This window comes from Lissotriton vulgaris, chromosome 3_1, assembly GCF_964263255.1.
Source record: "Lissotriton vulgaris chromosome 3_1, aLisVul1.2, whole genome shotgun sequence".
Classification (NCBI taxonomy): Eukaryota; Metazoa; Chordata; class Amphibia; order Caudata; family Salamandridae; genus Lissotriton; species Lissotriton vulgaris.
Genome location: NC_141689.1, coordinates 1,505,475,147 through 1,505,763,504, shown reverse-complemented (window position 1 = coordinate 1,505,763,504; position 288,358 = coordinate 1,505,475,147). Strand labels below are relative to the sequence as shown.

The following is a 288,358-nucleotide window of genomic DNA, read 5'->3' as shown; positions in this document are numbered from 1 at the left end:
AAAATAGGGCTACTTTTAAACTGACCTCAGGCTCAGCAGTGCCCACATGCATGTGCTGCTGGCCTCTAAACTGCCATGCCCTAATATATACTAGGGACTGACAGGTAGTTTCAATGCCCCTGCCCTATTATGTACTAGGGCCTTATAGGGTAGGCCATGCCAATCACAGGAGTACCCCAACCCATAGTGTACCCTAGTGTATGTAGGTGTTTTCACAGTATTCTAAGTGGCTCTTTCAGCGTAGCACTGGCCCTAGGCCTGGTTAGGTAAAGGCCTGGTTAGGTAAAGCCCAGGGTCAGTCAGAGTCAGTTCCCACCAGCACCAGTTAGCAAAAAGTTGGGGGGTGCCCAGGGCACATGATGACTTTGCAACAATAATGTTTAGTGCGTGCATGAATGAATGTATGAATGCTTGGTAATAGGTGTTGTGAATGGATGTGTTTGTGTGTGTGTGTGTGCGTGTGTGAATGCATGGCTGTGAGTGTGTATGTGTGTGTGTGTGTGTCCCGGCCAACCCCATCCTCCTAAACTTACCGCCCGCCACACTAGCTGGAATGTGCCTTGCAACACATCAAAATCTAGAGTTGTAGTCTACCAATGCAAGCATGAGTCATTAACTAGATTCCAAAATTTGTGGAGCAGATGGTTGGTGCTGTTCGATGACCAGAATAGAATCAGGAGCCCCTCAACAGCATACTCTTTCAATGTGATTTACTCACAGGGATAATGGCGTTCCCTGGATGACGAGATCAAATGGAGTTTGAGTTGCCCACCCTTGGTGGTTAAGTGGGCATGTATATTTCTCTTGGTGGCTGAACTCTATTGTGGGAGACACGAGTCACATTATTGGGTAGATCTTTTGTACACCTAGCTGACGTATCTGGCAAACATATAACATTAGCAACAAATAGTATAAGACAATAAATACTGCGGGGCTTATTTACAAGCCCATTGCGCAGCTGGTGCGTCACTTTTAGCGTTAGCGGTAACGATTCCCAGTGAGTTGCATCTCTTTTTAGACGTTCCAACGGGGGCACCACATTTCTTGAGAAGAAGTTGTCTGGATTGGTTGTAATGTATATACCTAGATATTTAAAAGTGTTGTCCCTGACCTGGAGCGGGCAGTCAACAGGGATTTGCAGTGGGGGGCCGTGCAAGACGGTACAAGATTGATTTGGACCAGTTTACGGTGTACCCCGATGTTCTTCCTAAAATCTCACAGGTATTAAGGAGAACCAATATTGAGCGCCTGGGGGAGGCTAAGTATAATAAGACATCATCTGCGTATAGGGAGATGCGGTCTTCCCACCCTTCTGTCCACCTGAGGCACCTTATCATTGGCTCCCATCTGATCCACGCCGCCAGTGGCTCCAGTACCAGGGCAAAGAGCAGCGGAGACAAGGGACAGCCCTGGCGTGTCCCTCTTGCAAGTGGAAAATCATCAGAAATGTGCCCATTGGCCGTAACGTGTGCAACTGGTTTAGTGTAAAGGAAGCGAATCCAAGCGCAGAACCGGGGGCCAAAGCCCAAATGATGAAGCACTGCGAATAAGAAGGGCCACTCAACCATATCGAAAGCCATTCCCGCATCCAAGGAGAGCACAACAGCTGGCTCTTGAAGATGTGGAATTCGGGCCATAACCCCATGTAAGCGTCTCAGGTTCAGTGCCGTACTCCTGCCCGGCATGAACTCAGACTGGTCCGGGTGTATTAGGGTCATAAGATGCGGTGTTAGTCTAATCGCCAGTAGTTTTGCGAGGATTTTAGACTCCGCATTGATCAGTGATATCAGGCGATACGAGGTACATTCTGCTGCAGGTTTTCCTGGTTTAGGAATTGCCACTATGGTAGCTAACCGCTGATCAGGCGGTAGTTCACCTACCTCCAGGCTATCGGAATACATGCGTAGTAAGTGTGGGGCAATAGCTCAATAGGCATACCATTCGGTCCTACCGCTTTGCCAGGTTGCAATTATCGGATTGCGAATTGTAGTTCTTCCACCGTGAGGTCTGCCTCAAGCGTGAGTGCTGCCTCCAGGGTGAGACTAGGCATTGCTATGTCTTTAATATAGGTCAAAGCATCCTCCATTGTCATCGTAGAGGATGAGGTATATACTCTTTGAAAGTGCTGTGCTAGTGTGCGGACTATGGTCTGTGGGTCCATCATCGTCTGTCCATCCTCCGTCTGAATCTTTGCTATCCCTGTGTCAGGATTCCTGGCCGCTGGTAAATCACTGCCTGCAGCCTGAGTGACTTACGGGATTCAAACTACAAATCCCATGATCCTTTGAGCGTCGCGCCGGTGTGATGCTACAGGAAAACGCATATCTGGGAACAAGCAGGAAGACGCGCTGCCGATTATTCTTGTTTGGTGGCATAGCGTTCTGTTCCGGTTTAGTCTGAATCGTTGTGTGAGTGGTATTGTGCTCTTTACACTCCTAACCTGTGGATTCTTGGCAGGGGCTTAGGAAGCGCCCGCATCGTTGGGACTCAGTACCATCCGTGTGTTCCTCCTGTGGATTATTGGCTGGGGCTTAGGAAGCGCCTGCATGGCTGGGACCCTCACACCAGGTTTTGTTCTGGGGGTTCATTCTGGTTCAAGTTGCTGGGTAACTCTGTGCCGTCTCCCCGGTAAACAATTGAGGTGATATTTGCTTGTATTGGTCTTCGGGTTTCTTTGAGCGCCTGGAGTCATTGTGCTCTTTTCCGAAGGCATTATTCACTTTCTCCTGTTGTAGATGGGCTGTCTGCAGCAGTGACGGTTTATTACTTTATTTTGGGCTGGGCTGCCTTTTGTTTTTGTTCAAGCCGAACTGCAGTAACTTACTACGAGAGAACGTTGTGTTTGTAGATATCTTTGTGACTGAACTAAATCATTATCTACACACACACACTGCTGATACATGAAGTAATGTATTATGGAACCACATCGGAGGGGATGAATGATAATATCCTGTGAAAGAACCAGAGCGTTTTTGTTCTTTCTCTTTAATGGAGAAGGGTGATAGAAAAAGGTATCAGAAGTCAAGAGGGCAGTCGGGTCTTCCTCATTCCGAATAGGGTAGGTGTGTCCCTATCTCTCTACATAATAGCTCAGTGATTATTCCTTGGAAGTCAAGTAATAGTGAGATTGTTACTTATCTTTTACAGTAGGAAACCTGGGGGATGAGAAGTGGCCCATTCTATTACCCGATTTATTCAGCATTCCTGTTTTGTTCTTACAGGTGAGAAACAAATAGCTTTCTTTTTGGAGTTGTATGTTAGTAATAGGGTGACAGTGCCACTTATTTCGTGCTTTGTATATTTACAGGTCTCCAGTTCCTGCAGCCCAGCCGTTCCCCTCCGGACCTTTTTTCCCCCGCTTGATCTCCTTAACAGTCTGAGAACATTCATTGCCAGACTTGGGATGATCTAGAGGAGGGCCCCTTTACAGCATCAATACAATCCTGGGGATTAGCAACGGAGGATTCTGACAGAATAATCGGCCCAAGTATTCTTATCCTCCCGGTTGTATTGATAAAAGGATGGCCTCCATGGATGACGTGATGGAGGCCTTAGGCCTAGTACAAGCAGAACTTGCTGCATCACGTCAGGAAACAGCCGCACTACTAGCACGGGTAGACGCGTTACAGCGAAACCCTTTTGATGTAGGAGCCCCTCAACCTGCCTCAGTGGTGGTAGAAATGCCCTCACCAGTTCCGTTGGCACCCCCGGAACGATTTCATGGTGTAAGGAAGAAGGTGCAAGTGTTTATGACACAAGTGATGTTACATTTCACTTGCAAACCAAAATTCTTTTTGACTAATCAAGCAAGGGTTTCCTTTTTGATATCCTATCTGGGTGGAGAGGCAGCGCAGTGGGCTGTCCCTATAGTTAAGAGCAATGACCCCATTCTGTATGATTGGGATCTGTTTCGAGCAGAGTTCGAAAAGACTTTCGACAGGAGAGCAGAAACCTTTTCAGCAGACAAGGACCTGCTAGTACTTAGACAGGGATCATCAGACTTAGTCACTTACCTGAATCATTTTAGGAGATTAGTAGCAGAAACGGAGTGGCCCGAAGCAAAACAAACTGTATTGTTCTATCAAGGACTCACAGAGAACTTAAAAGATGTCATAGCACAGGTTGAACCCCAACCCACAACTTGTGCGGCTCTTATCGATTTGGCATTGAGATTGGACCATCGGTTAAGGGAACGAAAAGGGGATCATGGAAGAAAAGATAGGCCTATACCTATGGGCGACAAACAGATCGGTGGGGAAAAGCCAGAAGGAAAGACGGAACCAATGGAAAACGGAGCTGTAAGAGCTTCACTGACACTCAGTGAAAGAGAACATCACCGCAAATTTGGGTTGTGTCTTTACTGCGGGAAAAAAGGACACTTCTTGCATGAATGCCCTATAAAGCCTAAGGGAGGTCGTTTTCGTACTGGACAATTGGCTGCTTCCTCTGTGGAAAAAGGGTCGGAAAACTCCAGTGCTTGAGTGCATCAGAAGGGAGTAACTCAAGCAAGCAACTCCTCCCTTCAGTAACGAATGAAGATTACGCCGGTACTCATCTGTTCTTTCTGGAAATGGAGTTATGGATTGACCAAACCCCAAAACACATCAGAGCCATGGTGGATTTGTGTGCTATGGGCTGTTTTATGGATAAGGAGAAAGCTCGTAGATTGGGGGTGACTCCGGTATTGAAACAAGTTCCTGAAGTGGTGTTCGCAGTTGACGGACATGAATTGGAATCTGGCCCGATTAATCAACACACACCTGAGTATGAGCTTTGGTATGGGGGTTATCATAAAGAACTCCTTTCATTTAACCTCATCCATGCTCCTCATTATGGGGTGATATTAGGACTCCCATGGTTGAACAAACATGAACCTATAATTCATTGGACCGAGCAGTCATTGGATTTGCACTCCACTTATTGTCAAGAGCATTGCAACAGTGAATTCCCCTGTCCTTCCACTGTTTTGGCGACCACGCATTACATAACTACTGCAGCCGAAAAGGAGGTGTCGCTGCCAAGTTGTTACCAGGAGTATGGTGAAGTGTTCAGTGAGAGTAAGGCCGAGGTATTACCACCGCATTGAGAATATGATTGCCGAATCGAGTTGGTACCTGGATCTGTGATTCCATGCGGTAGAATATATGCTCTCACCCAACCAGAAACAGTGCATCTCCGAGAATATCTGGATAAGCTCCTAAATTTAAGATTCATTCGACCTTCTAGGTCCCCAGCGGCCTCTCCGCTTTTCTTCATACCCAAAGCGAACGGAGAATTACGCTGTTGCATCGACTTTAGAGCGTTAAATGCCATAACGATCAAGAATCAATACCCGCTCCCATTGATCCCGATGCTTCTGGAACAAGTACGAGCCGCCAACATCTACACGAAATTGGACTTAAGAGGGGCTTACCACTTAGTACGTATGCGACGAGGCGATGAGTGGAAAACCGCCTTTAAGACGCGATACGGGCTCTTCGAATATCTTGTGATGCCCTTTGGGCTCTGTAATGCCCCAGCCTCCTTCCAATTTTTTCTGAACGAAGTCCTACGTGAGTTTTTAGACATCTTTGTTGTGGTATACATAGATGATATCTTGATATACTCAAACAATGAGCGGGAACACCAAGATCATGTATGCCAAGTCCTTCAAGCGTTACAGCGGAATCATCTGTACTGTAAATTGACGAAATGTGAATTTCATGTTACCACCGTAGAGTTTCTAGGGGTCATGCTCACTCCGTCTGGTCAGGTGATGGCGGAAAGAAAGGTACAAGCGATTGTGGAGTGGCCTAGACCTAACAGCATCAAAGACATTGAAAGCCTCCTAGGATTTGCGAATTTCTACCGGAGATTCATAGCGCATTTCTCTGAGATGGTGACTCCGCTCACAAGATTAACCCGTAAAAACATCCCGTTCTTGTGGGGCACAGCAGAACAAAAAGTGTTTGAACAGTTGAAGAAAGCCTTTATTACAGCTCCAGTACTTACACATGCCAATCCTAACCTCCCTTTTGTGGTGGAAGCAGATGCCTCAGAAATGGCAGTAGGGGCGGTCCTCTCCCTGAGAGATGAGAGTACAGGCCACCTCCATCCCAATGCATTCATGTCTCGCAAGTTAAACACTTCTGAGCTGGGATGGTGCAGTGAGCTAAAAAACGGTGTTGGATCTAGCCCTGATCTCTTGACTGGGTGAGAGTATTCTGCTTAATTCAGAAACTCTGTCCATCACCACCCCTTGTTGTTAAATATTTTGTCCACCCTAAGCGTGGAAGGGTATACTCAGATGTGAGTCCCTTGCTCATTGCACCATCAGGATTCAAACAAACCGGGCCGACGACGGCTGAAATGCCAGAAACCGGTCCCCGGGAGCTTGTTTCCTTCCCAGTGTAAGAATTGGCTTGGTAGTTTGGTTTGCCCTGTTCCCATCATGCACTGGGACAGGAACAGACTAATTTGCATATAGCCAGGTTCTGAGCTGGGATGGTGCAGTGAGCTAAAAAACGGTGTTGGATCTAGCCCTGACCTCTTGACTGGGTGAGAGTATTCTGCTTAATTCAGAAACTCTGTCCATCACCACCCCTTGTTGTTAAATGTTTTGTCCACCCTAAGCGTGGAAGGGTATACTAGATGTGAATCCCTTGCACATTGCACCCTCAGGATTCAAGCAAACCGGGCCGACGACGGCTGAAATGCCAGAAACCGGTCCCCGGGAGCTTGTTTCCTTCCCAGTGTAAGAATTGGCTTGGTAGTTTGGTTTGCCCTGTTCCCATCATGCACTGGGACAGGAACAGACTAATTTGCATATAGCCAGGTTCTGAGCTGGGATGGTGCAGTGAGCTAAAAAACGGTGTTGGATCTAGCCCTGATCTCTTGACTGGGTGAGAGTATTCTGCTTAATTCAGAAACTCTGTCCATCACCACCCCTTGTTGTTAAATATTTTGTCCACCCTAAGCGTGGAAGGGTATACTCAGATGTGAGTCCCTTGCTCATTGCACCATCAGGATTCAAGCAAACCGGGCCGACGACGGCTGAAATGCCAGAAACCGGTCCCCGGGAGCTTGTTTCCTTCCCAGTGTAAGAATTGGCTTGGTAGTTTGGTTTGCCCTGTTCCCATCATGCACTGGGACAGGAACAGACTAATTTGCATATAGCCAGGTTCTGAGCTGGGATGGTGCAGTGAGCTAAAAAACGGTGTTGGATCTAGCCCTGATCTCTTGACTGGGTGAGAGTATTCTGCTTAATTCAGAAACTCTGTCCATCACCACCCCTTGTTGTTAAATATTTTGTCCACCCTAAGCGTGGAAGGGTATACTCAGATGTGAGTCCCTTGCTCATTGCACCATCAGGATTTAAGCAAACCGGGCCGACGACGGCTGAAATGCCAGAAACAGGTCCCCGGGAGCTTGTTTCCTTCCCAGTGTAAGAATTGGCTTGGTAGTTTGGTTTGCCCTGTTCCCATCATGCACTGGGACAGGAACAGACTAATTTGCATATAGCCAGGTTGAGCTGGGATGGTGCAGTGAGCTAAAAAAACGGTGTTGGATCTAGCCCTGAACTCTTGACTGGGTGAGAGTATTCTGCTTAATTCAGAAACTCTGTCCATCACCACCCCTTGTTGTTAAATATTTTGTCCACCCTAAGCTTGGAAGGGTATACTCAGATGTGAGTCCCTTGCTCATTGCACCATCAGGATTCAAGCAAACCGGGCCGACGACGGCTGAAATGCCAGAAACCGGTCCCCGGGAGCTTGTTTCCTTCCCAGTGTAAGAATTGGCTTGGTAGTTTGGTTTGCCATGTTCCCATCATGCACTGGGACAGGAACAGACTAATTTGCATATAGCCAGGTTCTGAGCTGGGATGGTGCAGTGAGCTAAAAAACGGTGTTGGATCTAGCCCTGATCTCTTGACTGGGTGAGAGTATTCTGCTTAATTCAGAAACTCTGTCCATCACCACCCCTTGTTGTTAAATGTTTTGTCCACCATAAGCGTGGAAGGGTATACTAGATGTGAGTCCCTTGCACATTGCACCCTCAGGATTCAAGCAAACCGGGCCGACGACGGCTGAAATGCCAGAAACCGGTCCCGGGAGCTTGTTTCCTTCCCAGTGTAAGAATTGGCTTGGCAGTTTGGTTTGCCCTGTTCCCATCATGCACTGGGACAGGAACAGACTAATTTGCATATAGCCAGGTTCTGAGCTGGGATGGTGCAGTGAGCTAAAAAACGGTGTTGGATCTAGCCCTGATCTCTTGACTGGGTGAGAGTATTCTGCTTAATTCAGAAACTCTGTCCATCACCACCCCTTGTTGTTAAATATTTTGTCCACCCTAAGCGTGGAAGGGTATACTCAGATGTGAGTCCCTTGCTCATTGCACCATCAGGATTCAAGCAAACCGGGCCAACGATGGCTGAAATGCCAGAAACCGGTCCCCGGGAGCTTGTTTCCTTCCCAGTGTAAGAATTGGCTTGGTAGTTTGGTTTGCCCTGTTCCCATCATGCACTGGGACAGGAACAGACTAATTTGCATATAGCCAGGTTCTGAGCTGGGATGGTGCAGTGAGCTAAAAAACGGTGTTGGATCTAGCCCTGATCTCTTGACTGGGTGAGAGTATTCTGCTTAATTCAGAAACTCTGTCCATCACCATCCCTTGTTGTTAAATGTTTTGTCCACCCTAAGCATGGAAGGGTATACTCAGATGTGAGTCCCTTGCTCATTGCACCATCAGGATTCAAGCAAACCGGGCCGACGACGGCTGAAATGCCAGAAACGGGTCCCCGGGAGCTTGTTTCCTTCCCAGTGTAAGAATTGGCTTGGTAGTTTGGTTTGCCCTGTTCCCATCATGCACTGGGACAGGAACAGACTAATTTGCATATAGCCAGGTTCTGAGCTGGGATGGTGCAGTGAGCTAAAAAAACGGTGTTGGATCTAGCCCTGATCTCTTGACTGGGTGAGAGTATTCTGCTTAATTCAGAAACTCTGTCCATCACCACCCCTTGTTGTTAAATATTTTGTCCACCCTAAGCGTGGAAGGGTATACTCAGATGTGAGTCCCTTGCTCATTGCACCATCAGGATTCAAGCAAACCGGGCCGACGACGGCTGAAATGCCAGAAACGGGTCCCCTGGAGCTTGTTTCCTTCCCAGTGTAAGAATTGGCTTGGTAGTTTGGTTTGCCCTGTTCCCATCATGCACTGGGACAGGAACAGACTAATTTGCATATAGCCAGGTTCTGAGCTGGGATGGTGCAGTGAGCTAAAAAACGGTGTTGGATCTAGCCCTGATCTCATGACTGGGTGAGAGTATTCTGCTTAATTCAGAAACTCTGTCCATCACCACCCCTTGTTGTTAAATATTTTGTCCACCCTAAGCGTGGAAGGGTATACTCAGATGTGAGTCCCTTGCTCATTGCACCATCAGGATTCAAGCAAACCGGGTCGACGACGGCTGAAATGCCAGAAACCGGTCCCCGGGAGCTTGTTTCCTTCCCAGTGTAAGAATTGGCTTGGTAGTTTGGTTTGCCCTGTTCCCATCATGCACTGGGACAGGAACAGACTAATTTGCATATAGCCAGGTTCTGAGCTGGGATGGTGCAGTGAGCTAAAAAACGGTGTTGGATCTAGCCCTGATCTCTTGACTGGGTGAGAGTATTCTGCTTAATTCAGAAACTCTGTCCATCACCACCCCTTGTTGTTAAATATTTTGTCCACCCTAAGCGTGGAAGGGTATACTCAGATGTGAGTCCCTTGCTCATTGCACCATCAGGATTCAAGGAAACCGGGCCGACGACGGCTGAAATGCCAGAAACGGGTCCCCGGGAACTTGTTTCCTTCCCAGTGTAAGAATTGGCTTGGTAGTTTGGTTTGCCCTGTTCCCATCATGCACTGGGACAGGAACAGACTAATTTGCATATAGCCAGGTTCTGAGCTGGGATGGTGCAGTGAGCTAAAAAAAACGGTGTTGGATCTAGCCCTGATCTCTTGACTGGGTGAGAGTATTCTGCTTAATTCAGAAACTCTGTCCATCACCACCCCTTGTTGTTAAATATTTTGTCCACCCTAAGCTTGGAAGGGTATACTCAGATGTGAGTCCCTTGCTCATTGCACCATCAGGATTCAAGCAAACCGGGCCGACAACGGCTGAAATGCCAGAAACCGGTCCCCGGGAGCTTGTTTCCTTCCCAGTGTAAGAATTGGCTTGGTAGTTTGGTTTGCCCTGCTCCCATCATGCACTGGGACAGGAACAGACTTATTTGCATATAGCCAGGTTCTGAGCTGGGATGGTGCAGTGAGCTAAAAAGCGGTGTTGGATCTAGCCCTGATCTCTTGACTGGGTGAGAGTATTCTGCTTAATTCAGAAACTCTGTCCATCACCACCCCTTGTTGTTAAATGTTTTGTCCACCCTAAGCGTGGAAGGGTATACTAGATGTGAGTCCCTTGCACATTGTACCCTCAGGATTCAAGCAAACCGGGCCGACGACGGCTGAAATGCCAGAAACCGGTCCCCGGGAGCTTGTTTCCTTCCCAGTGTAAGAATTGGCTTGGTAGTTTGGTTTGCCCTGTTCCCATCATGCACTGGGACAGGAACAGACTAATTTGCATATAGCCAGGTTCTGAGCTGGGATGGTGCAGTGAGCTAAAAAACGGTGTTGGATCTAGCCCTGATCTCTTGACTGGGTGAGAGTATTCTGCTTAATTCAGAAACTCTGTCCATCACCACCCCTTGTTGTTAAATATTTTGTCCACCCTAAGCGTGGAAGGGTATACTCAGATGTGAGTCCCTTGCTCATTGCACCATCAGGATTCAAGCAAACCGGGCCGACGACGGCTGAAATGCCAGAAACGGGTCCCCGGGAGCTTGTTTCCTTCCCAGTGTAAGAATTGGCTTGGTAGTTTGGTTTGCTCTGTTCCCATCATGCACTGGGACAGGAACAGACTAATTTGCATATAGCCAGGTTCTGAGCTGGGATGGTGCAGTGAGCTAAAAAACGGTGTTGGATCTAGCCCTGATCTCTTGACTGGGTGAGAGTATTCTGCTTAATTCAGAAACTCTGTCCATCACCACCCCTTGTTGTTAAATATTTTGTCCACCCTAAGCGTGGAAGGGTATACTCAGATGTGAGTCCCTTGCTCATTGCACCATCAGGATTCAAGCAAACCGGGCCGACGACGGCTGAAATGCCAGAAACGGGTCCCCGGGAGCTTGTTTCCTTCCCAGTGTAAGAATTGGCTTGGTAGTTTGGTTTGCCCTGTTCCCATCATGCACTGGGACAGGAACAGACTAATTTGCATATAGCCAGGTTCTGAGCTGGGATGGTGCAGTGAGCTAAAAAAACGGTGTTGGATCTAGCCCTGATCTCTTGACTGGGTGAGAGTATTCTGCTTAATTCAGAAACTCTGTCCATCACCACCCCTTGTTGTTAAATATTTTGTCCACCCTAAGCTTGGAAGGGTATACTCAGATGTGAGTCCCTTGCTCATTGCACCATCAGGATTCAAGCAAACCGGGCCGACGACGGCTGAAATGCCAGAAACGGGTCCCCGGGAGCTTGTTTCCTTCCCAGTGTAAGAATTGGCTTGGTAGTTTGGTTTGCCCTGTTCCCATCATGCACTGGGACAGGAACAGACTAATTTGCATATAGCCAGGTTCTGAGCTGGGATGGTGCAGTGAGCTAAAAAACGGTGTTGGATCTAGCCCTGATCTCTTGACTGGGTGAGAGTATTCTGCTTAATTCAGAAACTCTGTCCATCACCACCCCTTGTTGTTAAATGTTTTGTCCACCCTAAGCGTGGAAGGGTATACTAGATGTGAGTCCCTTGCACATTGCACCCTCAGGATTCAAGCAAACCGGGCCGACGACGGCTGAAATGCCAGAAACCGGTCCCCGGGAGCTTGTTTCCTTCCCAGTGTAAGAATTGGCTTGGTAGTTTGGTTTGCCCTGTTCCCATCATGCACTGGGACAGGAACAGACTAATTTGCATATAGCCAGGTTCTGAGCTGGGATGGTGCAGTGAGCTAAAAAACGGTGTTGGATCTAGCCCTGATCTCTTGACTGGGTGAGAGTATTCTGCTTAATTCAGAAACTCTGTCCATCACCATCCCTTGTTGTTAAATATTTTGTCCACCCTAAGCGTGGAAGGGTATACTCAGATGTGAGTCCCTTGCTCATTGCACCATCAGGATTCAAGCAAACCGGGCTGACGACGGCTGAAATGCCAGAAACCGGTCCCCGGGAGCTTGTTTCCTTCCCATTGTAAGAATTGGCTTGGTAGTTTGGTTTGCCCTGTTCCCATCATGCACTGGGACAGGAACAGACTAATTTGCATATAGCCAGGTTCTGAGCTGGGATGGTGCAGTGAGCTAAAAAAACGGTGTTGGATCTAGCCCTGATCTCTTGACTGGGTGAGAGTATTCTGCTTAATTCAGAAACTCTGTCCATCACCACCCCTTGTTGTTAAATATTTTGTCCACCCTAAGCGTGGAAGGGTATACTCAGATGTGAGTCCCTTGCTCATTGCACCATCAGGATTCAAGCAAACCGGGCCGACGACGGCTGAAATGCCAGAAACCGGTCCCCGGGAGCTTGTTTCCTTCCCAGTGTAAGAATTGGCTTGGTAGTTTGGTTTGCCCTGTTCCCATCATGCACTGGGACAGGAACAGACTAATTTGCATATAGCCAGGTTCTGAGCTGGGATGGTGCAGTGAGCTAAAAAACGGTGTTGGATCTAGCCCTGATCTCATGACTGGGTGAGAGTATTCTGCTTAATTCAGAAACTCTGTCCATCACCACCCCTTGTTGTTAAATATTTTGTCCACCCTAAGCGTGGAAGGGTATACTCAGATGTGAGTCCCTTGCTCATTGCACCATCAGGATTCAAGCAAACCGGGTCGACGACGGCTGAAATGCCAGAAACCGGTCCCCGGGAGCTTGTTTCCTTCCCAGTGTAAGAATTGGCTTGGTAGTTTGGTTTGCCCTGTTCCCATCATGCACTGGGACAGGAACAGACTAATTTGCACATAGCCAGGTTCTGAGCTGGGATGGTGCAGTGAGCTAAAAAACGGTGTTGGATCTAGCCTTGATCTCTTGACTGGGTGAGAGTATTCTGCTTAATTCAGAAACTCTGTCCATCACCACCCCTTGTTGTTAAATATTTTGTCCACCCTAAGCGTGGAAGGGTATACTCAGATGTTAGTCCCTTGCTCATTGCACCATCAGGATTCAAGCAAACCGGGCCGACGACGGCTGAAATGCCAGAAACCGGTCCCCGGGAGCTTGTTTCCTTCCCAGTGTAAGAATTGGCTTGGTAGTTTGGTTTGCCCTGTTCCCATCATGCACTGGGACAGGAACAGACTAATTTGCATATAGCCAGGTTCTGAGCTGGGATGGTGCAGTGAGCTAAAAAACGGTGTTGGATCTAGCCCTGATCTCTTGACTGGGTGAGAGTATTCTGCTTAATTCAGAAACTCTGTCCATCACCACCCCTTGTTGTTAAATATTTTGTCCACCCTAAGCGTGGAAGGGTATACTCAGATGTGAGTCCCTTGCTCATTGCACCATCAGGATTCAAGCAAACCGGGCCGACGACGGCTGAAATGCCAGAAACCGGTCCCCGGGAGCTTGTTTCCTTCCCAGTGTAAGAATTGGCTTGGTAGTTTGGTTTGCCCTGTTCCCATCATGCACTGGGACAGGAACAGACTAATTTGCATATAGCCAGGTTCTGAGCTGGGATGGTGCAGTGAGCTAAAAAAACGGTGTTGGATCTAGCCCTGATCTCTTGACTGGGTGAGAGTATTCTGCTTAATTCAGAAACTCTGTCCATCACCACCCCTTGTTGTTAAATATTTTGTCCACCCTAAGCGTGGAAGGGTATACCCAGATGTGAGTCCCTTGCTCATTGCACCATCAGGATTCAAGCAAACCGGGCCGACGACGGCTGAAATGCCAGAAACCGGTCCCCGGGAGCTTGTTTCCTTCCCAGTGTAAGAATTGGCTTGGTAGTTTGGTTTGCCCTGTTCCCATCATGCACTGGGACAGGAACAGACTAATTTGCATATAGCCAGGTTCTGAGCTGGGATGGTGCAGTGAGCTAAAAAACGGTGTTGGATCTAGCCCTGATCTCTTGACTGGGTGAGAGTATTCTGCTTAATTCAGAAACTCTGTCCATCACCACCCCTTGTTGCTAAATATTTTGTCCACCCTAAGCTTGGAAGGGTATACTCAGATGTGAGTCCCTTGCTCATTGCACCATCAGGATTCAAGCAAACCGGACCGACGACGGCTGAAATGCCAGAAGCCGGTCCCCGGGAGCTTGTTTCCTTCCCAGTGTAAGAATTGGCTTGGTAGTTTGGTTTGCCCTGTTCCCATCATGCACTGGGACAGGAACACTAATTTGCATATAGCCAGGTTCTGAGCTGGGATGGTGCAGTGAGCTAAAAAACTGTGTTGGATCTAGCCCTGATCTCTTGACTGGGTTAGAGTATTCTGCTTAATTCAGAAACTCTGTCCATCACGACCCCTTGTTGTTAAATATCGCAAGTTAAACACAGCAGAGCAAAATTATACGGTTGCAGAAAAATAACTTTTAGCAATAAAAGACGCGTTTACAGAATGGAGGCATTGGTTAATGGGAGCGTCTCATCAGATCACAGTGTATACCGACCATCGAAATTTACAGTTCATGCGGGCAGCCAGACATCTCACCCCCTGACAACTCAGATGGATGTTGTTTTTTGCAGAATTTCACTTCATAGTCACGTTCCGTCCAGGAAGTGAATACAGGAAGGCGGACGCTCTAACTCGCCAAGCAAACAATCCCCCTGTTCTACTTGCTCCAGAGAGGAGCATCATTGAACCTAAGAAGGTGTTGGGAGTGATACGCATGGAGGATTTCCTCCAAAAGATCAGGAGAGGTATCCAAACATTCGAATGCAAGACTTGGTTACGAATGCATCCGGAGTGGAGAATCAGACAAGGGTTGCCTATGAAAGGCCCACAAGTGCTACTACCTACACTGGTTTTACGTAAAAAGGCGTTCGAATGGTGTCACAATCTTCCCTGTGCTGGCCATACTGGAGGACCAAAAACATTGGAAAAGATGCTTCGAAGATTCTGGTGGCCTACCATTAGCCCTGATGTTTTTGCATGGGTTCAAAAGTGTACCACCTGTTCTCAGGCCAAAAGTGATCATCGTCCCACACAGGGGCTTCTTCAAAGCATGCCTACTCCTGTGACTCCTTGGGAGAGATTCTCTGTAGGCTTTGTGGTGGGTCTGCCTAAAGATCAGGGTATGACAGCTATTATAGTGGTGGTGGACTACTTAACCAAACTGGGCCATTTCATTGCGTGTAAAAAGGTACCTACTGCTAGTCAATTAGCTCATCTCTTGCTCATTCATATAGTTCGGTTGCATGGGCTTCCACGTTTTATAGTGTCTGATAGGGGAGCTCAGTTTACAGCCAGGTTTTGGAAGGCTTGGTGTGAGAAACTATGTATTTCTTCCTCACTCTCCACAAGCTTTCATCCCCAAACAGATGGTCAGACCAAACGTTTAAATCAAACCCTTAAGCAATATCCAAGATGTTTTGTGGATACCACCACTGATGCATGGGTTGACTGGCTGTGGGCAGCAGAGGTGGCGAACAATGATGCGATACATTCATCTACTCAGTACTCTCCGTTTTACTGTACCTACAGTTTTTACCCAAGGTTTGCCCCTTTGAGTGTGCCTTCCATTGAGGTTAAGATCCCTAAATTGCAATCCCGCTTGGTTAATCTACGTAGCACTGTGGTACAAGCACGAAATAACCTGGAGAAAGCTAAACAAAGGTATAAGGTACAGGCAGATAAGCATCGCAGGTCATGTCCAGAGTACAACAGGGGGGATTGGGTGTGGTTGTCAACTCGGAACATCCGATTTCGCAAGTACAGTGTTTTCAACCCTAGGTTCATTGGTCCTTACAAAGTGATCAGGCACATAAACCCTGTAGCTGTGAAATTGCATCTTCCAGGTCATTTCAGGATACATCCGGTGTTTCATGTGTCTCTTCTGAAGCCTGCAAAATGTCCTGGCAGTAAGCCCCCGTTGCCTGTGAGAGTGCAACAAGACGTGGAATATGAAGTGAGGAGTATTTTGGATGCAAGGAGAGTGCGTGGCAAACTTCAATATTTGGTATCCTGGAAAGGGTATGGGCCGGAGGAGGACTCTTGGGAGCCTGTTGCGGCTGTGCATGCTCCCAGACTTGTGCGGAAGTTCCACCTTCTGCATCCTGGCAAACCTGGTGGCAGTCAGTGAGTTTCGGAAGGGGGGTATTCTGTCAGGATTCCCGGCTGCTGGCTGTAGGAGAGTAGGGTCTGCTATCCTATGGTCACCCAAAATTTTTGCTTTTTGCTTCACTGGTTTATGACTTAATGTGGCTGTGGGCCTGCTAATCAGACCCACAGCCTGCTGTTCTCTCTCTAAATTACTGCCAATGCACTCTAGGTGCATTATGAATTGGATACTGGTTCACCTTATTGGCCCCTGTTACAGTGTACCCTAGGTACCCAGGGCATAGGTGTTACCAAGGCCTACCAGGGGCTGGAGCATGTATTGTGCCACCCCTGGCCTGGCCTCCATATTTGACACAACTGGCTGATCACTCAGCTGGGGTAAGTTGGTGTAATCACCTCTTACTTAGGTATAGTATCCCTATATCTAACCCTAAAACTGTACACATATGTTCCTATCAGCCACTCCTATGGAAAGCCTCATCAATCCTGGAGGCAGAGTGCTTGGAAATATGTGAGATGGTGCTCTAGCATGAGCTGAGCCTGTCTGCAGCTGTCGGGAACCACTCCCTAAGCTGTTCCGGGATATTGCCATACCATATACACTTAAGTGCATTATAATCCTCGCGGTTATATGATATCTTTGGTTTGGCTTTATCAAAACATGTCGAGTAAGGTGTCATACGAATTGGAATACTATCCCCTCGACAGTTCTGTCGACGGGGATAGCATTCCACCCTTCTAGAGGGACACGACATGTGTGTAGCCTTAACCCCGGTTAAAGTTAACCAGAGCCTCAGCATCACAAAATGGATGCTGCCACCACAGACACGAGTCTGACCCCCTGCTGCTGGGAGTCCTTCCAGCGAGGGAGGCTTGGACAAAGGGTTTCCTGCCTTGGGAGGTGCGAGCACCACCCCAGACAGGGTTTTGTGTATTGGGTAGGACAGGGCTGAATAGATTGAGACATGCCCGGGGCACACAAGGTGTCCCCGTGCATAAGCCAGTCCAAACCGGTCCTGGGACTTTCCAGACCCAGGCCTGGCGAGGAGCTGGACAAAGGAAAGGGGGTGTAACCGCCCCCCTTCCTGGTTCCTCCCAGAGGAGGGACCTAGTAGGTGATCCACCCCTCAGATTGGGAATAAGAGCGGGAGCAGTGCCATTGCACAGCAGATCATCCTGAATCAACTTTACACAAAGAAGAAGACTGGACTTCGACATTCTGCTGCACAGAAGACTGAAGAGAATCTCCCTTGTGGCCTAGGAGTGGCCACCCTGTGAAAGCAAGTACCAACCAGCGAATCGACGTCTGCTTTGCCGCTGCCTCCCACCGGAGCCCGAGCCCAGAGCCTGACAAGACCCAGACTGCCAGACTTCTCACAGCCCGATCCACAGTCCCTGCAAAGAAGGGACCTGTGGAGGCACCGAGAGACGTGGGACCGGACATCTTGGAAGACACCCGAAGAGCTGACAGCGCAGCACCAGAGGCATCCTTGACATTGTGCTTTGGGGACTGAGAACCCCCACCACCGGGCAGCCCTTGCACCGAAGATCAGCCCCCCAGCATCTCCACAATCTGCGTGGGGCCCTTTTGCATTGTGCCACTCGACGCGCCATCCCGGCCACTAGCCACGTGGTGAGCGGCCATCTTGGCGACTACAACTAAAAACTACACTGCGGGTCTGGTTGCTCCAGACTTGCCCTAGCTCCTGTAAAAAGGAGCCCCTGCTCAGATCTTGCTGGTCCGAGTAATAAGCCTTTTTTGATTCCTGCGTGGCTTGCATTGGCCAAGGCCTGTTTGCTACAATCAAGTTGCCGACACCGCCAACAGCGAGAAGCCTGCGTGGGACAGCTTGTGAGCGACTCCTGGACGTCCTCGACCCCCGGTGTCCACGTGGCTGCAAAGAGAAGCTACACCTCAACGCCTGTTTGCACACGACATCGCCTGGTTCCAATCTGGTTCCACTGTAGTCACTGGCTAGTGACTTTGAACATTGTCCCCTCTGCTTTCAGGTCTTCACATCTTCAGATCCGCCCTTGGATCCACCGGAACTCTTCACATCGAGCCGCCTGCAGCATCTTCAGCTCCAAGCACCATCGACCAGCGTGACGAAATCCGACACTACTTCGACCCTATGCAACCGCTTCCTGTGGGTGAGGTAACTCAGCTCCGCCGGTGTTCCTACACTGGTACACACCTCTAGGGCCTGTGTCTCAAGTTTCAGCTTTCTAGGTCACTCGGAAGATTCCGAACTAACTAACTTTGTACTTTTTACGCACCATAGACTTTGCATTGGTGAGTGCGTGCACTTTAAACACTGCACCCGAGTCCCGCGGGCCTTTCCCAACTTAGTCACTGCTAGTCTCGAATAGCTCCAGCGATTCCCAAGGCCCTAGGCCTGTTTCCTTTCCGATTGGTATCTCTTATACCACTTTCTTAGTATATGGTTTAGGTGGCCCCTAGGGCTCATCCATATTGTGCAACTTTTGTGTATTTTAAACTGTCTTGTGTTTAACGCTTGTGCTTCTGTGCTCATAAAGAGTCCAGGGAATACTTTTAGTTAATAAAGCAATATATATTTTCAATATATATCTGTGTGGAGTCCTTTCATTTGGTATTCAAGGGGGTTGTGTATGGTAATACAGCTGGCTTCACATGCCTTTCAGAGTTTAGCCTAAGACTGCTTTGTCCACGTTACCACTAGGATAACTGGTCTATAAGGTTGACTTACAACCAATCATCATAAGGGTTGCATGGCATGGTACAAAGTGATCACTAGAATTAGTGAGCATTATATACCAGGCCAACTTCTCACATTGGTGAGCAGCGGATTGGGATCTGAGCTTGCTGTTGTTTTACCATTACAATCTTTGATATTATCATTTGAAAGATCATACAGGTACCTGCTAGGTACATATAAAACAAGACTAGTATACTTAAGTTCTACTGAACTTAGTTGTTGTAGAGGAAAGGGAGTAGCACACCCTGACTACAACTACTAGATAGGTTTAGTAGGTAAACCACCAGTGTAGGTAGATTGCAACACATCCACCCACACTAGAGCAATGTCTGGAGCAGAGGGTTCCACTGGGAACATCCCTGTTGAGTGACCCTCCAAGGGCACCATCCAAATTTGCTATTTTTTCCTTTAAGGAATTAAGACAGCTTTGTGTCTTAAGGGTTCTGAGGACAGGGCCTTCCCCTACCACAGACCACCTTAGAGAGCTCTTAGACCAGTCTGAGACTCTAAAGACCTCTAAGGCAGACCCCACAGGGAATGCTGAAGGAGGCCATCCTTCTGAGGATGACACTGTAGAAGCCACTGTCCCTATAATCCTGGTAGATGAGGAAGCCCCCATCACTGGAGCTCCTCAGGTAGATGAGGAGGAGGAAGAGGAAGAAGAGACAGAAGGGGGGGAGCAGTGAGTCAGATGATGACAGAAATAGTCAGGTACTGGTCAGTAGACTGAACCAGGCTAACTTAAGCCTATTTGGGACTGAATCTGGGAACAACCCATTCAGACCCCCAGGTGGACTTAACCAGAAGCCTAGGAGGAGAAGGACTCACTCAGGTGACTCTGACAACTCCCATGCTTCTAGAGGCTCTCATGGTCACTCCAGAAGGGAGATGACTAGCCCTCAGAGAGGGGAACATGAGGCCAAAATGAGAGAGGATCCAGAGACAAGAGTTAGAGGTTGCCCTGGCCCAAGAGAAACTTGCTAGAGCAAGACAGCCTAGAGAGAGTGGGGTAATAGAACCCACTGGTGGCAGCAATATCCACAAGGATAAAGACAGGTCTTTTGATAACAGAAACCTGAGTAAGATTGTGCCCCCCTACAAAGCTGGGGATGATATCCACAAATGGATAACTGCAATGGAGAGAGCCTGCAGAGTACAGCAGATCCCTCAGGAGCAGTGGGCAGCAATCCTGTGGCTCTCCTTTGAAGGTAGAGGCTGAGACAGACTCCTCACAGTTAGTGATGGGGATTCTTCACAGTTAGTGATGGGGATTCTAGAAACTACCTGGTCCTGAAGAGTGCTCTGATTGATGGGTTAGGCTTAACCACTGAACAGTACAGGTTAATGTTCAGAGATACCCAGAAGACACAGACTCAGGACTGGTCTGAATTTGTTGAGTGTGCCACTAAGGCTCTGGAGGGATGGTTGTTGGGAAGCAAGGTTACAGACTATGAAGGATTGTATAATTTGCTGATGAGAGAACAAATTTTAAATAATTGTCAGAACCAGCAGTTGCATCAACATTTGGTTGACTCAGATTTGACCTCTCCCCAAGAATTGGGAAAGAGGGCAGATAAATGGGTTAGAACCAGAGTTAAGCAAAAGAACCAGAACCAGGGTGGTGACCAGAAGAAAACAGACCAGAAGGGTGGGGAGCAGAAAGCTAAAGACCAGAAGTCTTCAACAGGGCCCCAAACTGATACAGAGGGTGGGTCCCAAACTTCCAAGAAAAAGAAGAAGGTCAGAAGAAACCCTGGTGTAAAACTTGTAAAAATACCTCTCACTGGACCAGTGAGTGTAAAAAGGATGGAGCCCCCAGCACTGCAGCCCCTAAGGCACCTGCACCCACTAGTACAGCTAGCAGTGCTGGTCCACAAACCAAGGGGGTAGTGGGTATCACCTTGGGAACTGAAGGAGATTCTGACCTAGTCAGAACCCTTACACAGGCTGTTCTGATTTGTGAAGGGGACATAGATTTGACCCCTGACATCAGTCCCAGTAACCTGGGCAAATACAGACAGATGCCTTTAATTAATAACAAAGTGGCTCAAGCTTACAGGGACACATGTGCCAGTGTCACAATGGTGACACCTAACTTTGTGGACCCTGGACAATACATGCCAGGTGATAATTACCTGGTGACCAATGCCAGCAATGTCACCACTACACATAGTGTGGCACTTGTTAACTTTTCCTGGGGAGGGGTAACTGGCCTAAAAAGAGTTGTGGTTAGTGCTGATCTCCCAGTTGAATGTTGGTGGGCAATGACCTGGATATCTCTCTATGGTCTGAAGTTGAGTACAGGACTCATGCAGAGATGTTAGGGATATCATCACAAGTCCTTGCTGTGACCAGGTCACAGGCAAAAAAGTGCCTCTCTGAACCTCAGGTCTTGGATCCTGGAACAATGGACTAAGCACCTTCCAAGAAAAAGAACAGGAGGGTTAAGGCTGTGCCTTCCCAGCTGCCTACAAGTGAGGATCAAGCTTCACAGGAAGCTGGTCTTGAGACCCCTGAAGGAACTGTCTCTGAAGAACTTGAGCCTGATCAGGTTGAGTTTCTGGGGTCAGGTGGGCCTTCTAGGGCAGACTTGGGGCAGGCTCAGTTAACCTGTCCTTCTCTTGAACCCCTCAGACAGCAGGCTGCTGCTGGGAATGCTCAAGGTGCCCATAAAGTTTATTGGGATGAAGGACTCCTTTACACAGAGGGTAGAGACCCCAAGCCTGGTGCAACCAGGAGGTTGGTTATACCTCTGCAATTTAGGGGTTTCCTTCTCATCTTGGCCCATGATATTCCTTTAGCAGGACACTTAGGCCAGAATAAGACCTGGGACAGGCTTGTCCCTCACTTTCACTGGCCCCACATGTCTGAAGACACCAAGGAGTTTTGTCGCTCCTGTGAAACCTGCCAAGCCAGTGGTAAAGCAGGTGGAACAACAAAGGCCCCCCTGATACCACTAACTGTGGTGGGGGTTCCCTTTGAAAGAGTGGGGATTGATATTGTAGGTCCAATGGATCCCCCTACAGCATCTGGGCACAGATTCATACTGGTGGTGGTGGACCATGCCACCAGGTACCCAGAGGCAATTCCACTTAGGACCACAATTCTCCAGAGTGGGGTTTCCTAAGGAGGTAATATCTGACAAAGATGCCAACTTCATGTCAGGATATTTGACAGCTATGTGGAAGGAATGTGGTGTCAACTACAAGTTCACCACTCCTTATCATCCACAGTGTAATGGGCTTGTTGAAAGGTTTAACAAGACCCTAAAGGGTATGATCAAAGGATTACCTGAAAAGCTCAGGCGAAGATGGGACATCCTTCTACCCTGCCTTTTGTTTGCTTACAGAGAGGTCCCTCAAAAGGGGGTTGGCTTCAGCCCCTTTGAATTGTTGTTTGGGCACCCTGTAAGAGGACCCCTGTGTCTGGTGAAGGAAGGATGGGAGTTACCTCTCAAAAAGCCTAAGCAAGACATAGTGGACTATGTACTTGGTCTCCGCTCCAGGATGGCAGAGTACATGGAAAAGGCATCCAAAAACCTTGAGGCTAGCCAAGAATTACAGAAAGCTTGGCATGACCAAAAGGCTGTCCTGATCGAGTTTCAGCCTGGACAGAAGGTATGGGTGTTGGAGCCAGTGGCCCCAGCAGCACTCCAGGACAAATGGTCTGGACCCCATACAATTCTGGAAAAGAAGGGAGAGGTTACCTACTTGGTGGACCTAGGAACTCCCAGGAGCCCCCACAGGGTACTCCATGTCAACAGATTGAAGGCATATGTCAGCAGGGCAGACATGGGCTTGCTCATGGCTACAGATGAGGGACAGGAGGAAGAAAGTGACCCTCTCCCAGACCTGCTCACTCAGAACCCTGAGGATGGCTCAGTTGATGGTGTGGCCTTAGATGGCAGCCTCACTGAACATCAGCAAAATGACTATAGACAAGTTCTGCAGGCATACGGGCATATGTTCTCATTGACACCCAGTCAGACTAACTGGTGTACCCATGTGGTGGACACTGGTGACAGTCTTCCTGTAAAGAGCAAGATTTACAGGCAACCTGATCATGTCAGGGACTGTATAAAGACTGAGGTGCAAAAGATGCTGGAATTAGGTGTCATTGAGCCTTCAGAGAGCCCCTGGGCTAGCCCAGTGGTTCTGGTCCCCAAACCTCACACCAAAGATGGCAAGAGAGAGATGAGGTTCTGTGTGGATTACAGAGGACTCAATGCTGTCACCAGGACAGATGCACACCCTATTCCAAGGGCAGATGAGCTCATTGACAAGTTGGCTTCTGCCAAATATTTGAGCACATTTGACTTGACAGCTGGCTACTGGCAAATCAGGTTAGCTGAGGAGTCTAAAGCCAAGACAGCATTTTCTACCCCTAGTGGGCATTATCAATTTGTGGTAATGCCCTTTGGTTTGAAAAATGCACCTGCCACCTTCCAAAGGTTGGTGAATCAAGTCCTCACTGGGTTGGATGACCTTTGCACAGCATATCTGGATGATATTGCTGTCTTTAGCTCCACCTGGGAGGATCACCTGGTCCACCTGAAGGAAGTTCTTGAGGCTCTGCAGAAGGCAGGCCTCACTATCAAGGCAACAAAGTGCTAGATGGGGCAGAGCAAGGTTGTATACCTGGGCCACCTTGTAGGTGGAGGCCAAGTTCAACCACTGGAGAGTAAGATCCAGACCATCAAGGACTGGTCCCCTCCAACCACCCAGACTCAGGTCAGAGCTTTCTTGGGCCTGACTGGGTACTACAGGAAGTTTGTTAAGAACTATGGGTCCATTGTGACTCCTCTTAATGATCTGACATCCAAGAAGATGCCCAAAAAGGTTCAGTGGACAGAAATCTGTCAAAAGGCATTTGATGACCTGAAGAAGGCCATGTGCTCTGCACCTATCCTGAAGAGTCCTGACTACTCAAGAGAGTTCATTGTCCAAACAGAAGCTTCTGAGTTAGGAGTGGGAGCAGTGCTTTCACAGCTTAATGTAGATGGCCAGGACCAGCCCATTGCTTTTATTAGCAGAAGGCTGACCCCCAGAGAGAAACGTTGGTCAGCTATTGAGAGGGAGGCCTTTGCTGTGGTGTGGGCCCTGAAGAAGTTAAGACCATACTTATTTGGCACTCACTTCAAGATTCAGACCGACCATAAGCCCCTCTTATGGCTTAATCAGATGAAGGGTGAAACCCCCAAACTACTCAGGTGGTCCATTTCTCTACAGGGGATGGACTTTACAGTGGAGCACCGCCCAGGGACTGACCATGGCAACGCAGATGGTCTCTCCAGGTACTTCCACTTAGAACATGAAGACACAACTGGTCAAGGTTAGTCTCATTTCATTTCATAAAGCTTTATTCGGAACATTCAAAAAACATGTCCATAAAAGCACAAATAATACAGACAATCATACAATTTCATAGAGGTAAACATAATATACAATATATATACATTATCGAACAAAGAAAAAAAAAAAGGTACACATATTACAAAATATCCAGAGGGGGATGGAATAAATATTTAAAATTACCAAAAGTTCTTTTTAAAAACACATACTTTTCCTGGCGCTAATCGCTTTGAATATAAAGGATGCAGTAAAAAAACAAATATCTGCATGATTCAGATTAAAAATCAATTTCATAGCCTCTGTAATGTCTCTCACTCCAAATCTAATGAATAATGGCTTCAGATAGAATTTCCTTAACTCGGTGTACAAATCACACGTTAACAAAAAGTGCTTAGTGCTTTGTTCAGTCTTATTGTCACATTTACAGGGACCAGCAGGGCGCGATTTAATGTTAGGCCACGCAACCAGATGATGTGCTATACCCATCCTCATTCTTGTCAGCACAAACTGGTGCAAGGTTCTTGTCACCTGTGATAAATATGGTCTGAAACCGGTAAATTCATTCAGGCTATTGTATAGTACACAAGTAGTTAATTTAGAGTCCTCTATGTGATGCCTTTCATTACAGTGATTTAAAAATATTGTTTTCACATCAGATTTGGGGATTTCCGAAAGCCCGTCGGGGTCCATAACCACGTTGATTCCAAATAGATTTTGTACACAATCAATAATGTAGCTGATCCAGGGGATCTTCAAGTGTTGGTCCAATAAAAGGCAGTCCTTAATAATTGCTCTGTTCAGTGTGGTACCATCACTGAGCCAGATCGAGCGCCACAGTAGTATGGGCCTTAGCATGATCAGATCATTTAGGGCTTGAATCCCTGTTTCATTATAAACCAAGGAGTTGGAAGTAGACCTGGGTAAGCATAGGAGCTTTTTCAGGAAAAGGTTCTCCTCTACCTGTAAGCTCTTGGGTGTTGACACCCCCCAGACTCCTGCCCCGTAAAGGGCAGCAGAAAGACATTTTGATTGGTAAATATTTAACATGTCTTTAATTCGTCTATTCCCCAGTTTCTTGGCAAACAGAAAGACCCCATTGGCGCTCCTGATCATCTTAGTTCTGACCACCTTATGTTCAGTGGCCCAGCTCCCATTTTGAGAAAAGGTAATTCCCAAATAACAAAAGTTTTCAACTTTTTTCACTGGTTCACCATCGATAACATAATGGGTTTTCCCTTTACATTTGACTTTTCCAGAGCTGCATTCCATTACATAAGTCTTAGCCTTATTAATCACCAGTTTCCTGTTCTTAATGAAGGATACAAAACAATCCATTAAGCGTTGAAGGCCCAGGGGTGTCCTAGACAGTAACACTGCGTCATCCGCATAGAGTAATACTGGTATGTTAAAGTTATTAACTCTAGGGGCATCTGCAGCGACTGCCTGCAGGGCAGATTCAACCTCATTAATAAAAAGGGTAAAAAGCAGGGGCGCAAGAACGCACCCCTGTCTAATGCCCCTTCCTATCCCAAACTTAGGGGTACACTCCCCATTGGGTCCATAGCGGACACTGGTGCGAAGTTTTTCGTACAATCGGGCTAAGAAATAAATAATTCCCTCTGGGGCACCCATCTCCAATAATTTGGCCCATAGTATTGCGTGGTCTACCAGATCAAAGGCACTACTAAGGTCGGCGAAGCAAAGATAGAGCGACCCGTTTTTTGCCTTGGTATATTTTCCCACCAATAGCTCTAAATTCAAACACTGTTCTATAGTACCACGGCCTTTTCTGAAGCCAAACTGGCAATTACTTAAAATTTCGTTAGATTCTGCCCACTCTTCTAATCTTACAAGGAGGACCCTACTCATAATTTTAACTGATGAATCCAATAAGGATATAGGTCTATAATTTTTTGCATCCCCACGATCTCCTTTTTTAAAAATAGGGATGATTATTGACTTTTCCCAAGTAGACGGAATATTACCGCTGATAGCTATATTAAAGATTTTGGTGAGCAATGGCCCCCATATATCTGGGGCGGTCTTGTACACGTCTATGGGAACGCCATCTGGCCCCTGGGCCTTGCCTCCTTTGCTAGCTCTAATACTAGCCATAGTTTCGCTGATGGTTAAATCTAAGGCAAGGATGGGCCATCTATCCCCATTGGTATCTATTAGATTACAAGAATCAAAGATTTTAGAAAAATGTTGGATCCATGAGTCCATGCTCACGTTAGAGGTGAGTTCAGGAACCTTGTCATCTTTTAGGAATGGGCTATTTACCGTGGACCAGAACAGGGTACAGTTCTTCGTATCCGCCGCTAGGGTGAGATTATCCCAGGCCTCTTGCTGTAATTCAGCTTTTCTACGTTTCATGGTAGTATTAAAACCCTGTCTAAGTTGGGCCACCAAAACTTTGTCCCTTGGTTTAGCTGCAAGGGCCTCTTTGAGTTCTTTGCGGGCATTGGAACAAGCATGATCAAACCAGCCCCTTGGGCACCTTGCTTTAGACCCCGCCTTTTTGGTGAACTTTTTGTTAATAATGGAATTAATATTGTTAAAATGATCAATACTGTCAGACGAGGTGTCTTCACATTCTAAAATTGCCGTGATATCTGTCAAACAACTAGAAATAATTGAATCTGAAGTTATAGCGGCTTTTTCTCCTTTCCACCTCAGTCTATAACCATTCTGTCTATGGGGTTCAATATTATTGATAATACCATTTTCACAGACATGATTTTTTACCCAAAAGGGTAGTTCAGTAGTCAAACAGTTATGGTCACTCAACATAATGTCTATCACATTGGGCATCGGGCATAACGGGGCAATAGTTGATGACATACATATAAAATCAATAACGGTATTAGCGCCCCTTCCTTTGAAAGTTGGAATATTTCCACCCGTGTCATTTTTAACATTTTCCAAGATTTCCAAATCGTGGTCAATAATAAAATTATTCAAAGTTTCCCCGTAAGTGTGGTGAGGGAAATGGACTTCAGCTTCCCCTTGTCGATTATACACACCACAAGCTTTCTGGGTGGATAATGGGCACACAGGTACATTAAAATCCCCCACAAAAATAAATTCAAATACATTGTTAAAATTCCTCACGAAATTATTCACCGCCGTATCTAATTCGTTAATCACTACATGTCTAGTGTTGTCAAATACATTGTTGTAGAAATTTATCAATAGGATGTTTCTGCCGGGTTCTTGTGTAAGCCATAAAATTTGCGAATGCGCCCCCACGTTAACAAATTTTTTCACATGGATTGGTAATTTGACAGAAATTAACACCAACAGACCGCCTTTAGCTCTGCCATGAGATGAGGGCAGTGCTGGGAGCTCATAGGACACATACCCCTCAATACCATTGAATTTTTTACTCCATGTTTCCTGAAAACATAGGATGTCAAACAAATGCACAAATTCAATCCAGCCTAAGGCATCCTCCTTGGCCACAATTCCCGCAATATTCCAGCTAGCAATATGACAAGTTATATTCTCTCTTTCATTGCTGGCTTTTGACAGTTCCACACTAGGTATGGACATGTTATTAACTATATTAAAAAGCTCTATGTTAGGTATAGAGTTTAGGATGTCTCCCCCATTCAACGTACAGTTCAAACATTCATTATTCGTTTCCTTAGTTAACATAACGGCCGCTTCAAACTCTAGATCTCTAGGGGGTTCAATCTCATGTCAATCGTTCTGATCTAGGTGACTCAAGGACTGGAACCTATTCTGGGTAGGGACCTGGTAAACCATTCCGTTATCATACAGAGGGGTGTTGCCAAATGGTACAAATGGGTTAGGGGTATGCATTAAAGGGGCATTACCCCCGAACATAGGAGTCCCCAAATGCAGCGTTGGGATGAATGGGCCATGTTGTGGACCAAAGAAGAAGTTAGGCATCAATGGTCTATTTACCATATGGGGATAGGTGGGATTGCTCGGAGCCTTCTCCTTACGATTAGATGGCGGTTGCCCACCGAGGTGGTTATAAAAATAGCCCAACGGCCTAGCAACTACTTCAGTCTCCGACTGCGTAATTGAAGCTGCTCTAAGCAGGACCGTTGCCACATGTTGTGGGTGCTTAAAGTTTATAATCACGCAGTCCCCCCCACCGGTTTTTTTGGTGTTACCTATCCAGTTTACTCTTCTGATGGAGATAATTTGGTCGGCATAGCCAACTGGATAGCCACAGTGATGATTTAGCCAGGAGATGGTTTTATTTCTCAGAGAATCAGATGTCTCGTATTCTCTTGGTGACTGAGTCAGAATAGGGACATTAGTTAAAACCACCACGTAAGGTACACAGTCGGGTGGTAAATCAACAGGGCGTCTACAGATCCTTGTGGGCTCCCCATTAAATCCTCCCATCGTATCAGTTGGAACTGTCACCGTAGGTGCTGATACTTGTGTAGGGGCTTGCAAGGGGGCTGATGCCTTAACACTCGGTGGATTACCTGTGACCCCATGGTTAGATGAATTTGAAGAACTTCCTCCCTCCTGTGACGGTATCGGTGGCGGTCTCTGTTGTTTCGACTGATCTTTGGAGGTTTGTTTCCTGGCAATAGTCGGAGGGGCACTGGTAGAGGCTTGCGACTGCTCCTTGTCCCTAATGGGAGCAGTAACAAGACCAGTTGACTTTTTAATGTCAGCTAAGGACTTTTCCAGGTTGTCTGCATGCTTACCCACCAAACCCCTTAACCTGGCTACTTCCTCCTGAAGATCTCCTCCTATCTTAGTTAACAATGGCTCTACCACCATGCTGAATTTACTAAGAATTGCACTCATTAATGAGTCAATTTGGTCAGGCTTCAGGGAAACATATTTATCTAGGTTCGGGGTTACTAAGTCATCGGTATGTTCCACTTGGGTCGTATCTTTTTTCCTTCTAGAGATATGACTGCCTCGCTTAGGAATTGGTTTTCTACAAGCGCGCATAAATTTGGAGGCCCTCCCAGATTGCTGAGGTGTCCCCTCGTGATTATTACCTTGGTCTTCCTCCCCCATTATTGACTGGTCTAAAGCCTTAGTAGCTTCGACATTAATACTAATGGTACTATTATCGAGTTCCACAGGGGAGACCATCTCGTTAACAGTATTATTAAGATTTACAGGGTTTACATGATTGCTTGCATCGACGAACAATGGAGGATCAGCAATAGTACTTTTTCCCAGTGACTTCCTCCTGTCGCTGTTGATTTTAGACACCACTTTCAGTAAGTAGTTATCCGGCAATGTACTTTGGACAGACATTTCTGGGATTACTGTGACAATATCCGTACAACTCTGGTTAAAAATACAGGGGGTAACAGTGTCTTTACACGTAATGTCTTTCAGAGGTACTCACAGTTCGTGCCAAGGGGGGTGGCCCTGCCCGGCCTCTTCTGGCCCCTGACGGCCACAGACGGCCCCGCCCTTGTCCCGGGCTTCTCCCGGTCGCTCCCGCGCGCGACTCGCGGGGCGAGAGGGGGTGTCAGGCTTTTACTGGCGCCTCCGGGCGCTCTGCTCGCGTCACCGGAGCGCCGCCGGCCAAGGGGTTGCTGGGGAGTGTGGTCCCATGTTTTCGACCGCCTCCTGCTGCCTCCCCGTCGTGTTGTTCCCTCGCCGTTTCCCTCACGGCACTGCCCGATGGCAGATAATCAGGTAAGGTTTCCTGGTGTTCCCCCTCTGGGCTCCCGGGGGGTCAGGCTTTTACTGGCGCCTCCGGGCGCTCTGCTCGCGTCACCGGAGCGCCGCCGGCCAAGGGGTTGCTGGGGAGTGTGGTCCGATGTTTTCGACCGCCTCCTGCTGCCTCCCCGTCGTGTTGTTCCCTCGCCGTTTCCCTCACGGCACTGCCCGATGGCAGATAATCAGGTAAGGTTTCCTGGTGTTCCCCCTCTGGGCTCCCGGGGGGTCAGGCTTTTACTGGCGCCTCCGGGCGCTCTGCTCGCATCACCGGAGCGCCGCCGGCCAAGGGGTTGCTGGGGAGTGTGGTCCGATGTTTTCGACCGCCTCCTGCTGCCTCCCCGTCGTGTTGTTCCCTCGCCGTTTCCCTCACGGCACTGCCCGATGGCAGATAATCAGGTAAGGTTTCCTGGTGTTCCCCCTCTGGGCTCCTGGGGGGTCAGGCTTTTACTGGCGCCTCCGGGCGCTCTGCTCGCGTCACCGGAGCGCCGCCGGCCAAGGGGTTGCTGGGGAGTGTGGTCCGATGTTTTCGACCGCCTCCTGCTGCCTCCCCGTCGTGTTGTTCCCTCGCCGTTTCCCTCACGGCACTGCCCGATGGCAGATAATCAGGTAAGGTTTCCTGGTGTTCCCCCTCTGGGCTCCTGGGGGGTCAGGCTTTTACTGGCGCCTCCGGGCGCTCTGCTCGCGTCACCGGAGCGCCGCCGGCCAAGGGGTTGCTGGGGAGTGTGGTCCGATGTTTTCGACCGCCTCCTGCTGCCTCCCCGTCGTGTTGTTCCCTCGCTGTTTCCCTCACGGCACTGCCCGATGGCAGATAATCAGGTAAGGTTTCCTGGTGTTCCCCCTCTGGGCTCCCGGGGAGTCAGGCTTTTACTGGCGCCTCTGGGCGCTCTGCTCGCGTCACCGGAGCGCCGCCGGCCAAGGGGTTGCTGGGGAGTGTGGTCCGATGTTTTCGACCGCCTCCTGCTGTCTCCCCGTCGTGTTGTTCCCTCGCCGTTTCCCTCACGGCACTGCCCGATGGCAGATAATCAGGTAAGGTTTCCTGGTGTTCCCCCTCTGGGCTCCTGGGGGGTCAGGCTTTTACTGGCGCCTCCGGGCGCTCTGCTCGCGTCACCGGAGCGCCGCCGGCCAAGGGGTTGCTGGGGAGTGTGGTCCGATGTTTTCGACCGCCTCCTGCTGCCTCCCCGTCGTGTTGTTCCCTCGCCGTTTCCCTCACGGCACTGCCCGATGGCAGATAATCAGGTAAGGTTTCCTGGTGTTCCCCCTCTGGGCTCCTGGGGGGTCAGGCTTTTACTGGCGCCTCCGGGCGCTCTGCTCGCGTCACCGGAGCGCCGCCGGCCAAGGGGTTGCTGGGGAGTGTGGTCCGATGTTTTCGACCGCCTCCTGCTGCCTCCCCGTCGTGTTGTTCCCTCGCTGTTTCCCTCACGGCACTGCCCGATGGCAGATAATCAGGTAAGGTTTCCTGGTGTTCCCCCTCTGGGCTCCCGGGGGGTCAGGCTTTTACTGGCGCCTCCGGGCGCTCTGCTCGCGTCACCGGAGCGCCGCCGGCCAAGGGGTTGCTGGGGAGTGTGGTCCGATGTTTTCGACCGCCTCCTGCTGCCTCCCCGTCGTGTTGTTCCCTCGCCGTTTCCCTCACGGCACTGCCCGATGGCAGATAATCAGGTAAGGTTTCCTGGTGTTCCCCCTCTGGGCTCCCGGGGGGTCAGGCTTTTACTGGCGCCTCCGGGCGCTCTGCTCGCGCCACCAGAGCGCCGCCGGCCAAGGGGTTGCTGGGGAGTGTGGTCCGATGTTTTCGACCGCCTCCTGCTGCCTCCCAGTCGTGTTGTTCCCTCGCCGTTTCCCTCATGGCACTGCCCGATGGCAGATAATCAGGTAAGGTTTCCTGGTGGTTAGTCTAATGTCCCTGCGTTTGGGGGGGGGGGGGGGGGGGTTATGTAGGAGAGTAGGGTCTGCTATCCTATGGTCGCCCCAAATTTTTGCTTTTTGCTTCACTGGTTTATGACTTAATGTGGCTGTGGGCCTGCTAATCAGACCCACAGCCTGCTGTTCTCTCTCTAAATTACTGCCAATGCACTCTAGGTGTATTACGAATTGGATACTGGTTCACCTTATTGGCCCCTGTTACAGTGTACCCTAGGTACCCAGGGCATAGGTGTTACCAAGGCCTACCAGGGGCTGCAGCATGTATTGTGCCACCCCTGGCCTGGCCTCCATATTTGACACAACTGGCTGATCACTCAGCTGGGGTAAGTTGGTGTAATCACCTCTTACTTAGGTATAGTATCCCTATATCTAACCCTAAAACTGAACACATATGTTCCTATCAGCCACTCCTATGGAAGGCCTCATCAATCCTGGAGGCAGAGTGCTTGGAAATATGTGAGATGGTGCTCTAGCATGAGCTGAGCCTGTCTGCAGCTGTCGGGAACCACTCCCTAAACTGTTCCGGGATATTGCCATACAATATACTCTTAAGTGCATTATAATCCTCGCGGTTATATGCTATCTTTGGTTTGGCTTTATCAAAACATGTCGAGTAAGGTGTCATACGAATTGGAATACTATCCCCTTGACAGTTCTGTCGACGGGGATAGCATTCCACCCTTCTAGAGGGACACGGCATGTGTGTAGCCTTAACCCCGGTTAAAGTTAACTAGAGCCTCAGCATCACAAAATGGATGCTGCCACCACAGACACGAGTCTGACCCCCTGCTGCTAGGAGTCCTTCCAGCGAGGGAGGCTTGGACAAAGGGTTTCCTGCCTTGGGAGGTGCGAGCACCACCCCAGACAGGGTTTTGTGTATTGGGTAGGACAGGGCTGAATAGATTGAGACATGCCCGGGGCACACAAGGTGTCCCCGTGCATAAGCCAGTCCAAACCGATCCTGGGAGTTTCCAGACCCAGGCCTGGCGAGGAGCTGGACAAAGGAAAGGGGTGTAACCGCCCCCTTCCTGGTTCCTCCCAGAGGAGGGACCTAGTAGGTGATCCACCCCTCAGATTGGGAATAAGAGTGGGAGCAGTGCCATTGCACAGCAGATCATCCTGAATCAACTTTACACGAAGAAGAAGACTGGACTTCGACATTCTGCTGCACAGAAGACTGAAGAGAATCTCCCTTGTGGCCTAGGAGTGGCCACCCTGTGAAAGCAGGTACCAACCAGCGAATCGACGTCTGCTTTGCCGCCGCCTCCCGCCGGAGCCCGAGCCCAGAGCCTGACAAGACCCAGACTCCCAGACTTCTCACAGCCCGATCCACAGTCCCTGCAAAGAAGGGACCCGTGGAGGCACCGAGAGACGTGGGACCGGACATCTTGGAAGACACCCGAAGAGCTGACAGCGCAGCACCAGAGGCATCCTCGACGTTGTGCTTTAGGGACTGAGACCCCCACCACCGAGCAGCCCTTGCACCGAAGATCAGCCCCCCAGCATCTCCACGATCTGCGTGGGGCCCTTTTGCATTGTGCCACTGGACGCGCAATCCCGGCCACTAGCCACGTGGTCAGCGGCCATCTTGGCGAATACAACTACAAACTACACTGCGGGTCTGGTTGCTCCAGACTTGCCCTAGCTCCTGTAAAAAGGAGCCCCTGCTCAGACCTTGCTGGTCCGAGAAACAAGCCTTTTTTGATTCCTGCGTGGCTTGCATTAGCCAAGGCCTGTTTGCTACAATCAAGTTGCCGACACCGCCAACAGCGAGAAGCCTGCGTAAGACAGCTCGTGAGCGACTCCTGGACGTCCTCGACCCCCGGTGTCCACGTGGCTGCAGAGAGAAGCTACACCTCAACGCCTGTTTGCACCCGACATCGCCTGGTTCCAATCTGGTTCCACGGTAGTCACTGGCTAGTGACTTTGAACATTGTCCCCTCTGCTTTCAGGTCTTCACATCTTCAGATCCGCCCTTGGATCCACCGGAACTCTTCACATCGAGCCGCCTGTAGCATCTTCAGCTCCAAGCACCATCGACCAGTGTGACGAAATCCGACACTACTTCGACCCTATGCACCCGCTTCCTGTGGGTGAGGTAACTCAGCTCCGCCAGTGTTCCTACACTGGTACACACCTCTAGGGCCTGTGTCTCAAGTTTCAGCTTTCTAGGTCACTCGGAAGGTTCCGAACTAACTAACTTTGTACTTTTTACGCACCATAGACTTTGCATTGGTGAGTGCGTGCACTTTAAACACTGCACCCGAGTCCCGCGGGCCTTTCCCGACTTAGTCACTGCTAGTCTCGAATAGCTCCAGCGATTCCCAAGGCCCTAGGCCTGTTTCCTTTCTGATTGGTATCTCTTATACCACTTTCTTAGTATATGGTTTAGGTGGCCCCTAGGGCTCATCCATATTGTGCAACTTTTGTGTATTTTAAACTGTCTTGTGTTTAACGCTTGTGATTCTGTGCTCATAAAGAGTCCAGGGGATACTTTTAGTTAATAAAGCAATATATATTTTCAATATATATCTGTGTGGAGTCCTTTCATTTGGTATTCAAGGGGGTTGTGTATGGTAATACAGCTGGCTTCACATGCCTTTCAGAGTTTAGCCTAAGACTGCTTTGTCCACGTTACCACTAGGATAACTGGTCTATAAGGTTGACTTACAACCAATCATCATAAGGGTTGCTTGGCATGGTACAAAGTGATCACTAGAATTAGTGAGCATTATATACCAGGCCAACTTCTCACACTGGTAAATCACTGCCTGCAGCCTGAGTGACTTACGGGATTCAAACTACAAATCCCATGATCCTTTGAGCGTCGCGCCGGTGTGATGCTATGCGACAGGAAAACGCATATCTGGGAACAAGCAGGAAGACGCGCTGCCGTTTATTCTTGTTTGGTGGCATAGCGTTCTGTTCCGGTTTAGTCTGAATCGTTGTGTGAGTGTTATTGTGCTCTTTACACTCCTAACCTGTGGATTCTTGGCAGGGGCTTAGGAAGCGCCCGCATCGTTGGGACTCAGTACCATCCGTGTGTTCCTCCTGTGGATTATTGGCTGGGGCTTAGGAAGCGCCCACATCGCTGGGACCCTCACACCAGGTTTTGTTCTGGGGGTTCATTCTGGTTCAAGTTGCTGGGTAACTCTGTGCCGTCTCCCCGGTAAACAATTGAGGTGACATTTGCTTGTATTGGTCGCCGGGTTTCTTTGAGCGCCTGGAGTCATTGTGCTCTTTTCCGAAGGCATTATTCACTTTCTCCTGTTGTAGATGGGCTGTCTGCAGCAGTGACGGTTTATTACTTTATTTTGGGCTGGGCTGCCTTTTGTTTTTGTTCAAGCCGAACTGCAGTAACTCACTACAAGAGAACGTTGTGTTTGTAGATATTTTTGTGACTGAACTAAATCATTATCTACACACACACACTGCTGATACATGAAGTAATGTATTATGGAACCACATCGGAGGGGATGAATGATAATATCCTGTGAAAGAACCAGAGCGTTTTTGTTCTTTCTCTTTAATGGAGAAGGGTGATAGAAAAAGGTATCAGAAGTCAAGAGGGCAGTCGGGTCTTCCTCATTCCGAATAGGGTAGGTGTATTCCTATCTCTCTACATAATAGCTCAGTGATTATTCCTTGGAAGTCAAGTAATAGTGAGATTGTTACTTATCTTTTACAGTAGGAAACCTGGGGGATGAGAAGTGGCCCATTCTATTACCCGATTTATTCAGCATTCCTGTTTAGTTCTTACAGGTGAGAAACAAATAGCTTTCTTTTTGGAGTTGTATGTTAGTAATAGGGTGACAGTGCCACTTATTTCGTGCTTTGTATATTTACAGGTCTCCAGTTCCTGCAGCCCAGCCGTTCCCCTCCGGACCTTTTTTCCCCCGCTTGATCTCCTTAACAGTCTGAGAACATTAATTGCCAGACTTGGGATGATCTAGAGGAGGGCCCCTTTACAGCATCAATACAATCCTGGGGATTAGCAACGGAGGATTCTGACACCCTGTCTTACCCCGCTCCCTCTTGTCAAGCCACGCCAGAAGCTTTCCGGCCTTGTCTCCGGTCTTGTATATTTTATGTTTAGTGGCCGTGAGCCTCGACTTGGTCGCCTCTCTAAGGTATTCTTTGTACTGTTGCTGCCTAATGCCCAGCGTCTGGGATGTAGTTGGTGTGGGGTTAATAGAGTGGTATGTCTCGGCCTCGTGCAACTCCAGCTCAATGTCGTGCAACTCCTGCTGCTTCTCCCGCTTGTGCCCTGCAATAGAAACTATGGCCTGCCCTCTAATGATAGCTTTGTAGGCCTCCTACAAGGTAGCCGGCGAGCTAACCGACATAGCGTTTTCTCTGAAGTAGTGTTTTGTCGCTGTAACAACCGCTTTTTTGATCTTTGGGACCTGTAAATAGCCAGGGTAAATGGGGTATATACGCCTCCGAGTCTTGTGGTGATATGAATAAGTCAGCAGTACCGGCGAATGGTCGGAGATGCCCCTAGGTCTGATTTCTATACCATCAATGTTCTTAAGACTATCCGCTGAGGCCAGGAAGTAGTCCATTTAGATAGGCTGTTATGCGCCCCGAGTGGAATGTGTAGTTTTGCGTCGTCGGGTGGTGCCGTCTCCACACATCAGTAAGTCCGAGTGCCTCCAGAAAACCCTGAAGGCGAGAATCGTGAGGCGCTTGAAAAATCGGAGGACTTAAGCCAGGCGGCCCTTCTTGTAGCAACAGTAGAGCCCATAATTCTGGCAACAGAGTCCACCGTGTCCATACCACTCTGTATAACCATACGAGCTGCAGCCTGAGTATCAGCGACCACCTCGTTAAAGTTCTTCTTATCGTCCTCTGGAAGCTTAGAAGAAAGCTGTTTAACAGAGTCCATCAACGTGTGAACGTATCTCCCCAAGAGGCAAGTAGCATTGGTGGACTTCAAGGCCATGCTACCCGAGGAGAAAATCTTTTTGGCAGACTGGTCCAACTTTTTCGAGTCCTTGTCTGCTGGCACCTGAGGGAAAGAACCCGCAGCCCTGCTGGAACAGGCGGCCTGCACTACCAGACTCTCCGGTGCAGGATGCGAGGAAAGAAATTCAGGGTCATCAGGAGCCACCCTGTAACGCCTTGCCACTGACCTGGAAACCGCAGGAGCAGATAAAGGCCTCTTCCAGACCTCCTTTATTGGTTCAGTTAATGCATCCGTAAAAGGAAGCGTAGGCTCCACAATTGAAGAAGGCGAATGCAATACTTCCTTAAGGATGTTGGGCTTGTATTCAACTGTGGGCAAAGTCAAGCCTAGCAACTCTGCAGCCTTCTTTATGACGACATGATAGGGTGCCAAGTCCTTAGATGGAGCGTCAGAAACGGTTGGCAAACCCCATTCAGGAGAAAGTTCCAAGCCACTTGCATCCTGAAGGTCTTCAAAACAATCCCCCTCTTGCAACTCTCCTTCCTCAACCTCGGAGTCCATAAACTCCTTCTCCTCCAAGAGGCGTTGTGCCCTGCGCCTCGACCACTCCATACGGACCGAAGTCGATAGATCCGGTAACGACTCCGACGGCGCTGGAGCCGACGTCGAGCGAGGAGCCGGAGGACGGGAAGTACCACGATCCAAATCCACTCGAGGCCGATCCGGAGTCGGCGAAGCCGCATGCGAAGTCGACGACCTCGGCGGCGCCGTACCGAGCCAAGGAGTGCAAGGCGTCGGCATAAACGGCATAAAGGGGGCCGGGGCATAAGCCTGGGGCACACCCAAATTGAAAGACAAAGGACCCATAGGACCCATAGGCGCACCAGCGGGGTACATCGCCCTCGAGTAAACACCAAACATGGCGTTTAAAAACTGCGAGGGATCCTGACCTGGACCTGGAAAGGGTGGGTACGAACCCAACGGCCGCTCCGAAGGAGGCTGATCCGGCAAAGGCGCACCCTGGCCCTCTTGTTCTTCAGGCTCCACAACCGGAGTCGGTGCTCGAGGAACCTCTTCTTCATGCACCGATGAATGGTGCGACTCCAGATCCTGTTCCGGCTCATGAACTGGAGAACCAACGTGAGATTGAGCTGGAGAAGGAGACACGAAGTCCTTGTGATGTTTTCGAGACTTCTTCCTCGAATCCGAAGACTCCTTGCCAGAGTGGTGTCTGGAGTGATGTTTACTCCTCTTATGCTTGTTTCTCGAGGAGCCCGAAGCATGGCCCGAGGCCGACTTGGAACCGGACCTCGACCTCCCTCTGGACCTTGATCTCTCTCTCGACCTCGACTTGGCCCTCGAAGCCGACCTCGACTTCGCCCTCGAAGCCGACCTTGACTTCGACCGCGACCGTTGTCTCGACTTCGAGCGCCTGGACACTGACCTCAAAGACCTTCCGGCTTCCCTTTCCTTCACCTTAGCAAGCAGAAGCTTCGCCTCCCGCTCTCGCAAGGCTTTGGGGTTCATCTTGTCACAGGAACGACAGTTTTTGACATCGTGTCCCGAACCAAGACACCACAGACAGTCGGGATGCGGATCGGTAATCGACATCATCCGGGAGCAGGAACCACATTGTTTGAAACCTGTCTTCCTCGACGACATCTTCGGCGATGAAGCGAAATCCAACAGAGAAACAATAACAGCTAAACAGCGAAAAGATACAAAAGTATCGCAGAAGATCCCAGAAACCGTTAGCGTCGACGACACGGAAAAAAGGGAACTGACGTCATCACGCCGACGTGGGCCTTATGTGGAGTCGGTGACGTCAGACGGAGTCGCGCGCGAAGCCGTGCTCCTATGACGTTGTCCACGCCGGCGTGCTACGAAGAATTTTCCGAATGTTGCTGACGCAAGGGGGATATTCACAAGGTGAGGAATCCACACGGCAGATGTATCTATCAGAACTTTGAGGCGGGTAATCTCAGGAACCACAGCACCAATCACAACACCCAAAACAGCATTGGAAAGGGCAGTTACAGCAGAAGGACATTGGCTATGCAGACGCCCACCATATACATTTAAAAGGTAAAAGAACCGTGCCAGCAAAGTAGTCCTTTGTGGGCGTGTCTGCGTTGTGCTGTGGGCGTGTGCTGGGGGCCTGACAAACGCTGGGGTCGTGTGGTATGTTCCTTCCTTCATGCCATGTCTCATATCGTGTGCTGTAGGCGTGTGCTGGGGGCGTGTGCGGGTGCGGGATTACGGAAAAAAAAGCGAGCGTTGTGCCCAATATTTCATTGTTTTTCCTTCCCAGGTTCTGTACATTCCAGCTCCGGGTGTCCACCCTGCTCCCTTTAAATACCCCTGCATCCCATAATCATAACCCACCCTTACTCCTTAAAATACCCCAACAAACTTAAACACTAACCCATCTTAACCCTATAAATATACCCTGTACCCCAAAACCCAAACCTATCCCTAAACCCTAAAAATACCCCTGTACCTCAAAACCCAAACCTAGCCCTGAACCTGTAAAATACCCCTGTAACCCAAAAACCAAACCTAGCCCTGAACCCTATAATTACCCCTGTACCTCAAAACCCAAACGTCCCCCTGAACCCTAAAAATACCCCTGTACCCCAAAACCCAAACCTACCCCTGAACCCTACAATACCCCAGTACCCCAAAACCCAAACCTAGCCCTGAACCCGTAAAATACCCCTCTACCCCAAACCTACCCCTGAACCCTAAAAATACCCCTTACCCCAAAACCCAAACCTAGCCCTGAACCATAAAAATAACCCTGTACCCCAAAACCCAAACCTACCACTGAAACCCAAAAAAACCCTGTACCCCAAAACCCAAATCTAGCCCTAACGCCTAAAAATTCCCCTGTACCCCAAAACCCAAACATAGCCCTGAACCCTTAAAATACCCCTGTACCCCAAAACCCAAACCTACCCCTGAACCCTAAAAATACCCCTGTCCCCCAAAACCCAAACCTACCCCTGAACCCTAAAAATACCCCAATACCCCAAAACCCAAACCTAGCCCTGAACCCTAAAAAAAAAAAAAAAAATACCCTGTGAGTTCGGCTCGCATACGCCGTGGATTGCCGTCGGTCACTAAAGTGGTATTTACGGTGTGGCGGCAATCCCTGCGCCGCATGGGTTGGTGGGGCAAATTAACAGCTGAAACGCCGCTGTGGCACAATGGCCTGCTTCCGGAACTGGCGGCCCTGGCCGGGTTTGAGGGCTGGGAGGCTATTGGAGTTACACAACTGGGCCAGGTCATGTCCGGCACCACCCTCAAGTCCTTCGAGGAACTCCGCGCGGAGTTCCAGATGCCTCAGTCCCAGTTCTTCCGCTACCTCCAGCTGCGGCATGCCCTCGCCCCGAGCGTGGCCGGCCTCGACTCCCTGCCGGAGTTCAGCCCGATTGAGGCAAAAGTGTTTATGGGAGACTTGGGAGACAAGAAAGTCTCTAGGATTTATCAGACACTTGTTATCCACTGCTCCTCCACTCTCCGCTCCCTTCGGGAGGCGTGGGAGGTGGACGTGGGCGCCCTTGATGAGGATGATTGGAGGGAGGCGCTGGAATCCCCGCGCGGCACCGCCGTTGCGGTTCGGCTCCGCCTGATCCAATTCAAATACTTACACCGTGCTTATTATACGCGTGAGCGTCTGTGGAAGGCTGGCTTGATTGCGTCACCGGAATGCCTGCGCTGTGGGGAAGTGCCTGGCTCCCTGGTGCATACGGTGTGGTCGTGTGGTCGCCTGACTGGATTCTGGAGAGGCGTGTGGAGTTGCCTGGCTGAGGTCCTGGGTTGGGATCTTCCTCGTACCCACCGGCTGGGCCTGCTGCATATTATGGAAGGGGTTGGGGGCAACATATATAAGCGTCACCTGTTGCTCCTGGGGCTGGTTGTGGCCAAACGAGACCTGGCTCGGGCATGGAAATCTGTGAGGGCCCCCCCCCCTGTCTGCATGGAAGGCTGGGCTAGATTATTTCATGGGCCTAGAGAAGCCGGTCTTTGAGGCGCGGGGCTGCCCACGCAAACATTTCAAGATCTGGAAGCGGTGGGCCGACTACCGTGGCCTGTCCTTGGACCCCCCGGCGGAGCAGGAGGAGGACATTTGATCACAGTGACACTTCTGGCCTGAAGCGGCAAAGCCCTGGTTGCGCTATACCTGCTTATTTTTTGTGCATTTCCTTTTTTGTTGCTCTTTTTGTACACGTGTGGTGGGGAGGAGTGTTGGGCACGGGGGGGGTGTAGTTGGGGGGTAGAGTAGGCTGCTGGGGCATTTCAAAAACTGAGCTTATTTGGCTTTTGCTTCATCCTTTACTGTCTATGTCATCGTTACATTGATACTGTTGTGGTGATCTTGGTGTGTGGAGATGCCACATTCTTGATACTCCTATGCTCAATAAACTTGGTTTTGAAAAAAAAAATACCCTGTGAGAAGTTGGCCTGGTATATAATGCTCACTAATTCTAGTGATCACTTTGTACCATGCCAAGCAACCCTTATGATGATTGGTTGTAAGTCAACCTTATAGACCAGTTATCCTAGTGGTAACGTGGACAAAGCAGTCTTAGGCTAAACTCTGAAAGGCATGTGAAGCCAGCTGTATTACCATACACAACCCCCTTGAATACCAAATGAAAGGACACCACACAGATATATATTGAAAATATATATTGATTTATTAACTAAAAGTATCCCCTGGACTCTTTATGAGCACAGAAGCACAAGCGTTAAAAACAAGACAGTTTAAATACACAAAAGTTGCACAATATGGATGAGCCCTAGGGGCCACCTAAACCATATACTAAGAAAGTGGTATAAGAGATACCAATTGGAAAGGAAACAGGCCTAGGGCCTTGGGAATCGCTGGAGCTATTCGAGACTAGCAGTGACTAAGTCGGGAAAGGCCCGCGGGACTTGGGTGCAGTGTTTAAAGTGCACGCACTCACCAATGCAAAGTCTATGGTGCGTAAAAAGTACAAAGTTAGTTAGTTCGAAACCTTCCGAGTGACCTAGAAAGCTGAAACTTAAGACACAGGCCCTAGAGGTGTGTACCAGTGTAGGAACACCGGCGGAGCTGAGTTACCTCACCCACAGGAAGCGGGTGCACAGGGTCGAAGTAGTGTCGGGTTTCGTCACGCTGGTCGATGGTGCTTGGAGGTGAAGATGCTGCAGGCGGCTCGATGTGAAGAGTTCCGGTGGATCCAAGGGTGGATCTGAAGGTGTGAAGACCTGAAAGCAGAGGAAGTCACTAGCCAGTGACTACCATGGACCCAGATTGGAACCAGGCGATGTCGGGTGCAAACAGGCGTTGAGGTGTAGCTTCTCTCTGCAGCCACGTGGACACCGGGGGTCAAGGACGTCCAGGGGTCGGTCACGAGCTGTCCCACGCAGGCTTCTCGCTGTTGGCGGTGTTGGCAACTTGATCGGAGCAAACAAGCCTTGGCTAATGCAAGCCATGCAGGAGTCAAAAAAGGCTTAATACTCGGACCAGCAAGGTCAGAGCGGGTGCTCCTTTTTACAGGAGCTGGCGCAAGTCTGGAGCAACCAGACCCTCAGTGTAGTTCTTCGGTTTCATCGCCAAGATGGCCGCTGACCACGTGGCTAGTGGCCGGGATGGCGCGTCGAGTGGCACAATGCAAAAGGGCCCCACGCAGATCGTGGAGATGCTGGGGGGGCTGATCTTCGGTGCAAGGGCTGCTCGGTGGTGGGGGTTCTCAGTCCCCAAAGCACAACATCGAGGATGCCTCTGATGCTGCGCAGTCAGCTCTTCGGGTGTCTTCCAAGACGTCCAGTCCCACGTCTCTCGGTGCCTCCACGGGTCCCTTCTTTGCAGGGACTGTGGATCGGGCTGTGAGAAGTCTGGGAGTCTGGGTCTTGTCAGGCTCTGGGCTCGGGCTTTGGCGGGAGGCGGCGGCAAAGCAGATGTCGATTCGCTGGTTGGTACCTGTGTTCACAGGGTGGCCACTCCTAGGCCACAAGGGAGATTCTCTTCAGTCTTCTGTGCAGCAGAATGTCGAAGTCCAGTTGTCTTCTTCGTGTAAAGTTGATTCAGGATGATCTGCTGTGCAATGGCACTGCTCCCACTCTTATTCCCAATCTGAGGGGTGGATCACCTACTAGGTCCCTCCTCTGGGTGGGACCAGGAAGGGGGGCGGTTACACCCCCTTTCCTTTGTCCAGCTCCTCGCCAGGCCTGGGTCTGGAAAGTCCCAGGACCGGTTTGGACTGGCTTATGCACGGGGACACCTTGTGTGCCCCGGGCATGTCTCAATCTATTCAGCCCTGTCCTACCCAATACACAAAACCCTGTCTGGGGTGGTGCTCGCACCTCCCAAGGCAGGAAACCCTTTGTCCAAGCCTCCCTCGCTGGAAGGACTCTCAGCAGCAGAAGGTCAGACTTGTGTCTGTGGTGGCAGCATCCATTTTGTGATGCTGAGGCTCTGGTTAACTTTAACCGGGGTTAAGGCTACACACATGTCGTGTCCCTCTAGAAGGGTGGAATGCTATCCCCGTCGACAGAACTGTCAAGGGGATAGTATTCCAATTCGTATGACACCTTACTCGACATGTTTTGATAAAGCCAAACCAAAGATAGCATATAACCGCGAGGATTATAATGCACTTAAGAGTATATGGTATGGCAATATCCCGGAACAGTTTAGGGAGTGGTTCCCGACAGCTGCAGACAGGCTCAGCTCATGCTAGAGCACCATCTCACATATTTCCAAGCACTCTGCCTCCAGGATTGATGAGGCTTTCCATAGGAGTGGCTGATAGGAACATATGTGTACAGTTTTAGGGTTAGATATAGGGATACTATACCTAAGTAAGAGGTGATTACACCAACTTACCCCAGCTGAGTGATCAGCCAGTTGTGTCAAATATGGAGGCCAGGCCAGGGGTGGCACAATACATGCTCCAGCCCCTGGTAGGCCTTGGTAACACCTATGCCCTGGGTACCTAGGGTACGCTGTAACAGGGGCCAATAAGGTGAACCAGTATCCAATTCATAATGCACCTAGAGTGCATTGGCAGTAATTTAGAGAGAGAACAGCAGGCTGTGGGTCTGATTAGCAGGCCCACAGCCACATTAAGTCATAAACCAGTGAAGCAAAAAGCAAAAATTTTGGGTGACCATAGGATAGCAGACCCTACTCTCCTACAGCCAGCAGCCGGGAATCCTGACAGAACACCCCCCTTCCGAAACTCACTGACTGCCACCAGGCTTGCCAGGATGCAGAAGGTGGAACTTCCGCACAAGTCTGGGAGCATGCACAGCCGCAACAGGCTCCCAAGAGTCCTCCTCCGGCCCATACCCTTTCCAGGATACCAAATATTGAAGTTTGCCACGCACTCTCCTTGCATCCAAAATACTCCTCACTTCATATTCCACGTCTTGTTGCACTCTCACAGGCAACGGGGGCTTACTGCCAGGACATTTTGCAGGCTTCAGAAGAGACACATGAAACACCGGATGTATCCTGAAATGACCTGGAAGATGCAATTTCACAGCTACAGGGTTTATGTGCCTGATCACTTTGTAAGGACCAATGAACCTAGGGTTGAAAACACTGTACTTGCGAAATCGGATGTTCCGAGTTGACAACCACACCCAATCCCCCCTGTTGTACTCTGGACATGACCTGCGATGCTTATCTGCCTGTACCTTATACCTTTGTTTAGCTTTCTCCAGGTTATTTCGTGCTTGTACCACAGTGCATGTTTTGATAAAGCCAAACCAAAGATAGCATATAACCGCGAGGATTATAATGCACTTAAGTGTATATGGTATGGCAATATCCCGGAACAGCTTAGGGAGTGGTTCCCGACAGCTGCAGACAGGCTCAGCTCATGCTAGAGCACCATCTCACATATTTCCAAGCTCTCTGCCTCCAGGATTGATGAGGCCTTCCATAGGAGTGGCTGATAGGAACATATGTGTCCAGTTTAAGGTTAGATATAGGGATACTATATCTAAGTAAGAGGTGATTACACCAACTTACCCCAGCTGAGTGATCAGCCAGTTGTGTCAAATATGGAGGCCAGGCCAGGGGTGGCACAATACATGCTGCAGCCCCTGGTAGGCCTTGGTAACACCTATGCCCTGGGTACCTAGGGTACACTGTTACAGGGGCCAATAAGGTGAACCAGTTCCAATTCTTAATGCACCTAGGGTACATGGAGTCAATTTTAAGGAGAGAGCAATCAGCCTGGGCCCCTGAATAGCAGGATCCCAGGCCAACTATGTCAAAAACTAGCTAAACACCAGGCAAAAAGTTTGGGGGTAACCATAGTCAGATATCCACCTTCCTACATACCCCTGTACCCCAAAACCCATACCTATCCCTAAACCCTAAAACTACCCCTTTAATCCATAATCCCAAAACTATATCTGAACCCTTAAAATACCCAAACACCCCAAAACATATACCTCAGTACCCCAAAATATATACCCCTATACCCATACTTACCTTATCCAAACATTTTAAAAAAACATGCTTTTACCATTCATGCATGCGTGGTAAAGCATATAAAATGTAATGCCATGCGTTATAATGGCATTGCGGAGTCTTGGTACTTTCGTAATGAAAGTATGCGGAGTGATGGTATGCAGAAAGAAAGTTGCGGAATAATGGGTGTTTACCCTCCCCCGGTAAGTATATTGGTGGCACGGCGGCCCACATCTCCAGCAACATACTCATTTTTTTTTCACCACTGATTTGAAAACTGCACAGGTCTCTCTCATTGATGGCCAGCACCGACATACACTTATAGACACACCTCCCGCCACAAGTTCTAGAATTGCGAACTTTAGAGCTGGGAAACTATGTTCGAATCTCGGCATCAGCTCAACATCCTGTGATTCCAGGCAAATCGCTTTGTCTACCCGTGCCTACCACCAATGAATATGTTCTTCTGTAATGTAAATTGTGCTCATGCCATGTTGTCGAGTTCGCGCTATATAATATTGCAAGGAAAAATAAAGTACGGAAACTCGAGTTCACACACTACTGAACGCGCACTCTTAAGTGCATCAGCAGTGCACTGTGAATCGGAGCGTTTCACAGGCCTGTCACAGATAAGAAATGCTATCAAACCGAAATCCTACAAAACAATATACTACTGGCCGGCAGCAATTCATACCCGGACAACGTCGGGACGGGCTGCTAGTATTCTATATTTTTATAAAATAGCATGGGTAATACCTGTTGAGTCCCCACCAACATAAAAGTTTCATTCATTCGTTCACATTATTTTCCCTCACAGGCCCCTTATTTCTTCATAACTGGGGCCTTGGCCATGAATAAATGCACCAAGCACTTGTGGGCAGAGCTTACCACAAACGGTATGCCGGACAAGTTAAACTGAAATGCTGAATTGCCAAGCAACACACAAACGATTGTCTTTCCAGAACTGAGAAATTTGCAACATCACATCCTAGAAACAGTGAAGCAAATGTAATAATCACTTCATGTCCTACTGGTCATGGTCAGACAAACCTATAGGGCTATCAGGCAGTGCGCCATGGACTGGTCTGACAGGTTTATGGCCTTGTTTTATAGTATACTAGCCCTTTTTTACTGTTGATTTTCAAACATACATTGTGTCATCAGTTCAACCTTCCTATCAAAACTTTCATTATCTCTGCGAGACCCTAAAACAGTCTTTGGGCCAGATGTACGAACATTGAATTAGCTAAAGGTAGTCGCAATTTGCGCACTGACTTTTAACGTATCAAATGATATTTAGCAAATCGACCCATGCACTGATAGGTCTGTTCACTAAATACAGAATTGCAGTGGTCACAATTCGACCTGCCACGTGAACATTAATGAGGTACATCACATAGTGCTATCCACTACGATTCACTGCCATCACAGGTCAGAGGACTACCATACCTTTGATTGCTGTTAAATAACGCAATAATTTTTTCAAAAATTTAATGCGGCCCATTTTCTTAAAAGTTTTACTAACTTTTTTTAATCTAGGCAGAGGTCCACGGGACCACTACCTACGAATATATGATTATACCACGCTTACAAATACAACGCATGGCTTTACTACGCAAATTTTACTACGCAAGAGGTTTTACCACGCTGAAATTTACAACGAAGGATTGTACCACGCATATAACGTGATGAAGCAACCAACGTCCATCAAGCACAAATGACACTGAAATAAACACAATGATACTAATAGGTTAAAAAAATATGTGTTGCGTAGTGACAGCGTTTGTCTTTTGTCACTTTCACTGACTCTCAAAAAACGTGTCCCCAAGCAAGATGGAAGAAAAATTCGACGAAGAAGGTCAATTGTTAGTTACAAAAAAGCATTTTAAAATACACTTTTAGTCACCATTTGAACCCGTTTTTAAAGCAGATTAAAACATATATTTTATTTCAAATTACAGTTGTCACTCAATTAACATATATAAAGAGCTGTCCACCATTTTCTTATCAGTGGTTCGCCGCTAACTAGAGAGTAAACATTGTTGTGAGCAACTGGAGAAAGAAGGCTCAATTTTAGACCGTAACTGCCATCTACTGACCAAAGTAAGTACACATGTTAACACACATTAAATAATATAAAGGAATAGTAAATCTGGTAAAAGATTTTACAAAATGTATTTTAATTTTATCATAACAGAACTTATCTGAGGAGAGTGACAATTGCTTCCAACTGAAAAAAATATCGCAAAAGTAAGGAAAATATGTATTCCCTTGTTTTTAGATTGATTTTGTCAAAATGTCACACAAACCATGTTTGCAAAAAACAATGTATGCCAAACAGTTTTTACATAATGTCCGTGAAAGATGATATATGACTAGAATTAACTCAAATTGAAAAGTAACTAATACATTATTGTTAATTTGATGAGTAGAGAGCAAAGAACATAAATAAAGTAACTAGTCGATATTTTGATATTAAAATACTTGTGTTTTTAAAATTCAGTCTTTTTGTAATATTTCCACTGAATATAAAAATGCATGGGTTTTGAAATTTAAAATATATAATTATTTTACTTTATACTGAATCGGATAGAGAAGCCGTTTAAAAAAAAAAAACGTAAGGTATGAACTAATTTTCTGCAGGAAAGATGTTTGACAATTGTCTATTGGCTAAATATTTCATTCTTAATCAGACTGGTACTTAGCTAACTCAATTACCTCCAATTTGATAAAAACACTTCTCAATCACAGACTGTTTGTCACACTGTGAATCACCCTTTACAGATTGCTTACGCATCCATGAGGGAAGCAGTTTTGTGCCTGCCTCGTACTCACTACCCCAAAACTCACCACCGTAGGGCACTAACCACCCGAAATACATCGCACTGGGGCACTTACTTCCCTAAAACAAACTGCACGGGATACTCGGGATACTCACCACCCCAAAAACACACCAGCATAGAACACTCACCACCCTAAAACAAACTGCACAAGGTACTCACCACCATAGGGCACTAACCACCCTAAATACACTGCACTGGGGCACTAACTCCCCTAAAACAAACTCCACGGGATACTCACCACCCCAAAAACTCACCAGCATAGGGCACTCACCACCCTAAAACAAGCTGCTGCATGGGGTACTCACCACCCCAAAACTCTCCACCGTAGGGCACTAACCACCCAAAATACACCGCACTGGGGCACTCACCACCCTAAACAAACTGCACGGGGTACTCACCACTCCAAAACTCACCACCATAGGGCACTAACCTCCCTAAATACACCGCACTGGGGCACTTGCTACCCCACAAACTTATCACCATTCCCAAAACTAAACATAATCTGCACTGGGGCACTCACCAGCCCACAAACATTTCCCTTTCCTGAATCGGATAGAGAAGCAGTTAAAAAAAAAATTAAGGTATAAACTAATTTTCTGCAGGAAAGATGTTTGGCCATTGTTTATTGGCAAAATATTTCATTCTTAATCAGACTGGTACTTAGCTCAGGGAATATGATGGTCATTGTTTTGTAGACAGATTTACTATTCTTACCCCGCTGTGTACTTACCTCAGGGTAGGTGTTGTACAAGGTTTGGGAGCCAGATTAACTTTTCTTATTATGCTGAATAATTACCTTATTGAATGTGTTTGTTAATACATATTACATTTTCAAAATACGTTACAACAAATAAATGTAATATTTCTAAATTGTAAAATATACTATGTCTTTGTTTTTTAAAACAGATATCTCCATTACAGTCAATACATAAACTGGAAAAAGCAAGATCAACTTATAACATCAGTTGCATGAATACATCCAAATTTCAGGTATAAATGAAAGAACCTTTTAATTTGTCTTCTGTATTTTTAAAACCAATACTGGTTCAACAATCTAACTCTGTTTTCTGAGTGCAAGTTTTTTAATTTTTACACTATTGAAAACTTACACCAGAGAAAGTGTTAGGCTGAGTCAAGGGGTCAAGTATTACTAATCTGACTCAGCAGGATACTTAAATTAAAGAAGATGCTGGTTAGTGTTGGAGAGCCAGATTAACAATCCATACACCACTGGTTACATACCTAAGGGAAGGTGTTGGTCAGTGTTTGGGGGCCTGATTTGCTATTCTTACTCCGCTGGGTACTTACCTCATGGTAGTTGTGATGGTGTTTGTCAGCATCTTTGCGTCAGATTTACTATTCTAACTCCGACAGTTACTTACCTCTGGAAAGGAGTAGGTAGGTGAATGGGGGCAGATTTACTATTCATACTCTGCCGGGTACTTACATGAGGATAGGTGTTGGACGGTGTCTGGGAGCTAGATTTAGTATTCTTACTCCGCTAGGTACTTACCTCAGAGAAGATCTTTGTCAACATCTAATAAGTCTACTAAGAAAGATACAACAGAGAAGTGTAAAATGTCTAAATAATAATTGTTTAAAATATGCTATGTCTTTGTTTTTCTAACCAGATATCGCAAAGAGAACCATTAACATCAAACCATAAACTAGAAAAAGGAAGAACAGCTTACAACATCTGTTGCACGAAAGAACAAAACATCCAATATTCAGGTACAAATGAAACAACCTTTTAATTTACCTTATCTTTTTAATTAAACCTCTACTAAAACAACCATCTTACTCCTTTGCTTTTAAATGAAGGATTTTTATAGTAATATTAGAAAATAATGAAACAGTTAAACAAACTTAAAAAAAACAATTTTAAATTTGCAGATTAACCAATAATTTTATGTTAACTATTCTAATCCTATTATTGATACATGTAATTGCAGCTACGTCTACAATATTGACCTGGAAAACCTAACAGACTGGAAAAGAGAATACAAAAGAACGCAACGCATACAGCAATACTATTGCAAACAAAACTTCACCACAGAAGAACAAAGAAATGCAAGCCTCAGGTACAATCGAAAACATTTCTGAAAAACAAATCTACAATTAACTATTTTAATCAGATATTAAAACTGTCAATAGTGTAGCACATTATAATTTATTGTATGACGTTACTATGCATCCTGTCTCAACACATGCCTTTTATTTGGGGGGGAAATCCCCCCAACCCCCTTTCTGATTTGCAAGCTTTTTGGGGGGGGGGGGGGGGAACCCCCGAAACCCCCTTTTTTAATTTTACCACGCATGAGTTACAATGCGTATTCCATTACCATGCATAACTGTTACCACAAAAATACCTTAAAAACCAAATCTTTACAATGATTTTCATTGAAAACGCAGGCATGATATAGGCATATTTTGGATAAAGGATAACTCCGATCCCTGCCACTGTAGGGTCGGAGAAAACAGGTAAAACATTTTTGGGTAGTTGAACAGTAAACACCCCACAGCAGGGGCTGACCTATGTCCCCAAAGACAATGTTCCAAATACCTGTGGCTCCCCCTCACCAGCTCTCTATTTTTTTAATAAATACCCCTTTCCCCCATTACACATCATAACGAGGAAGTGGAAGTGTCTTTTCATTTCCACTTACCACGCGGATTGCTTTCACATCACAACGAAGAGGCTTTTTTTGGGGGGGGGAGAGGCCCCCCCAACCCCCCTTTTTAAATTTCCATTATCACATATACCTTTACTACGTATCTTGTAGTAAATGTATGCGTGATAAAGGCTAATAGTGGTAACCACCCATGCGTTTTAATGCATGTGTGGTTAAGGATATGGGTGAAAACAGTTGTATTAAAGTGTCTGAATCCAGTTTTTATTGATTTGTTTCAACTAAATCTTGCATCTATTCTAAAACAGAAAAAATCTTGATTTTTGTAATTCTATTTAGATTCCATAAATCTGCTGAACAGAAAAACACAAGTAGTTTTAAAAAAATGAAAACTCATTTATCATCCTCTTCTATTTACAGGATCATCAACAGATAATTCAGGTCGCCGAGCAAATTACGTTCAATCTAAGAGGGGTAACAGGTTATTAAAATTTGGTGGCTACATTTACTGTAAGGAGCGTTTAACTGAGCCCAGGAGTCATTGGAGGTGCGTAGAATATTTCTCATCACATTGCAAAGGCAGAGCGGTTACTCTGGGAGACATAGTGGAGAGGTCCACAGAGCATAACCACTCTGCCTCTGCAATGGAGATTGAAGGAAGGGAAAATCTACAGCAAATAAAATTTATGGCATCCACCCCCAATGAACCATGTGGCTCAGTTTTACGGGATGTAGCACAAAACATCCCCATGCATGTTGCCAGGAATATGTCCACAATCCCCAATTTAAGGCGCATGATTCAAAGAACAAAACAGGCCATCAATCCACATGCAATAAGACCACAAACTTTCTCCGATATTAACATCCCCCCAGAACTAACTGTGACTTTTACTAATGAAACTTTCCTTTTACATGATACTAATAATCCTCAAAAATGTCTTCTAATCTTTTCTACAACACGTAATTTGGCCACTCTTGAAAATACAGAAATTTGGATGATGGACAGCACATTTAAATATATCCCCCATCCTTTTACCCAAATTTATACTATTCCTGGAAATATTAACCACACAGCTATCCCCTTAGTATTTGGTTTGCTGCCTGACAGACAATCTTCCACTTACACTGAGTTTTTATCAGTTATAAAAACCAAAACTCTCAACAAAAGTCCTCGGAAAGTAATAATTGATTTTGAGATACAAATGATTAATACTATTTGTAAACTATATCCAGACACCCAAATTCAAGGTTGTTTTTTTCACTTTTCCCAGGCGTATTGGAGAAAAATACAGAAAACATCCTTAGCCGAAGATTATGTGTCAGACAGAAAACTACAATATGAGCTTAAAAAACTAACAGCTTTGTGTTTTGTTCATCCTGATTTTGTAGATGACTTCTACACTGCCATTGTACAATCAGATTATTATATAGCAAATGAAGAGAAATTAGCACCTCTTTTAAATTATTTTGAGGGAACCTGGATTGGCAATCTTAGCAGGTCAGGTAGCAGGAGGAAGCCAAGGTTCCCCATTGAGTGGTGGAACTGCTACTTAACTTGCTTAGAGGGAGGAGCAAAAACAAACAATTCCATCGAAGGATGGCATAACTCTTTTAATAAATCCATAGGTAGGAGTCATCCAAACTTTTATCATTTCTTGGAAATTTTAAAAAAAGAACAACGTTTTTAAGAAATGAGGATGGCTCAGTCACTTTCAGGTATGCTAAATCCTCGAGTACACGACGTAGCCGAGAGATGACTGAAAGACTTCAATCAAAACTCCAACAATTTCCTTTAATGGGCACGTCTGACTACCTTGAAAGTATTGCATATATTCTACATTTCTAACATGTGAATTGATCGCCTGTTTTACACATCACCCAAAAGTTATAATTGACATTTGCTATTTTACCAACTAGCACATATTTTTTTAAACTGACGGCACATCAATTTTGGATCAATATTTTTAATTTGAAACTCTTTTTTTTTTTTTTTTTTTTAAATTAACAAAGTTAGGCTAGGTATGAATAAAAGAATGTTTCAAAGTTCATTAGACTGAAAATAATTGTCCCAAAGTGTGTATATTATGGCAACCTGCATGGGGATCAAAGTGTAGTTCATTAAAAAAAAATTGATACTCACCACAGAATTTGAAATTAACGTACAGAACTTCCCTTACAGTAAATGTACCTTCCAAATGTTATAATGTATTTGGTAAAAAAAGAACAAAACCTAACCGGACCCCGTCTTCATGCCATTGCATGCTGAGAGGAACGACCGAGTACAGAATCAAATGTGAAACAATTAGTGACTATGAAGTATCCATAAAATTAAAATGGACTATTATAATGATTAAACTAAACTCTAAAAGGATTAATATATCATATTAAGAAAATATTTACTAATGTTTTTGTTTTAAAAAAAATATTTGTTGTGCATTATTAATAATTTAATGATCCCTTTTTCTGAAAAATATTTTAATATTTACTCAAGAAATACATTTTTTAACTGAAAAATGTTCTTAATGTATTTTCTTAATTCAATATTTAATCTTAGATTCTATTATATATTTGATTTACAAAGATATAAAATGTGCATGATGTTATTAATACTTGCATTGATCCATTGCTTATAAAGTTAATTGATTGTACAACATTTTTAAAACATTTGGATTTAATACATGAGTATTGAAACACTACCCCACACAATACCCCTATACCCCAAGCATCCCGCTCCTAAAAGTTAGCGTAGTAATTTCATGTAAAGTATACTTCAAGTTTTTCACATAAATAAGGAGTAGCCACTTACAAATTAATACTCAGGGATTTTTATCCAACAAGGAAAAAAAAACCTTGGAATTAAAACACTACCCCACCCAATACCCCTATACCCCAAGCATCCCGCTCCTAAAAGTTAGTGTAGAAATTTCTTGTTAAATACACTTAAAGCTTTTTCAAATAAATATGGAGTAGCCACTTAGAAATTAATACGCAGGTATTTTTTACAAATAGGAAAAAATACCCGGGTATTAAAACACTACCCCACCCAATACCCCCATACTGCAAGCATCCCGCTCCAAAAAGTTAGCGTAGAAATTTCTTGTTAAATACACTTCTTGAATTTGTCATAAATAAGGAGTAGACACTTACAAATTAATACTCAGGGATTTTTTTCCAACTTCGAATAAAATACCTGGGTATTAAAACACTACACCACCCGATACCCCTATACCCCAAGCACCCCACTCCTAAAAGTTAGCGTAGAAATTTCTTGTTAAATACACTTCTTGATTTTGTCATAAATAAGGAGTAGCCACATACAAATTAATACTCAAGGATTTTTTGCCAACTTGGAAAAAAAATACCTGGGTATTAAAACACAATACCCCTATACCCCAAGCATCCCGCTCCTAAAAGTTAGCGTAGTAATTTCATGTAAAGTATACTACTTGTTTTTCACATAAATGTGGAGTAGCCACTTACAAATTAATACTCAGGGTTTTTTCCTAAAAGTTAGCGTAGTAATTTCATGTAAAGTATACTTCATGTTTTTCAAATAAATATGAAGTAGCCACTAACAAATTAATACTCAAGGATTTTTTTCCAACTTACTTACCTGTCAGCGCACGCCTTTCACCAGCATCCCTTACTTCGACCAACCAAAGAAACAAGCGTGAAAACACTTCAAACAAAATAAAAGAAGGACTTCTTTTTAGACGTACACGCATAACGGATGACCGGAGTGTAACACGCAGAACGTAGGATGACCGGAGTGTAACTTGCGTGGTAAAGACTGTTGTGGAAGGCATACGCGTGGAAAAGACGTTTACGTGGTAAGTGCCTCGTAGTAAACGTCACGCGTAGAAATGCCTTCGTTGTAAATGATGTTTCCCCTACCTACTCTTTGAAATTGCTTTTTAAAATATTCACAAATGGGAAGGGGTCCCTTGGGATTTCCTTTCCATTTGCGATTGGGTTACGTATCACCTCCTTTGACGTGTTAGTAAAATACCAAATTTCGGTAGTAAAACATTATTACATCCCATTGGAAATCGCCCTTTGGAAAGTATGCCCTAACACACCCCTAACAAACGATTCAATATGGGTTCCTAAATCCATTTATTGATTCAGTAACCTGTTACTTGATCACTAAATGGATTTAGTACAAACCGCAAAATCACATTTTCTGGTCTGAAAAGCTGCTATTTACCAAACTGCATAGTTTGCGACCAGTAAATGTGATCGTACATATGACCTTTAGTACTTATCTGTGGGCTCTGCCACCATTAAAACATAGTCCATCAGGCTCTTCTTTTGTCTAATCCATTTATTGGCAAAGGAGGTCCTTCAATATGTCACAGATGGTACCTTGAGTTGGCACTTCTTTTCGTTTATAGTCATAGCAGCTCTCAGCAGTCAGCTGTAACAGAACCAAGATGTAGCACACATTTTTCTAAGAGCAATGGACGCCGGCACAATACATCAGAGTACAAGAACTGGGTGAGGGGTGATGATTCAAGATCACATTCCTAGTGGGGGTTAGGAGAGAAAATTGATCTCTATGTCATTAGCTTTCCTTAGTGCAAACGCTTTAGTAGCACAGGGAGAGTGCGGGCCCCACTCCACCCCAATTATGGCTGTCTTTTACTACCCAACAAAGAGTAGGCAGCCAATGTTGCCATTTTTTCGACAGGGTCTATGGTACCCTCACACTGTAAGAGACCAGAGAGGAGGGGGTCTGTATCAGCTGTAAAAAGTTTGGATTCAATTCTTATTAAAAAGTTGTGTCTTCAGATCTTCCCTGAACACCAGAGTAAAGGGACAAGCCTCTTGTGAGTTGGAAACATTGTCTCACATTCTGAATGCGTAGGCGGTGAATTTCACCTTCAGTTGGTACTTCTTGTTACAGTCAAAGCGGCTCTCAACAGCCTGTTTCTGTGTGTTGTCATGTTTTCAATTCTTCACTCCTCCAACCTAGTGATGCATAGCTTCTGCAGTGCTTTGACCCCTGGAGATGTGGAATGTTTCTTCCAGGTGTGCATGAGGAGGGGCGCTAGTTCTGGGTTTGGACATGACGCCGCTGGTCTTGATGTTGCTGCAGGCTTGAAGTCAGTGTAATTTAGATCTTTGAGGGTAAATTACATGTGCTTGAATTTCTTTAGTGCGTTCTTAAATTATTTGTATTAATTGTGTACAAACATTTTAAAAAATGCTTTATGATCAACTACATCCATTTCATCTAGTCAAGCCTATTACGTAGGTACAATTGGTTTCATTCAATGTACACAGCGTTACGTTATGTCACATATGTCATCATAAAACGCAGTTCTTTGACAATTGGGCGACTTAATAACAATGACCTGCTCCACACCCTCAAAGGATTTAATACATCATATATAAACTAAGTAGAAGAGCCAGGGACCCAAGGCACCACCCAAGGTGAGTATCCAGGAACCCCATATAGGTTGTGTGCAGAGTGGGGAACATGATTGCGTGCTCAATGTTAGTGAATAGGTAGGTTGCGGTTACAGTTTTTAAGAAGAAGAACCCTTCCCAGTGGACCCTGAAGAAACCCCATAGACCATGGAAGGTTGGAGAGTAACCCCAACTATGGATACCCCAGGAACCAGGATACCTAGACCAGGGAAGCCGGATGCATAGGTGTAAAGTGACATCGGAAACCGCCGTACACCACAATGGAGGACTTCAGGAAAAGTGCCGCTGGAGAAGAGGATGAAGGAGTCTGGAGGAACCCAAAAGTGGATTCGAGTTTAGAAGAACCTGCAGCAGAGGGGACAGAGTCTATGCCACTCAAGAGTGACCAGGAGGCACGGAAGACAAATGCTCACTGATGTCAATAGATGCAGAAGAGTTGACGGTGCCCTTAAAATTGCAGCTGTGCAGACCAGGGGATGCTGTGGAAAACCAGGAGCCATTCATGAGCTGTCCCACATAGGATGTCGAGAGCCAGGGGGTCAGTGTCCGGCAGGGGCACCAACAAGCCTTGGCAGCGGCAACCAATGTAGTCATCAAAAAAGGTCCAGTGTCGGGACCTGCTAGGTCCAGGTGACTCACCATGAGCAGGTAAGTCAGAGTAGGCTCCAAGCTAGCAGGGGAGCCCACTGGAGCCAAAGAAGACATTCAAGAGGACTCACGTGCCGAACGTACAGGAGTCGCCAGAGGACTACAAGCAGCTCAATAATGAAGAAGGCCCACGGTACAGAGGAAGCAGTGAAGGTGAAGATCTTGGCTGCAGGAGTTGATTACGGTTGGAGCTTCTTGGAGCCCGAAGATCTCTAAAGGAGATAGTCAACTAACCTTGGCAACCGTAAGTCGAAGGGGTGCATAGGGGTTCTGTTTTAACGGTTCTGACGAGGGATACTGGCCTCAAACTCGGTAAGAAGGCAGTGCAGGCCTTGAGGGAGTTGTAGAACCACCACCTGTGTTGCTGAGCCTTTCAGAGTCCATGGGAGCAGAGAACAGCAGACCAATCAGCTGTGTTGTGGGCCTGCAGATGCAGGGGAGTGACTCTTTCACTACAAGGGAGATTCCTTCGGTGTCTTGGATTTCCACAGGCCCTGTGATGGACCTGTATGGAACACAGGCACAGATGTTGCAGAAGACTGGCAGGATGTTGAGACCAGGAGCAGCAGGAAACTTCCCCGTTGCAGTCTTGGTTCCAAAATGAAGTCCAGCAAAGTCCAGTGTCCAGACGGTCAAAGTTGAAGTGGTGTTCAATCTGAATCTTATCCCATAAACGAATATAGGGATCCATTCACAGGTAAGCCCTTAAGTACAATTAGGAAAGGGTCGGGACGATTCAGAGGTCCCTCCCAGAGGAGGGGCTGGACCGTGGGGAGGATACTCTCATGTCGTTTGTCCAGTTTCACGCCAGAGCAGGAGCCAACAGCTCCCTGAACTGGTTTGGACTGGACTATGCAAGGTGGGCACCAAATGTGCCCTTCAAGCTGTCTGAGTGGCGATGGCAAGCGCCCCCACCCTGTCCCAATACACTAAACCCTGCCTGGGAGGTGGTCACACCTCTCTTTTAAGGATTCCTATTGTTCTGCCTGCCCCTGCTCGAGCTTGGCTCTGCAGCAGGGGGGCAGAATCGTGTCTCTGGTTAGCAGCAGCCCTAGCTTGCTGCCCGGTTCTAGAAGACTGGTACCAGCAGCACTGAGGGCCTCCGGAGAAGCTTAACAGTGCTTGGAATCATACCTCCCACACCGTTTACGGTGTATGAGGTATGATTTCAACATGTTCTATACCAAACATGATAGGGCTTGTTACTGCCAGTTTAGAGATGGTCATTGCGTAATGACGCATGGCCAATCTATATGTCGTAATGGCTGATGCACTTACAACCGGGAAGAATAGACTCCGAAGGTTGTAGGGGTGACCCACTCTTGCAGGGGCACCTTTACCCTTAGAACCAAGGACCCTGCCTCCAGAATTGAAAGGCCTGCCTTAGGGGTGACTTGTAGCCTTTAAGTGCAGTGACCTCAGATATAAGGAAACATATCTGTCGTAAGAGGTGCTAGCACCAGCTTACACAGGCTGCAATGGCAGGCCTGCAGTCACAATTTGAGTGATCTCTCATGGGTGGCATAATACATGATTCAGCCCATGGGAAACCCCTGGTGTACCTATGCCCTGGCTACCTTAGTACCATGTACTAGGGGCTTATCAGGGTACACCAGTAGTCAACCTGGAGTGTACGTAAGTACTCACTGTGTCCCATTTTGGGAAGAAGCACAGAGACTGGGGGTCCTGGTTAGCAGGATTCCAGTCAGACTAGTCAGGAAAACATAATGACACCAGCAAAAGTGGGGGTGACCATGAAAGGAGATCCCACTTTCCTACAGTATGACATAATTCCTGGGCTTAACATGGCCTAGCCCAGTTGTCAGCAAATATAATACAGTATAACACTTTGAATTAGAATGAAACAATTGCTTTGCAGCTGCACGTAGAATATACATACTTAGTAGTGTAATATGTTTCTACAAACTTCTTTGTTGGAATGGATTATTTCAATTCACTCATATATTGGGTATATTACAGCATATTGAAATATGTGTGACAGTGTACAATCTATTTGGGATACCCGTTCTTTAAAAAAATGCATTGGATATTAAACACCCTTGAACTAACCATTACATTTGTAGTGGAATGAGTTATTCAGGTGATTAGTGTGAGGGTCAATGTCTTGGTCACACATGCTTGTACCCAAACTATAAAACCTACATGTACTTTAAGGTCTCAACTAGAAGTGATTTATTTGGTGTGGTCATAATTGGGAGGGACATTGTTAACTGGTCACATATGAACATTCCATAATATAGGATTAAGAACCACATCGATACTATAGTGTCTGAATAGACCATATATGAGCCTTCAAATGGATAAAAGTAAGCGAATGTAAACATATTGCTTTCCAATCTATGCACTTAATAGCCATAATGGATACCAAGTAATGCTGTGTGTGTTATGTGGCTAAGTATGTTCCCTTACACAAGAGTTATTTTTGTATATCGACTCCATACATGGTATTTTCCAAATAATGAATGAATTGGAAATGTCCACATGTGTACTTCTATGAAGTGAGTAATACATCTGAATTCCTGTGTTTGGGCATCTCATTGTTCACACGGTATTTCCTTTGCATTTTTCATACACGTGTTAATGAGAGAAGGTGGCATACACATAAAGGGGATTATTATGAAACTCTGTGTTGTGAAAAGGTTATGGCATAATGTACAAAAGATGTATAAAAATAATTATCTATGATAAAAGACATTTTTGTCTAAAAGACTTTCATGTATTGTAGTTGATAATAGCCCTGTACCTCATGGACAATTAAAGATTTTAACGAGTCCTGAAGAAGCTGGAAACAAAGAAGCAGTGAACCACAGAAATGTAAGTTGACCTCCAACATAAGGTTCATAGGATTGGGACAAATAGTGTGTGATACATGTGAATTCGAATTAACACATTATAGTTCCTGTTGGGTATTGTTAGGATGGCCATTCATTTTATTTAGAAATTGATAGAGTGTGAGGGTGTGAATGAATACTTTGAGGGTACATGGCTCAATGGGTTTTGATATATTTATTTTGAAAAAAGGAATACTGAAAATGTTTAAAGAAATTATTTTTGTTAAAGCAATGAATGTCGAAATGTATATATGAATCAAATTACAATACAGTGCCATGATGCTTTTGTATGAAAATATTTTTGACTAATGTTAACTGTTGTAGTGATTTGTGTCATAGATCGTACACTAGTTTAACTAAGTAGAAGACATACAGATTGAGAAGGACTTCCTTTGTTTATAATTGTTTATTACCCCCTCCGTTGAACCTATAAATAATATATTGAGGTTCCCTTGTGTTGCTTATAGCTGCCACCACACTAAAGTATTTGTCCTGATGTTGATATTAGCATGGCCCTGTAGATAGATAGCTTCAAAAGATTCAGAGGTGAAACAGTGAATGATCTGCTGGTGAAAGTGTTCTCAGCTTTTTATACTATAAAAAGCAGCTTCCTCAATGGGTAGTCCCGGACAGAAATTAGGGGGATAAAGGGGTAACATCATCAGCTAAGGCAGACAAAAAAAGCCAGAGAGAAAAATAGTTTTTTAAAAACTGCAAGAAAGCCCTTTCATCCTTTGATTGCCAAGGTATATGCTTTCAAAGAGAAATGTGATGTGCCAAATAGGGTGATTAGTGAAGTTACAGTTCCTTGGGAGACATTACGGGCCTTATTCACAAAGGTAAACTTACACTTTTGTGTAAGTTTAAGATTGTTTGCTATTCACAAATCGATTCTGAAAAGGGGGTGGTGATGGACAGAGTATCTGAATTAAACAGAACACTCATACCCAGTCAACAGATCAGGGCTTGATCCATCACCATTTTTTAGCTCACTGCACCATCCCAGCTCAGAACCTGGCTACATGCAAATTAGTCTGTCCCTGGCCCAGTGCATCATGGGAACAGGGCAGACCAAACTACCAAGCCAATTCTTTTACTGGAAAGGAAACAAGCTTCCGGGGACCGGTTTCTGGCATTACAGCCGTCTTCGGCCCGGCTTGCTTGAATCCTGATGGTGCAGTGAGCAAGGGGCTCATGTCTGAGCATACCCTTCCACGCTTGTGGTGGACAAAACGATTCTGAAAAGGACAGAAATTAGGGGGATAAAGGGGTAACATCATCAGCTAAGGCAGACAAAAAAAGCCAGAGAGAAAAATAGTTTTTTAAAAACTGCAAGAAAGCCCTTTCATCCTTTGATTGCCAAGGTATATGCTTTCAAAGAGAGATGTGATGTGCCAAATAGGGTGATTAGTGAAGTTACAGTTCCTTGGGAGACATTACGGGCCTTATTCACAAAGGTAAACTTACACTTTTGTGTAAGTTTACGATTGTTTGCTATTCACAAAGGCATTTTACTAGTATAATCTATTTGACTGTGGAGTCTCTGCCAATATAAAGATAGGACTGTCTTACCAAACATCACAGGTGCATGCCATTTCTTCTACTCTTCTACTGTGTCAGACTATTTGCATCTCACTAGATGATGCAAGCTTAATGAACATAGGGGCCAGATGTACAACCCTATTTTGTATGCGCAAACGGGTTTGCAACCAGTGGCTCATGCAAAATCTAATAGGGCCATGTACAATCCCTATTTAGTGAGTCGCAATTCTTTTGCGACTCACTAAATAGGAATTGCGACTCGCTATTAGGAAGGAGCGTTCCAAAGGCGTCCCTTCCTAATAGCGAGCAGAGGCCTATGTAAGAATGTTTTGCGACCACAATTGCGCTCGCAAAACACTCGCAATTCACCGCCCTCTTCAAGAGGGTGGTAAAGCACTCGCAAATGGGAAGGGGTCCCGAGGGGACCCCTTCCCCTTTGCAGATGCAGGGAAAAAATTTTTGGGGGGGCAGGCAGTGGTACCAGGTACCACTGCTTGCCCTTAAAAAATGAAACAAAATTGTTCAATTTTTCTTTTTTTAAATGCATCCCGTTTTCCTTTAAGGAAAATGGGCTGCATTTAAAAAAAACTGCTTTATTTAAAAGCAGTCCCAGAAATGGAGGTCTGCTGAGCCCAGTAGGCCACCATCCCTGGGAGTGCCAGCCATTCCCAATGGGGGTCGCAAATTGTGAGTGCCTCTGCCTCATTAATATGTGTATTAAGCCTTGGCAAAGGGAATATGCCTACTCTTGTTTCAGCAGAAAATTCTCAATTATGCTCCTCCAGTCATCAGAAATTCCACCACAAGAGACCCCACATGAGTCTGTATCAACTAGACCAAGTGACATCACGCAGAAAAGTTATCCTGAGCAGTCTGACAGTAGATTTCTCCCTGCTCCATAATCACAAAATAGCACCCTTGATGTAGATACTACTCTCTCTCTCTCTTTAGAGAGTCAACCTGACAAATCACACAAACAAGTCACCTCAACTTTAAGTGAAACGTTGCATTATAGTGTGCTCCTTTCCCCCAAACATTTCTCTTGAAGAGAAAATTAATTTCCCAGAAAGCAAACCCTTCTCTGCATCTGGTACAAGAACACCAGTACTGAAAAATCCTCAAAGTAGAAGATCTATAGTATAGCAACCGCCAATGATGGCATCTTTTTCACCCACAATTAGGGATTATAGGCTATCAATTGCTCAGTATAAGGTCACCAACGCCTAAATCAATAGCTGAATCAATAAAGCTGCACATTTTGGTAAATTAAAAAAGTAATACGCACAAGAACCTGCCCATAATAAAGACAGCAAAGAACACTCAAAGGCTGACAATAAGAGGCAGACAGACCAAAAATTCAAGTAGAGTTTGGTTGTAACCCAACAACCAGTAGCCAAAATCAAAATCCTAGCACTCTTCACTCAAGAAGAAAAGTTCAGCAGAATGACAATGAAGCATTAATGTAGGGAAAAGAAGACTCTTCATCGAGTGACTCAGAGGACGCAATATCAGAATCATTCTCAATTGAGCCAACTTGTGCTCCCTACCCAAGCTGAGATAGTATAATAGATGGAATGAATATGCAATTTCAACAAGAACATCTTACAAAGGCCCCTACCACTACAAAGTGAGCAACTGGTTTAAACAGTATTGAAAATTATGTTTTTAAAAACATCATCATCAAGAAGACACTAGTGCAAATTTTTAAAAAGTAATGACGGCAATTGTAGAATTTTAGTCTACACTGAGCTCAATTGATCTGACATAAAATGAGTCTCAGAACTTGAAGACAGACTTAATAAAACAGAAGTTACCACCTCTCATGCAATCATGGGTGTTTAAATGTTTTCTGAACAAATCCCAAAACAACTGAAAATAAATTTGAAGCCCTAAAAAACAGACAAATAACCTGCAAATCTATGTTTAAAAGAAGGAAGTGAAAAGGGATAACCAAAGGGTTTTATCCATGGACGTCAATTAAGGGTCTCAACTGGGACCCCTGGCTTCGCTCTTGCTACCCGTTGTGCTGCCCTTGCGATCCCTGGCCTAATAGGTCTTTGAAGGAGTGCCAGGAACAGGAGATAAATTGAGCTCTAATGAGTCTTTTAAAACTCTTTTTATCCCTCACTAAATTGGCACGGTCGGCTATCATGAATACATTCAGCAGTGAAACTCTGAACACTACTCTAAAAGAAAATGTTGCCACCATTCCTGAACTGGGGCGCAACAATGGCCACAAGGGCCTGGCAGTTGAGAGAAAAAAGAAAGAGTTAACGACCAGGAGAACAGAGACATACCAGACAGACAGATGAGGTAGGTGTGTGTGTGTGTGTGTGCTTGTTCGGGTGTGCGTGTGTGTGTGGCTCTGTGTGTGGGTGTGTGAGCACGTGCCAAGATTCTCAAGCTTTACATATTGTACAGTTGTATTAAAATTACAAAAATTTGTGTTATAAAAGTCAAATAAAACATATCTAGCTAATAGATAAGTGTGTAAGTGGTTTGAATATTTAATGTGCAGGTACCCATAGGTCAAATGTAAACAAAATAATATTTATTTTAGCCTTACTCTGACCTCACACCCAGTGCCTCACTGCAGAGAGGCACAGATCCTGTGCTTTGTGTATATACTTGGACCAAAGATATTATTCAGTAACTTTGTTTAGAAATTTGCATTAAAATAAATTACCATTAATTACATGTACAATTACCTCACAGCTAAGAAGTGCTGTAAAAAACGTTGCAGAGCATTTTAAGGTATAGGCAAAGTGGACAATTGTCCATGGAGCCCATGATACACTTGATTCCCTTTAAACTTTGTTGGTACAGTCAGAAGTTCCTGTACTAATGGTGTGCATGGAAATCATTTTTAGGTTAAAGTGGGATGGAGATGCCCAAACCTGGATCCTATGCTCGCCATGCCACTGGATTCAGGTTATCCTGGATGATGAGGAGTGATACCCTGAAACAGCTCCCAGGATGTTTTTTTCTGGTCCAGGGAGGACTGGGCTTGGCAGTTCGGCCTTGACTGTTCCCGTGGGGATCAGGGTCAAGACTGATTTGCATATGGCTGGGTCCAAACTGGGGTGGCATGGTGAGCAAAAAAACTATTGATTTAGGCCCAGTTCTCTGTACTGGGGGTGAGAGTTGGACATCATTCAGTATTTCATCCACCAATTGTTCTTTTTGTACAGCTGTCTGGTTTTCTAACGTCATCTTGGGGACATTCGAAAAGCTTCCCTGGGAATGTACTCTGCCTGTTGTTTATAATTGGCTTTGTGGTTTGTAACTCACATTTGCTTGCTTTCTATTTGCTGGCTGTATTTGTTTTAGGCTGTCCAGCTCGAGTTTTTCCCTTTCCTTGCCCAAACCCTATTTACTATATTTGTCCACCAGTGCTTGATTTCTATATACAGACCTTTAAATTTTGTTCTCAGCTTGTCACATTTGCTGCGCATTCAAAGACAGAGGTCAAATTTCAAGCTCCGTCTTCCAGGGAGCTTAGTTTTTACTTTTCTTTCTCTGCTTCAAAGTGAGAGGATTTATATGTAAATTATGCTGACTCCAAAGAGTGCTTGAGGAAAGTTGTAAGATGTTATATTTTTCTAGCACACAACAAGTTTTAAGTGTCTATAAATGAACTGTGCAGATATTTTCAGAATTAGAAAAGCCCGACAGAAGTACATTTTTAGTAATTCTGAAGTGTGGTGGGAACAAACATTTTATAACAATCAAAACAAATCAATACAGACACATTACTGTTTGTGCACTGTATACTTGTAAAAGTGAAACTCTATGTCTGTGCAAATCTAATGGTGATTTCAATTGAAGTTGTGTTGTCTGTAATGAAAGTGTGCTACCACACAATGCATATTCCACTCTACACTGCACCACTCCACACTACACCACTCCACCACGAGCTACTCCAAACTGAGTCACTGCACTCTAATCTGCACCACTCCACTATACGCCACTTCACCCTACGCCTCTGTACTCTACACCACTCTACTCTATGCCATTGCAATCCACCCCATTCTACTCTACTATGCACCACTGTATTCTTCGCCACTGCACTCTACGCCACTCCATTCTGTGCCACTCTACTATGCAACACTGCACCCTATACCATTGCGGTCTAATCTATACGACTCCACTCTATTCCAGTGCACTCTATGCCAATCCACTCTATTCTGCTCATCACCACTCTACGCCTCTGAACTCTGCTGTGCACCACTTACTGTGAACCAATCTACTGTAAACCACTCCACTCTGCGCCACTCCACTCAGCGCCACTTCATTCTACGCCACTCTGCTCTGCGCCACTCCACTCTGCGCCACTCCACTCTGCACCACTCCACTATGTACCACTGCACTCTACTTTGTACCGCTGAACTCTGCTCTGCACCACTGCACTCTGCACCGATGCACTTAACACCACTTTACTCAAAAGCAATGCACTCTACACCACTGCACTTTATGCCAAACTACTCTTCACCAATGAACTTTATGTCACCTCACTCTAGGCCACTCTACTCCACTTCACTCTACGATACTACACTCTAGGATACTCCATTCTATGATGCACTACTCCATTAAGCTCTACTCCCCTATATGACGCTATATTCTGCTTCACGCCACTCCACTCAATAAAAATGTCACTTTACTCCACACGCGTTTAAAATGTGTGCAGTTACCCCACATTTTTTACTCTGCAAAATTTTTAACAACCCAGGGTTTTACAACACATTCCTTTACAACACATTATCCATTACAACACAATTTACTATTTTAACTCCACCGGGGTGTTGTAATGGAGAATGCGTTTTAATGGTTTGCAGTGTAAAGCCCTGCGTTGTAAAAGATTTTGTGGAGTAAAAAATGCAGGGTAATGGACTGCGTTGTATGCAGTTGTTGTAAAGAATGTTTACCCTCATCAACACTCTATGCCACTCTACAACACTAATTCCACACCATGAAGTTCTATGTAACTCCTTTAATGCCCCTCCATGGCATTTTATTTCACTCTATTTTGTGGCACACTACTACACTCTATTCCAGCCCACTCCTCCACTCCATGCTACTCCACTCTATGCCCCTCCACTCTATAACACATTATGCCACCACTCTGCTCTACGCCACTTCACTCTACAACACTCTACTCCACTCTTTGCCATTCCACTCTCCTACACTACTCCACTCTATGGCGATCTACTCGCCTCTATGACACTCTTCTCTACAATACTCTACTCCACTCAGAACAACACCCTCTACGACACTCCACTCTACACCACTCCACGACGGATATATGACGGTACAACGCGTTATTTTACAACGCAGACCGTTACATCGCAATTTTTACAACGCAGGATCCATTACAATGCATGCCTTTACAACGCATGTCATTACATAGCAGATACTATTACAATGCATGCCATTACAACGTAAGTATAGGTAAGTATATATTTTTTTAAATAATGTAATTTAGTTAATTTAATTTAATAAATTTAATTTTATTAATTTTATTAATTTTAAATAAGTAATTAAATAAATTTAAATTAATTTTTGTAATTTAAGTAATAATAAAATTGTAATTAATTTAATGTATTTAATTTAATTAATGTAATTTAATTTATAAATTGTAAATAATATAATTTAATTTATTATAATAAATTTAATTTAAATAATTAAAAAAAATTAATATAATTTAAATTAATTTAATTAATGTAATTTAATTAATTTATAAATTGTAAATAATATAATTTAATTTTATTAATTTAATTTAATTTAGGTAATGTAGTTTAATTAATTTATTAATTGTAAATAATATAATTAATTTAATTTAATTTAATTAATTTAATTTATTTAAAGTCGTGTTTTTTAAAAAAGTGAACACTAAAAATACCCCTGTACCCCAAAAACCAAACCTAGCCCTAAAACCTAAAAATACCCCTGTATCCCAAAAACCAAACCTAGCCCTAAAACCTAAAAATACCCCTGTACCCCAAAAATCAAACCCAGCCCTAAAACCTAAAAATACTTCTGTACCCCAAAAACCAAACCCAGCCCTAATACCTAAAAATACCCCTGTACCCCAAAAACCAAACCCAGCCCTAAAACCTAAAAATACCCCTGTACCCCAAAAACCAAACCCAGCCCTAAAACCTAAAAATACCCCTGTACCCCAAAAACCAAACCCAGCCCTAAAACCTAAAAATACCCCTGTACCCCAAAAACCAAACCCAGCCCTAAGACCTAAAAATACCCCTGTTCCCCAAAAACCAAACCCAGCCCTAAAACCTAAAAATACCCCTGTACCCCAAAAACCAAACCAAGCCCTGAACCCTAAAAATACCCCTGTACCCCAAAAACCAAACCCAGCCCTAAAACACTAAAAATACCCAAACACCCCAAAACATATACCTCAGTACCCCAAAACATATACCCCTATACTCATTTTTTTTTAAATTACTTAAATTAATATATTTAATTTATTTTATAAAAATACATAAATTAATATATTTATTTATTTTTAATATTAATTAAATTAATTAAATAATGTAAAATAAAATATAAAATAAAATTATATACTTACGTTGTAATGGCATGCGTTGTAATAGCATCTGCTATGTAATGACATGCGTTGTAAAGGCATGCATTGTAATGGATCCTGCGTTGTAAAAGTTGCGATGTAATGGTAGTGCGTTGTAAAAGTTGCGTTGTAACGGGTGTTTCCCCTCCACGACACTCTATGCCACTGCACTCTATGACACTCTACTCCAATCTGACACTCTGCTCCACTCTACGCCCTTCCACGCTACGACACTACTCCCTCAACGACAATGTGGGATTTTAAGGACTCGCCAGTATGGTCCAATCTTTATAAGCACCCGCTTACAAATCTCGCAGTGGAGAATCCTTGCAGCTTCGGAGAGATCGACTGACCTTTGCCACCAAAGGTGAATTACAGCTCTTTCAGAAACAATTAATATATCATAGAGATTTATTTTTTACAATTAGTCAATGGTGAGGGTGGTGAAAATTTCAAAAGCTTTATTTATCTAAGTTCAGGGTCTTTAATTACCTTTATTCAGTTGACTAAGTTTGCAGAAATATGACAAATAGATTAGTTAGAAGTCAGCATTAGAAGATACACAGTGTTCCATTAAAAACCCAGTAAGCTAACTAAGGAACCTATGCTAATTATAACTAATGAAGTGGTCCTTTGGAAAACAGCAAGTAAGAGATTAACTTCTCATAAGTGTAGTTCTACAGCTGCAGTACCAAGTGTAAATGAGAGTGCGATCTTTGCAGTAGCGTTGATCACAAGTAATCCAATTAAAGCAGAATTAATTAATCACCTCAGGAAATAGCTAAAGAAGTTAACTCTTCATAAGAAGAGTCTCAGGGTAGGGAAAGATCAAACAGCAGGACCCCCGGAAAAGTCTAGGAAACAAAGAGGCCATGAGATGAATGAATGAGTACTAATTAGTTAGGAACTCTCATTAATATAAGTTTCTACTATCATAACAATTTTGAAACTGTCTTCTATCGATATCCAATGAGAATAGTTCACGAGGTGGTGTCGTCGGTCATGCGATGGTTCTTCTTCCAATTCCCACAGTCTGCACTCATGTTACCATGTTCGATACAATTACTACAGTACTTGTCACATGAGAGTGGTTCTCATGAGAACCCTCTTCCCTAAACTAAAGAATGCACTATGAGCTTGATGTGTGGGCAATGGTTAGTCAGTAATGTAAAAGCAACTATCTAAGTTATACGGAAGCAGCATTCATACAAGTCTCTAAGTCATGATTTAATATAAGCAGTTTTAATAAGTTCATTATATTCTAATAAATGATCTAACATGGGGAGAGGAGCTGGATGAACACAATTTTATAGTCAGCACATTTCTAAAAGGTGCCAAAAAGGCTAAGCAGTTGCACAAAATGTCCTACTCATGTAAATGTGAGCAAGAGTTGAGTGTAAAACAACATTTTGGGCCTCATTATATATACATGAGACAAATGGTTGACTTGTGACATTTGGGTCTTGTTATATGTTTGTATTAAAAATGGTTGCCTGTTGCAAACATTTGGAAAAACACACATTAATTAGCCAAGCATTCTAAAACATTCTCAATCCACCATGTGATTGTCTATTATAGTTTTACAGTTTGTTTACTAGAATTCCAAACCTGATGTGTTTACTCTTTTGTCTATGAGTCAATTTCTAACGTAAACATTTCTGCTGCATTCAAAACATTCTAAGATGCAATTCTAACACGGTCAGTTTTCTAAATTCGTGCTAATTTCTCCTAACTTTCCACAACTCTCTACGCCACTCCATGACACTCCAGTTCACTCCATGCCACTCACCTCTACTGTGCGCCACTCAATAACACTCCACTCTACCCCACTTTACAATACTTTCCTCCATGCAACTCTTCTTTACCCCATTAACTTTTAGCCATACTGAACAGAGCCTCACTGGTGTACAACATGGCTAAAAAGTATTGGCAAAGAGAATAGTTTTTAAATAGGCAAGACGTACTGGCTTTGCCAATGCTTCTTTTTCATTTGACTGCTGGGCCTCACAGAAGCTTAGTGTCCCCACCCAACCTGCGCAACAGGAACCCTCATGCTCTCATGGCTCTTTAAATTAAAAAAGAATGAGTCATTTATCTTTCTCTTACTTCACCGCACCTCTTCCAACTCACCCTTTCTCTCTCTACATACCTGTGTACTTAACCTCTTGCTCAACCTCTGCCCTCTCTACCTCGCCTATGTTAACCTCACATCATTCTTGATACGCATGTTTCATTAACAGCTATCTCTACCTCTTGCACAACCTCACCTCTTTCTCTACCACTCCCTGTACCTACATCTCTCATATCTACCTTTGTATCCCCCTCTCAACTTTAACTCTCACTCTACCTTATATCTCTGTGTTCTGTTTCATCTCACCTCCTTGTATCTCTTCTACATCTACTTCCCCACAACTCTCTTTACCTAACCTTGGTCTCTCTCTCTCTCATCTGTCAACCTCCCTATCTTATTTCTCTCCCTACCCCACATTTTTCTCACTAATTTATCTATTGACCTCGACTTGGTCTTTCTCATTCATCTCTCAATCTTTCCTCTCTTTTCCTCAATGCTCACTGCCTTACTCCTTTCTAGCAGCCTGTTTTTCTCTCTCTACCATTATCTTCTGTTAACCCACTCTCTTTCTCATCGCTCAATTTTGTCTCCTATTCTATTTCAACTCACCTCTCTCGTTGTCACTCCATGCTTCACTCTACCTCATCTTTTTAGCTCTACCACACTATGTACCTCACAATTGTCTCTAAATGTCACCCTCTATTTTTCTCCACCTTTGTAGCAATCTTTTTATTTTCTTTCCTTGCCTCTGTCTCTCTACTTGACATCTTCTCTTATATATCTCATCTCTTTAAACACTTCACTTTCTCTATATTCCCATGACAATCTAGGGCATCCTAATATAGACATGGGAGGATGCAATGGCTTTTGGGATTTGGCAGCATTCTCACATTCTACACATGCTCTAACAAAACGTTCATTATCTAAATCGCCTATGGGCCACCAGTATAATGCTGTTATGTTTCTTTTGGTACGGGTGATACCAGGATGCCCTTCATTACACATAAGAATAACTTGTTCATGCATTTTCTTGGGAGGTATACTTTTCTCTCTACTGTAAATGAACTCTGCTTCCACACTCAGTTCATCTCATACTTACCAAAAAGCCGTAATTCTCTTTCCCTTACTCTCTTTCGATCCTCCTTCCATCTATTGACAATTTTGTTTTCTACCTTCTTTAAAATCTCACCTTCATTATACGCTTTAATCCATTTTTCTTTTTGCAAGCTGCCGGTATGTGAAAATATCCCAGCCACACAATAATCCCTCCAAGAGTTCTGATCCACTTCTATGAGCGGTAAGGAAAATCTACAGCCACATTTTTGACCCAAGGTACCTACTGCAGTCCATTCATAAAATCCTGGAGACCCGTGGATAATCTTGTAATCCTCGCAGATGCCCTTGAAAGTCCCTCTGTGGTTAGTAATTAAGGGCTTGTGATCTGATCAAAGGGTGAAGTTTCTGCCCCAAATGAATTTACAAAAGTGTTCTACTGCCCATACACATGCTAGAGCCTCTCTCTCTATGACAGAATATTTTTATTCCGTAGGGGATAGAGATCGAGAAGCAAAAGCAATCACCATCTCTTTACCTTGTTCTGACTTTTGAGACAAAACTCATCCAAACCCAGTATCACTAGCAATTGTAGAGACATACCTATCAGCTGAAGAATTGAATCCCTGCAATGTTGTGGCATCGCTAATGGCATTTTTTTTATTTCATATAAATACATTTTGACATGTTTAATTCCAAAGACATGCAGCTTGCTTCTTAATCAGAAGTCGCATTTCATGGCTTTTGTGAGAATTGATTAATAAACTTTGAATAGAACTCAACCAAACCAATGAAAGATCTAAGTACATCCTTTGATTTGGGAGCAGGTGCATTCACTATTGCTTCCAATAACTTAGATTTTGGCTTTATCCCTTTATCACATATTTCATGCATTCAATACGTAACCACATTTTCTGCAAACTTGCACTTGCTTTCTGCAGCAGACAATACATTGTCCCTGAGAATATTAAGTACTTGCCTGAGAATTACATCATGGTGTGTTCAGTTCTTTCTCATTTTTAGAATGTTGTATTGGAAGCTTGTGACATCAGGTGTATGACTGAACAACTTTGATATTAGTCTCTGAAATAACGCAGCAGCTGACGCCAATACCAACGCCATGTGTTTGAATTGGTAACATCCGAAAGGTGTGCAGAAAGTTGCAAGATGTCAGCGTGGGAGGAATGAGCGAAAAACAAATCTAGGAGGCCAAATGTGTTTCTCTATTTTGGCATTTCTTTTCTTTTCTTGGGTAGGCTTGATAAAACAAAATGCAAGAAGAAAGTCTTATAGGGGAAAACAAAATAATCTAGTGGTTTCTGTTATGGCCTCTGAATTCTTCTCCTTCCAATGGTAATCTTCTTCTTAATTTTTTTGTTTTAAGTTCGGGCTTCTGTGGTGCGTCATCCCCGCTTTGCTAGGAGAAAAGACTGGGATAGCAAGATAAGTAAAAGCTCTGGGATATTTTGTTTATGAGGGATAGAGACCATCTTCACACCCATGGGTGTTGGGGAAAAGCTCCTTCTAGTGAGAATTGTAAATCAGTACCCCCTTTCTATTGGGTTGTCTACTTATTTCTATACTGAATCTCCTGTTTTATTTACTGGGTTTTTTAGGATGGGGAATGCACAAGAAGATCATGGGAAATTGTGCTTTGCCTATTCTACTATCAACTCTTTATGATTTGAAGCTACTGCGCCCCCCTGTTGCTATGTGTCTTCTTAAATGCTCCTGATTTTATTGGTCTTACTTTCAATCCCAATCTCTGGTTTCCTTTTCATCAGGACATTCCTTTTTTATGAAGCCCTCTATGCACAACGGATAACGAAAAGTAAAAGAAATTCAACCAGAACTCAAAAGTAAAAGAAATGGCCATAAAAGAAATTCAATAGGCAAGGTTGCTTTCTCTGGATATCACCATTCCCATTATTAGGACAGAGCTTCCATCTGGCCCCTGAATTCCCACCCATCTCGGTTTGCCCCTTTCCTTCTTTCTCAAACCGTCCCTTATGTCTCCCCTTCCCTTCACACACATGTACCAGGAAAGCCGCAACTCTCCTGAGTTGCGGTGGGGAAGTCACGCTTCCCAGGGCAACCACCACTCTTCACTCCAGGTTTCTGGAGTGTTGTCGTCTTTGGGAGCTGGTCTTCTTTCTTCATTTCCCCGCACAGCACCTCCGACGACCTCGGTGGAACTGGTCTGTCTCTCCTCTCTCCGAACGCAGCTTGGCTTCACACTGTTCTTTTCGGCGTCTTCCAGGTGCTGCCCCCTCTTCCTCTCCTCCAATCCATCTGTCCTCTCCTGACTACCTGCCCTCCTTTGTGATTCGCCATTAGCGTATGTAGTCCTGCTTTCTTCTTTCGTCAGTGGCTCCTCGCAGAAGATGTTAACCCTTTCTTCTTCTTTTTTACGGGGAAGGATTTGCTGGAGCAGTTTGTCATGCTGGGGCGAAAGAGGTAAGTGGGGTTTGATTCTGGGTACAGGTTTGGGGCTTCTTAGGGGTGATGGATTGAGTTCAGGGAGCAGGCCTTGTCTGTCTCAAAGCAAAGCAAAAAGGGGTTATCCCAGTATCCCTCAGAACCTGGGCCTATATACTGTAAATAAGAATTGTTCTGTCGGGTATAGCTATTTCTTTGTGAGTTACATGAAAATCATGCAAACAGTAAATCAAAGGGATGGCACTAGAACACAGACTGAAGTTGCAAATTGATTTATGGAAATCGAATAATGATTAACTTGGAAGCGGAACTTCAAAGTTAAGAGTTTTATTCAATAAAAAAATCTTGATGTATGAGCAGGCTGTCTAATCATTCATTTAATGAAACGGCGCAAGTGATTAATATTTACAGTGACAATGTGAATAAAGTGCTTATGTGACAAGATCAGTGTGTATGACCTATAAGTGAGAGCAAAGAACAATTGACCTCTGCTGCCCATCACCTCCCCTGCCCCATCTCCTCTCCTGCCTCATCACCTCTCCTGCCCCATCCCCTCTCCTGCCCTGTCACCTCTCCTGCCCTGTCACTTCTCCTGCCCCGTCACCTCTCCTGCCCAGTTACCTCTCCTGCCCAGTTACCTCTCCTGCCCAATCACATCTCCTTTCCTGTTGCCTCTCCTGCCCCGTCACTGCTCCTGGCCCGTCACTTTTCCTGCCTCGTCACATTTCCTTCCCCGTCACTTTTCCTGCCCCGTCACCACTCCTGCCCGTTCACTGCTCCTGCCCGTTCACTGCTCCTGTCCGGTCAGCTCCTGCCCGATCACCGCTCCAGTCCCATTACTTCTCCTGTCCAATCACTTCTCCTGCCCCGTTCACTGCTCTTATCTGTTCACTGCCCCTATCCGTTCACTGCTCCTGCCGGTTACCGCTCCTGCCCATGCCTAATCACCGCTCCTGCCCCTTCACTTCTGCTGCCCCATCACTTTTCCTGCCCCCTCACTTCTCCTGCCCTCTCACCTCTTCTTTCCTGCCACCTCTCCTGTCCCATCACTGATCCTGACACGTCAACTCTCCTGCCCCATCACTTCTCCTATCCGTTACTTCTCCTGCCCGCCACTTCTCCTGCCTGTCACTTATCCTGCCCGTTACTTCCCCTGTCCGGTCACCTCTCTTGCCCTAGTACCTCTCCTTTCCTGTTGTCTCTTCTGTCCAGTCACTGCTCCTGCCCAGTTCACTCTGTGTACAACATTGACAAATTACACAAGGTGTCAAGTTCCCCACAGTACTCTGTTTGGGGAAAGCTCCTCTGTAATCACCAACTCCGATCTCACTGACACTTGATATGCTAAAGGCAGAGGGGGGCGCATTGACATTCGAAAGGGGATAATCTGCCTCAATCGGAATGACAATGGGCCTGCCCTTGGTCTGTGCAAGCTCAGGGAGGGGCTGCTGCAGAAAGTTATCGTTTTAAGTAGGACTATTCTTGCGTCCCGGGATTTTTTTTAAAGTAAGAAGTAGGGGAACGGACTGAAAACATTTTTAGAAGTAGGGGCACGCAGTGCACTTCCGTCCCTGCCCTCTTCTACCACTGGTCTAAATACTAAGCGACTTTTAATTTTGGATGAAATAAACTGTAATTACAGCGCCAGTGCCCAAGAGTGGTCAAATTATGTTCGCCAAAAGCTGAACAATGAATCCAAATGGTTTCCTTGCTTTGTTTGTTGAATCCACAAATTCAAAATGCAATGCGCATGTGAATATTCCCGGCAGAGTGCCAATCGAGTAAACTTCAAAATCCCATCTCTTCACCAAACGATGTAGTGATCCAACACACCAGGAAGTAGTAGAATTATTCCTTTTATTCGTAAGTAACTCCGTACATAAAGGTTCTGCAGGTCAAACTTGGCAATGCTGCGACATTCCATGTCAAGACATAAATTTCACATTATAATACTGCATCATACAGTTCTACACTCTACATTCCCTAACCTTAGTATACATATAATTCCACTACTACAGACTGATTTCACTCGTCAATAAAACTGAATAGTTTAAAATAAATTCCGTGAGCTCTTTCTAAAACAGTGCCATCGAAGTCACTTGTTAGCCCAAAGTCTGTCAACAGATGGCGCCCTACGGTTAAAATTCTAAAACATTAACAACCAGCTCAGAAAAATAGGCTCATAAAATATTTTAAAATGCATGTCCGTTTCAAACCTACAAGAGAAACTTCCTAAAGTTTCAGAAGACGACCGGTGTATTTGAGATAGACGCATGGGACTTTCAGTTGCCAGCGTGCTCCGAGCGAGGGAGAGAGAGCGGTCTGGGGAAGGCTCTGCGGTGTGTTTCTTTTGTCCAATAGGAAGCGCTGATGTCGAAAGCTGCGCGTGCACCCTATCTTCTCAAAGTTCAAGTCTCTCTCCGCCCCCTCGGCCCACTTCGTTCCTCGCAGTCACCAGGCGGAGAGCAGCATGGACACCGCGGGCAAAGTAAGAGCCGGTGTTCCGCGGAAGGGAGCGGTGGGTTCGGCAAGCGAGGCGAGGCAGGCGCGTGTTACAAATATGCACGAGGCTGGCTGCTTGCCTAGGTTGCACGCGACGTTCAAGTACCACTGGACTGATTGCTTGGGGGCTGCGGAGGGGCAGTCTATGGTGGTCACTGACGTGCAGCGCTGAAGCGGGGTTCCCTAGAGGTTCAGATTACGGTTTGTTTTCCACGACCATTGCAGGGGATAGGGATTCGGTGTATGGCACAGCAGTCCCTAGTGGGCCCAGCTGGACGTTTTTTCGGGCTCCGTCTGTTAATTGAGTAACTTGCGAATGAGACCCAAAGCTGCATCCAAACTCTCCGTTGCGTTCACATCACATATTCTCAGCTAAAGTATTGCTTGGGCTTGAGGTGCCAAAGAATTTCAGAGCAACTTTGTTCCGATACAAGGTTATTATTAATATGTACATTTATCAGGGAAATTACCCAAAGGTGCCAGAGCGCTTTTCAGGGCAAATATTTCGTTACATGGAAGTTATTGATTGTTTAATATCGACGATGCATCTATAAATAATTACTAAGAATTGATAATATAAACAGGTAAATCCTTACATAAAAAAGAATGTACAAAACCTTTAAAAAGTTCTAAGTAATATATGCAGAGTACGAAGGTCAGGGCTTTAAGTTTGGGGGGCGGGGTGTCTGAGCACCCCCAGTTTTTTTGAGGGGCATCGAAACAGGTTTCTAGGGAGCTCTATTTTCGGGCCTCAAAGGTAGGGTGACCAGACTTCCAGTTTCTTTGTTGGTGTTTCAGGTGAGCATGCGCGTGCACTGCTTAAGCAAATCAAGCTAATGTGCTCCCAGTACCCCTGGCATCCCCACACCAGCTCGATCAGAGGCGCAACTAGAGTTCCCACAAGTCCTTGGTAGTGTGTTTTCATTTCACCATTATGTCGATCAATGGTAACTCAATTGGGATCATTTAGCAGCTTAAACAAGTCAAGTCAAGAGATTTATATAGCGCGCTACATAACCAGAGGGTCTCAAGGCGCTTGAAGAAGGGTAGGGAATTACTTGTCGAATATCCAAGTTTTAAGTTGCTTTCTGAGTAAGGCGAAGGTGAGTGGGAAGTGAGTTCCAGGTTTTAGCTGCTAGGTAGGAGAGGGATCTATCTCCCATGGTGGTTTTGTTGATGCGAGGTACAGTGGCAAGGGCTTGGTTGGAGGATCGTAGCTGGCGGGAGGCGGTGTAGAAGGACAGTCGTGTGTTGAGGCATTCGGGTCCAAGTTCGTAAAGTGCTTTGTGTGCGTGGGTTAGGAGGCGGAAAGTAATCCTCTTATTGACGGGGAGCCAGTGGAGGTTTTTCAGGTGACCAGAGATGTGTTCTTCACGCGGGATGTCTAGTATGAGCCTGGCTGAAGCGTTCTGGATGCGTTGGAGTTTTTTCTGGAGTTTTGCGGTGGTACCGGCGTATAGGGTGTTTCCGTAGTCCAGGCGGCTCGTGACCAGTGCGTGGGTGACCGTTTTTGTAGTTTCGGTGGGGATCCAGCGAAATGTTTTTTTGCGCATGCGAAGAATGTTGAAGCAAGATGAAGAAACGGCGTTGACTTGTCTGTTCATCGAGAGTGAGGAATCCAGGATGACGCCCAGGTTCCGTGCGTGGTCCGTCGGGATGGGTGCTTTTCCAAGGGCTTCTGGCCACCAAGAGTCATCCCAGGCGGAGGGGGAGGTGCCTAAGATGAGGACTTCTGTTTTGTCAGAGTTCAGTTTCAGACGGCTGTGCTTCATCCACTCTGCTACTTCTTTCATTCCTTCATGTAGGTTGGTTTTGGCAGTGTTAGGGTCTCTGGTGAGTGATAGGATCAGTTGAGTGTCATCAGCGTAGGAGATGATGTTGAGGTTGTGTTGGCGTGCGATGACCGCGAGGGGGCTCATGTATACGTTGAAGAGGGTGGGGCTGAGTGAAGATCCTTGTGGTACGCCGCAGATGACTTCAGTGGCCTCTGACTTGAATGGTGGGAGGCGGACTCTCTGGGTTCTTCCGGTGAGGAACGAGGTGATCCATTCCAGTGCTTTTCCTTGGATTCCGACGTTTCTGAGGCGCTGTAAAAGGGTGCTATGACAGACTGTGTCGAAGGCTGCGGAGAGGTCGAGGAGGATGAGGGCGACTGTGTCTCCATTGTCCAGTAGAGTTCGAATGTCGTCTGTTGCTGCGATGAGGGCGGTTTCAGTGCTGTGTTTGGCTCGGAAGCCGGACTGTGAGGAATCGAGGGATTTGTTGGTTTCGAGGAAGGCGGCGAGCTGGTTATTGACAGCTTTCTCGGTGACTTTGGCCGGGAATGGAAGAAGCGAGATGGGGCGGTAGTTTTTAAGTTCGGTGGGGTCAGCTGTGGGTTTTTTCAGAAGGGCGCTGAGTTCTGCGTGTTTCCAGCTTTCCGGGAAGGTGGCGGAGTTGAGGGAGCAGTTGATGACATCTCGGAGGTGTGGTGCTATGATGGAGTCTGCTTTGTTGAAGATGTGGTGAGGGCATGGGTCTGTTGGGGATCCTGAGTGGATGGAGTTCATCAGGCGGATGGTGTCCTCAGTGGAGATTGAGTTCCAGTCATTAAGAATGTTCAAGGGGGGTGAAGGTCCTGCAGAAGGTTGGGTGGGTTGGTCTCCGGGTTGGTTGTCGAAGCTGTTGTGGATGTCTGCGATTTTGTTGTGGAAGAACAAAGCTAGGGAGTCGCAGAGGGCTTGAGAGGGGGTGATGTCGTTGGAGTTGGCTGATGGGTTGGTAAATTCTTTGACGATGTTGAATAATTCCTTGCTGTTGTGGGCGTTGTTATCTAGTCTGTCTTTGAATGCGGCTTTCTTGGCAGACCGGATTAGTTGGTGGTGTATGCGGGTGGCGTTTTTGAAGGCGTCCCTGGTGCTGGTGTTTGGGTCTTTTTTCCAGGCCTTCTCGAGGGAGCGACAGAGTTTCTTGGATTTCTTAAGATCATCGTTGAACCAGGAGGCGTTTTTGCTGCCTACTTTGATATGACGTTTTTTCAACGGTGCTAGGATGTCGGCGCTGTTGGATAGCCATTGGGTGAGGTTAATGGCTGCTTGGTCGGGGTTTGAGGAGTGGGCGGGGGGGTTTAGAAGAAGCGATGAGGAGATCTGGTCGGTGGTGATTTTGTTCCAGTTTCTTCGCAGAGTGGGTTGAGGATGGTTGTGGGTTGTGGTCTTATTGTAGATAAAGTGAACGCAGCTGTGGTCCGTCCAATGAAGAGCTGTGGTGTGACTGAATGAGGCATGTTTGCTGGAGGTGAAGTAGGGTCGAGTGTGTGACCTGCAATGTGGGTGGGGGTGGTGACAAGTTGTTTGAGTCCGAGGTTGGCGAGATTGTCCAGAAGGGTGGTGGCGTTGCTGTCATTGCTCTTTTCCAGGTGAAAGTTGAGGTCTCCCAATAGGATGTATTCTTCAGAGGGGAGGGCGTGTGGGGTGATAAAGTCAGTGATGTCTTCACTGAATTGTGCACGGGGTCCTGGTGGCCTATAGAGGAGGGTGCCTCTGAGTGTGGTTTTGGGGTCGGTGTGGATCTGGAAGTGAAGGTGTTCGGCGCTGGCAAGGTGGACGTCTGAGCTGGTTGAGATGCGGATGGAGTTCTTATGGACGATAGCGATGCCTCCTCCTGTTTGGTCGGTGCGGTCCTTACGGATGATCTTGTAGCCTTCCGGGATGGCAATGGTGATGTCTGGGGCTGATGAGGCGTTCATCCATGTTTCTGTTAGGAAGGCGACGTCCGGGGAGATGGTGTCTAGTAGATTCCAGAGGTCGATGGCGTGCCTGTGGACCGAGCGGGTGTTGAGCAGGATGCATTGTAGGTGGTTGGGGTTGGATATCTGTTGTGTGTTCGTAGATGAGGAGTTGTTCTTGGTGCCGTCAAACTTGCAGGAGTTGCAAGAGAAGGGTCCATGGGTGTGTCCAGGAGCGGCTTGGACGCAGTTGGGGGGACGGCCGGGGTTAAGGGCTAAGAGGGTGGTGGTGTCGTACGTAATGCGGGATGGGTGGGTGGTACGGGGGTCTGGCGCTGGGCGCGGACGGGCGTAGACGGGCTTACCTTTGGCGCGAATGGGGTGCGATCGCTGCGCGTGAACGCTGCGCGCAAGAGCATCTGACATAAGTGGGTGGAAGGGGAGGGGCGAGGGAGGCTCAGCTGGGAGGCGGGGCGTGCTCTAAAGGACGGCCTTGCAGTAAAAACAACAACAAGGAAATGGCGGCGGATGGTCAAGCACTATCAGCAAAGCGCCAGAGAAGAGTGAACGAAGGCACAATGAAAGTGAGTGCGCAGCAGTTATTTGTAAGCAGAAGGAGTGAAGGCAGACTGTAATACTTAACGTCCCAGCAGTCCGAGTGCAATAATCGCGCAACAGGTTAAAATGCCAGATCCCAAGCGCAGCCCACCGAGAGAGTCACAGTGCAAATATTAGGTTACAAGATACAATGCAGATCCCAAGCGCAACACAACGATACCAATATACGCAGGGAGCCAGGGGAGCGACCTCTCACAGCAGCGATGAGACAGACTTCCTGTGATAAACTGCTTACATTTTGATATCTCTTCTTCACTTCTGATCATGGGAAACTTGCTTGTAAAAGTCCAGCCAAACAAAAGTTAGACGTGAAATAATACAAACGTGTTTGCACAGAAGGAAATGTTATGTGACCGCATCATAACAAGGATGTGACAACCTTATTTTGAAAGAGTGAGAACAGCAGGCTGATTTCATGCGCTGCGACGCTAGCTTGCAGCATCACCCAGTTGATTGGAACACCACAAGCCTCTCGGCGTGTTTACCACCAGTGTTAAAGCCACAGAGGGGCCTATTCAGTGTCCTGGCGAATAGCACCCACTGGCATACCCACTGGGTGACGAAGGGAAACCGAGCATATGCACTGTTGAACAAAACGCCTGTGGGCACAGTAGTAGGAAGTGTGGCGATGCAGGGGCTCTAAGAAGGGGTGAAAAGATGACAAAGAATCATTAACATGCAAATGGGCTTTTAAAAACCTGTGAAGTACGGTCGGGAAGCTGTCTCAGCCTGGGCTGCCACACAGGGGCTGAGGGGGCTCTGAGGAGTCCTAGAGCTGACGGCTTGTCAGAGCAGGGGATACTGCTACACTAGTTATCTTTATTTAGACCATGCCCCTACATGGGCCACGCCCCTACATAGGCCACACCCCTCAATGGTTTGCCCTGCCCATTTTAGAGCACCCCCAGTTTTTTTTCCCCACCTAAAGCCCTGACGAAGGTACACATGGCTGTGAAACTTTTTAGGTAGTATGCAGCCGTAAAAAGGTTCAGGGAGTATACGGGTCTGTGCCAAGAGTTGATCACATTGTTTTACCTAAAGTACCCTTGGAAGAGAAGGGCTTCAAGTCTGTTTTTGAAGTCGTCTGTGAGGTAGTGGTTGTGCGCGGCCCGCGCAGGTAAGAGCGGGGCGAGGGTGGGGAGGGTCGACAGACGAAAATGAGGTAAAGTAAAATTAAAAAAAACTAAAACCACTTACCTTGTGAGCGGTGAGAAGGTGGGGCGGGTGGGTCGATAGACAATAATGAGGTAAACTTAAATTTTAAAAAACAAAAACCATTTGCCTTGCGCTGGTGAGCGCAAAGTAAGTGGTTTTTGTGTTTTTAATTGTAAGTTTACCTCGTCGTCTGTCTACTCCTCCACCTCACTGCTCTTACCCGCATTGGCGTGCTTGATAGTGGTGCACAGATTTGCAAGTAGTGTATTCCAGATTCTTGTTGCTCTTCCTGAGGAGGATTGTGCCGTCAGACGTTTCCTTTTAAAAGACAGGGGTTCAAGATACATTCTTCAGCGTTCTGTTGTGGTCTGGAGCCACCTGATAGCTTGAGTTTGTCTATCAGGTAACGGGGAGTTGGTGTGCAGGGCTTTATGGATGATGCAGGCAGACTTGTTAATTGCCCTTGGATCAGTTGGGAACCCTCAGAGGGTGGTCAGCATGGCGATAATGAAGTCATTTTTTTGGGAGTGCAGAATTATTTTTTTGGGAGGGTGGAGGGCGGTGATATGGATTTTGTCGAAACTGGTCAGAAGGAAGTTACAATAGTCTATTCTGGAGAGCACTAGTGTATGAGCAAGAGATTTAAGAGCTTGTTCTGTGATGAAACAGTGGATTTCCCACAGAAGATGTACATGGTAGCAAGCTTTTTTGATCATGGTGCTTATTTGAGAATGTAGGTTCAGTCTTTTCCCTAGTATGACCCCCAGAGACTTGGCACCATCCGCAATGGTTGGTTTACTATTGAATGCTGTATGTGTCCATTCAGCAGTACAGCGGAGGTGTTGAATTCGAAGGGGAGAAATAGTTTTGAAAGGGGTTTAGCTGTAGGTTATGAGAGGTCATCAAGGTTGTGAACGGAATTTAGGCTGGTTGCAAGCTGCGAGAAATCATTTTGAGGTGACCTCTAGATGCAGTTGTCATCTGCGCATGGTGGATAGAAGATCCCTAACTCCTTAACCACATTGCTGCGGTGGTTATTTTTCCGCTGTGCGGCTTTTTTCCAAAAGCCGCGTTAGATCATCCGCACACTACCACCATGGCTGATGACGTGCTGAGCTCGTCATCAGCAGCGAAGGGGTTAAGAAGGATTCGGTGGGTCTATGTCTAGGTTGAAAAGGGTTGAAGCAAGGTTGGACTCATTGAAATCCTCCCCCGCAGTCGGTGTGGAGAGATGGTCATCAATATTTACTGACTTTTATCAGCCCATGAGGAATGAAGCGAACCATTTCAGGCTCATCATCAATGCCCATTCGATTTTTGAATGTCTAGTAACGTGATGGTGGTTGGCCATGTCGAAGGCAGATGATGGGTTGAGAAGGATCAGAAGGCAAAGGTTGTTTGTATCTAGAATTCAAAGAGTGTCGTCGACCACCTTTAACACCTTAGCTGCGGCGCAATTCCCTCCCCAGTGCTGCGCTGTCCATTCGAACTAGTGCTGAATGAACGTCCAATGGACGTGCGCAGCACTGGGGAGGTAGTGCTGCCGTCGGCCAACGCCCCGACGCAGCACTTAAGGGGTTAATAGTGGTTTCTGTGCTGAAGTCCTGATTGAAACCAGATTGGAATTAGTCTAGGAGGTTCTTGTTTTTAATGTGTTGGGTGTCTTGCTCCGCTATAAATCTTTAAATGATTTTCAAGAGGAAATGCAGGTTGGCGATCTGGCAGTAATTGTTGAGTTCTTTGGTGTCTGCGGAGGTTTTAATTTTTTTAAATAGATGGGTGAGGTGTTCAGTTTTGAGGCAGTCAGGTAATGTTTTTTATTTTTGTCGGAGAGATTCACCAGTTTTTTTCCAGTGGGGAAGCATGTGAGTGTGAAGGTCTTTTGCAGTGTCACAAAGTGGTTTGAGGTTTAACATTTTTTTTTTTTGGGTTGAAAGCAGCAACAAAAGCATCAAATCATCATACTCACACCAGCAGTTTAATACATATACAAATCACATGTAATCACTCTATAAATCGATCCGCACTAAGACTACACATTTCATTAATTAAAAAAACTAATTTAATCAAAACACTATCATAAAAACACCCTCTTTGTAATACTCAAAGGTTTCTACTATAAACTATCCCCACAATGTAACACATTTCCTATTTCCTCATTCTCCCCCCTCCTCTCCGAAGCGAAGCGCATACAACCACTCTTTTTATTTCTTAATTGCTTCATTTTCACCACCAATTCCCCTATTGTGGGGATCCGTTGTATTCACCACCTTTGAAGTAATAAGGATTGAGCCACTGCAACTTATAAAAATTTTTTTGAATCGGAGAGCTAATCGAGTGGAAGGATCATATCCGTGAGCTATCCACCATATACTGGTAGCTAACTTTGTCTGCCAAGCCCTCTCCAAGAACCCAAATATGTATTTCCCAAAATCTTGAATGGGAGTTCACAGCCCAGTCACATGAGGCCAATTTGTGTCAGCTCCCGAATTACATTGACCACCTAGGGTAAATCTGAGATAAGAATTGTGGGGTTCTATGGAGAAGCCAATCACTGTAAAATAACATTCTATGCCAATTTGCTCCTCTCAGGACCTTACAATGTAATATATTAATTTCATCACACATCTTTTTAGATAAACCCAGCCCTTCGTGCTACTTCCATTTATTATCTGCCTTTTGACAGAGATTGGGGCCCTTCGCAGAAGCAAGCAGTCTTTTCCATTCTCCAGGCCGCTTACTGTCAGGAGCTTCCACTAATGCTGTTATAATTTTTTGACTGCCCCGGATCTGCCCACTCCCTAAATGACTAGATATACGGACCAAAATTCTAAAGGTGACGAGCAAAAAATTACCTTGAACTGGTTAACAAATTTCCAACATGCTCTTCCACCTTTCTCAGATCAAAAGATCCGCCACCTTACTGAACCCTACTTTATCCCACTTTCGCACTATGTCTGGATCCAAATTAGCACCAGCTTCCCCTGATAATTATGTGAAAGGTGTAAAAGCTTTAATATGGGGGATTGCATATCTCTTATAGAGATCGTTGTTTCCAAAAAAAATAGTCTTTTCTTTTAACTTTTTTTAGGTGACTGTTAATTTTAGCACATCATGGATATCGTATTCATTAAGAATCAACCGAATAAAATTGTACTTAAAAATTTCTCCTATTCTAAGGTTTATATTAAATTTGGACATATACTGTATAAAATATGCAAAATAATAATCCTTCAAATTAGAGAGTGCCAAACCACCATTCTACAATTCTTCATATAAAGTGCCTAGTACTAATTTAGCTTTTTTTTTTTTTTTTTTTTTTGCTAGATGAATAATGTAAACAGACTCCACTTTCTTAAAAAATGTTAAATTGCGCAGAGTGGCAAAAAAAAAGATGAATGTGGTTAGCTTTTTTTTTTTTTTTAATGGAAAAGATGGTGAACATCCAAATGCTTATTGTGAATTAAATTGTTAGATTCAGATTACAAAATTATTATGTAACTATTGGCTAATAGATGTAACTCAATAGCGGCAAAACTGATTCATTCGGACCAGAATGGTTTTGTTGCCATACGACGGCTAGGTACAAATACACATTATTTAGCTGAGGCGTTGGACTATTTTTCAGCCAATAATACTTCTGCCATAGTTCTCCTATTGGATGCAGAAAAGGCATTTGACCTTGTGGTCTAGGAAATGCGCTTGTATTTTTGCCAAGTTTGGGGTTTCTTTGAAGATCGAGTTGTTGTTATATCTGATGTATCAGACAGAATGCTGAAGCCTGTATCATAGATATTGCTATAGAGGTTGGTAGACTGCAAGTTCTTCGTGGCACCCGGCAGGGATGCCCCCCATCAACGGTTCTGTTGCGCTTTTTTTTTTTTTTTTTTAGCCACTGGCGATTAGGGAAAATGGAGACATTCGTCCTCCCATTGCACAAATGGGGAAGATAACATTATATACCGATGATATAATGCTGCTCTTGATACTAATAGGTGCTCGCAGGAGCAAGCCTTTGAGACTTTATCTTTATATAAGGAGCTCAGGGGTGATAAAATCAACAGAAAGAAACCGTAACATTTTCTCAGTGGCTGCAATTCAGACAGATTACTCCCAGATATGGTTTCCTGTTTAAATGGTCAGCTGAAGAGATATTTGGCCAGTAGATACTCTTCATAGGTAGAGGAGTTATGATCTCAATTTTGCAACTTTACTTTTAAAAATAAAAGCTATGTTTGAATGGTGGAACTTGCTTCCTCTGTTTTAGGAAGGGTTGCCTTGATTAAAATGACGATTCTCCCGTTGTTTAATATACTTATTTCAGCCACGCCATGCTTTTTAACAACATAATTTTTTAGGAACGTGGTTTTAGGGTATTGTTGTGGTGATGATCTTGAGTAAGTCTTTCTCTGTAATGGAAGAAAATAGTGGTGAAGTCTCTTTGGATTTGCACGCTATTAGAGAGGTAGGGGTGAAATCATAAGCTGTTGAACTTTGGAGTGGGCCTTCTGTTGCTGCTGTTCTCAAATGCCTGGAGATTCAGAAATCTCCGGTTAGAAAAAAAACATTATCACAGACTAATAAAAAACAGACCAACCGAAATCCCAGCTCACACAGGTTAAAATATCCTATAATTAGTGGTGGGATCTCCCCTAAAATGTGTTGGAATATGAGATTTCACGTTATCTTTGTCAGCCCCGGACCATTTTATACTGATGTGGTGATAGTTAATATGTGCCTAGGACCCACTTAGAGATCGTCCAGAAAATGTTGCTGTCTGACTTTAGGGTGCCCTGCAGGGAGTTTTTTAAACTATATAAAAAAAAACTCTAATTGTGGCTTAAAAGAAGTCTTTGCTAAACCCCATACCTTGACTCCAGCTCTTAGATTTTAATTTTTATTCCAAGTGATATGCTATTGTATATAAAATAGAACCAAAAGCTGTGTTAGGGTTTTCTTTGTTTTCTTTGTATCCCTCTTATAATGGACCAAATCCGATCGAATGAGAGACTCGAGGCATGGCAGTAAGCGGAAATAATAAGTAGGAATAATCGTGCAGAATTGCACAACATATAGCGGAAGTATTTCAAACTGAAATGTTAAGGACCCAAACATACTTTTAAAGAGATCTGTTTTATCATTAAACTCTCAACATTAAAAATAAAAAATGCCAACTTTTTAAATGTGAAAAGGCATCTATTTTCCTAGCTAAGAGGTTAAAGAACTCTGAGATAATGAAGAGTCTAAGAAATTAGGATTAGGTAGGAGTGCATCCAAGTGTGAGATGTTTACTTCCATTTAATAAAACCATTTGTTGCATCCACTTTTTGCTGAAGGTCTCTACTTATTTTCACACTATCCTCCTCGTGGTGCAGGGATGTTTATTTTTGGTCCGGGTGGGGGCGGATCCAAGATATATATATTTTCTGTGTTTTCTCTAAGTTGAAGAGTCTGTGGTTATCCAACAACTTTCCTGGATCTGTGCCTCATAGACTTTCATTGAATTCTGTGTCCTTGGCTAGAGGTAGATACCTTTTTTTGTTTTTTTGTTTCTTTATTAGCATTTCTGAAGACAAAGTACCAAAATAGGGCCTGCCTCTTCCCATTTACATCTATCTAGAAATTAGCACAAAGCACCTATATGGACCACTAACATGCTTTTGCAGCCTTAAAAGGGTAAATGGTGGGCACATTCCTTTGCAGGCTATTGGAATGTCCAACAGTAGCTTTTCATAAGTACCATTATTTGAGATAGTGTGTGTGTGTGTGGCATTTAAGAAGCAACCAGAGAAGCCAAATTTAAAGTATATGCGTATTTGTGTGCCAACGTATATTCTGGTAAGGTAAAAGATGACTCCACTGTTAAGGTCACATTAAAGCTACTCGCCCTCTCCTCCATTTGGTTAAGTGGGTAAGTGTAAATGGAAAGGGATCACCGTCCATTCGCACCCACCTTCCAAACGTGCCTTTTTTGGTACAATGTTACAAAGCACCCATACCCTCTTCTAGAATCGCACCGTTCACTGCTTTCATCCTCCATATTTTATGAGCTTGCTTTTTTTGTTTATTAAGTTTCATTTGAGAGGTACTGCAGTTATCTTGCAGTTACTTCGGAGCACAACGAGAACAAGAACTGGGAGACTTGCATAGGTATTCCTTCCCGCTCGATGCAAATAAAGATCCGCTGCCCTACATTCTTTAATATGGCTTAACGGCAGAGCTGCCGACTTTGACACCCGGGGATCTGGGTTCGAGTCTTGGCATTGGCTCAACATCCTGTGATTCTATGCTAACCACTTAATCTCCTAGTGCCTGGATACCCTCATGTGTGATTAGTCACGCTATATAAATCTACAAACTAACTTCAATCGCCTCCTTGTACGTTCTATTTTTTTGTCGATTGTCAACCTGAACAGTCCATTTTAGTAGTTTTTTGGTTCACAAATTGAGGTTTGAAATGTAGAGCTTGTGTCATCGCACAATCTTGGACACTGTTTTCCAAGGGGTCTCTCTTTCCATCAGTGCCTAACCAAATTGAAGGCTGTTGAACGAAGGAAGGGCTGTGGCAGTCTCTCTAAAATATCCTCAGCCCTGGCGCCTGTAAGCATTATATGTGCTGCACAGAACCTCTGATTCAGAACTCACTCGAAACAAAATGGGCTGGAATCAGAGTGAATTTCTCGCTTGACTTTATTTTCTCTAAATTTACATCTGTCTGCCTGTTTCATCGGACTCCCTTTTTAGGTTTCGCCTGTCGAAAGCTGCGCAAGCAGCGTTTCGCGCAGGCGAAATCTTTTGTTTACCAGTATGGACAAAAGTCCAGCCTCTCTGTTCCATTGGCTAGCTCCATAAATGGAGGCTAACCCCTTTGTTGCGGTCATTGCGGCGGTGGGCGGTTCCTATTTGTTTTTTGGGGGAAGGTTTGTTTTGGTCATTGCAGGCCGACCGCCGCCGGAAGTCCAGGTGAGTGCTTTTACTTGCCTTCTGCTTTGCCTTTCTTGCAGTTTGCCGTTCCCGCCCCCCCCTCCCGCTGTCCGTGCCTTTCCTGCCCTCCCTCCCGCTGTCCGTGCCTTTCCTGCCTTCCCTCCCGCTGTCCGTGCCTTTCCTTGTTTTGTTTCCAACCCGATGATATTGCACTGGGTTTACCCATCTGTTTTGGGCTCAGTGAGTTGCCGGTCATAGGTTCCAAATGCTGTATTATAGCTCAGCTGGTTCTAACTCCTGCTGCAGAGATTCGTGTATTTTATACTAGCCACATGTAATCCGTGTAAGACATCTCTGTGGGTTAATGAACCTGCGGAGGACATCTGTTTGGAACGTGTCGGTCACATTCCCAGAAAGATAGGTCAGTGGGTTAACACGTCAGCTTCACTCCGCTGTGTGTAACATGCAGAGTAACTTTCCATTATTATAGGACAATTGGTTAATGCACCTCTTTCAACGATCAGTTCCCGCCCCCCCTCCCGCTGTCCGTGCCTTTCCCGCCCCCTCCCGCTGTCCGTGCCTTTCCTTGTTCTGTTTCCAACCTGATGATATTGCTTTGGGTTTACCCATCTGTTTTGGGCTCAGTGAGTTGCCGGTCATAGGTTCCACATGCTGTATTATAGTTCAGCTGGCTCTAACTCCTGCTGCAGAGATTCGTGTATTTTATACTAGCCACATGTAATCCGTGTAAGACATCTCTGTGGGTTAATGAACCTGTGGAGGATATCTGTTTGGAACGTGTCGGTCAGTGGGTTAACACGTCCGCTTCACTCCGCTGTGTGTAACATGCAGAGTAACTTTCCATTATTATAGGACAATTGGTTAATACACCTCTTTCAAAGATCAGTATTTAACCATGAGCTTATACTGCATTCTAATCCCACTTAGATGTCTCAGGAGGTAAATGCGCCAGCTGCGTACATCTGCATGCATTTGCATTTTACACTACAAGCCAGATAGTACTGTGGGTTGATGAGCCTGAGGTCCACGTGCGTCCTCGTCCATAAGAAGCACCATCTCGCACTCGCCCTTCCCTTGCAGAGAAAAATAACAGTGATCCCGTTTAAATATAGAATACAAGTACTGAACATGAAAGCGCCAAGATGCAAGTCAGAGGGTGATGTGCAACGTAAATATTACAGCGCCGCCCTTCCCTCTGTGCAAGAGGTTAGACTGGGATAGCGGCGTGGGTGGGGGAGGGCGCTTCCTCTTGTTAGATTTACCCCGCTAGAAGCCGACACATAGAAATTAGCGCGGGAGAACATCTGTCGTCGGAGTCTGCCTTCACATCGCCAGCTGTGCTGGCGTTTTTTTTAATTCAATGTATGTATTGTATATTTTACCTCATGGTTCGCAGAAGGCGGAGGTGTGGGGCGTAGAGGGGGCGTGCGAGGCCCCGCCGCCAGTTCTCGTTAGGCTCTCACAGTCTTAGCTGTACACTGTAATCATTTTTTTTGTTGCAGTTTTATATAGCGCGAAGTCCACCCGAAAGTATCGGAGTGCTTTACACGAGCACCAGTTACATTACATAAGGACACGTTCCTTTTTAGTAGGGACGGGGAGATTAAGTGATTTGCCCAGAATACAGGATGTTGAGCGGAAGCCGAGACTCGAGTCTGATGGTAGAGGTGTAGCGCAGCGGCCAGGATGCCTGACTTCGGACCATGCAGTTCAGGGTCCGCTACCCACGACAGGTTAGCCCAGTGAGACTCTGGGCAATAGCTCGCTCAATCTTCCTGTGGGCCCCCATTGCCAGGGCACCTCTCCGGAGGTAGCTGTGTGCTTTACAAATGCTGGTATTTCATTTCCCCAGTTCAAAAGGCTGCAGCTCTGGCCCTTATGCCACCTCAGTGCTACCAGGAGCAGCTCCTGTACTGTGGGGAAAGCCAGCGGGCTGTTGAGTCTGTTAGAAGCTCCGTCTGGAAGAGAGTGTGAGAGCCACGGAAGGAGGCTGAGGTGGATCCGTGATCCTATGAGAGAGAGCGACAAAAGTGGCTGAGGTGGATTTAAGTGGTACCCGTGAATAGAGCTAGAGACCTCACTGCTAAAGTCCCGGCGCATTCGCATAAAAGAAAACGCCACTGTAAGAGGTGCCCTCAGCAGGGAAGCCTACCACTGAATGGGCATACCCTGTCCCTATACAAGTTGCAGGCACTGCGGGAAGCGCTTTAATTTCCGTAACACTGAGGTCAGCACATTCTTATGTGGTGCAAGTCTGGCTTCCAAAATTCCCTCCAGCGCCTAGAGGCGGCCCGGCTAACAACACTCGCTATATTCCTGCTATCTCATATCTTTTATTATGGGTTCTATGCGAATGCCTGGAGAATACCGTACCATTTACTTAAGCAGCGTGTCGCTTTCTGATGTTATGCTACTTGTAATACCATGAGTGGCCTCTTATAGCAACTTATTACAGCTGAACTCTGAGTCACAAATAAATGCCGGCCTCCGTAGCTCGCACAGGCTGCTAAAAGTGGACCCCTGGGAACAATAAGGCATGTAGATCACACATATAAAAGAAAGAGGAGAAGGAAACAGAGAGATAGTTAAATGTCTAATCAGGACATCAATTGAAGTCATATATATCAAATGTATTACCCAGTCAGTAACCTGTTACTAACATAATAACAGTTGGCTTATACCCTGCCAATTCAGATTTAACCCATCTTGTCAGAAATTTGCGAAAGATTAAGCTATTGACATTGTAAATGACAATGCCATTTATTTATCTGTTTTCAAAACCAACACATAAATAAACAATTTGGCATTTACAATGCCAATAGCACTAACTTTGTCAAAGGCGAAACCGTTGCATTGTAAATGCTTTTTTTTAATTTTTTTTTTTTTTATTTTGGTAGATGTTGCAGTAAAGATGATGCTCCAGTACAAAGGTTCTAGTACTTCCACTGTATATTTGGATGCTGCCGGAGGCTTTTGATCCCTCTTGCAGATCACAAGAGTCAAATGTCCTCTTGTTTTAGGGTGGTGGGAAAGGCATATGTAAAATCCAGGAAATCTTGTTACTACTGATTTTGGATTTCGAATTTTTGCGCTGTCTGTTTGGTACCTCATCTTCCTCTAGGAATTATTGCTTTGTTGAAAAGAATAAAAGCAATTGTTCGCCATGGACTCATTTAGTAGGATTAACTTTTTAATAGCAAATCCATTGCTCGAGATGGTGAACAGCGAAATATAAACATACATTCAGGAAAGCAGGTTAATTACTTTAAGCACTGAATGTCAAAAGGGAGAGGTAGTCTCTATTATGAATCTGTTCAAATATTTAAGGGCAAAAAATTGTGAAGGGCAAAGAAAGACTATAATAAACAAAAGTAGAGGTAAGTGCATGTGTATTTATAAGCTCTGGATACAAGAGACTGGACATTTTCAAAAAGGATGTACACTTCAATCCATTCATGAATCCAAAGGAGCCAAGTATGTTTGTTCCAGTGCCAACACTGTTTCTACCTCGGTAGTTTCTTTTCCATGTTTTCATCAGGACCGATAGCAATGTAGAACGCATTACGTGTAGTCCTGAATGTTTCCTCTTTTCCTTTTATCTCTCTCTAGCAGTTGATTTACCATTCAAATCTTAATTCTGGCTAAATGAGAACTTGGTGAATCATTGTTTTTTCGGCTTTTAATTGCCTAGGTTCCTTCGGACATATGGGTTGCTCTGAGTTTTTATACTTGCTTTTGTTTAAAAAACATATAAACGACTGTCGGTTATGTTGCCACCGTTTTACTGTTGTGCAGTTGGCACATAAAAGCTACTCGATCATCCGTTGTGCTGATGCCTACCCTAAAATGTCTCTTTGATTATCTCCAATGCTGTGAGGGCATTTTATGGTGTTTGCCTTTCTAAAATCACTCTTGATGATCTTTGACTTAGTTCATGCCCTCTTCTGGTAAGATTAAAAATCCAGATTTTTCCAGTTTATAAAACCACGTTTCTGCTTTTCATACATCTGCCGATGTGTGCTTTGCTGAAATATTAAGAATGTCAAATTTTGGTATAACGTACAATGGTATGGTTAATGTTATAGGACCATGTATTTGGTCTCATTTTCTCATGCAAGGAAGGACAGGGTTGGCAGTAAGATCAAATTTAATGCCAGACTTAAGTAAAGTATTCTGTAAGATTACTGGCTAACCTGAGCACTTATTCAAGAGAATGCATCACGTAAGGAATACCTGCTGGAGGACTGAAGCTTGGTAAACAAAGCTGCCTTATACGATTCTTAACATGCAATTGTTAGAAAAAGCCACAGATGCTTTGGGAAGCCCTTAAACTCTGGGGAGGACATTTGGCCTGAGGGCTACGGTATGCCCAGCTCCTCTGGGTGTCCGGCGAAAAATCTGGGGGGTTGGTTTGGTGAGGATTTGAAATTTCTCCCCCAGATCAATAAGTTGGCCACTGAAAAGCTTAAAGAAGTTCCTGCCCCTTTTGCCCAAAATGGCTAAGGAAATGGTGACCCGCGCGCTCATCCTGTCAAGGCTAGATTACGCCAACGCCTTGTACATTGGTCTCCCGGCCTACTAGCTAAAAAAGCTACAGATTGTTCAGAAGGCGAGAGCTCTGCTAGATATGCCTGGTAGATCCAGTGCTAGTGAGAACCTTCGAGATCTACATTGGCTCCCAGTCGAGCAGCGGGTACTGTTCAAGGCTCTCACACTAGTTCATGGTGCCCTTTATAAGACAGGGCCTCAATATCTTAGGTGACGTTTTTCGCTCTATGTGCCGCCTCTTCCTCTTCGATCTACAGGCCAATGCCTTGCTGTTGTTCCTAGGTACAGCCCGATCAGATTAGGCAGCAGCTCCCTTTCTGTTAAAGCGGCCATGGCTTGGAATGCCCTGCCTTTTGAACTACAAAACATAGAGAGCCATAGGCTGTTTTAAAAACCCTGCTATTTAAGTAATCTTACATCAGGCCAACCCTTTTCCTTTACCATTTGGCATACGCGCCGGGACACTTCCGAGTAGCTGTGAGCGTTATAAATGGAGACTAACATAACGTGAAATTTGTTATGCATGACATTTTCTATCCGGCTTTTACTGTCTTTGTTGATGACATACCTGTGCTTGGTTTAAGAAAAAGAAAAATGGCACGACTGCTGGCTGGTTCAGCCTTTCTGGCCAAGCCTGATACTCGAGGTAGCTGCTTTTCTCCCCTCACTGTGAGTTAGTGACTCTTCTAGTTTTTGCTTTAACCCCAAAGGTTGCATTGAGAGCTCTGGAATGACTGGTTATGAATCCTGACGCATAGTAGATTGCAGGTCTTCTATGGCCAGTGTCCACAGTGTTGACAGGAAAATAAGTGCAGATATTTGAAACCTCAGTTAGATGGAAGAGAGAGTGGGGTGGAGAGAATTACCCAGAGGAAACACTATGGAGCTGGGATCCTGAAAGTGAGAGCACACGTCACTTGGAGTTGAGTGAATGGATGTGATCACTTTGGAGGATGAGTGACTGAAGAGATTTCATACACACAGTGTCAAAGGCTGTCTACTTAAGTAGCTTGACAACTAAGCAGTGCTGGGGTAAATGTGTGATTAAGCCTAAATGAGACAGTCTGCACGACCCTAGGACCTAATACCTTAGTTAAGCATGCCATTTACAAGGCCACTTTACTAAAATAAATCCGGATGGGGGCTTGAAGGTCTGATTGTTTTATTTCAGAATCAGCAGACCGAATGATTTAGAGGATACTTTGGTTGAAGAAGAGGAAACCGCCAGTGGAAATGGTAGAGGGTCAGAAATTGATTAAACCATGTATAAAAAACTTGAAGTGTAAATGTTTGATATGGAAAAAACGTAAGCACATGGAAACCAGCATTAAAGGATCTGAGGCCAGGTTAATGCTGTAGAAGCATAGTCGAATAGGGCTTGAACAAGTAGCCAGATTAAAAACAGAGGGACTACAAATGGCCACCATTCGTCAGGCTATATTTAGCAGTGTAGTTCTATTCAATAAGTGTTGGATGGAGTGGGTGAAGTGCAAGGAAAGCAGCACATTTGTGAACCAGGGAGTTTCTGTAGGTGGACAGTGCTAAATGCATCAAAGGAGCTCCACAGAAGGGATTTCTTCAATGGCCGGCTGTGCCACATTGACTACCCAGAATTGCTCTTGGAAAGAAGACCATGATCTTTCCCATCCCCTTTATCCTCTCATCCAACATCTCTGAAAGATGCTGCCCTCCCCACTCAAAAGGGTACCAACCCTGCTATGACGAACCTTAAGTTCCCTGGAGAAAGATGGATTATTGAGGAGACTAACTCTGAAGAAGTTGTAGGTAGTGGATAATTTTGTTTCACACTTCAGCTCCAATTCACTCAGGAAGTGAGAAGAGTGGTTCAAAATGAAATATTTCATCTGAGCATATTTTAAAGCCGATTTAGGGCATTCTGAATAAAATCAACTATTAAACTAGGTAGTGTCCTGTAAGACCTGATGATGGGGCTTGATAGTACAACAATACAATGTAGCAATGGGTCACAGAAAAAATGACTAACTAGGTATCTGAAGATGGAGAAAAAACCCAATATTAGTGGTTAATAATAATCAACTAATTGTGTGACTAAACAATAAAACACTAATCAAAACAAAAGGGTACTCTTTCCATGTTAAAAAATACCCATCAGTTGTCGATCGATACCGCCCTGTTCATTATCTGGGTTCCTTCACACCAGAAGGTAAGATTTTGTGCCCACTGCAGATGAGAAAGATGTGTACAGCACATCTGAACCAGCGAGGCCCAGTGCTTACTATAGTGTATCTAGGTGTGGAATGACAACTGTAGAGTAGTGCAAATAAAGTGAAACAATGAGAAGTGTGAGAAAAATGTGATTCAGTGTCTAAAATTGGATAGTGAAGAGGCTAGGGAACTTTAATAAACACCTTCCAAATCAATAAAAAGAGTGTGACAGTAGTAGTTTCAATAGATAGCTACTACTTAATGTGTACGGTCAACATGTTTCTGCAGACTAATCGGAGCCAAAGGGGTATCCTGCTGCTTTCATCAGGACCATTATCGCTACTACTCACTTTAAGGTGAAAAAGGAAAGGATTTGTCACCTGGGTATTAAATCGGTTGGCATTCTCCTGGCTTTTGGTCCACAGCATGTCCGATGAAGTAGGAAAACACGCAATCAGATACATAGAAAGACACACAAACAAACAACAATTAATGATAGTTTGCTAACCGGATCCATCTAGTATTTATCAAGTGGAACGATTTAGGTCAATTTAGAAACCTCTCTGGTATATTATTAATATATACCATCTCACTTACCAAAATGGCAGGAGAGAAAAACTCCACCTCACCTGGCCACAGCGCAGGTAATTGGAGCACCGCTCTGGTGGGAAAAAACATTAAAAAAGGGGATTAATCCAACACGTCAGTGAACTGACATCATAAAACTAGTCAAAAACACAGAGTCAAGGGCAGTATAGTCTCCATTAATATTTGAAATACTTTTGCTCCAGCTTGCATACTGACTCTTTCGGTGCCCAAATATTTTTTGTGTATCGTAGTACCCATGAAGAAATGCTAATAATTGTGGGGTTTACAAAACTCACGATGCACGGACACCAGTGGCAGTTATGAGAAATGATTTTTTCATTCATCTTTCTTTCGATCCAGTTCGGCAAATAGCGGAACAAAAACACGCCGAATTACGCGGTTGTTCCATTTCAGGCAAAGTTTTACGGAGTGCTGTATGCGATTGGTTTACTTGTTAACTCATTCGTTCACTCACACTCACACAGTTGAGAAGAAAAGACGTGCCGAGTCATGAAAAGCTACTTCCGTCTATCTTTCATTCCCATTAATATGACTTTAGAGCGAAAACATGCCAAGTCGTAGGTTAATCGTTGTTCAGCGTGAGTAAAGGAGGGAGGGGAGAGGTTTTCTGCTCTTACCTTCCAGTCGGTACTTCTGACGTCCTACTGGGCTGTCTCGGGGAGGTACCGGTAGAGCCCACCCGTATTTAAACTCATTTCCAAATAGTTCTGCTAGCGTCTTATGCGTCATCACAACGCATCGTTGCAAAGACGCTTGGGAATTGTAGTTTGAAAATCTTTGTCAAAGATCAGTTTCTTTTTTGGAAAATGCTGTTCATATTTACAAATGCCTGCCTCATTTATAGATTATCTAAGCCAAGTTTAATTTATCAATTATAGTCAACTGAAATGCTAAATATCGCGCATTTTTCAGAACGTATAGTGTGCGTTATCATATCACATGTTTACATATTTACTCAGTTCGTTTTTGTGGTGCCTGTCTACTTATTAGTTAATCAAGCCTAAGAATTGCTTTATCAATTGTAAACAGAGCTGGAACAATATGTCATACATTTTTGGATCAACGTAATATACGTCATCAGATCAGTCATTTGGAAATCAGTTAGACCTGAAACCATATGTTTACATATGTACTCAGTTCGTTTTTTGGCAAGGCCTGCCTACTTCTTAGTTAATCAAGCCTAAAGTTTGCGTTAACAATTGTAAACCGGGCTGGAGCAACATGTCATACATTTCTAGATCAACGTAATGTACGTCATCAGATCACGTAGAGTGATTTGGAAATCCTTATACCTGAAACCAGAGTCAATAGCTGCCGAATATTGACACCCCTACAATACAAGATAGTATCATGTATTATCACTCAGATCACATCAGGCGTTTCGCGTATGAGCAGTCCCTGCCATTTACAAGGTGCTTGGAAAAAGGGGGGGGGGAGAGAGAGAAAGAAGATAAATGTCTTCCTGGCTTACTAAACTCTATAGGGCAGATGTTTAATCCCTGTGTATTAAAATATCATTCTGGACAAATCATGTCTATTTATAGCCAAATCTAGCATACATATCTTTTCTGATTAAGCAGGTATCAGTGCTATGAGCCAATCCTGTGTATATTACCATTCCCTACTAGGCTCAGTCTGGGTGTTTCTAACATCCGTTTGTTATAAATATCCAGGCTGGTATTTTATGTACTTGTTGAAAACATGCCTGATCCCCCAGAGACTGGGATGTGGCATTTTCATACATGTAGTTCCAGATTAATCAGTACAGTGTGTTACAACAGCATCCATGGAATGTCTTCATTCAACCCATTTTTGTCTCCGTTTAGTTTGTACACCCTTTCTGCTCTTTTTTTTTTTTTTTTTTTTTTTAACAAGAATTTACTCACATCTGTTACATGGGTGGGGATCAATGGCTGTTCAATCATGGTCCATTTTAAATCAGCGGGCAGATGTCCTACTTCCAAAAAATGATTTGTTAGCCTGGTGGCCTGCTTCTGACACCTAATCGAGCTCTTATGTTCTGATATGCGGGTCTTAATTTTCCGCGTAGTCATCCCTACATATTTCATAATACAGGGACAAACAATCAGACAATGTTCTGACTATTATAGTTAGTAAACCGTTGTTGATTCCGCGGGTGATCAGTGCCTATGTCAATGCTGAATGTTCTCGAAGTCTGGGTGCAAGCAGCACCGCTCCCACAAGGATGATGACCGGTAACTGCTGGCATATCCCAAAGTGTACCCACTGAGCGAGGGATGTTCATTTTTGGTCGTGTGGACCAATTGGTCCTTCAGATTCACTTCAGGAAGTGAGAAGTAAGAGTGGTTCAAAATTAAATATTTCATCTGAGTATATTTTAAAGCCAATTTAGGGCATTCTGAATAAAATCAACTATTAAAGTAGGTAGTGTCCTGTAAGACCTGATGATGGGGCTTGATAGTACACTTGTAGATGATTTCTCTAGAACATGGTTTCAAGTGTTAAGGTGACAAGGGGAATTAGATGTAGCTTACAATTGTGAGACTTCTTAGTGTATTCGTTGTTTGATTTGAGTCCCTGTCGCCTCTCCTTGGGCTTTCCTCCTCCGTTTTAGGTCGAGCTGGTGTAGCAGCGCGAAGCGCTGCGTCCAGCGAAGCCTCTTTTGTTATCCACTTGCTGGGAATCTGGGACAAGGGATGGGCACGCGCAGGGCCGCCTGCAATTTCAGTATGTGTGCATGCACGTATACCCACGTGCCCTGCACATCTCCTGTCCCTCTTCCAGAGCAAGTCGGCCTCCTGTAATCAATCGCGCACACACACACACCCCCGCAACTTTCACACACGTTTCTTAATTTCCCCCAAAGCTCCCCGCTTCTGTTCCCTCTCTCTGCTCTACCTCCCCTCTCGGGCATTGCCCCCCGTACACCATCACGGGTAACCCCCCCCCCCCCCCCCGCCCCCCCCCCCCCGGATCCCCTGCCTTTTCACCGGTCCCCGCTCTTTCTCCGTCCGCCGCCTCTTCTACGACATCAGCAAGCGGAGAAACGGCCCAAGAGAGCTGTGCGCCTGCGCCCTCCTTACATCACTCAGCGGCTGTACCATACGGCAGTCGCGGGCCGCAGCCATTGACCCATACAGACAACTGCCCTTTTCTATTCTCTACCCCCCGCCTTCCTTTCAAGGGTCACCTTCCTGACCATGCTTGTTGCCTGGTTTGTAAAATCTGGACTGTGGCGTAAAGGTCATGTTCCCTGCTGCTGCAGTTTCAGCATCAAGGCACAGTGTGTAAGAAGGGTTGTGAATGTCAATCATGCAGCAGGTGCAGACGCACTATGCGCTGGAGGTGTGAAGAGTCCATTGCACCCCGCGAAGCCTCATTTTCCCTCAATGGCGCTTCCTGGTGGCCGCTCCCAGACTGTGGAATTCTTTGCCAGTAGCCATTAGAGAAAGCTCGTCCCTGATGCAATTTCGCAGAAAAATAAAGACCTGGCTGTTTGGTCAATAACAGCTGTCGATTTAGCCTCTGTGGGAACTTTACGCACTGTTTCTAGCGCCGAGACGCCTACGGGCATTTGTTCGCGCTCTATAAATTGTAAAAATAAATAAAATAAATGTTGTTGGGCTGACGGCCCCTTGGCTGCTACTCTGGGTGTGCATCACGAAGCACACGCACTCGCAGCCAGAGGTTGCTGTGAGAGGGAACAGGATATGGCGTCACTGCCAGAGCAGCTGGCTTTGGAATTAGGGTGCCAAGTTAAAGTCTCAGCGTCGGCTCAACATCCTGTGATTCTGAGCAAATCACTTAATATTTCCATATCTTAAAAAAATGAGCGTGTGCTTGTGTCATGTAGCTGTTGGTGTTTATGTAAAGAAGCCCTCCTTGGTTCGAGTAATCTTTAACTACACACAGAGTAGTCTGTTGTCTCCTCATTCGACGACCCCCCCCCCCCCCCCCCCCAACCCCACACGCTGCTGCAAACGGTTCCCACAAGCCCACTCAGTAAGGGTGTGCCGTGTGTTTTCGGAAAACATTTTCCTTTGTCTTTTTCTTTCTGATTTTAATTTGTATACTGGAAGCAGCCCACTGAGACGTGCAAGGCGGGGTGAGAGTGGAGCCAGTCAGCCCCTTCACGAAGAACTGAAACCAGACCGAGCTCTGCTGCCAAGCGAAACCGCTCCGCCTCTACGGCCTTGATTACTCTGGGCTACTAGTGATGTCCGCTCTCCAGAAATGCAGCTAGTGTAGAAATCAGTGTGCAGATAGAAACTCACGGACTCATATGATCACGGGGCAAGTGCTCTAGAAACCAGGTAATTGTAGGCAGTTTTTTGTTTCCCCCATAGTTTATTAGTAGGAAAAGCTTTGGCCATTAGGTCGGACTTGGATTTGAAGTCACTATTAAAATAATAAAAGCGCCTGCTGCAGCAAAAGGTATTATGTTTTTTTTAGAAAGAATCCTTGTACAAGATAAGGAATTGATTGTTGGAAAACTCCGTGAACTTTTGATATGTAAAACAGTCCCTCATGCCCTGGAAATGAAGCACTAAAGGAGCGGGGTAGGTAACAACCGCCCCTGTACGCCTCTCAAGCCAGGCTCAAAATGCCTCTGTAAAGGCAATAACTTTGTGTGTATGTATGAATTGTGAAAGTTTAAGCAGTTTGTAATATGCTTAGTGTAGAATGAGGGTGGGGACAATGCCGGTCCAGGAGGGTTTAATCCATGCAAGTCTTTAGGGATATCAACATAAGAAGGATTTAAATGCTAATAAGTTCAGTTGGACGACATTGCCTTATCATTGGTTAGCCTAAAATCTGGCAGGTATCTCGTTTTTACACTGCACTCAATGCAACATACATTCCAGATACCACTCAGTGCCACATAGTTACATTGCACTTAATGCAACATACACTCCAAAAACCACTCGGTGCCACATAATTACACGCACCATAATTACACTGCTCTCAACGCAACATACACTCCAAATACCACTCAGTGCCACATAATTACACGCCACATAATTACACTGCACTCAATGCGACATACCACTCAGTGCCACATAATTACGTGCCAAATAATTACACTGCACTCCATGCAACATACACTCCAAATACCACTCTGTGCCACATAATTATATGCTACATATTTACACTGCGCTCAACGCAACATACACTCCAAATACCACTCAGTGCCACATAATTACACATCACATAATTACACTGCACTCCATTCTGCATTCTCTCCAAATACCACTCAGTGCCACATAGGTGCACTCCACATAATTACACTGCCCTCAATGCAACTAACACTCCAAATACCACTCAGTGCCACATACTTACACACCACTTAATTACACTCTACTAAATGCAACACACAATTTCACTCGGTGCCACATAATTATATACTACATAATTACAATGCACTCCATGCAACATACACTCCAAACAATGCCACTCAGTGCCACATAGTTACACGCCACATAATTACTCTTATCTATCGCACCACTCAGCACCACCACAGCATCAGTCAGGGGCACCACAACATCACTAAGCGCTACCACATCATCACTGAACACCACATTACTCGTCACAACCACATCACTCAACGCCACCACAGCATCAATGTGTGCAACCGTTCAACAACTGGTTCAAATATGTTCTCTCAATGTTTGAAGCTTTATTACAAATGTCACAAAAAATATGTTAATATTTCACTTCTGTTCTTGGATTTTCGTCACAATAAAATACACTGAACCTAATCTTCACTAAAGTTATTTTCAAAAGTTTAAGCGAATGCCATTATAAATTACAATAACTTTTATTTAAGTATTAATTATTAAAAAAATGTAAAAGCAATTGTTGTTTGTAATATCAATACATCTAAGTCACGTAAATGCAACACATATTGCATTACAAATGCTATAGGTGTCACATTTGCGAAAGTTAAAAGTATTGGCATTGTAAATGACAAAGCTATTAATTTTGCGATTTTCAAAACCAACACATAAATAAAAAATTGTCATTTACAATACCAATAGCTCAAACTTTCCTAATGCGAGACCTATTGCATTGCAAATGCTTGTTTAATTTGTCTTCTATAGAGAGGTTTATTATGTAAGGTTAGGACTGAGCATTTTGTTCCTTGACTAAAAGAGCCCCAATGGTCTGATAATAGTGTTAGCCCTATAATGGAGATAGTCTTGTTTGGTATTTTATCCTTCTGCAATGCATGTGGTATTTACTGGCACTTACATTACATGGACTGTGGAAAAAACAAACTAGTTCACTTTGGCTTGTATCTGACTGCCCTCCATCTAGATAGATAGATATAGATCTATATTGTGAGAAGTTGGCCTGGTATATGATGTTCACTATTCTAGTGAGCACCTTGCACCAGTCCAAACAACCCTTATGGTGATGGTTGTAAAGTCAACCTTATAGACCAGCTATCCTAGGGGTAGCATGGACAAAGCAGTCTTAGCCTAAACTCAAGAGGGCATCTGAAGCCAGCGTTTTACCATATGAAATCCCTTTAATACCAAATGAAAGAACACCACACAGGATGTATATATGTATATGTATTTATTTCTAAACAAACCCCTGAACTCTTTATGAGCACAGAAGCACAAGTGCAAAACAAGTAACTTAATAGAATAGACAAAAGTTGCACAATTATGGAGAGGGCGGGGTGGCCCGTCAAACCATATATCAAAAAAGTGGTATAAGTACCACAACACAAACAATGGTAAGGCCTTGGCAATCGCTGGGGCTACACTGGACTACCAATGGTTAGGGAGCAAGAGGCCCACGGGATGCGTGTGCAGTGTCTAAAAGCACTAGTGTACACATTGAAGTCAATGGGTGCGTAAAAGTTATAAAGTTAAAGAATTAGGAGTCTTCATACAAGGCTAGAACTTAACCACTGGAAACTAGGACTCTAGTGATGTAGACCTCTACAGGAGCACCGTAGTACTCTCGTTACCTAACCCACAGGAAGCGGGTGCATAGGTCCAAAAGTGTGTCGGGTTTCATCGTGGAGATCTATGGAGATCTATGGAGCCTTGGAGTTAAGATGCTGCAGGCGGCCAGAAGAGAAGAGTCCGGGTGGATGCAAGGGTGGATCAAAGATGTAGAGAACCTGAAAGCAGAGGGGACAGAGTCTGGGTCACTAGCCAGTGGCCAGGGTGGAACCAGGCGATGTCGGGATGCGATCAGGTGCTGATGAGAAGCTTGTCTCTGCAGCCACGTGGACCAGGAGGCGTCGACGAATTCCAGGATGGAGGCAGGAGCTGTCCTACGAAGGCTCGCGGTGTCGGCTTCAAGATTGGAGACAACAAGCCTTGGCAAAGGCAACCCATGCAGGAATCTATGTAGGCTTCTTACTCAGACCAGCAAGGTCTGAGGGGCTGCTTCTTTTCAGGGAAGCAAGGGCCAGTCTGGAGCAACCAGACCAGCGGTGTAGTTTCACGGGATCGTCGCCAAGATGGCCACTAGCCAACGGGCAAGTGACCGGACAGACGCTTCGAGAAGAAAAATGCAAAATGGCCCCACGCAGAACTCGTGGAGTGTGCAGGGCTGATTTTCTGTGCAGATGCTGCTCGGGCTGGGGCTTCTCAATCCCTAATGCACAGCTTCGAGGAGGCCTCTGGGGCTGCGCAGTTATCAGGTCGTAGACTTTTCAAGATGGCTGGTCTCTCGTCGCCTCCACGGGTCTCAGCTTTGCAAGGACTGTGGATCGGGCTGTTGGATGTCTGGGAATCCGGTTCTTGTCAGGCTCTGGGCTCGGGCTCCGGCAGGAGGCGGCGGCAAAGCAAGTCGTCGATCGCTGGATAGTGCCTGCTTGTGCAGGGTGGTCACTCCTTGACCACAAGGGAGATTCTTCAGTCATCTTCTTCCAAAGTAGAGTGCTGAAGGTCCAGAGTTTCGTTTCAAAGTTTCAGTCATGGTAATCTAAAGTCTCTAGACTCAGCTCCTACCTATATACGAATCTTAGGGGCTGGATTACCTGCTAGGTACCTCCTGTGGGTGGGACCAGGGAAGGGGGCGGTTACACCCCTTTCCCTTTGCCCAGTTTCGCACCAGAGCTGGGGCAGGGAAGCCCCAGCACCGGTTTGAACTGGACTATGCATGGGACACCTTGTGTGCCCCAGGCAGTGTCTCAATCCTTTCAGCCCTCCCTGTCCCATTACACAAAGTCCTGTCTGGGGTGGTGCTAGCACCTCCCTAGGCAGGAAACCTATTGTCCAAGCCTCCCTCGCTGGAAGGACTCCCAGCACCAGGAGGTCAGACTTGTGTCTGTGGCAGCAGCATCCATTTTGTGATGCTGAAGCTCTAGTTAACTTTAACCGGGAATAGTAGGAACAACATGTCTTCTCCCTCTAGAAGGGTGGAATGCTACCCCTGTCGCCATGACTGGCGAGGGGGTAGTATTCCAAATCGTATGACACCTTACTCGACATGTTTTGATAAAGCCAAACCATAGTTAGCATCTAACCACAAGGATTATAATGCACTTAAGTGTATATGGTATGGCAATATCCCCGAACAGCTAAAGGACATGGTTCCGAAAGCTGCAGACAGGCTCAGCTCATGCTAGAGCACCATCTCACATAAAACCAAACACTCTGCCTTCAGGATTGTTAAGGCCTGCCATAGGAGTGACTTGTAGGTGTATATGTGTCCAGACATAAGGTTAGATATAGGTATACTATATCTAAGCAAGGGGTGATTACACCACCTTGCCCCAGCTGAGTGATCAGCCACTTGTGTCGATTTGAATGGCCAGCCAGGGGTGGCACAAGATATGCTGCAGCCCTGGCATAGGCCTTGGGTGCACCTATGCCCTGGGTACCTATGGTACACTGTACAGGGGCACATAAGGTGATCCAGTATTCAATTGGTAATCCACCTAAAGTGCATTGTAGTGAATTTAGAGAGAGAGCAGCTGGGCTGTTGGCCTGATTACCAGGCCCACAGCCACATTAAGTCGAAAACCAGTGAAGCAAAAAGTGGGGTTACCATAGGAAAGCAGACCCTACTCTTTTTTTTTATATATATATATATATATATATATATATTCTCCACATTCTTACTTTTTACCCATTTAGAAGAGCCATCATGCAGGTAGGTAAAGTAATCTTCGTTTTATTTTGCAACGAAACAGCGCAGTGGAAAGAAACAAAGTCCAAATTCATTCATAAGCCTGACGAGTTTCATGCTGCCTTAGCATTTCCTCAGAGGCCTCAGATTCAAACACTGCGTGAGGCACCGGCATCTTTTCTAATCCTTAACACCTGCCTCAGTGGGCGTTGGCTCTCCCAGAGCCTGCTGGTATTAGTAGTGCCGTAAATCTTGCTCCAGTGAGCTGCCATTTCACAATGTACCAATTCGAAAAATATTAAAACCACAGTGGGTCTGGAAAATATCACACTCCTTCTGGGCTGCAAATGACACCTTGCAACACGACCTTCCTGCCCTTCATGCTGCTTGTCAAGTAACTTTGAAATTGAGCGTGCTTTCTTGTCCTTGCAACACAGCCACAGAAGAAGGGATTGTTTTGTTCCCAAAACGCGTCTGGCTTTACATATTTAAGTGTGTTCCTGTGATATTACAGTCAACAGACAGTCATTAAAGTATGTGACGATGGTGTCCTCCAGCGGATTTCTTTAATGGGAATCCTGCAATTGATTGTATGTATGTATGTATGTCTCCAGATTAGAATAGTTTTATCAGGAGACGTGTTCTAACTTGTGATTCTCTTCCTGGGCAAAGTGCCTCAAAGCGCACCCCAAATTGGGGGTGGTTCTTCAGTCATTAGGAAAGGGTCTGGCAGTGGGGGAGGAAGGCCCAGTGGCAATAGATATGCCAGAGGATTTGTTATGTGGGAGAGCTTATGGGAGTAACTTGCGCAGGAGGGGTTACGCTGATTTGCAGGGAAAGCGGCAGTTGACTGGAGAGGACTGTGGTCCTGTCAGGCACTGTTCAAAAGCGCATGCTGTGGGGGTCAAGTGCTGTGTGTTTGCTTGGACTGTCAGACTCCTCCTGCCTCACCAAGCTGCTGCATGATCTTCTTTGTTCCGCCCACCCAACCCCAGAAAACGGTGCCTTGTTACCACTTTAGTTGGCAATGAAGGGAATTTTTTTTGGTTATAGCTGTAGTACGGGAAATTGTAGGTTATTTTGCTTGATTTTATTACAATTATAACACTCCAAAATAACACTTTCTAGACTCTCCCTCCTTTTATCCTTTTTAATCAAACTACATGCTCACCACTCAAATTAACTTGTGTATCCCTACACTAATCCACCACTAATCCTTTTTGCGTTTCGGAGTAGCGTGCTACTTGCTGAAAAGTGCTACAACGCTTCATTGTGTGGTAAGCAATATATAATTAAAATTGCAATTTTTATAGTTTTAGCTAGGCTGGCTCATTGTTTCCAGACCGGTTGAAACGTATGTATTCTGCTTCAAAATTTTGTACAGTTGTTACATTTGGTTGCTTTATCCCATGCATGGGCTTTGGAGCACCTAATGGTAACAAGGGACGGAGGAGGGGGTGTTGCTTACATACGTTTCCAGCCCATGTTGGTTCTCCATATTAAAGCACCTGGTAATAGGGTACATGGGGCTTGCACCACGGGACCAGGTTTTAGCCCAGTTGCCCAGGCATATGTACCAAAAGGGTGTCGGGGAATCCTAATAGTGATGCCCCTGGAACAGTTTTCAGGTCCATTTTTGAGATGGCCTTGAGCCCTGCTTGGGAGCAGAGAATTTTCCTTTAAGAACTTGTCGTCTTGGTTGCAGTAGGGGTCCTTAATTATGTGATGCAAGTGGGTCTCGTTGGGCTGCCAACCATAAGTCTACTAAGTAGGACTTGATAGAGGGTTATGTGATAGGATTTTTTTTTTCTAGCTTACTATGCAAGTACTGTAGTTCTTTCAATGTATTTCTATTGACGACATTTTGTATCGATCATGCAAATGGTTTTTGATGTTTTTTGCAAATTGAGCACTTTTGCTTTAATTATTTAATGTAACAAATATGGCCTGATTCTCAAAATCAAAAGTTAGTCTATGATCCGCAATTGTGTGGTATCTTGCTCTTGGGACCACCCAGCTAACCTGTCCCTTCCGAGAATCTTTATTGCGTAAATGGACTGGTGGGTGGTGACTCAGCAAGATGCATGTGGAAGGGATGGAGACAGAATTCGATGGCTGGCGAGAGAGGAAAGCTACTCAGAATAGCTTCCTGAACGACAAACCTGTATTAAGGGACACTTTGATTAGTAAAACGATGGAACCAGGGTTGGATTGGGAAGGCGGGCAGTCAGGTATTGGCCGATGGGCCGGAACCTAAGTGTCACCCGTTGGGCCGTTTTTTTAAGCCCTCTGTCACCCGGCCCACAGAACCTTGCCATCTTCGCCAGCCCCCAGCTCTGGTGTATTTGCATAGGCCTAGCTGTGAGGCTACCTTGACCAGAGATGTCAACTTTGGAATTCAGAAACTATGTTAAAACAACCATTGTTCATGTTTTAAAATGCTGCAAACACCAGAGATAATTAAAGACAAATTCCTATATATAATAAAAGCGTTATTCCTTTTTAACATAGCTTTTCTGCCTTTGTTAATTTAATGATCAGTCACAGATCATAAGGCATCTTTAGAAATCAATATAAAGTGCATTTGCCTCACATTTACTGTTTAAAAAACATACTGATTAGGGGAAAAAATACTGTATATGGGTGATTGTCATTTTTGTACAGGTCAGGATATTAAAATACCCTTCAGATCAGGAGTTGTCGCACTTGGACCATTAGATTTCACCTTGCCCCCCAGGCCAAAAATCAGTGCTTCTAGTTTCTACCCACGTTACTGGCTCTATCAGCTATAAAAAGTTAAAATTACCAAATATTTCTATAAATATGTGCCCAATGAGACTAATCAATTGGTGTTTAATGAAGTCCCGATCCGGGAATTTGGGCAACTTTTTTAGAAGTGCCCAGGCCTAATTGTGATCCCAATCCGACCCTGATGGAATCCTCCATTCCTTAAGTAATGTATGTGAAAAAAATTCGAGAGAAAAGATGCATTAAAAGCAGATTTGCCTACAGAAAAGCCTCAATATTGGGATTCTCTGGTGCGGGGGACTTTACAAGGGCCAAATGTGTGTTTAAGAAGCCTTTGCGAGGGGGGGGGGGGGGCGCTAGAGGGCACACGGCGGTATGGTTGGCTCTTGAGGCAGCTCCGCCGGCCAGGTCCATAATGTGGCAAAATACGCTGTACAACAGACTCGAAACAGTGTGGATTCTCGAAACAGTGTGGATTTGGCTACTGGAATGTGGCGGCATTTCAATGTGCGGAGGTAGAATGCGGTTACACTGCTGAAAAGTGGTGAAATCTCCTTGACGACGGGAGCTTCCACTGCGACTCGGTACGCTGAGCACGGATCGCAAGATGGCGGCGACCAGCTACTCTGCATCGGTATGCACCGCGGCTGTCCCTGAGTAAGTGCTGTGTGAGACTTGTGCGGCTGGGCGGAACTGCCCTGTTGAAGGTGTTGGCCTCAAACGTGCATATGAGGCTGGCGGCATGATCTTGTTCTCATTGGCTGGTGAATTTCTGGAACGTCCTGACCGGGAGTTAAAATGACGGCGGACGAACAGTGCACTGTTTCAAACTGTGTAATTGCAGCCGCTCTGCCTTGGGAGTTCTGGTCATTTGTATAAAACTGTGCAGTCATCCCCTGTAGTCCCCTCTGCTTAGTAAAAGCTGGAAGTGTCTCAATGGCAAACGTTGGGGGCACTGTGATTGATGGTGCCTGATGGCCACTGCATTGCCGCTGTGGTGGTGAACTGGACTGTACGTGAGGTGGTACTAACACATGCAGCGTGCTCTGTGCTGGCGGTGATGTCCTGCATTAATGACGGTGATGCATGCGCGGGCCTGTAGACGGAAGCAGCAGTGTCCCGACTGCAAAATGGCGGACGTCCACTGCCCGGAAGCCTTTCAATTAACCTCCTATTAAGGCAGGGCTGCTTTTCGTTGGATATAATACTTTGCTGGTACGGCTGTTGGCTGCGGACCTAACTTTTGGATGTTGGCGGCTCAGCGAGGATATCAATAACTGATGCAGGTCTGGTTACTATCGCCACAAGGTGGCGCCGAGGGATATCAAGTGGTGTGAGTAATGTCGTGTTAATAGGTCTCTCTACATAGAGGCACCTAAGCTGTAGGGCGTTGCTACTGGCTTGACAGTGACCGAGGCGGTGTGCGGGAGTTTGTCACAACACTCAGTGGCAAGTTTACTTCTTTTAAGCGACTCTTGCCCCAATCACGCTGTGTGTGTGTGGGAGCCAACACTGCTAGTGCGTTCTGAAAGGACTGAGATATCTCTGCTGCTGTCCATTTCGCCGTTCGTGCACTGTGCGCCACCACAGCGGGACAATGGGCAAGCCGGAGAAGCAACAAACCAGGCTTACATTTGAGGCGGGGAGGCAGTCCAAAAGCGTGAGGACCACGCCGGGGGGTGTGGAGGATGGAGCGGTGGGAAACTCCAGCGGCATGGCGGCTGTGCTGCAGGCCATACAACAAAGCCTACTAGATATTAATGGAAAGTTGGACACTATCACGCAGCGTGTAGATAACATGGCAGCCAAATTTGATAAACATGGCGAGTGCCTTGTGGAGGCCGAGACCAGAATAGCAGTACAAAAGGGGGTGGGGATGGACGGAGCATCTGAACCAATCAAACACTCACACCCAGTCAAAAGATCTGGGTTTGATCCATCACCGTTCTTTAGCCCACTCTGCCAGCCCAGTTCAGACATGGCTATATGCAAATCAGTCTGTGCCTCATGGGAACAGTCCAGCCCGAACTGCCAAGCCATGCCTTCCCTGGACCGGGAACAAGCTTCCGAGGACCGGTTTCTGGCATTCGCTGACTAGCAGCGGTGGAGGATGAATCACATAGCACAACCAAGAAATGCTCTGATATTGAAAAGATCCTGGAAGTGATTAAAAACAAGGCCGAAGACTTGGAGGCAAGATCTAGACTTAATAATGTTCGTATTACGGGTATACCAGAGTCAACCAACCCTGGGAAAATGGAAACGTATGTGGAGGACATGCTCAGGACTGTCTTGGCCCGGAATCATTCTCCTCGGTCCTCATAGACGAGAGGCAACACAGATCGCTGGCCCCGAAACCAAAGCCTGCAGCGACTCCGAGACCAATAGTAGCCTGCATACTTAATTACAGGGATCGTGACACTGTACTCCGACTGGCAAAGGACAAGCGAGATATAAACTATCAAGGTAACTCTTTGGAATTCTATCCTGATTTTACCATGTCGGTCCAGTTGGCGCACAAGGAATACAATCCGGTCAAACAGTTGCGGGAAATGGGCATTGAATATGCCATGCTTTATCCAGCACGATTACGAGTGAATCAGGATGGGCGTACCATTTATCTTTCAAACACCGAAGGCGGCACCGGACTTCCTCAAACAACAACGCCGTAAACGCAAGGAACAAAATCGCAGTGAACACACTGAAGACACGGATTGACAGAGTGCGACATTATGGTATGTACAGTTTGTTGGCGAGCCACGCCCGCGATGACATGAGAGAATGACTCTACTGGGACAGTCAGCTGGGGCAGGCTGTGAACATCTGCTGAGTCCGACTTCGCTGTATACAGATGCATGCAAGAGCATGTTTGAGACACGGTAGATAATATGGGGCATTTATATGTGCCCTTTGCAGAATGTTCGAACTGTTCCGTGGGGATTACGGACCCGTGGTGCTGGAGATCTGCAGGGCAGGAGCGGATAACTGTCTGGCAACTTGTGCTATGGCCAGTGCTGAACAGTTAAGTGCTAATGAAGCGGAAATAGAGGGTGTTGACTGTATGCACTGTGCCATGGCTCCTGTACTATTGTTAACGCATAATGCTGATGTTCTGGGAGATCAAAACTGCTGTCAATTTGATTTGAGGCTGGTAGCATTATTGGCACTGATTAATTGATTTCTCTACGGATGTGGGGAGACTGCTCTGATTATAGAATGGGGGCCATAGTGCTGTGGCTGTGATGTCGCTACATGACGACCTGGCCATACATCTAAGTGCCTTTGGGGCGTTACTGCTGTAAAATAATCTATCACACTCTATATGTAATACATTGTTTTGCATAGTCCTTTTTAAAAAAAAAAAAAAAAAATTTGACACCTGGCCACATCCACTATGCTGGATGGAGAGATATGCACCGGGCGGACCCCCCATGCGGGTGTGCCCCACTCGAAGTTCAGTTCTACGAATGTTTGTAGTTTGGGTGTGTCTTTGGCATAATTGGGATGCTGAAGTGGTCGGGTGGGATGGGCAACGGGGAGTTCGAGTTTTCAGGCCTATGCATATGAGACTTATCGCAGACTTCCAGTATACCCTCATCATACCCATAAGAGATACTGCAAACGTTAATGTGATACATGACATGCATGCTTTAGGTGCTGTTATACAGGATGATATCTAAGATGTTCAAATGTCCACTGATAAGATACTACAGTCCAATAGATTAAATGTATTAACCTGGAATGTAAGGGGGTTAACTAACCCGCAAAAAATCCGTAGAGTATTCAGCTATCTTGATAGACTGTGGATTGACATAGCTCTTCTTCAGGAGACACATATAGCGCGCAATGCACACACGACTATAGGTCGCAGATGGGCAAAGTCGGTACATGGATCAGGATACTCCACGTACGCTAGAGGTGTTCTCATACTGATACGGAAGGGATTAAACTTTACGATTAGACACTATGCAAGATCATGAGGGGCGCTTTGTGTTGATAACGAGGATTCTAAGGGGGCAGAAACTCTCTGTTAATGCGTATGGCCCAAACCTAGATCAGGAATTTTATCGTAAGGTATGGGCGAAGTTGCAGGAGGTGCGTGACATTCCTATGATATGGGGTGGGGACTTTAGTGTTGCACTGCAGGATGGCCTGGATAGATCGAAGGGCTCGACAGAACCAAATAAGCAGGCTTTATCAGCCCTGAAAGATATAAATGTAGATATGTCTCACTGATATCTGGCGTGCGTGACATCCCGCGCATACAGAACCCACGCACATTACTGCTATACACAATAGTTGGTCGAGAATAGATTACTGGCTGGGCACGGATGAGTTGGTGCTGTGGACTGAGAAGATCACGCACATGCCACGCACTCGGTCAGACCACAGCCCTGTACTGCTCTCTCTGGTAATACCACACTATGTGCCACCACCCTTTAGCCGGAGATTTAATGCGGTAGCGCTGTTGGATACAGTATACACGGACACTATACATAGAGCCCTAACGGAATATTTAGAATTAAATATGCCTACAATGGACGACGTGGGCTTACTATGGGAGGCTTTTAAAGCGACAATTAGGGGGATATGCATCAGTACGACAGCTGGCATACTCAAGGACATACGACACCAGCTTGCCACAGGAGAAACTAGGCTCAGGACACTAGAGAGGGATTATGCACGCACACAAGATACCAGACTGCTGGGTAAAATCAAGGAAGTTTTAGTGGAGCATCAGGGCTACGCTGAAGATGAACTCCAATACCTCACGAAACGTCATTTAGCGCGATCATACGGGGAAGCGGCAGACCTGGAAAAAGCCTTGCAGCTAAAATTTGTACAGGGTACGCTTCACAAATGGTGCAGGCCATACGCGATGGGAGTGATGCACTCATATACGATGCCCAGGGCATACTGAAGGAATTCACAACACATTACGAGAAATTATACACCTCTCAGGTGGCTGTCTCGTCAGATGAAATCATGACTTACCTTGAAGATGTGGCAATAGCGTGGCTTTCGGATGCACAACGTGAATATCTTTCGTTACCTGTCACGGTTGAGGAAGTCATCACAATTATAAAATCACTCCCAAATGGCAAGGCGCCGGGGCCTGATGGCTTTACCTGTGAGTTCTATAAGGCATTTGCAGATCAACTAGCCCCACATATAGTACCAATGTATGGAGAGGCGCATGACAAACAAACACTTCTGCCTACATTACGTGAGGCCTTGATAGTTGCCCTACTGAAGCCTGACAAAGACCCAACACGTTGTGAATCCTATAGGCCCCTATCCCTTATGAATGTCGACATGAAAATTATTGCAAAGTAATTAGCAACACGCTTGCAACCATTGATGACCCGTCTGGTCCTGCCGGACCAGTCGGGGTTTATCCCAACACGCTCGACTGCTCACAACACCAGAACGCTGTTTGCGCTCTCATTATTTAATGCCCCATACTAAAGCTGTGGCTGTTTTGTTGGATGCAGCTAAAGCGTTTGCTTCTATCGAGTAGCTTATTTATACACTGTCCTTAGTAGAATGGGATTCCCTCCCATGTTTTTACAATGGATCACGATGCTATACACTGCTCCGACGGCGCGCATAAAGGTTAACAAATCTATATCAGACACAATTAGCGTTAATAGAGGCACGAGGCAGGGGTGCCCTTTATCCCTGCTTTTGTTTGCGCTCGTATTAGAACCCCTAGTGTGCAAGGTAAGGCAAAATCACAGCAGCTCTGCATTACAATTCATACGGAGACCATTGCACATATCACTATATGCCGACATGTTACTCTATGTACGTGATCCTGAGCAATATTTGAATCTCCTCCTGCTGGAATATATAAAATTTGGGCGGCATTCCGGACTTAAAATAAACTGGTCCAAATCTGTAATAGTGCCACTAACTGATACCACAACCCGCACCATACGGACTACCCATTAGATTGGCAAGTAGAGCCAATTAAATATTTAGGAGTTTGGTTTCATCGGGACCCTGAGGTGGTAGTCAGTACTAATTATGGTAGAGCGATAAGCACCATTGAAGACCAAATCAATAGATAGAACCACCTACCATTATCGTTGGCTGATCGTGTAGCCATAGTAAAAATGGTAATTCTGTCGAAACTGCTGTATATATTCAATAATGTTCCAATAACACCACCAATGGAGGTATTCCGAAGGATTTCCGCCATGGTATTGAATTTAATATGGGCAGGGAAACAGGCGCGAATACAACTGAGAGCACTGACACTACATTTAGTACCTGACTTCTTATTGTACTATTTATGTGCGCAAGCGCAATATGCGCATAACTGGTATCACGAAATTCCGTTTCTTACACACACTGCAATAGAGGAGAGTGATGCTTCCCCGGTACCACTAAAGGCTATCATTACCCACCGCAGACCCCCCCCTTACATAACCGGGACATCAACACTATAGATACCATCAACGGAGCAAGGCTCTGGGACGGAAGGCATATAAACTGCCACTGTATGCGCCAGCACTGCCCCTGCAGCATCACCCAGAACTGTCGGTCACTCAGGAAAGGGCAGGCATGGGCCTTCTAGACCAGGTCGGGATTAGCACGATGGGGGATCTGTATGAAGATGGTCAGTTTAAAACATTGGACGATCTGACCTATGTGAGTAATCAATCGCTTCTTTTTAGATTCACGTATTATAGGCTGCAGGGAGCGGTGAAAAAATTGTACACTTCCTATTCGGCAGAACCCCAGCAATTATCTTCTCTACAGCTCGTACTCACCACTCCTACGATGAAGCACATAGTGTCTAGATTGTATGCTCAATTGCAAAGTGACATAGCAGGAGACACGCTGTACATGTTCTGAAAATGGAATGCCGGTTTGGATATCCCGCTAACACCTGAAGAATGGGGTTATTGACACCTAATGGGAACCTCAGCATACTGCATTACAAATACCTCCATCAAACATATTATACACCAGCAAGTCTGCATAAGTATGGCCTGTGTGTGGATTCCCAATGTACTAGATGTCATGCGGAGGACGTAGATTTTATGCATTTAGCTCGGCACTGCCCTGAGGTGGCAAACTACTGGGCACGAGTTGTAGAAATATTAAGCGTTATGGTGGGTATCCCCATTGAATGTACAGTGCGTGTATGCTTATTAGGATTGGTGCCTGCTGTCTGGGCTGCCAAACGTAAATATTGTGTGATTGCATTACTCATAGCTAAATGGAGAATCTCGCTTAACTGGAATAGTAGACGAGCACCAACCAATGGTTGCAGGATCTAACTTATTGTAAAGACACACTCCTGACTTATGAAGAAGAATTGCCTGCAGGCTCAAGGCCAAAGGAGTATTGGACCTATTTGATTGAATATTTAAAGACTGTGGACAACTAAGGCGAAGCATGTACAAAAAACACTCCAGTTCTACTAATTTGTAGTATGCTGTAATGGGCTAATTCTGGCAGAGGGATACTGTTGTGCTATGGTCTGGAGGTTTACTGACTGTTTTACTGTATGATTTACAAATGCCAATAAAAAATGTTTTTAAAAAAAGCATCTGCGAAGCTAACCGGCCTGGCTTTCATGTAGTAAAACATGGATGTATGACGTTACAACGCATACTTTTACTCCGCATACCATTACAACGCGGTATTCACAACGCATACCATTACAACGCATAGTGCTTTGGGGTGCTGGATAGTGGTAAGTATAATTTACTATTCTAACTCCAGTCCCCGTGGACCCTAGGGAAGGTGTTGGATAGTAAATTAAACTTACCTCTTATCCTAGAGCGCCCCCCAGCGCAATGCGTTGTAATGGTATGCGTTGTAATGCCTGCGTTGTAGTGGTAGTGCGTTGTAAAAAATGCGCTGTAACAGGTGCATACCGTAAAACATGAATGCTGTGGTGGTGGTGGTAGAGATATTTGAAGGGACTGTAATGGTATTGGTGGAGATACGGCCAACACTTCAGTCCTGACAAAAGAATAAAAAGCAGAAAAGTATAAAAAGGGTTGCTTTCTGTATACTGTGCATATATGGTGTAAGTGTGATGTGTAAAATATGCCCTTATGCAATGCAGGCACTCCATAGGAGGAGCAGTGGACACTAGACATCCAAAGCAATAAGGTTAGAGAGAATTACTCCGTTGGGTCGAGTCAAAGTCCGTATGCATGGCTTTAAGTTTGCTGGGTCTCACCGGCAATTTTTTAAAGGGGGCCTCGAAACTGGTCTGTATCGGGCTCTGTTGTGTGCCCTGGCGGTCCATATTTTTTCCGGACTGCAGTGAACGTAGGCAAATCTATGGGCGCTGTTCACACTCACTTCTCACTAGTGGAGAGGTTGCAGCATGACGTCATGCCAGGTGAGCGTTATAGGGGAAGGAAAATCTTTAAAGAGTAATTTTCTGTCTGTATTTCCTTTCTGTTTTTGAAACTCAGGAGCAGCAACATTGTCGTGGTATTACCAAGTCCTTAAGTCGAATTTTTTTCAATAGTCTATACAAGCCACACTTGCTGCTAAATTATCACACGCAACTAACAACCATTGACAAAGCCAATAGTCCTGACTTGTAGGTATGATGTTCTATCATATCCAGGGTAGGATTGGTAACGCTGGCACTTAGACAATGCCCGAGGGGCCGGTGTCCCGTTCCAGCTGTGGGCTGCTTTTTTGAACAGTCTGGGGGGCCGATTTGGGCAGTGTCTGTGTTCGGATGCAGCCAGCGGCCCAGTGAGTGCATGACCGGCTTTTCTGGAGGTAGGGAGGTAGATGGGAGTATATTACCTCCCCTTTTTATCAATGGGCAGAGGTATCACTCCCTTTCTCTCGCTGGGGCGGCCCCATTAACCTATGCTGATGGGGCAGGGGCGTCAGCAGAAGGCATGGCTTGGTAGTTCGGGCTGGACTGTTCCCCTGAGGCACAGGGTCAGACTGATTTGCATATGGCCATGTCTGAACTGGGGTGGTGTGGAGTGCAAAAAAACAATGGGTTTAGGCCCAGATCTCTGTACTGGGTTGACTGTATGACATTGTTCTGCATTCTGTCCATCAACTGTGGTTTTTGCGTGAGCAGAAATGGCCTCACTTGTTTTCAGGTGTGTTTCAACTGTGTAAATTAATCCGCACATTTTTTTTTATCCCCCCCCTTTAAAACAATAATAATTTCACTGAAGCAGTGTTTTTTGGAAAGGCAATATGCAAATGTGGGCCACTTTTTTTTTATGTTTGCGTGTCCGATCCGATTTTTAATCCCAATCCAATCCTGATCATATCCGTATGTATATCCTAAAGAACTGGTAACAACTGCTGCAATGTTAAGCGAGACAAAAACAAGGGGGCCGTTTTAGGTCTGAAATGGATAGCTATCTTCAATTGTCCAGTGAATGCACATTTATAAAGAGGTTTCCGGAGCCAAATTCTCTCTGTCCCTGAATCTTTGTTTAATTCACACTGTCCTATTAATTTGGTGTAAATTGAAAGAGAGCTTACCCTTGTAAGGTGATTAATGCCTGTGATGCTTTTTCTATAAAAAGGTAATGCAGCCACTGACTTGACTTCTCATCCACACTAGGTTATCCACTGCAAGGCTGCTGTTGCTTGGGAAGCAGGAAAACCGCTTTCCATTGAAGAGGTGGAAGTCGCACCACCAAAGGCTCATGAAGTTAGGATTAAGGTGAGTTTTACTTGTGTTAATGTGGTTTGACATTCTATAAAGCAAGATAGAACTTTGTACAAAGGTACTTAAATGTTTTTTTAATGAGTATGTGTTCGTAAGAGAATTCTCTTTCTGAAGACAGTTTCATGTGTTTAGTGTGCGTGGCCAAACATTTTAGCCTTTTTACAACCCAGATATTGGGGGGGGGGGGGGGGGGGGGGGGGGGTAGGAGGGGGGGGGGGGGCTTTGTACTTCAGTATTTATGCAATCATCATTTTGTTACACCTTAGCCAGAGGCCTCCATCCTTTAAAAGCTGCTTGCATTCAGTGAAAATCATTGTGAGATACTAATATTTTTTTTAATAGAGACCGTATTAGACAAGATTATTCTTTGCTGGGAATCTCACCAGGAAGGGCCTCAAGAAATCCGACGAAATTATCCTGACTCTAATGGAATCCCACAGACACCAATTGCTGGCCTGCACCGTTGTCAAAACTGGTTGCAACATCTATAAAGCCATTACGACCGTTACTACTGCCTAGCTGGCTAACTAGCTCACCACTTTCGCTGGCTAGATTCTTCATGCCCGTAACGAGGACACCATTAGACATGAGATGAAGCGTAAAGAAAAAGGTACATGTAATCTGTGCAACAAAGATGACATTTTGTATTCATAAGGATTCCCCCCAGCCCTGCTGCAATTTAGGAAGGAGCTTAACACACACTTCAAATAACTATTAGAATGCAGAAATCGTCAACTTCCACTCTTGGAACCCAGCTACCCATCCACTTGCTTGTTAACTCTATATTTGCCTTTAGTTCTGTACAGTGCTGCACTGCCTTTCAATCCGGATTGCACTATATAAATAGCACATACTTATTATTAAGATTTGGTCATTTGATTTTACGCACAACTCTCTTCCGAAGGAGTATATTATCTCTGCACTGCATGAAAAGAAATGGGAGGAGTCTAAAACAACCAAGTCTTAAGTCGTTTCTTAAAGGAGGGGAAATCTAGGCTATAACTAAGGCTAAGAGGTAGTTTTTCCAATTATGGGGGGGGGGGGGGGGATAAGAGGGCTGTGTAAGATCTTCTCCCCAGTCTTGATCCCCAAAAGCATCTTGTCCAAACATCTCTGGCGTCTTGAGGATAATCGAAGACAAAGCGCTTTGTCTAACACAATGCTCTTTTTAAGATGACCCGCTTCCTAATAGGCAGCAAATTAAGTTTTTTAAGGATCGGAGAGGAAGTCAAGCAAGATAGATTACAGATCAGTCGCGCAGCAGTGTACTGAGGTCAATGGGGCATTCCCATAGTCCAGGCGACTGATGATGAGAGCCTGGACAAGAGTCTTTCTATCTGTGTCTGCAAGTCACAGAAGGGCTTTTTTCAAAATGCCTCCGAGGCAAAACAGCTGCCAGAGGTAGAGCTAACTTGATATTTCATGGAAAGAGATTGATCCAATTTCATACAGAGTTCTTTTACTACCTGCAGGAGCCGAGCAGAGTTGTATGGCCCACCAGTCAGATGACTACATCTCAGTCACTTTGCCAAATAGCATGATCAGGATCTTGTTGTTGTTTAATTGGAAACAAGTCGTTAGTCATCCAAGCAGTGACTTGCATCATGCAGTTTGCAAAATTACTCTTCTCATTGTCTGAATCCTTACCAAAGGAGAGTAGTAGTTGAGTATCATCTGTGTTTTAATCTCCACACCCCAGGCTCTAACTTTTCGTGCTAATGGCGCCACATGGATGTTAAAACAAAATAGGCCTCAGGCGTGATCCCTGGGGTACTCCCTTGTTCATTTATATCTTTCGAGACTTGAAAGAATCCAAGCAGACTTGTTGCTTTTGATTGGCGAGAAAGCCCATGAGCCAATGTAGTGCCCTACCATGTAGCCCAGCCTACCTACTTAAGTATGGACCAGAGTTCGGTCAGCCTGCTACCCAAATTGACCCTGGACAAGTGCTGCCACTTTGCCATTCCTGCTTGCTTTGAGGGACTCTAGTAACTGAAGATCTCTGGTCATTGGGTCACTTAGCTACCAAGTTACAGCGCCAATTCACACAATCTGCAAATTTCCTTTGATGGTATTTGATACCACAGGAAGTTAAACCCAACCCCTAGAGCATTTAACTTGCATCAAAAGACCGTGAGAGGGCCTTCTTTAGTTGATGAATATGCAAGCAAGCGTGCTCCAGTACAATTTCATCCTTATCAACCCCCAGTTCCCATCAACAGCTTTCAGCTTGTACAGATTTTTTGACTGAAAGCTCATGCCAGAGTCTGTCAGCCATACTTGTTGGGAAGATAAAAGAGCAGCAAAAGCCACACAAAGCGCACAAACGGAAAATCCAGCCATGAGGTGCTCTCACCTTTGGTTTGGGTGGAAGCTTGTACTCTTCCCTGAATCGCAGCTACACAGTTTCTGTCCTGTATGTTGTAAGTGATGAGTAGAGTTGGCAAAGAAATCAGATTCCTGAGCTGAGCGTTTACAGGCAGAATATTTTGGGATTAAAAAAAATAGAGATTTGGAGTATATCTTGACAAAGCGGGGAAATAAAACCTTTTCAGTGTTTGCTCCCAATTAAATACACATCGTGCAGAAACTAGTATCTACTGACAAATTACTGCTTTTAATTTCAACCTGCCGTACTGTGCGAGTATTCAGTCCCAGGTCTAACCCGCAGCCATTATGACCTTTCTTATTTTTTGAAATACTATAGCCTAGTGGGCTACAACTCTGGTTGTGTTGAAGGTATCTGTGTCAGCTCTTCCTTATCTGTCCTCTTCGGCACTGAGAGAAGCTTGCTCTGCTGCTGCCCATTTTACATGTGTACAGAGGCTTTTTCTGCCTGTGTGATAGGTTTTAGCTTGACTCCCTTTTTCCTATAGAAAAGCCGCAGCATTTTGTTTTCTCAACTTTTCCTTTGGCTTGAGCTGAAAACCATCTTCTTAATTTTCTGTCACCATTTTCTGAGAGTTGATATTTTCTACCATCCTTACTGGTTCATAATCAACAGTCCTTATTTCCCAGAATACCATTCTCTTGCTGTCCCGGGTACTAGAGCGTGGAATCCACTTACCAGGTATCTAAGATTCATTGATTCAGATCTTCTCTTCAGGAAACAACTGAAAACCTGGATCTTTACAGCTCCTGATTCTTTATGCTATTCTCTTATATAGGGACCTTTGCTTCTGTTAATCTATGCTCTATCTGCTGTGAACTTTATTTTTATTGCCGCTCGGCACCAGGATGCTCCAGTCAGAGAGACAGTTGTGCTTCACAAATGCAAGATTCATTCATTTGACAATGTCGCTGTTGTAGGTGCCTAAAATTGTAATTTTTTTGTCCTTTTTTAGGTCTCGACTGGCGTACACTGCGCAGCAGTGTCGCGCAGCAGTTTTGCGCAGCTCGAGAAATTTTGTTTTTCAGTTACTGGGGTTGAACCCGCCTCTCTCTTCCATTGGCTAGCTCCATAAATGGAGGCTAGCCATTGGAAGAGAATGTCAATCATTCTCGGAGCAGATTCGTGGGTGTTTCTGTGTTTTTTTAAGCCCCGCCCCCTTTGTTTCGTCATGCAGAGGTGGGCCATAGTGGGTGTTTCCTTTTTCTTTTTTTTCCAGGATGTTTGCGGCCGCCATTTTTTCATGGAGCTGGGGCGGGTGGGATGATTGCGGTCCGGTCGAGAGTTCGATCGGGAGCCTGTCCTCCTCGTGCGATAGCCGTGCCTGGCGTTGCTTGTTACGCTTTGTTGCCTCCTGTAGCAGTGAATCAAGGTCTGCTTTGGAGCACGTTTTGAGCTCGGGTGTGTTTATTTCTCCTGTCGCCACCTAAATTTGCTAGAGCAACAGTCAGATTTATTTTCGTGCCACAATAAAGCACGCAAACTCTTGTCAGAGAAAAGCGATTTGAAGAGAGGTTCCATTGAATTCAGTGTCGGTCAGTCTTAAGGTGGGTGGCGTGTTACCACATTGCAGTCAGGTGAGCCATTCCTAAAGGATGAAGGTCTGCTACCTTGGAGATTTGCAATGTGCTGTTGCATTCACATAGTGCTTCATACCTCCGACAATACGCCAAAGCGCTTAGTGATGGCTTTGAAGCCAGTGGACGCTAATTGGTGACGATATGATGGTAGAGTGATCACATTGAAGTGAACGGGCTGAACTGTTCTGAAGAGGCTGGTTCCATTAAAGCCAGTTGAGGTTACTACGATTCGCGCACCCAGCACTAGCACCTTTACCCCTAAATGCACCCTCCAAGACTCATTGTGTTTACTTGGTCTGCTTTTGTGCATAGCATGTCCTGTGGAGCTGCGACTGCGTTTCAGCACATACACATGCGAAGAAAGCGCGATCTTGCTATGTGTTTGAACTCTCGGAAGTGTGTAGAATGTACCATTTCCAAGAGGGTGACATTGGTTGGCAGAGTGAGCGATTGCTCTGAGTTCGAGGGATGTGAAACGCAGCAGGGAAGATTATGTGCCCACCTGCCAAGAAAAAGTGCATTTTTTTGTAAATCAAACAATCGCTCCTTTAATCATCTCCCACTCCCTGATTTGGCAGATATTGGCATATAAATCAAAGTGGTTTGACATCTGTTGCGTATGCTGGGAGGTTTCATCTTAATAACAATGACGTGCTCCAAGCCAAAGTGTCCGTTAAGTTGTACATCCTGAGGGTGTGGCCTACCCCCTGTCTTCAAAAGTGTCATGCGTCCTAATGTCAGATGTCTCTGCTTGAAGTCAATTAGTTGAGATGCCTCCTACATAGAGGCGCGTGCCTGTGTCTCAGTGGGTTTTCTGCCGCCGCCAGCACTCAGCACCTGCACGTCTTTCATTTGGAAGGGATTGCACCGGTACTTCTCAGCACTGCTCTCATGCTATTAATGGGGGAGTAACATCACTTCTCAGGAGCAAACGTGCTCTAGGATATGGAGCACTTACACTAATATATTTCCTTTTCAAGCCCTGGTCTCCACTGTTTAGTGTATGGTTGCATTTGTATACACTTACTACCCCTCTGTGGGGCAAGACACACCAACACGGATAGCTGGCTACACTCCACAGGCTGCATGGTTAAAATGTTGTAGTTTTTGTTTTTAGCCTATTTGGGAAGTGCTTTCATATTGTGCAACATGACCACCAAAGTGCAGTTATCGAGTTACGGGACTGAGTGCTTGGCGGTGTTACAGTACTGTGATGTGGTATGTGATGGATAAGATGTGTAAATTACAAGTGTAATTATGAATACAACATGCAGGCAGCTACACAGCACCAGCCTAGCCTCAGGGGCTGCGGAATGCTGCGCGCACGTGCACCAAGAACGGGAGGCATTGAATACAGGTCAATGAACTTTGGAGCAGGGGTGCATGTTTCTGATACGTTCTTGGTGCCATGATGGCATTGGAGATGTAAAAAGACACTGCAGAAATGGGGAGCCGTGCATTTTTTCTTTTTTTTTACTTTAATCGGGGTTTCAAAACTAACCCATCAATAAAAAGTTTGTCATTTACAATGCCAATAGCTCTAACTTTTACAAAGGCGAGACCGTTGCATTGTAAATGCTTTTTTTATTGTAGTCTATTGCTGTTTAGCAACATATCGTGTTACATCCCCATGTTGTTTGCCCAAACCAGCTGCATTTTCTTAGTTAACTGTTCAGCTCTAAAGTTGTCTGCCCAACCCATTTGCTTGTTAAGTTACACATTAATGTCTGGATGCCAGTTATAGAAGAAGTACTTCATTTTATGGTCCTGGAGTTCCTATGCTCTGCGTGACATCCTTTGTTCTCTTCCAGTTTTTCCATTTCTAGGGTGTGGAAGTAACTTTCTTATCTTCCCTTTTTACTTGTTAGAACTTGATGTTGTTTACTCAGCATGCCGAAAATTTAAGGTAACTTCAATTTTTTGCAGATTGTGGCCACAGCTGTGTGCCATACTGACGCCTACACTCTGAGTGGTGCTGACCCTGAAGGCTGCTTTCCAGTGATCCTTGGTCACGAAGGGGCTGGAATTGTAGAGAGTGTTGGAGAAGGAGTGACGCGAGTGAAAGCAGGTCTGAAATTACTTTTGTAGCTCCTAAACTATTGAATAGTGTGTTTATATTTTTGAAGCAATGTTTGTACATAAAATTCTACTGTAAGTTTGCTTAGGAAGGAAAGGCTCTGTTTGGCTTTTTTGTGGTATAAACAAACTACTCTAGCATGCAGCAAGATGCACTTTTAGCAGAACTGAGATAAACCTATTAATTAAGGCTGCCTGGTTATTCCATATGTGCCCATCCATTAGTTTTCTGCCAGTTTGGTGCTTTTTCTCCGGTCTTCCACCTCCAACCTCCATGCTCCCACACCCCCAATCTTTTTGCTTTTCATGTAGCATGCAGAACTCTTATGAAAAGACTAAGGTCCTCAGTAAGAGTCAGGCAGGGTAGAGTTTTTCCCATGTTTCGCCAGATTCCAAGTACATTGTTTTTCCCACACCTGTTCTATCTCCCCCCCCCCCCCCCCCCCTCCATGTTGGATAAGTAGACCATGTTGTAGACCGTATTAGACCATATCTTACAGTACAGTAATTCTTCAAGGTAAAATCGAATGAGGCTCCAGCTGCTGCAAGAGCCATGCCTTATCAACAGTTTTTATGGGGGAAGCATACAATACTACTTTGTCAGAAAACAGTCTCTGACCCCGCCTACACGTCCCACAACATTTACCATCTATTCAAGGAAGGTGAATCACATCACAACAGGACCTCCACCCGGTCGGCTGTCGCTCCCACTACACGCCCCCCGCGCTGGACCTCAATCCCTGTTCGCAATCGTGAAAACCGTCCCCATCGCTCCTGCAACCCACTATCGGACCTCGACAGTCACCCTCCTCCGCTCCTACGACCCAGCTCCCCATAGCAACTTACCCACCACCCTCCGCGCCATTCCAACAATCCATCCAAATCCCCTTAGACCCCCCACTCTAAACAATAGAATTTCTATCCTTAGTAATCTGAGAAAAGTCCCCCTCTCCCTAGAACCCCCTTACACCCTCGACACACCCCGTCTCAAATGCACCCTCATCAACTGCAGATCGGCCTCTAGGCACTCCTCCACAATCGCTGACCTCATCTTAACACTGGACCTTGACCTAATCATCGTGACTGAAACCTGGCTAACTGAATCCTCTACACCTATAATGGACATACTGGTTCCCCCCCAACTACCACATCATTAGACTAGACAGGGTTGGTCAAAAAGGTAGTGGAATCACATGTATACACAGGAGTAACCTCTCTGTCCTGAAAGTAACCTCTTCCTCCCTACCCTCCCCAGCTTCCTGTGAATACATTTGCCTCGATATTATCAGTGGGGGCAAACCGATATGCTCTCTTCACGGCATTTACCACCCACCAGGGGACAACCTTACCTTCTCGCAACAAATCATGGATTTGATCACAACCAATTCCGGGCGACAACTCGCACAAATATACCTTGGTGACTTCAACCTCCACTGGAATGATCATAATGACACGGTGGTAAATAGTCTTAAAAATTTCCTCGACGCCCTGGACCTCACCCAAATATGCAACAGCCCGACACACGAGAAAGGCTCTATCCTCGACCTTATCTCCAAAGAGGACTCTATCCAACTCGAATCTATCCAACCCTGTGACTGGTCAGATCATCATATTGTCACATTCTTCATCAATGAAAAAGTCAAATTTAACCCGGCTCAATCCATCAAGCCCAAAGTCTGGAAAAGAGACCTGAAAACTCAAATTCTCTACCCCCCCAACAGCTGCAACCTTCTACTTCCTCCTACCGGCGCTACGGATGTCCAATCCTTGATGGATCACTATCTCAACGCTATGACCTCTATAGTTAATGAAGCTGCACCCTTGCAGCTAAAAAGAGCCTCCACAAAAATGTCCAATCCTTGGTACGACGGGAGTCTCAATGACGATAGACGGGCCATGCGAATGGCAGAGCGCACCTGGAGATCAGCCCCCTCCGCACTGCATTTAAAAACGCTGAAGAAAGAGAAATGCCTACTTCAGGTAAAAAAAAACGCTCAAAATCAGACTTTTTCAGCCGTCAGCTCGACCAAGCCAAAAATCGTCTGAGAAAGCTGTTTGAGCTAATCAGAACCCAGTCCAAGGAACAACCTCAACCACTCAGCACTTTGGGCGAAGCATCCACCTGTGAAGACTTCGCCTCTTTCTTTACCCAAAAAACCGACAACATAAAGAACGATCTCCTCATTGACGTACGTCTTTACCCCAAACTCCACTGCACAGCTCCCACTGAACCAAAAAACAATGCTACATGGTCATCCTTTGTCACCTATTCGGAAGAAGAAATTGGTAGACTGCACAGCACTGTGAAACCAGCCAATCACCTCTCGGACCCCCTTCCTGCCAACGCTGTCAAAGACCTTACCCCGTCGCTCCTCCCACTCTGGACTAAAATCATCAACCGTTCTCTTCAACAAGGGACCATCCCCGACTCCCTCAAAGTTGGAAAAGTCACTCCTCTACTAAAGAAACCTTCAGCCGACCCCTCGGATCTAAATAATTACCGTCCCATTACCAATATTCCGACTCTTGCCAAACTGTTGGAAAAATGCGCACAAATACAATTGACTAAACACATCAATCAGTTTGATCTACTCAACCCTCATCAATCAGGCTTCAGAGCAGACCACAGTACAGAAACGGCTATGACTCACAAAATTGACGACGCCCTCCAAATCCTAGATCAAAACGATACCTGCCTCCTCATCCTTCTTGATCTCTCTTCTGCATTCGACACCGTCAAACATGAGAATCTACTCGATCTATTAAAGACAAGAATGGGTCTATCTGGAACTGTGCTCAAGTGGTTCACGTCCTTTCTACACAACAGATCGCAGAAATTCAAGAGTAACAACTTGATGTCTTCGCCAATACCTGTATCGCTAGGCGTCCCACAAGGATCCTCCCTATCCCCTACTTTGTTTAACCTAGTTATGGAGCCGCTCACCACCTTGCTACAAGCATCCAATGTTCACTTCCACATGTACGCCGATGACACCCAACTTTATCTCAAACTACAATCACCCAAAGACATTATGCTCTTGAATTCAACGATCAGAAGCACCCAATCATGGCTGGCCGCTAATCATCTCAAACTCAATGCCCTTAAAACAGAGTTCCTCCTGATCTCACCTCCCGCGAAAATCACTACCGCTCAAATTTGGCTTAAACACCTAACGGCACTCAATGTTCATCCTACCATCGTGGACTCAGCAAAATCTTTAGGCATAACACTCGACACCAACCTCAACATGCAGGAACACATCAACAAAGCAACTAAGGGTGCGAACTACCAGATCATTACCTTAAGGAAACTCAAACCCTTCCTTCCAGCCAAAGATTTCCATACTGCGGTACAAGCACTAGTCATCCCTCGAATAGACTACGGCAGCATCGCCCTCTGCGGTCTCCCCCTAACTACTACGGCACCCATAAGAGCTTCTCTAAACGCCGCAGCGAGACTCATCACTGGATCAAAAAAACATTCACATATTTCCCCTGATCTGAAATCCCTGAACTGGCTGCCTTTTGAAGCCAGAATACATCTGAAAATCGCCTGCATGACGCACAAGGCTGTCCACCTGAGCTCACCTGGATACCTCGCTCAGAAGCTGACGATTTCTGGAGGCTCCAGAAACACTAGAGGCACAAACAATCTCTTGCTAAAGCCCCAAAGATTTCGCAAGGAAAAAACATATAAGCGCTCCTTCTCAGGAATGGCACCTAGGATCTGGAACTCACTCCCCCCTGAAACCAGGCTCATCTCCTCCACCATACTTTTAAAGAAAGAAGTAAAAGCTATCCTCATGGCTAAATACACTTGAATTATTACTGGGTATGATATTTAGTCGCTGTACCATTCAGTTCTGCTGATTTTTTTTTTTCTTTCTTTTTTTGCATTTTTGTATGACTCGTATTATTGACCTTCCTGACTGTTTACGCTATTACTTATTTGTACTTGTATCATTATTGATTCTGTCTGATCTGACTATGCTGTTGAGTCTGACTATGCTCCCACATGTACCTTCCCCACCCCAATTGTTATGTACTCACATGCTATTACCTTCGTCTGTAAAGCGCTCTGATATCTGCAAAGATCTTGTTCGCGCTATATCAAACTTTCAAAATAAATAAATAAAGTGAAAAATGTATGCGTTAAACCTCACACAACTGGAAATGTTAGTTTACAATCCGAATTGTCTGTCCACAATAATTCCCATTTTGAGCAGGATTTGACTTGTAATTTCATGGTACTGGGGCGGGATTTACCACATAACTGTAACATCACATTCAATTTTATAGCGATGCCAGTACTGTTAAACTCTGAACTAGGACCTACGATTAAAAATGTGTGTGACCCAAACCCCACTATTTCCTGCTCAGTCCGTCAACTTCTGTCCTTTTCATATGGTGGCTGGCTAGGGAGCATGTCTCCATCTCCTCAGCAAAGAACTACATTGCATATGCATGGAAGAAATTATCTATAGCTTGTGATTTTTGTTAATCTCATTCATAGTCTACCTTGTTTGGCCTTACTACAAGAGTTTCCAATTTCCAAACCTTTGCCCCTTAAATTCTTTGATTTTTTTTAAGTCTCCTACTCTTCCACCGCCCCCTCCCCCATGAAGTTATTAAGCAATCACAAGGGTGAAACTTCATTAAGTTCCTCATTATCGACCTTTCAAGCAGTGAGTGGGAACCCAAAATTGTTGGCACGGAAGAGGAGTAATCAATACCATAGAAAAGTAGGTTGGCTACCTCTATTTTTAATTCCTTGCTACATTGCATGCTGCAAGAGTGTATACTTAACACTGTCTAAACTTTAACCCCTTTACTGCTAAGGCAATATTTTGGCCCTCATTTAATTTCCATTGAAATCAATGAAAAGTGCATGACGAGTTACCCTTGTCATTAGCATCCAAGAGGTTAAGCATGGATTGAGTGCAGCTAAAACGGTAACTAAATTGTGAAAATGAAAAGTGTCACAATAATGGAAGTAGGACTACAATTTTGCTGCATCGGGGAGGCGCATATTGACTTAATTGATAGCACTTAACCAACATAGAAACCACAGATTGATAAGACAATAAGGGAAAACTAAAATGAAACTCTTACACACAGTACCACGTGGTAGTTGGTTTGCTTTCTGAATATAACTTGCCTTCCTGTGTGTTTACCTGGGTCTCTTTGCAAACTGAGGTGGGCTGAATTCACACATTTGTAGGGATATATGTTGAAAAAGCCTGCGGAGTCCCGACAAATCCAGAGTGTCTGCTTAACATGTACTAACACCAATATCGTCCAAGTCAACAATAGCCAGCACACTGGTCCCAACATCGCCCAAGTGGGACAACAAAAGCCTGTAAAACTAAATGAATTTGGAAAGAGTAGCTTAAGTTGAGACCTGTTCCAATTTAATTCAGTGCTTGATGGGAACTGTTGTCAGCTTCTTACTCTGTGAAGGAAACTTCACCATTGAAGATTCTTGCCCAAAGAAAAATGCCTGCTCTAAATCTATTTCGAGCACACCATATGTCTGAAGAATGTAATTAATTTCATACAGATAAAAGGGTGACCCTACTGTGTCCTGAGGATTTTAGGCTGAACAAATGGGCTGAAATGCAGAATCACTGGATTTGCCCGATCTACCACCAACATACGAGCTGATTTTTCTGACAGTTTGAATGACCCTGTTATTTGGGGTTGACGCAACTCTTGGAGCTGCATACACTCAGATTGTGCCGAGCTCTGTGAATGGACAGAAAACTGCACATCGCACTGCTTTCGCTAACTTTAAGCATTGGGGCTTGTTCTGCGATGTAGAATCGGCATGAATGGAACCATGCTGCGTTCCAGAGGGCGCTGCTTCTTTGCTGCCACTCGTGTAGGTTTCCTACTTGAGTAGCAATTTCCCGCCGCGAATGGTAGCGACTGCCCGAATTGGGAATCTCGCCTGGTGCCTTCCTAGTACCTAAAAATTGCACTTGGGGATGCCAATTCTCACTGGCGCTCACCAAATTACCATTAGCGAGCCGTTCTCAAGAGAAAAAAAAACACTGCCACGCGGATGTTGGCGGATTTTGGCTGAAACTTTGCGTAACGTGGAGTGGCCAAAACTCTGCTGGCGGAGCGGAATTTAACACCCACCCCTATCCGTTATGCCGTTCCTAGACACTGCTCTCAAGCAACGGCATTCAAAATGACACTTTTGCTGATTAAAAATACCAAAAAAAATCAATATATCTTGATAGGGCTAAATTGCTGGGTCCCGAACAGCCTGTAACCACCAGAGGGGAACCTAGATTAGAATTTGAGGGAACAGCAGAATGCCACAAATCAAAGTTACAGGAAGAAGTCTGATGGCTTCAAAAGTTATTTTAAAAAATCCCAAAAGGCTTTGGTGGCTGCCTCCTGGTTCATCAGCACAGTTAGGGAAAATAACGAACAAGAGCTCTTTCTGCAGGACTTGAAAAATCAGCTTTAGCTTGCAGTTTAATGTCAGCATATTGTGAGATGTATTGATTAAAAAAAAAAAGTGACCCGTGGTTGATGCTGACAATCAAGGTTTTGAGTCCTCAAGCTTCCTGTATAAAAGTTGCTATCTCCTAGGAGAACATGTAATGCCCTATCCTTCCAGTCTGTGTTCTGAGGTGAAGGACTTTGAGTTGTGTAAGGTACTGAGTGAGATGGGGAAGGCAACACCACAATCTTCAGAGACAGAAAGCCGGCCCAAAATTAAGGAAGGAGATATAAACATACAGTTTTGCTATTCAATCTGGATCGTGAAAGGACCTTGAAAAGGGGAAGAATAGGAAGGAAACCATATAGCACCCCACTGGCCCTGGAAGGACAGCACATTCCGGCTTGAAGGAAGAAGTGATTATGCAAATAAATAGCCATGAAAGTATTGTTTTCGGATCTAAACAAACTGGAATATTGATCCTGAAACATGTTAGTGAGTTCTCAGGCAAGGAGACCAAGATAATTGCTTACCAAGTAGGGTAACTTTTTTTCTGAGCAGGGGTGTACACCCATTTACTCTATTCCTCCTATTACTGCTGCGCCCACATCCATTTATCAAAATGGAAGCCAGAATCCAGATATCAGTGGGCTCATCTGTTTTGAACAAGCACTGCCTTTCCCTGGATATGGGTAGCAAAGACCAGAACTTCTTAACTGGCGAACAGCGCCCTCCAATTCAAGGTATGATCTGCATATACTCGCACCCAAATTTCTTGTTCTCCTTGTTATCTCAGCTTTTTTCTCAGATGCCTCCGTCTGCCATTGATCGTGAGGATTAAAGGAATCGATGGGAACAGGACTGCTTCTGCCAGGATATAACCAGGTGCTCTTGCTCATGTCCGCACTGGCATTGAGTGGAGTTTCTCCTACTCAACTACACATGTATAGAACACAATCTCCTCATACATTCTCTGCAACTCCCTGGACAGTCATACAGATGAGGGCCTCGATTCAGTCTGGCCAGGTTGAAATTTGAAAGTATGAGTTGGCAAGTTGATTGGACAATGTGATTACAACACAGCACACAAGATTGCCACCTTACCTTAATGAAGCAGAAACACAAATTACACCATTTAAGAAAAGAAAGACCTGCACCCCTCTTTTCCTACTACTCTATCACTATAGAGATAGTATCTGGATAAAATATCGGTAAGCTCTCACACTTGTGTGGTGGACGATGCCATATCGTAACCTTTTGATAGAGCTTGATTGTTGTGAATACGCTCGATTATATATTGAGGTTGTGTTGTTGGGTAAGCAGCAATTGCCATATATTTCAACCAAGCACATAAGTTCAAACGGGGCAGTGGTGACTGAGAGTAGTCAGTTACTGTCATTCACGAGCAACTTGAGTAACCGTTTTTATCAATCTATCGCAAACATCAGTGTTTTCCAGCACACTATATTTAAGTCACGTTGCACCCCTCCTTTCACCCCACATCCCTCCTGAGTGCAAATCCTGTTTTTTAGTAATTTGTTAACATCGTGACATGACAGTGGCTTATCTTATACTCAGTTGATTTATGTTGAAGCTCTGAACAGAGGACATCTTGTCAATTAATTTGTGAATTCTTGGATCAGACACCCCTGACAAAGGGTTTTTTGAAAACCCGAAATGCATTGGGTCCTTTTGTAATATTATTTGTCAAGATTCAAAATGTTTCTTCTTCATTTTGTACATATGATAAGCATTTATAATGTATTGTGGATGTTTAAGAATGACAACTTGTTGAATACAAAAGAGTGGTACCAACACTTATTTAAATGTTTTTGTGTTTGTTTCTTCAAAATGGTTAAAATGGTTTTTACATAAGTTTGTCTTGAAAATATCTAGAATTAGGAGAGACTTCCAAGTCTTCAGTTGTGCTTCACGCAGGCCCTGGGTTTCCCTTGGCTTTGTTCACATGCAATCTTACCTAAGAGCGGTATAGGGCTAACCCCACAGCTTGAATAGCCCGCCAAACAGCGTTAAAAATAGAATATATTAGAGTTCGAGGCATGTAGGCTGCTGAATTCATATCTGTATTTACAACAAGGGGTGGTGAGGGACAGAGTCTCTGAATTAAGCAGAAAGCTCTCACCCAGTCAAGAGATCAGGGCTAGATCCAACACCGTTTTTTAGCTCACTGCACCATCCCAGTTTCAGAACCTGGCTGTATGCAAATTAGTCTGTTCCTGTCCCAGTGCATGATGGGAACAGGGCAAACCAAACTACAAAAGCCAATTCTTACACTGGGAAGGAAACAAGCTCCCGGGGACCGGTTTCTGGCATTACAGCCGTCTTCGGCCCGGTTTGCTTGAATCCTGATGGTGCAATGAGCAAGGGTCTCACATCTGAGAATACCCTTCCACGCTTAGGGTGGACAAAAATATTTACAACAAGGGGTGGTGAGGGACAGAGTCTCTGAATTAAGCAGAAAGATCTCACCCAGTCAAGAGATCAGGGCTAGATCCAACACCGTTTTTTAGCTCACTGCACCATCCCAGTTTCAGAACCTGGCTGTATGCAAGAGTGGTCTGCTTAATTCAGACACTCTGTTCATCACCACCCCCTTTTCTGAATCGAATTCATATCTGTGCATAGATCGCCGCCTAGTGTTGGGTCCGGATGATTGCACATTGTTGTCCTGGATGAGTCTTCGAAGTATCACGAGATAGGTGGCTCCTCCCCTGGACTACAGTGCGCATGGGCATCGACTCCATCCTCAGATTGTGTTTTTTCCGCCATTGGGTTCGGATGTATATTGGTTCCCTCTAGTCTGAATCGATGAAAAGAAAAAAGTAAATACTTTTCTTAAGACCAAAAGGTCTTTAGTTCCACGTCGGTATTGTCTTGCGTTCGGTGCCTAACTCTTCCAGCTCGGTTCCGAGCCGGATTCCATCGCCCGCGTGCTTTCGACGCGGAGGGCCCAGTCGACGCCTCAGACCCTATCGACTGTTCATCATGGAACGAAGTCCGTTCAAAGGATGTCCCGTCTGCAACTCAAAGTATCCCCACATCGACGTCCACCCGGTGTGCAACAAGTGTCTGTCGCCGGACCATGATAAAGCCAGTTGCATGGCTTGTACCCGCTTCAGGTCCAAGAAGACACTTAAGCATCGACGCGCTGCGCGCCAGGAGGCCCAGCTCACTGCACCGGCGCCTGCGGACATTTTCGATGCCGGGGATGTCGAGGAAGAAGTTACCGGGGACATCGGTGACAACCTGTCGAATCCCGCGTCCGATGTCGACTACAACTACGATGCGGACGCAGAAATGTTCGAAGCTGAAGAAGTCGTCGACGAGGTAGGGGACGACGACGGGGCCTTCGGGGCCACAGAGGATAGCTCGAACGAAGAGCGACCTCGCTCTGACACTGGGGTCGTACCGATTCATAAGGCTCAGGTGGAGGGATCGCCACTAGGCCTTACCCAAGATCTTACGATGGGTTCTACGGCTCCGCCTTCGGGCTCGGCCACGGACATTGCTATGGAGCCGCACCCTGGAAAATCGAAACCGAAAGTGAAACCTACGGTCTCGACAGAAGAAACAGCGCAGGTGCCCGCCTCGAAACCGAAAGTGTGCATTACTTTGGTCGTATCCAAGGCCTCGGAACCCTCAGCGCCGAAGAAGCAAAAGGGTGCTGTCGAGACAAGGGCTCAAGTCAAGGGCGTCGAGATTAAGTCTGCCGCGCCGAAGACTAAAGTCAAGGTGGTCGAGCCGATTAAGTCGGTCGACACCAACAAAGGACTCGGTGACCCGAAGGTTCTCGAGACTCCACGTCAACAGGACAAGGCCAAGAGCGGCGCACCCTGACAGTCCACTCCTGGTGGATCCTCGAAGGACCCCGTCGGCTCGGCGCGCCCGTCCGCCGCGTTCACCAAGAAGGTGACGGACTCCCTACAGCGCATCAGGGAGAAGGCCTCGACGGTCGGACCAACCGATCCTCCACCTCAGAAGCCGGTCGAGAGACCTCACAAGGCGTCAACGCCCATTCACTTCACGTTACCGCCGAAGGCTTTCACCCCTAAAGCGGTCGCCGGCGTCCCCAAGAAGGTGTCCTCGGTGCCGAAGGCGTCGACGGTGGTGCCCACCTTGAAGCATCGACAATCTTCGGTGGACGACCAACATGAACATTTTATTGATGCCGAAACGGGCAGACTTTCCCTCCACAAGCGGAAAATTGCCCCGGAACAACCAATGCAGTCCTACAAGATTCCCCTAAAGAGAAAGAAGGACTCTGCTTCCACTCCTGTCCTTGTGAAACCAGTTTCTCCACAGACTCGTGATGTCTCGCCCACTTACTCTGATGTGGACGCTGGGAAGGGCGATGATGAGGATGAGTACAGCTATCCTGTCTATACAGACCCTGATGATAACAATGAACCCTGGGCTGCTGGTGCTGGCCCAGGTGATCCACATTCTGGACAAGACACTCAACTCTAGTCTGTGAAGACATCTCCTACAGAGGATTCGGCAGCATTCAATGCCCTCATTGAACGGGTGGCTAAAAATCACAACGTCCAGCTCCATGCTGACCCTGTTGACGTCTATTTCCTTTTTGATACCTTTTCAGTCTCGGAGAGGACTGTCAAAACTCTACCTATGTTAAAAGGTGTCTTAAAGCATGCTGGAGATAGCTTTAAAGAGCCTACCAGAGCAAGGGTGATAAACCCTAGGATTGAGAAAGTATAAGCCAGCGCCTACTGATCCTGCCTACATTAAAGGACAGTTGCCTCTGGACTCTCTTGTCGTCTCGAATGTCCGGAAGAGGGTTCATTCTCAGACTACGGGTGATGCTCCTCCCCCAGACAAGGAATCTAAGGTCTTTGAGGCATCAGGGAAACTGGTGGCAGCACAAGCGGCCAACATCTGGCGCATTTCCAATACACAAGCGCTTCTAGCGAGGTATGACCAGGGACACTATGACACACTGGAGACCCAGTTGCAACACCTGCCAGATGAATACAAGGAGGCAGCTGAGATGCTTATTCAAGAGGGGAAGCTGACCTCTAATGCTTCAATTAAGTGTGCACTGGACGCGGCTGACACCGCAACCAGGGCTGTCAACACTAGTGTTATGCTGAGACGACATGCCAGGCTGAGAATCTCTGGATTTAAGCCGGAGATACAGACCACCATCCTTAATCAAACAGTGAATCCAGATCACCTGTTTGGCCCGGAGGTTGACGCCACCTTGGAAAAGATTAAGAAGGACACAGACTGCTAAGTCCATGGGTGCCTTACAGTCCCAGCAGTTCAGGGGTGGGTCTTTTCGTCGCTCAAGCACTAGAGGCGTTTCCAGAGGCCAGCTCTCCCAAACCACGCAATACTACAAAGGCAACACACAGTCCACATACACCAACAAAAGTCGAGGTGGATATCGTGGAAACAGCGCCAAAGGCAGGGGTCGTGGAAACAACAACTCCAGAACCTCTGCCACCAGCAAACAGTGACGCCTTGTCACTGCCCCCCGACCACACAACACCGGTTGGGGGGAGACTTCAGCAGTTCCTGCCGGTCTGGAGAACCATCACCACAGACAGGTGGGTCAGACAGCTTCTACAGTACGGTTATTGTCTGGAGTTAACATCCACTCCACCCAACATACCCCCAAGACACCGTCCTATGTCTGCCGAGCATTTGCACTTATTGCAGCAGGAGGTCCTCGTCATGCTGCAAAAAGGGGCAAAAGAGCTCGTGCCTGTGCAGGAAAGAGGCACAGGAGTCTACTCCCTGTACTTCTTAATACCAAAAAAGGACGAGTCCCTTAGACCCATACTGGACCTCAGACCCCTCAACCAGTACATCCTATCGGAGCACTTCCATATGCTGACCCTGCAGCAAGTGCTCCCGTTGCCCAGTCAGGGGGATTTTCTCGCAACTTTAGACCTAAAGGATGCGTATTTTCACATTCCGCTGCACCCGTCACACAGAAAATACCTCGGGTTCACCATCCAAAACCAACACTACCAGTTCAAGGTTTTGCCTTTCGGAGTCACCACGGCACCCAGGGTGTTTACAAAGTGCCTGGCGACAGTGGCGGCGCACCTAAGGAGACAGAACATTCACGTCTACCCTTATCTGGACGACTGGCTCATCCAGGCAAAGTCAGCCCAGCAGTGTGCCGCTCACCTGTCCCACACCATTCACCTCCTTCACGATCTGGGATTCTCACTGAATTACCCGAAGTCCCACCTCCAGCCCGCCCACATACGGCAGTATTTGGGTGCGACGATAAACACTCTGGCAGCCACAGCACAGCCAAATTCAGTGAGGATCAGCAGCATTCAATCGCTGATACGATTCAAACCCCAGCGCTCGCTTCCAGCGAGAGTGTTCATGCAGTTGATAGGCATGATGGCCTCCTGCATCTCCATAGTCCCGCACGCAAGACTACATTGCGTCCGCTTCAGGAGTGCCTAGCACGTCGGTGGACTCAGGCTCACGGGCAGTTAAAAGACCTAGTGATGGTGAGCGGTCGGGCATACAACTCTCTGCATTGGTGGAATCCACGAAACCTTTGCAAGGGACGACCGTTCCAAGAGCCTGTGCCACAGATCATCCTGACAACGGACACTTCTCTCCAGGGATGGGGAGCTCATGTACTCCATTACACTGTGCAGGGACTATGGACGCAACAGCAACGGAAGATGCACATCGATGTTCTAGAACTGATGGCAATCTTCATGGCACTAAAGGCCTTCAAAGTACATCTGTGCAACAAGGTCGTGTTGATCCGGACGGACAACATGACTGCCATGTACTACATTCAGAAACAGGGAGGTACCCACTCTCCGCAGCTGGCTCACCTGGCTCGGAGCATGTGGAAGTGGGCCATTCAGAGGAACATCTTCCTCATGGCAGAACACCTCCCGGGGAAAGACAATCAGATGGCGGACCTGCTCAGCAGGTACAGCCACCAAATGCACGAGTGGGAGATACATCCATCAGTACTCCACCCGTACTTCCAAAAGTGGGGTCATCCAGAGATAGACCTGTTCGCCACAAGGGAGAACGCAAAATGCCAAAGCTTCGCCGCCAGGTTTCCACACCCACAGTCGCAGGGCAATGCGATATGGATGAACTGGTCAGGCAGATTTGCGTACGCTTTTCCCCCAGCACCTCTGATACCTCTGGTGGCACGCAAACTCAGGCAGCACTCGATGACTCTCATCCTTGTTGCTCCAACGTGGGCTCGCCAACCATGGTACACCACGTTTCTAGAACTGTCCGTGGTACCGCATCAAAGGCTACGCCTCACACCCAGCCTTCTGACGCAGAGCCTTGGCGACATTCAGCTTCCAGATCCGCAACAGCTCAACCTGGCGATCTGGCTCCTGAGGTCTTAGAGTTTGGCTACCTAAACTTGCCTCCTGACTGCATGGACATCATCCGGGAGGCGAGAAAGCCCACCACAAGAGCATGCTATGCGGCGAAGTGGAAGTGGTTTGTCATTTACTGTGCAGACCACAACATTAACCCGCTAGATGCATCTATTCAAAACATCATTTGTTATCTTTTCCATCTGTACAAATGTAATTTGGCCTATGCTTCCATTCGCATACATCTATCTGCAATGGCTGCTTATCTCCAAAACAGGCAGCACCTCTCGCTTTTCAGGGTGCCTGCCATTAAAGCCTTTCTGGAAGGGCTCAAGCGAGTCATTCCTCCGCAGACTCCGCCAGCTCCGGAGTGGATCCTCAATGTGGTCCTCACCAGGCTGATTGGTCCCCCTTTTGAACCGCTGCATTCCTGCGAGATTCAATTCTTGACATGGAAAGTAGCTTTCCTTATAGCGATTAAATCGCTGCGACGAGTTAGTGAGCTCCAGGCACTAACAATCCAAGAGCCATTTATTCAAATTCATTCTAACAGGGTGGTGCTTCGCACTAACCCTAAATTCCTTCCTAAAGTAGTGTCTCAATTCCATATTAACCAAACTATTGAATTACCTGTGTTCTTCCAAAATCCTGAGTCATTGGCGGAGAGCATGCTCCACACCCTTGACGTCAAAAGGGCCCTGATGTATTACATTGATAGGACCAAGGATTTTAGGAAAACTAAACAATTTTGTTGCCTTTGCGCCACAACGCAAAGGTAACCCCATTTCCAAAGCTGGTATAGCTAGGTGGATCGTTAAATGTATTCAGATCTGCTATCTGAAAGCCAAGCGTACTCTCACCATTCCACCAAGGGCCCACTCCACCAGAAAGTTGGGGGCCTCCATGGCTTTCCTTGGAAATATTCCTTTGGAAGACATATGTAGAGCAGCCACGTGGTCTACCACACACACATTTACGAAGCATTATTGTGTTGATGTGCACTCCAAACAGCGGGCAGCTGTAGGGCAGGCTGTTCTAAAAACACTTTCCAAACTGCTGCAGCTGGCACGGGCGGCCGCCGTTAATGGAGGGACTGCTATGTATTCTATGCAGATATGAATTCAGCAGCCCACATGCCTCGAACCAAATATGCTACTTACCAGTATGCATCTGTTATTGGCATGTAGGGCTGCTGACATTCATATCGCCCGCCTTCCTCCCCGGCGCCTGTAGCACATGCAGAATTCACATATATTTCTAGCATGGTCATCATTCACTTAATTTCACTCCATTTTGGCCACAATGGCTAAAAACAATCTGAGGATGGAGTCGATGCCCATGCGCACTATAGTCCAGGGGAGGAGCCACCTATCTCATGATACTTCGATGACTCTTCCAGGACAACAATGTGCGATCATCCGGACCCAACACTAGGCGGCGATCTATGCACAGATATGAATGTCAGCAGCCCTACATGCCAAGAACAGATGCATACTGGTAAGTAGCATATTTGTTTTAAGATTTGAGTGGAATTGAAAAATTTAGGTGTGCAGGCCCACCCTTATAAATAGTATTGACCAGCTAGAAATGCCGTATCTGGGGTCAATGATCCTAGGCCGCCAGAGCTCTTAGGTGGGCTTGTGGCAGAGCTTTTGTGCAGCCACTGGCTGTTCTGCCCCTGTATTTCTGTGGACAGAGGCGGAGTCAACTGGTCTGACGCCTGCCTACTGCATCTAGAAGAGGACCGTCTGAGGCGGGAAGACCTGCACTACTGTACCGAGCCCTCGCTTACTCCTGAACCATTCCAGCCTGAGAGCGGGCTATCTTGTCGAGGCCTTTTGCCCTGGACCTCCCTGACTGACGCCCCCTCCCCCTCCAGGGCAGTGACTGAGCAGGTCTCGTGTGGTGAGTGGGTGGCCTTGTTGGACCACAGATTTAGGCATGAGGCCTGACAGACTTGCTGCTCATCATGGACCACACCTGCTGATGGCACCTCGATTGCCTAAACAAGGGCACGGGCATTAGGACTATTTCCCACCTGTCCCTGGGCCCCCCAGTCTTTAGTGCCACTGCCTCCACACAATTTGATGATCAGGGGACGCTAGGACTTCCTAGTTGCGGACCCTGGCCCATAGTGCACTGCTATACCCTCCTGTGTTTCCCAGTGTAAGAACCTACTTAGACCTGCTGAAGCCTCGCACCCCACAAGCTGCACAGGCTAGGAGGACGGAGGCCTGGTGGTGGATCGCAGACAGGACATTGGGTAGCTGAAACACCTGCCTGGGAGGCAGGGAAGCTGAAGGGAGCGTATGAGAAGCCGGGACTGATCCTCCATTAGGGAACCCCCAAAGGCACCTTGTACGCAGTGAGCTGGGGCCCCTGGACTTCGAGTGCACTAACGGCTTTTCCTGCCCTGGAGGCGTGGGGCTTTGGGCCCTTCCAGTGTGTCACCCTTGAGACCCTGTGGCACCACTGAGCACCACAAAGTCCCCAAGACTGCAATGTCCCTTTCATAATTCCTTGACCAAGATTCAGTTCTGTAGTAGGGGATCTCTGTGTATAGTCATAATCTAGTGAATAGTCCCGCCCATGTGCGCGGACCCCGGAGCAATCAAAAATCTCTTAAGTTGTCAAAACATGCAGACCTGCACAGACACTTAAGAGGGAATTTAAAGACAGATAATGCACCCTATATCCACAGGCTACACTGTCCAATACTTCAACTAGAAATTCCACCAAAAACCACAAACAGCACAGCCTGTCCAGGGTTTTCCACAGAGAAAACCTTGCCTTTAACAGCAAAACCCTCTGGAATGATCGAGAGGAAGAAGTGGACAGACAAGCCCCATAGGCTGCCATTATGTTGCTCAAAACAGGATACTGTGCCTTTAAGAGAACTTTCCAGAAGCCTCACAGTATCCCAGAATGCAGTGCAGGTCCCTTTCAACTTCAGTTCTTTTTTCCGGCTCCTGCTAGCAGGACCCTGGAGCATTAGCTCTTCTTTTTTTGAGTTTTTTCTTTACAATTTTTGTGATAATTTTGGATTTTTGTAGCTTCACTCGACGTCTTTGCAGAAATTCTGCCACAAAAACACAGCAGAATGCAGATAAAGGCCAGTCTTCTTGTCTTTAGACTATTTCTAGTTTGACAAGTGCTTTGTCTGCAGCTGAACTAACCTCTACCGAGTCCCATGCTGTGATCTCTGGGGTTCTCCCCAGTAAGGGCACGTCCAAGCTATGACGCGGTTCCGGTCTGCGTCGGGGACGTCATGGAGTGCCTCGCATTTTGACGTCTGAGGGTTGGTTGTCGTAGAGACAGTCACTGTCTTAGTGATGGTGAAGTCGTAGTGAGGTCGACGTCATGGGTTACAGCCGCAGAATACTGCCGGCGCTTGACGCCTGGGTCTTTTTCCAGGCCTCGCTCCGTGGTGAGCCTCTCTTCGTAGGAGGGGACTTTGTGTTCCCGGCACCGTCCACTCACGACGCAGAGCAGTTGATCAGCGTCGAGGAACCCTTCTGATGGGCAGCTTGTGGCTACTCACCATGTGTAAGCGAGGGACGTTGGTCCTTTTGCTTAGTTTTGAGTATTTGCATACCTACTCGTCGGCTAGGTCGCCTCCTGCTCAACCACCACTGGTGAGACCACCGGGGATGTTTCGGAATTCTCTCGGTTCCCTCTCCCGCCCGCCAACCCGGGGGCTTTTGGCCCCTCAGTCTGCGAACCCCTGTGCCTTGATGCCAGGGATGCGTCTTCCATGAGTACGGGGAGTCTCTCTCCGACTCTTATCTGGTTGGCGGGACTTAACTTTCGTCCACTACCACCTGACAGGAGGTTCTGGCTCCGACCGTGCTCCTGACTTGGTCGCAGGGGTTGCGGCATGTAGACATCATGCTGTTGCTGGACCGTTGTGGTGAGATCCCTCTGTGGGGGTGTCTTCTACACCGATTTGTGGTTCCCCTACCGAGAGAAAGGAGGGAAGCCTTACAAGAGATGGTCTAATGGACCTGATAGTTTCGGTCGGAGTGGATCTTTCTCTCCTGCCGACCCCCAGGTATTGTGGGTTTGTACTACGTTGCCATACTTTTATTTGTCTGACGTCTCTGCAGCCTGCGGCTCAGCAGTGTGCTTCTACTCTCCCGTTCTTTGGGCAACCCTTGGGCTGCCATGAGAGTAGTGAGTGGCTCGCATGAAGTCTGAATCGGAGACTTTTGGACGGCTGTAGGTTTGGGGCGTGGAGAACGGCTTGATGCCTTCTGCCCTTTCTAGAGGCGTTTTTCCTCCCAGGATTTGCCTGTGATCCCGGGCAGCCATTTAATGCTTTACAAGTATATTGTGCGCATACGCGGGAGAGCTTGTTGCTCCTCGGCGAACAAAGGCCGGCTTGGTCTAAGTCAGTCTTCGGTTCATCGGCCCTCCTCCAGCAATTCCTCCGGTCAGCTCACGTTTTCAGCTGCGCGAGCTCCAAGCAGAGGCCGATATCCTGTTAAGGTAAAGGGTGAAACAGAACGTACCTCTGTCTCAAAGGGGAAGAGGTCTGTACTCCCGGTTCTTTCTGGTTCGCAAGAAGGACAAGAACGAGTTCAGGCCCATTCTGGATTTGCGACAAGCAAACAAGTGGATTCGCAGAGGGAATTTCGCATGCTGTAGTTGCATCAGGTTTATACTCAGCTGCAACAGGGAGGTTGGCTCTGTGCCATAGATCTACAGGATGCGTACTTCCACGTGCTCATTGCACACAAACACAGGAAATTCCTGCGATTCCAAGTCTGCGTCCATCATTATCAGTACACAGTACTGCCAGTCGGGCTGAAGTCTGCGCCCAGAACATTCTCGAAGTGCATGGCAGTGGTAGCCGCACGCCTGAGGAGAAACTAGGTGTTTCCTCTACCCGTACCTGGACGATTGGTTGATCAAGGCCTCCTCCTTCTCGGAAGCTCAGGCACACTTCCAGAGGACGTGCATTCTCTTGAACAAGCTGGGGTTGCACATCACCATGTCCAAGTCTGTCCCGATTCCGGTCCAGTGCGTACAGTACTTGGGAGCCTCCATCAATACGCTGTCAGCAGGCGTGTCTCCTTCGGAAGAGAGACGATTATCACTCCTTAGGAAGGCTCAGGCTCTTGTGACCGCCCCATCTACAACAGCGGGGACGGTGTCTTCTCTACTGGGGTCGATGGCCTCTTGTATCTTCCTCACGCCACACGCACGACTGCTCATGAGACCTTTGCAGGAGTGCTTGGAGGATCAGTGGGATTAGAGGAAAGGATCTTGGGGTGACAAGATACGACTGTCTCTGCGTGCTCTTTAGTCTCTGAAGTGGTAGTGTTCAGCGGAGAATCTCCTCAGAGGGGTTCCCTTTCACAAGGACATTTCCGCACAGACTATCGTGACGGATGCGTCTCCCCACGGCTGGGGGGCGCTTTCCGCAGACTTGCAGACACAAGGAACGTGGTCCCCGATGGAGTCCACGTATCGCATCATTTTCCGGGAACTCAGAGCTGTTCACTTGGCACTGAAGGCGTTTCTTCCGTCCTTCCAGACCAACTCTCTGTTTGTACAGACGGACAATACGACCACAATGTATTACCTCAACAAGCAGGGGAGTTCGAGATCGCGCACTCTGTCGCAGGAGGCGCGGGCGTTCTGGAGCTGATTTCTTGCCAGAGGACTGACTGCCCATCTGCCAGGTGTGCAGAATGTTCAGGCACAAGTGCTGAGCAGACTGATTCAGGAAAACCACAAATGGGTCATAAACGGCGAAGTACTAGGAGAAGTCTTCGCAAGGTGGGGGACACTAGATGTAGATCTGTTCTCCACCGCCGAAAACAGCGAATGTCGAGAATTCGCCTCCAGGTACTACCAGCAGGGGACGCTGGGGAATGCGTTATGGATTAACTGGTCGAACAGCTTTCTGTACGCTTTTCCACCTTTTCCCCTGATTCCGGCGGTGCTCATCAAGCTGTCCCAGTCCAGGGCGCGGATGATCCTGATTGCCCCGGAATGGCCCAGACAGTGGTGGTTCACTGACCTGCTTCACCGGTCTCTCCTTCCTCACATACGGCGGCCGTGTAGGCCGGACCTTCTCACAATGTTCAGGGGGCAGATGTTGCACCCCAACCTCTCGTCTTTGAGTTTGGCTGCATGGCTCCAGAGATAGTGCAATATGGCCATTTGAATCTACCAGAAGTTTGTATGGACATACTGAAGGAGGCTAAGCAGCCTTCCACTAGGACTTCTTATGCTTACAAGTGGAAGAGGTTTTGCATCTGGTGCAAGTCCAAGGACCATGACCTGACGACGTGTAAGGAAGATGTCATCCTTCCGTATCTTCTACACCTGGCGCAGTCTGGCCTTAATGTCCAATCCATTAGGGGTTCATCTTGCTGCGCTGACTGCCTACAGGAAATGACCTTCGCAGACTTCCTTCTTTCAGATCCCTGTGATCAAAGGTTTTTTGGAAGGCTCTAAGAAAGTGTTCCCTCCTGTCCAGCTTCCTTCGCCTTCATGGGAATTGGACGTGGTGCTGTCCAGATTGATGAAGGAGTCTTTTGAACCTTTTTCATAAGGCTTCGTTGCATCACCTGTCCTGGAAGGCGGCGTCCCTCGTGGTCATTACTTCGGCCCGCAGGGTGAGGGAAATTCCGGCGTTGTTGCCAAGAACCTTGTACTGTATTTCATGCTGCTACGGTTGTTATGCATACTCTCCATATATTTCGTCCAAAGGTAATGTCCGATTTCCATGGTAACCAGACTATAACTTTACCTACGTTTTTTCGGAATCCTTCATCTCCAGCGGAAATGTTTCTGCATTCCCTGGATGTTAGGAGGGTGTTGAGATTTTATCTGGATAAAACCAGAGATATTCGGAAGTAAGACAAATTGTTTATCAATTGTGGATCAGTCAGGACTGGTCTTGCTACGGCTAAACAGTCCATCTCGAGGTGGATTGTGTCCTGTATACAATTGTGTTGCCAAAAGGTTGATAAGACCTTAGGCGGTAAACCTAAGGCTCATTCACCAGGGGCAAAGCTGCCGCGACTGCTTTGCTCCGTAATGTTCCAATTGTAGAAATCTGCAAGGCGGCCACTTGGAAGTCGGTCCATACCTTTGTTAAGCTTTACTGTCTGGACACTGATGCCTGGGCAGATGCTCAGGTTGGGCAGGCTTCGCTGCGAAATCTGTTCGCACAGTAGTGGTGTTATTTCTCTTCTCTCCACCGCCGCTTTGGTGTGGGGATGGGCTTGCCATTCTATTTACTAGATTATGACTATACACAGAGATTCCCCTACTACAGAAGGAGTAGTTTCTGTCCTGTAACTCCAGTTCTGTAGTAGGGGTATCTTTGTTATAGTCATAAGCGCCCGCCCTCCTCCCCGGTGGAGAGAGATATTCATGTAAGAAATGCTACCGGTCTGGCGTGTTACGCCTTCAAAAAGAACTGAAGGTGAAAGGGACCTGCACTGCATTCTGGGATACTGTGAGGCTTCTGGAAAGTTCTCTTAAAGGCACAGTATGCTGTTTTGAGCCTCATAATGGCAGCCTATGGGGCTTGTCTGTCCACTTCCTCCTCTCTATCATTCCAGAGGGTTTTTCTGTTAAAGGCAAGGTTTTCTCCGTGGAAAACCCTAGACAGGCTGTGCTGTTTGTGGTTTTTGGTGGAGTTTCTAGTTGAAGTATTGGACAGTGTAGCCTGTGGATATAGGCTGCATTATCTGTCTTAAAATTCTCTCTTAAGTGTCTGTGCAGGTCTGCATGTTTTGACAACTTAAGAGATTATTTTTGATTGCTCCGGGGTCCGCGCACATGGGTGGGACCATTCACTAGATTATGACTATAACAGAGATACTCCTACTACAGAACTGGAGTTACAGGACAGAAACTACTCCTTCCGGAGACATGCTTTCACCAGCTGCTTCCACCAGCCTCGCATGGTAGAGTTGGTTCCTCATTGGGAGGTGTCTGGCTGGGTAGCAAGTGGAGTGAGGAGGGAGTGGCACTTCTGCCCTCTGTGACCTATGCACTGGTCCCCTGTCCGGGCGGCGCTGCCTCCTCCTTGACTTGATCTACCTCAAAGGCGGCATCTCCCTCCTCTCGTGCCCAACATGGGCAAGGGCAGACAATCGAAAGCTCCATTTTAAACCCGGATAGGCCAATACACCAGGTGTTGCTCCAATTCTGGGAACACTAGTGTGTGTGTGTGTGTGTGTGTGTGTGTGTGTGTGTGTGTGTGTGTGTGTGTGTGTGTGTGTGTGTGTGTGTGTGTGTGTGTGTGTGTGTGTGTGTGTGTGTGTGTGTGTGTGTGTGTGTGTGTGTGTGTGTGTGTGTGTGTGTGTGTGTGTGTGTGTGTTGATTGTGTGTGTGTGTGTGTGTGTGTGTGTGTGTGTGTGGGTTTGTGTTACTATCCTTGTGGGGACTTGGGCATGATAACACACTCACGCTGTGGGGACTTGATTGCACTGTGGGGACCTGAACCCAGGTCCCCACAAGGTAATGTCTTCTAAATGATTAAAAATGACTTCAGGAACATCTGTGTCAATTTTTACAACTTTTGAAAAAATTGCCTTGTGGGGACCTGTGTTTCATAAAGTGTGTTTATATTTTTGCTCGCTCTGTCCCCGTAGGCAGGAGGTGGTACTGCAGTCCTAAACACACTTTGCATTTAAACACACATTGCTCACCAGAAACAAATACTAGCAGCAGAAAGGAGGCACATTTCAAAGGGAAAGCTCCATAAACCTTTATTTATCCAAATTTTCTAAATGTATATTAACCTTTTCTCTACAAAAAAAACGTATTTACATGATGCTGCTATTGAATTTAGTTGTTTTGTGTCTGAGAATTGTGGTTTTATGAGCATTTTTAAAATCTATTTGAGTTGGAACACTTCACTATTGCCATGTGATCTTTATCTTCAATTAAGGAATGATGGTGCACTGCACTGTGATATAAAGTAAATGATTCTGATCATGTTTTGCAAATAACTTAAAGGACTATTCAGGCCCAGTGTTCAGAGCCCTTGCCTTTTTTCGCTATGACAAAGTCAATTCACTCCAAGACTGTGACCATCCTTTGGCGGACTAGCTAGCCAGAGTCGACTTGAGTGCTGGTGGTGCCTGGTGCAACAGTCTTTTTTGGTGCCCCCCCATGACCTCCTTCTGCATGGATGACCTCACTACAACCCTTCAAATGTGCCCCTCATCTCTTCATAGCCCCTCTCTCACATGCATTTGTTTTATTGCACCACTGATACTAGTGTAAGTTGTCAGAGCATTATACATGACACACATTATACAGAGACAGTGAATCATACAACTCTAAATTAATCTGTAGGTAATGCTACAAAAGACACTAAGGATTACGAGGTGTAGGAATCGCATGTCATCCTTTGAGTATTTTTTCTGGAGACACACAAACTCAGGATTTAAAACATACCACAGTGGTTGGGATACAATTTTTAATCCAAGTGTACTACTATCCAAACAAACAGTTTTTAGCAATAATAGGATAATGAAAGTCTGGGGGAAAACATAACATTCTAACCTATACCATACAGTTTGCATGCAGTTCTTTGATGAAAGTTCTTTGGTCACTGTGCTATTTAAGATTGTAATTTATGAACTGCAAGTAAGAAAAAATCTCTGCAACAAGAGCAGTTCTCCACTGAGCAACTCACATAAAATACAGTCCTTTTATCTGCATGGTACACTTTCTTTGCTGTAGGCATATTAACTAGGCCTGGGCATAATTTTTATCACGCTAATCAGAGTAATTTTTTTTATTCCTTTTCGGTAGGTACTCTTTGACGTAGAAATACCGATAATAATGCAATTACACCTGCTTGCGTAACTAAGAGTAATTTGGGGAAAAACAATCCTACCAGGAGAACACACTTAGTGAGTGCAAGTGGCTGCTTGAGATTGCTATTTGTGTTCTGCTGCATTTAGTGCTATTTATCAATGTAAAATGCCTCCTTGCTTCCAAAATGGAATTTAGCGCTAGAAGCTGGGAGTAAGTTGGAGGGAAAATTCAAGTGCAACAGCACATTTTGCGCTACTGCTTAGCACAAAATGCCTGTTCATGCCCGTTATGGCTGTTTGGGGGGCTTTTGGCAATAAGAAAATAGTGCTAAACAAGGGGGAAGGTACATTTTTTGAATAACCTACCCCAGGTGCACATTTTGCAAGCATGATCGGCTCCTTTCCCTTGCTATTCATGTTCTGTTGCATTTAGCACTATTTCTTAACATAAAAAGATTTCTTATGCTCATTTTTGGACGCAAGGTTGTATTTTTGCATTATGAAATAGCACTAAACCTAGAATTACTCTTTTTACATAATTATGCATAATCTCACAGAATTTTTAGATCATTCCAATTGATTACGTTACACTAATTATGTGAATTATGCCTACCCCCAACATTAACCCTCTGCTCTACTTTCAGATGAATCAAAACCACTATTAGCAAAAACTCTGAACTCTCTCCAGCAGGAAGGTTAATCACCAGAGTTATCATACCTTATTTCTAAACACAGCCCACCCCTGAGCTCAGTGCCAGGTGTGGCTTCACCAGCTGCACCACTCTAAAGCCGGCCTGTAGATAGCATCCCACCCTCATGCTTGTCATCCCAGAGTGGGGCTTCTTCATGTTCAAGTGGTATTATTCGGTCTCCGCAATAGCCTAGGTTTCACTAGACTGTATGTACATGGCCAACTGTGCTGTGTCTCTATCACATCCTCTGACATATAAAAAATAAAAAAATCTTTTTTCTGCATTTCAAGCCACTCTTGAAATTTCAGAAGCGCTCAAGGCACACAGCTCTGCATTTTCTAGCCCGGTGTCTCACTGCATCCATTAGTGTTGAAGGCATCAACAGTGGAAAATCTTCTAAGAGTACTGTTCATATTGCCTGCTTTGACTGAAAAAACACAGTAATCACTGGGTATTTAAGGGTGTTACTGGTGGCCTTTTGTGGAGCACACACTCCTGACATCTCTTCAGAGAACACCACTTCTACACATGATGGATGCACCACCTACAAACCTCCTGATTCAGTGTTACTGATCAATGATCATTAGGTAGGGCTTCCACCCTTGCTGAAAGCTCAATTGCTCTAGGGTTGCACTCTACATTGCCACATGGATACTTGGTGGTGCATGGTAAGACGCAGTAGACACCATGGAGCTGCGGTGCTGGATTTCAGGCTGGAAAGCTGTTGCATACTTTGTGGCCCCTTGTCCCCTCATCCCTTCATATTACTTACATATACCCTTCACCGTTTGGACAATCAGAAACCCTCTCATTTTAAAATCACATCAAGTTAACCCATGGTTTAACCTATTGCCAGGGCTTTAAGTGAGATGAAAAAAACTGGGGGTTCTCTCAAAGGGGCGTAGTCAATGTAATTAAGGGCGTGGCTTGAAACACATAAACTAAAAATCTGTGAGTGCCTCCCGACTTGTAATTTGCTGTTCTGTCATTGCATCCAGATATGAAACAAGTAACATCATACCTACAACAAGTCAGGACTATTGGCTTGTTGTAGGTATGATGTGGAGAAGTGTGGCTCTATAATTAGAGCGGCAGACCCTGATGCAGAGGTCTAGCCTGGGACCAGGGTTCAATTCCCCGCCTCGGCGGGTCTTGGGCTCAAAATTCCATGGACCTGATAATTCTCGCCTCGGTGCCTATTCCAATCATGAAGTCCCACTCTGCAACTCTGGGCAATAGCTTGCTTAATCTCCACAACGGCCCCCACAACGCTAAGGATGCCTGGCCTCCACCTTGGGGGTGCCCAGGAGTGGACGCCTCACAGGGAAAGCCAGGATGGGTTCCACAGCGGTATTCGTACAAGCGCCTTGAGACCCTTGCAGGTGAGTAGTGCGCTATACAAGTATCAATTTACATTGGCCAATGGTTGTTAGTTGCATAAGATAATTAAGCAGCAACTATAGCTTGTATATAATATTCAAAAAGTTTCCACTTAAAGCCCTGGTGACACTACGACAATGTTGCTGCTCCTGAGACCCATTTCGAGGCCTCCTTTAAAAAACTACCAGTGCTCAGCACCGGTGAGACCCGGCCAACTTAAAGTCCTGCCTATTTCTCTTATTTTAATATGAGTGCTAAGCTGAGAGAAAATACTTTTGCTTTGTTTTATTTGCACAGTGCACTAACATGCCACTTCGATAAGAGGTATGCTCCATAAAAAAGTAATAAATGAATAAATAAATCAAGCAAGGGGTACCGTAAATATTGATGAGTATTGTGCACAGTGTACTCAGTTTTGCACTCAGAACTGGGGGAGGAAGTAACAAACAAAATGTATGTTTACCACTTTACTACACAAAATCTGCGCCATTTGCCAGCAAGTTTCGTGACACATTTTTCCTGATGAAAATCCCGTCTGTAAGAATTATTGGGGTGAGAAATGTGTGCCCCAGTTGTAATCCAATACATTGTTTGCGTTAAAAAAGGATAAGAGTTTACATTGGTATGAAGGAATCAAGAAAAGGACAAAACTTGTTATAATTTATCATTTGCATTTACAATTAATTAATTATTTTAGCTTACATTTGTATTTTGAATGGAGAAATATTGTCCTAAAACGTTTGCACATGTACAAACCTGTGATAAAAGGTGTTTCTCCTTTATTAAGCGCATATCAGGTACTCTTCAAAACTTGCACTAGCACTGAGTTTAAATTGCAGTAGTATTATTACCTGTTTTAAAGCATTCTCAACCCTTATGAGCGAGAATTCAGGAACAGTAATATACGAGTCATTGCTTGCATAATGTTCTGGACTTTTCAGAACTTTCAACGCTTTCTTGAAATGTGTACTTTATGTAGGCAGAGTCCGTGAAATAAATGGTTTGGAAAAAATACCTGTGAACTTTGTGCGCAAGGATGTAAGCAAAACACTTTTACAAGTCTGCTGACTGAAGAATCACTTTACCCAGTTTGAATAGCATTTCCTCTGCATCTCGAAATGATAATCCTGGCGGCCTTGAAGACAGAATAACCTGTAAGGTTTAAGGATGGCCGGGCACAGATATGCAGATTCACCTTCGCGCACAACAACCTTTGCGCCTGGAACCCAATCACCACTGAAGACACCATTCGCCTGATGAACTCCATCCACTCAGGATCGCCAACCGACCCCTGTCCCCACCACATTTTTAACAAAGCAGACTCCATTATCGCACCCCATTTCCGAGACGTCATCAACTGCTCCCTCAATTCCGCTACCTTCCCGGAAAGCTGGAGACATGCCGAACTCTGCGCCCTCCTGAAGAAACCCACAGCAGACCCCACTTAACTTAAGAACTACCGCCCCATTTCGCTCCTCCCATTCCCTGCCAAAGTAATTGAGAAAGCCGTCAACAATCAGCTCGCCGCCTTACTCGAATCCAACAAATCCCTCGACCCTTCACAGTCCGGCTTCCGAGCCAAACACAGCACCGAGACCGCCCTCATCGCAGCAACAGACGATATTCGAACTCTACTGGACAACGGAGAAACAGCTGCCCTCATCCTACTTGACCTCTCCGCAGCCTTCGACACAGTCTGTCATAGCACCCTTATACAACGCCTCAGCAACGTCGGAATACAAGGAAAAGCATTGGACTGGATCATCTCATTCCTCGCCGGAAGAACCCAGAGAGTCCGCCTCCCCCCTTTTAGATCAGAGGCCACCGAAGTCATCTGCGGCGTACCACAAGGATCATCACTCAGTCCCACCCTCTTCAACGTGTACATGAGTCCCCTCGCATCCATCGCGCGCCAACACAACCTCAACATCATCTCCTACGCAGACGACACCCAGCTAATCCTCTCCCTCACCAAAGACCCAAACACCGCCAAAAACAACCTACACGAAGGGATGAAAGAAGTAGCTGAGTGGATGAAGAACAGCCGTTTAAAACTGAACTCGGACAAAACGGAAGTCCTCATCTTAGGATCATCCCCCTCCGCCAGGGACGACTCATGGTGGCCTCCGGCCCTGGGAAACGCATCAATACCAACGGACCACGCACGTAACCTGGGCTTCATCCTGGACTCCTCCCTCTCGATGACCAGACAAGTCAACGCCGTCTCATCATCATGCTTCAACATCCTACGTATGCTCAAAAAAATCTTCCGTTGGATCCCCACCGAAACAAGAAAGACGATCACCCATGCACTGATCACAAGCCGACTGGACTACGGAAACACCCTTTACGCCGGAACCACAGCCAAACTACAGAAAAAACTCCAACGCATCCAAAACGCCTATCCAGACTCATCCTAGACATCCCCCGCCAAGCTCACATTTCCGGTCACCTGAAAGACCTCCACTGGCACCCCGTCATCAAGAGAATAGCGTTCCGACTCCTCACCCAAGCGCACAAAGCCCTCTATGGCCTAGGACCCGAATACCTCAACACGCGCCTGTCCTTTTACACCCCCACACGCCAACTACGATCGTCCAATCAAGCCCTCGCCGCAATTCCACGCATCCAAAGATCCACCATGGGAGGAAGATCCCTCTCCTACTTAGCGGCCAAGACCTGGAATTCCCTCCCCACCTACCTCCGCCTTACACAGAACCACCTCTCCTTCAGAAAACAACTAAAAACGTGGATATTCGATAAGTAAAGTACCCCCCCCCCCTCCCTCAAGCACCTTGAGACCCTCTAGGTGAGTAGTGCGCTATACAAATTTTAAACTTGAACTTGACATTAGCCCGTCAAGAGCCCAGTCAGGGGCGGCTCTAGGCTCATGGCGGCCCTGGGCAGGGAGCGTAGGTAGGGGGCCCTGGAAGAGGGGTTCCGGGCGGGGTGGAGTGCAGAGGCCAGTGAAGAGGGGGGGGTCAGGGTGTTTGGTAGTGGAACAGAGCCACAGGCCACCAAATCCCTGCCAGGGGCCACCACGCAAATATGTATCCATCTTCAGAGGATTATTATATTAAGGATATATATTGACGTGGTGGCCCCTGGGGTTTGGTGGCCCTGTGCAGGTGCACAGCTTGCACATGCCTAAGACCGCCCCTGGCCCAGTGCGCTGGAATCACCTGAACAGGAAACTCTCCCAGACTGGGGGATGGGCCCAGCTGAAAAGATGGCACCTTTGCAGGGAAAGGCAACATGAGATGTGACTGACTGGGACACTGAGAGCAGAACGCGGTTTAAGCACCCAGCCTAACTCTTTTAGTGAGTTTGTAAACATTAATAAAGCAAGAAGTGTAATTCAGAACAGCCAGTTTGTAAACATTAATAAAGCAAGAAGTGGTATTCAGAACGGCCAGCATAAAGGCATACAGAGGTTTATTTGTCATTAAAGATTAATTGGGAGAGTATGTCTTGCGTCGCCTCTACATTCTGTAATTCTGGAATATTCACTTAATCCCCAAAAAAGGGAATGTGATCCTATGCAATGTTACTGGTAATCGTGTAAAGCACTCCAAAAGCTTCGGGTTGAGTTTGCGCTATATAAAATTGCATAAGAAGTAATTCCAGACTACAATGCTGTTGTGCGTTTCCATACACTGAAAGTGATATAGCTCGTCAGTGCCCTCCAAAGACCTAGCGCTTTCAGGTATTTATTGCTAATTCATACCTCACAGTCAAAGCAATGTGATTGTGAGTTGTGTAAGCCACCTCTAGCATCCTGTAATAATGGGTGTTTACTCCAGAAGTATGGTACACATTGAAGAAATCAAATGAGAGCATTTTTGTTAGAGAAATTGCACTTTTTCCCTGTCCCTGATCGCTTTCATTAAGATGGTGTATATATCAAAGTTCCTTTATCAGCTTCAAAACTATCCCTCTGAGATTTCTTGGGGTTACTTTATCATTTCAATTATCTTTTACTTGGATTCCTCTGCAATGTATGTGCATCCACAATCGCAATGAATAAATGTTTTGGATTACTGTACTTCTCTACCTATCCCCTGTCTATGGCAGGCTACTTACAGGGAAGCAAAGCGCACCCACACTGCTGGCCTAAGAGTGTAGTGGCATAGAGTACAGTGCCATACAGTGGAGAGGCACACAGTGCAGTGGCATACTGTGGGATAGTGGAGAGTGGAGTGGCATAGACTAGAGTGGCATAGGGTGGAGTGGTGTAGAGTAGAGTAGCACAGAGTGTAGTGACAGAGTAGAATAGCATTGAGTGTAGTGGCATAGAGTGAAGCTGCTTGCAGTGTAATAGCGTAGATTGGACTGCCGTAGACTGGAGTGTCCTAGAACAGAGTGTAATAGCGTTCAGCTAATTAGTGTAGAGTTGGGTGGCATATAGTGGAGGGACGTGGAATGGAGTGGCATAGAGTGTAATAGCGTAGAGTGGAGTGCAGTGGAGTGGCATATAGTGGAGTAGCGTGTATTGGAATGGCTTAGAGTAAACTAGTGTACAGTGGAGTAGCGTACAGTGGAATGGCATACACTGGACGAGCATACCGTGGAACGGCGTAGAGTGGAGTGGCATACAGTGGAATAGGGTAGAGTGTAGGGGCCAACAATGGAGTGGCATAGACTGGAGTGTTGTAGAATTGAATGGCTTGGAGTGTAATAGTGTGTAATGGAGTAATGCAGAGCGGTGTGGCTTACAGTGAAGTGGGTACAGTGGACTGGTGTATAGTGGATTACCGTAGAGTGGAGTGGCATAGAGTGGGATGGCACGAAAACATGTGACATTAGAGCTTTATGTAGGATGAAAATGGTGGAGCATGTGTAGAATGGGCCTGGGCAAAGAGATCTAACTGGCAATCTTTTCCAAGAGATGTAGCCTATGTAATCAATGCTGGTATGTAAAACATGTGAAGTAGAATCCTGTGCTTCATACAGCATGCAACCTGATCTTTAGTTTGGTGCCTCTTTGTGAGTTTTCGGTTATTGCATCCACACATATCGGTTATTGCATCCACACATATCACACAGCAGCAAACACACGCCTAACACAAGCCAGACCTATTTGCTTTCCCAAGGCATGTTAACAGTATCAGAAAAATTATTAACAATGATACTGGGTTTAAATATTAAAATTGAAAATCTTTCTGGAATTTTGGCTGTGAATTAAACTGAACATTAGTGACAGTGTTGGAAAAAGTATTGATCTTCAGAGTGTCTCATTCACTCCTGTTTCCCTTGCACACCACTTTCCTCTATGGTCTCTCACTTGGTTAGGCACAGACTTCTTCTTGCCACATCTTTCTGATATCATACATCTGCATATTTTACTCGTAATGTCCTTACACTTTTTTTTACTCTTTTAATTCTGTCCTTCTGCATTTACTTCATTGTGTCATCTTCCCTTTACCGTGCCTTCTCTCTCACATACACTCTCTCTCTGTTTCCTCTTACCTATAAACATAACATTTTATTCTCATTTGGTACTGTTAATATTTCAACAGGAGTGTATCTCCTGTACATATTTTCATTCAAACTGGTAATTACACTTGCCACATAAGTGACCATCAATCTGTGAGTTGTGCAGAGAGGCCAAGGATTGGTCGAGTATGTAGTCGGAACCATTTAATGTGCAATGTGAGAAACTCTCACTGCCTTCATGCTCAACTCCACAGCTCTCAATCATAACCTGTGATGAGCTGCCACCCTCAACCTGTATTCACACAGACACATAAAGGCACCTATGTGCATAGTTTGCAGTAGGCAAGAGTTCTATGTTGCAAGAAAATAACCTATAAAAACACCATATCTAGGAAAAGAAAAGACTGTTAGGGAATGTAAACGTGAATTGTGAACAGGGACTGCATCGCTGACATTGATTACTTTTCGGGTTTTATAGTCATTGCCATTAAACCAATCAGCATTATTTTCCTGCAAAATTAAGGACATGAATATAGCGTCTAGTAGGTGCCCATTTCAAAGTCAGTTTTTAATAATGATTTATTTCTGGATGTGAGACTTGGTAGAATCTACCCCACCAAAAGCCATTTACACTGTATTACCAAACCACTGGCACCCTGGTATGGTGGAGACCTTGATGACAACAATCTCTCCCTTCTTCAATATGGAATACCATGGAAGAAAAACAAATCCACTGATGACTTCATACTGTAAAACTCATTTGCGCAACACCAACATCACCAGTGATGTAGCCCAACAAAAGTGGAACGCTATTCAAAACAATTCAAGACCGACCGACCCCCACACTCGGCAACACCATCATCTATTCTTTACTGTAAAATAACAAACGATCTGACAGCACATAGACAGCACTACATCTCACTACCCTTAGAAACTCCACTTCCCTTTTCAGAACCCAGATCAATGTATTTCCTTTGGCCTTGTACTTCCCTGCGTTGCCGCTGTGTCATATAAAAATACCCACATAAATATACAGTTTTGAAGTTATTAAAAATCATACCTCACCACAGCTGGTTTCTTTTTGCACTCTATTGTTTTTACGTACTTGTAACTGAAAAAGAACAGCCACAGTTTGCAGAATACAAAGAATAAAACCATAATTTGACAGATTACTGAGGTGTGTGTACTGTTTATGCTGAATAAAGCAAGAAGTTGCTTTCTATGACCGAATGTGGAGGTGTCAAGCCGGCAGCACTCAATTGGGAACACCAGAAATATTGCACATATAAAATAAAAGTAAGAGCTAAAGTGCAAACATATAAACAGGTATCCATTAAGCACATTTCAATTACACCACCTCTTTAATGAACATAATATTTTTAAATAACAGTTTGGGGACTTGAAATTAAACATGTTTCCTTTTACTGGGGATTGACATTTTAGGAATGTAAATTTCATTTTATTTCTAAAAGTGTCTAATTGTTGCAAGCCGATTTTTACATGTCAAATATCTCGAGGTGCTGAAATGCCCGTGCTTTTTTTCACCAGCCTGAAAAAGAAATGTCCTTTTCCCCTGTCTCTGCTTACAATCGAACAGGTATTGAATGTATTAAATTGTATCCAACGACTGTGGATGAAAGCTTCTTTTTAAGAGAACACCTTCAGTGTCCCATCCCGTGCTGCAGCCCTCCCCCATACTTCTGTTGCCTCTTTTGCGGCTCTGGCTGAGGGATCAGGTGTCAGCGCGCTCCGTCCCAGGTTCAACATAACAAAGGGCCGAGAGCTTGACCATCCCCGTCCGCACAGCAGAGAGCCAGCCAAGGGCAGCCCCTGCACCCCAGGACGTAGCCGCTGGGGGAGGGGCGCCAATGGGTCCAAAGTGATATGCTGATGTCTGCCCTTCAAATGAAGCATCGTCTGCAGACGATGTTAGCAGATAAGGCGCTGACTTGAATTAACTACATCCTGCTCTTTGAAAACATTCCCTTTAGTTTACATTTGTAGAACCGCTTCTCATGAGCCATGCATCTCTTTAAACTTTTACTGTTAAAGTGATGTCCTAATAGGAGGAAGGCCAGGCATACGTGACCGGTTTGCATTCCCTTCTTGCACTCTGCATAGTCTCACAAAGCACATAGGCATGAGAGTGGGAATCAGCTGAGACAGCAGGTGCCAGTCCGTGCATCCACATCACTTGTGCAAGCACATTGTGTGTTCAGATTGCGAGGGCCCATACAGTAAGTGAGGAGTGGCGATATAAATGTGACCTCCTCTGCGCTTGTGTTTCTTTTTTGCTGGCGTTCAGGATCTGCATTTCAGATACAGAACTTTTCAATGTATCCCTTGCCTGCGGTGTGTCTGTCACTGAAGCAGCTCTGTGCTTCTACTGTCATAGAGATCAATCCATTTCACTATAACTTAAATGGATTTCAATTTACACCTGACACACCCTAGGCAAAACGGAAACTCAAACTGTACACACACACATTTTCTGCAAGGCCAATTTCGTTTTGTAAATTTGCACATCTACAAGACCTGCTTAGGCATTTTGCTCCTTTTTATCAATATGATGTAGTAAAAACGAAGTTTTTATAATGTTCTCCCACTTGTCCTGTGAAACATTCTACAGTACAAAGAAAATGGATTTCTGCTTAGAGGTTTTTCATGGGGTTTGTGTTCAAGGACTGGTGCATACATAAATACAAACATTTCTTGTTTTCTTTCATTTCCTGAGTAATGTTTTGACTTCAAGCTCTTGCTCTGTTTTAACAGAATTCTGTTGTATGATTACTGACATTCCTTTTTTCACCCGGGGTTATTATCAGAAAATATATCATAAAGGGACCTGCGGAGCTCCTCAAAGCTACCGGCTTATTGAAAACCATAACCCCATTCCTGCCTCTCACACCTCTTTATTCACCGCTCTGGTCCATTCCTTGATAACAGCACATTGGGGGTCATCACACACAACTTGTAAACACTTCCCACAAAGTATCGATACAAAGATAACATCCTTCCAGCCACACATTCCATATGGTGTAGAATGCTGCCCATGTAGGTTAGCGCTTCAGCGCCTGCTCAGGGGTAGTTAGTGCTATATAAATATTGCAATACAATACAATGCCCTTCTGTGTGAAAAGACTCATGCCCAGTTTTGGCAATATTTGACACAACGCGGAGCAGCCTACAAAGTTGCTACACTACGTTGCGACAAAGGGAGGGAGAAAAATAAACCATATCTACTAAGATATGCCACATTTTTTCTTTCCCCATAGCTAGTGCACTTTTGACTGCATTGTGACAAATCACACTCAGGCAAGAAATGATGTCACACACTCAAAGACTGAACTCAGACCAATTTGTTTGCATCAAAAATATTATTTATTTTATTTCCAGAACCAAACCAAGCCTGGTGCAGGTAAGTGGAATAATACTTTGCAATATTTGTGCAGTAATTTACAGTTGAATGCAGGTTCAAATTCAGTTGGTTGATTACAGGTAAGTCAATAATCACAATAACTTTTCAGATACTTTGTAGATTATAGTACACATTACTTCTTGGATTACTTTTTAAGTTACTTTTGCTAATCAGTGTGAAATGCCTAGATATCACACTGAGACATTTCCTAGACATAAGGTAAGTAATTCACTTTTTTCCCATGCAGTTTTTTCAAGGTTTCATACAAACCAACTCCACACTTTCAAAGAAAAGCAGTCAATGCAATCCTATGGTAGAAAATGAAGTTATCGGTTTGGAGGTAAGTGCTATTTTGTGGGAGTTGGGTTTTTTGGGGTTAGGACCAGGGTTCCCCCAGGGTAGAGGATGTACTCTCAAAGCACCTTCAGTGGCACTAGGGTGGTCCGGTGTTGTGGAGTGCTTTGTGTGCATGGGTGAAGAGCTTGAAGGGGATCGAGCCAGTCCAGGTCTCTTAGGTGGGAGGTGATGTGGCTGCGCTGGAGGATCAGTCGGGCGGAGGCATTTTGGATGCGTTGTAGTAGTCGCAGGTGTGTGGCCGGGATTTCTGCATAGAGTGCGTTGCCGTAGTCCAGCCTGCTGCTGACGAGGGCTTGGGTCACTTTTCTTGTTGTTTTGGTCGGGATCCACTTGTAGATCCTGCGAAGCATGCGGAGGGTGTCGTAGCAGGAGGAGGTGATGGCGTTGACCTGCTTCGACATGGAGAGGTAGGAGTCGAGGATGAATTCTAGGTTGCGTGCATGGTCCGTGGGTGTTGGAGCTGCTGCCGGTGTGGTCGGCCACCAGGAGTCATCCCACGCAGACGGGGTGAGACCTAGGATGAGGACATCCGTCTTGTCGGAGTACAGCTTCAGACGGCTGCTCCTCATCCACTCGGCGACAGCCTTCATTCCCTCATGGAGATTGGTTTTGGTGGTGTGTGGGTCCTTGGTGAGGGAGAGGATGAGCTGGGTGTCATCGGCGTAGGAGATGATGTTCAGGTCGTGCTGGTGGGCCACTTGTGCAAGGGGGGCCATGTAGACGTTGAACAGGGTTGGGCTGAGGGATGAGCCCTGAGGTACGCCGCAGATGATTTTTATGACTTCGGATCGGAAGGCGGGAGGCGGACTCTCTGGGTTCTGCCGGAGAGGAAGGGCGTGGTCCAGTCCAGGGCCTTCTCCTGGATTCCGGCTTCTTGGAGGCGTGTCCTTAGTGTGTGGTGGCAGACCGCGTTGAAGGCGGCAGACAGGTCCAGAAGGATGAGGGCTGATGTTTCGCCGTTGTCTTGCTGGCGCCTGATGTCGTCTGTGGCGGCGATGAGGGCAGTCTCGGTGCTGTGGTTGCATCTGAATCCGGACTGGGATGGGTCTAGGATGTTGTTGTCCTCGAGGTGGCGGGTCAGCTGCATGTTGGCAATTTTCTCGATGACCTTTGCCGGGAAGGGGAGCAGGGAGATGGGCTAGAAGTTCTTGAGGTCTTTGGGGTCCGCCTTGGGCTTCTTGAGGAGGGCGTTGATTTCGGCGTGCTTCCAGCTTTCCGGGAATGTTGCTGTGTCGAAGGAGATGTTGATGATCTTCCGCAGTTGGGGTGCGATGGTTGCATCAGCTTTGTTGAAAACGTGGTGTGGGCAGGGGTCTAATGGAGATCCTGAGTGGATGGAGTTCATGACCTTGCGTGTCTCTTCATCGTTAACATGGGATCAGGAGGTCAGCTGGTTGGTGCAGGTGGCGTTCGGGGTGGGGTCTGTTGCGGTTGGGGCAGATGAGGAGTTGAAGCTGTCGTGGATGTCGGCGATCTTTTGATGGAAGAAGGTGGCCAGTGAGTCGCACAGATCTTGCGAGGGCAGGATGTAGTTGGTGTTGGTGTTGGGGTTGGAGAGTTCCTTCACTATGTTGAAAGTTCTTTGCTGTCGTGTGCGTTGTTATCCAGTCGGGCTTTGAAGGACGATCTCTTGGCTGTTCTGATGAGGTGGTGATGTCTGCGGATGGCGTTCTTGTGGGCTGCATGGCTGTCTGGTGCGCGGTCGTGGACCCATTTCTTCTCCAGCTTCCGGCATGTTCGTTTGGAGATCTGGAGTTCTTCGGTGAACCAGGCTGCTTTCTTGCTGGGATGGTTGATGGAGGGTTTCTTGATCGGGGCGAGGGTGTTGGTGCAGTCGTTGATCCATTGTCTGAAGTTTCGGGCGGCGGCATCTGTGTTGGTGGGGTCTGTGGGTGGTTTCTGGGCGGGAGGTGGTCTGGTTGTCGAAGCTGTTGTGGATGTCTGCAATCTTGTGGTGGAAGAAGGAGGCAAGAGAGTTGCACAGGTCTTGCGATGGTGGGATGTCGTTCGTGTTGGAGATGGGGTTGGAGAGTTCCTTCACAATGTTTAAGAGCTCTTTGCTGTTGTGACCATTGTAGTCGCGGCGATCCTTGAAGGAGGTGTCTTTGGTGGATCTGATGAGGTGATGGTGTTGGCGCATGGCATTCTTGTGGGCTGCGTGGTTCTCCGGTGTTTGTTCGTGGTGCCATTTCTTCTCCAATTTTCGGAAGTTTTGTTTGGAGGTCTGGAGGTCCGAGGTGAACCAGCTGGCATTCCTGTTGGTGCTTCTGTTGGTGCTTCTGTTGGTGGGATTCTTGATCGGGGCAAGGGTGTTGGCACAGCCGTTGATCCAGAGTCTGAGGTTGCTGGCGGCGGCGTTGGGGTCAGTGGGGGGCTCCGGGCGAGGGTGGTGGTTAGCTGGTCTTCGGTGACTTTGCTCCAGCAGCGGCGGGGCAGCTGTTGGGTGCGGTGGTGCGTGGTTGGTTTCTTGAAGGTGAAGTGGATGCACCGGTGGTCAGTCCAGTGGAGTTTGGTGGTGTGGGTGAAGGCGACGTGGGCACTTGTGGAGAAGACAGGGTCGAGCATGTCGCCCGCGGCTTGGGTGGGTTCGTTGACGAGTTGTCGGAGGCCGAGGTTGGTGAGGCTGGCGATCAGGGTAGTGGAGTTGGCGTTGTTGTTGTTGTTCTCGAGGTGGAAGTTCAGGTGCCCAAGGAGGATGTAGTCCGTGGAGGCGAGTGCGTGGGTGCTGGCGAGGTCGGCGACGGAGTCGCTGAAGAGGGCCCGGGGTCCAGGAGGTCTGTAGATGAGTGTTCCTCTGAGGGTGGTGTTGGGTCGGTGTGGATCCGGAAGTGAAGGTGTTCGGCGGAGTTGATGGCGTCGTCTGCAAGAGTGTGAACCTGGAGGGTGGACTTGTGGGCGATGGCTAGTCCTCCTCCTATCCCGTTGGTGCGGTCTCTGCGGGAGATCTTGTAGCCGTCCGGGATGGCTATGGCGATGTCCTGTGCCGAGGCGTTGTTCAACCAGGTCTCGGTCAGGAAGGCAACGCCTGGGGCGGTGGTGTCGAACCGGTCCCAGAGCTCTATGGCGTGTTTGCGTTGCGGAGCGGGTGTTGAGGAGTATGCAGCGGAGGTGGTTGGGTCCATTCCTTGGGGTTTTGGTGGTTCTGTCACATGTGAAGTTGCAGGTGTGGCAGGAGAAGGGTCCGTGGGTGTGTTTCAGGGCGGCCAGGAAGCAGTGGTGTCTCGGTCGGTGTTGAGAGAGTGGAGAGTGTTGGCATCGTATCGGAGTCTGCTGTTGTGGCGTGTACGGGGTCCAGGGGTTCTGGCGCTGGGCGCGGTCCAGGTGCGGACGGGCAAAGACGTGCTTGCCTTTGGCGTGCCTTTGGCACGCCCGCTGCGCATCCGGGCCGCGGCTGCCATTAAATGTGGGGAGGGAGGGAGGAGCTGCTGGGAGGTGGGAGCGGGGCAGCGAGGGACCGTGGCAGCGGGGTCAGCGGCAGAGAAGCGGGAACAGAAGTCAAAAAGGGGGGGTGGAGGGGATAGAAGCTGGACTACAACAGACAAAAATAACACGCAATGGGAACAGAAAAAACAGGAATGCAGGAGATAAAAAACAGTGAAATTCAAACCAAAATCACAGCGGCGATCCTGGGGCACAGGAGACTAGGTTTATGAGGTTGATGGACAAGTGCACAGCTATCGTTAACTATTTATAAGAAAAATGTTTATATGATAGGGTAGGTGCTCCCAGGTGTCGTCCTCTGCCTAATGGACGAGTGGTACTCAAAGTATAAAGTGCTGTCAATGAAAAACTGATAGCATCCCTTAGGGCACACTATGTGGCGATTCTTGCCTCCAAATTTTGAAGACACACGATTGTTAAGTTTTTCTTGGACAAAAAGGTTTTTAATCCATTGTGTTCAATTCGGTATGTTAATTCACATACTCAATGCAACAATATATTCAAAAAAATTTCTCTCCTGCTCCAATGCATTTCGGACTGTTGTCCTTCGTCGGGGAGCATCTAAAAGAACGACCTATAAAGAACCTATGTATTCCTTACTTATTAAGTCTAAAGTGTGCTAGTGCAACAACTCAATCAATCAGAAAAGCGTGCTCATGAACGTGAGTATGTGACAGTTCTTGATTTAAATCAAATAATGAACGAGTGAAAAGTTAGCCATGTGATTGCGTAACATTTAAATAAAAACCGGCTGGTGAAACGGGTGCAAGTTAGACGATTAGGTGGTATACAAAAATGATTAGGTGGTATACAAGAATTAAATTAACTAATTAAATAAATGAAAGCTTCGACATGTTAAATGCAGTCAAATCTCATCGTGTCTAACTAAATACGGGTGTGCCCAAACATTTAGTGCATTAATAACCCCAGCGTTATAAGCGGCTAATGTGAATCGGCTGATGCTCCGGAGTAAGTGCTATTTCATAACGGGTGCTCCGTAAACTTACATTAAGAAGAGAATCAAGACGGGTTGGTTCGCGCCGGTTCAAAAAGCTCCGCAATGGGTTAGGAGGTTAACGCGGAAGTGTTAGTTAAATCGGAAGTGTGGGTCACGTGATTAAACATAAAGCTAAACGAAGGACTATCAGTCAGTGTTTGTGAATCCTGGTTTAATACCACATATTAAACACCCGAGTGAAACTGCTCGTAGAAAATTAAATGAGAACAAGATATAATCATATCAGAACTAAATAGTGGCAACAAGGAGAATATTCCAAAGCTGATGATCCCAAGGTAGGGATACCTATAAGCGATCACATGATTAAATATGAAGCTAAACAGAGGACTATCAGTTGGGGTGTGTAAATACCTGATTTGCTAAAACATGATGAACAACACGAGTGAAACTACACATAAGAAATTTAATGGCTTTTACAAAAAAAAAGAAATTAAATGGTGATGTACTCTAGTGTACAAAATACAAGTAAACAAAAACAAGATATTATCATATCAGAACAAAATAATAATAAAGAATACATTGTATGGCAACAAGGAGAATTTTCCAGAACTGATGATCCCAACATGGGGATGTCTGTGAAACGTTATCTATAGATAACATGAAAATTTGATGCGTTCATTAAGCCCATATGGCCTCATCGACAGTAGTCTATATATCCAGTAATTTTCTCTTTGGAGTAAATGCTTATTATTGTCTCTTCCCTCCACTTTTTTGATGACTTCCAGGATGGTATATTTTATTTGAGAAACAGCATGTTTCATTTCGTTGAAATGGGTTGCTACTGTGGATTTTTGATTCATTGTGCGAATGTTGGACTTATGTTCGTTTAAACGTGTTTTTATTTTTCATTCAGTTTTACCAACATAGGTTTTTCCGCACGGACATTTCAGAAGGTAAATGCAGTTGTTGGTGTTACAAGTAGCTGTTACCTGTAAATTAATTTTATGTCCTTTCATGGGGTCTGTTATTTCTGTACCTGATATGATGTTATGAAAGTTACTGCAATTGTTGCATGGTCTAGTTCCACGGGATTGAAGATCCGGTGTTTTGGTCTGTTTGAGGATTTCTCCCAAATTTTTACCCCTGGTGTAGGCGAACAATGGCAAAGACTTAAACACATCATTGAAATCTATCTCCAATTGCAAAAGTGGCCAATATTTGAGTACCATGTTTTTGTAGGTAGTGCTAACGTTGGAGAATTTTGAAACTACAACCATCCGGTCGCTTTTGGGTTTTTGTCCGGTTTTTCTTAGAATGTCTTGACGATTCATGGGTTGGACAAAGTTTTTTGCAGATTCCAAAACCTGATCAGGGTATCCTCTTGCACGGAATCTCTCCGTCATTTCATTGATGCGTGCTTCCGCCGTGGTGGGGTCTGAGGTTATGCGTTTGACTCAGAGTAATTGTGATCTCGGTAAATGGTTTTTTAAGGATGCTTGATGAAAGCTAGTATAGTGCAGGGTATTGTTTCGATCTGTAGGTTTCCTGAAAATGTCTGTAGTTATCTGGTTTTCTTTGAGTGTAATTTTGACATCCAAGAAAGTAATGGAATTGGTTTCAATATTCCATGTGAATTTGATTCTGTCATTAACATTGTTCAGAGTATTGAGGGCTGTCTCTAGACTCTCTTTAGTGTTCTTCCAAAGAATAAACAAGTCATCAATGTATCGTACATACATTTTGAGATTGTTGCTCCATTCTGGTCTTGACCATATGTTATATGTTAGCCTGTTCGAATTCTCCCATGTAGATATTAGGGTAGACTGGCTCTGTACAATTACCCATGTTGGTGCCCACTAGTTGCAAATACCAGTTGTCAAGATGTTTGAAATAACTGTGGTATAAAGTGAAAGTCATTAATTCCATTAGGAATTTTTTTTTGCCTTCATCCAAGTCTAGATTTACAACCGCTTGTTTAATGGCCTCTATGCCACCTGAATGTGGGATGGAAGTGTACAATGCACTGACGTCAGCTGTGCATAACCATAATGTTTCGTTAGGGTGGATTTCCAACTCTTGCAGTCTACATAAGAAGTCAGTTGTGTCTCTGATATAACGAGCCAAAGATTGGACCGTTGGTTGCGATTTACGATCCAAATACTGTCCCACTGGTTCATGGATGCTTCTACGGGTAGATACTATGGGACGAATCGGTGGATTCATCAAGTCTTTGTGTATCTTAGGCGTAGCTTATATTGATGGACTTTTGGGATGAGATAGTAACAGAAAGTTTTTAGTTCTTTGGTCAATGATTCCTTGTGTGAATGCTTTATCAATGATAATTTTCAAGTCAGTTGCACAGGAGACTAGAACACACGCTAGGAGCGGCAGCAGGCATCAGTGGGGCGACCACACAGAGGTGGTGCTGCTCAGCAGTAGGGGGGGTGACCTGGCCTGAAAGCAGGGTCAGGGGTCACCTCCACTGTCGGGCAGCGGCCGCCATTTAAGGCGGGGAGCGAGGGAGGAGCAGCTGGGAGGCGGGAGCGGGGTGGCGAGGGGGTGTGGCCACGGGGTCTGCGGCGGAGAAGCGGGAACAGAAGTCAAAAAGAAGGGGTGGGGATAGAAGCTGGGCTACAACAGATAGAAATAACACGCAATGGGAACAGAAAAACAGGAATGCAGGAGATACAAAACATTCAAACCAAAATCACAGCGGTGATACTGGGGCACAGGAGACAAGAACACACGCTAGGAGCTGCAGCAGCGGGGGGAGCACCCGGAGGTGGTGCTGCTCGGCAGGAGGGGGGGCGTCCTGGCCTGCAAGCAGGGTCAGGGGTCACCTCCACAGTCGGGCAGCGGCTGCCATTTAAGGTGGGGAGGGAGGGAGGAGCAGGGCGGCGAGGGGGAATGGCCACGGGGTCAGCGGCGGAGAAAGCGGGAACGGAAGTCAAATAGGGGGGTGGGAGGGATAGAAGCTGGGCTACAACAGACAGAAATAACACGCAATGGGAAAATGAATGCAGGAGATACAAAACAGTGAAATTCAAACCAAAATCACAGCGGCGATCCTGGGGCACAGGAGACTAGAACACACGCTAGGAGCAGCAGCAGGCAGCAGCGGGGCGAGCACACAGAGGTGGTGCTGCTCGGCAGTAGGGGGGGGCAACCTGGCCTGCAAGCAGGCCTTAAATTCAATCTTTCTAAGACAGCGGTTGCACATTTTTCATATTCCGCTTCTGTGCTGCAAATTCTTTTTAACCTCAGGAGCTCACCATAAGGAATACTAGCAATTAGGTGCTGTGGGTGGGAGCTGGTGGCATGTACGGTACATGGCTTCCGCTGTTGGCTTCCTATGTAGTGTTGTATGTATTTCATTGGCTGATATGTATATTGTGATGTCTAAGAAATCAACACTGGCCTTATCTATATGTGATGTAAATTTTAGATTGCTATCATTAGTGTTGATTTCTGAAATGAAAAGTTCTGCACTTTTAATATCACCATCCCATACAATGAAGACATCATCAATATAGCGATACCATTTTACTACATGCGTATCCACCATCTGTTTGTATTGCCCCCCGAGAGCCTGCTCCTCCCATCAGCCCACGTGTAAACATGCGTAGCTGGGGGAGAAGCAGGCTCCCATGGCAACTCCTCTACACTGCCTGTACACTTGTCTGTCAAACATAAAAAAGTTATTAAAAAGGTACAATTTGATCAATTCCAATACCATAATGTTATGGTTGTAACAGTTTAAAGGTCTGGTGTCTAAAAAATGCTTGACAAATTCCAATCCTCTTTGGTGCGCTATGCTCGTATAGAGCGATTCAATGTCTAATACAATCAGTAGATATTCTTATATCTACACACATATATATATTGCAACCTGGGTTTTGTGGATTCCAGAGTGCTTCCCAATCGCCAGTGGTGCTGGTTTGAGGGAATGCCAACTCACCCCTCTAACAATCGAAAAATCCCACTCCTCACATGAAGAATATACTTTGAGAGAAAGAAGAGCTTTGTGAGGAGAGTATCATTTCATTCTTGAATTATAGAGACAAAAAATATAAGGGTGTGCCAGTTCTTAAATCGATTTCTCTATTGTAATAATCCTAAAGTGTCAGAACAAATCAGTATGGGCAGTATATTGCAATCAGAAATACAGTTTAATCTTCTTAATGGAGACTAGAGTTGATAAGATGGGGCTAGAAAACAAAATGAGAACTCAGATACTTGGATGTTTAAGGAAGTGTGAACCTTCGTGGATGAACACAGTTTAATTCAGTTAATGCTGCATTTGAAGTGGGATTCATAGTTATAGGATAATTCCAGTATATCATGGTGGTGGTTTGAGTACGACTATTATCACATCATGTCATCTCATGTGCATATATAAAGTGCACGTTCCCCCCCATGAGGGTATCTTGTTGCTGAATTCCATATGTTTTTTGTTATACAAGTAAATAGTACTTATTCTATAGACCTTGGAAGGAATAAAGGCTGAGCGGTAGCACCAGGATTCACACATGTGAGAGAGTGGTCAGCACATTTCCCTCTAGTGGATTCATTAATTTAATAAGCCACTAGACTAATACGTATGGGTTCTTAAACATGCCTATCATTACACATATCACTGTGGGGACTTGAATATGACTAATCACACATTATCACTGTGGGGACCTAAACACCACTGTAATCGCACAATATCGCTGTGAGGACTTGTACATGACTATAATAATGCACTATCTCTGTGTGCTATCCATGTAAATGTAGTGTATTTTGTAAAGCGCACAGCTGTCCCAAACAGGGCGTCCATGTGCCTCCTATTAATCACAGACTATCTCTGTGGGGACCTGGGCATGTCTCTAATCATACTTCATCTCTGTGGGACCTGGGCATGTCTGTAGTCACACACATTCTCTTTGGTAACCATGGTAATATTATAGTCACACACCATCTCTGTGGGGACCTCAACATCTCTATAGTCACACACTACCTCTGTGGGGACCTGGGCATGTCTATAATCACACACTATCTCTGTGGGGACCTGGGCATGTCTATAATCACACACTATCTATGTGGGGACCTGGGCATGTCTATAATCACACACTATCTATGTGGGGACCTCGACATATCTATAATCACACACTATCTCTGTGGGGACCTGGGCATGTCTATAATCACACACTATCTCTGTGAGGACTTCGACATCGCTATAATCACACACATTCTATTTGGCAACCATGGTAATATTATAGTCACAAACCAACTCTGTGGGGACCTCGACATCTCTATAGTCACGCACTACCTCCGTGGGGACCTGGGCATGTCTGTAATCACACACTATCTCTGTGGGGACCTGGCCATCTCTATAATCACACACTATCTCTGCGGGGACTTGGGCATGTGTATAATCACACACTATCTCTGTGGGGACCTAGACATCTCTATAATCACACACCGTCTCTGTGAGGACTTGGGCATGTCCATAATCACACACTATTTATGTGAGGACTTCGACATCTCTATAATCACACGCTATCTCTGTGGGGACCTCAGCATCTCTATAATCACACACTATCTCTGTGGGGACCTGGGCATGTCTATAGTCACACACCATCTCTGTGGGGACTTGAGCATTCCTGTAATTACACGAAAGCTCTGTTTTGGCTTGAACATCATCAGCTTTGCATTCTCTGCATGGGACTTTGTGAATACTGAAAAGTAGTATAGTTAGACTTATTTAAGTTTACATTGTTAAAACTGGAAAGTAGAAAAGTTTGATTTTTTTGCCTTAGTTTACCATTGTGAATCAGACCCTAGTTTAATGAGGACTTAAACACAATCATCTTCATGCACTGTCTCTGTGGGGACTTAAGCATGGCTATATTAACACACTATTTGTGGGGGCTTGGAAAAAACTAAAAAACTATAATAAAACACTACCTATGTGGGGACTTGAACAGCACTATAAAAACATACCATCTCTGTGGGGACTTGAGCATTCCTGTAATTAAACGCAAGCTCTGTTTCCACTTGAAGCACCAGGGTCAAGACTTATTTGCATATAGCTGGGTATGAACTGTAGTGGTGAAGTGAGCTAAAGAATGATGATGGATTCAATCCAGATCTGTGACTGGGGGTGAGTAACTGAAAAGTTTCAGCACTCTGTCCATCATCTCCTTGCAAACACTTTGTTCGACCTGAGTTGGTAGTATATGCTCAGACGTTGGTCCCTTGCTCACTTTGGCTCTGGATTCAAGCTAGCCTATCTGATGAGGGGGTGTTACCCCAAAACCAGTCCCATGATGCTTGTTTCCGGTCCAGGGAAGACCTCCTTTGGCAGTTTGAGCTGGACTGTTCCCATGAGGCACAGGGTCAAGACTGATTTGAATATAGCTGGGTCTGAACTGGGGTGACGAATTGAGCTAAAGAACGATAGTGGATTCAACCGAGATCTGTGACTGGGGGTGAGTGACTGAAAGGTTTCAGCACTCCATCCATCATCTCCTTATGTTTGCTTAGACTTGAACATCATCAGCTTCACATTCTCTGTATGAGGCTTTGTGAATATTGAAAAGTAGTTACGTTTGACTTTTGGTCTAAATTTACATTTGTGAATGCTAAAAAGTAGTAATGTTAGACTTTGTCTAAGTTTACCCTTGCATTTTCTGGCCCATTTTTAATGAGGACTAAAACACAATCACCTTCATCCACTATCTCTGTGGGGACTTAAACATCACTATAAAAACACACTATCTTTGTGGGGACTTGAACAACACTGTAATAACGCAGTATCTTTGTGGGGACTTGAACATCACTATATTAACACACCATCTCTGTGGGGACTTGAACATCTCCATGATAACACACTATCTCTGTGGGGACTTCAACATTGCTATAATAACACACTATCTTTGTGGGGACTTGAACATCACTATAATAACACACCATCTCTGTGGGGGCTTGAACATCATTAGCTTCACACTCTTTATAATGGGATTTAAGCTTTGAATGTATACACTATTTCTATGGAGACTTAAACAAAATGATCTTCACCCACTATCACTGTGGGGACTTTAACATCTATGTTGGCAAAAATTAAAGCAGCTAATCAGGCTCCGGGTTCCACTTGACCATATTCCTTGGTTCCATATGTTAATTTCTTTATGTGTTAGTACCTTTATCTCCTAAGATGATTTTAAGCATTAATAAATAGGTTGAATACAGCTTTAAGTGTCTTTCTTTAAGCATGATATGATATTTTCTGGCACATTAACATAATCTGTCTGTAATGTACTCACCTATTATATACAGCAATTCATATATGAATAGATTATAATGTTTGTGTATATTGTTGATAAAATAAACATTTAGCCATGTGCCTTCGACTGTATTCAATCACAAATAGTGTTACAGACTAGGTCCCCACAAGGATGGTAGCACGTGTTCAGGTCCCCACAAGGATGGTGCTGTGCGCACGATTAAATAACAATATATTTGCAAATTTGAAGCAGGATCCTATATAATGATTTTTTTCTTAACATTTTTCTGTTATTAGTGTATTTTAAAAACATTGGGAAAGGTTAGTCCCCACAAGGCTGGTATTCACACATAGTCCCCACAAGGATGGTAACACGTGTATGGGTGTGTGTGTGTGTGTGTGTGTGTGTGTGTGTTGATTGTGTGTGTGTGTGTTGATTGTGTGTGTGTGTGTGTGTTGATTGTGTGTGTGTGTGTGTGTGTGTGTGTGTGTGTGTGTGTGTGTGTCTCATCAGACAAGACCTCCGCAATACCATGGCCAGGATCTCTGAAGCCGAATCTTGCATAGCCTCGACATGACAATGAAAGCACAGGTCTCGAGGCTACTGACACACCTCTCTGAACTCCATCAGCCGGCCTTGGACACTGGGAAACTTCCCTCCTGCCGGAGCAATCTTCACTTGGCATTCTTGAGGGAGCGGAAACAACGCAGACCCGACCGTCCTGGATTAAATACTGGGACGCGCGCGTTCACCACGTTGCAAATCTCCTGTCCCGCTGCATGAGGCAAGAAACGCACACATACACACGCACCAGCCGCCCCAGCCAGTGCACCTGTACTGATCTCACTCAACAAGAGACACTCACTCACACACTCCGACTCGGCCCGCTCTTTTTTTGCTTAAGGCGCTTTGAGGGCCCCCTCCCTACGCCGCACCAGCCGTGCAGCACCTAGTCAAGCGCTACCACAGTCACGAGCTCCATGTCACGCCGATGTGCACGCTCACGCCGTGCCTTCAATGCGCGGTGCACTTTCTCTTGCCGTATGTGACGACACGGAGGGTGGGAGGCCGCAGCCTTTGCTCGCAGCCATCTGTTTTTTGTGGTTTTTTTTTTTCTCGTACTGAAGTCCATACTTGCTTTTATTGTTGCCTGTATAATTTTTGACCACATTACTGCATGATGGGAGATGTGTGCGATGGGGGAGCATTAGAAGGACAGTTGAAGAGGCATATGCAATTGTACACGCCATTGTTCTCTTGCTTTTCCATCATGCTTTTCCATAATATAGGGGTTTGTGTTAATACTTCTGCATGTTAGTGCACAATTCTGTGTAATGTCTGCAGAAACGTCTCTGCATTTGACTTATTTTTGTACATACTTCTGTGTGCGTGTCATGAGTCTCCTCTTGTCTGTAGATAACCGCGTGTTTGCATGCCCCCTACATGTGAGTTTGTGTGTATGTCACGCTGTGTGTACAGCGCCCTTATAAGTGTCTGCATCACAGCACTTCTGCCTACTTGTCTATGTAAGTGAATAACTGTGTTTTCTTGGTTGCCTTTTACAAAAAAACTAAGAACTGAAATTATTCAGCACGCTAGTGGCCCGTAGGCATGCTTGTGTGAGTTTGTGGACGCTATGGTGTATGCAATGTAAATTCTGGGGGTGTAGTTGGGTGTTTCTGTCTTTGAGCTATTAGCATTGCTAAATATTGCAACACTAATTGCAAACTTAATTAATGCGAGACCTATTGCATTGCAAATGCTTGTTTCCCCATTCACTGTCACCAGGGACACACTAAATATCCGCAGGGGGAACAGCCTTTACCACGCGGATTTTACTCCGCAGTACCTTACAACGCAAGTCGTAACCACGACTTGCGCTGGAGGGCGCTACAGGACATGGAATAATGTAATTTACTATCCAACACCTTCCCTACTGTATTTAGGCTGGTGTTGGAATAGTTACTATTCCTAAGTCCGCACCCCTCCAACGCCAGTCGTGGTAACAACTTGCGTTGTAAAAACTGCGTTGTAAAGGTACGCGTGGTAAAACCATGCGTTGTACATCCATCCTCAGGGGCAATGTGTGGCCCTCATAGGAACACTGGGTGGGCATTCCCTCAATCTCGTCTCGATATACTTGCCCCCAGTGACTCTTGAGTCCTCCCTCTGAGACATCTCAGCAGTGTTGTTGGCCTGCCTGCGGGGAGTGACTGTGATCGGGGGAGGCTTTAATGTAGTTTCGGCCTCCTGACTGACGCCACATGCACACCCTCCCTTCATCGCGGAGCAAGCGCTAAATGGCTCTCAGAATGGGCCTCCAGGTTCGGCCTATTTGGTGTGTGGGAAACGGGGAACAACCTCCCCACCCCCCTCCTGCTCCAATACACCCACACTTCCGTGGCGCACCTTACTCACTCCTGCATTGCATTGATTTGATATTCATGCCTTCCCTCAAATGCTGTGTGGTCACGGATCTTTAAATCCTTGCTTGGGGAATTTCTGACCATGCAACCCTCCTCCTCAGTTTGGAAGGCCCCACTTGAGCTCTCCGCCCCATATTGTGGCTGAACGACTGGTTTCTCCAAGACCGGGACTATAAGCAGGCCCTGGGAAAATAACAACTTTTATTTTGAGCATAATGAAGGCTTGGTCCAGTCCCCTGGTACCCAGTGGTGTCTGGTAAGTCCATAATCAGGTGTTTTTGTTAAAGGCTACCTGAAAGAGACTCATAGGACCCGAGACAAACGTCTCTCCTGACTAGAAGCACAGGCCATCCATCTGGAATGCATCTGTACCACAGATGGCCGAAGCGAGACACCTCAGCAACTTGAGCTCCTGCAAGAAGAAATCAGTCATATCACCCGGGGCACAGCCAAACAGATGTGAAGAACTTCCACAGCGCGAGTCTAAGGCTGGGGAGACTGTAGGAAGCTGGCTCTTTATATACTATACCAAAGTAAGGTATAGCGTGCAGAGTCCAGTGGATCCCCAAAGGTAGGCAGACGCTGAAGTAGATAATACCTTACACTCTATTTGTGGTAGTGTGGGCGAGCAGTAAGGCTTTATCAGAAGGTAGTGTTAAGCATTTATTGTACACACACAGACAAGAAATGTTACCCGCTCAAGGACTGAATGGGTCTCTGTGAAGAGGCTGCAGGCGAGGTCCGAATCCTCTAGTGGTCAACCCACGGTGGACTCTGAAGCGCTGGGACCGGTAGGCCACCCTGACTCGGGCTGTAGGCATTTGGTGCAGTGGTGGTTCCAGCGTCTGGTTTCTTTGTCCTCCGCCAGCTCGGAGTCTTTCTTTTTCTTTGGTGATTCTCTTGAACAGAGCTGCTGTTCACAGGAGATCCGGTCTTTGTTGAAGGCAGTCAGTCCTCACAAGGGATCTGATGGTCGCTGGCTGCAGGACAAAGCCACTCTTGGCGCAGGATCTTTGGAAACTGCAGACGGGCCAAATCAGTTCTCTGCAGTCTCATCTGCTGGGCGCCTTCTTTCGGCTTTCTTCGTAGGTTGCGGGAATCTGCATACTTGGTTAGAGGCTACCCCCTAGATACAGGATTTAGGGGGCAATTTAGGAGTCTCAAGGTCAGTAGTCAATGGGCTACTGACCTTAGGGTGACTACACCCATGGTGTGCTCACCCCACATGGGCGAGTGGATACAATCCCTAATTCTGATTGGAGAGTGCCTGCCATCTGCAAGATGGCAGGCACCGAAGAGTGGGCTTCACCTCGCCTTCCTCACCTGACTGATGGGGTTGGCAGAATTGGGCACACCTTCTAGCCTGCTCTAATTTTTCCTACCTACCTTCCTGCCAAAAAGGGGGTGAGACGGGAAGGGGGCCTGCTCCTGATAGCAGGAGAGGCTGGGGTTGTGTTACAAAGGCAGCTAGGCCTTTGAAGCTCCCCAGCCGCAGATGGCTCTTCCTGGTTCAGGAGAGGTGTGAACGAACACCTTTGCCCAGGAAAGGCATTGTTTCTGGACCCCAGGGGTCCGGAAACCAGTCTCCTGGCAGCAGGCTGGTGTTTACCAGTCAGGGAAGCCACCAGAGGCTGGTCGTTTTTCAGGGGGCATCTCTAAGATGCCCTCTGAGTGCATTGTATAATTCCCACACTGGCATCAGTGTGGGTTTATTATGCTGTGAAGTTTGATATCGAACTACTCTGATTTCAGTAAAGCCTTATGGACCTGTGGAGTTCGTAATTACAAATTCCCAGACCATATACTCTTCATGGTATAACTGCACTTACAATATCTAAGAATGGTTTTAGACACTGTAGGGGTACAGGGCTCATGCACCTGTACCCTCGCCAGCGACATTTGCACCCAGCTAGAGGGGTGGCTGACCTATGCCATAGGCAGTGGGTTGTAGGCATTTTGCACAGGGATGTGTGCCATGTCTACTCTTAACTTTGTTCCTCACCAAAACACTCAGCCTGAAATGGCAGTGTGTGTGTGTGTTTGTGTGTGTGTGTAAAGGTACCGGGCCTCTAAAGGTGGCACAATAAGTGCAGCAACCCTTAGAGGTCTTCCCTGGTCACAGTGCCCTTGGTAACTTTTACAAGGGACTTGCGTGTGGCTAGAGAGGTGCCAATTGAGAGTGCAAAGCTACAGTTTGGGAAAGAACACAGGTCCTGGGAACCGGATTGTCAGGGGCTCAGGGCACAAAGTCATAGCACATCAGAAATTTGGCAAAAAGTGTGTGGGGGTGGGGGTTACTGGAACAGAGACAAAAATGGCAAACTCCTCTATTGGCTTGCTTCCCACGCCTTAGCAAATCAAATAATTCCAGAGATTGTAGACGCCGAGGGTCAGGCTCCTGCTTGTTCCTGCTGCTATTGCACAGACCTTCGCCGAATACTAGCTGCACCTCTGTACGGTTACCTCACTGTTGGACCCAGCCCCCACTTCTTATGGAAGATGCCACTCCTGCTACTCTCAGAAGTCAAAGTCCAATTACTTGATGACCTATTTCACTGGATGAGATGGAGTCAGCAGTTTCCACCATTGCGGCTGGGAAGCCCCGGGCCCTGGTGGGTACCCGGCAAGAGTACTACAAGGCATTCAAAGATACTTTCTTCTCAACTCCATACCCTGGACACGGAAGCGGCGAAAAATGGTACTTTCCCAGTAGACATTGACACAGCCAAGATCGTGGTGATTCGTAAAACACACCCTCCAGCACTGTCCGATCTTCCTTATTAACTCGGAGGTTAAAATCTACGCCACAAATATTAGTACATGTCAACAGTCTGATCAGACTGTGTTGACATGTACTAATATTTGAGTTCTAACTTGATTTATGATTAATTCGAAGGTTTTTTGAGAGCTTTGGAATATATGAATTTGCTCAATAAATTGGAAGACGTTTGTTAAAAAAACTTAGGCCTAGTGCCTTTAGGCTGTGCATTGCTTAACAGTCACGGGTTCTCCCTAGACTCTCACAAGTAATTTTCCCGGGGGACAGGTACTTTCTCCCATAGCACTGCACGCCAACAGTTATTACAGTTGCATCAACTCACAACACAAGTAAGATAATACAGGTGTGAAGATCCACCCACATTTAAATATTCTCTACCTTCCATGCCATTAGCTCCACGCTCTAGACAAATTGACCACCGCATTTCTCTGGGGTAACTCGTAGCCATGCCTAGCCCTTGCTCACTGTCAATGTGCCCTGTATGTCAGAGGGCCTTGGATGACCAACCTCTGCCTCTGTAATCTAGCGGCTCACCTCCTGGTGATTGACTGGTATACCAGGGGCTGGACAGACCAACCCCGTAGGTTGAACTTGTCTCTGGGGTTCTCCCAAATCCAGACCATGCTCTGTGGCTCTCAGATTACCCCTACAATTCCCACTGTGACCTGTACAGTCTTCATGGAGGGCAATCTACACTTCAGACACCTCTATGGCATGGCACCTGGCTGAAAGAGTTGGCAGCACTAGAGGGATTATCGGTATGACACAGCTGGGGGGATGTCTGGGCAGTGAGTCACTTACGAACATTCCAAGACTTAGAGCAGCTACTCCCTCTACTCCACTTAATTTTATAAATCTCTGCAACTCAAGCATGCGATCGCTCTGCACGTTCCCACCGACCCTACACTCCGAGTTCAGTCCAATGGAAGCCAAACTCCTGATGGGAAGTATGGGGAAAGGAGTGTTATCCCGGATTTAGTGCTCTCTTAACGCTCCAACTGCACTTGATTACTTGTGAGCGCATTGGCTACATCTCTTTTGAGGACGAGGACTGGTGGGACGCTCTCGTGAAGCAGGTGAATAGCATCACATCAAGGTTGAGACTGATCCAGACTTGTATCTTCACTGTACCTATCTTACCCTGGTCGAACTGAATCATGCCGGCCTCCTTCCTACTCCCAATTTCCTCGATGCGCGGAAGCTCCAGCTGATTTTCACCACATGAGGTGGTCCTGAACAACTATCTTAAACAAATACTGGTCGGCAGTAATGAGTGAGCTCAACGTGGTCATGGACTGGGAGGGGCTCTTTCACTCCCCTAGTCCTTATTTTAGTGAATAATAATAATAATAATTCCTTTATTTAGATATAAAACATATCTTTAAAAGATTGCACAAATCACATTGTGTACAGTTTTAAAAATAAAAAATGATTGAAAGAGTAGAAAAATTCAGCTGGCTATGTTAAAATCCACCTAGCTCCCAGCTCTTTTCCCGCCAGCTCAACATCCAGTGTCTTTATTTAGATATAGAACACTATCTTTGAAAGTTTTTCCCAAATCACATTATGTACAGTTTTGTGAGAAAGATTTAAAAGGAAACCCGTACAGACATAAATAGCATTAAAAAGAATTAAAAAAAAAATAATAATAAATTAAATGAGTAAGAATTTAAGCTGTTTTATAAAAGGTGACCTGGCGTGTCACATACATCTCCCATCGTATTCAATTGCAAAATCAAACCGTAGAGGGTACGTACGACAGAGTTTCGATTGGTGTTATTAGCCCCCTGGTCGGTGGGAATTCTGTTACAGAACATTAATTAGTCTGAAGGGCCAGTGGCAATGCCGTGGCAGTTTTCTTGATGTTAAGGTAGCGATACGCTTGTTGAATAAATTTGGCAATTTTTATATTTAAAACAGTATTGTCCGTGCACAAAGCGGCAATGATGGCATGCCTGCAGGTCCGGACCCCCAACCTGTTCCATTCTAACCTAAGCATGCGCCTGCGTTGGGAATTAAAGGTGGGGCAGATACAGACCACGTGCATAATTGATTCTATCGCTAACCCACATCCTCTACAGGTTGTGTCCCCCTCTGTGCGGCGCCAGATGGGTAGATTTTGAAGAAAGCGCCAGTCCCCCATTCTTAGGGCGATAAAGCAGCGTTTTAAATGGAGTGAAAAAGTGGTGGATAAATACTTAGCTGCGGATACTTGTTTGTAGGAGTTTACTACTGCCCAAGAATGGCTGCGTTTCGTGAGGAGGGCTTTATCTGTAGCGAGAGATATCGATCTCACACATTTTTTAATTGCATTTTTAAAGGCACACTGGCTGGGATTTAGGGCCCAGAGATCAGCGGCTGACATCTGGTGTATATAATCCTTCAGGAGACAGCCAAATGATCCTCCTGGGTTACTCTCATAAATTTCTTTCCAGACTAGAAATTCTAGTGTGCCAGATTTGGCCTGTCTTAGTTTGTGGCAGAGCTTGAGATATGTACCAAGGTTCTGGGAATCATAATTTGTTAGCCCTAACTCTAATCTAATCTGTGCTGGGGATGCAGAGCTTGGCAGATGGAGTACTTTTTTGTAAATTTTTGTTGTGTATTTATTTAAAACAGTGTTCATTTTACCTTTTGAAGGTCTCTATACCATATGATAATGTGGGGCCGATCTTTGCTCTTAGGACTTCTAATAGAGGGAAAAGGGTTGGGCCCGAGAGTTTCGCCGACAGCTTGGACAATGATACCATTAGTGCTGAGGCTTTGGCTGCAATCACGTTACTCTGCTTTACAAAATTACCTCTGGAGTCCAAGTGGACGCCTAGGTATTTGTATGATTGGCCAGTACTGAGGCTTGTTTTATTTAGAGACCAGCCGCCACCTCCATAACGTTTCTTGCCAAAGGGGACGATCAGGGTCTTTTTCATGTTGACTTCTAGTTGATTAATTGTCGTGTATTGCATCAGTGAGTCAAGGAGCCTTTGTAACCCTACCCTTGTGAGGCTGAACAAGGCCAGATCATCGGCATATAAAAGGTTACATAATGCCGTGCCTCCTACTTTGGGCGGGTGGCTGTTTACTTTATCTAGGGTGCTTGACAGGTCTGCTATGAAAAGATTGAAGAGAAGGGGGGCCAGCACGCATCCCTGCTTAACTCCTCTTGAGGTCATGATTTTTCGCGAGAGATGCGTGCCGGACCCTAGCTTCACTCGAACCCAGGTATTAGTGTGCAGTTGGATAATGGGGTTTAGGATTTTGTGGTTTTGGAGGGCTTGGGAGATTCTCTGGGGAGGGGGGGGGCAAAGTCTTTCTATGTACAGCCATGGTGGCCACAAGAGACAAAGCGACCAAGTGGAAGTCCCGTCTCCGTCCCGTCTCCGCCCCCCCCCCCCCATCCCCCCCCACCCCCCCACCCTCCCAATCCCAGAGTTCACTTTTTACGCCTTTTCCGGAGCAAGGAAGAAGCCTGTAGGAACACATGTTCTCTTGTGCCCACTATACAAGATACTGCCTTGAGTTTCCATCCAGTCCTTGCATTCATCCTATGGTACACAGCAATCCTTCACCAGAGCATTCTCTGTGGTGCCATATGAATTAATACAGGGAAACTTTGTGAAATTCATGTTGGGCCTTAAAAGGCCTGAAATGCTGTTTGAACATTATCAGCACCTAGTCTCTAGAGTACCGTAACCCTGAGCACCCAGCGTATGGGCCATTTAATACTTCCTTATATCAATTTACCTCTTCAGCACACACACAAATCGCTTTTAGGCTGGCTGGTTGCCCATCACCTTGAAAATGATGATGCTGGGGGCCTGCAAAAAACCTTTGGTCCTCAATGGACCTATAGAAGACTCCACTGTGCATGCCACTGAATTAATGGTCATTTTTGTCCTGCTTATATTCCTGTCCCTAGTTCCCCAAGAGTGAGAGCACTTGGCTTTGTACTCCCTGTGGAAAGAGACCGAAATCATGGATACAGACTCCTTATAGCGGACTGTCCTGTAGAGGGGCATGTCAATGGAGCATGTAAACAGTAGGGACATTTTGGTTTCGGACAGCTACCCTCTACTGCATCAGACTTTGGAAGCCTATTCTGTGTAGATTCCTGATAAGACTTCCTGCCTTGGTGCATTTCTCCTCCTTCTCCAAGCATTATGGATCTGAGATATTCTCATTGTGCACCCAGTGACACCAGCAGCCACTCTGACCGCCTTCTATGCTTGCTCCCCTTCCTTGTTCTCAAGGGCCCCCCAAGGTTTTGAAATGTGGACTTTAGCACTATATTTGAAGCTCTCAGGAAGCCCCCATCATGGAGGTTTACTTCAGAATACCACCGTGTAATTCCTGTCCCATCAACTAGTTTAGTGTGCTTTGAGGTTTCTGGGAACCTGTGTCCGTGGGGTCCCCTTTACCATGCTTCAAACCAAAGCCATTCCGTTCCAGCTGGCCACTCACTGCAAGCACTCGATGTTTCCTAACCAACATGGCAGTCACAACAAACGTAATCTAGATTAACCACAGGTATAGGTTTAATATAAGTACCTAGGAGAGAAGACTTGCACAAATAATGTAACATTTCCATAAATAGGATATAGAAATATCCAGATGAATTTACTTTTTTTTTTGCGCAGTAAAATGAAAGTGGTGGAATACCATAAATCTATAACCATTTAAATCACCCAGCTTGCTTTTGATAGCATGACTATTGTTGGACCCGGCCCTTTTGGTAGGTTCACCCGAGACTTTTTTGCTTTTTCCTAGCCTGTTGCTGTGACTTGGTGTTGGTGATTTTAGGCATCTGCGCACTTTTTCACTGTGGTACAGTGTAAAGTGCGTGAGCTCTCTGTGTATGTGTGGTGAGTGACCTGCCCTCTCATAGGAATGAATTGGGAATATGTATGCCCATGGTAGTTCCTGATGTGTGGGGAGTGCAGTGTCGAGTTTGGTATGTGCGAACTCCTGAGATTGAATGCTACGCAGTGGTATATGCGGCATGATTGTGTCTAGTGTAGAAGTGCCACTTCTAGAAGTTGGCATATTTGTGTAATTTGTGTCTGGCGTGTGATTGGCTGAGGCTGGCTGGTGAGCCTGGCTCCAAGAGTCTGGGAGGGTCTGCCCAGGTGGTGAATGGAGTGTTTAGCAAGCTGATGTGAGGGGAGGAGTGAGCCCGGGCCTGCTTGTGGATTGACCGTCTGGTTTGAGGGTCCTGAATGAGGCTGGGTTTTCCCCACACAATGCTGGCTCCACCCCCTGGGGTGCCTCTGATGTCCCTAGCCTGGTCCGTGAAAGGAATTCCCTATAACCAGTTCTAGCTGGTTCTCACACTGCCTGCACCCTTTAGACAAAGGATTTTGGGTATAAAAAGGGTGCTGTGACACTCTAAAAATGTTCTTGTTTCTGACTTTAATCCTGCCAGGGGCGTGCTGCTGCTTGGGCTCAGGGGAAGGCTTGCCTCCCTGAGCCCTGCCCAGCCCCTGGACACCTGATGGACCCCTTTGCTATGAGAGTCTTTGTCCTGAAGGACTTTGCTGAACTTTTTGGGCCTCTAGCGCTTTGGAGCGCTTTATTTTGACCTTTACAGCAGGGAGCTGCTCTTTGACCTGCTCATGTTTTTAGGCAGGAGCCCACCCTGCATTTAGCCCGAGTTTCGATATTTTTATATCATGGGTGCCACCCCATTTATTTGATCCTCGAACGGGTGCTCACCCCGTTTCTACTTTTACTTCATGCACCGAGGGTGCCCACCCCTCGGTGCAGCCCCGCAAAGAGCCGCCGCGGCAAAACCGGAAGTCCGGCCCGCGCCCGCCTGACTGTGGGCGGGGGCGGGAGGGACTCTGATCCACTTCCCCCCTGCCTGGGGGAAGCCGTGGCATAGTTGGCGGTCTCCCGTAGGTATGCTGGCGGCCTGCGCCGCGACGAGAGGAGGAAGCGTGGCCTGTTGCGGGGCTCCCGTGTGCTGAGGGAGCCCCGGGAAAAGGTGGTGCTGTGTGGGGAGGTCGGGAGACCACCCCGCCTCCCCTGCTGTCCCCCAGCGAGGAGGGGACGAGAAAGAGACAGAAGACGCCGGCGTGAGTGATGGCGCGGGGCCCCCATGCGCTTGGGAGAGCCCCGCGGTTCCTGCAGCCGACTAGGGGAGCTGGGTGAAGAGCGGAGGGGGCGCAAGGCACATTGCTGGTGCCTGCCCCCACCGCGAACACAGAAGGTGTCCTGCTGCCTGCCCGGAGGAGCCCCGCCAAAGAAGCAGCCCGGGGGGGGGGGGGGGCTCCGTAGGGGCGTGTGCTGGCACCAGCGCACTCCCCAGTAGGCAGGGGTGCATCTAGGGCGGCCCCGGATGGCAGTGGGCTGCCCCAACGTTAGACCTGTGATTTGTAGGGCCAGAGTGGCCCAGGGGTAGTTTCAGGCCCCACCAGTGCCCAGAGCCTCAGGGCTCCAACGATAGGCTTGTGTTTCTTCAGAGTCGCGAGAGGTTCCAGGGGCCATGGTTATTTGAAAGGCCCCAGAAGGGCCGGTGCAGAGTCAAGTGTGGCTCCCAGCAGTGGCGCCAAGAGTATTTCAGGAGCCAGTGTGCTCCCAGGCCTTAATGACTCCAGAGCCTGTGTGGCTCCAACGTTTGGCTATGTGTAGTGTCAGAGCCTGTGTGGCTCCAACGTTCTGCACAGTGTTGCCCAGAGCCTGTGTGGCTCCTACATCTTGGTGCAGTTCTGTTCTAGGGTCAGTGAGGACCCTGACGCCATTTTGATTCCCAGCTGCCCAGCAATTAGTGGGCAGCTGCACCGATTAGGCACTTGGGATTGTCCTCTGGTGCCCAGCAAGTAGTGGGCACCTGCAACATATAGGTTTTGCGCCGGTGGCGCACCCCTGACTGGCGCTGCATGGCAGCGCGCCCTGACATTTTGGACACAGAGCTCTTTAGTCCCTTTATTAGATGGGGGGCTGGTATGTGATTTTATTTAGGCGCTATGTGATTATCTATGTGATGGTAATGGCCGAATGTGAGTTTTGCGCATTGTGATGTGGTGCTAGGAAATGTAATGCATTTAATATGATTACGCACCTTGATCTTACACCTTTGAATGTTTTTATGCATCATGTGTTTTTGCGCTATTGAGTTATGTTCTGGCACCTCTGAATGTTTTTATGCATCATGTGTCTTCCTTGATTTTACACCTCTGAATGTGTTGGTTTATGCATCATGTGTTTTTCCTTCCTTACACCTTTGAATGTTTTTGCATCATGTGTAATGTGTTCTTACCTATGCCCCTAAATGTATTTTATTCTTAGGTGGTGGTTCTTTCTAGTACAGGTGGTCCTAGTGAGGTCCTGGTTCCCTGTGTGACATTTCTCCTAAGGTGTTTAGGGTTGCGTAGGTGGTACTTACCTGTTACCAGTAGTTACTGGATGTGATCTATAACTGTTATTTTGTGCTATACTTATTCTAAGTTCTAGAAGTGCTATTTTTAAAAGTGTTGATTCTGACAGTGGCCCATGTGGCCCTGTCCTGTAAATAATCCCTTGTGAATATTGCCCGTGCCAGTTGGCACAATGTACATGTGTGACTTCTATCTGATGTGTTTTTACAATACAGAAGTTATTTTTATATAACCTTGTGTGGAGTTCTTTTTGTGGTGTGCCTAGGATGTTGTTGCTGTTGTGTGCTGGCGCAAATGCTTTACACATTGACTCCGGGATAAGCCTGTCTGCTCGTGCCAAGCTACCAAGGGGGTGAGCAGGGGTTATCTTGGCGTGTGACTCCCTTGCCCTGACTAGAATGGTGGTTTCTGCCTAGCTTTGGTGTCAGCCTTAGCCAACCAGAAATAGCCAGTTCTAACAACTATTCTTCCCCCCCCCCCCCCCCCCCCCCCCTTAAGTGACTACATAAAATTATAGTGGTATTTGTGCATCAACTATAGAGAAGACTACCATGTCCCCAGTTTATGGTGGTTTTTATTTCTGGTCACAAACATTTGCCCCATGGGGCCCTTCTATCCAAATGTGGGATGCTCTAGGCCACATAGCTGCATCACGAAAGAAGTCATCTCAAGTCTGCCACATTATGAAATAAACCTTTTTATTGCCATCCTCCAGTTGGAGACATTGGCTGTAAACCCCATAGTTAAGATCAAGAGCAGATCTAGTAGGAGGATGCTGACTTTGTTCTTGCTAGAGACTTGTCTCTGTGAGTCAATCCTTCATAAACTCACTTAGGTCACAACAAGTTTCTGGTGAAATGATTAGTTTTTCAATCTATCTGGTAAAATAGGTGCGATGTACGCTCTATCAAAGAATAGATGAGTGGGTTATCGGATGCCTTTGGAGACGTGTCTGATGGTAGGAGCCTTTATTTGTGACACTGTGGAGGATTTAGTTTTGTTCTGCAGAGTCTTATGCATCTAGCTTGTGGTAATATCACAAAAATCAAAGCTTCGGAGGAAAATTTCCAAATTGGAGTGCACTTTGCCTTTCTCAGCATTGTCTTTTTGTCTGCGTTTACTATTGACACTTTTTTTCTAATACGGTCTTTTTGTGTTGCCATTCAATTTACTGGTAATTTTATGAGCAAAAAATGTCACTTTTCGATTTTTGTAGGACGCCAACAATGAGGCACAGAGTTTACCGGATTCAATTCATAACTTCAAGAATTATAAACTTTGATATTATGACTGGAATTTCACTAGGTCCTTTACCATCAATATGTCAGCCTTGTGGCTAGATTTTTGTTTTTTTTCCATCCATTTTAATCTTCGATGATGAAACTAAGGAATGAGAAGTTTTGTTGGGTTATATCTTGGCAAACTACAATAGAGGTTTAAATGTGACTAGCAGTACCTGTTTGGAATGGGAAAATGTGCTTCTCACACACGCAAGGGTTTTAGGGGAAAAATTGTTTTCAATATCAAGCCATTTTTCAGTTTTTGTTGAAATGTCTTTAAATGAGCTTCTTAGAATTTTTATAACATGAAAACGAATTTACGAGATTCATACTCCATTCCTCCTTAGGAAGCCTCAGATTGCTAGGGGTATTATCCGTTTCTTAATGTTACATAAATATTTAGAATTGAGTTAATCCATATCCTTGACCACACTTGAAAGTTTAATTGTAAACCTACTGAGCAGAAGGACTGGTGGCATAACTATCCTGTCCCATCAGAAGAATTTGGGGGGGGGGGTTCCAGTTGTAGAATTACCTCAACTTGGTTCACTGTTAAAATCTTATTTAAGTTCTTTTTCTGTGCATCAGTAGACAATTTACACAGGTATTTTAAGGTTTCACTTGACTTTTTGGCTGAGAATCTTTGGTACTTGTGTTCTTCCATATATTCAGGATGCCAACAGTACCCTGGGAACTCCAGACCAGTTAGTACAATCATTCTGCTGTTCAGTGACCAGTATCACCAGGGAGAAATGGCAAGAGGCACCTGGGCGGCTTGTCGTGTTCTAATCTAGGACCCCGATCAACACTGTGACCTTATGCCCCTCTACGGTTATATAATCCATTCATACCCTTATAATGGCATAAACGATCAGAGCCATATTTCAGCCATATTTCAGAAACTCGCCTCTGCAGCTCATTACAGTACATGACACAGCAGAAGCCACTCTCTAAGATTCCTAGATTACACTCAGAGTTCTTCAACAAGATAAAACCCAGCAACCTGGGAAAGCCCCGCTTGCTATGTTTTGAATAGTAATAGAACTCTAATGAGCACTGAAAGGACGATCACTTCCTAGTGACATCTTTATTGACGTCTTATGTCCAAAAACTTACGTCAAACAAGGCACCTTTCAGGTATAAATATTACCAGTGTTGCCTTAAGCAAAGCACGAACGATGGTGTGGTGAATACAGGAGCCGAACAGCTGTCCCTTGCAGAGCCCAGCAGATGCAAGCAGCCCACGGACGCTGCCCCTCCTCCTCCTTGACGCGCTGAGAGAGACTGTCTTTTCTCCTGCCGAGAAAATCCAGCTCCTGCGTTTCCAGCCTACTCTTGCGAGTAACTGGGATATCGAGTCCTGGAAGGAGATACAAGACCTCCTACATTCTATTCCAGAGGTATGGTGTTGACTAAACCCTTAGAGAGAATTCTTGAAGCAAACCTTGGCAAAACCAACTTAACTTAAACTGCTACTTACTCCCTCCCAAGTATTAGGCTTAGGTCAGGTACACTGGAGTAGGCGTAGTTAGAAGCACCAGTTGAGTATGTTAGCTAATGTATATATGAATGTATATATTTTATTCATTTTAACCATTGTATGGCTAAGAAACCATATCCATGCTTTTACAGTATTATTTCGCAATCCTCTTTTTACTGTACGCACTTTTTATAATAACAAGTCTTGCAATTGTGGCAATTCATTTCTCTTGCATGAGAAGAAAGACTGTTCAATAAATAATACCTTTTATTGAAAACGGCCGTCTCTCTATTCTCTGCATAATGGTGAAAGTAATCTGCACAACTGAATGAGTAAAATAACTGTCTATTGTTTCACACGACTCTAGAGATTGACTCTTATTCTAAGGAGCAAAGTTGTCATGTTTATGCGGTTGTTGGAAAACTGAATTCCTTCTGGTCTGTGCCAGGGAAACTGATCACTTCCTATTTCAGTCAAGAAAGTTTCCAGTGACCTCTGAGTTAGTTGGTACAAACCCAATTAAGTTTAGCATAGTCAGTAGAGACCTGGAAGACCGCACTTCTACGTCTAAACTGCTGTTTGTTATTCCAATGCGCAGGGCCTATAGGGGAAAGGGAAAATAGGAACTACACTACAGGCTGTCTTTTTGCAGCTTATACATGTTAGTTGGTACTACTACATGTTTTAAATTGATGGTTGTTTTGGTGACTGACATGTGGATTAACCAGTGAATGGCCTGGCCGTGATCCCACAATCCGATTTGTAGAGCGCGTTAATCACCCAGAGGGGTATCCAGGCGCTTGTGTGAGGTGGAGCTACTCTAACAGCCAGGTCTTAAGTCTACTCCTGAAGTCAGCGAGGGTTGACGTTCGGAGATAGATGGGGAGGTTGTTCCACGCTTTGGCTGCGAGGTGGGAAAAGTAGCGCCCTCTGGTTCGGGTACGAAGGATGCTGGTGACTGTGGCAAGGACCACTGCAGCAGACTGCAGGTGTCTGGTGGAAGGTCAGGTGGTTGGTCATGCATTCTGGTCCCGTTTCGTGGTGGGCTTTGCAGGGGTGCGTGAGCAACTTAAAGTGGCATCTAATTTTGATTGGCGCCCAGTGCATGCTACGAAGCTGGGTGGGTGATGTGGCCTTTTCTGGGCAGGTCCAGGATTATTCTTGCTGCTGAGTTCTACATTGTCTGGAGGTGCTTGGGGTGGTGGTTCCGGCGTAAAGGGCGTTTCCGTAGTCCAGTTGACTAGTGATGAGCTGAGTGCTTGAGTGACGGTTCCTCTGGTGCTGGTTGGAATCAATCTGATGACTGCTTCTTGTAGTAGATTCAATTTACTTTCTGTGGTTATTTCAAAGCCCGAATTGGCCGATCAGCCTTGACCCAATGCTATTTGTAACAAGATTCTTATTTAGATTGAAAGCATCATCACTTTTGGATGTTTGTCCCCATTCATTGATTATCTGTTTCTCCTCTGTTTGACTCCGTTTTCAGATTTCTGTGCAAGGAGAATCGTGATTTTATGTTACAAAGTGAGAATGCACAAGTGGCGCAGTACTTTTTAATGAGGCTCTTAAAAAAAAAAAAACATTTCTTTACTCTTTTTCAGAGGTACTTTAAAAAAAAATAGCATGTGTAATTAAATTAAGCACTGAAAAGCTTTATAGATGTATCTTTATACTGGACAACAACATGCAAATGAATGTCTTGTAGTAAATCTCTTCATTGCTTCCTTTCTAGGTGATCATGTTATTCCACTTTACATTCCACAATGCGGTGAATGTAAGTTTTGCTTAAATCCGAAAACCAACCTCTGCCAAAAGATCAGGTACATATTTTTTTCATGTTTTTGAATCTCAAGCGGACGTGTGCTTTGATTGGGTTTATCATCACAACTGTGGCACCTTGCTTCATGTACACAAACCAGATGACCTTTTATCCATCTTTTCACGTAGCTCCTCTAGTCTGCTTTTCCTCCTGTTAATTTTTCCCCAATCCTACAACTTATTATGTATGTATATGGGATTTTGATAGCACGAGCCTAGCCAGCAGGCAGCAGAGCACTGCAAACAGCTAAAGGCAATCCTAAAGTCAACAAGTAATCTGAGTGGAACCCAGGTTGTGGACAGTTAATGCATTATTTAGTGTTCATTAAACAGTTGAGTCTTCAACTCTTTCCTATATTGAAGGAAGGGGTGAGGATGTGGCCTAACTGCTAGGGTGGACGAACTTGAAGCTGGGGAACTGGGTTCGAGTCTCTGCAAGGACGCCCCACATCCTGTAATTCTGGGCAAATCACTTTATCTCCCCGTGGCTAACAATGACTGTATCCGCCTGTAATGCAACTGGTGCTCATTTAAAGGGCTCTGATACCTTCTGGTCTAGTTTACGCTACATAAATCTCCCCCAAAATGTAAACTAGTGCTAGGGTGGTCCTGATGGACACAGGGATGTGCTTGATATATCCTGGGATATAGATTGGGTCTGCACTCTGATGGTGCCTGGCTTCGGGTGTGCCAAGAACCACCAGAGGTTTTGTAAATGATGTAGCAGATTTTGAAGATGGTGCTGGCCGGCAAGAGGAGTCAATGGAGTTCCATCAAGATATACAGGAATTTATATAGCGCAAATCGCCAACCGGTCTCTAAGCGCTTGCTTAGAGAACCCGTCCTGGTATTCCCCTGTGAGAACCCCGGCAGGGTATCCGCAAGGTGAAAGCCAGGCATCCCGCCGCAAGGGGCCGTTGTGGAGATTAAGCAAGCTATTGCCCAGAGTCAGTGTGAACCCATGAATCGAGTAGGCACCGGAGCGAGAATTGTCGAGTCCATGGACATTTTAGGACTCAAGACCCCGCCGAGCCGGGAATTGAACCCTGGTCCCGGGCTGACCTTCTGCTTCCAGGTCTGCCTCCTCTAACCAGTGAGCCACACTTCTCCACTGGGATGATGGGGGTGATATGATCATATTAGTTCAGTCTCTGGATGATAAATCATGTAGCATGCCCCTAAGGTTTGCCAGTGTGGAGTCTTGGTGGCCATTGAGTAGGGCCTTACCACCTTCCAGATGCAAGAGTACAAAGACTTGAGCACTACCCATAGATTTTGAATCCGTAATGTGACACCTGCTATGTAATCGCTCCATACACCAAGTGGTAAGTATGCTTTTGATTTACAACCAAACATATAATGTGTATTTTGCATGTGTGACAGTAACCTGTGGAACAAAACTTCACATCCAGACTCTGGATGTAGCATGTTAATTATGCTGCTGTTCATCGTCCAACCACATGTTCATTGTGTATCCACAGACTTAACAGCTAATCTATTATGCTTATTCAGCCTTTCTATTCACTCAAGATGTTTTTTGAGAGTCATACAAACTGGCCTTTGGAACTGTCCCACCTTCTTAGGTAATCTATTTCTCCAGTTTCTTTGTTAACCACTAAAGCCATGATAGATGGCCTTCGTCGTATCAAGAAAACAATCTGTTGCCTTCTAGTGAAAATGCAAACCGGTTTTCCTGCCACGTTCCACGTCCCCTACCTGGACCACTTCTAAATCCCATCTTTAGTGTGTTGATCGAGAAGATTGAGTGGTGGACCTGAGCTCTTTGTGCCTGGAACACTGATTCCTCAGACAGAATTCACTGTTCTGCGCTGGCGAGAAAGAACCCTATAGGTGCATTGCAGGTGGCACTGTACCCTTGGCATAAGTGTAACTACAGGGAAGTGCCTGTTCCCTCTCAGCAGATTAGATCTGAAAGGGATCCAGAGTGGATTGTCATTAATATAAGGCCTTGGGCTTCCTCTCTAACGTAGTCCTTCACATTTAGAAATAAGAAGGCATGACGATCGAGAAGCCGTGATGGAAGCAGAGTGACCCATATGGACATCAAGAGTAGCCCTTGGACTCTTGTCCAGGTTGAACAGTTGTTCAGCGGTTTGTTTTCAAAAAGGACACCTGGGGGCATCCCTAAACTAGTTGTCCGGACAAGTAACATGGGCATTTCAGCCTTTAAGAGCTTCTTAAGAACACATTTTTGGCGGCCTGGAATGGATGCAAAAGTGGATTGTATTGCGACTGTATTGGGAATGTGTCGGTGTGATCAGAATCCAAGGAATACCACTTTTACTTTGCACCCTGTGCCATGACTGACTGGAGCTTGCTTGGCAAAAGTTAGGCTTTGATTTGTCTGGTCTGTTCAGGAAAATGCCACCTCATTTACAGTATGCATTTGTTTGTGTAGACTCCTCAAAATGGCTTGAAGTAAAGTTTGTGGAAAGAGTGACCACTTTGAAAGTGTTGGAATTTCTCAAGGAAGAATTCCCTGAGAGAATAGTCGATGACCATGGAGTACAAATTAATTCCAGTGAAGTGTGTGAGCTTCTTTGGTTGCATCGAATTAACCTTTATAATTGGGTTGCAATTGTCTGGTTGAGTGTTGTAGCCATTACTTAGAAGATAGTGTGCTCTTAGCCTTCCTAACCATAGACAATTGGGTCAGACCTTCAGGGAGAGGTTGTAGACCTATTTTATTTCACGCCACACTGTAGATAGTGTAAGCCCATTTCAATTACTTAAAGGAGATTGCTGGACTCAAAAATGTGTCCCTTGTGTTTCAAGAATAGGTTCCTTTTTGAAACAAGCATTTGCAATGCAATAGGTCTCGTAGTAGTTAAGTTAGAGTTTTTGGTATTGCTTGGCATAGTTTTTGGATACTATATTTTGTTAGTACAAGTAGATATATTTGTAGTACTATTATAGTTGTAAATGTACGATGGAGGTAGCATATAAACAAATTATATACAGTATATGTATATTTCAGAAATAGTATGTTAACAGACAGATAGTAATTGGGAGATAAGTATTGTTAGGGTAAGGAGGCAGTAGGTTGAGAAAGGTAGTGTGGAAGGAGGTCCTAGGTGTTAGTTATTGTTTTTAGTATGATGCAAGGTGGTAGGCGGCAGAGAAAGGCAGTGAGGAAGGGTATTTTTATACAACAATAACTTAATGAAGAAGAGATAACTTGCTCAAAGTTTACTGTTATTAAAAAGTCTGGGGGGAAATTTTCTAGGCAGTGTACCACTCTCCTCCAGGCAGTGGTGTACTTACATTTGTATGCTAGGATGTAAATGGAAATAATTGTATAATAACTACTTTTTAGTAAATCATAGTATTCATATATGAACTATAATAAAGTATAACTTACCTTAATAGCTTTGACTTATTGCTTTAATGTAGCAGTTAAGTTGCTTACTATTATGTTGAGGAGGGAACTTTGTTCAAGGTATCAAGCATATTTGTGATGCCCATGTATACAATTGCAGTCCTGTTAATAAATTGAACAGAGCAAGTATGAGGTACAAGAGTAGTCAATGACATGTTAAAATCAATTATCTAGGTAAACACAAAGTGACATGGTAACTTTTATTTTAGTTTATATAGTGAAGTAAAGTTGTAGTGAGGAGCACATATAATTAAGTAAAACAATCCCTTCAATACACTGAATTTGATTAACTTGTAAACTTTGAATTCTGTCTAGCAGGTATTTATAGTATAGTATAATACTATATAGATATGTAGTATTTTTTTAGTTGTAAACCTATTATATAGGTAGCATATAACTATATTACATACATTTTATATGCAATTTTAGAAATATTATGTCTACACATTAACAGTAAATGTAAGTTAAGTTTTGTTTGGGCAAGGAGACAGGAGGCAGAGAAAGGCAGTGTGGGAGGAGGTCTCAGATGTCAGTTATTGCTTTTAGTATCATTCAAGTTGGGTAACATTAGTCAAAGAAGAGATCTTTATTTAAAGTATTCAAGATATTGTTTAGGTAGCAGGTTTACAATTTTAGTCTTGTATTAAATTGTTGACAGACTTAGACTTATGTAAAAGAGCAGGTAATGGCAAGCTAGTATTAGTTAAGCGCTTAACATAGTGACATGTTAACTTTTATTTTTAGGTGATAAAGTATAGATATAGTTTAGTAATGAACAAGTAATATACAACTAAAATACTACCTTTATAAACATACTTAGTTATAACTTGTAAAGGTGAAATAATATGATGTTATAAATACTGTGCATTAGGATGCTGAGGATAGTTAACACTTTAAGTGCTGCCTTGGTGCATTGGCTGATGGCAGTACTACTTTTCTAGTGCTGTGCATGACCTCTGGACGCGCATTTAGATTTAGTTTCAATGGACAGCATAGCATTTGGGAGGAATGTTCAATAGCATCTATGATGTTTATGGTATTAAGTAAATAGTTAAGTAAGCTAGTTGTTATGGGGAAAACTTTGTTTTGTGCTATTCAAGATTGTTTAAAATTAAGTTGTACTGCAGTAATAGACTTAGCATTTTGTTAATGATTTTCTTTATACTGGTGGAAGTTTATCTTGGTAGTAAAGATGCAGGTCCTATACACTTTCATAATAAATAACTTTAGCATGAAGAGATAACTTGCTCAAAGTTTACTGTTATTAAAAGTGTGGGGGTAATTTTTCCAGGGAGTATACCACTATCCCTCAGCCAGTATGATGTACTTACATTTTGATGGCAGGATATGCATGGAAATATTTGTAAAAACTACTTTGTATATATTTACAGTTTTGACACATAAACTATAACATAGTATAACTTACCTTAATAGGTGTGACTTATTGTTTTTCTTTAGCAGTTAAGTTGCTTACTATTATGTTGGGAAGGCAATTCTGCTCAAGGTATTCAGCATATTTGTAAAGCAGCATGTTTACAATTGCAGTCCTGCCAATAAACTGAACATAGACAAGTGTGATGTACAAGAGTAGTTAATGACAGGTTAAAGTCAATTATATAGGTAAACACAAAGTGACATGGTAAGTTTCATTTTTAGTTCATATAGTGAATACAGTTTGTAGTAATAAACACATATAATTAATAAATAGCATAATTTCAATACACTGAATTTGATCAACTTGTAAACTTTTGGTAGTCTAGTAGGTGTTTATATATAGTACTATATATGTAGATATAGTAGTATATACTATATATCTAGATATGTAGTAGTATTATAGGTGTAAACCTATTATTGTTGTAGCATATAACTATATTGTATACATTTTATATGCAATTTCAGAAATATTTAGTTGATACATTAATAGTAAATGGAAGATAAGTGTTGTTAGGGCAAAGAGGCTGGTGGGAGAGAAAGGCAGTGTGGAAGGAGGTCTTAGGTGTTACTCATTGCTTTTAGTACCATTCAAGTTTGGTAATATTTGCCAGAGAAGGGAAGTTGGAGGAAAGTATTCAAACTATTGTCTTAGGTAGCAGGTTTACATTATTAGGCTTTGTATTAAATTGTTGACAGATCTAGACTTACGTAAAAGAGCAGGTAATGAATGGCAAGGTAGTATCAGTTATAGAGTTAAACATAGTTACATGGTAACGTTTTATTTTTCGGTGATAAAGTATAGACATAGTTCAGCAATGAACAAGTAACATACAACTAAAGTAATCTTTTTATACACATACTTAGTCTTAACTTGTAAAGGGCAAATAATACAATGTTATAAATACTGTGCATTAGGATGCTGAGTATAGTTAACTTCTTAACTGCTGCCTTGGTGTATTAGTGGATGGCAGCACTATCTTCCTTAAGTTGTACTAGAGAATAGATTTAGCATTTTTCTAATGATTTTCTTTGTACTGGTGGAAGTTTATCCTTTGTAAAGATGCAGGTCCCACACACTTTCATACAACAATAACTTTAGCAAGAAGAGATAACTTGCTTAAAGTTTGTGTTATTAAAAAGTGTGGGGGGAATTTTTCCAGGGAGTATACCACTCTCCCCCAGCAAGTATATTGTAGTTGCATTTTGATGGCAGTAGGTGCATTATAAGTAATGCACAATTAATATTTTAGCAAGTTACAGATTTGACACAACTTTATAACATAGTATAACTTACCGTAGTAGGTGTTAGTCATTGGCTTCATTTAGCAGTCAAGTTGATTACCATTATGTAGAGAAGTGAACTTGGCGTAAAGTATTTAGGATATCTCCAAGGCAGCATGTTCTATTGCAGTCCTGGTATTAGGTAAGAGCTTTTAGTAAATCAATGGATATGACAGGCGTTAGTAAAAGTAATAGTGGCATTAAATTTGCAAATTTGACAGGATTAGAAAAGGTGCACCATCAGAATGCAAAGGTAAACTAGTTTTTTAATGACACATTTTTGATTTGAACTCACATTTTTGTCACTTTTTTTATTAATTGTAAATATACAACATGTAAACGATCAATAACACTCAATTTCTTTAAAACTTACTATTTAACTTCACAGTTGCATATGTTACACTTAGAAAATGTAAGCAAATATATAAGTATAGATTGTATACAAAAATAACTTGAGATTTGTATAGTAAGTCACATACAGTAATTCTAATAAAAGCATTGCAAAAAGTGATTAGCAATTTAAAGTAATTTTGTTATCTAGTTTTGTATGAAACACATCTTAAGCGATATATATATGTATTGTCTTATTAAAACGTGTGTAAAGTAACATTGTAAACATTATTTGTATTTATAGTAGACAACATTTTTAGTAATTCCCACACAGTAAATATTATAAAAGCATTTCAAACGGTTATTTGCACTCAAAAGTAATTTTGTAATCTAGTTTTGTATCAAACACTTTAAACAATATATATGTTGTGTCATTTAAACTTGTGCAAAGCAACATTGTAAACATCAATTGTATTTTTAGTATCCAACATTTGTTAAATATGGTATAATTGCTGACATTATATGTTCTCAATGATGTTTGTGATAGATCCATTGCAAAATGTTATCTTTACATATAATGGTAGATATTTCATTAATGTGTCTGCTAAGTTGTCTACATCATAGCTTATATGCAAAAAGTCCATTAAAGTAGTATTGTTAATTTCCATGGATTGGAAATCTTCTGTTCCATTTACTTGTACTGTTACCATGCTTGTTTCCTGATGTAGTTTGTCTAATCCATAAATAGTTACGTTAAGGTTTTCTTCGGGTGGTTTTATTACCTGCAAAGATACTGTTTTAGTATTTATTCATTTACTCATATTAACTAACTATTAATTGCAATGTAAAATTTTACTTACCTGTATTTTTGTATGGCGGGTTGTGTTTAAAATCTTTTCTTTGTTAAATTCATGCACCGTTACGTGCGATAAATGTACATATTGTCCAATTACTATTGGGAAGTCGGCTGCCTCTCTCCATAGAGTAATTTTCACAGAGTCCGTAGTATCTTTGACAGTGATACTTTTCAATTGTGTTTCTTGGCCTCCAACGAATATATTTTTTGTTTGTTCTTCCTGTAAAATAGTATATGTTCATTATATATTTTTTACTTAGTAACACGGATTGTGCTGGCTTTTGTTCAATTTGAAATATGATTAGTGTTGACATGACAGTCTTTGCAAACAAAACAACTAAATTTCACATATTTATTTGTTGGTAATAATTGTTTTTTTTTTGTTATTGTGTTACTTTCTTTTGTTACAAGAGTTGTATTAACTTACAATCTTTAGTAATTGCTTTTCGTATGTGCAATTTGCTGTTATAGAATGCTATAGCTATGAAAAGGATATGCTAATAATTCAATTATTAGTTTACTTACCTTTTAATATTGCTGCTTACAGTCTATATCGGTTATATTATAAATTTGTGAGATTTAGGTGGGAAATGAGTTTGTTGTAGGCTTGGTAAAAGTGGTAATTTGTGTTGTGTGTTCTTGTTTCCATATGTTAATGCATTAATAGCATTATTAGCATTGTGGTTGGTATGCAGATTTTACTGCATCCCACAATGCTAATAGTACAGGAAGTAGCTACTGTTATAGGTACAACTTCATATATGTTGCGACACCTGTTTTATGGTGGGGGGTATTGTTTAATGATAGGGTGATTGGGTATATTAAGTTTGCTCTTCATTGTCATTGGTCTCATAGTTTAGTAAATAGTGTAGTATAATTTATATTACTTACCTGTTATTAAATGGTGCACACTTTTGTTGTGATATATATAGTATGCATAGTATTATATTGTATCTGCATATATGTTTACGTAATGCAAATACTTGGCAATAAGTGTAGTATAGTATTTAGCTTACTTACCTGTTATTTAATGGTGCATACATTAGTTGTATGATGGTTTTAATGCACAATGGTTGCATTATTTATTTCCTTAGTACCCTTAGTAAATGCAATTTCTAAGTATTTGCATATGTTGTGTAGTTTGTGTATTTTTATAAGTTGTAGATTACTTACCTGTAATTTGTTTTTGGAGAGTAGCAATATCAATGTAAATAATTTTACATAGTAACACAGATATTAATTATAAGGAACAACATATGTTGCTAGTTTTTCTAGGCAATTATTGGATTTGCATGTTTCAAAACATTTTAGTACTGTAATACATATTTTTATTTGATGATAGATACATTTAGTAACATGCAAGTTTTAACTTTTTAAAAGTGTACCTTATTTGGTACGTCAAAAAATGCAGTAGTATAAATGATAAGCATAAAAATATAGCTCACCTCAATTATCGTTCCGGAGACGCTTAGGAGTGTTTTTACACTCACTTCTCTCACTGTCTTTATTGGAGACACTGGTGGAGCTGGTGGTTGCAAAATATTAATTGCTTCTTGAATTATTTCTGCAGGTATCTCAATTGGTGGCATTCTTGAAATCTTACTTTGTTTTGTGATAATTAGAGTGTCATTTTTCAAAAGGTAATTCCGAATTAGCATGCCATATCCTTCTTTTGTCTGTGCATAATAATCTTCATTATAGCAAGTAGCTTTTAAAGATGATGTTTGATCTGCTAATGCCATATGATACATTACTTTATTTTCTTGCTTTGCATTGCGATAGTATGTTTTTCCAGTACAGTGAATTATATTGACACGAATTGCCTTTTGGTATGGCTTACTTTCGTCTGGTTTGTTGTCCTTTAAATCTTGAATGGAAATCATCTGTAAAAAAAATGCAATTATTTAATATGGTACCATAATTGTAAAATTGTCACATTATAACGGTCTTTAATGCATATAAATTAAATAGCTGTCCAAATTGGTTTATGATCACTGTAATATGACTCTAAAGTTCCATAATGTTGTATGTTTGCATTTGTAAATATATGATCTAATATAGAATTGTAATCTGTTGTAAGTGTGTTTATTTTTTGAACACAGTTAAAGTTTGTTAACATGTAATCTAATAATACATTTGTACTGTGTGTTGGTTTTTGTAAATCAACATTGAAATCACCCATTATAACATATTTATGATTTGGATAATTTTTTAAAATTGTTGTTAGTATTTGAAATAGTATTTGAATGCTTACCTTTGGTGGCTTGTAGATTATTACAAATAGGTAGTCATTGTTTTGTATTTGTTTTGTAAATTGCAAAATGTCAATTTGTTTTTCTGTTGTAAATATTGGTTGTATTTTGTGGTTTGTTTTATAATATACTATAATCCCATGATTTGTTTGTTTGTCATGGTATTTATCAAATATTAGCATATTGTAATTTGGAAGTATAAATGCATCTGTACTTGCTTTATGTGTTGTATTTATTTCTGTGAAACATAAAATATCAGCATTTAATATGTTACTGTCAGCTAATATGTATTTAAAATTTTTTTGTAGTGAGCGTATATTTTGTACAATGACAGTAATGCTGTTTTTAAAGTGTGATATTTGAGTTATGGATATTTGTAGTGGCATATATGTTTTTAATCAGAACATTTCTTCATGGACCTTTGGGTGTATTGCAATTTTTGTTTCATCAAAGTTTTTTATATAAATATTTTGTAATGATTTAGCTCTACTAATAGCTACATAGTGTAGGTGATGTGTTTTTGTATTAAAGTGTATATAAAGTGGTTCAATTGTCTCACCTTGTGTTCTATGAATTGTCCTTGCTGATGATTGCCGTAATGGAAATTGCTTTCGTATTATAGTTAAACATTTTTTAGTGTATTGAAAGTTTCTTGATATAGGCAATATTGGTGTCCACTCATGTGATATATTAGCATGGTATAAATGTTTATTTTGTTGTCTTGTACTTTTACCAATATTTTTTTTATCAAAATGTATCCATACTATAATAGGTATGTTATTTGTACAATCAACATATTCTATGGTTCCTGTTGCTCCATTTGTTAATCCATCATTGACTGCAAGATTTGCAGTTAAATCATATCGAAGTTTAATTGCAATATGTAGTGTGCTTGCTAATCCCATTGTTTTTGTAGAGTCTGTTGGTAATAGCTTTAATATTTTGTCTTTTACTTCTTGACTTACGTCTGAAGCAACTGTGTCTATTGCTAATGTGGTATAAACTGCATGATATTGCATATGTTGTAATAATACTGTGTTATTTATTTCATTCACTTCTTTGTTAGTACCCATGATATATGGTATACATTTTTTAATACTTTGTGGAGGTTCTATTTCTCGTGATTTGATCTTTGTGATATCATTTTTTGTGTGTTTCCCTACTCTTAATCTGTTGAGCATTTCTGCAAATGGCATGTCATTTAGTTGTCTCATTATTTTTGTAAGCTCATATAATTGAAAATGTGTTCTCCACAAGTTAGTGCTTAATGGCCCATACAAATGTTTTGAATTGTCAAATATGTATGTATCAAATACGGGCTTTAATTGATAGAAATCTCCAATTGCTAATATTGATATTCCTCCAAACGGTTGGTTAGAAGCTTTTATTTCTTGCAGTCTATTGTGTATGAAATTAAACATATTTGCACCTACCATTGATATTTCATCTATTATTAGTACTTTTAAATGCATAAGCTTACTTTGAAGTATGCTTCTGTTTTCATGAGTTAGTTGTTTATATGTTAATGTTTGTGATACTGGTATTTTGAAAGTACTGTGGAGTGTTTGTCCTTGTATATTATGTGCTGCTTTACCTGTTGGTGCTGTTAGTAATATATGAACATTTTCTGGATTTTCTCCGGCTTTAGTATTGTAGTAGCGTAATAATGTTTGATGTAGTGCTGTTATCAGGAAGCTTTTTCCTACTCCTGCACCCCCAGTACAAAATGTATAAAAAGGTACTTTTTGTGTTTTAATTGCATTTAGATGGTGATAAATGAAGTTTATTTGTTCTAATGTTAAATTTAGCATTAGGTCATTGTATTTGTCTTCTGGTAACATATTATTTATTAAGGCTTCTTCTTCTGTAGTACTTCTAATTCCTAAATCCAAAGATATGTCGTACTGTAATTCTTGATCATATAGGGCATTGTCATTATGTAAATCATCTTGTATATGTATTGGCATTTATATAGCGCACTACTTACCCGTAGGGTCCCAAGGCGCTTCGACCGCTGCGAAACCCTTCCTGGCTTCCCTGAGAGATGGTCCCTTAATGGGTATCCCCAGGGTGAGACCAGGCATCCCCGGCGGTCTGGTGGGGCCGTTAGTGAAGATGAGGCAAGCTAATGCCCAGAGTTGCCGAGTGTGATCGCTGATCAGAGTGGGCACCGAGGCGAGAGAATTATCGAGTCCGCTGACCCTGGTCCAGAAACCTGCCGCGCCGGGATTCGAACCCTGGTCCCGGGCCGTCCTCTGCTCTCGGGTCTGCCGCCTCTAACCAGTGAGCCACACTACTTCACTATATTTATCACTGGGGATAATGGTGGTGTAAGGATTGCATCATTTTCTGTTGATATATTACTTTTGCAAAGTATTTGATGTTGTTTATTATATATATAATGGTTTGCATCAATAATTGTTTGTAATTCTAGATATCTTTCGTAGTATGTATCTTTTGTACCAATTATATTATTCTCTATTCGCCAGGGATAAAATAGCAATAATAACTCTCTATAATAATTTTCAGGATCATTTAATTTGCTGAATCTGCAGTATCGTATAATTTTTTGTTTTGTGCGTTCAGTGAATGTAGTATTGCTTTGTTTATTAACTATGTTATTAATTTCTATTTCTTCATCATCCGAGCTATAAAAGTTGAGTTCTAAAAGTAAGTTATCATGTGTGTTTGTAACCTTTTTTTTTTTTTTGCAGTTTGTTTTTTTGTATTGTAATTAGATGCGTAGTCAGCTAGTGTAATTTTTTCCAATGTTAATGGACGTGTGCTGTATTTTACAAGTATATTGTCAAATTGTATATCAGTTGATGTGTCTGGTAGTGAATTTATTGTATTTATGTCTTTCATTAAATATGTGCGTTTATCTGGTCTATTTGTATTTATAAATACAAATGATCGGGAAGCTTTTCGTAATGGTATTTGTAGTATTAGATAAGCTGCCTCTTGTGCACTAATTTCAGTACAATTTAAGAATTTATTTCCTATGTGTTTTAATTGTTCTTTAATATTTGGATTGTGTTGTACTTCTTTTGTAGCTTGTGCAATGATTTTACTTAACCCTCTTTGAGATTTACTAATATAAGAAACAATATATACAGCATATGCATCTAAAACGTATTGTATATCTGTTAGCTTGCCATGCCTGTAATATTATGTTGTTGTAGTTATTTATATAACACTCTGCTGGAGTTCTTTTTAGAGCTATAGTTGTTTTTTGTAGTCTATATTGTATGCATGTTATATATTGTTCTTCAGTTAATTTCATGTGTTGCAAAAAATCATCAAATGTATAAGTGGCAAATTCTTGTGTATGCATTGTTGTATGGATTAATTGTATGTGTTCTTTTATGAGATCATTTGTTGTTTCTAATTGCAATGGTTCTAATATAGTAGTATGTCGCATAGGGTATCTTGGATATTGGTATTTACATGTTTTTTGATGTTTTATGCGACAGTTTTTAGTATGTCCATGTTTTTGCAAGGGTATTAAATGTTGTATATCTGAGTTTTCAGTTTTTTCACACGTTATATGTTGATCAATAAATTGTGTTACTTCATCATTGTTAGCTTCATTATATCTAGGTGCATTATGTATCCAAAGTAATGCATGTATATGTGGTGACCCACGTTGTTGAAATTCTACTCTGTAAAAATAATCTACTATTTTACCAATAGGATTACTATTATGTAATAATATGCTATTGAATAATTTTCGTACTTGGTAGTCGAAATGGCGAGCACATATAATTGGATTTTGTTGTATTAGTGTACATTTGCTTTCCCAAGACATATCAGCAAATTCTTCAGGAGTGCATTCTTTGTTACCATTTATTCGTAATAATATGTTAATTAGATGAAACCATTTTGTTTCTGCCGCTGACAATGTTAGGAAAAAAGTTGGTACTCCTAATTGTTTTAGCATTGCAAATATTTCTTTTTTACAATTCTCCCAATATGGAGGTGAGCTGCGTATTGTCTTTAAAATTTTGTACCCTTCATTATATTGTAGTATTCCTTCTAAATTTTCTTTTATGTGTTTTACTGTTATAACTTGCCCATTGTTAAAATGCTTTCTAAGTGATATGAAAATTTTGTCTTGTATTTGTTTAATTTGCAATTTTTTAAGTTTAAAAAACATATTTGTTACTGATTGAGCTACTCTTTTGTCACAATTTCTAAGTTCAGATTTACAAATTGTACTGTAATGTACTGGTACATGTCTATCTTCATTTGCTGGTCTACGTTGTCCGGCAAATATTGTTGGGAATGCTAAGTATTCTGAATCTTTATCTTCATATAAACCTCTTGGTATGTTATGTTCAGCAGGTGCTAAACTTAAAATATTAATGCTATCTGTTGTTATTGTTTCATTATTTAACATAGTATCTAAGTTACCTGCTGGTATGTTATCTGAACTGCTCGATGTATTATCTGTTTCTGAAGTGTGTATGTTGTCATTTGTTATTTCTGGTGTATATTCCCAATCTTTGTTTATTGTTATTCCATATTCTTTAAATAATGCACTATTTCTTGCTAGATAAATGGCTGCTTTTTTTACAATGTTAGGTCTGACATTTTCTAAATGTGTGTATGATTTATAACTTAATTTTCGTTTTAATTTAATGGGTATTGTCATGTTATCATGTGTTTGTCTAGGTAATATTGTAACAGTAGTCATTACATCAGCTGGTACATTAACAACAGCACCTGATAACGACTTTTGAAAACCACGCGGCAATGTTCTTATTTGTAGAAAAGGTATTCTTGGTGAAACTAATCTTCTAAGTTATGTAGGTATAGTTCAGGTGGTATATCGGGAAATTTCATTCCATTAAATACTGAACTTGGAGGTATTTTCTTTCGACTAATATATTTGTAGCATGTGTTACATATATGGTCAGTTTTTTGTGAACTTATATCACATTGTATAAATGTTTTGTGGTTTTTAATGATATGTGTTGGTCTTACTGTTTCTTTATGCCACATTTGATTACAAATAGTGCAAATATATTCTGGCCCTGATTGTATTTCTTGGTGAAATTTGGCAATGATATTTGATTGTAATGTGATGTTTTCTATAATAGCATTATGTTGTGTATTATTTGTTGGTGTGTGTTCATGTATAGTGATGTATTCTTGGGTTAAAGAGTCAGTATGTAAGTTTGCGGTAGTAGTTTGTGGTAGTAACGATACTTTTGTTGTGTGTTCATTAATATTGCTTTGATTATTTTTGGCAGCATTATCACTGTTTGTTTTTGTAGGTGAAGATATAATAGTTTTATTTGTAATGTGGGATGCTTTTGCAGTATGTACAATCATATGTTTAGGTGTATTTGCCGTAGTTTTACGTTTCTTTCTTTGAATTGTCTTTTTTAAAGATTTTTTTTGGATTGTATGTATATTAATTGGCACTAATTGTATTATAATATCAGTATTTTTAGTACACAGTTCAGTAATAATAAGATGTAATAGATATTCTATTAGTTTATTTGCTGTTTCTATTCTTATGGCTGTACTTGTTAATTTTATATATATATGTTCTATTAGATCTGTTGTATTGCAATTATATATAAAGAAAGATTTACTTGTTTTGCCTATTGTAAATATTTTGTTATTTATCAATAATAATATAGCATTATATGTTGTCAACATATCATTTAATACTAGTGCAGTTTCTTTTTGTAAAGTATTTTGCACTGATATGTTATAATAGCAATCTTTATAAAATGTTATTGCAGATATTATATTATTGTGATCTATGTATTTAGGTATGTCTGCTATTTCTATTTTCTTTTTGCCATAAAATATTTCTATTTCTGTTTGTAAGTTGTAACTTAATTGCATTATATTATTAAGGTCTTGTTCAGTCCACTTAGATGCATTGTGGGTGCAGTTATATATGATTGCAAATATACTATTTGCAATGTAGATGTTATGTTCTGTGTTAATTTTGTTTTCATCATTATTCATTTCATCTGACTGTATTTTAATGTTAATATTACATGTGATTGCTTTAGATGTAATATTTTCTTTTGCCTCAAAGTTTTGTAATTCTTGTATATTAATAGGGACTTGTAATTCTTGAGTTATTGCTGAAGTTGTTAATATACTGGCTTTGACTGAGTTACATATTTGTTTGTTTGTTGTGTTTGTGTATGTATTGTGATCTATGCTTTTTGTTTGTGTGTTTCGTTTTGTGTGTGTTGTACTTTGTTTTATTATTCGTTTTTTTACAGTGCTTGTATTTTTTGCTTGTATATTTAAGTGTTGTTCTATAGCTGTTTTATTGATGTCTTTAGTATTATGAGGTGTTGGCGGATTAGCATTATCGTGTATACTATTGTGTGCGGTTTTTTATTTTTTTATTTTTCTTAATATTTTTGGAAGTTTCAGTATTTGGTCGTTGTCTCTTGTTAGATGAAGACCGGTTGTTGCTAATATCTGTAATTGTTTTTTCTGTACTTGATGTAAGTTCTTTTGTTACTGTTAGTATATTTCTTGTAAGCAACTTTGTAGATACAGATTCTTGGTAAGATGTACTTGCACTAGCGTGTAATAGTTTAGTTTAATTTGTAGTATGCATAAAGTATTGTGATTCTGTACATGGTGCTTTTTTAAGGTAATTTTGTTCTGCCTTTTTTAATGATTTTTTGTTTATGCTTCGTATTTTTAATCCAGTTAATTCGAATGGTACATTATCTTCATTATTTTTTTTAATTTGGTGAGCTAAATTGTAAATGTAGTTCATTACATCAGGTAAAGTATTTTTTTGCAAAAGTATACTTGTTCCATGTGGATGTGGCATTCCATTGCTGCCTCTACTATGTGAATCAAAGATATAATAATGATCTTCACTTTTTATAATAGATATAACGTATATATCCATGCAGAGTAATACTCCTGAATTTATTAATGATATTGTTAATGCTGTTTGTATGTCTGGGTATAATGTATCAAATTGTTGTAATATATTTCCGTAGTATGGTTGACATGTTTTTATAGAATATATGTTGTTTGTATGTGTAATATATTTAGGTAAATCATCAGGATGCATAAGATATTGTTTATTAAAAATGTGCATATCTTTATATAAAGCATCACCTAGATCCATAATGTAATGCAAATCTTCTTTGTTCCATATTTGTGCTGGTTTTTCAAAGTTATGAATAATAGCAAATGTACTATTTGGTAAACATTGTTTGCCTTTTGATATAACTGAGAATTTGTCATGTCCTTGATGGTAATCCGCTTGTATTATTTTGTGCATGTTTTAATCCTTTATATAATATTTGGTGTTATAATTTATTAGTAATACTTATGTTGTTAGATATAACAATTGGATTTGTGTGATATGTTTTAATTAAGCTTTTATTTATCTAACAATGTCAATTGTAGCTATGATGGGTATTGTTAGTTAACATAGAAATATATATTAGTTAAATAAATGTCTTACCTTTGTTGTTTTCTTTTTTGGTAATATGCTGCTTTGGTAATATTCTGCAGAAGTAAGTAAATGGTAAAATTAGTATTATAATAATATTTTAATTTCTATACAGATAATGCCATTTATAGACTATTAGCCACATCATTTTTACAAGGGTAATATAATATTCGTTTTTAGGTTTTGCCTCGCTAAAAAGATGCGCTCTGTGCATTTTTTTTGCGCAGGCAAAAACCTAATGAGTATTGTGTGTGTGTTTGGGTTGGCCCTTGGCATTCATTGGCTGGCTCCATAAATGGAGCTTAGCCATTGGACGAGGGGCTTGTTTGGCAATGCCAGACCAGACATGGGGGCGTTCCTGAGATTATTTGGCTTTTGCCGATGTCACCTGACGTTGGTACTGCCCCTGATTCTGGTCTGGCATTACCAGCACCTGCCTTCCTGCTCTGGCTGTCTTCTGCGTCTTTCCTCCTCCTCTTGACCCCTTCTGTCCTCTAACTCATTAATACCTGCTGCAGTTCAAGAATGCTTTTGAACCTGGAGGCCAAATTAATGACAGGCCATTCTACGAGAATCCTATCAATGGAGTGCTTAACTTTCTGTATATTTAACATCTGAAAGCATTTGATCACATCACATCACTGGGCAGTGGAGACAATGAGGTCTGGTTTGCAGAATACACCATTGAAATCAGAAATTTGCCTTTGACAATAAATTATGACGTAATGCAGCTAACACAAATGTAATGTGTGAAACTGCAGATTGTTATGTTCAGCTAGAATTTTAGGACTGTTACTTTGCACTGTGAAATACTTTTTTTTGCATCTCCAAGCACCCACTGCTTCAGAGTGGAGCTTTAGAGTGCAGAGTCAAAGTAGAGCTTCAGAGTGGTGCTTCTAAGTGGAGCTTCAGAGTGGAGCTTCAGAGTGGAGCTTCAGAGTGGAGCTTCAGAGTGGAGCTTCAGAGTGGAGCTTCAGATATATATATTTAAAAAGTATTTCCTGATTATTATGTGCAACAATAGTGCAACTGTGTTTTTCTGAGTGTTTAGACTGGTAGGTTCCCTGGTGTGCTATGTACATAGAAATTTCCTGGTATTGCTAGGCGAGTGCTCAATGCTACGACCTATCAACTCCCTTGTGTCTCCTATTAAACTGCATAACAAATTCAAACTGTGTTCTTAGTCTTGATGATTAACTCTTGGTTTCTCTAATAGGACAAATGATCTAAATTGTTTACAAGTGGAAAGGCAACATAAATTGAAATGCATAAAAAGAGCATGTTTGTAAAAAATGGAACATTACTTTTTGAAGTAGGCCTATCAAAACACCACCACTACCAATCTATTACAATGACTTGATGTCTAAAAGTATACGAAAAATAGAATGCAAGCACTTCAAATAATAGATTCATGAATAACCAGAATATGGCACAGGTCTTTTATTTACAAAACTGTTTCATAAGCAACACAAAACTATATGCCATATGTTGATTGTGCTATTTAGTATGACATTGAGCCCTGAATCTCGCACATTCTAACACACAGGGATGTATTTGTGGTATTTTATCATGTCACGCCCATGCAACGTGAGGCATGTGGAGCCTTCATTGAAGTTCAAAAAACAATTGAATGAACATATTGCTATTTTCCAGTTTTCTACACTTTGTTATATTTTTAAAGATTCCCAGATGTTGACCTCCTTCTCCCTCTGTCACCCCCCTGATCTCTCCTCCATTCTCATCCTTAGCCTTTAAAATCAACTCATGTGTACAAACTCAATAGACAGTGCACTACAGGCATAGATATTCTCTAACAGAACAGTAGAACGCTTCCTATAGAGCCTGGCTGCTACAGCAGATTATCAGTCTATTTTCAAGAAACTTTACTGTTTTCATCAAATAACCACATTGCGACTATGTGACCTGAATTTCAATCAAAAACCACCATTTACCATCCATCAAACACATTGCTTTCAGCAGGCCTCCATCTAACATGCAGAAATTCTCTTTCTCCAAGTCCGTAGTCCGTACCTATCCGTGGCATTTTCATTTAAAAGAAAACTTAAAAACTCTCCTTTAAATTCTGTGTATAACATGTTCATATATACTGACCGCAATGTTAATGTGTTTAGCTATGTGCATACTATGTATAATGTCTTTTCTTGCCAACATTAGCTGTTGCAAACTGTTTGATAACCAACACAAAACTATATTCCACATGTTGATTGCGCTATTAGGTAAAGACTTTGAGCCCTGAATCTCGCACCTCTAACACACGAGGATATACTTGTGATATTTTATTTAGTGATTCCCATGCAATGCGAGGCATGTGGAGCCTTCATTGAAGTTCAAAAAACAAATGAATGAACATATTGCTATATCCCAGTTTTCTCCATTTTGTTATATTTTCAAAGATTAGATGTTGACCTCCCTCTCCCTCTGTCACCTCCCTGATCTCTCCCTTATTCTCATCCTTAGTCTTTAAAATCAACTCATAAGTTCAAACTCAATAGACAGTACACTACAAGTACAGATATTCTCTAATAGAACAGTAGAACGCTTCCCATAGAGCCTGGCTGCTACAGTCAACCATCAGACTATTTTCAAGAAACTTTATCGTTTTCCTCAAATAACCACATAGCGACTATGTGTCCTAAATTCAATGAAAAACCACCATTTACCATTCATCAAATACATTGCTTTCAGTAGGCCTCCATCTAACATGCAGAAATTCTCTTTATATTTTGTATGTCATACTTATATTTTATGTGTATCGTAACATAAATGTTAATAAGATTTTCTTTTGTGTGGTTGCGCGGCGCTGTATGTGCTATCTTGCTTGTATTTTACTACCGCGATCAGTAGCCAATCACATCTGTCGAATTGCATCACGTGATGCAACGTGGTAATTGACGTAAGGTACGCAAACTCTTTAATACGAGTTTCGCGGCGTGTGAAGGAGTTGGCTGTTCCCGATGTTTTTCTTAATCGTAAGTAATATATATTTTATGTAATTACTGTTTAAAATGCATGCATTAGATAACTATTTTATACTTTTACGTTAATGTAATTTTTAACGTTGATTATAATTATTATTTGGTTTTCTCCAATACGTAAGAGTACACGCATATAACATGTTGTAAGCATCGCATATGTTAATTAAGTTTAAAAAGAATGCGTGCTAAAAAATGTTAGTATGCTGTCATTGGGTATTTATTTGTACGTGTATTTTGCTCTTGCCAATGTATTTGTGCTCTTTTCTGATTGCTAACGTATCATTATATTGCTAACTTCTTTGTGCTGTATGGTAACGATATTTGCAAACAGTATATGTTTTATATAAATGCAATATTGACGTTTTTTAGTAAGTTATGTATGTCGATGCATTTGCAACGTGCGGATCGACGTAAAGTAGGCTAATTCTTTACTAATATTTACGGTCTTTGTTAAAGATTTTAACTGTTCGTGATTTGACTATTAATAGTAAGTAATATATCTTTGCATTTACGAAGGTATTTAAATGGATGCATGAAATAACTGTACAGTAAATAATAGTATGTAAGTGTTGTTCAAATGCCAATAATGAATATGTTTTGTGTAGGATGTTCCGTTAAATAAATGCCACGTGAATCTTTTATTTTTAAGGTATAAACACGTAATATTACTTTGACAATGGTGATTTCTATCGCTGCGTGGCGTTACGTATCTAAAAGCGCCGCATTTAAAAATGCCACGTGAATCTTTTATTTTAAGGTATTTTGTTAAAAAACATATACGCATGTATAAACACGTAATATTACTTTGACAATGGTGATTTCTATCGCTGCGTGGCGTTACGTATCTAAAAGCGTCGCATTTTTTGAAGTGACGTCTTTTTAGTAGCCAATCACTATTGCCGTTTTGTATCACGTAATGCAACGTGCGGATTGACGTACAGTACGCTAAGTCTTTACTGCGATTTCAGGACTTTGTCGAAGATTTCAACTGTTCGTAATGCGAGTATTAATAGTAAGTAATAACTTATTTGATATTTGTCGGTATTTAAATGGATGCATGAAGTAACTGTACATTAAATATTAGTATGTAAGCGTTGTTCGAATGTAATGTTTCTCGCGCATATTTAGACGCATGTGTAACTTACTGCTTTCTTACTGTCATAAAAATGCTTCTTCGATAATTATTGGAGTAAATACTTAAAAATAAATTTTAGCAGTATGCGAAATACAGTTTTAAAGTGGTATTACGTAAATTGTGTAGAACATCGAAGCGTGCTGTAAAAGTTTAGAACGATGCAATGCTTGTAAATTGCATAACATAAACTGACTTGTATGCACAGTATCGTGCGTTTCAAATATATAATCGCGATGCTTAGCAAAATAGTTACATGTATAAAAGCATTACGATTTATTTTTTAAGCATTGCTAGTTTAGAATATCGAAGCGTGCTGTAAAACTTTGCTATGTCGTTAAAGCGTATTTTACATTTCCAAAAGTGACTTTTACACGAACGCGTGAAGAAATGTTTTCTAAATAACAATGCTTGTGATTATATTGGTATGTTTATTTATATATATTTGATGCATTTTTTACCCATTGCTACTTTATGTATGCTTGCAACAGCGACGGATCGTGGAGGCAGTTACGGCGGGGCAAGAGGGTGGAGAGGGGGAAGGGCAGGGCGGACGTTGCTAGGAACTGGCATATGGATAATTGCAGGTAAGTAAACAATTTAATTAATAAAACGAATTTCGTAGTGCTCCTTGGATCGCAAAATACAATGCAGTGCGAGGTGCAAAATTTGTTTTATTAATTAAATTGTTTACTTACCTGCAATTATCCATATGCCGTTTTTTAGCAACCTCCGCCCTGCCCCTCTCCCTCCCTACTCTCCTGCCCTACCGTAACTCCCTCCACGAGACGTCGCTGACTTGCAAAATATCTGATTTATAAAATTACGTACAAACAATCATTGATATCACTGTAAATATATAGCGAAGCTTGTTCAAATATTGGCTGTGTGGCGATTTTTACTTTGTAAAAGTATTTTCAATTGCATTTGTATTTCGAAATAACTGTCAAACACCTACTTCTATGAGTATTTTCAATCGCATTTGTATTTGTTAATAATTGTCGAACAGGTACTGCTATGTTAAGCATCGTATTTATTTTTGGGAATGCGTTTGCGAACATTAATAACGATCCTATGTTCTGCTAATTCCAAATTGTACCGATGTAAATATTGCCGAGGCGAATTGCAAGGAATATACTAAGTTGCGCAGTTCTATTTTGCTTGCGGAAATATATAATTACATACTGGTTATATACTACCTTGGCTAACCTTGTCAAAGATAATTCTTGCTACTATATATAATTTTTTAATAGCATGAATTTACCTTCAAAAGTAAAGAATAATTTTAAACTGCGTAACCACTCACGTTTTATGGTGTCCAAATTTCTTGCGTTTGTTCCAAATTACGATTTTATTTCCTGTAGTCGTAAACGCCTTAGCCAAGTACTCCAAGTAATTTTGCTGTAAGGAAAATGTTGCAAATAATTATATGCACGTACATATAATAAGTTATAAGCTTTAAATAACATTCTAAAGTCGGACAGTCATAGTAATTATTAGGTATATTAATTTAAAGATGCTTTTTTTTCTTTAAGTAACCTAATGTAATGATCTCATCTGTACGCTATTGCTAAATTCTGTATAGTTATAATTTAAGGCTATTTTTACGAAAAAGTCTTTTAATAAGTCAAAAAGAAGCTTACCTTTTGCAATAGCAATTTGGAAATAATTCCAAATGTTTGTAAATGCGTAGTCGAAGTTTAGGAATAATCACAGAGCGCAATCCAAGAGAAGTTTGCTGACGCCAAGTACCAATGTCTGTACCAACTCTTTTGGGTTTCAGTTTAAGTAGGATCTTCTTATCTGATAAGAGTCTCCAAGGGCAATAAAATACAAAGGGTTGTTTAGAAAAAAATGCATAGGGTTAGTGAGAAAATGGGTAAGTGCGAAAAAGGCTGGCTGCTAAATGTCAATGGAAACGAAAAGGGCAAAGGCGAACGTTAAAGTTGTTGCAGTTTCGTTTCTTCAAATCGGACTACATTTTAGGAAATCTAAGTTAGTTTCTGTTTTACCCAAAGCATAATATTATATGCACTTATTCGTTATTAGTATATTAATAAATATGTTAACCTTTTTCAAAATAGCACAGCAAGAAAATATAACATGTAAATACATCGTATATTAATAGACGTATTCGCATTAAATATGTGCAGTTAAATAGCTGCTTATTTATGAAAAGTCTGCACGTGTTCACATTTCTTTAAATCTAGTTAGTCACATTGATATTTAAGTATTTCTGACAAATGTACTGTTGTCTCTGAGTAATGTGCTCATAATATAAGTAATGTTGAGTTGTTTTTCGGATGTGTTTGTATTCCTCAGTGATGCGATCGTGTTTATAACTAATGTGATTTGTTCGTAATGTATTTGAGTTCTTAAATAATGTAATGCTTTTTGAGTATGATGTTGTTTTATCTTTGATTAATGAGGTGCTAATTTTGAGTGATATGGAATGTATCGAAATAATGTGGGAATGCTTATAAATGATGTGGCAGTATTATTCATATATGATAATATGTCTGAGTAATGTAGTTATATCTCTAAATAATATCATAGTATATTAATTATGTTACCGTGTTATGGTCTTGCTGGGTGGTGTGGACAGTGGTAAAGCAGAGTAATAACAAAGAATGCAAGTATTAATGCAGAGTGGAGATTGAGAGAGCAAGTGGTAATGTAGATATATACTGCAATAATAGTGCATAATGCAGATGTGTAGTGCCGATTGCAGATTAGTAGTGCATAATGGAGAGTAATAATACAGAGTGCATAGTAATATGCAGAGAGTAGAGTTGTAATGAATAATATTAGAGCAGAGTGGTAGTGCAGAGTAGTAGCAGAATGGTAGTGCAAAGTGGTGGCGCAGAGTGGTGGCGCAGAGTGGTGGCGCAGAGTGGTGGCGCAGAGTGGTGGCGCAGAGTGGTGGCGCAGAGTGGTGGCGCAGAGTGGTGGCGCAGAGTGGTGGCGCAGAGTGGTGGCGCAGAGTGGCGGCGCAGAGTGGCGGCGCAGAGTGGCGGCGCAGAGTGGCGGCGCAGAGTGGCGGCGCAGAGTGGCGGCGCAGAGTGGCGGCGCAGAGTGGCGGCGCAGAGTGGCGGCGCAGAGTGGCGGCGCAGAGTGGCGGCGCAGAGTGGCGGCGCAGAGTGGCGGCGCAGAGTGGCGGCGCAGAGTGGCGGCGCAGAGTGGCGGCGCAGAGTGGCGGCGCAGAGTGGCGGCGCAGAGTGGCGGCGCAGAGTGGCGGCGCAGAGTGGCGGCGCAGAGTGGCGGCGCAGAGTGGCGGCGCAGAGTGCATAGGGGTAATGCAAAATCGAAGTGGTATTGCAAAGTGGTAACACAGAGTAATATCACAATGTTTGGAGCTTCATAAAAACTCCCTCTTCTTTGGAGATGGTGTGAAGCAGCAATAGTTTCAGTGTGAATGTAAACTGGAAAATGCAAGTTTAAGGAGTTGATAGCAACTCAGACTCAAAAGCATAGAGATTTGTGTGTAGTTAAAAAGAGTATAGCAATGCATTGTTTAGAGACAGCAATCCTAAGCCTAGTAGGAGAATAAGAAGGCGTAGGTGCAAAATGCATTTTTAAACAGGGCAAAAAACATAGTTAAGTTATAGAGCAATGCAAAAAGGAAATATATGATGTGTAAGGAGAGCAGTCACGCTACAACAGGTAATTAGAACTGGTGTTATCAATGCTAAATGTAATAACAATGATTCTGGGCATTTGCTATGCGTGATCTTATTTAAAGTATGATAAACGGCGTTGTTACAGATAGTAAAAGTAAACATTTGTTTCACAACATCTCAGCTTGCTGACAGCTACAGCACATCCTCTAAGTTCTTGCAGGTGTACATTTCAGACAAAAGCCAACCCTAATGTTTAATGCAAACTACCTGATCTTTGGGTATAATGTGGAGCAACAAAGCTGCAAGCATACCCACGAAATGTAATTTACCGAAATAATTTTGAACTGTGTAGGAGAAGTTTAACGATAAATATAGAGTAGCTACATACTTTGTATTATTAAATAAAACAATGCTTTTTGTAATACGAAAGCCGAAAAAAGCAACGTGTGACACTCCCAAAACAGAAAGCAGACATGGCGCCTGGAAAGCTTCTTTTTAAGTATCGTTGTGACATGTAACACCACCCTTGCACAACAAACAGGAAAAACGAATTAGCATGTCACACTTGGTACTCCCCTCTATTTACAACTTTGGTTGTAAAGTAACATCAACAGAGAAATCCCACCAGGCCAGCCTCTGAGAATAGGAACTTTTAACTGAACTACATCTGGATTGTGTTGCTGTTTTTTTAAATTCATGCTGTAAGAACACATGTTACAGCAACGTGTTCTAAGCATATTAAATAAAGTTGCTTATGTACTTTTAATGCTACTGACTTCTGGGTAATTAGCATGCTACAGTGCTACGTTTTGCATGCTCTTTTAATTATATTTCCCAAAAGTGTACCACAAATAAATGGCATGCTTAAATTAAATGGAAGCTTCTGTTGTAAAGCGCGCCGCATAACACATGTTAGAACACGTTCTTATAAGCATATTAAATAAAGTTGCCTCTGTCTTTTTAAAGGCAGTAACTTATGGCAAATTAAGTTAGACTTAGCATACTACAGTAGCACATTATGCGTGCTATTTTAATTATATTTCCCAAAAGTATTTCACGAATGAATGCCACGCTTACATTAAATAAAAGCTTCCATTCAAAAGCCCCTACGTCTTAATTTTGTACCTCGGTCTTCCTATGAGCCAAAGTCTGTTAGATATACAGGCCGAACACCAACTGCATCGAGTTTTGGCTTTCTCTCTCATGTGACACCCATGCCCTCCCTCTCGAATTGATAGCTAAACAATTGGCGTGAAACAAAGAAAACAATGTGCATACTCTAACATTAATTATGAAAGGATAGCACTTCTGTATACAATTTTAACCCAACGCTGGTTTTAACCAGACCTGCAAATCAATGTGCATGCAAACAGTTATAATAGCGCCAACAACATGCAAAGCACGATTAGACGCTTGTTGTACAAGATTTGCAAATGAGTCTACGGGAAACCTCTAAAACGGCGCCAACTACAATATAAAGCCTTTAAAAAAATCACTGTGCAGGAAACGCCTACTATGGCGCCATAGACAACGAAAGCATTGCAAATTACTCTGCTGGTAACTCCTAATCCTGTGTGAATACTAAGCAAAGCACTGTTAAACACATAGGCTTACTCCAAAACATCGTGCTCATTTTGCACTAGTTACTGCTTTGTAAAAAAATAAAGCACGACATGCACTCCATTCAAAGTCCACCTCACTGTTTATATAAACTTACCAGTAATCAAAAACACACTAAGTTTAATAAATATCGGCAAGTGTAGATTGATATTGCAGAGTGATAGTGCAGAGAATTAGTGTATAGTGGTAATGCATTGCACAGAATGGTAGTTCTTAGTGGTTCTGCAGATCGCATAGTGGTAGTACAGACTGCAATCTGCATTGAATTATGGCTTCCCTTCTCATGCAAAACCCATGCCCTCCCTTTGAATTGATAACTGTTTTCTTACACACATGCTTTAACAACACATGTTAGAACACGTTATAAGCACTGGTAGCGCAGACTAGTAGCGCAGGCTAGTAGTGCAGACTGGTACTGCAGACTAGTCGCAGACTGGTAGCGCAGACTGGTAGTGCAGACTGTTAGTGCACACTAGTAGGCAAGTAATAGTGAAGCGTTGTAGTGCAGAGTAGTATTGTACAGTGCATCGGGGTAATGAAGAATGCAGAGTGGTACTGCAAAGTAGTAGCACAGAGTAATATCACAATGTTTGGAGCTTAATAATGGCTCCCTCAGCTTTGGAGATGGTGTGAAGCAGCAATAGTTTCAGTGTGAATGTAAAGCGCAAAATGCAATATTAAGAAGTTGGTGGCAAATCAGACTCAAAAGCATTGAAATCTGTGTGTAGTTAAGATAAATATGGCAATGCATTGCTTAGAGACAGCAATCCTAGGACTAGTAAGAGAATAAGAAAGCCCAGGTGCAAAACGCATTTTTAAACAGGGCAGAAAACATAGTTAGCTTTACATTTTAGACAAAAAAGCAACCCTGGTATTTATTGCAAAGTTCCTGATGTTTGGGGATAATGTGGAGCAACAAAGCTGCAAGCATACCCACAAAATGTAATTTGCCGAAATAATTTTAAACTGTGCAGGAGAAATTTAATGAGAAATATAGAGTAGCTACATAGTTCGCATTATTACAGAAAGCAATGCTTTTTGTAATACGAAAGCCGAAAAAGACAACGTGTGACAATTCCAAAACAGAAAGCAGACATGGCGCCTGTAAAGCGTCTTTTTAAGTACCAATGTGACATGTAACACCACCCCTGCACAACAAACAGAAAAACAAATTAGCATGTCACACCGGGTAGTCTCCTCTATTTACAACCTTGGCTGTAAAGTAACAACAACGGAGAAATCCCAGCAGGCCAGCCGCTAAGAATAGGAACTTTTATGTGAACTACATCTGGATTGTGTAGCTTTTTAAAATCATGCTGTAACAACACATGTTACAGCAACGTGTTCTAAGCATATTAAATAAAGTTGCCTATGTATTTTTAATGTTACTGACTCCTAGCTAATTGGCATGCTACAGTGCTATGTTTTGCGTGCTCTTTTAATTATATTTCCTAAAAGTGTATCACAAATAAATGCCACGCGTAAATTAAATGGAAGCTTCTGTTGTAAAGTTACCACGTCTTAATTTTGGTCTTCAGCCTTCCTACGAGCCAAAGTCTGTTAGATATAGAGGCAGAACTCCAATCTGCATTAAATCGTGGCTTTCCCTCTAATGCGACACCCATGCCCTCCCTTCAGAATTAATAAGTGTTTTTTACACACATGCTGTAACAACACATGTTAGAACACGTTCTTATAAGCATATTAAATAAAGTTGCCTATGTCTTTTTAAAGCAACTTCCTTATGGCAAATTAAGTTAGACTTAGCATACTACAGTGGTACATGATGCGTGCTCTTTTAATTATATTTCCCACGGCGCCAACTACAATAAAAGCCTTTCTAAAAATCACTCTGCAAAAAACGCCTACTATGGCGCCATAGACAACGAAAACACATAGGCTTACACCAAAACATCGTGCCCATTTTGCGCTAGTTACTGTTTGAATGAAAAAAAGCACGACACGCACTCCATTCAAGAAAACGATGTGCATACTTTAACAGTAATTATGAAGAGATGGCACTTCTCTATACGATTTTAACCTCACGCTGGTTTTAACCAGACTTGCAAATCACTTCCCATGCAAAAAGTTATAATGGCGCCAACAACATGCAAAACACGATTAGACGCTTGTTGTCCAACACTTGCAAATGACTCTACAGGAAACCTCTAACACGGCGCCAACTACAATAAAAGCCTTTCTAAAAATCACTCTGCAAAAAACGCCTACTATGGCGCCATAGACAACGAAAACACATAGGCTTACACCAAAACATCGTGCCCATTTTGCGCTAGTTACTGTTTGGATGAAAAAAAGCACGACACGCACTCCATTCAAAGTCCGCCTCACTACTTATATAAAGTCAGCATTCGGTAAAATAACAGATAACATCGTGTCCATTTTGCGATAGTTACTGTTTGGGGAAAATATTGCGATAGTTACTGTTTGGGGAAAAAAAGCACAACAACACGCACTATAATGAAAGTGCAAGCTTAACAAATGTTGGCAAGTAATTGTGACGAAATACAACAAACGTGTAGCATTAAAAACATCATGTACCAGGACGCACATGCAAAAAGTTATAATGGCGCCAACAACATGCAAAACACGATTTGACGCTTTACAAACCTCTAACACGGCGCCAACTACAAAAAAAAGCCTTCCGAAAAATCACTCTGCAGAAAACGCCTACTATGGCACCATAGACAACAAAAGCATTGCAAATTACTTTGCTTAAAACTTCTAATACTGCGAGCTTTTGGAACGTAAAATGTATCAAATCTGCAATGACTGCTGAAGCGCACGGTCTTGTGGACGCACACAGTAAAATGTATCAAATTTGTAATGACTGCTGAAGCGCCCGGTCTTGTGGACGCACACAGTGAAATGTATCAAATGTGTAATCACTGCTGAAGCGCGCGGTCTTGTGCGCGTGGCCAACGGAAATCGCCTCCTTGAAGAGGCAAAGCGCGTGACAGACACTGTCTCCTGGGAAGCATGGTCCCTGACATAAGATCTCGGCGAGTACAGCGCTGACGCGCTGTATCGCTACGAGACCTAAAAATGGAATAAGACCATGTTTGTCCTCAGAGTAAGATTAAGGGTTGAGGAACGTCCTACCAAATCCGAACTACATTATGATATCTTGCCTAGGGCTAAAAGTTGGGGGATCTCTTTGAGAGTTGTAGTTATGATAAAACGTCTAGTTAAAGAACAGAAGCTCCCACTGTTGTAAGGTACATCTGGGCCCGCTCGGAGTCAAGTTTTGCTACAGTTTAGCTTGACCTTTTTCTATTGGTGACTTTTTACATGTTTGACACTTAAACAATAATCTACTCGGAAGCTATTTTTCGTGCAACTCCTGTCTTAGTAAGCATTGTTACCATGTTGCTCGTACACTCTGCCCAAGGCTAGGCACATGGAACATGGTACCCTTGTATTTGAATGTCTCATTGGAGACCGCTCTAAGGCTCCAGACAAACCACCACATCTGCCTTGAACCTTTGACACAGTGCAATTGAAACTGTGCTTTTATTATATAAACTGCCTCTGTGCTATATTCAGCAGAGGAGCACTTCTGCCGGGAGTGTCCTTGGACGCTGTGCACTGTTTGAGATGCTCATCCTCTGACTCTAACCTTTATCCTGCAAAGGACGAAAGCCTGTTCTACCCTGACCACCTTCCTGGCTTATAATACTCTGGTATGGGGTAAAAGGTTAGGCTGTCCCAATGGATCTGGCAGTGGGTACTACCACTATCCTCTCGAAAGTATAGGTAGTATTAGGTAGGAGTTTAGTAATGTTATAAGGGTTCAATTGTTTTTTTTTCACCTTTCTTATAATGCTGGTTACAGTGCTCTGCTTTGTCTGCCTAATAATTGCAGCTCACACTTTATATACTAGTTTATGATTGATTGTTTCAATGAATCTGTAAAAAGCCAGATGCGTATCTCTCTTGTATTTATCTTGGTCATGCAAAAGTAACTATGAAAGGGTGGATCTGTTTCCACACTTTTTTGGGGGGAATAATAGTGGTCATGTTCAAGGTTTCTGATACCATCTGATATGCCTTGGTATGGTTAGGGGTTCATATGGGGCAGTATGAGCTAAGTAGGTATTGGGCCAAAGTTTTCTGATATGTGGAATCCCCATATTTTAAAGTTTGTTATCCAGATACGCAAGCCTACTTTATTCGCAGGAACGGTATGACCGCAAGTTTTCTAGGCCATTGAAGGTTGTAAGAATTAACAATGCAAATGTTATCTCTCAAGGTGATAGATGTTGTATTGAAAATGTTGCCAAACATAAATGCAAGTTCTTTCCCTGTCAAAGTGAAGGATACTGTTTCTGAATAGGGGCATAACTATTTTGATATTCCTTTGGTGGTCACTGAAGAGAGCCATGAGAGTCAAACTATTGATGAGAGATTGGAACATGTTTGTAGTGAAACGATGAACCCTCTGACTTTGGGTCCTTGAGCTTCTCCTGATGTTTGAGGATCAGTTGGGAGAAGGTTCTATTGCAGTCTGCATCAAGCATTTCTTGAGAATGTACACTACATCATGGAACATTATTAAAAAATATTTTTTGCTTTATTTGCTTTGTCTCGCTGTTCTCCTTTTTTGAGGGGAAAGATGAGTTGTATTCTTTCCCTTTTTTCTTCCCTTTCCTCATTTTTCCTTCCTCTGGTCGTCCTTTAAAATGTTGGCCTCAAACCTTTTACAGATGACAGTCAACTGTTTTCTAGAATGTTTTTCTGAGTCGTCCTGTGAGAGGTGCTGCTCTCCGATTTTCTGTCTGTAAAGTTTTGGAATTCATCCATTTGCTTCAATTTACATGCGATTTACTACACAAAGCACTGTTTACAAAGGAATGTTTTACAGGTGAGCGTTGGCCTTTTCCAGTCAATTTTAAACCGATTCCAAATTTGCAATGCTAAATGCAGTCTATTAACATAGGCTTCTGTTAGACCGGTCAGTGGTTTCAGTCTGGAATCTCAACATAGTACTTACCAGACTAATGGGACCACCATTTGAACCTATGCATAGGTGTGAAATACAATTCCTCACATGGAAGGTGGCCTTCCTCATAGCGATCACGTCACTCAGAAGAGTAAGTGAGTTACAAGCTTTTACGATTCAAGAACCATTCATGCAGTTGCACCAAAACAAAGTGGTTCTTAGAACAAACCCAAAATTCTTACCAAAAGTAATTTCTGAATTCCACATCAGTCAGTGGAATTACCAGTCTTCTTTCCAAAACCACAGACGGTAGCGGAAAGGGCCCTACATACATTGGATGTCAGAAGGGCAATATTGTATTATATAGAAAGAATACAAACTTTCAGAAAGACAAAACAGCTATTTATTGCGTTTTCTCCTACACATAAGGGCAATCCCATCTCCAAAGCGGGCATTGCCAGATGGATTGTAAAATGTATTCAAATATGCTACTTAAAAGCAAAGAGGACATTAACTGTTCCTCCTAGAGCTCACTCTACACGTAAACTAGGAGCATCTATGGCATTTTTGGGAAACATTCCACTAGATGACATATGCAAAGCAGCTACCTGGGTTTATTTATTTATTAAAAGTTTTATATACACCGCACACCTTCACAAAGCACTATTGTGTAGATGTGCACACAACACAACAAGCGAGAGTGGGACAAGCTGTATTAAAGACTTTATTTCATACAGTTGCAACAGACACGGGCGACCACCGCTAGGGAGAGAACTGCTGTATAGTCTATTCATAATGTACCATCTGCAGCCCATATGCCTCGAACGGAATATGCTACTTACCAGTATGCATCTGTATTTGGCATAGAGGGCTGCAGAGTGGTACATGCCCTCCCAGCCTCCCCGGAAACCTGTGTCTGTTCCAACAATATCTTATTTAGATACACTTACATTTTATTTAAATCCTTGCAAGATACTGGCCCCCAATTCGTCAGGAACCTATTCCATAAATACAATCCTTCCCGACACCTCCGGTCCACCCATAAATCTCTGTTGACTGTGCCGTCGTACAAGAGGAAACGTCTCGGAGGCAGCTGCTTTGACCATCTTGCAGCTGCCTTCTGGAACTCCCTCCCTCCTCACCTAAAACTAAGCGACAATCTCCTCAGTTTTAGACATCTTCTGAAGACCTGGCTCTTTTCTCAGGCACACCCTTGAACTGCCTCTTTTTATCAAATGATTGACGCGCCCTGTTCCTTTCTATAGCGCCATGAAGCCTCCGGGCGTACGAGCGCTCAAAAAATACCAGTTAACATTAACATTAACATTAACTTACATGGGCATTCCTATCTGTATTCTATCATACTACTCCATCTAACCCTACTATGGCAAAACAATCTAAGGATGGAGCCGATGCCCAAGCGCACTACCAACCAAAGGAGGAGTCACCAAGCTACAAAAGACTCTCCAAGAGAAAAACAAAGTGCAGGTTTCCGGGGAGGCTGGGAGGGCATGTACCACTCTGCAGCCCTCTATGCCAAGAACAGATGCATACTGGTAAGTAGCATATTCCTTTTATAAACAGCTCATATTTTCCTAAAAAGAAGTGGTGTAGCGTCATTTTTGAGTGGATGGTCGCTGGGTTGCTGTAAGGGTGTGACGCAAGCTTTATACTTTTGCCTCTAGGATTGACTGTCTTACCCTTGGCCAGGCTACCCTTTGTGATCCGGAGACCCCAGGTCCAACAGCTTCCTTTACAGAGTGCGTCTTCACCAGTTACAAGCTCCATATAATTGTTCCCTATGCAGTTTGAAGAATGTTGAACTCTTGATTTTCACTTGGACTGCAACCTGTCTTTGTCCTTTTTGCGCATGCTGGATAGTTATCTTTCTAGGCTATTTTCTGAATTATTGATGTTGCATCCCACCCAGCCCATTCTGTCAAGTGAACCTTCATCACAACAATGCAAACAACGTACACATATCCTGATCATGTACACAATCATCATTGAAATGTTACAGCTGTTCCCCGCTCTAGTGAGGCTATTAAACATTTCTTATGGGGCCAGAGGTCGGTGATTCTCTTTTGCTTTCAGACTCTTGAAAGATGCAAGTTGGAGCACCTAGTGAACTTCACATCTGTTTCAAGCACATTTAGCTATTTATGATTTTGCCCCCCCCTTAACTTGGCAAAGGTTTTTTCCACAGTTGTGCTACACAATGTATACATTTTACCAGGCCACTGTGCATTCATTAGTCTTGATGTCATTTTTTTGAGCAAACTTTGCATTTAAAAAAATAGAGGGATCTATGCCTAATCACATTTTTACTGGGCAATTACAAACCGCAAGAGTGAAGTGCTGCCTTGGCAATCTTCCCTGTAGGGCCCATAATTTAAACCATAAACTAAAGGCATGTTTGCTCAGAAGTTCTATTCCCTCCTTTCAAACTTGAACATACAATGAACCATTAGCGTGTAGATAGGCTACAGGTGGCGCCTTTACCTTTTGCCAAATAGCCAGTCAGTCCTCCTCCATCTTACAAGACTTTTTAAGAAATTGGATTATTGTTAGACCTGGCATCCTTGGCGTGGTTTCCCCCTATCTTTTTGCCTCTACCTCCTGTATTTTTGATGCTGTGCTGGATTTCGTTTTTGCTGGTTTAGATGCTTTGGGCACTTTGCCACTGCTGATCAGTGTCCAAGTGCTCCCTGTATACATTGTTACTGTAATTGTTTATCCATGATTGGCATATTTGTATCACCAAGACGTCCCTATAAGAGTGCACTGGGTTTGCCAGGGCTGGAGATCCAAATGCTACTAGTGGACCTGCAGCACTGATTGTGCCACCCACATGAGTAGCCCTAAAATAGTGTCTCAGGCCTGCCACCGCAGTGCCTGTGTGCACTCTGTGAACTGCCATGTCCTCCTGGTGAAGCCCTAACCCTTCCCTTTCTGTACACATTAGTCACCCCTATGGTACCCCCTTGGGCAGGGTGGAGTGTATGTGAAAGGTAGAGCATTTACTAGTGCAGGTGACATGCTCTGGTAGTGAATTACAGCCATTTTCGTTTTTCACTATTGTAAAGCTATCTTGCCCATAGGCTGTCATGGGGAATGCTGGCTACAGTGGCTACCAGCATATCTTCCCATAGGAGCAAGATAGGACATAAACGTCTGGTATCACTGAACTCAGAATTTAATAATTTATCTTTTAGGAAAGTTTTTTTTTAAATCATGTGTTTGAGAACAGCACTTTTAGAAGCGGCTGTTCTCTAGTTTGACCTTTGTGTGCCTTTGCCGGTTTGTGAATTGACTGTCTGGTTTGTGAGTGACAGGGGCAGGGTGGCTCCCAGAGGCTGAGGGGGCCATCCCTGGGCTGAATAGCTCCATCTGCATCTAGAGTGGTGGGAGGGGGTAGCACCTGTGCCTGAATAAAGTGTGCCTGCCTTCCACAATGCTGGCTCTACCTCCGGCTGGGCGGCTGACGACCCTGCTACTCACTCTGAAAGGAGAGGCCTGGAAAACTAAGTGCTCAAGGAACACCCAGAACTGTTCAGACCGTGCTCAGAGCCTTCCTACACAAAGGCAACAGACTTTTAGGGGTATAAGTACAGGACCCCTGACTACAGAAAATTAGATCATCCTGGAATCAAGAAGGAACCTCTGCCAAGGAGAAAGCTGGAAGACTGACCTGCAGTTGCTTTGCTGCCAAGGAGAGGGGAAGGACTTTGTTGTTGTTTTGTCCCCTTGCTTGAAGAGATCTCCAAGGGCCTGTTGTGAGCTGGCCTCCTGTTAAGACATCCCAGGAACAAAAGGACTTCACCCCCAGCTTTCCCTTAACTCTGCTGAGAGTTCTGCCCTTCCTGAGTGCTGAATGCGACTGAGGGGCATCTGGAAGTTGTGGCCTGCTGTTTGGAAAGCTGGAGAACAAGAAACTAAGACTAAATGCAAATTTTCACGCATCCCTCGCTTACGGAGCGCATCCCCGTCAGTGCGAGGAAATTCCCGCCGCTACGAAGATCGAGATAGTCGCAGCGCCTATTGCCGCTGCAAGAACAGATGCATCCTTCGCTTGCGGAATGCATCGCTCCGGTGCGGGAAAAGTACCATTGCTGCGAGTATTGTCGCAGAGCCTGTCGTCGCTGGTTGAGCTCGCCGCACCGCTTGCGGACCGCATCACGCCGCTGCGAACATCGTCGCAGAGCCATCGCATCGAAGGCATGCGAGAGAAGATCGCTGCATCACCGCCACGCTTGAGATCGTCGCCGTCCCGAAGATCGACGCATCGAACCTTTGCGAGGCGCTCCCTACGGAACCTACGCACCGGAATCCATACAAGGTATTGCCTCCCTCCCCATACAGACCGGATACGTCGCAACACGCCCGCTGCGTCCAGCGGGCCTGACACGTTGCCTCCCCAGGGTCTCAGGAGTGACTCATTGCTTGTTTTCCACCGCACCAGCTTCTGTTTTGGAACTTTGTCGCATCTAAAGGTACTGTTGGCTAAGCGTGACGCTACTGTGAACTATTCTAACGCAACTGGATTATTTTGACGCAACCTTAAGAACTCTTTAAAACCATATCTTTAAATGTGTATGTTGGATTTTTGTCGTTTTGGTCTTTAGTTTAGATTAAATGTCTTATTTTCTAAACTGTTGTGGAGTCAGTTAGTGGTGTTTTCACTGTGTTACTGTGAGTGTTGATACAAATACTTTACACCTTGCCTTTGATAAGTCTGACTGCTCATGCCAAGCTACCAAGGGAGTGAGCAGGGGTTATCTAAAGAGTGTATCATTCTTACCCTAACTAGAAGCAAGGGTCCCTATTTGGACAGTGGTACCTACCCCTGCCAATTAGAGACCCCCCAGTTCTAACAATTATGAATTGGGGTGAGTGACTACCGACCACAAAGAACCGTCACAACCCTTATCAGGGCGAACCCTCAGCCACTAAATGGATCTGATCACAGCCCCATGGACGCTATGGCACAGAGCAGACAGGCTTAACCTAGGGTAATGTCTAAAGTATATGCAGTACCAAAACAGTATTAAAGTCAAAATACAAAACTCAATCCACAGAAGAGTAAAATGTATTATATTGACCCCCAAAATTACAAAACTCCAAAAAGGGGTACTGGAAATATGAATGTTTAAATTTGCAAGGCCCCAGGACCGGCCCTTGGAGGATCACAGAGTATCCGGCAGAAGTCATCAACAGCAGTGTTAATTCAAGGTCCAGTTGCCACTGGGCAGTTGGGTACTTCCAGGAAAGAGCCTCTTGTTGCCTTCCTGTAGGCACACAGGAGGCCAGAAAACGTAAGTCCATTTCTTTGTCCTAGGTGTAAGTGAGAGCAGGTCCAGTCCTTCAGGGATCCTCTACTGTAAGAAAACCAGGTTCAGTCCTCAGATCATCTTCCACAGGTTCAGAAGGTGTTCTATATTGGGTGTCTAGAGGTACCCCATTTATGCCTAGCACTAGCCAGTGAGTGGCTTCCTGACCCGTCCCTAACCAATGGTTCCCAGGCCGGACCCATTCTCTTATGTAGGAGTTCCTGTTTGCCATACTGCACCTATTCAAATGCCATGTGTCTGTATTTTCAAGATGACAAATCTTTGGCTACTCTAAACTTGGGCTGTGTGTAGGGAGGGGAGAGTGTACTGTGGTAATCCTAGTGTTATCACACCTCTCAAAATCCAGTTTTAGGCAGGGATCTATACCCGCAACACCAAAATAAAAGAATTGTCATGGTGTCACGTTCTCTCCCTTTCAGGTATGCTCCAATTGTTAAAGGTGGCTCAACAGACCTGTGCTCTCAAAAGGATGCCCACAGCTCTCACTGTGCTTGACCTGCTGAACTCAGAGGAGCCATCTCTGCCCATTCAGGCCAGCCTATTGTTTACTCCTGCAATGCATTTCACACCAATTCAAGGTCAATCACTGCCAGGGCGAAGCTGGAGAGCCACTGCAAGTTAGCCTTCAAGAATTTCAGGCAGGGAAAAGGTAACTTTCTAGAGTTACTTTTCCCTAATATTTATTAAGAATCGACTTCACCATTGAATTGGTTTCTTTTGTAACAATGAAGATTATTTAAATATTTTCCTAGATGGTCCTATGCCAAAGATAAAGTTAGTATTTTAATTTCTAATCTGGGCTTTTCTCAGTTGTACAGCTCGGCCTGCCACAGTGAAAATAGCTTTGTGGCCTAGTCACTGTATGGATGTGATAATAACTTTATACATATCTTACTTTTAAATGCATGCACCCTACCTTGTAGACTGCAAGGCTTACATGGGGGTGACTCGCTAATATTTAAAAGGAAGGTTTTTCAAAAAGGGTTATTTTGCGAGGGTCCATTACAGTATTTACACTGCAAAAGTCAGACCGCAGTGGTAGGCCTGAGCCATGTATGAACTGCCACTGTAGCGATGGCATATGTGCTGCAGTTCACAAGTTGCCTATAAGTTCCAAGCACTCAGTGCACTTGGAATTCCATATACTAGGGTCTTACAGACAAGTTAAACATAACACTTTGGGATAAGCCAATTCAACCATGTTTAAAGAGAGGACATGCACTTTACTACTGAATTGTAGGGGTAAGGTGTACAGAGTTACAAAGCCAACAAAAATAGTGTCCTGCAAAAGCTAACAAATCTGGGATGACCACCCAGAAAAGGCAGATTTCCTACACAGTTGAATGATGGAGTACTTAATTTATTATAGAGGTGAGTAATCGTAGTAGTTCCTATACATTTTGAGCTACAATTCAGTATATCTTACATGTTGCCTGTTTTGCTAAAAAGCAACAAGAACCTACAACAGGTGCCACTGTAGTAAGCATATTCTATAAATGTATTTCAAATTTCGATGTTGGCCTTGTGCAGAAGTTAAATATAGTTCAGGGTTTTTTGTACATCGCTTTCAATCCGTGGGCGTAATTTATTAAATTGTGAATTACTGTAAACCAGGGATGTCTTTGCTTCTGCATAAAAGCAAGAGAGGCCATTAAATATCCACCCTGCCCTGCAACCAGTGTGATCTCTAAGTGTTCTTTATTTCTATAACAGAGTCACTCAAGGGAGAGGAATGATGCCAGACAACACCAGCCGCTTCACTTGCAAAGGGAAACCGCTTTTCCACTTCATGGGAACCAGCACCTTCTCAGAGTACACCGTGGTGGCAGACATTTCTGTTGCAAAAATTGACGATTCAGCTCCCTTTGACAAAGTTTGCCTGCTTGGCTGTGGCATTTCTACAGGCTATGGTGCGGTTGTTAACACAGCCAAGGTGAGGTCTTTTTTAAGTATGCTTTCCTACATTATGACGATTCTTTCTTGTACAGGTTCGCATTTTGAAGATGCTCTTGCCATTTATGGTTAATTCAAGACCATGTAGTTTTAGTTAATCTTTGTTACAGAGCCTCTCTAAGTAATTGCAGCAGCTGATGAACCTAATTACATTCAGAAAAAAAATTACCAAGGTTCCCGCCTTCAAAAAAGGGGCTATATCACTCCTTTCTTGTTTTCGTTCATTTGCTTTTATCAGGTTAAGGGGCCCTAAAGTGGTTAAAAGATAAGGGGTGAAAAGTTTATCACTGAATGCCAGTGTAAAGGTGATTGGGGCGTTTTGATGTGTAACCTGGTAGAGCATAGTAAATGGCATCAATGTTTGACACTTAGGCATCTGGTTTCACATGAGCACCCCCCCCCCCCCCCCCCCCTGCTAATCTTTGAGTTGCTGCTTAAGGGTCCCGTTTGTAAGGAGTGAATTTCTTTTCGAAACTCATTGTTTGGCTTACAGTTCTGTTTTTTGGGCATGCCAGATAACACCTCGTACATTTGGAAAGCTACAAAGATTTTACAACTGTGCTTGCTCCTCTGCCACAGTGCTTTCTCCTGTGCATTACCCTACACTGTCAAAAACGTGTGGTGGACTTCTGCATTTTAACCAAAACGTTTGGTTTTTGTACTATATGTTCTCCAGTGATTGGCTTTTCACTCCCTTTGAACGCCTCGAAGAAGTTTAGACCTGATCCTCACTTCCTATTCTGAAAAGGCATTTCCTGTTGCTTTGCACCGTTTTAACTGTTTTCTTTTGGGTGAAGCAACCACCAACATGTTTTTAAAGACTCCAAAAATTCATGTTTCACAGTATTCAACATGGCTGCCCCAGCACACCCGGTTTCCAACCTTAAACCTAGTACTGCAGACACCCTACCCTGCCTTACCAGCACTGCTAAATCTAATCTACGGGTGTAAAGGTTCAGATTGTGGTTCTGTAAATCTAAATGTTTGCACTTAAATCTGCTGCTTTGCACACTAGTGTTCACTTGGCTGCACAATCTATTTTGAAACGTGCCATAATATGGATGTAGCTAACTATGTTTTTAAATTATTTTCCCCACATTGACAGTGGCCTATATGTTAGTTTTAGAAAAGCAGGGCTATGTACAAAATCTTTCATAATTCGAGAGGTAGTTGGGCTAAGTTTTTGCACCCCTTTTTGGCCTGTATGTGAGTAACAAAAGTAATCTAAGTGAGATGGTCTTGGTATTTCAGAGGTAGGCAACAGGGAAGTGCCTGTCCAACTGCATACTGAAGCCTCAGTTTTAACTATAATACATTAGCTCCTAAACTTTTCGAAGAACTTGATAGAAGCGTAGCCTTTTAGGATTAACGTCCGATGGACCAGATATAGAGTTTGGCAGACAGGTTACTCAGTCACAAACATGCAGGATATACTAAGTCCACCATAGTAAAAGTGGCATAGAATATAATGCAGTTGTAATAAGGTGCATGGGATATCAGTCACGTTTGAAACTCCTTAACTTGTCTACAAAACTCTAAATCAGGCCTTGTCTTTGACCATCTTCAGGGTATAAATGCCTTCAAATTGATTAAGGAACCAGTATTGACCAGAATTATAGTTTTTGTTAGTGGATGTTTAGAAAGTTTTTCTGGCTGGTTGGGGGAGTCATTCGGGTCTGCTTTTAACCCCTCCCATGCTCATGACGAGCTCTGCTCGTCATGAGCCACGGAGGCCGTGTGCGCATGACGAGCTGAGCTCGCCATAACGGCTGCAACGCTCTTACGCGGGGCTAATTCCAACGTTTTACAGAAACGGGTGTGGCAGTGACAAGCTCAGCTCGTCATGAGCACACGGCCACCGTGGCTCATGACGAGCTGAGCTCGTCATGAGCACCAGGGCGCTGTGCCTGCCCCCCCCCTCCCCTGGACCGCAGAGGAATTAGCCTCGCAGGCAAGGGGTTAATACAATTTTTAAAGTAAATATGTTGGTACTTAAAGTACTTTTAGATGTGGTTATTTGCACTCTTCGGGTGCCAAACACAGGTGCGTAAAAGGAGATTTGTAATAAATAGGAACAATGGCCAAAGATAATTTCAGTTAATAAGCTCTACTGCCTCCACAACTCCAACATGCCGTACGGCGAGGATGGTAAATGAGAAATGCAGCTGTTTATTAGAAGGATGCAGGGAAGCACTGCCAGTACAAAGGCAGGAAGGTACCCAAGTCAAGCCTGCGCACATAGTGCCAGACAGAATTGGCATGGGAAGGTGCGGTGACAAGGGTGTTGCTTCTTTAAATTTCTTGACATGCATAGATGATAGCCCTTTCTAAAAATGTTAGCAGAGCAATGGCAATAGCTTAATGGAGGGAAAGTGGCTTTTGCACTCTGGGAGATCTACACCTGATTGATCAGTTTATTTCCTTCATGGACGCACAGGAACAGTTTAGAGTGAGGCCCTGTCAATTCTTTGAATACGCTTGATTGGCATAAGCAGCCAGAGAAATATGGAGAGTTCGCTAGTGCTCCTGCAGCCACGGCTGTCATGAGCATGCTATTGGAGAGGAGTATATGTCGTAGGCTCATAGCCATTATGTACAGGGCTCTGGAAGATCGGGTGAATGCCTCCATGAAGACCGTCCTTATGAGACTGAATTCGGGGAGTAGTTGACAGGTGTGGAATGGAAGGTGACCTGCACACTGGTGAAGAAGGCAATGCATGTTTCCAAGTAGTATATTTACATTTTCTACACTAGACATATGGCCCCTCCTTAAGCTGCACAAAATCTATCCACATAGTTCGGCTTCCGTTCTGGCCGCTCCACAATTGATCAATGTCTAAAACTTTTTATAATGATGAATAAGTACATGGTAGCCTGCCCTGGTACAATTTTTTTTTTGGGGGGGGGGGGGGCTTTTTATGTGTTAAATTTGTTAAAATCTGCTAGCTGGCTTAGTGAGTTCTGATTAACTCGTTTGATCTTAGTCATCACTTCCGGTTTCATTCACCTACATTTGCACAAATAGCACGTTTTTCTTTTTTAACCTGATAAAGAGTAATAGCTTTAATATACTATTTACTAGTGTCTTCTTAAGTAGGTGTTAAATCTGTCCTAGGGTCCATGATAAATATATCAAGTGCATTAAAAATTATTTGAAATGCTTCTGCCTGGCACGTTCCCGTAGAGTTTCTACATAATGTTTCATATTTTATCATGTATTTTATATTGTGCTTTTATGGTTTTATTATATGAAACTGAATAAAGATATTTTGATATCCACATAGTGCCCTGGCGTGTTATAGATGCGGACGTGGGAGGCTACATTCGCACACATGGCCTTGAGCTACGCTGACAATAGTATTTACTGGCGCAGGTAGTGCATAGACTGACATTGATCACTGGCAACCAAATGAGTGCTACTATTAAACATTGCATATTAGACATCACAGGTCAACTCCGCTATATGAAAATCCTACATTGGCTTATAACACTAGGATTGGTATTTGCGAAGAGATGGGTGGAGCTAAAGTGGATAAAACCAAGAGGACCAACCATAGAATCCTAGGAATGCGACCTAATGGGAGTGGTCATTAGCGGACTAACTTAAGAATAGAGAAATCCTGATGGTTGAAAGAGCGATTGAGGATATACTTCAGTGCACTGCCCTGAGGTGGGGAGAGAACAAGACTGGAATCATGGGTACAGTGGAGTGCTTGATGATGACCAGTATATAGGATTGGAGCCCTGATCATTTAGGGTGAGGAATTTTATTGTATGCTACTTTCGACTATTTACGGTTCGTGGTTTCCTTGGGATTAATCTAGTTACTACTGCTGCGACACTGGTGAAGTGGAATACGAGGGGAAGAGTGGAGTGATTACAGACAGCCACAAACTTTGGTACTGCCTGTATGCACAGGCCATGATAATTTAGGCATAATTGGGGTCACGGTCTATCTGTCTAAACTGTGTGTTTTTTCTTTTTATTACAATGAAAATACCAGTTCTTAAAAAAAAAAAAATCTATTAAAAATCCCATAGCTGAAATATCCCAGAACGAAAATTACAAAAAACAATTTGATGGACAGAATGTAGATCAATGTCTTACATTCACCCCAGTACAAGGATCTGGGCCTAAATCCATCGTTTTTTTCACTCCACACCACCCTGGGTTAGATAATGGCTTTATGCAAATCAGCTCTGACCCTGTTACCTCGAAACCGGTCCGCTCCTCGGATGCTTGATTCCGTTCTGGGAAGGACATGGCTTTTGTAGTTCGGACTGGACTGTTCCCATGGGTCACAGGGTCAGAGCTGATTTGCATATCGCCATTGTCTAACCCAGGGTGGTGTGGAGTGCAAAAAAACGATGGATTTGGGCCCAGATCTTTGGACTGGGTTGAGTGTGTGACATTGATCCACATTCGGTCCATCACCTGTTGTGTTTGAAATATCCCAGAACAGCAAAGAAAGAACCTCTGCCACTTGAAGGCATACGCTGTTCTTGTTGAAAGGGTTACTGCCTAGAAAGAGCTTCATAATCCTATTGCCGAGCAATAGTATTGATCAATTGAGGTGAATGCTGTGTGCACAGTTGATGGGACTACCACAGCTGGTTTCAATTGGTCCTGTTGCTTCCACTAGCGAGGGTGGGCAAGGCCCAAACTGGTCATAAGGTGTTACAGACCCAACATCCTTAGCATGGATGACCTGTTGTGTAGGCAGAGCTGCCAAGCAGCAGGACTGATTTGAACAGTTATTTATTCAGATGGCCTCAAAGGGAATTCCATACACCCTTCCAGGCAAACTGAATGCAGTTTGGCAAAAGGCATGGTTAATGAAGGGTGCCATGTCCACAAAAGCCAAATGAAGATGAAACTTCATCTTGCCCTACAGTCTGCATTTCTTCAGGGAGGACACCATCCACATGCATGTGTACATTTAGCCATTTGAAAGGCAGACCAAACTCTGGGCTACGCTCGCTACATTCACTTGAAAGTGAAGGACTTTAGTTGGAGGGGGGGAGAGAGTGAATTAAATTTACCCTGAAAGAGCCTGTATGTATACTCCACTGCCATCTATAAACCAAAAAGGCTCCGTGCCCCGTCCAAGAATCCCAGCTGCTACAAGCAGTCGTTGTTCCCTTGGCCTTATGAAGTTACTATCTAGTATTCATGTGTGTTCACTTTAGGGGCATCCCATGTCCAGCACATCCTTGTTCTTTGCTGAGGGATTAACATAAAACCAAATTGAGTGCCTGCAGTGAGCTGCTAAATGTTGATACCATTCATTGGCAAGAAATACCATAGATTGTCAAGAAAGTTGAACCAAAGTAAAGGAGAGCCCAGCTGCAAGCATGGTATGTAGGTCTCCATCTCTGTACAGGAGTTTTAAATCCCTGAACGACAATCTAAGCAGGTTTTTCAGCTAACAATATTAATGGAAGTTCAACCTGGAAGTCCTAGGCACTGTTGAAGGAGTCTAGATATAGATATAGATACCTTTGCAAAGTGTCTGAATTAAAGTTAATAAAAATTTGCATCTAGAGCTGGCACAAGTCCAGGATCCTTGGGAAACTTGCTTATGCTAATGGAATGTATAAAGTTGCTCACCTCTCAATCTCTCACCAGGTTTTCCACAAGAAATGCAGCACCAGCCAACTTTGGGTTCTTAGGGCCATATGTATCAAGCAAATTCGCATTCGCGAAGGCCTAATTTCGGCCTTTGCGAATGCGAATTTGCTAAATGGTATGTATAAAGCAAAATCTGGTGCAAAACAAGGAATCTCAAATTACCACCAACTTCTAGTTGGTGGTAAGTTGCGATTTCCTTGAAAAATGCAAATTTTTGCATTTTTCAAAGTGCCATGTGACGCACATACATGCCCTTAGGGCATGTGTGTGCGCCACATGTGCACCCATGCATATTTTAGGGGTGCAACAGGGTGTATTTTGGACACCCTGCACCCTTGAAATTATTCTCAATTTGCGATTAGCAAATTGCGAATCGCAAATTGAGAATAACTTCCCATTCATTCCTATGGGTTTCCTGGCCCATAGAAATGAATGAGAAAGTATTCCTTAATTGCGATTCGCAATTTGCTAATCGCAATTGAGGAATTTTAAGAAATCGCAAAAAATGCGATTTTGTACATGCATATCTATTTGCGATTCTCAAATAGCGATTTCTTAAAAATCGCTATCTGAGAATCGCAAATCAGGTTGATGATACATATGTCCCTTAGTCATCTAGTCAATAGTGGGAGTGCATACAAATGTTTTAGTCTGCTTTGTTGGAGGAACAGTTACTAGGGTCACAGTAGTACACACGCTCAACAGATGTGAGTTCCTGCATCTCCATGTCTACCTTTACGCAGGGCTTTCGTCAATCGAGCCTCTTCTTCCTAGACGGTCTGCTCCTCTTGGGTGTGTTCTTAGCCGAAAATGCTGGGAGTGTTGTCTGTGGTCTTGCAAGATATTTCCAGCCGACGAGCCCTTCCATCCCGAAGGCTTTTCCTAGACCTAAACAACTTACACGCGTCACTGTCTGCTTCCTTATGGTCCAGTGAAAGGTACAGTTTGCACTCGAGGGGTTGGTCGGTGTGCAGTAATTTTGCATGGCAACACAGACAGAATCTAAAAAGCATGCCTACCATCTCACCAACACATTTTCGGATGGAGCTGCTATGATGCTGAAGGTAGGCCTGAACCGACTGTGCCCCGAAGGGCGATCAGACTAACCTATTCGAACCGTCGAAAGAATGCAGTGATAGCACGAACGTTAAACATTACTGTCGAAGACCGCAAGAAACTGAAAGTTTTAACTGAACGAAGTTGAATCCCGGAGCAAAGGCGCACACGTCCAAACATGTTGGCAGGCAGAAAACAATCTAACAATGGAGTCTATGTCCATGTGCAATATCACTGTGAGGAGTCCCTCAACCTCGTGACTCTTTAGTCTTCTCTAAAGAACAACTTACACAACTCCGGACCCTGTGAATGTTGTCGTGCCTAACATAGGAAAAACTCAAAGAAAATCAGTAGCCATGAGAGGTTATAAATGAAGACCTGGCTGTACTAAGGAGGGAATAACAAGCCTATTTAGTAATCGGAAGACTGCATTTACGAAAGACAAAAACATAAGCCGTTGCAAAACATGGGCTCTCCCATACTGTACTGCAACAGATCACCAGAGCAGCGCTGGCTCAAGCTCGACCTAAAAATGTGGTAGCAAATCTGAAAAATAGACCGTGGCTGAGCATGCATGGTTTGGAGACCTCAAAGTAGTACCTAGTCTGTTCTGTACCTAAAGTACTGGCACACAGTTTGGATTGTAATATCTTTTTGGATAAAGGTGGTGGGGAGCATGGTGTTCATATAGCTCAAGAACATTTTAAAGCAAAAATGGATATGGAGTGATATATATATATATATGGGGCCTTTGTATTCAATAATAATTCTCCAAACAACAAACTTTATGCACCCAGTTATCAGAGTGAGCAGCGTCCTCCACGGCCAACCAGAGCGTGGCCCAAAAGATCAAAATAAAATCTGAGCTCTAAAAGACATTTCCCGCACAAAACAAAGGTATATCCCATCCTCTTCCCCAAACTGAAATATTCTGCTTATGTTTGAAGTTTGAAGTTTTGTTATTACTTTAGCACAGTTACATAAAACCATTGCTATAAAAGTCAGCATTGGCACATTTATCGTATTAAAAAGACAGAGCTGAAAAACAACTCTCCAGGCTTAATGACCTTTACACTTATAAAGGAAACAGTCTTGTAGTTGCCAAAGTAAACATATTGCTATGCTAAACCTAAAATAAAAGATAGATTAAGACTAAGGATACTAAACCGGGGGAACAGAAAAAGTCCAATTAGTTTTTGAGGGGGAGGGGGTGGGAACACAGTAACCAAAGAAGGTAAAAAAAGATTGTCCAAAAGTCTCACAAATTTTCCAGACCTTGCAAGTACTTGAGTGTCTGTGGGCGTAAAACACAGGGCCGAAGCCTCCCAGCATGTCCTAATGCCCCATTTTAAATACAAAGGTTTTGAGAGAGACCTTCTAGGGGCAGCCAGGGCGGGGCAGCAGCACAGGAGATGCAGCCATGATTCGGAGTGATAGTTGCACAGTCTGCAGGCCCCCCTCACTTGTTGGGGCCCATCTATTAAAGGCTGTCGAACGCAGGCCTAGAAGTCGCATAAACATTATGTTCTTCCGTGCCGCTGCATTTAAATTTTCCTGGAGATAAGATTGCCCGGAAAGATACGAGGAGTTCAAGCGGAGCAAAATGGTGGATGTTTTTACAGCCTGAAGGTCCATACGATGGGAGATTCGTTTGACCTGCTTATTGATAAGTTTTTTCCAGACCGAGTATGGAATGGTGTCTGAAAGAAGAGATAAGTTGTCAATCTCTAGCACTGTTATGGCCTTTACAATCTGAGTGTTCCAAGGGTTACCAGGGCTAGAAAGAGTTTCTTTTAGCAGGGATTTTAAGGTATTATCTCCAGCTTTTAATGTCCTTATAAAATATTTCAGGATGTCTGCCTCACAATAGATTGATTGTCTTTGTAGGCCCAGCTCCAAACGTAGTCTTGCCTGCTGGCTAAAACTTGGGAGATGGAAGATTTTTTTAAAGGTGGAAATTTGAGCAAGATCAAGACTTAACAGAGCATGCACCGGGGGAAGGCCTGATACCCGTAGGTTAAGGCAGGAAGTAGAGTACCTTTGATCACCTTCAGAATGGATTCTGTGGAAGTGCTGCTCAGTGACGGGTTCAATCGGGTCAGGGAGTATGTAATTGCTCCTGCTCTCTTTTTCACGGCGGCTAGATGAGCTACTGGTCTAGACGTCTCGTTGAACCAGACTCCCAGGTAATTGTATTTTAGGTATTCTGCTTCTGTTGGTTTGGAGGTGCCGGGCAGGAGTTTCTGAGGCATTTAGCAAGATGCACACTTCACTAGTTGAAAGAAATCGTGCATTTTGCAAATTATGACTTCGATGTTCTTATTTGTCATCCTTGTGCTCTCACCCCGCCTCCCTTTCATATTTTTTTTCCTTTCCTTCATGCTTACAGGTAGAGGCAGGTTCAAACTGTGCTGTCTTTGGATTGGGAGGGGTCGGCCTTGCAGTGATCATGGGCTGTAAAGTAGCTGGTGCTGCTCGAATCATTGGTATTGACATTAATAAAGACAAATTTGAAAAAGCAAAAGAATTTGGAGCCACTGAGTGCATCAACCCTAAAGAACATGACAAGCCCATCCAGGAGGTGCTCATTGATTCAACAGATGGGGGAGTGGACTATTCCTTTGAGTGCATCGGCAACGTTGGTGTCATGGTATGTATAATTGTGTTTCAGCTTTTTTTTTTCTTCCCTTGCCTCGTACTGCAAAGGCTGCTGCAGTACACTTCAGGATATTGTTAAAGCTGATATGCATCACTTAACATTTTTGCTGTTTGATAACGGTTTGTCATGTCGTGGTATGTTGGGTGTCAAAGTGAACAACCTTTTTCCTGTTATTTTTTTCTATATTTGAATTCCTAGCCCTCCCCCCCCCCCCCGTACTCTCCCCCATCAATCTGGAGAAAAATAGATTTCCTCTCCAAACTGAAATAGCCTGAAATGATACAGCTATTTTGTGTGCCCGGCTGGCCAATAGAAGACCTAGAGCAATGCAGTCAGGTCTGTGTTGGAAATCCCTCTTCCTTATTCATTACATATATCCTTACCAACACCATCCCTCCCGCTAGTGCCCATGCCTCACTCATCCTTTGCATCTGCCTTCTATTTTTTCAGTCTGCCCTGTTTTTTCCAGCGGTAGTCCATATTGAGCAGCAAGGGTGACCGCATCACTTTTTTATGCAGTTGCCGTTTTTTTCGATACTCTGTTAAATGGGGAAAAAAACATTCATTCCGTCCCTACTGTATACTCTTAATCTGATCCCCATGTACGTTGAAAAGGATACTGCAAGGCAAACTCCTGAAGAGCTGACAAATACATCAGAATGGCTTGTTATTGTAATCTAATTTTCTGTGATTAACTTGATTTGCTAATTTAGCCAGGTCTTTTTTCACCATTTTACATTCTCCTATATATATTTTTTTTTATACTTCCAGTTTCAAGCAAAAAATGTTATGCATTTTGTTTTTTTGATACTTTGATTTTACCCGATTTTTGAAACTTGTCTCAGTCTTGCAATAAGTATGCCTTGTATGTGGTTCTCATAATGCACAGGTTAGCCCCTTTGGAATTGAGCTTCTCAAAGAAACAGCCTTTACTTAAGTAATATTGTGTATTTTTGTTTTTTGTTTTGTTACAAAGAGATAAGGTGCACAAACTGCTTGCTTGTCTCGCCTCCTCGTTGATTGATAGACATTACTGCTGCATAATGCAACAGGAGGGGGCTCAGGGGACCATACTCTTGAAAGCCTACCTTCATGTAGAACATCTTTTCCTTTCCCACCAGCAAGCTTCTCAGTCCCCTCTTTTTCCATCCTAGATTTCAGCTGTCTCCCCTCATTTTTGCACCAAGCCCATCCCTCCTAAACTATGACCTTTGAGCCGCCCCCATGCAGGACTTCGCCTTATGAAATGCATCTCTGCCTTGCTGACACTTTACAAAGTAACATAGTGTAAATAAACAAACTGCAAAAAATGTGTGCATACACTTAAGCACAGTTAATGTATTTTATTTGTTTGTCTGCAAAAGCGAGCTGCTCTGGAAGCCTGCCACAAAGGATGGGGGACCAGCGTGGTGGTAGGAGTTGCTGCATCCGGGCAAGAGATTTCTACCAGGCCCTTTCAACTTGTCACTGGACGCACATGGAAAGGCACTGCCTTTGGAGGTAATTTTAGTTGTTTGTGTCCTCCATTTCCCAGTATGTATGTATATTTTTGATGGCTTCATTTTATTTTTTGTAGAACTGGATCCGAATCATACCTGAACTTAATTGGGGTTGTAAAGGTGCAGAACAGCACAGTATGTTCAGTTGTAAGATAACCTAGCATTGACGAAGCCACATGCTTCAGGTTTATTTTCAGGCGGGTACATCCTTTCGTAGGCAATTGCTGCCATCTTACGCTCTGGTGCAGAGACACATACAGGCCAAACACAGATTGAGGTTGGATTGATTGCGATGGGAAGAAACATGTGAGGAAAAGGCCTCTTCAGTCTGTTTGTAGCCACGATCAGAGTATTGACACTGCTGGACCTGTAAATTGGTGGAGCGGACTACCAATAATAACAGCAATCTGCAGCAAAGTAGGGCAGAAAACCAGTGATGAGCACTGAGAGCTGAGGATAGGTGAGGATTGGTGTGTTCGTATATCATTAGATCTTAGTTGCAGACAGCCCATTGGCTCACAGTCTGCCTGCTGCATCTGGTTAGAAAAGAGCCATTATGGAACTGTGGATGAGCCAGGAACCAGTCTTCTCATGCATCATATGGCACACTTGTGGGTAGAAGGACTCAGCTGCCTGCCGCCCCCCCCCCCCCCGTGAATATGGTGGTTCACTGATCTTTAGCCTGTGCTCCATAAACTATTGACGTTTGTCTACCAGCGTGCATTGCTGTAGCCCCAGTTGACTTGAAGCCACCAGTCTCATCCCCTCCTCATGCATTCTCTTTCTTGTATTGGCTGCTTACTGTGTTTTTTCCTATCTTCTGTAGGTTGGAAGAGTGTGGAGAGTGTCCCAAAACTCGTGAGTGAATATATGGCAAAGAAAATTAAAGTAGACGAATTTGTGACACACACCCTGCCGTTCGCTCAAGTCAATGAGGCATTTGAACTTATGCATAAGGGGGAAAGGTACGTTAACGTCATTAATGTGTGTACACAAAACATAACCGCACTGGCTGTCGATCTATTGCACAAATTACCCCTTTCTGTTTGGCAGAAAAAAGCAGTCCTGCCATTGTTAGTATTTTGATGTTAAATAACTCGCCTTTGTTATGCAAGTGACCTTTCCGTGCCTTGAGTATGAATGCAACTTTGTGGGATGAGAGAAGCATTCGTTTGTAATGGTTTTATCAGTGTCCCTTTTTATAGTGCAAGAATCGGCAAAGAGTCTTAAAATACTGGTGACGGTTGCTAAATGCTTTAGTATTCAAGCTTTATAATTCATCTTGCTTCAAAGTGGCTTTGACCAGTTGGCAACAATTTTCTTTGCACCTGGGTCCACGTTGCTTTTACCTTGAAGTTGCTATACTGGATTGTGTTGTATCAGTAAAGTGCTCCTTTGCTCTACCAGCTTATTCCCCACTCAAACCTATCACACCCACTCCTCCTGCCCACAGGTTCTGGCCTTCACCATTTTGCCTTCACTCCCTTCTTGCTTAGGTCCATTGTCTCTACCTTCCTCAAACGTGTTTGAACAAATTGTCTTTTTCATAAATACGCAGCCTTCCCGGCAATAACACTCGTAACTATAAATGTATGCATAAGAATCAAAAACATATGCCTCTGCAATGCACTCTAGCCGTACACCTCTCCCCTTAGTTACAATACATGATATATAAAAGCCTGAAAACCAATTTACCCCCTCTACTTCCCTCCTTTCTCATAAAATTTGAGCACAATTTCTTGTCTGCAGTGTATTTTTCTTGACATCTATGGTGCTCTAGCATAGTTTGAAATAGACTAGTGTAATGTTTTTTCTTAATTACGCTGCGGAATACTTAAAAGCAATTAAAGTTCAACCTGGCATGTGAAATAGTGTGGGAAAATAATGCATGAATTATCCCGAAGCACTTCACGTGGGGAGTAATAGTGATGCGTTTGAGGGAAATAAAAACGTTCTGCACTTAGTTTGCACCAAAATCATTGGATGTTTAAAATCGAAGTCAAATGTGAGCCTCCTACTGAGTGCTAGCTGTAATTTGCTGAGTAAGGCACTGGCAGGTGAGCTCTGAAGACATTTGGCAACTTTCTCCCCACCCCGGTCAATTTCTTCACCAGCCCTCCTCTTCCGTGACAGATAAGGTATTGACAGTTGATGCAGCTTCCTCCTACATCCTGCGGTGGCCGGGAGAAGATGATCACCATCCGCTAGCTGGAAGTCCTGTCCCAGCCCTCTGTGCATGAGTTACTCACTAGCCCCATCAAGGCAGTGCTACCCTGGATTGTGACTGGGGCTCTTCTGACAATTTTTTTTTTTTTTTAAGGTTGATGGCTCCCAATGTCAGCCTGCTGGAAGCAGCAGGACAAAGACACTCACTCGGATCACAGAAAAAGCAAGTGAAAAGTTGTCCGACATGGGTCTTGGACTGGCAGCTGTTGCACAAGTTGGCAAGCTCAGAATCCAGACTCTTGGCCAGGCACATGCCAAGGAGCATGAGGCTGGTGGCTCACCCCCTGAACCCCAGCTGCTGTGCTGCTCTGCCTCAACAATCCCAGCTGCAGTGCCAGCCAGCACACCTCTTCCGATTTTCCATTTAATTTTGGGTTTTTCATCATAATCGCGAAACATAGTAAATTCATATTGTGCCAGCAAGGATCTGGTAACCATCTCTCAAAGACCATTTTAACATTTTTCTTAGTTCATTTTGATTAAAAAGGCTCCACAGGAGAATAGGTGTTGTGTAAGCCCATCCCTCTGTTAGATTTCAAATGGTTTTTATTAGGTTTTTCGATTAATCAATGTTTTACACAATAATTCAGTTCAATAGACATCACTTCACAATTTACAAATGCTATGGAATTAAACACAAGTAAAGAGGGTTATATCCTAATATCGAGCCTCTTTTATCCTAAAGATTTTAGTCTTCTATTTTACTGAGCCTGGTTCACATTACACCTTTTTTGTAAACGGGATTAGAAACTACTAACTTATCGAATTTCAACTTGAAGGTGGAAAACAAAGGCGTGCACAAGCATTTCGCATGGATAGGCAGTTGAGCAGATGGGAGGGGTAACATGGGAAGGAGGGTAACCACCCACTGGAAAGAGTACTTTAGGATGCATTATGGGCAGGGGGGCTTCTTAGCTGTAAGTACTTTGAATTCCATTAGCATGGTGTCCCAAGCTGTTGCAATGGGGTGTTTCCTGATTCTATGGGCTTCTTCCCAGTGTAAAGAACTGGCCGCATCACCCCAACGTTGCAAATCCCTACACCGCTGGGCGAATGACTGGGTCCGCTGCACCCGCCAATGCATGGTCAGGCGGCGCTCTCCTAAAAGAAGGGCTAAATTAGCAAAGCACACCTTCACCCTATGACTCTTCCTCCTGGGAAATATGCCCAATGCTGTTGCTTCCCATGAATTGAGTGTTTTGAACTCTGACAATGGACCATACGTTTATAGAATGCCAGAATCCGGCTATATTTGTGCATGACCAAAGCATGTGTTTAAAGTCTGCTAAATGTGCTCGACATCTGGGACAGCTAAGACTGGCTGTTGGAAACCTAGTTCCATCTGGGATGGTGTGAGGTAAGCCACATGGAGGAACATAAATTGAATATTTTTAAATCCTGCGTTTCTGGAGATTACTTGAGAAGATTAAAGTGCCTGTATCCATTCTGCATTGTGTAAGGGTAGCCCCAGATCCTCCTCCTGTTCCTGCCAGAGTTCAGTTAGTGAGATCACCAATATGTTCCCTAATCACTCTAAAACCATGTGATAAGGTGTCGTCTTTTTCCCATGGAGTGCAGTGTAAGCGTTATTGAATGGGTGGGTGGTTCTACGTCAACCACAGCAACCTAAGGTACCAGGTAGACCCTGAAGTGGCATGGCCAAGGAACAGGAAAGTGTACAACTTGTGGGCTGGAGGACTCTTGTGAAGTAACTCCAATCTATCCACACATGCGTCCTCGAGCGCTGTAACTTAACGGTGGGATGAACAAACTGTTGGATTACATGCAGTGGCATGGGAAACATCTCCTGTACTAGTTTCATAAAGATTGCTTCCCAATACCCATCTTGCCATCCATTGAAGCTGCGCAGCTAGATAATAAGATCAAAAGTCATCAGCCCTAGCCCGCCACTCCCAATAGATAACTGTAGCTTGTTTAAGGCCACCCTACGTCTTCTGTTATCCAAAAGCAGATACCCTAGTCTAAATCAACAAAGAATTGCTGTTTGGGAACTAACAGGACATTTAGAAAGTAAAGCAGTAGCCAGGGAAGAACAACCATCTTTGAGAGCAACTCCACCAGCTGGAGCTAGTGGTAACCACTGCCAAAACAGCGTTTGAGACTTGAATGCCAATACCACCTGTTGCAGATTGCCTTCAAATAGATCTTGCTGAGAGTAAGAAGACTAACTCCAAGATACAGAACCGCTACTGATGCCCATGTCAATGGCTCTCCAACCAGATGTATTATATGCGGGGTATCATCGCAATTAAGCTGCGAAACATGATTTCCCCCATTTCACCCACTACCCGCTCAGTCATGTAAAGTGCCTAAATGGGGGCTACGTCCCTCGACACGTCCCTAAGATATAGCAGCACATCATACATGTTTAGGGACACTACTTGCACCACATCAACTGGATGCCAACGTGTCACCCTTCCAATCGTAGTCACTGCACCAAGGTTTCATACTTGATCCAGTAAATGCTATGTCACCCTGTGGGGACCACACAGTGCCAGGTTAACGTCTTTTGTTGAGTGCGACTACAACACAAAGTTGTACTCTGATTGTGGACCATGGCGCTGAAGGCTTTGAGCCCACTCAGAACTGCTGTTTCAGCTCATGTTATTGTATCTTATTGTAAGGGTGTTCAGTTTTGCATCTTGCTGCTGTTTTGGACAGTTTCATACAGCACCATGTTTTTGCTCACACTATTGTGCTTCAGTCATTGTACTACATTGAATTAACAGATCCAACAAATGTGTGGAGGACAAAGCAATTACAGTAAAAAACAATTTGATAGAAATATGGCTGCAGATTCCTTACCTTTGAACTTCCAGGCGTCAGGCTGGATCCGGAAGTTTTTGATTGCAGTACACCTGCGTGCTGGTAGGTGGCATCGGACAACTCCACGTGACGTCGTAGGCATCGTCTTTGTCATGTCCATATGCGCAGACGTCTGTTCTTTTCTTTCTCCGCCAGACCGCGCTGATCCGTTAAAGAGAGCTACCCCCTATCACTTTTTGACACTTTTTTTGGACCTTTTGTCGACTCCTTTTGATGTTAGGATGTCCAGTAGGAAGACTTAGGGGTTCAAGCTGTGTGGCGCCTGTCACAGTGCCATGTCTGTAATGGATCGCCACCCACACGGTCTTTGGTACCTGGAGTGCGACTATGACAGTTATATTCAGATTGCAGGCCATGGCGCTGAAGGCTTTGGGGGAGCGGTCCCTGAAGCTTCTCTCGGCCGGCACGCACCGCGGAGGTCGCCTCATCTATCTCTCTCCCGGTCTCTGTCAAGAGGAAGGTCCGAGCATAGCTCAGTGGGCTCTAAGTCCTTGGGTAAGAGGCACCACAGAAGCACAAGAAGTTGAAGCGTTATTCGACTTCACCCCATCCGCCACGCAGCGAGTGAGTAGCCTCTGCGTTCTAGGCTCCGTTCAATGGAGCTGGAAAGTGGCTTGACTTCGCATCTCCTTCCCTGGGGACAGGAGCAACCACGCCCAACTCAAGGAATTTTACCACACCATGTGCGCTGTTTGCGCGGCCTGCCACTGCCGGCGTGCCTTCGATCCTACAGGCCCAAGTGAAGGAGATCTCATGGGTCCCGCGCCTTCGGCTCTGGCCCCAGCATCACATTCCTGGCCTTACCCTGGTGCCGTGTACGAAACAAGGTCTCCAGTGCCTGCCGGTGGCACCTCCCCTATCCTCATTCCTGACTATACAGAGCTGGTCTGTTGTCCGCCAAGGCCGGCACCAACTGAGGCGTACAGCTTCATACAGTCTAACCAGCCCCTTTCTGAAGGTTTGGGGTTGGACGCAACCCTTGCTGCCTTTTAACGAGACCTTGACGGATGTTCTTCTGGCCACCTGGTCCAAACCCAGCACAGGGGCTCCTGTAAATAGAACAATTGCCCCCCCCCCCCACCACAAAACCTTCCTCGTTTGGTCCTTTGGGATCACGAGCATCCAGTGGGTGGCAGTGTACACCATCACCTCCACCACTGGCGTGACGTCACCTCGGACAGGTGGGTGTTGCAGATAGTCAGAAGGGGATACTCCCTCCCATTCAAGACTACCCCTCCCTCTATGCCTCCAACTCTTGACCTGCTGATGGAGGATCATGTCAGTCTACTCCTTGAATAAGACAAGGCTCTCTTGGCCAAGGGTACGTTGGAGAGGGTTCCCAAGCCAGAAATAGGCTGTGGTTGCAATTCCCTCTTATTCCCTGGTTCCAAAGAAGGACTGAGACCTCCGTCCTATCCTCTACCTCGGAGCCCTCAACTACTTCCTTAAGCATGAGAAATTAAGGATGCTCACTCTGGCTCAGGTACTGTCTGCCCTAGACCCGGGAAACTGGATGGTAGCGTTGCATTTGTAGGGCGCCTATTCCACATTCCCGTCCTGTTGGCCCATCGTTGCTGCCTGCGGTTTAAAGTGGGCCAGGAGCATTTTTAGTTTGCTGTGCTCACCTGTGGCCTCACCAGTGCCCCGCCTGTGTTCACAAAGGTGATGGTGGTTGCAGCTCATCTGCAGAAATCGGGGGTTTCAGTCTTCCCCCGATCTCGACGACAGGTTGTGAAGGCGGCTCGCCCCAAGCAGTCCTCACCCATCTCCAGACTATGGCGAGCCTCTTGCATTCGCTGGGGTTGACTATCAACATGCCAAAGTCACACCTGACTCCCTCTCAGACGCTCCCTTTAATCAGAGCATTTCTGGCCACGGTGCAGTTACAGGCTTATCCTCCTGAGCCGTGAGTCCAGGATATTTGGGCTATGATACCAGTATTTCAGCCTCTATCCTGGAGTGACTGATGCTGTTGGGCCTCATGACCTTATGCATCCTTCTTGTATACCATGCCAGATGGCGCAGGCTCTGCTTTGGGACCTGAAGTTCCAATGGGCGCAGCATTGAGGAAAACTCACCCAACCTGGTCTAGATCTCTGAGGGTACTACGAGAGACCTGCAGTGATGGCTATCAAACCGCAATTGGGTCAGAGGAAGACCCCTCTCCCTTCCTGATCCAAACCTCAGAGTAGTGATGGATGTGTCCCTTCTGGGATGGGGCGGCTATCTGTGAGAGGTGGAGATCAGAGGACTATGGTCTCCGGTGGAGGCCCGGTTCCATATAAACCTGTTGGAGTTTCATGCGATCTGGCTGGCACTAAAAACCTTTTTCCCGTCTACCAAGGGGAGGCTAGTTCAGGTGTTCAGACAACCCGACCACCTTGTGTACTGCAACAATCCAGGCAGGGTGGGGTCATGGACCCTGTGTCAAGAGGCTTTGCATCTCTGGACTTGGCTGGAGCAGCAGGTAATTTCCTTGGTGGTTCAGCATCTGGCTGGTTCTCTGAACGCCAGAGCGGATGAGCTCAGCCGAAGGTGCTAGCAGATCATGAGTGATGTCTCCATCCTAAGGTGGCGAAATAACTCTTTCAGCAGTGGGGGGAGCCTATTAAATGTGTCTCGAAGCATTATAATGGCAAATTCTTGTTGTTTGACATAGTGTAAGACAATGCCCCTTTTGATTTTGTCCCCCAGGCCATAATGTTCCAAGTGGACACTTGAAGTTCCTGACCTGGCGCCATTAGAGCCTTTCAGTAGTAAAAATACATCTTCGGATGGGCCTTCTCTTGGGATTTCTCCGGAGTCCCCGTCGCAACAAAACATAAATCACTAAATTGCCAAAGACCACTTTGAGAGACTTCACAAATACTGAAGACACTGGGACCAAACATGTTGCCAGTATTCCAAGTGTTGCAACGCACTGATTCATGAAACAAAAAAACCCAACAGATCCAAAACACCCCCCCCCTGCCCAAACTGAATCCCCCACCCTCCTCCCTCCACAGCGGGACTAAAACCGCCTGCCACCACCAACATGCAGAGTGCCTGTCGCCCACCCTTGCGTAACTTCGGGAACGTGAACAACCCCACTCCCTAAGACAACCTTATAAAATGTTCACAGGCCGTCCCGGCCAAAGCGGCCCCCAAGGCGAAACATAAGTTATTGAATATACATCAATTAAAGAGCAAGATCCTTAAACAATCGCCAGAAACAGCTAACTAAACTAAAAGGACATCTGAATCATTAAGCAAGTTCAATGGACGAGCAATACAGTTGACATGGCTCAAAGTTACCCGGTTGGGTGTTTAAGACCAGAAGATTACCCAACAGTCTCCTTCCGTAGAGCAGTGTTCATAGACTCTCAAAGCCCCACCGAGTCGGAGTGTGGAGAGGAGCGTCTTTGCTGTCACCAGTTCAATCAGCAGCGGATGTGGCCTTAAGCGGTTTCTTACCAACCGTGTGCCAGCCATCGAGCCATTCCCTAGCATCCTCAGGCCTAGTGAAGAACCACAGTTTGCTGTTCGATTCCACTCGAAGTTTTGCAGGAAACATGGCGTATTTGATCTCCTGGTCTCCGAGGGCCCTTTTAACTTCCTTTCCAGGAAACTGCAACGCTGTTTCTGGACCCTCCGAAAAAAACCTGGAAAAACGTGACCTTGCCATTTTCAGGTCAGGCGGGGGGGCGAGGGGGGGCGCCTGGTTTCAGCCTACCCCCGGGACACGTTTAGCTCTTTCAATGGAAAATAATTTAGACAGGCCTCGTGGCTGAAGGTGCTTGAGAACTAGCTCTTCCACGAATAGATCAGCAGCTTGCCCCTCTGCTTGCTCCAGAGCACCAAGAATACAGACGTTGTTGCGCCGCATTCTGCCTTCATATTTGTCCAGTTGTAGAGCCATTGCTTCCTGAGAGGTGCGCAGTTCGGTCACCTGTCTTTTTAGGAGGGTGGTATCAGTGACCAGTTCTGTGGAGGTGTTCTCCACTGTGCTCACCCTCTCCGCCATTTTCCTCCTAGCCTCCCGAATCAGGGCCGCCTCCGCTGCGACTGTGTCATTCCGTATTGTAGTGATAGCCTCGAGGATGTCTTTTTGTTTGTGGGCTCAGAGGTCTCGCCCTGGGCTGCGGCCTCTCCCCGGTCTTCCTGGTGCTTTTGCCATGCAAATTTTGCTAATTTGGCTTGTGTTGCGGTTCTGCCGCTTTGTCCTGTTGCCATGCTCTCTCCGTCCCAGGGGCCGTAGTGCAGAGTAGGGATGCAACAGTTACTCACCGCCACCTGCGGTGGAGCCTTCCACTCGGCCTGTCTGGTTTGGCGAGTGGCACACCCCAGTCCACAAGTCCATATCGCCACCGTAAGCTGTCCACAGCGGCGCAGAGGACCCCACGATGTCTACCACTGCACAATGTTTAAACGACTTTATCAATAGTAGTGTGACTTGGGCCGGATAATGCCACCAACTTGCAGGTCAGTGTTTCCCCCGTTATCTGTCCCCAGGACCGGGCCTCACTAAATGGCGTATTAGCGAGAGGACCAGGTGTTCTAATAGTCGGCAGGGCACAGTGTGACCCCTTCTAGACAGTCCTGGTTTTCCTTTGTTCAGGCCCCTCCTGCTGATCATAGTCTGGCGCACTCTGTACCCCCCACACGAGAGGGGCAGCAGTGTTCGGCCGCCAATTGGAGCGGACCCGCCGGTTATTCACTCCTCCAGCGTTCACGCTACTCACTCCTCTGGGGTACCCACTTTAGTCAGGCGGTAGCCGCCCCGCCTGTCCACGGGACCGCACACAAAATCCGGGGGGCAAGCGAGGCACAGATCACCACAGGGTCAAGAGCAACAGATCAGATTGTCACAATGCTGGGGCTTCCGTCTCAAGGCTCCAAAATGGCGGATCAAGGAGTTGGTCTCAGCCGACACCAAACCCACGCTGTTTGCCCTGTGTCCACCAACCTGCTGAGCCACATCTCTGGCTATCTGTAGACTGTCGTTACACTGCTTACATGCGCTGGTTTTTCATCAAATTCGTCAACTGCTCGCAGAGCAACAGCCAACTTAAGTCGTACCCTCGAAGAGGAAACTCGTCCGGGGCGAATGGAGTTAAACTGACATTTCAGGAGTGGCGCAAAAGAGCTCTGCTACCGTGCGGCTAATCCCGTCAGCAGTTGGCCACGCCCCTCACACACCAGGTTCTCGAGTGTCCATTTTACCTCTAAGTATGTTCAACTTTTTTCACCCAAAAGCCTGCCTATGCATTGTCCTTTTTCTAAACCGAGATAAAGAGCCTACATGAACTGTAACTAAGTGTTATTCTTTAGCAGACACGTCGGTAAATTATATAATTAATTTACATATTCAGTTTAAAGAGTAATTAATACAAATTTTAAACAATATAAAATGTCCTGTTTAAATAGATAAGATCAATCATAATAAACATGTTTTCCTTCCCATGCACATCAATGACATTAGTAATCTTGAAACACTAATTCTGGCTGCTGGCATATGATTTAAAAAATCTCATTCTGTGCCGAGTCCAGTTTAGCATACTGCTTATAAAGACTATCCTCCTCCTGCATAGATGCACATAACCAATACAGAGAAAAACCGAGCTTTTGCTTCTTTCTCAAGTAAGCATAATGGGCAAATATTAGTGATAGAACAGAAGTTAGTTACTGCCCATTTGCACTTAAAGCTTTGCAGTGGAAGAACTCCATATCTGAATTTTAAATATATTCAGCAGCCTATCCTCAAGAAAGCCCTTGCATTTTGGCTTGTTCTTGTTATGAAGTTTGGATACCTCAAGAGTTGGATGGAGATCATCTTGGACAACTGGGTCCAGCTAATCATAGAATCTGGATACCACCCTGCATTTTCAATAAACCTTTCACCACTTCCCCATCTCTTCCCTAATACAGGCATGTTGAAGAGGGAATTGGATAGTGTAGTGTTGAATGAGGTCTTGAAAGTGTAAATAAGTGGCTCCGTTCCTGTGTGGGAGAGGCATCCCCTTTGTTCACTACCGAAGGTCCCTGGTGGTAATTCAATGTTAAATCAATTCCTTTTGGATATTAAACACTTCTAGATTTGAATGTTGATACTTCAAATTTTACTTCATTTGAATGGCATCATAAATTCCATTCAGCAATACATAATGCTTCAACGATACATTGTAATGTCCCATGGTTCTAGATAAATGAATTACCAAAATGTATCAATCCGCAATGAATTTCGGGCTGGTCCCTTCTTCAGGGTGTAACTTGTTCTGAAAAACAAAAACAATTAGTGAGGATAAACAAGTTGGTGTACATACCCTAAAGATATATGATCATAATCAACACGTGTAAATGCACTCAAAAGTACGTGAGTTCGCAAGTCACCCGTGTGATAGAATGTAGCAAGTCGGGCTTAACTAAACCTACATCTGGCTTATCAGTACATTGTGATAGACCAATTTATTCATCTAGAACCATGCGATTGCAATTGATCGTTGAAGCATTCTGTATTGCTTAATGGAATTTATGTCAGTCAAATGAAGTATAATCTGAAGAATCCACATTCGAATCTAGAAGTACTGAATTTCCTAATGGAATTCATATAATATTGAATTACTGTCCCTGACCATGGACCATCTGTAGTGCACAAAGAGGTCGCCTCTCCCAGACGGGGAAGGCACAACTTATTATTCGACTTAACGCTTAGGATCAGAACGCAATACTATTGTGCGCACACACACAACTTGACGAGCTTTGAATGACCTTATTACCACCCTCTATCACAACAGAGTGCATTACCTTTCCCATTTGTCTTGAAGTGTTTCATCAAGCGAACTGGGAAAGGTTGTTACTGTAGGTACTTACTGGTCAACAAGATAGATGGAGGTATTTGGCTTCTACTGAAACCCCATTTCTGAACAAATTTCTAAAGAACCCGAAGCATGAGATGGTGATCTTTGCCTAGACTCTTCAGACATTGGGAGCATGATTGAATGTGTCACTGAAACAGCACAACTCATTTCACCTTTGTTTGCTGCTGTCCTATTTGCCATCTGGGGTGTGGCAGGGGAAAATATTTACAATTTGATGCTCTACCTTTTGACCTTACTTCAGTTCTGAGGGTGTTCACCAAGGGGATAGTAAATGTTAATCTGTCCCAACAAGGTGTGCATGAGCCTCCTGTATTTAGACTGCTGGCTAGTGAAATACCAGAAGCAGCAGGAGTCTTCCTGTGAATCGCATGGAACTTTCTTCAGAGGGTCATTTTATCACTGAGTTAAAGAATCTTTGCTGATTCCAGCCATTTGCTACAATTATTTGGCAGTCTTAGAGGAACCTTTCTCCCCTAGACAAGTGTAGCCAACGCCTCAATACAGTGAGCCATTCATGGACGAGAGCATTCTAGTGGGCAGCTATAATTTGGTTAGCCAGGCAAAGCTAAACATAGATTCCTGCATTGTGTGGTATTTGGGCACAGTGGAGTCAATTCAGCAAGAATCTTAGTAATGGTGTAACCAACTCGGAGACATTAAGCAAGAATCTGTATGGGTAGTAGCCCTCCCAGAATCTACATTCGGTAGAGGTTCACTCAAGAAAGGCACACATAATGAACTTGAGAAGGAATGCAATTTACCTTTTGGTATTCCGAAGTTCATTTTTGTCTAAGTGCCAGGTGCTCTTCACTCTGTGAAGAACAGTCCTGTGCTTACAGACGACTGTGGTGCTTAGTGTGAATATTGTTAGTGTCAATGTGGTACAGTCTCAACCAGTGCAACACAGATGGTGCACTAGATCTGCAATTCTTGGTTTCATGCACTGTAAGGATGGATTCTATGAGCAAGATTACATAATTCACAGAGATCTCTTCAGGAGTAGGTTGTGGATCAGATTTTTCTCTAAGTGGGGAAACGTTGATGGTTTATCTTTGTCAAGCTTGATATCGCACATGTGCATTACTATCCCTCAGACGCTATCTGGAGGATTCATTCAGTTGGGGTGGGATTTCAATTTTAGTGGGTCTTACCACCGATTCCTAATGTTATTAAAATTCACACAATGCATGTAATCTCATGGTGCCAGATTGAATGATTATTCCCCCTGCATCATAATACCATAATCCAGTAAAAGGCCTCGGAGGTTTACTAAATGTGAGACAATCCATTCAACACTTAAAAGTAAAGCTAACATTGGACCATGCAACAGGGTAGTCACTCATGCCAGTAAATCTGACTAAGCAGCTGAAATACCAAAGAATCAGCATTTTCAAATGGATAATTAAATTGTCAGAGCTCTATCTTATTTAGATCCTGTGATTGGGCCTAAAAGCAGTGAAGAGAAGTGGGCTAAAATTCCTACAGGCGCTGGGACACAAACATTTAGAGAATAGTTGCTTCTAAAGTCGGTTCCACGCATTTCTGAATCACTAAGTGTGCTTACTTTTTCCCTCAAAACTACAGATTAAAAAAATAAAAATGAACAGTTAATTTTTTGCGCATTTGTCACGAGCTTACATTTATCTAGTATTTGGACGTGGTCAGGCCTAAACTAATGTCTTACATTTATTTATGTATGTGTAAATGTATTTATACAATATTATTTAAAACAATGGAATGTGTGCAGCATCTGCTTCATGAATTCAGATAATCTTTCTTCATTAGATAACTGATTTGTCTGGTTCACAAATGCACGTTTGTTGATCTTGCATGTTTTATTTTGGAGGGATCCCAAAATATTTTATTTTCTCTAATGCATACTGCCTTGTAGGATGTGGGCTGGTCATTTGTTGAATACTGTGTTTAGTAAACTGGTTGAAATATTAAATCTGCTAGGAACTTCTAACAACTGATTCCTCACCTTAGAAAATCCCCCTGGCATCTGACAATTTGGAAAATCTTTAGCAGTACTTCTGCGCACCCCTAGGTGGTGGTGATTGGCTCTGCATCTGAAGTAACATTGCGGTGCCTTCATGAGTGCCACTCCGATGCGCTGACATCAGTTCCTTTCTTTGTGGACCAAGAGCGCAGATCTAGAGAGCTAGCTCAACCACTTTTTGGTCAACTTATTTTGACGTTTTGTTTAATATTTTACTTTAACTTTCTCAGTGTGCTAGGGACATGCCAAACCCCTCTGGTTTCAAGCCTTGTGGGAAGTGTCAGTCAGATGTCTGTGTTGGATCCCCAATTGGTTTGCCTTCGGTGCCAGTCATTCCTGCCTGCTATCCGTTTCAAGATCCAGGACCTCCTTGTTGAAGTCTAGTAAGTCTAAGGAGCACAAGAAGTGGTCAGCTTCACACGTTCAACCTCATGCTTCAAGGTCTTGCTCCTTCACTCGATCTGCAGAGCTGACGTCTGGGCCCGCCCTGCATTACCTGGAGTTTTTCAACACCTGCCCAGTTACTGGAATTTAACAATGCCATCTTTGTGACCCTGACTTCCTCTGGTGCTCCTTTAGGCACCATTGAGCTGCGAAGTGCCTCGGCTGGGTTACTGTCTGGGTTTACCCTCGACGCCAGCTGGACCTTCAGGATTCTGCCCTGGATATGGGACGACGCTTAGAGTGCCACCGCCTACCCCTGCTCCATTCTAATCCCTATCACTGTGCCCTTTGATGAGCCCATTCTCTTTCCTGACGTCAAACTTGGGATGTGTGATGCAGAGCCCAGCACAAACACCATCCCTGCCAAACCCTGGACTTTCCTCCTCTACAGTCACCCTTTGACCCCCATGGTGTGATGAGATGGTGTATGGTCTTTTGGAGGAGGATCCTGCTGATGAAAAACTGGTATGAAGAGCTGGGAGATGCCAGTGGCCTAGATGACTCACCGGACACCGACCTGTTGTCCCTTCTTGGTCAGGCCTTGGAGGAAGGTGTATCATTTGCCACAGTGATGTGCAGGGCAGCAGAGGTCCTTGAACTATAGATTTTCGCTGTCTAGATCAAGTCGAATGTCATGACCAAGGTGCTTCAGGCAGGGCCAGGTGCCCATGAACCATTGTTGCCCTTTAATAATGGCTTACCGACACTTTTCTGCTGGCCTGGGCTAAACCCTGCAACCGCATCGTCCCTGCCATGGTACCCAGCCTTCCTTTTCCAGCGTCCATCACTGGTGAGCCTGGTGGTTCAAGTCTCGACTGGCAAAATCAACCCAAGCGTGTTCTTCACCACACCAACATACGGGGAATCCAAGAGGCTGGATAAAGATCTTTTCTTCTACCAGCCATGCATTGCAGTCAGTGAACACTGCATGCCTCATGGGCCTCTTTTCCCAGGCGTTGTGGGATTATATCATGAAGCTGCTTCCCGTTGCTAACCAGGAGGGCCCTGCCATTCTCAATGAGGCTTTGCTGGATGTCAGGGAGGCAGCTACATTTGCCACACGTTTTGGACTGGACACCACACACACTTGGGAGAGCCATAGCCTCTACAATGGTGCTTCACTGTCATGCTTGGTTACAGCCCACTTGGTTCTTGGGGGATGTTCAGTTGTCCTTGATTGACATGCCCTTTTGATGGGTCCCTCTTGTTCGATTAGAAGGCTGATGTGGCACCCTAGCTCTTTTGTGAATGCAGGGTCAACTCCCTATTTTTGAGCCTCTCCATTTCAACTCTGCCACAACAGTCCTTTTTTCCTGGCCATGGCAGCGGCAATCTTGTTCTTCCACAGTACCAGCACTACCTGGTACAACAGCCGACCTCAGTACTTTCGGAGAAAGGGCAGCTAAGCCACAAGAGGATATGGGAACCATATCCAGTGAGCTACCTGGTCCTACATTTTTCTGGCCGTTGCAACCTCCTAACCTTTTAGTGTTCCCTCCACCCAGAACGTACACCCAGTGGGAGGCAGGATCAGATATCAGCTGTCCCAATGATCCGGCATCACATTGGACCGATGGGTGCTCCAGATAGTGCGCCAGCAGTATGCCCAACCATACGTGGGCCCCCACCTCTTGCCATCATCCCAAGAACTGCTGGCTGAGGACCATCTTGCTTTACTCTGCCAGGAAGTGCAGGCCCTCTTGGTCAAGGGGGCCACAGAGTGAGTGAGTGTGGGTGTTACTCCTGCTACTTTTTGGTACTGAAGGATGGAGGCCTCTGTCCTACCTTCGACCTGAACCCTCTGAATTATTTACTCTGGGGAAAAAAAAGTTAAAAATAGTCATGTTGGATCAGGCTTAGTCAGCCCTGGATCCCACAGACTGTCTGGAAGCATTTGACATGCAGGACGCCTATTTTCATATCCCCGTCCAGCCTGCCCACAGACATTACCTGCGGTTTCTGGTGGGTTGTTTGCACGGTCAGTTCTCTGTGCTCCCATTTAGCCTCACAAGCGCCCCTCAGGTGTTTACTAAGGTGTTGAAGGTGGTTGAAGCACACCTGCGGAGATCAGGTTCCGTTCTTCAACTACTTCAACAACTGGCTTTTGAAGGCGGGATCACCACAGGCAATTGTCTGACCTCGTACCTGACTCCATCTCAGATGTTCCCTTTCATCAGATCCTTACTGGACACAGTGCTGTTTTGGACCTATCCTCCGAAACGGTGATTGTGGGATATTCAGGTTTTGATACTAATGTTTCAGCCTCTTATCCTGTATTTTGATGAGACAGACTCTGAGGCTGCTGGGCCTCATGCCCTCCTGCAGGGGAACCATGCCCATTGGCATATGTGGGCTCTACAGTGAGACCTCTAGTCCCAGTGGACGCAGCATCAGGGTTATCTATCTGACCTGGCTTATATGTCAGTGGGTACTGCAAAAGACCAGCAGTAATGGTTTACGAACCACAATTGGGTCAGCAGCAGACCTCGGTTCCTTCCCCACCCAGATCCCACAGTGATGACTTGTATCACTAATGGATCTCTGGCGGGAGTCCCAGCTCTGTTGGAGCTTAGAGCGATCCGTCTGGTACTGAAAGCGTTCTCCCATCCATCAAAGGGAGGCTGGTTCGGGTGTTCATGAACAACACAACCGCCATGTGGTATTGCAACATACCAGGCAGGTGGGGTTCTTGTAGCCAAACCAAGAGGCTCATCGTCTCTGGAATGCGCTGGAGTGACGGGACATTTTCATGGTTGACACCTGGTGTGCTTTTTTAAATCCAGGGCGGACAAGCTCAACTGGAGCTGCCTGGTTGACCAAGAATGGCATCTGCTTCTGGAGGTGGTCCTCACTTTTTTCTAGATTGAGGAGAGCCCTGACTATCTGCTTGCCACCGCCAAGAACACGCAATGTCGTTGCTTCTTTACATTAGAGTATCCAAGGCGACTCTTGCTCAGAGACTCATTTAATCTCAAGTGGAGTTCAGGACTCCTGAACGCCTTTCTGCCGATTCCACTTCTTCCAGAGTCCTCAAGATTGGGACCGACTGGGAACAAAACTTCAATCAGGCTGCACTTTCGGGATGATCTCCAGTCACAGCAACAGGGAAGGGTGCTGCACACAAACCTGCCCCCTCTTCAACATCATGCATGGAGAATGAGCAGTGATAGTTGAGTGTTTAACCTTCCCCCGAAGTCTGATGTTATTTTGGCAGCCAGGTGTCTTGGGTCTATTTACGCCTACAGTTAGGAGACTTTTATGGCAAGATGTTCCACATAAAGAACAATTGAAGGAGTGAGGTGTGGGTTGCAGACAAAAAAAGTGAGTGTTAAAATTGTCCTGGTTAATACTTTGTATAGGATTTAATAAAAAAGTAACTGGACAATATTAAAAAATAAAGGTGAGATACTGGGAGGGGAGTTACGACCTACGTATCTCTGCTATGTGTTGGTCAACATGTTTCTACCATTTGGGGTGATCCCCGGTATTCTTCAGGACCAAAACAAGGAAGTGGGAGGTGTGGGTCCCCTAAAAGACGCACCCTGTCCTAAATCCTTGGTCATCCAGATGAAAAAATATTCCTCTGGGAAGACACTCCTAGAATGTAGGGTGCCAACAAAAACCTAAGGAAGGAAGAGAAGTAAAGGAAGTGATTACTATCCTGTAACGAAGCGCAGAAATTAGGTGCTTAATACGTGCAGTTATACTTGCTTTCCATGGTGGTGACTGGAAAAAGTGCCTTCATGAGTAGAGGGCGTGTCTACTTATGGGGTGGGAGCGTGCTCCTATCGTGAGTGTACGCTTCAGCATGGTATACCTAAGGTCCTGAAGAATACCGGGGATCACCCCAAATGGTAGAAACATGTTGACCAACACATAGCAGAGATACGTAGGTCGTAACTCCCCTCCCAGTATCTCGCCTTTATTTTTTAATATTGTCCAGTTACTTTTTTATTAAATCCTATACAAAGTATTAACCAGGACAATTTTAACAATCACACTTTTTTTGTCTGCAACCCACACCTCACTACCTGCTCCACTGCAACTCAGGTGTTGAAGCACACCCAAGTGACGCTAGGCCACTTGGGTGGGCCCCGATGATGAATCAAGTCACCACTAGGTGGTGAGTGAGGGGTTTACTAACAAAGGAACAGTGTTTCCTAGTCTGGAAAAGCCTTCATCTCACTCATCGGGTGATACTCCTTCAATTGTTCTTTATCAAGATTGACCAGGGGATCAGGAGTATTCCCCGTCCAGCATCCAAGGACGAAATTCCTTACTCTCTATATGTTCAAGATGTTCCACATGCCAGGTGGTCCCTTTTTCAGTACCTCTGTCTGAGGATTTGTTATTCATAGTTTCCCTTGCCCAGCAAGGCCTTACCGTGGCTCTGTCCAACGTTTTGTTGGCCATCTCTGCCTTCCTCCAGTTGCGGAGCAACCATCCCTCTTTGTCACTCTTCATTGCTAGTTTCCTAGAAGGCTTACAGCATAGTTTTTCTCCTACCAAATTTGTTGTGCTTCATTGGGATCTAAACCTTCTATTGATGTTTCTAATGTGTACTTCTTTTGAACCTCAGCATGTTTGTCCTTACTATCAAGACTGGTTTTCTGGTGGCCATTACATCGACCAGAAGGGTCAGCGAGCTGCTTTTGATGCCCCGCCCCATACTTCCAATGAAGAATGACTCCATTGCTTAGGACCTAAACGAGATCTCTCCTTTCACATTGAATGCACAGGCGCCCGCCTCACCCCCTCCCCCTTAGGGTGGTCGTGCAGCTCTTGGTTATTGGATTTGCCAGGGCAGAAAAGAACAAGGCTGGTGAAAAGTGCACCATCTCCCAGTGGATTGGCCTTTGTATCAAAATCTGCTACGCACTGGCGAAGAAACAACCGCCAAAGAGCTGCATGCCCACTCCAGCAGGGAAAAGGCTGCCACTACTGTGTTAACACGGGGGGTGGGTCTTTGCCCTGGACATATGTCGGGCAGTCACGTAGTCGTCACTGCACACATTTACCAAACACTATTGCCTTGACAGCCAGGTCTGGCATGACTGGCATTTTGCCTGTTCGGTCCTCCAGGAGTTTTTGGTCTAGCCAATTCTTAGCTCCATCTCCAGGAATGTATTACTGGGTATCTATTCTAAGGTTAGAAGTCTGTATCAAATGGACAAGTTACTTACCTTCAGTATGCCTTGTCTGGTAGAGACTCGATCTTACTGCTGATTCTTCACCGTTCCTCCCTGCTCTGTGAACTGGGTTCTCCCACCAAAAGATCCTGCTAGATTCTGCACACTAGTCATCTCGGGTACATTGGTTTTACCGTGGCTCTGTAATTTTGGCTCAAAAATGGTCACAAAGGAAACTGATGTCAGTGCCCCAGGGTGGCGCGGATACTATTAAGACCAATTCCCGGCATGCAGTTTTGCTCCAGATGTTCGAGATCCAGTTTGGCATTTGGGGGGATATTCTAAGGAAGCGAATCTGCGATTAGATAGTCTCTTCCAGATAAGGCGACGGTAAATACTTATCCTTCTAAGCCTGGTATTCTACTAAGGAAGGGGAGAATAGTCTGGCAAATGATAGAGGCTCCAGAAATACTCCTGTCCTTTTAGAAATGCAGCGCTGTATGTAAAATATAATCAATCTAAGACCAACCTCTAAACACATTTCTTTTCTCTCCTTTAGCATTCGAAGTGTCCTGGTACTGTAAGTAACCTGGAGTTGGACTTGAACAGCAGCACTTGTATTCTTTGCCAAGGACGACTTGATCTTTTGAACACACCTTCATTAAATCAAAGTTTGAAATTAAAGTCTTGTTTATTAGGAAGGATCAGCAACTCTAAATCTGTGGATTTCTTCACCTCTCATGAAAATGTATTCTGAAATATAGATTGAATAAATAATTAGAAAAACGGTTTACAGCGCTTTTGTTCTAAAATCAAAGTTTGGGCAAAAAAAGGAGCTATTGCCATGATGCATTAATTTACGATCCTACTTTTGAGTAGCATGGTTGTAATATGTTCTCGATCTATTGGAAGGCAAGCATCCTCTGTAAGTACAAGAATCCTGCATCAATATTAGAATGTCTTCAGTATTAATGCTACTAAAAAGAATTTGTCCTGCGCCTGCCACAGTTTTTTCCCATGCTCTGCACAACCTGAATGACCATGTACTCCCTCCCTCTTGGCATCCTTCCAGCCATTATCATCTAAGTTTTGCTTGCCTTCAGTGCCCTGCCCACTACAGCATGTACATCGTGTGCTGTGCTCTACACATGCCCCATAGCGATGCTCTTTACAAAGTCAACCACACGTGCTCAGAAGTCGACTAGAGCAACACAGCTCTCACACTGCACACCCAAATCAGGCTCACTAGGCACTGGTTCTGCCTGCACGTGTTCACACTGCACCCCCATCAGCCATGCTTGGGCTCCTCTGCACCTACGAGCCAAGAGTAATAAGGGTAAGTGAGCAACAAATTGACCACACACAACAGAGCCTGGTAAGAGACTGGGAACAAGTAAGTAGTGCCTTGGAAAAGCTGAGATGAATTGTGTTATAAGGTGGAAAATAAAATACTTTCATCTTGCTACTTCCAAACACTCATCAGCTGCAAATTACAGACTCAGTATATTAATCCAGCTCTGCAAACTGCAAGAGCAGAATAACACAAAGTTCGGCATGTAGAAATAACAGTGCAGTGACCAGTTGTACAAGTAACGCACAACCAGAGCAGCTTTTAATTTATTTAAAATTAATAATGTGCATTGTATCCGAAACCAACAAAAAAACAGTTGAATGGGTCCTAATCCATTTGCATCGCCCCCATGTCGTAAAGCACAGATAGATATCCAGCCTGCACCTACCGACACGTAGAGGGTTCCAGGAAGTAACAGTCCTGTATCAACATAATAGTCCAAGAAGTGTTGGCTGGCGATTGCTCGACCCTCTAGGCACAGCATAGGTTCTCCTAGGCATTGTCTGCACATTAATCAACCATAGGTCCCAATTGAGCACCTCATGCATGAGCAAATAGGCCTGCTAAGGGCCTCAAATGTTGCTTGGGCGAAGTGCCAGGGAATTGTGTAGTAGTAAAGTTCTAGTTGCTCATTGCAATAGATCACTCTTAAGCTGTCTCTGAACAGTAGGTGAGCACTCTACCTCACACTCAAGCTGCACATAGTTTGGCCCGAAGGAGGGTCATAGAGATAAACTGCCTGATGACCCGTTCCACAAACCTGGCGCAGCCTAGCAGGGGCACTTTTGGTGAGGGAGCAAGAGTAGGACCTTCCATATCAGACAATATACGGAGCGCTTCTTCACAAAAAGCAGCATGTGCGGAACCAAGCAATGATAGTCTCCCTCCATTGCCCCACACCTTGCACAACAAGAGTCTGTTCTTAGTGTAAGATGGACGGGTGTATGGTAAATGCGATGCAGATATTTAAAATGTAGTAATCAAAGTCTGTCATTGGGGGAAATCCCTACTATCTGGCTGCTGTACTAAAACCATTCGTCATCTGAGACTGCGACTTCAAAGTCTGTTTCCCGCTATGCTTTGTACTTGCGGGGAAGAGTTGCAGTTGGGGGTCTCGCATTGCATAATAGTAGAAAGCTTGGTCACTAGATGCCTGGAGTTGAGGGTGCTGTGTAGCAGAACCAAGGACTTAGGGCTGGGATTTGTGGAAATGTTGAGTATTTATCTTTGCAGAGTACACGAAGCCAGTAGAATATAAGTGCATTAATGGTGGAAAAATTATCTCTGGTGGATACTGTCTCATAGACTACAAAGGTACCCTCCAGGAAGATGTCAGCCATCTGGGTAATGTGCTAGCTTTCCATGCGCAAGAGGACATCTTTGTCATGCGAGAGCGGCCATGGGGAAAAATTGGAACGAACACGTTCCATTCAGGATGAACCACAGACTATTACTGTTTGTACTCTATTTGCCAAGGCTTTCGCCAGCACCTTAGCTTCTAAGTTCAGCAGAGATATGGGTCTGTACGAACTAAACTCCTCTAGGGGTTTGACTTTTTTGAGGATAACCACGATTGTTGCCAACTGCTGGTCAGTAGCTAGGCACCCCTCCGCAGCAGCCTGAAACATATTGAGCATTGGCAGCTAGACCCTGGTACAGTTCCACCGGCAAGTCTCGGATAGCCCCTTCTATTTCTTAGACTGTCTAGTCCTGTTCCATCCTGTCTTGCTCAGGCGGCACAGGAAGAGTGAGACCGCTTAAAAGCTCAGTGCAATCTGCTCCAGTCTGCGCAGGTCAAAGCATATAGCATCCCATAGAAGGCCGCAAATGCCTCTGCTGCATCTGTTCCGGTTGAGAGCGCCGGTCCTACAGATTTCTTGTTTGTGGACCCAGTTCTCCCTTTGTCTCTTTTCAAGCCAAGCTATCAATTTGTTTGCTTTGTCCCCAATATCGTATAACTAAAGCTGCATCGCTATCGCATGTTCTCGGGCTTTGTTTTCATCCAGGTATCCAAGTTCTTTTTGTTTCATGACCCAAGGGAGTCAGGCAGTCCCTTCTGTAACACCTGTGATTCCAGCACAGCAATCTCGTTTTCAAGTTCTTTGCTCTTTAGTTGTCTTTCCTCCTTTTCCACACCTATCAGTGCCTGTGGGTGACCCCTTATACTGGCCTTAAAAGCCTCCCAGTGAGTAATGTCAGAATCTACTGAGCCCTCACTCTCAAAATACAGATTTGTCTGTTTCTGGATTTTATCCAGGAGTGTTTGATCATTTAGGTACCAGTCTCTATTCTGGGAGGTAGGGTGGTGTCTCCTGTAGGGCCTTGTAGCCACCCTCCACCGGGAAGTGGTCTCCTATGCCCGGTGCCTTGTGCACTGCTCCCTGGAACAGGCCAGCATGTGTTAAACGAGTATAAAATATGGTCTAATTGAGAGTAACTGCCATAGGCAACCGACTGGTAAGTGCATGGTTGCGCTACAGGGTTATGTTCGCACCAGAGATCTGTCAGAACCAGTGTGTCTGTGAAGGCCTTCTGTGGTTCTGGGTGAACTCCACAACTTGATCCAGACATTCTGTCCATCTCTGGATCCATTGTGGCATTCATGTCACCCCAGAGTATGAGGACCCCAGGAGCAATGTCCAGCAGGAGAGCGATAAGTGCCAGAAAGGTCTCCGCATGCATCCTTGATGGAATATACATTGAACATATATTGAACGTCCGACCCTCCCATGTGCCAGTTGGCACCACATGTCTGCCCAGGCAGTCCTGCCAGTGCAACCTGGGATAAAGGGTATTGATGTTTTAATAAGGACGGCTGTCCCTCTAGGATTGGAGGTGAAGCCTGCATGTGCGAGAAGAATGTACCCAAATCTGTCAAGTAACTTAGTGATTACCCTTCGGGTGCGTCTCCCTTAGGAGGACTAAATCTAGGGCATGTCTTCAAAGGTACTGCACAACTATGGTGCGTTTAATTTCGTTGCCAAGGCTGTTCACGTTCCACGTCACGACCCTCAGGATATTACTTAATTGGGACTCCATGGGACGTATGAGTGTGCCAAGCCTCCATCCCCCAACCCTGCTGCCAGGTATTCAATCCTCCCACCACCAGTGACCCCCCAATGTGTTGCTGTTCTGCATTGCTGAGCTAACTGTAACTGTATGTTCGAGGCATATGAGCTGCAGATTACACACTGTGCATAGATGGCCACCTAGTGTTGGGCCCAGATGTTTGCAGTTTGTTTTGTTGTAGGAAAGTCTTTGGAAGTCACAGGATAGGTGACTCTTCCTTTGGATGATACTGCGCATGGGCATCGGCTCCATCCTCAGTTTGTTTTTTTCTGCCACCGGGCTCGGATGTGTTTCCAGCACTCCGTGTTGGAACCGATTTCCTTCGGCGCGCAATCCTCACCAACTAACAGAAATTAGTTTTGAACGCTTTTCCAGTCGACGCTACTCCACACCGAAGATTTTGATTCTGGTCATCGTCGATGGCCTTCGGGCCTAACTAGGCCTCGACTTCAGCTCATGGAAAGGACGCCATTTAAAAAGTGTCTGCAATATGGGTCGGAGTTTCCCCACACCGACCTTCATGAAGTGTGTAACCTTTGCCTCTCCCCGGAGCACAAGGCCAGAGACTGTTCCGCTTGTGCCTCCTTCCGCTCCAAAAAGACTATCCGGGACCGAAGAGCTAGAAGAACAATGGCTCTATCTTCAGCTCCGATTCCAGACTGCATCTTTGAAGAAAGCGTCAACGTCCCAGAACATGACGTCATCAGCAACTCCGAGGCAGAAGATTCCGAAGTCAAGGACATCACTCTGGCACAGCAGGTCGTAAGTGAGACAGTCGACCTGACCCTTCCTCGACACACCCAAAGAAGGCCCCGGTCACACTGACACACTGCTTCTACTCCCCCCATCTTCAGGTAAGAAGCTAGCTAAGCCTTCAGGCGACTCTGGCTCGAGTCGACCTTCCCACGGTGCCGGCGCACACCTACCGGCACCGAAAAAGACGACAACACCGGCCACTCCAACATCCACACCATCGGCGCTGAAGCATACTGTTACTCCTTCGGCACCTAAACCCAGGTTGGAACCAAGCAAACCCGCTTCGGATTCAAAAAGACCACCGGAACCGAAAAAATCATTGTAGCCGAAAAAGACGGCTTCTCCGATTAAACACATTGCCAAAAAATCTTAAGAAACCGCTTCGGTGCTGAAACCTCCTTCCGTACTTAATCTGCCTCCTGCAGAGGACTTATTTCATCCAGACCCTGCACAAAAGATTATGGTTAAAGATCCAATCACTGGTCAACTAACTTTGGCTTAAAAAAGTGACCATTGGATACACCAGCACCAGCTCCTCATGCAAAGAAAAAGGACATAGCTACCTCTCATGTAAGACTTCCTTCCCCTTCTCCATCTATTCCATCTCCACATGCTCCCATACCACAACACTCCCCTACGTCCACTATCGTACTAGATGATGACAAGGGATGATATAGGGGGTAACGTAGATGATCCATCTATTCCTCCAGGCTCACCTGACCCGTGGGATGATTAGAACACCCCAGACGTCCCACATGACCCTCAGGATGACATATACCCATCAAGGCCTTCCCCACCAGAAGAGACTATGGGTTTCAATCAGTTGATACACAGGGCTGCGCAATATCATGGGGTAGACATGCATACAGACCCTGTTGATGAATACTTCCTAATGGATACCTTTGATAATGCACAAAAGTCTTCATCCATTTTACCAATGCTTAAAGGAGTCATTAAGCATGCTCCTGAAGTCTTCAAGGACCCAGTCAGAACTCTGGTCATTAACCCTCGAATAGAGAAGAAATATAAAGCTGCCCCTTCAGACCCAGCATATATTAAAGGCCCAGTACCACTAGACTCTCTTGTAGTTTCCAACGCACGCAAAAGGGCAAACTCACAAACATCAGGTGAATCTCACCCACCAGATAAAGAGTCTAAGCTACTTGACGCATCAGGGAAAAGAACTGCATCCCAAGCAGCAAACATGTGGCGTATTGCCAATACACAAGCATTATTGGCCAGATATGACCGGGCACATTATGACGAATTAGAATCATTAATGCGACACCTCCCTGATAAGTAAAAAGATAGAGCAAACGAGCTTATCCAAGAAGGGAAAAATATTACAAACACCTCTATTAGGTGTGCACTTGATGCAGCAGACACTGCCTCCACAGCAGTTAACACCAGTGTCTTATTGTGTAGACATGCCTGGCTACGCATATCGGGGTTCAAACCTGAAGTCCAAAGTGCTATACTTAATCAACCCTTTGCTGAGAAACACTTTCTCAGACCAAATGTAGATGTATCACTTGAAAAAATGAAAGGATACAGATACAGCCAAATCTATGGGAGCCCTGCAGTTGCAGGCTCCCAGACATTCATTTTGCCGAGGCACGACCAGGGGATACTCTTCAGACACACCTTCTACCTCATACAAAGCCCCTACACAATCCACCTATAGTAAGGGCTACCAAAGGGGTGGTTACAGGGGTAACAATAATAAAGGCAGAGGCAAAAACAACAACTCCTGCTCTGCCTCTACCCCTGCCCAATGACTCTCTCTACCACCCCCCCTGTCACATTCCACTCCTGTCGGGGGAAGACTACAACAATACCTGACAGCCTGGGAAAACATCACTTCAGACAGGTGGGTGCTTTAAATAATTCAATCAGGTTACTGTCTAGAACTAACATCTACCCCCCCCCAAACATAGCACCCAGGCATGTCCAATGTCACAAGAACATTTAACACTGCTCAGACAGGAAGTAATATCCCTCCTGCAAAACAATAGTCCCAAAGCATCAGGAAAACAAAGGAGTATACTCACTCTATTTCCTAATCCCAAAGAAGGACTGATCTTGAAGACCTATCCTAGACCTCAGACCTCTAAACATTTACATAGTCGGACCATTTTCATATGGTCACACCAAGTCCTTCCACTCCTATTACAAAACGACTTCCTTGTCACTCTAGATCTGAAGGACGCCTACTTCCATATTCCCATCCACACAGCGCACAGAAAATATCTCAGATTTGTGCTAGACGGGCAGCACTACCAGTTCAAAGTGCTCCCATTCGGAGTCACAACAGCGCCACGGGTGTTTACAAAACCCCTAGCAGTAGTAGCAGCACACTTAAGAAGGCAACATATTCATGTCTTCCCATACCTAGACAACTGTCTCATACAAGCCAGCTCATACAACCAGTGTGTACAACACACTCATGCTACTATTCAACTGCTTCACGACTTGGGATTCACAATAAATCACACCAAGTCACATCTGCAACCTGCACACATACAACAATATCTCGGCGCTACAATAAACACCCAACTAACACTAGCCTATCCCTCTCCAGCCAGGATAACAAGTGTACAAGCTCTCTTAACAAGATTCAAACTGCAACACTCGCTTCCAGCACAAGTGTTCATGCAGCTCATAGGAATCTTGGCATCTAGCATATTCATAGTACCTCACGCAAGACTGCAAATGCGTCCACTTCAGAGTGCCTAGCAGGCCAATGGAACCAGGCTTGGTGTCAATTAACAAACCTAGTGTTGGTAGACGGTCAGACTCATCGTTCTCTGCAATGGTGGAATACCAAAAACCTTTCCTAAGGGCGACCGTTCCTAGAGTCAGTTCCTCAAATAGTCATGACAGCGGACGCATCGCTTTCCGGCTGGGGAGCTCACCTACTGCATCACACCATGCAAGGCAGGTGGACACCGCAACAAAAGTTACTCCACATCAACCACTTGGAGTTGCTAGCTGTTTTTCTAGCTTTAAAGGCATTCCAAAATCGGGCAAAGCGGTCTTAGTCCGCACAGACAATATGACAGCCATGTACTACATAAACAAACTAGGGGGAACACACTCTGCAGCTCTGTTAGCACAGCAGATATGGAGATGGGCTATACCACTAAAGAAATTCCTCTTAGCCCAACATGTCCCAGGAGTACAAAACACCATAGCAGATCTGTTAAGTTGACTAACACAGCAGATCCACGAGTGGGAACTTCATCCGCAAGTTCTTCAACCGTGTTCTCAAATGTGGGGACAGCCTCAGATAGACCTCTTCGCCACCCACGAAAATGCAAAATGCCCAAACTTCGCCACCAGATACCCACACCTATTGTCTAAAGGCAATGCAATATGAATGAACTGGTCAGGACAATTTGTGTACGCTTTTCCTCCTCTCTCACTACTTCAGTTAGTGGTACGCAGACTACAGCAACATTCCCTGAAGCTCATTCTAGTCGTTCCAACTTGGGCCAGAAAACCGTGGTACACCACGCTGCTGCAACTGTCTGTAGTACCACACCAAAAACTAAACCTATCTCCACGCATATTAACACAGAACCATGGAGAGATCAAACACCCGGACCCAGCTCAGCACAACCTAGCGATCTGGCTCCTGAAGTCAGTTTGGTTACCTCAACCTTCCTCCAGAATGTATGAACGTTATCAAAGAAGCTAGACGTCCCACTACCAGAGCATGCTATGCTGCGAAGTGGAAAAGATTTCTCCTATACTGTCAAAACAACCACATAACTCCTTTAGACGTGTCTATTCAACACATCATAGGATATCTATTACACCTTCAAAAGTGTAACTTAGTCTATACCACTATCAGGCTACACCTCGCTGCTATTGCAGCATACTTACAAAATAGACAACATCTATCTCTTTTTAGAGTACCAGCTCTAAAGGCTTTCATGGAAGCTCAAACACTTGGGAGTGGTATCGTTGGAAAGGGAGAGAATCTCCCCTTTCCAATAGTACCCAGGAGGGTGATCCCCCAAGCAGGGATCCTCCCACTAGCCACCAGGGAGGAGGGAGTTGCCCCTTGGGCAAGGGCCTTTGCTCCCGCCATGAAATTTTGGCACATAGTCTTTCTGCCCCCCACCCCTGGGGGCATAAGCCCCCAATTGCCCCCTCCCCCTGGTTTCAGAAAGGACCCTAGACACCAGGGATATTTTCTTTTATATAGGCCAGGGGTGGGGGCTGGCCAGAATGGGCATGCAAATGCCCCCACCCTACCCATCCAAAGAATGCAAAAGACTTTCTCCCCCCCCCCCCCCCCCCCTCCCTCCAGGAGGCAAAAAGCCCACTAGGCACCAGTTTTTTTTTTTTATCTACGTAGGGATGGGGGCTTCCCAGAATGGGCATCCCAATGCCCCCACCCCCCAAAAATAGCCACAGTCTTTCTGCAATGTAGACTGGATCATGAGCACTCTGAATAAAGCTGTTCAGCATGCATCATTGGAGAAGCTCAACCTCAAAAGTTGTTTTAGACACTACTCTTTGAGCCTACTGTTCGACCCCCTTCCTCAATGACTGGGGAAATCCCTGTGACTCATTTTGGAAGAGCCACGACGACCAAGCTACCTCAATGTACCAACCTCCGATCCAAGAATGAGGAAGACAATCATACTACGGACTTTGGTAGCAAACAGAAAAATAAAATATATGCTGACAGGCAACGTCATGTGAAAGATGTCACATTTATAAGAGGAGAGTGGGTGCTTGTCGGACAACCCAGAAAAAGTCTGATACTCCTTTTGAGACTGAACCAATTACCATCACTAACACCAAAGGACACATGATGACTGGCAAGTATTTTGGAGGTCACTTAGGAGAGATTTCCCTATTTTTTTTTTTCCATGAGGGCATCACTCACTAAACATCAATGTTGGGACTGGGCTCCGACAGACTGTTGATGATTGGGTCTGCTGATTGTGCCACCGCACCTGCGCAGATCACCGACACTTCTACTGCCAGTTTCTGGTTTCCAGTGACCTGAACAGGACATGTGATTCAGGTGCCACAACAATTAATTGAAGAATTATAATTGCCTATATATCTATGACCATCTGTATGTTTATTCATAATTTTGTGTACATTTATTTATACAACTAGTTTGAAAAGTTTTAACTTTTTATTTAACAAAGCAGGAGATGTAGGGGCTTAATTATGAAACGCTTGCACCGCCTGAACCCCACTTGTGTTGAAGCGTTGGTGACGCAAACCTCCAATGATATCTGAGGCGACGCAAAACCACTCTGCGTGGCTTGCATCACGTCCTAGATATGGAGTAAGACAAAGCAGTGCAAGTTACTGCCTTGCCCTACTCTGCATCAAGTAGGTGTTCCATAGGCTTTGTGGTTGGTTTTCCCATGCAACAACCTTGTATTTTGACACTGCCCCAGATTTACTTAAACCTGGGACAGCGTCAAAACATTACACTTCCCAGAGCAGGTGTCACGAGGAGAAATATGTTTATTTCTCCTTGTTTTTTTCTTCTTTCCATGTGGGTTACTTTCTACAGTACACATGGAGAAAAACGCCTCTCTGAATTGTTTTTGTGCAGGAAGGTGCTCCTTCCCGCACACAAACAATTCTGCCTGTAACAGAGGCACTCTTGCAACATGTTGCAAGGGTGTCTATGTTGGCGCTAGGCTGCAAATTGTGCACCAGCGCAGGGGGGTAAAGGACACGAATATACCATAATGCAGAAATACAGTGCATTCCTGCTCTTTCACACGGACGTATGGCAGTGCAGTAAGAAGACCTGCAGCACTGCCCTACAAGAGTTCCTCATAATTGAGACCCATATTGTCCTGTAAATAAAAGAACACTGGATCTCTTTTGCTTCCACTGTACACCCTAGGCCTGTGACGTAAGCGTTGGAGGGATGAGTTGAAGGCAGGCTTAGAATTTTGGGTTCTGAGTTGCATGCAGTGGAATAAAGAGGTGTAATACTACTGTCCATTTGTGGCGAGATTGTTGGTGAGTACCTAGACTGGCAGGACGCTGCATTGAGCTTCATGTTTCATTGGGATCAAAGACACCCGGAGGTCCTCAGGCCAACATGATGTCGATTGTCATGATGTGTTGGTGTACCTACCCAACAGAAAATTATTCATTGAAAGATCAAAGGGATAGACTAGCAGAAAAACAAATTATCTTTCTGAAAATGTTGAGTGTTCTTTATTCCTTGGCTGTAATATTGGTCCGGAAGGAAGTTAGATTGGCCTTACTTGTTGAAACTTTAAAAAAACATCAGGCTTCCTGGTGTAAGATGCTTGGATAAGAAATCTGGGTCTCGAAGGCCAGTCTGTCACCCACCCTCAGGTCAACTGACAGGCCGGTATGAGCAGGGCTTGGACTACAAAGCCAGGAGGGCATCTGTAAAACCTTCATTAACCAGTAATAATTGTTCAGATTAAGTTGGCCCTGATTGAAGAACCTTAGTTAACATTTTTGTTTTTAGCCTCAGTAGAGTGCAGTTGCAATTCTGCTGTTTGAGCTGCCCTCCAAACTAAGCATGGGCGTAAAATCCGTTCAGCTCGCGGAATTGTGGATTTTCGGAAAATTCGCAATCCGCGAACTCTCGCGAATTTGCAGAAAATTTGCACGCGTTTTTTTTGCTTGGTGATACAATATTGCGGCGTTCACTTAGTCATTCTGCGTTTGCAGGGTTGTTTTTCTCCATGTTTTGCGTGTGCTGCGCCATTTTGGATCTTTCTGCGGGATCCCGCGGGAGTTTGTCGACCGCCATTACGTCATCGCGGCTTGCCACCTTGCACTGCAAAAGTTTGTCAACGCGAGTACGTGATAAAGGCCCGTGATCACGCCTCGCGGGAGTAAACAATTGTGAACACAGATGCGGCGGGCAGCAACAATCTCGCACTGGCGAAATTGCTAAATTTGCTATTCTGCACAAGAAATCCACCAGCAAGCCGCATAAACCTTCTGAAAATGATGATTTTTATCAGAATAACTCCTCAGGTTGACATTTGCCTGCACTTTTTTTTTGCAAAGAGTCCATTTGGGGGGGGTGGGAGGAAGGAAGTGCCCCACAGTTTCCAACTTCCTCTTCCTGTCCAGCAGGCTCCTCCCAGTGCTTTGTTCATGCCCTGGTCATTTTGATTTGGATCTTGACCTGGAAGGATTACTTTTTGTGGATGCTGCTGGATATTTGGATTTGAGGCCGTTTTGACTTTCTTTGGATCACTTTTGGATTAGAAATTTCACAAGTAAGTTTGTTTGGGGCATTGCAGTTGCTGCAACTAGAATTTTGGGATTTTCGATTTTTGGGCTGTTGTTGGGGCCTTTTGCCCAGGGGTACTCTGGTGCATGGACTGAGTCTTTCTTTGGGGTCTCTTTAATGTAAACAACACGGAGGGCATGGATGGCATTGGATTGTGGTGATTTTTGTGTTTTAGGAAGTAGGGGACCCCTATATATGAAAAACACTAGTTATACATAGGGAAAAAAATGTCTAATTTGAAAAAGGTCTATAACTAGTACAATTAACACATAAACGAATAGTGATATCAAGAACCCACTATATATAAATGATCATGAACCACTTTGTTGTATTTTCATTCAAAATTTATTATATTGGATTGATTTTGTAAAGAATATACAGAAGAAAAGCTAGAAGAAACTTTTTCCGTTTCAAGACGCCGGGATCCATCATCTATGATGCGTTGAAGAAGCCAGAAGATTTACTGCTTTCTACCCCTTAAAAAAATCATCCTATCATTTCCATATGAAAATCGATCTGGCTTTTCTTCTAGATGTCCATAATTTAAGAGCGATTAACCACAACGTCGAATTATTTGAAGTGTTTTATCACTAGCACCATATCTATTCCTTGAATTAATGAAATACTGTACGTCGCGATCAAAATACATCTAAGGAAATTATACGTGTATAATTCAACTTTGCATCAGCACCTTCCCTACCAGTATGCTAGGTCTACTACATTGAACGTACAACTAGCTAATATTCTGGACTAGCATTCCACTCATCCTACGCTGTTTTTAGTCAGACAGGTCACCTGATGAAGGCTAACGAGTCGAAACGCGCGTAGTGTGTATCTACCGCTTTGCCTACATCATGTTCATTCATCTTTTTGTTGTCTGATTTTATGTCTTGTCATATGTATGTTTTTTTGCACCATTAATAACAAACGAATTTTGATTTAGTGTTGTATAAAAGGTTTCTTCAAAACTATTTATCAGTCATCCTCTAAAAAACTCAATTTTTTTTAAAAAAAGTATATATTCTTTACAAAATCAATCCAATATAATAAATTTTGAACAACAATACAACAAAGTGGTTCATGATCATTTATATATAGTGGGTTCTTGATATCACTATTCGTATATGTGTTAATTGTACTAGTTATAGACCTTTTTCAAATTTGGTGATTTTTGTGTTTCCATTTTTTTTTTTTGGGGTGTTGATGAGGCCTGTCCATGCGGGTGGAGGCCATTTTGAGGACTGGTACAGACAGGACCTGGCCATGTGGTGGGGGTCTAGGGGCCATTTTAAAGCCAAGCAGTGTGCTTTGTTGTGCCATAAGCCTGCACCCAGTCTGCCATGCTTTCATCCATTATGCCCAGGGGTACTCTGTCAGTGGTGCATTTTATTGGTCTTTCCATTTTAGGGGGTGGGTATAGTAAAAATGCTTACTTGCAAACTATTAATTGAAGCGCTACATATGCAACATTTATTTAACTGATGTTCCTCTGGCTTTGTTTGCTTTTAGGTGCAGAAAGACGAAACATCAGCCTCATCGTTCCTCATCAGTGCCAGGAACAAGTCCTGCTGCGGTGTGTGCAGCACAACGTCACGTGTGGCCACAGACAACTCTGCAACTTGTGCAACTGCGGCCTGCTGTTCTGACATCTGAAGAAGATGGTCCCAAAAAAAGTTGCCCGTAGCTCCTCTAGCAAGAAAGTTGCCAGTAAAGGAGCAGAAGAAGCAAGTGGTGCCACTTACCAAGGAGACTGGTGTGCCGGCCGCCGCATTTTTGGGGGAAAAAAAAGTACGCCTTCATATTTCCATATTTTCTCGCCAGAAGGGACCTCCATCCACCTCCATTTCCTCAATTAGTGGTGCTGCAAGTGCACAACGTAGTAAAGTTCGGCAACACACATCCTCCACTTCATCTGGCATTAGCATTCCCAGTATCGCCTCCTCCACCCCCCACAGACATTTGAAGTCCGCAGTTTGGGACTTCTTTAGTGTTAGCCCAACAAGGGAAAACATAGCCATTTATACCATTTGTAAGCTTCGAGTTAGTCGTGGTAAGCTTGGTACCAACTATGGTACCGGAGGCCAGAGAGGTCATCTTGAGAGACGGCACACTGTCAAATGGCATGCGCACCTAAAGGAGATCAAGGAAGCCCGAATTGCAAGTCAACAAACTGTATCCGTTGATGTTCCATCTGATGATGAGGAGGAAGAAGCGTCAAACATTTCTTCACTTACACCCAGTACCCCTGTCAGCAGCACACCCCCTGCAAGATATATGAGCCACACTAATAGTGTGGGAGAGGGTGAGACACCAATGCGAAAAAGTTAATCACCGAGCGTAACTGGGTCGAAGAAGTCATCATCCCGTAAAATGGTCCAGCCCACCATTAGAAGCATGTTGTTTTCAGATGCGCCATTTGAACGCAACCACCCAATGACGCGTCTGTATAACACTAAGCTGGCTAAAATGCTAGTGCTGGACCTTCTCCCTTTTTCTTTTGTGGAAGGGGTTTGTTTTCTTGAATTAGTGGCAACGCTCTGCCCTAAATGGAAGGTTCCTAGCCGGTTCTATTTTGCCAGAGTTGCGGTTCCAGCACTACATGAAGATGTGCTGGAGGTGATTGGGGCAGCTTTGCAGAAGAGTGCTGTTCACATTATACATCTGACAAGACATGTGGACCAGTTGCCAAGCCGTTGGTTACATGTGCATCACTGCACACTGGGTCTCTTTTTCAGGGGTTAATGCAAAGCTAACCGCAGGTGTTGACCCGGACAACGTTTTTAAAGCTGCTCGGAAACATGCAACACTAGGCATGTTTGCCATGGAGAAAAATCATACAGGTGAAAACCTTTTGCATGAGTTTAACACAAAGGTCTTTCAATGGCTGTCCCCAAGAAAACGCATGATTGGTTATGTTTCCACGGATAATGGCGCCAATGTAGTAAAGGCCATGAATAAGGGTAACTATTTCAGAGTGCCGTGTTTGGCGCACTGTATAAACTTGGTTGTTAAAAAATTCTTGAGTGAAGAAAGTCCAGTGTGAGAGTTACTGACCACCTGCCGAAGAATGTGCACACATTTCAACCATTCTTTTAAGGCCCGGAAGCAGCTGAGGTGCCTGCAACATGAACGTAAACTGCCAGTGAAAGCACTCATCCAGGAGGTGGTAACAAGTTGGAACTCCACCTTCTACATGCTTGAGCGTCTGTTTGAGCAGTATGCGGTAGTCGATCAGTATTTCTTTACACAGGGTACAGCTGTGAAGGACCTGAGGATACAGGTGGAGCAATGGAAGCTAGTTAAAAGCCTGACAGACATGCTTCGTCCTTTTGAAGTCTTCACGCGTGCAGTCAGCAGGGAGGACTGTAATTTGGGAAAAGCTATCCCATTGTTGCGCCTGCTAGAGCACCAACTGAAGGCGGTGTCTTCTACGTTTCAAAAAGAGGAAAAACACGAACAAGCCTTTGAGTTGGCGGAGAAGTTATTACAGCGCCTACTTTGCGATGAACGTCTTCAAAAGATCCACACAGAACAGCATTACATTTGTGCTACTATTCTGGATCCACGGTACAAAAAGCCATTGGCAGGCAGAGTATTCTTTCCTTTTGATGACGCAGATGTTACAAAATGCAAACATTGGCTAGCTGTGGCAGCCAGTCGGTTTGAAAGAACGGCAGGAAACTGAAGGAAAAGGCAGTACATCAGCATCAGCAGGCCATCCGGAGTCAAAAAAATCCACTTCTGCATCTGTGGCTGTGGCAGAAGTGAGTGATTTTCCCTCTCAGCCGTTAAAGACACCAGCAACCGTATCATCTGCACCAGACACAACAGTAACATTGTGTGAAGAAGAGGATTGGCTAACTCAGCTTGGGTTTGCTTCTCAAAAGGTCCCAGCAAAAAGTAAGCAAAGTGGAGGAACCCTGGAGAACCTTGAGTCGATGGTGCAGGACTATCTGAATGACTCAACAGAGATCTATGTTCATGATGACCCATTGGCGTATTGGTATGGGAAAAGACAATTGTGGCCAGAGATCACCAACCTGGCTATAAATTACTTGTCTTGCCCACTCGCAAGCGTGTCTTCTGAACATGTTTTCAGTGCTGCTGGTGGCATTGTAACTTGCAAAAGGACCCGCCTCTCGCCCAAAAATGTGGAGAGGTTAGCAATGATCAATATGAATCAGCACCTCATACCACCAGATTACAAAATACGATAATGCACGCAGGAAGAAGACTAGGAGGACACCAACTTACATGAGGGAAGTTCTTCTCTGTTAGGTGACGTACTCCCGCCTGAATTCGCAGAGTTTGAGGACGAGCTCTTCTTCCCTGACACCGAGCCCTGAAAATGAGTCAATGAATCACTAACTTTCTTTTTCGTCCTTATTCACTTTTATTCCTGTGTCTTTCTTTGTTTGGCAAAATCTATATAAAAAAAAACTTTAATCACCTAATCACAAAAACAAGCTCATCAGCAGAACTGTCTTCACTTATTTGCTTATTGATTTGAAGGTGCTGCAGTCTGCATTACTCAGGTTCACAAGTTCACAAGAACATGCTCCTCTATCCTCCTCCAGACTCCTATTTCCCTCAAAGCAGATGGCTGGATTATACCCAATGACGAAAGACTCTGCACTTGTGGGGGTGTTCTACTTCTTTGCGGGTGAGTTGACGGGTCTGGGGTCATTGCTGGGAATGTCTAATACCGGACAAAAGTGGTTTGGACAAAATCGGAGGTTAAATTTTTTTTGCGTTTTTGCTGACTTGCTTGTCTTTGAGGTGCTGTTTGGGGGGGTTTCAGGTGTTTGTGGGTGGGTTTTGGATTCTGGGAGCACTGCGGGCACAGTCTAATGTTGATTGCATTTGTTTTTCAGGAAATCCGTGGTGGAAAAGGGTAGTTAGGGCCTAGCTGCACAGCGCATTTGGACTGAATTCCAGGTAGGCCCAAAGTTTTCGAAGTGTGGCTTTTCCCGGGTTTTGCCTTTTGGCTTGTTGGGGCGGGGGGGTTAAACTTGTTTTCTCCCGGGTTGACAGTTCTGGGGCCATTGCTGGGAAGGTCAAATACCCGAAAGAAAGTGTTTTGGAGACAATCCCTGGGGAAAAAGTTTTTGCATTTTTGAGATTTCGCTCACTCTACCGTTTTCGGGGGGCTGTTTATGGGGGTTCCTGGTGTTTGTGGGGGGGTTTGCGAGTCTTGGAGCAATGCTGGGTATGGATACTTTTGCTTGCTTGCAAGTGGTTTGAATACAATCCATGGTGGGTAAGGGGGGATTTGGGCCTACTTTACTTTCAAAGTATGTTTTGTCACCAATTTCTACTAGGCCTCGTTTTTGGAGATCTGATTGGGGGTCTTCTACACTTTTGCGACTGGGTTTTGTAAGGGTCTGGGAGCACTGCTGGGAAGGTCAAATTTTGTTCTAAAACACAGTTTACAGTACACCTAGCTTGAGGGGAAAGATCCGCTAAATTAATTTGCCCATACTTATTTATCCTTCAAAAGGAGACTCAGAGTACACACTTTCAAAAATATTGTACTGTATTAGGAAACTCAAAGTGTGACTTTTTGCTCTACACAGCGTACATACCTTATATTTATTTGTCAGTGGTGTTCTAATATCACTTCCTGATTTTCCATCAATAATTACAGGCCGGGTTTCAGCCTGTGCAATGGGAAAAAAGGATGAGGTCAGGCTTCACGTTAGCGAGCCGCAATTCAGCATCCGCCAGGCAGGCAGTGGGCAGGGTGTCTTCTGGTCACCAACATTGATGGACGGAGCGTCCGATGGAATGGAGGAGTCCCGCTAATAAAAAAAGAGGAATGGTTGGATGCATGCAACTTACCAAATTCAACAGGACAAATACAACAACATACAGATACAGTATCCGTTCTTTTCTAATTATCTTTTAAGTAATGTTATTGCTGTGAACTTCTATGAGTGTGACTGCATTTCTTTGATCTCTGCTTCTCAATTCATCCCTACAGCCATTGTATAGGTTTTACTTCTGCTATTTTTCAAACCTAATTTAATGTACCAATTGTTTCTCTGAGTGCAGAGATAGGCAAGTGAAAACGCATAATTATTACTGCTGCCCTGTACTGTCGCATTCTTTCATTCACGGTTGTCGAAAGTACTACTTTTCAGTAACCATGCATGCAGTAGTGCATGCACTTCCTTTATGTCACTTAAAAGATTTATGGATAGCTTTGTACCCAAAGATTTGTTTATCTTCAATTATTGTTTGTCCATGCTGTGCTTTTTTTTTTTTTTCTCAACAAAACTTTCCCAAAAAACCCCATTCCCATCCATTTTCCAAACCCTAACCCTCTTCCCCCGGTCGGTGTGGTTTTGATTGATGTGTGACTAAATGACAGCAATAATTCCACACACTTGCTGGGGAGGATAAGGTCATAGCAACAGGCTGGTGAAGGAATCCGAGGATATATTCTTACTCTGCTTGACACTGAGTCACTATTGGCAAATGAAAGCAGATTTTCATGTGCGCCATCAACTTGATTGGTCATCAAGAACATCCTCCTCCTAGACGTGGCAAATTATTAAACTGCTGTGTCCTTCACCTTCGGTACTATTTCTTGTAGTAGTAGCCAATGTCAAAGAAATTCAACGCAAGTACTAGTTATACTTTCAATACTTTACCATTTGTTAGGCTACATTGTGGCACTGTTCTAGTGTACTGTCACCTGCTATATTCTCCATCGTACCATTCTCATGCTACGGTAAGGACAAACAAGGTTTCATTTTCTTTTTTTTCAGATGCTGCAACTCCCACTGTGTAACACCACAAGTACCACCGCAATGATGACATTTCTTCCCCCAGGATTGCCAACCTTAATCGTCATTTCCCGTGCAGCCAGCCCTGTGCCTAGCCCTATTTCCAAACACAAATTACAGGTAAGATAAGTGTTTGGGGGGAGGTAGTATAATGGAGTATTAGGAGAGACGAGAGACTGACGGTCCTAGGACTATTGAATTCACTTACTCTGTGAGAGGCCCTTTGATTTTGAAAACATTTGCGCAATTCGTACTTGCACAACTTGAATCAAGATGCCACTTAAGTTTCAGGAAAACAAACTTACTGTGAAACCCCCACCCACCAGCCTCAAAAGCAGTAAAAAACACGTATGCTAAGATAAAGTTTAAAGTATATTTATATATCCCTAACATAAATAATCTCCAGCAAGACCCAACCCAACCCACCCCCCTCCCGAACCCCAACGAATGTCCATGAAAACTAAGTCCAAAAAAGTAGAAAACCCACCTCCCAATTCCCACCCCCAGAAGTCTTTAAAAAAGGGGCAAGGACTGTCTCCTCCTACTGCTGGCTGCTGTTGACTTTTCGGGCCAGGTCGGCATGCTCCTTGCGGAGGGTCTCGAGCAGGGTTTTGGTGTTGAGGAGCTCCTGCTCGAGGTAGGACACCCTAAGTGAAAGGCGGTGCACGCGTGCCTTGCACCTGCTGTGGCGGCAGCTGATTTCTTTGCTGCTCGGCGGTGGCAGGTTGCTGCGGTACCCCGGCTCCGTACCGCTGGAGACCTGCTGCGCTGACTGGCTGACCCAGGGAGCGCGGAGGAGGATGCCGGTGTCGCCGTGGATGTTGTCGACGTACTCAGCGTGTCGTCCTCCTCCTGGGCCACCAGCCGCCGATATTCGGCGACAGTGGCCTCCAGCCTCCGTTGCCGGGCTCTTTTGCCAGCTCCTTCCGTCTTGGTTTGGAAGGAGCATCTATATGAAGAAAGAAAGACCTAGTCTGTAACCAATGCTCTTTAAGATTAACACAAAATGATTCAGCAGAAAGTTGTGTCACAGTAGAACTAGCAACTTGCAAGCGCAGTACATAACTATTGTGGCCAGTATCTATCTAACCTCCCACTTCTTCATCCTTGCTCTAACATTAGTGGGAGTTTAAGGAATCAATTCTACGAGCACTATGGACTCACTCTATTAGAGTCGACTATGACAGTACACCAATCTTATTATTCTTCTCTCTTGTTTAGCAAAATTGGTATGTTAACTTCTGCAAGCCGGCGTAATGCCAGTGCAGTCAACTTGCACCCGAGAAAAACAGACGCCCGCCATGATGAGTGAGACAGACTTGCGTTACTGTTCCAGTACATGCAGGTGGTGATGCTCTTTCTTTTCTAATATGGGTGGCACTGAGAATACTCTGTTACAAGGGCTACTGCTTAATTTAACTTTCACCCTACAGTGCCAATGAATACTACAAAAGAAAAATGAAGAAGATAAATAATCTGATTATCTATCACTGCACATGGTATGTATTTGCTTACATATGGGATGAGTTTAGGTGCTTTGCTTTTTATTGAGTGAACAGTGATACATTCGGCGGTGGTTGTGAACCTTTCAGGTCACACGCGGGGAGCCATCGGAGTGCTGTTTCCTCCGGTGTGAAGTAATCCCCACCACTTGAGCCCATGACGTGAGACGGAGTCTAGTTTCACATCCCTATCACCTGGGAATTCCAGGTTTAACCGGTATTAAGAACCGTGAGTTAAGTAACATTTAAGATAACGCTGAGGTCAGGGTGCGCCTTAGAGAGTGCATACCACCCAGTGTTCAATTTGTTTTTTGGTCCTGATGAAAGCTCGGCCTACTTGGCCTCCAAGAGCAGAAACATGTCGACCTATTGATTTGGACAATTCGACTCAAATTTAAGGTCCACATTGTCCTTTTCATCTTTTATACTTAGATGCTCACGCTGATCTTCATTAAAGTTTGGTTTGGATCAGTGTCCGCACCTTTTTCAACTTTATCACTTTTCACCTTTTTTCACTGGTTTTTAGTCGTTCCAGCTCCACTGCAACTGCAGGTGTCGCAGCACACTAGACAGATCTTTTATCTGTCTGGTGAAAACTACCCAATGATGAAGCATGTCACCCAATAGTTGGGTGAGTGAGGGTAATATATAAAAAATTATTATTTTTCCACAATTCACTTCACTTTAAATTCTTCTTTTTTCTTTTTTCTATTTGTTTAGTCACTCCTTTGTTGGTAATTATATGAACAGTGATACATCCACACATGAATGACCGAGTTCTACTAAACTTATTAACAGAGGTAGTGAGTGGCCATCATAATAGCTGGCTATATGCTGTGCTTGCAATACAAACTACTGCTACTATTCATGGTAGTATTCGGACAAATTACAACTTCTTTTCCTTGCCTTTCCTACACTGGGACGGACGTGCGGGTGCGGTGTTACATGCTCTTCAAAGTAACAGTTCATCCAGTGACCGTCTACTCTCTCTAGATACACATGTGCTATCTAAGAGTCAGATAGTACCATGATCCAGGCATCCATCCATTCAAACTATATGTCAATCATTCTTCTTCATGTCTCTCATCTGGATAAACCTTACGTTTTCTCGCGGGAAAACAACCTTTTCATTTTATTTGGGAAACCGCAAGCCATACGTCCGTGCTTGACTTGCATTTGAATTTAAACCAAAGCATATATTGCACACACATACAGTTTTTCACCCACCCAGGCTGTTCTCCTTCCACCCATCCTTGCTTCATCCTTCACCCAGCCATGCATCATATTCCTTCCCAGCCACCTCGGGCACCAATCAAACACGTATCATTCTTCTTTGTCAGTCATCATTACTTTTAACTTGCTCGTCCCTCCACACTTACTTACACCCTTCTTTCGCATTTCGTTCATCCCATCCATCAAGTTCATCTCAGATCTGATTTGGATTCTCGAAAAAAAAATCACCGCTGAGTTGAAGTAAATTTAGAGGAGGCTACTACCTGGTTGATAAAAACTTTGTTGTAAATTTGAAAGTCTGCTTAACAGTATAGTAACTTAACTGTAGAACATATATATTACCCCGTGCAGAGAGCAGACTATGCAGTCTGCAATGTCAATAAGTAAGGAATATAAGAGCTTACCACTGCCCGCCACAGCCGTGGCAACCCGCACAGCAGTTTCGTCCGGCACTTGCACCGCCTCCTCCCCAGAAGTGTCCTCCTCCACCTCCGCGCTGGGCCCAGCACCAGATGTTCCACCTACAAAGTACATTTAAGAATGTTAGATGTCATAGACATACACCACTCACTAGTATTTTGTCTAGGAATGAAGAAATGTGAATTCAGAAACCAATCTAATAATTTGTGACTGTCTACTCTAAAGTAAAAATGTCCCTTTTTCCAGGGAAGGGTGTCGTCTTGCTGCACTTCTTGGCACAACTGATGAATGCTTGCTTTTTAACACGCACCATTTTTCTCATAACAGACAGAAGCTTCACTTCTAAGAACAAATCATCATCACTAGGACGGAGTGACCAACGATTCAGCACCAAAAAGAAAAATTTAAGTTCAAACCAGGTGAGGGCTCGGCTCGCCCACAATAAATGTGTGAAATAAATCACTAAGCACTTTTACATTTTTAATCAACCGTTTATGTTTTATGACAAGCTTGATTTTAATAAATATTTTTACTTTTAATAAAGCTTTAAAACCTAAATAGACTGTGGTTTTTGGTCAAGAGTGAATGAGCAAAAGGATTTGCAATTTGCAAGCATGAGTCAGTGCCTCTAACACTTCTGGACTCTTACTCCGTACTCTTGTTTTGCGTTGGATAATCATCATTGGGGATCAATCATCGATGAATTCAGGAGCTAAATTACTCTGCCACACTATCTAGTCAGTAAGGAGATTGGGGGTTCTTCAAAGTCTGATATCACTGAGGTATGTAGAAAGTCTACCTGCGCCTATTATAACTGATAAGCAATTCACTATTTAGTGTCCATAGTTCTGTTTGTGCAGATTTGTCCCTGCAACAGTAGTAGTATGGATTGTCCTCCTATCCAAACCAAAAGTAAAGTAGTATCTTATTCTTTCTTGGTGGTCATTCACCTTTTTATTGTTGGTAATTGTCAAAGCATAAACATTTAGAAGACTTGAAAAGACATTATGGACAATCCCAGAGGACTGCACTCAGTGCATTGAGCTACTGCTGACTAGAATGGGAGTTTCGTTTAACACCTTTTGCCAAATGTGCAATCTTAGTTAGCTACACAGACAGACTAATAAGAATAATCTAGTAATACCACAGGGAGTCATAGTAGAGGCAGGATAAGAATTTAGATACAGTCTACAAGAAGATCAAAGACGATTTAGAAAAAATCGAATGAGGAACGCTAGGAAAAAATAGGTACTCTATATTAAAATTAAAACTTACCGGGGCCAGCAAAGGAGCCCTCGCCTGACCGATCCTGGCCTTGAACAGCAGCAGCAGCCGATAACCCCTCATCCTCTGTCCTCTTGCCCCTGGGGGGAGCTGATGTACAACATGAAAGAAAGAAAGACCCGAAAACATGGATGATGTCAACCAAATCAAACATTTCAAAAGAACAATAACAAAATATTTTAGCGAAATAGCAAATAAAAAACTATTCCACGGGATATATTGACCTATCTCATGTGGCCTATTATGATATTAGTATTGCTTGATTTGCGGACCGTCGACTTGGAAAGTTATGTAACTCCCTAAACAAACTACTAAAAAGGATCGCCTAGGACTGGCAGGCAGCAGTCCGCAGCACGCGAAGTGACAGACAAACGCCATCGTCATTGCAGATCAGCGACACTAAAAAGTTTCCTACTACATTAACCGCTCATTAAAATACTCAAACTATCAATCCACCACCACTATTTCTTCTTATTGCCAGGTGTACAAAGAAAGGACTGGACTTGAGTCTGTAGGGGCAGATTTACAAGCCCCTTGCAGCTCTTTTGCCGCATTGTTTCGTGACTTTCGTGACGCAGCGGCAGAACAAGAGGCGCCATGGTGCGGCGTATTAACGTGACGCATATGGGAGATGCATCACGTTGTAAAGCCCTGCGCCATCATGGGGCGTTCCGGCGCAAAGGAGGGCGTTCCTGCGCAGGAACGCATCCTAAAAGTGGCTGAGGGAAATCTACAAAATTTCAATCAGTCACTTTTAGGACAATGATGCGTGACTCAAACCCTGCGCCTGCTTGAAGCAGACGTACGGCTTGACGCAGCATTGGGGAGATAGCGCAGCTCCAGCAATGCTCTGGGGTGCCCTATTGTTGCGACGCAACTCCAGCAATGCGCCGTCTTTACGGCACAGATGCGTAACGCTTCAGTGACGTTTTGGGCCCATGGTGCGCCGCATTGTAAATACGGCACACCATGGGTGGTGGTGGTGGCGTGGCGCACAATTACTGGCGCATTCCTGCTACTTTGCCCTGCTACCAAGGGGTGATCTATCAGACCCCCTGTCACGACAGACTACAAGAAAGGTCATGAAAAAGGTGGAAATATTTCTGAACCACCGAAACGCGTCGATGCCCAATCTCCAGTACAATTCAAGTCTCCACTACCATTGTTTATATACAAAAATGTTAGCGATAAAACATAGGTGGCAGAATTGGGGAGCCACGAATGTACATATTGTATTTTACAATTTTCATGTTTTACAGTTTTTTGTCTGTCTTTTCAATTGTGCAGGTCATAATTGTGTAATTTGTTTTGCATTTTAACCAATTACCTAGGAACTAGAAAATGGCTAGTAGTGCTATTAACTTTTTTTTTTTTGTTTAAATCTTTTTTTATTGGGGGGGCGTGGCCAAGATGGCGACCACAGCAGACGTGTTGTGAACGGGCTCCCGACCCCGGCCCCAGTAAACGCCCGATCCTCAGCACCGGACCCCCCCCCCCCCCCCGGAGTCTCCATCTGGGGGCCCCTGGCACACAACCCATTGTGCGACCCCCGACTGGGCTGTTTGAACAACAGTGGACCGCGGAGCGGTCGATCCGGCAGCAGAGGTGCGACGGAGACGACGGCTTGCAGGCCGCGAGCCCAGGATAGCGGTGAGAGTGAGCCGGTCGGAGTAGCCTGATCTGGGGGCGAGAAGAGCACAGCGGCGGCCCGATCCCTGTGGGCACCTCGGCAGACATCACAGCACAGCCATCGAGGTGAGCGGCGCCCAGGGGAGGTAGAGGCGCGCAACTGGGGAGCACGAAAATCGAGGCCCCGGCTCGGAGGCCTACCCCTGGTGAGGCGGTGAACGAGTGGCGAGGCCCTGGCCCGGAACCCCCCAGAAGTGAGAGGTCGGGGGGGCCCCCGGGGTCCGAGGCTCAGAGGAGAAAGGCAGAGCGCACCAGTAGAGCGGCGGATACGGCACCCCCGAGGCCCAGCAGGCACGGTGATACTTGAGGCCAGGGACTAGAGACCTACGGCGAGAAGAGGGCCTGCCGGGGAGTGAGGACTGAGTGCGGGATAGGCCCGAGACTGGGAGGACGGAGGCGACATACGGTGAGAGGTGTCTGAGGCGGAGAAGCCGGCCCTTGCAGAGCGTGAGATCGCCGATGACCCAGGGGCGGTAGAGGCACGCAACCGGGGAGCGCGAAAATCGAGGCCCCGGCCCAGAGGCCTACCCCTGGTGCGGCAGTAAACGAGTGGCCGGGCCCCTGCCCCGGAACCTCCGGGAGTGAGACATCGGGGGAGCCCCTAGGGTCCGAGGTACAAAGGAGAAGGACAGAGCGCACCAGTAGAACAGCGGAGGCGGACACAGCACCTTCGAGGCCCAGCAGGCACACAAACTTGAGGCCGGGGACTGGAGGCCTACAGCGGGGAGAGGGCCTGCCGGGGAGTGAGGACTCAGTGGGGGACAGGCCCGAGACGGGGAGGACGGAGGCGACACACGATGAGGGGCGTCTGAGGTGGAGAAACCGGCCCCTGTAGAACGTTAGATCGCCGATAGTGCCCTACACCTAATTGACAAATTGAGGGATTCTTGAGATGCGCGCCAGCCGCTGACCGGGGAGATCGGTGCTAGAGGTCGACTGGCCCATTCAGTGTGATCTGCCCCCAGACCCCCTCTGAAGGAGATATCGCCCGGAGGCCTGCCTAGAGCTCGTGGGATCCCCCAGACACGGGACACGTGAGAAGTTGCACAGTTGAGCCCCACGGGAGCCTGGCTGCGGGCGGACTGGGCCTAAGCAACGGGGACTCCCCCGTCGACTGAGTCCGTCGCACGGGTGTCTCGGGAGTCCACGGTGGGTCGGGCGTTGAAGGCTGAGACGGTGTGAGACGTCCCCTACAGAGGGAGGATACGAACAGCGCTTTCACAGAGAGATCAGACATGTCCGGGGGATTGTGCAAGGGTGGACGCACCATTACTGACATGCTAACGAAAGGGACCCCAAAGGGCCCCAAAAGCCCCCTGGATCCGGTGGCAAGCGTGGACTCTGGGAAACAGGAAGAGGAAGCAGCCCCGATCACCAAGGTATTCCTAGAATCCCTATTCAACTCCTTACGGGAAGACTTCCAGTCCCTAAAACAAGAAATGGCAGGAGAGTATTGTGAGCTTCGCCGCGATGTGGACGGTCTGGGTGAGAGGGTGGCGGTGGTCGAGGAGTCTGACCACGCACGGAGCGAGGAGGTGGAACACCTGCAGCAAGAGGTGCTGCGGCTGCAGGAGCAACAGCTGTACCTTCAGGCACACGCGGAGGATTTGGAAAATCGCTCCCGGAGGAATAACCTCTGCGTCCGGGGTGTACCGTTCAAGGCAGAGGGAGGTGACATCACTCTGTTCTTGCAGGGTATGGTTTGAGACATTTTAGGAGTGGGAGAGGACTTTGAGATACGCATTGATAGAGCACACAGAGTGGGAGTAGCACGACGGGCGACAGCCCCTCCGCCGGACATTTTGGCCTTCCTTCCTGATTTCACACTGAAATGGAGGATAATGCAAGAGGCGCGTAAAAAGCAGCCGTTGCGCTACCGGGACCACCAGATTGCATTATACCAGGACCTTTGTGCTATCACTCTGCAAAAAAGGAGAGCGTTCAGGGTGGTCACCTCATTCCTGCATGAGAAGGGAGTACCGTACTCCTGGGGTCACCCCTTTCGCATTGTTTTTAAATGGAACGGCGCTCTTCACCAGTTCCGTTCACTGATAGACGCTTGTGCTCTGCTGGGGATAGCAACAGAGGATTCCTCGGAGGCCGGGATGGATGCGGCCAACCCTTCGCAGGAGAGGCCCCCTCGTTCCACGGGGGAACATTGGCAGACTGTGCGGCGACGGTGAGCACCCAGGTCGGCCCGTAGGCCAGATCCAGAGACGGTGGTGCAGGAGAAGGTGGCGGCCATCGAGGAGGTGTCTAAAGACACGGCAGCGATTTGCATAAATCTCTTCCTCATGTGTAGTCTATGAGGGGGGGGGAGTCTTCTGTTAGCACTGTAACCGACTGGGCCAGATGGGGCCGGGTAGGGGGCCACTGGCGCAACCTGTGCCACGTTTCTCAGAACCAGGTTATCCCGGGGACCTGAACAAGGACACAACAGGTCCAGGACTGTTTTGACTGTGTGGGTTCTCATGGGGGGGGGGGGTGGTTGGGGTTAGGGAGGGCACCGGGGAGGGGGTGGTGTTGTTGCAATGTCAGAAGGGGATGCCAGAGCGGGGTGCATGACAGGGTGGGGGGAGGGGTTCCAAGTTCCGGTGAGAATGAATGATGCAAGACAGGCGGTGGGGCAGAGGTCACAGGGGACACAGCTGATGATTTTGAATATACCATTCGATGGCGACTGAGTTGGGCATTCTCACTCTAAATGTCAGGGGGTTGAACAACCCGGTGAAGCGCAGGGCAATCCTGTCTCTCCTGGAAAACTCGCAAGCCAATATCTGCCTTTTGCAGGAGGCGCACCTACTGCCCAAAGACTGTCATAGAATGAAATCGCGCCATTTCCCGATTCAGCTTTTCTCCTCAGCCTGTACAAAGACAGCGGGGGTTACGATATTGGTGTCACATCGCTTTAGAGGCAAGGTCCTGCAGAAACGTGCGGAATTAAAGGGGAGACTGCTGTCCTACAGTTTCTCTATTGGTTGAGGTTAACTTCACAGCCAGTTCTGTATACGCACCCAATGAGGGACAAGAGAGGTTTCTACATCCAGCCCTTGACGAGGCTGCGGCGTCCCCCGACAGACACATTGTGGTGGGAGGGGATCTCAACCTAGTCTTTGACAACCTACAGGACAGGTCGGGGCAGCGCCACACGCAAACTGGCACTCTGTCTGAGTGGGGGCATGGCAGGATGAGAGAGCTCGGACTGACTGATCTATGGAGACATCTCCACCCTAACACCAGAGATTACACATACTACTCCAATGCTCACAAGACTTGTGCACGGCTGAACTATTTACTGACATCCACCTCACTCTTGGCGCTGGCGTCCCAGTCTAGCATAGGAGCGATGGCGCTGTCTGACCACGCACCACTCACGGCTACATTCTCTTTCCCGCCACTGTCCCTCGGCCCGCGCTGCTGGAGATTGCGCGACACTCTACTACACAGAAAGGAGGTGATTGGCAAGATTAAAGGGGTCCTTACAGATTACATGACGCATAACCAGCCCTCCAACACATCACGGGCCACACACTGGGCGGCTCTTAAAGCGGTGGTACGGGGGGGGGGGGAGTTTATAGCTGCAGCGGAGAATGCGGACCGGGCGCGGAAGGGGGGGGGAGGAAGAACTGTCGGCGGCCACGCGTGAACTGGAAAGAATCCACCAGCGAACGGGGGTGCCAAGAATCTGGAGGCAGCTCTGGCTGGCGCGTCAACAACTGGCGGCACTCTACCAAGATCGCGCAGAGTACGCAGCTTTGCGGGTCCGCCACATGTACTATACGGGTGGAGATCGCTGCGGGAGGTTATTGGGAAGGGCACTTGGAGAACGGGTTCAGCGACACACGGTGCAGGAACTGACTACTCAGGTGGGCACCAGAGTCAGAGAGGATGGAGACATAGCGAATACCTTTAGAGACTTCTACTCAGCTCTCTATGCAGGAGCCAGCCTAGACTTGGCAGATGGGGAGGCATTTCTACGGGATGCGGCGTTACCTTCTATCTCGCGGGAGCAAGCTGAGACGCTTGAGAGGGCGATAAGACCGGAAGAAGTGATCTCAGCGATCTCTCGACTTAAATTAGCCAAGGCTCCAGGCCCAGATGGCTACACCGCCATATTTTATAAAACATTCTGCGTCCAGCTAGCCCCATGCTCACATCCCTATTCAACTCATTTGCAGAGGCAGGGGCCATCCCGAGGGACTTGATGGAGGCCACTATCTCGGTCATTCCCAAGCCAGGGAAGGATCGTACGCAATGCGGAGCCTATAGGCCCATTTCCCTCCTCAACGTGGATCTCCAGCTCTACACCAGCATACTCGCCGCCCGGTTAGCACCTCTGATGCAGGAACTGGTGGATCCGGACCAGACTGGGTTTATCCTGGAGAGACAGACAATACAAAGAGAGCCTTACACCTGATCGAACGGGCCACGAGACTACCTGGCGAGTACACACTGCTGGCAATCGACGCTGAGAAGGCGTTGGATCGAGTTCACTGGCCGTATCTGGAACAGGTTTTGGCGAGAGCTGGCCTGGGGTCCAAATTTCGCACATGGGTGCTGAATTGTTACACCTTTCCTACTGCGACCGTCCGGGTCAATGCTGTCTCGTCGGCCCGGTTTCATATTGAGCGAGGGACCCGTCAGGGGTGCCCGCTCTCCCCCTTACTGTTTGCGCTGTATATGGAACCTTTGGCTCAAGCGCTACGGACAGACACCAGGGTTCAGGGAATAAAGATCGGAGCGTACAAGCACACAATCAGCTTATATGCTGATGATGTCCTCTTACCCTTGGCCACCCCGAGAGACTCACTGCCGGCATGTGTAGAGATCATGGATGCATTTTCAAGGGCCTCGGGCTTCGAAGTAAACATGATGAAATCGCTGGCCTTGGACCTCTCACTGGAGCCCCAGACTCGGGCCTGGTTGGAGGAGAGATTCCCTTTCCATTGGGCCTTATTTATTTATTTATTTCTAAACTTATAAAGCGCAAACAAATACCACAAATGGTGTCTCGGCGCTGAGCAGACAGAGAGGCACCTCCTGTGCATTATTGAATGAATAGCCAGGTCTTCACTTGCTTTCTGAAAATCATCAGTGAAGAGCTGCTTTTTATATGGTGGGGCAAGGTATTCCAGAGCTTCGAGGCGGCCACCAAGAAGCGTCTGTCTCCCCAAGTAACTGTTCTCACCCGTTGAATGCATAGGGATGCGGATGAGGCAGATCTTAACGCTCTCTTGGGGTCATACAGCTGCAGTGATTCCCTAAAAAAAGTCAGGTCCTTGGCTATTCAGTGCCTTGTATATAATACATAAAGCCTTGAATTTGGTTCTCTTTTTTACTGGGAGCCAGTGTAGTTGGTAAACGACGGAGGAGATGGGTGCGAACTTGGAGATTTGGTCAAAATTCGTGCAGCGGCATTCTGCACCATTTGTAACTTTTTTAAAGACCTGCTCCTGAGCATTCAGCAGAAGCCCATTACAGTAGTCCACCTTGGATAACACCAAGGAGGACATAAGGGTTTTCCCTGCAGACAGGGGAAGGTAAGGTAGCAGCTTTTTCACTTTTCGTAGCGTGAAAAAGGAAGAGGAGACTACTGCATTGGCATGATTGGTGAAACTTAGTTTGTTGTTAAACAACACTCCTAGGTTTCTGACCTTTGAAACTGGGGTGGGTGGATTGCCCATTTCCGGTGGCCACCAGATCGGAGACCAAGATGGGTTTAGGTCTCCAAACACCATTAACTCGGTCTTATCGGTGTTTAGTTTTAGACAATTACTGTCCATCCAGTGACTGATGGCTCTCATGCCCATCTGAAAGTTGGCTGCCACTTCGATCCCATTTTTATGCACTGCTAACACCAACTGAGTGTCGTCGGCGTACGAAGTCACTCCCATTCCATGGGTTTTAATGACCCTCGCCAAGTCCGACACATAGATGTTAAAAAGTGTCTGACTCAGCGAGGATCCCTGGGGGACTCCGCAAGGCAGCACAAACGTAGGTGAATAGAAGTTCCCCATCTTTACCGACTGTTCTCTGTTAGACAGGAAAGAAGCCAGGAGCTCTGCAGGTTGCCCTGCATGCCCATGGCTGTGACACGGTCGATCAGGATGTTATGATCGACCGTGTCAAAGGCCGCTGAGAGATCGAGCAAGATCAGAACAGCCGTGCCACCCTGGTCCATGATCTGTCTGATCTCTTCAGAAGCCTTGATGAGCGCCGTCTCCGTTCCATGTCCTCTCCTAAACCCAAACTGAGTGTTATCTAACAGGTTGTTATGATCAATATAGCTAGCCAGCTGTTTGTTTATAACTTTTTCAAGTATTTTAGATGGAAAAGGAAGGGTTGCTATAGGACGATAACTTTTTAATTCCAAGGTGTTAAGGGTGGGTTTCTTTAGAAGTGGCTTTATTTTAGCAGTTTTCCATCTTTGAGGATAGTTTCCTGATTCACAGACGGTACTGCAGATGTTCTCCAGGATTGGAGCTACCACATCAGATGTTAATTTAATGATGGTCGGTGGGCAAGGATCCAGAGGGGAACCCGACATTGTTGTTGCGGTCCCCTACCTAGGGATCCAACTGGCAAACACCTTACAGGACACAGTGTGTATTCATTATGCCACCCTCCGCCGTACAATCCGAGCAGAGCTTGGGCGCTGGCGACACCTGCCTATGTCCTGGTTAGGTCGGGTGGCGGCGGTGAAGACTGTTTTGCCACAGGTTCTGTATCTCTTTCGGACCCTTCCGCTGAGACTTCCGGAGGGTTGGATCCGTCAAACCCAATCAGAACTCTCGCAATTCATCTGGAACGGGAAACGTCCGAGAATGAAGCTGCGGTTAGCAATGCTCCCCCCAGAGAAAGGAGGCCTGGGTTTGCCCGATCTAGTGCTATATTTTCAAGCGACGCAGCTCTGCACCCTGGTGGAGTGGAGTAAGTGGGAGTCGGAATGACATTGGCTATTTCAAGATCAGGCGATAGCCGGATGGCCCCTGCAGGAG

At 44.7% G+C, this 288,358-nt stretch overlaps 2 protein-coding genes across 2 annotated transcripts; one reads left to right on the top strand and one right to left on the bottom strand.

The window, feature by feature from the left end:
* The first annotated feature begins 75,747 nt into the window (after positions 1-75,747).
* LOC147728078 (alcohol dehydrogenase class-3) lies at positions 75,748-256,776 on the top strand. Its single transcript, XM_086961962.1, has 9 exons — positions 75,748-75,927; positions 117,119-117,220; positions 123,122-123,263; positions 186,913-187,000; positions 225,403-225,622; positions 234,719-234,979; positions 236,353-236,488; positions 237,314-237,452; positions 256,549-256,776. The coding sequence occupies exons 1-9, from the start codon at positions 75,910-75,912 to the stop codon at positions 256,571-256,573; spliced, it is 1,131 nt and encodes a 376-aa protein (XP_086818088.1). The 5' UTR covers positions 75,748-75,909; the 3' UTR covers positions 256,574-256,776.
* On the bottom strand, positions 193,962-224,217 carry LOC147728079 (uncharacterized). The gene is made up of 4 exons (XM_086962770.1): positions 224,143-224,217; positions 195,745-196,182; positions 194,304-194,519; positions 193,962-194,225 (listed from the first exon to the last, which is right to left on the bottom strand). The coding sequence occupies exons 1-4, from the start codon at positions 224,215-224,217 to the stop codon at positions 193,962-193,964; spliced, it is 993 nt and encodes a 330-aa protein (XP_086818896.1).
* Positions 256,777-288,358: the final 31,582 nt, after the last annotated feature.

Coding starts and splice junctions, on each gene's coding strand:
- LOC147728078 (XM_086961962.1), top strand. Junction 123,264..186,912: donor AGTGACGCGAGTGAAAGCAG/GTCTGAAATTAC, acceptor CTTCCTTTCTAG/GTGATCATGTTATTCCACTT. Junction 187,001..225,402: donor AACCTCTGCCAAAAGATCAG/GTACATATTTTT, acceptor TTTCTATAACAG/AGTCACTCAAGGGAGAGGAA.
- LOC147728079 (XM_086962770.1), bottom strand. CDS start 224,217: ATGGGCAGAGATGGCTCCTCTGAGTTCAGCAGGTCAAGCACAGTGAGA. Junction 196,183..224,142: donor GCATCCTTTTGAGAGCACAG/GTCTGTTGAGCC, acceptor TTTTTTTTACAG/ATGATTTCCATTCAAGATTT. Junction 194,520..195,744: donor TCTCCGGAACGATAATTGAG/GTGAGCTATATT, acceptor ACTATTTTACAG/GAAGAACAAACAAAAAATAT.